Source organism: Moschus berezovskii, chromosome 8 (assembly GCF_049115385.1).
Source record: "Moschus berezovskii isolate FMDL1 chromosome 8, NW_MosBer_1.0, whole genome shotgun sequence".
Lineage (NCBI taxonomy): Eukaryota > Metazoa > Chordata > Mammalia > Artiodactyla > Moschidae > Moschus > Moschus berezovskii.
The window spans coordinates 73226566-73510098 of NC_142467.1; the positions used below are offsets into that span (position 1 = coordinate 73226566).

Genomic DNA, 283533 nt, shown 5'->3' on the forward strand with positions numbered 1-283533 from the left:
AAAGTGAAAGTGAAGGTCACTCAGTCGCGTCAGACTCTTCACGACCCCATGGACTGCAGCCTACCAGGCTTCTCCATCCATGGGATTTTCCAGGCAAGAGTACTGGAGTGGGGTGCAATTGCCTTCTCCGCTTGCCCTCTGCAGGAGCCCTCAATCTCTAGGTACAGGTGAAGTAAATCAAGAGATTTGAATTAATGTAGACACACATATTAGAGAAGGCAATGGCACCCCACTCCAGTACTCTTGCCTGGAAAATCCCATGGACGGAGGAACCTGGTAGGCTGCAGTCCATGGGGTCACTAAGAGTCGGACGCGACTGAGCGACTTCACTCTCACTTTTCACTTTCCAGGACTGGAGAAGGAAATGGCAACCCACTCCAGCGTTCTTGCCTGGAGAATCCCAGGGACGGGGGAACCTCCTGGGCTGCCATCAATGGGGTAGCAGAGTCGGCCACGACTGAAGCGACTTAGCAGCAGCAGCAGACACACATATATGTATCCAACAGATGATCCAAAACGACCTACTGAATAGCCGGTGGAAGTTTACTGAACACACCATAATCACCTAGATGAGAACAAGAACCTGGAAGAAAATAGATAAACGGTCACACATTAATGCATCAAGTTCCTGCACACCCGAAACACACATAAAATCAGAAATCACCTCTATTCCAATATAGAATCACCCAGAAATGATGGGGGTGGGGTGGGGGTAGGGAATGTGTGAGGCTGAATAATGCTGCTGGCTTGTGGCCATTTTCTGTAACAACAGCTGGAAAAGCTGTGTTGATGGGCATTGAGCATTCTCAAGGCCAAAGGGTCTCTAAGTCAAAAACAGCTGATCTCAACAAACGTCCTAGGGATGGTCATCAGAAAAGAATTTAAAACAGGGCCAAGTTATAGCAAGCTGGATCAAGAGGTAACATGAACTCACCTTTGTAAAAAAGAAATCACATGAAAAGAGGTCATTTTCACTAAATATTAGAAATGCAAGTCAAAACCACAGGAAGGAATCACCTCAGCATTCAGAATGGCCATTGTCAGAAACTTGACAAACACTAACTGATGGAGGTGTGGAGAAAAGAGAATATTCCTCCCCTGATGCTGGGAATATACACTGGTAAGAGACGCTATGAAGGATTATGCAAGAATTATTAAGACAAAGAAAATGAGAATGAGGTTAGAACACTCTCTAACCCCATATATGAAATTAACTCCAAATCATTAATATCTAAAGGCCAGGAGGGATTCTATGAAAATCTTAAGGAAAACATAGGAAGGAGAGTGATGATATCTTTTTGGATTTGGATGACATCATTGCAAGGTCTTTTGGAATCTATCTCCTAGAGCAATGAGAAATAAACCAAAACCAGGAAAACGTGATCTACTTCAATTTCAAAGCAGGTGCCCAAAAAAGGAAATCTTAAGGGATGAAGAAGGCAACCCAGAATGCAAAGAAATATTTGCAAACCAAGATACCCACAAGCAATTTATCTCCAAAACTAACTAACAGCTCACAGTTTGGTAATATTTAAATAAAGTCAATTCCGTAAAAATATTGCATTACTATGTTGTATCACAACACAAATGTTATTCAAATGTACTTCAATTACCAAAAAAATGGGATATATAGCTACAAACACAAAAGAAAACAAGAAAAAAGAAACAAAATGAAAATGGGAAATTTTATACAAAAACCAATTGAGAAATGACTTTGGATGAGATTATTAAAAATCACACAAACTAGATTTACCATTTCAATCTTTGCTTCAAAAACAACTGATTAGTTAAAGGAGGCCAATGAACCTATGAGCAAGATAAATACGGACAAGAAAGCCATGCAAAAGTCACATTTTACCAGGCCCATGTTCTGATAATAAATACCATCAAATGACACATAAAAGTTTTGATGATTTTTCCAAAAACTGTTCAAAAGGTGTTAACTCTGAAGATGTGTTTCCCATATTTTTATCTGTGCTCCAAGTTTCCGTGCTGAAATGTGGAGAAGTTCATATTTTAGGCCGGAAGCTGTGCGCCCCAAATTTCCAGGCTGAAATATGGAAAAGAGTCAACATTTTTCCAAAGGTATGCAAAAAGCCATTAAACACATGAAAAATTGTTCAGCATCATTAGTCATCAGGAAAACACAAATCAAAACCACAATGAGACACTGCTTCATACACACTTGGATCACTATAATGAAAAAGTCGGACAACAGCAAGTATTGAGGAGAATGAGGAGAAACTGGAACTCTTACACACTGCTGATAGAAATGTGAAATGGTATAGTCACTTTGGAAAACAGCCAGGCAGTTCCCCCAAAAGTTAGAGTTATCACTGACACAGCAATTCTATTTCTAGGTGCATACCCAAGAGAAGAATCAAAAAGCATATGCCCACATGAAAACTTGTACATATATGTCCACAGTAGCACAATAGCCAAAAGGTGGTAACACCCCTGTCCATCAACTTATAAATGAATAAAATGCAGTATATCCATACAATGGAATGTGCTCTGATGCTGGGAGGGATTGGGGGCAGGAGGAGAAGGGGATGACAGAGGATGAGATGGCTGGATGGCATCACCGACTCGATGGACATGAGTTTGAGTGAACTCCGGGAGTTGGTGATGGACAGGGCAGCCTGGCGTGCTATGATTCATGGGGTCGCAAAGAGTCGGACACAACTGAGCGACTGAACTGAACTGAACTGAATTGAACACTGACACATGCGACAACACAGACAAACCTTGAAAACATGCTCAGTGAAAGGAGCCAGACACAAGAGGCCACGTATTTTATGACTCCATGTCTCTGTAATGTCTAGAACAGGGACATCTATAGAGACAAAGCACAGATTAGTGGTTACTTAGGTCCAGGGAGGATAAGGGGGTAAAGTGTGATAACTAAAGTGCGCAGGGGCTCTCTTTGAAGTTAATGAAAATGTCCTAATTAATTTTGATGATAGCTGCACAACTTAGTGAATACACTAAAGCCACTGAATCGTACATTGTAAATGAGTGAATTGTCTGATATGGGAATTATGTCTCAATTTATTTATTAAAAAAATACTTTATTTATCTGGCTGCACCAGGCTGTAGTTGCAGCATGCAGGATCTTTTTTCGTTTGTTTTAGTTGCAGTATGTGGGATCTTACTTCCCCAACCAGGAATCGAACCCAGGCCGCCCAAATGCAGGCCCCCTGCATTGGGAATGCAGCATTTTAGCCACTGGACCAGCAGGGAAGTCCCATATCTCCAATTGAAAAAAATCATCCTCCCAAGTTTTTTAAAAGAATGGACCTTTAGTCCATCAAGGTTTAACTTTCTCGTTTTCTAGATGAGGCACTGAAGCCCAGAGAAGTTAAAATAACTTGCCCAAAGTCTTCTGCCACTTAGAATCCTGATGGCCTGACTACCCATTAGCAATTATGTCCTCACCCATTTTACCCTACTTGAAGCGCACATGAGTGGCCATTCACAAAAAATCAGTGAGGTCACACAAACCACCTTAGGTCTAGCACAGAGCTCCAGACTGGTGTTAAAAATATACAGAGTTGTTTACTGAGGACAGATTTGTTCTTGACATTTCATTGTCTTAGAGCTCAAAAAGCTGACACTTGTGACCTAGTCAAGCCAAGATGCCCACACTTTCATTATCCAGCCACATTTCATCACCTTTGAACTAAAGTTGAATACCAAGTCCACAGGAGATGAGCAGAGCATGAGTTTGGACACTAGTGGACAGGATTCAAACTCAGTTTCGTGTGAACTGCATGAAGCTATTACCCTCATGAGCCTAAGGAAATTGTGAAAAATAAAGGTATTCTTTGTGAGCTCTCACATGTAACGTGCTTGGCACAAGCATTTTTAATTCCTTCCTTTTTCCACATAAGAACTGAAAGGTCTTCATACCTGAGACCTTGGTGAAGTCAGTCAAGCACATTTGCTTGAATTGGGTTTCGTGGGGATGAAATTCTCTGCAGAGTTAGTCATGCCCAGTGCACACATCTGGGAACACCTTTCCCCTTTGCAACCCTGATACACTGTCACCCAACCAACAAGGTTGAAAGAGGAATAGAAAACCACCTGGGGAGCCCAGCCAGCTGTGTGCTCAGAGGAATGCTGCTCTCATGGTCTCATGTGCCGGATGGGGAGGGCTCCCCAGGGAGGGCCAGAACTTCCACTGCAGGACCTAGGGGGAGGAAGGGGGAGGAAGGCAGGGGAGGGTTTGGGGTGAGAAATGGTGTAGCAAAGTGGTAGACAGTAAGGCAAATCTGACAGTAGCCACCAGTACTAAAGCTCAGGACAGGTTATCTTTATTCAAGAAATTACACAGTAAAAACATTCAAAAGATCAATTTTTGGTTACATTGTGCATACAAACTTTATTTTCAAATTTTATTTTCTTGCTTACATAACCATTCTCATTGCTCAGTTGATATATTTTTCTATTTGTGAAATTATTTGGGGTCGGATGTGGACTGTGAAGAAAGCTGATCGCGGAAGAATTGATGCTTTTGAACTGTGGTGCTGGAGAAGACTCTTGAGAGTCCCTTGGACTGCAAGGAGATCCAACCAGTCCATTCTAAAGGAGATCAGTCCTGGGTGTTCATTGGAAGGACTGATGCTAAAGCTGAAGCTCCAATACTTTGGCCACCTCATGTGAAGAGTTGACTCACTGGAAAAGACTCTGATGCTGGGAGGGATTGAGGGCAGGAGGAGAAGGGGACGACAGAGAATGAGATGGCTGGTTGGCATCACCGACTCGATGGAGGTGAGTTTGAGTGAACTCCAGGAGTTGGTGATAGACAGCGAGGCCTGGCATACTGTGATTCATGGGGTCGCAAAGAGTTGGACACAACTGAGCGACTGAACTGAACTGAAGGTTAAAATGGATTACATCCTACTTTTCCTATTAAAATACTAAGTTTCAAAAAGCTACTTGTTTTGGGATAGTATAGTCATTTTTTTTAATATTCTTTCAATCCACAAACATGGTACACCTTTCCATATGTTTATGTCTTGATTTCTTTCTTCAGTAGCTTGTAGTGTTCAGAGTACAGGTCTTTAGCCTCCTTCAGTTCAGTTCAGTTCAGTCGCTCAGTCGTGTCCGACTCTTTGTCTCCTTAGGTAGGCTCATTCCTCAGTTCTTTTTTTATGTGATGGCAAATGGAGTTGCTTCTTGAATTTCTCTTTCTGATCTTTTGTTGTTAAGTGTATAGAAATGCAACAGATTTCCATGTATTAATTTTGTAACCTGTGACTTTGCAAATTCATTGCCGAGTCCTAGTATTTTTCTGGTAATAAGTATCTTTAGGATCTTCTATGTATAGTATCATGTCATCTGCAAACAGTGACTGTTTAATTTCTTCTTTTCCAATTTTGATTCCCTTTACTTCTTTTTCTCTGATTGCTGTAGTTCAGTCAGTTCAGTTCAGTCACTCAGTCATGTCCGACTCTTTGCAACCCCATGAATCACAGCATGCCAGGCCTCCCTGCCCATCACCAACTCCCAGAGCTCACTCAAACACATGTCCATCGAGTCAGTGATGCCATCCAGCCATCTCATTCTCTGTCGTCCCCGTCTCCTCCCACTCCCAATCCCTCCCAGCATCAGACTCTTTTCCAGTGAGTCAACTCGTCTCATGAGGTGGCCAAAGTACTGGAGTTTCAGCTTTAGCATCAGTCCTTCCAATGAACACCCAGGATTGATCTCCTCTAGAATGGACTGGTTGGATCTCCTTGCAGTCCAAGGGACTCTCAAGAGTCTTCTCCAGCACCACAGTTCAAAAGCATCAATTCTTTGGCGATCAGCTTTCTTCACAGTCCAACTCTCACATCCATACATGACCACGGGAAAAACCATAGCCTTGACTAGATGGACCTTGGTTGGCAAAGTAATGTCTCTGCTTTTTAATATGCTATCTAGGTTGGTCATAACTTTCCTTCCAAGGAATAAGTGTCTTTTAATTTCCTGGCTGCAATCAGCATCTGCAGTGATTTTGGAGCCCAGAAAAATGAAGTCTGACACTGTTTCCACTGCTTCTCCATCTATTTCCCATGAAGTGATGGGACCAGATGCCATGATCTTCGTTTTCTGAATGTTGAGCTGCAAGCCAAACTTTTCACTCTCCTCTTTCACTTTCATCAAGAGGCCTTTGAGTTCCTCTTCACTTTCTGCCATAAGGGTGGTGTCATCTGCATACCTGAGGTTATTGATATTTCTCCCAGCAATCTTGATTCCAGCTTGTGTTTCTTCCAGCCCAGCGTTCCTCATGATGTAATCTGCATATAAGTTAAATAAGCAGGGTGACAGTATACAACCTTGACGTACTCCTTTTCCTATTTGGAACCAGTCTGTTGTTCCATGTCCAGTTCTAACTGTTGCTTCCTGACCTGCATACAGGTTTCTCAAGAGGCAGGTCAGGTGGTCTGGGATTCCCATCTCTTTCAGAATGTTCCACAGGCTATTGTGGAACACACAAAGGCTTTGGCATAGTCAATGAAGCAGAAAGAGATGTTTTTCTGGAACTCTCTTGCTTTCTCCATAATCCAACAGATGTTGGCAATTTGATCTCTGGTGCCTCTGCCTTTTCTAAAACCTGCTTGAACATCTGGGAGTTCACGGTTCACATATTGCTGAAGCCTGGCTTGGAGAATTTTGAGCATGACTTTACTAGCGTGTGAGATGAGTGCAATTGTGTGGTAGTTTGAGCATTCTTTGGCATTGCCTTTCTTTGGGATTGGGATGAAGACTGACCTTTTCCAGTCCTGTGGCCACTGCTGAGTTTTCCAAATTTGCTGGCATATTGAGTGCAGCACTTTCACAGCATCATCTTTCAGGATTTGAAATAGCTCAACTGGAATTCCATCAGCTCCACTAGCTTTGTTCGTAGTGATGCTTTCTAAGGCCCACTTGACTTCACATTCCAAGATGTCTGGCTCCAGGTGAGTGATCACGCCATTGTGATTATCTTCGTCATGAAGATCTTTTTTGTACAGTTCTTCTGTGTATTCCTGCCACCTCTTCTTAATATCTTCTGCTTCTGTTAGGTCCATACCATTTCTGTCCTTTATCGAGCCCATCTTTGCATGAAATGTTCCCTTGATATCTCTAATTTTCTTGAAAAGGTCTCTTGTTTTTCCTATTCTGTTGATTTCCTCTATTTCTTTGCATTGATCGCTGAGGAAGGCTTTCTTATCTCTCCTAGCTATTCTTTGGAACTCTGCATTCAGATGCTTATATCTTTCCTTTTCTCCTTTGCTTTTCTTCTTTCAAAACTATGTTGAATAAAGTGGTGAGAATGGACATCCTTGTCTTATCCCTGATCTTAGAGGGAATGCTTTCAGCTTTTCACCACTGAGTATGATGCTAGCTGTAGGTGTGTCATATATGGCCTTTATTACGCTGAGATATGTACCCTCTATGCCCACTTTCTGGATAGTTTTTTTAAAAATCATAAATAGGTGCTGAATTTTGAATTTTGTCAAAAGGTTTTTCTGCATCTATTGAGATGATCATATGGTTTTTCTTCTTCAATATATTGATGTGGTGTATCACACTGATTTGCAGATGTTGAGAAGTGCTTGCATCGCTCGGATGAATCCCTCTTGATCATCAGAGAGGTTTACTAAAGACAGGTTTATTCTTGGCATTTCATTGTCTTATAACTCAAAAAGCTGACACTTTGTATGATTTTTTTTAATGTACTGTTGAATATGGATTGCTAGTATTTTGCTGGGGACTATTTGTATCTATATTCATCAGTGATATTAGCCTGTAATTTTCTTTTTCTGTGTGTGATAACTTTGTCTGGTTTTGGTATTAGAGTGATGGTGGCCTCATAAAATGAGTTTAGAAGCTTCCTTCCTCTGTAACTTTTTGGAATAGTTTCAGAAAGATAGGCAATCTACAGATTCAATGCAACACCTATCAAACTACCAATGGCATTTTTTTGCAGAACTAGAATTAAAAATCTCAGTATTTAAAATGTATGGAGACCCAAGACTCCAAATAGCCAAAGCAATCCTTAAAAAGAAAAACAGAGCTGGAGGAATCAGACTCTCTGTCTTCAGACTATATTACAAAGCTACAATCATCAAAACAGTACAGTACTGGCATAAAAATAGAAATATACATTAATGGAACAGTATAGAAAACCCAGAAATAAGCCCAAGCACCTATGGTCAATTAATCTATGACAAAGGAGGTAAGACTACACAATGTTGGAAAGACAGTCTCTTCAACAAATGGTGCTGGGAAAACTGGACAGCCACCTGCAAAAAAAAAAACGAAATTAGATCATTCTTTACCCACAAGAATAAACTCAAAATGGATTAAAGACCTAAACATGAGACCAGACACTATAAAACTTCTAGAGGAAAACATAGGCAGAACACTCTCTCATAAAAATCACAGCAACATCTTTTTTGATTCATCTCTCTGAATAATGGAAATAAAAACAAAAATAAACAAATGGAACCCACTTAAACTCAAAAGCTTTTGCACAGCAAAGGAAACAATAAACAAAATGAAAAGACAATTCAAAGATTGGGAGAAAATATTTGCAAATGATGCAACTGATAAGGGATTAGTCTCCAAAATTTACAAATAGCTTATGACACTTAACAGCATAAACAAAAAACCCATTCAAAAAATGGGCAGAAGACCTGAATAGACATTTCTCGAAAGAGGACATACAGATGGCCAATAGGCACATGAAAAGATGCTCAACATCGCTAGTTACTAGAGAAATGCAAATCAAAACTGCCATGAGACATCACCTCATACTGGTCAGAATGGCTATCATCAAAAAATCCACAAACAACAAGTGCTGGAAAGGGTGTGGAGAGAAGGGAACCCTCCTACACTGTTGGTAGGAATGTAAATTGGTATAGCCACTAGAGAGAACAGTATGGAGGTTCCTTAAAAAACTAAAAAATAGAGCTATCCTATGACTGCAATCCCACTCACGGACATATATCTGGGGGAAGAAAACATGATTTGGAAGGATACATGCACTCCAGTGTTCTTTACAGCATTGTTTACAATAGCCAAGACATGGAAGCAACAGAGGAATGGATAAAGAAGATATGATAATAAATATGATGGAATATTACTCAGCCATTAAAAAAATGAAATAATGCCATTTGTAGCAACATGAATGGACCAAAAAGAGTGTAATACTGAGTGAAGTAAGTCAAAGAAGGAGAAATATCATATGACATCCCTTATATGTGGATTCAAAAAAGAAATTATACAAATGAACTTACAAAACAGAAAGACACTCACAAACTCAGAAAACGACTTATGGTTGCCAGAGGGAAGGGATAGTTAGGGATTTGGGGACGGTCAGGTACACACTGCTATATTTAAAATGGATAACCAACAAGGACCTATCGTATTGCACAAGGAACTCTGTTCAATGTTATGTGCGAGCCTTCATGGGAGGGAGGTTTAGGGAGAATGGATTCATGTATATGTATGGCTGAGTTCCTTCCCTGTTCACCTGAAACTACCACAACATTTTTAACCAGCTATATCCCAATACAAAATAAAAAGTTTAACATCTGCAAACAAGAGTACTTGTTTTTTATGTAACGGCTGCACTTGGTTACAGGGTTAAAAGTTCAGGTTTTCAGTTGGCTTAACTGTCCCCTGCTGTCAAGGCTACCTGCAGACTTTTAAAAGTTCCATTTTATGGCCTGTTCCACTACCACAAAAATGGCCCGCCTACCACCACATAATCAAAGGCAATTGTTTTATAGCAATGATTTGCTTCCCTGGTGACTCAGTGGTAAAGAATCTGTCTGCCAATACAGGAGATGCCTGTTTGATCCCTGGGTTGGGAAGACTCCCTAGAGAAGGAAATGGCAATTCACTGTAGTATTCTTGCCTGGGAAAATCCATGGACAGAGAAGCCTGGTGGGCTACATCCATGGAGTCACAAAAGAATCAGACACGACTTAGCGACTAAATAACAACAAATATTAATCCAGCGTTCCAAGACAGAGTACAAGAAATAAGTCAGAGGTACAAGATCCACCCCGGTCTAGGCCGGCTCACCTCCCCAGCAGTGTGTATGTGTGTGTTAGTCGCTCAGTTGTGTCGTCTCTTTGCGATCTCCATGGACTGTAGCCCTCCAGGTTCCTCTGTCCATGGGATTCTCCAGGCAAGAATATTGGAGTGGAGTGGGTTGTTATTTCCTTCTTCACGGGATCTTCCCAACCCGGGGATCGAACCCAGGTCTCTCTCGTTGCCTGCAGATTCTTTACCATCTGAGCCACCCGGGTAGCGCAATTAATCCTCTCGAGTCAACTGCAAACGCGCACTTCCCCACCCGCAAGTCTCAGCCCGCGCCCACACGGTCTTCCCTCTCAGCTCCCACCAGCGGTCTCCGTCATGCCTTCTGTGTGGGTGTGATGCCAGGCGGCGGCGGGAACTACGAAAAAAACAAGAGGGTTAGAGGATGTCGGCGGGAGATCGGCAGAGAACTTTAATTTTAGGTACGTTGGTCAGGAGAATGTCTCCCGTGATTAACAGCTGAGCAGATTTCCGCGGGAAAGGTCCGAGTTCTCCGGAGAAATGCGGTCTAGACGGAGGCGCTTAGTGAGTGAATGGTTCTATCCCTCGCCAGGAAAGAGAAAGGAGAGTGTGAGAATCGTGCTAGAACCAAGAAATCGCAAGCAGTGCCAGGCTTTACCTTAACCTTGGCACCTAGGCTACACCACCCATGACCAACTCAGGGATCAGATTCTAAGGTTTGGAATCACACCTAAGACTTCCCATTCCACAACCCTGGTCGCAGACCCGCCCTTTAGGCAAGGCTCCCGTCCACTTAGATGCGGTCACGCCCCTACAGCTACAGCTTCCTCCTCGCACCGCCTACACGCGTGACGCTGAACTCTCACACAAACCCCAGCCCGGGTCCTAGTCCCTCTTCGCCTCCTCCAGGGCCCGCCTCCCTCCGGCCTTCGCCCCTCGCCTCATAGGCCCTCCGTTGTTGTTTAGTCGCGAAGTTGTGTGCGATTCTTTGCGACTCAATGGACTGTAGCACGCTAGTCTCCTCTGCCTTTCACTATCTCCCCGGGTTTGCCCAATTTCCCAGCTTGCGTGCCAAGTCCTGCCCTAAACCGCTTCCGCCCCGCCTGCATTGTGGGAGTGGCCCCGCCCCTACGGCCCAGACTCCACCCCTCGGCGCTCCCTGTTTGGGGACCTGCGCTTCAAGGATTGGTCAGAATCGGAGACGTGCGCTCCTAATTGGCTATGTTGTACTGCCTCTTCCCGCAGAGCAGCATGACCCGGAAGTGATTTCTGAAGTGCCGGCCGCGTGGATTCGTGCCTTGAGTGCTAGGTTGCCGCAGTCGCTGCCATGACCAAAATAAAGGCAGATCCGGACGGGCCTGAGGCTCAGGCGGAGGCGTGCTGCGGGGAGCGCACTTACCATGAACTGCTGGTAAATCTGAACCCCATCGCGCAGCCTCTGGCTTCTCGCCGCCTCACGCGGAAGCTCTACAAATGCATCAAGAAAGGTGCGGTGGACGCCGGGCCGGGGCGAGACGCGGGTGGCAGGCCGAGGCCCCCCCTGACTGTTCTGTCGTTGCAGCCGTGAAGCAGAAGCAGATTCGGCGCGGGGTGAAAGAGGTTCAGAAATTTATCAACAAAGGCGAGAAAGGGTAAGAATCCCCCCGCCGGATTTCGGGGATGGTATCCTGCTACTTAACAGGTAAAAAGTGCTCCGACTTGGGTCGTATGCAGAAAGTACATTCCCTTCCGTACAGATATCGATACCACTTACAAGAGCTCAAAGGGACACCTTGGGGAAGGTTAATTACAGGGGAACCAAGCCGTATAAGCCAACTTACTTAGGGTTGATCCCAGCTTCATTCACTTAGCGGCTATTTACCGAGTGTCTACTGTTTTTCAGGCACTGTGCTATGGGGAGACAATGGCAGTAATCAAATACTCACAAAATTACAAGTTGTCATGGGTAAGCATGAAGGAAAAGTACAGGATGCAGTGAGAATGACTTCATTATCCTACAGCGTTCCTTTTTGGCAATTTTCAGGATCTGAAAATTATTTGCATTTTTATTCCCTCTCTCACTCATGCCAGAAAGGAAGCTCTTTGAGAACAGAATAAAGCTTCTCACTGCTTTATTTTCGGAAGTGCCTGGTACATTGTAGGTGCTCAAGAGCTAAATAATGCTGGAAAGATTTGGTGCTCTATGGAGTCTGACCTAGGTGGGGTAGCTGAGGTCTGAAGATACAGGGTTAGTTTGTGGCTTCCGGGTTTGGGGGGCGTTCTTCCAGAAGAAAATAGATTCCAGGGCAGGAGAGGGTAGTAGTGGATAGATGTGCTACCTTCTCATGGGACTCTATAAGCCACTGTAAGTTTAGTTTTTGTACTCAGGAGTTTTGGAAGCCAATGAGTATTAAAGTGATGGGTGACATAATTATGTTTACACCTTTAGAAGGTTTTCCTGGCAACTTTGGAAAAGATCAGACGTGCAAGAATAGATGGAGAAATTGAGATAGGGTTTTGATTTTGATTGGGTTATTGATGGCAGAGATGGAGAGAATTAAAGTGGATGGATGAGAGGACTGTTGCATACAGTGAGGAGGTGTGGGCTCCAGGCAGACGGACAGAGGGCCCGTTCACTGAGACAGTGGCCACTGAGGGGGCCAGATTTTTATGAGATCACAAGTCTGGTTTTAGACAAGTTTTCAAGATGCCTTTTCATCATGGGAACCCTCTCCCTAGCAGAACTGTCAAATAGGCAGCTGGCTATATGGGTGTTCAGTTTGGGAGAGGGTTGGGTTGGAGAGAATAGATTTGGGAGTTGTCAATATAGAGTTGGCACTTGTAGCCTTGGTTAAAGATGGGGTCAGTTGAGAGAATGTACATTGGAAAAGACTCTGATGCTGGGAAGGATTGGGGGCAGGAGGAGAAGGGGACGACAGAGAATGAGATGGCTGGATGGCATCACCGACTCGATGGACATGAGTTTGAGTGAACTCCAGGAGTTGGTGATGGACAGGGAGGCCTGGCGTGCTGTGACTCATGGGGTCGCAAAGAGTCAGACACGACTGAGCGACTGAACTGAACTGAACCGACAGAGCAGAAATACCAGGCTGTGGGAATACCAGCATTGAAAGGCTTCTCAGGAATTTCTTGGCAGTCCAGTAGTTAGGACTCCATGCTTCCACTGCAAGCGGGCCAGGGTTCCATCCTTGATTGGGGAAGTAACATCTCACAAGCACAGCCAAAAACAATAAAGGCTACTCAAAGGAAGTGGAGCCTGCAGAGGAGGAGAGTATGAGCCAAAGCAAAACTAGGAAGTGTGGACGTAGTGCTTTGAACCCAAGAGCTCTTTCCTTGTGTTTTCCTCTCCCCTAGAACACTCTTTCTTTGGTCATCAGGGCTCCTGAGGCCCTTGTCGCAGAACCCCATCACCTTGCCAGCTATAACAGTTAAAGCTTTCCTTGGTTCTCTATCACTCTTAGCAATGAGCCTTGAAGCACTCAAGACCCTTACATGTGACTAGTTTTTCTAGCCTTCTTGTCAGCCTCATCTCCCCATCCTGAATTCCAAAGCCATCCCTGGCTCCCAACAACAGCCATCCCCTGTGTATCTGGTATCTTTCTGATTCTCTCAACCTTAAATGCTTTCCCTGCCCCCAGCCCCTCTCTGGGCTTCCCTGGTAGTTCAGTGTAAAGAATCTGCCTGCCAAGGCAGGAGATGCAGGTTCGATCCCTGATCTGGGAAGATCTCCTAGAGGAGGAAATGGCAACTCACTCCAGTATTCTTGTCTGGAAAAACCCCATGGACAGAGGAGCCTGGCAGGCTACAGTCCATGGGGTCACAGAGTAGGACATGACTTAGTGACTGGCAGCAACAAAGCCCCTCCATGGGCTGCCTGACAGATGTTCATCATTCAGCTTTCCTCTCAAGTGTTGCTTCCTGATTCCTTTCTTGATTGTCCAAGGAGAGCTGAGCTCTTACTCCTTGGCATCTCTCATCTTCATCTGTCCCGGTACAGTACCTTTTGTCACACTTGGTGGCATTTACTTGTTGCCAGGCAACAGAGATCACCTCCCCAGAGGAATGCACTCACCAAACAAATCTGAGTGCATTTCTTGAGATTGGGAGACATACATGATGGGGCTCCTTGAGGGCAGGGGTCAGTTTACCCATCTCTGTAGCCCCCAGGGCCCAGCTCAGAGGCCTCCCTTGTGACTGAAAAGGGAACCAGCAAGCTGGGAATGACAGTGGTTTCTCTTATTTCAGGATTATGGTTTTGGCAGGAGACACGTTACCAATTGAGGTATACTGCCATCTCCCAGTTATGTGTGAAGACCGAAATTTGCCATATGTCTATATCCCCTCTAAGACGGTAAGGAGCACCTGAGCCCCTGATCTTGGTCAGCACAGAAGAGGGTCTGGGATCAGGTTGGTGGCAGCAGGCCATAGTGGCAAACAGCATGAGCTTTGGAGCTAAAGACAGGCCTGGATGGATTCTTGGCTCTGCTGCTTCCCAGATGAGGGAATGCAGATAAGTCACCTTTCTGTACTTCTACTTCCTTGTAAAATGGGACTGTGGGAATGAAACAGAAGGTGAAATTGAATGTGTCAGTCCTGTTAGGGGGGTGCAGTGTTCAGAAGGGATGTTCTAGGGACCTGCAGCTGTCCTTACCCTTATATAGCAGAGGCCAGGTCTGGGCTCCAAGGGGTGGGGAATAGCAGGGCCCTGGAAAGCATAGGCCCTGCTTAAGGGGACAGTCCCTACTGAGCCGGAGCCCTTTCACAGTTGCCGTATGGAACTGTAGGCCCAGTGTCACTGGACCACAGCTTGAAAGTCTGCTGAGTTTAAATGGTGGCAACCAATTCAAAATGTTAACACTGACTGACTTAGCACATGTCTGTGGGCTGGATTAGGCTGGTGGATCATCAGTTCGTGACTCCTTGGTGCACAGGTTGTGTGGCCTTTGTTCAAAACAGCCTTTTTTCCTTCTCTGCAGGACCTGGGTGCAGCCGCTGGCTCTAAGCGCCCCACCTGCGTGATAATGGTCAAGCCCCATGAGGAATACCAGGAGGCCTATGACGAGTGCCTGGAGGAGGTGCAAGCTCTGCCCCCGCCTATGTGAAGGACTTAGGCGCAACCTGGGCACATGCTCCAAAAACAGTTGGCTTGGTGGTGGGCCAGTTGGCTGCCCTCCTGCTGCCCACATTCAGGCATCTCCATGGTCCCGAGGCACGTATTCTTCCTAAACAGCTCCAACAGCTACTTCACAACGGCAGAGCCAGCATCTCCAACAGCGCCGTTTCCTGTTGAGCTTCAGTGAAGATAGTTCCAAGAATGTGATGTGGGGGAAGTAAATCCTAAAACTAAAATGTGGTGAGTCTGCGGGTGTTTTTTTTAAGCAGCAACTACTGGTGGGGCCAAGTTGTTGGTGGGGGGGAAAGAGCAAAAGTAACCTTTCTCACCAGAAGACCCCAGGACTTCAGTAATGCTCGGTGTGAATGCTCGGTGTGAATGCTTCGCCATCAGGGTCAGTGCTGGACTCAAGCTGAGAACGAACCCTGCTCCCACCCTGAGCCTTCCACTCTACTTCTAGAGTAGCTGGGAGCTGCAGAGCAAGCCAGCTGAGCCCAGAACCCACTTCATGGAGTCTGTAGTTCCTATGTTGGGGACACCCCCATTCCTCTTTTCTTTTTCCCCCAAGAGCCTTAAATGCCGCTGGGAAGCTGACAGATTCAATTTACCTGCCCACACAGTAAATTTTAAGTAGGTATTTGAAGCTAATGCAGAATCCCAGGCCATCTCTCCTACTTTGCCATTATGGCCCCAGTAACCTCATCTCTTCAAACATTTTAGACTTACAGTGCCTTCCTGCTCTCAGAGGCCCAGCGCAGACTCAGTACACACAGCAGCCAAGCTTCAGGCACCCTGCAAAAAACTGGAAGGACCTTGGGCTTGAGGGTTGGAACTGGCTTAAACTCCAAAGTGTCTTCTTGATAAGCTGTGCACCCTTCTGGGCAAGTCATTTCATCTCTCTACATCCCTTCACACTCGTTTCTAACAAGGAGGTAATACAATTATGTATATGTAAAAGCGTCCTGCCCAGGGGTTGCCACCTCCTAGCGTTTTCGCCCAGTCAAACGCAAGTTGGGTTCTTTCCAACTGCGCTCTGTGGCTGCTGTGCTCCCAAGCGGCATGCCCAGTACCTGTGCACAGTGGGCACATGGTAATTCTTTGCCAGCGAAGCTAAAGGCAGGCAAAGTAAGGAGAAGGCGTGAATATATTTGCTCAAAGTTATAAAACAACAGCGTTCAGTTCTATCCCGGACTACAGTGGGGAAGTGACACATTGAGCTGGGAGGCTGTACAATGGGAGGAGTGGACACAAGCCTTGGTGTAGCAGGAAGAGATCTGGCTGAGGGCAGGGATGGAAGACATCTGCTGTGCCCACCAAGTCCTTTGCTATTCTGTCAGTTGCCACTTAGTCAACAGCAAATATAAAGAGCAGGAGGCAGAGCAGGAGTACAAGACGCCAGAGTTTCCCTGCCATTAGTCAAGAAGCCAGCTGCCTGCTGGAGGCTGTCTCATTTCCCTCCTTGGCCTCTGCCAGAGGGCCGACCCTGCGTGTGGTGGCACTCCTCAGCCAGTTGCTCTGAGATGAACCACAGTTCATGGAAGCCAACCACCCCCACCGAGACAGACCAAGGCTTGTGGGTGAAAAACCTCTTGCAACAAAGTTCCTCCCCAGCAGGAATCAGAATATGATGCGTTTCCCATCTGCTGGGTTCTGCTCCATGGGACAGTAGGGACACTTAAGCCTACAAAGGGAGAAGAACCAAGAATGTCTCAGGTGGCCAACCAGCATTAGAATCAACCTAAGGTGGAACAGGACCCCAGGAACTTACTTTCCTCCATTAATGAGCTTGTTGAGTGCATCTCGGGAGATGACATGGCCACAGATGAGCTTGATGGGAGGGTTGGAATCTGACGTCTGCTGGCGGAGGATGGGGCACGCGAACACTGAGTGGTACCAGCACTTCATGCCGAGTTCAATCTCAATCTGGAGAGGCCAACAGTGGGGTGAGTCCCACTTCCTGTGGCAGCTGTCCTCCCCAGTGCTTCATGCTGTACCTCCCCCTGCTGGGCCTCACCGGTAACTCGTCCTTGTGACTCCAGACCCCAGAGCACTGCCTCTGCTCCATCACAGCTTTGATATTCATCAGCACAGGCAGCGCCACACAGCCAGAGGCAAAGCTGCAGAACAGAGAGCAGGGGCTGGAGTGACCAGCCTGACCAAGAGCCCAGCAGACAGACAAACGACCAGCACACCATCAGCACATGACTCAGGACAGGGTTTCAAGTGGCACTTGATCAAACCAGTCCTTAAAATCTCTCAGGTCACGCATAAAGACACATATGTGGTTCTCTCTCAGGTCACGCATAAAGACACATATGTGGTTCTCTGTCTTAATTCTAGAAAGTCATTCTAATGCACCCCAAAATTTGGATACAAAAGGAGTGTCCAGGGGACAGATACCTGTCCATCCACTGATACGTCCTTGGTGTGACAGGGACACTAATATTTGGGAAGGCCTCATCCTGCCTGTGTACCCCATTCTGTCATCACAGTGCACCTCTATAACTTGTTATCAACCAGGGCACTCAGAAATGGGAAAGAGTAGATTCAGTTTTCACTAGGGATGGGGAACCAACTGATTGGAGCCTGGGGTGCCAAACCCCTACAATACGCAGAGCAGGTGTGCAAACAGAACCACCCTAAGGTGCCCGTTTACGTGCTGGGGAAGACTGTTCTGTAACCAGAGTTCATGGGAACAAACTGGAGGATGGAGCCTATCACGACTGGGCAGACAAATGCACCCCATGCGGTTCCACAGCCAGCCTAAATAAAATACGCCACTGTATGTACATATACCACATGTGTATATGTGGTGGGGTCAGGTCCAGGTGACCTTCATTCCCTATGAGGCCTTAGGAGCCTCTGCTTCTTCCTGGAAAATGAGGGTAACAGTACCTGTAACCCTTCTGTCGGTTTGAAGCCACGAGAATATTACTGTAAAGGAGCCTTCCAAGCGAAAGCTCTCAGCACCTGTGACTCAGCTGCTCGGTCTCCCTGAGGGAAGTGGTGTCTGAGACATGAGCTGGCCAGAACGCTGGGCTGTCAGAGGGTCCTGTGATTACCCAGAGGTGAGATGCAGGAGGCACAGACTTCATTCAAGAGACCTTACAAAATGGAAACCCTGACTCTGCCACTGACCTTGTGGTGACCCCAGGCCACAACTAATAAATCTGTGCTCCAACTGTAGTGTGTGTTGAGTCACCTCATCCATGTCCGACTCTTTGTGACCCCATGGACTGTAGCCCACCAGACTCCTTTGTCCATGAGAATCTCCAGGCAAGAATACTGGAGTAGGTTGCCATTTCCTCCTCCAAGGGATCTTGCCTACCCGGGGACTGAACCCATGTCCCTTATGTTTCCTGCATAGCAGGCAGGTTTTTTACCACTGGCACCACCTGGGAGGGATACTAGAAAGAAAGGTAATTCCTATCTAGAAGAGTGACTGAGCAGCCAGTTTAGGTCTGTGAAGGCACCGAACACCATCCATGGACAGGGCAGGGCCTTGACAAGTTGGGTTTCCCTCAGCCCTCCTACTTGTACTGCCCGCTCAGGGCTGACTATATACCTGACACTGAGGGGTGATTCCACAGAAAGGCCCAACAGGGAACAAGCATCACGTGTAAAGGTCTCACAGATCTCGGCCCAATGGCTGTTGTCCAGGAGATGGCCGTAGGGTGACTTCTCCAAACCCAGCTGCAGGTACACCAGACTGCCCATCATCACCTGGATCTCTACAAGGCAAAGGGGAATCAGGGTGCAAGGAGGCAGCCTTTCTCCGGGCTCTGCCTCCAGCCCTCGGGTGGCAGGGCTGCAGAGGCAGTATGGGGAGCAGGCTGTGCCCCATGGCTCCCAGGCCCATGACCTGGCCAATCGAGGATTAAAATGCCCTCTGGCAAAGCCAGTTTTCCCTAAAATCCAGTGAGGAAGTAAGATTTCAGGGCTGTTTCTGTGGCAAGCATGACTATACAACATGAAGTAGGAAGGGGTTTCAGTTTCTTCCCCATCGTTCCAGCTGCATCAAGAAGCAGCATTTTGTCCCTCTGCTCCAGTTCTAGCTAATCTTTTTTTTGGGGGTGGGGCATGCCATATAGCATGTGAGTCAGAGCAGCATAAGGGCATGCATGTTGTAGAGGCCACCCCAGCACCCGGGCACGTACCCCGCTGGTGCAGGTGAGCAAAGGGCTGGAAGTGCCGGGCGTAGCTGAGGGCCTCCAGCTGCTTCTCAGGGCCACCTGCCAGGAGCCGGATGAACTGCAGTCGGTGCAGCTTGAACTCCAGGGAGCTATTGAGCTCCAGCAGGCGCTGCCTGTGGGAGACAGCCCATCTAGGAAGAAAGGGCCAGCTGAGTGGGAGCTAGTAAGGCAAGAGAAGGGGGCTTGGTAGGGCCTCCAAAATCTTATGTGAGGCCTGTGAGACAGAGCTGGAGGTGTGTCGAGTATGCTGGGTGACGTGAAGAGCACAGACAAGCCCTGTCCCCTGTGGGACCACCCAAAGGCCAACGTACTCCAATGCTGGCCCCAGGTCTTGTTCGTGCAGAGCTTCCAGGATACGATTCAACTCCAGGAAAGGCTGCTTGAAATCCAAGTCCACATTCAGTGTTGATTCCTAGAGGGAGAGAGAGCCATCTACCACCGGAGGCCTGTGTTTCCAAACTTCTCTGCTCCACACCTAGTAAAACCTCATCCACCAAAGACAAGCTCGAGAGGGCCCATGGTCTTTTGCCAGTCCCTTGGACTCCTCTTTCCCAGTTCAAGTTCTGGGAGGCTGAGTGCTACATGCTGGCCTCCCAGAGGGCAGACTGCAAACCCTGCCCCATCTGCTGTAGTACTGGAGACCCACACTGAGTAGCATGGAGAGAAAATTACTCTTTTTCAATCCCCCTAAATTACATTAAGGGAAAGCATCCTTTACTTTCACTGCCAAGGTGTCATTTTTTAACACCTAACAAGTGCAACTTTGTCATTTTACTAGTCTTCCCTTTTAAGAAAAGGATTATCAGGCACTGAGAACAAATCCAGCTAGAAATTAATAATTTCACTTTTTATTGTATATATTTTGTAGCTACTTTCCATTTATGGCAGGGCACTGATTTCTAAAATAAATTTATTTTAAGAAGTAACAAAAGCAAAACAAGTAGGACTACATCAAACTAAAGCTTCTGAAACAGTAAAGGAAACCATCAACAAAATGAAAAGGCAACCTACAAGATAGGAAAAAATATCTGCAGATCATGTTATCTAAGGGACTAATATCCAAAATATATAAAAACTCAATAGCAAAAAAAAAAATCTTATAAAAATGGAGAGAATATCTGAAGAGACATTTTTTCAAAGAAGACATCAAAATGGCCAACAGGCACATGAAAAGATGCTCTGCCTCATTAATCATCAGGGCAGTGCAAATCACCACCACAGTGAGCCATCACCTCACTCCTGTCAGAATGGTTGTTATCAAAAAAACAAGAAATAAGTGCTGGCAAGCATGTGGAGAAAGGGGAACCCTCATGCACCTCTGGTGGGAATGTAAACTGGTGCAGCCACTATGGATACCAGTATGGAAGTTCCTCAGAAAATTAAAATATAGCTACCATATTATCTAACAATCCCACTTCTGGGTATTTTCCCAACGAAAATGAAAGCACTAACTTGATAAGATATCTGCACCCCCCCCCACCATATTCACTGCAGCATTATTTACAATAGCCAAGATAAGGAAACAACCTAAGTGTCCATTTACGGCTGAACAGATAAAGAAAATGTGGTGTATATATATATATATATAAAATAAATACATAGTCGCTCAGTCATGTCCGACTCTGCAACCCAATCAACTGTATCCAACTGTCCTTGTGTCCATGGCTCCTCTGTCCATGGAATTCTCCAGAAGAGAATAATGGAGTGGGTAGCCATTCCCTTCCCAGGCATCAAACCCGGGTCTCCTGCATTGCAGGCAGATTCTTTACCATCTGAATATATACATGTATATATATAATGAAATATTGCTTCCCAGATGGCACTAGTGGTAAAGAACCCGCCTGCCAATGCAGGAGACATAAGACACTTGGGTTCAATTCCTGGGTCAGAAAATCCCCTAGAGCAAGAAATGGCAACCCACTCCTGTATTCTTGCCTGGAAAATCCCACGCACAGAGAAGCCTGGTGGGCTATAGTCCATGGGGCTGCAAAGAGTCAGCAGACATGACTGGGCGACTGAGCACGCACGCATTCAGCCATTAAGAAAAGTGGGAAAATCCTGTCATTTGTGATAACATGGATGGGAGCATTATGTTAAATGAAATGTACCAGACAAAGACAGCTACTGTATGATCTCACTTACATGTGGAATCTAAAAAGTTTTTGAGAAAACCAAGCTCATAAATACAAAGAACAGATTGGTGCTTAAAAGAAGTGGAGGGTAGCGGGTGGGAGCAATGGGTGAACTATTTTTGCTGTTTTTCGTTTTAATAAATGCAATTTTCAAAACAGAGATTAACTCATTTAAGGAAAGACTGCATCAGTGGAAACAAGGTAAAGGCACCCAGTCTTGAAGGAAACCTTGGACTTCCCATGTGCAGTCCAGAGGGGAGGATGCCCTGCCAGGCCAACTGTCCACTGGAAACGGGTCTCTGGGAACAGGTGTTCCCATCAGACAATCAGAGACTGATGACACACATGTTTGAGTCATGTAAATAAACTGACCTGTCTGGATATAAAAATAATAATAATAATGGGGTCCTAATATAGAGATTGGGGGCGGGAGGAGACGGGGACGACAGAATGAGATGGATGGATGGCATCACCAACTCGATGGACATGAGTTTGAGTGAACTCCAGGAAATGGTGATGGACAGGGAGGCCTGGCGTGCTGTGATTCATGGGGTCACAAAGAGTCAAACACGACTGAGCGACTGAACTGAACTGAATATAAAGAATGCTACCAAGCAGAAAGCAGAACAGGCAGGTCCCAGCACCTCCCTGGTGAGCCTGTTACCTGACACAGCTCCTCAGCGACACTGAGCATGCCCTGCTGATACAAGTGCTCCAAGATGGCCATCTGCAGGGTCTGCTGCTGCTTTTCCCGTGAGTCCCATACTGCATCGGAGACCACACCGCAAATCTCAGAGTCAAAGTTCTGACAAGGACGAGAAACAGTGCCCTGTGACTCAGGCCTGCACTTCTCACCCTGGCTTCCCGAGGAGCCCTGCTACATACACACCGGCCACAGGTATTCCCGCCCCCAGTCTGGAGCTGCCCACGTGCTCACCCTGTCAATGGCTTTGCCCACTCGGGAAACACTGCTGTGAATGTCCTTGTGGTCCGAAGCCAGTTTCTGCACAGTGTCTTTTATCTTCCGGCAGCACTGTGACATAACCAGGGAGAGGGTAGCTGAGAGAGGGGTTCCCTGGACAGCTGCAGAGAAACAATGGTAATGAGTCAGGACTCAGACGCAGAGGAGCAGACCTTGTCTCAGCCTCCCTATTCTAAATGCCAGCATGGAGGCCTGGGAAGCAGCCCTAAACTCCAGAGTGAAAGACTCAGCTTCTGGGTCCTGCCACTTTTTAACTGTATGACTTGGAATTAGCCAAGTGGAACAAGCCAATTCATTGCCTGGAGTCTTCATTTCCTTATCTATAAAACAGGTGATAGCACTGGCCTTGGAGGCTGCTGTGAAATGAAGATGTTCTGGCACTTACTGTAGGTAAGTACTTGGTTTTAGCTCATTTAATCCTCACTACCATTATGTGCAATGGCACTGTTAGTAGCCTATACTCCAGTTGAGGAAGCTGAGGCAGTAACTTGCCAGAGCTCACAGCAGTGACAGATCTGAAGCCCTGGCTCCTCACCACCCCACTGGAAGGTTCCTTAACATCTCAAGGAAGACACTGTGTGGGAAGGCTTTGAATCATAAAGTATTATCCCCACATTAATGCCTCTAACCCAGAGGACACCAGGCAGGCCAGGGTCCATCAGGGAAGCACAAGGACATTTCGGCCTCACAATACAGTGCTTTCCACCCCCATGGCTGGATGAACCACATGAACTACCAAAAGCGTTTGGGGCCTGTAATAGAGAAGAGCAGACAGGTCCCTTCCAGTCAGCATCCCTGCCCCTTCTTTAGATGGTAGCAACTGGGTTCAGGGAGGAAAATATGACCCAGGGAAGATAACATGACCCATGATGACCAGGGAGTGTCTCAGCTCCAAGACCAGAAGCCCTGGAAGAGAAATGCATTCTGCCAGCTTGCTAAACAAACAAAATGTGAACTGGAATTGCTGGAGCACCACAGCCACCTCCAGAAAGCACTGCTCTGAAAATGAAGTCAGTGTAGCTTGAAGGCATCACATGAGCACCCAGATCCAGCTGGGCTGGATCTTTCAGTTACTTGAGACTATAAATCCAGCAGCCCAACCCCCCACTTTGTGTTTGTTTAAGCTAGTCTGAGCTAGGTTTCTTCACATTTAACAGAATGAGTCCTGACAAATACAAACAGAAGGTGGTGGCTGGGCCTACTCCTACTAGGATGGCTATAACCAAAACAAACAAACCAACCAGGTAAAAACAAGTGTTGGTGAGGATGTGGGAAAATTGGAACTCTCATACACTGTTGGTGGGAATACAAAAAGTTGCAGTTACTTTGGAAAACAGTGTGCCAGCTCTTCAAAAAATTGAACAGAGAATTACCATATGACCCAGCACATAAAAAAGAATGAAGTAATGATTCATGTATAATAGGGATGAACCTTGAAAACACACTAAGTGAAAGAATATAAAAGGTCATATATTACATGATTCCATTTACATGAAGTATCCAGAACAGTCCACAGAAAGTAGGTTAGTGGTTGCCAGGGGCTGGAGGAGAAGCAGAAATGGAGTTATAAGGTAGGAAGTTAGACATGAGAAACTAGGGGAGGCCTGGCTGAAAGGGATGCAAACTCCATCCCAGAAACACACAGGAGAGCTCACAGATGTGCGACAAAAATAACCACAGAGACGTTTCCAACTCCTGCACATGCATCCCAGGCACACAGTGGATATAAACTAACCACAGGGGCTTCTACAAGTAACCTTAGGTAGCTAGGAGCCCATTAAGGGTTCATAAATAGTCTGTCTATATATATATGATTATACACATATATGATTTATATATGATTATAACATGTATATATATATGTATGTATATATGATTTTATCAGACTGAATTATGGGAAGACATAAACAACAAAGACTGCTTTTATATAACTTGCAACTGTAAATCAGCCTTGAGCATACGCTGAAGGATCTTCCCAACCCAGGGATCGAACCCAGGTCTCCCTCATTGCAGGCAGATTCTTTACCAGCTGAGCCACAAGGGAAGCCCAAGAATACTGGAGTGGGTAGCCTATCCCTTCTCCAGTGGATCTTCCTGACCCAGGAATTGAACCAGGGTCTCCTGCATCTCAGGCAGATTCTTTACCAACTGAGCTATCAGGGAAGCCCTATATATATATACTATAATATGTGTGTATATATATATATATGTATATATGATTATAACAGACTGAATTATGGGAAAACATAAACACCAGGGCCTGCTGTTATAGAACCTGGCAATTGTCAATTGGCCTTGGGCATACGCCCATTTGCATTCCCTTTCATTGATTATTGGTGGGTATAAGCCCTATTCTGCACAGGGCATAACCAATAAGAGGTGACAGGAAGTATAAAACGGGGAAAACCAAGAGGCAAGGGGAGGACAAGACCTTTGGGGTCGACCTGCTCCCATGTCTTGTGAGTGTCTTATAAAAGATCTATCTGCTTGAGCTGAACTGAGCTCTTAACTTGTTTGTTGTTTTAAACCCTTTAGTTCATTGTTCCAAATTTTTATTGTGACAGACAAGAACTGAGGAAGAAAGATAAACCAACCTGACAGAGTGATTATTAATGGGTGGGGGATTCTTTTGAGAGAGATGAAAATGTTCTGTAATTAGTGGTAATGATTGTACAATTCTGGAAATATACTAAAATCCACTAAATTGTATACTTTAAAAGGGTAAATTTTAATGTGAGTTATAGCTCAATCAAAAAAAAAAAAAGGATATAGGAAATAGGGGTTCCCTCTTGTCAAATCTTAAGACAATTTGATAGTAACAGTAATGGATTGTAACCCACTGAATAAAATAAGAATTTATGAGCATGAACTTAAGGAAGATGGGCAAGTTTCTTTCTTATGTTAAATGCCTACTAACAAGTGTATAGGAAACGATAGAACAGGAAAAACCACCTATGTTGAAACGAACTCTGTAATGATTCGTTCAGGCAAGAATTGTCAAGGGATGAGAAAACCAATGAGGCAGAGTCTGAAGAAGCACAGCAAATGTATATAGTCTCAAAGTATCTCCCCACAAATTACTTATTAACTCTAAAGAAAGAAATATTAACATTATTAGGGTGTAGGAACCTGGCAGACACCATCTTAACCAAGTGATCAAAGTTAAAATCACCCATAATGGAACAAGCTGATACCTTGTACCTCCTGATGTGATGCACTGAGAAACACATCAGTTCTGAAGTAATCCTGCCCAAAATGCAAAAAAACAAAAAAAAAAACAGATGAGGAAAGAGCAAACAAATTCAAATCAAGAGACACTCTGCAAAATCACTGACCTTAATGTTCCCAAAATGTCAATGTCCTGAAAGACAAAAGCACGTGGTAGAAATGTCCCAGACTGAAAAAACTAAAGATTAGATACTAGAAACTATGTGCAGTGCTTGATCTTAGATCAGAGCCTGGACTGGGAAATAAAATGCTTTATGAAAATTACTGGGTAATGGCAAATTGAATATGAGCTATATTCATTAGCTATATTCACTTTATTTTTTATCTTAACATTTTACTTCTCTCATAAAGAAATTACTTTTAAAAAAACTACAATTTAGAGGGGATGAAGGTGAAAAAAGGAGTGAAATAACCATGAGTGTTCTTCTGCTTCAAAAACTGTCTGACATCTGCATCAGAAGACTTTCTGAATCTATCAGATGCATCTATCTGCATCTGTCTTTCTGCGTCTTCCTCTTCATGTGCCACAGAAAGAGTTCAATACACTTTACAAAATCCATTACATTGAAGACCATTCCCCATATCTGCTACCATAAACCAAGAAACCCATTTATTCCAGGTTACTTATGGAGAATTAATCACATGGAAAAATTTAACACTTCTTTCTCAAAAATTAAAGTACTTTACTGTACTTGGCATTCCTATACATAATGATGTGAACTCGAAGACTGAAAGCAATGGGACTTCCCTAGTGGTCCAGTGGCTAAGACTCTGAGCTCCTAATGCAGGGGGTGTGGGTTTGATCCCTGGTTCGGGAACCAGATTCCACATGCCACAGCTAAAAAGGTCCTACAATAAATAGGACCAAATAAATAGCCAAATAAATAGGACCAAATAAATAGCCAAATAAATAAATTTTTTAAAAAAAGACTGAAAGCATTAATGGTATATAATTAAAATTCATGGGCTTAGTTAGATGTTAAAAGTTTTAATATTTAGAATCCTCTGTAACAAATATTGCAGAACAATAAATCAGAATATAAACACAATGTACTCTCCTTTGGATTTCTCCTCTGCTTAAGTGGTGGCATTATATAACATACAAAGTTGTTCCAAAATAATTGTACATACTTTCTGTAGCCTCAGAAACAAAAAGAAATCTGAAAAAGTGAGGCCAAAAGAATTATGGGCACTATGCATAAGGACCAAAAACTCACGAATTCCTCCATTTCTAAGGATTTCTAAAACATACCTTTCTAATTTCAAGGGAAAATTTACTCAAAAGAGAAAAATTAAAAACACGTCCCACACATTTACAGCTTTACTGATAGGGTATAGCCATTATGTCAAATTCAGCCATCAACGTACAACCTCATTTCCCATTTAAATTTAAAAAGAATATATTTTATTTTAAATGCGACACAGTGGCAAAGTTGGAGAAGGAAATGGCAACCCATTCCAGTAATTTTGCCTGGAAAATTCCATGGACAGAGGAGCCTGGTGGGCCACAGTCCATGTTGTCGCAAAGAGTCGAACATGACTAAGTAACTAAACAGGTGGCAAACTGCCATGACTTGAAGAATAACTTTAAAGTTCATGTACACTCTGATTCTCTCCAATTCCTGCTTTTCTTACTTCAAATATCACAAAAAGTATTAATTCCTCAAATCATGAAAGCACAATGAAATAACTGCACAGAAAAAAAGGACATTTAAGTAATTTCATTCTTTCTTAATACTATATAGTGAAAACAGATGTGTTTATAAATTCAGTATACTTCATAAAATCATTATTCATCATTTGTAGACAAATGTTTACAAAGAACATTTAACTTAAATTTCATAATTGCTTATAAAATGACACTTGAAAGAGTGACCTAATAAGTCTGATCAAGAGACAGAAAACTATAAATACAAAATATACCACAATGTTGTTTGGGGTACACATGTATACATTGCTATATTTAAAAAGCATAACCAACAAGGACCTATGGTATAGCACATGGAACTCTGCTCAGTACCATGTGGCAGCCTGGATGGGAGGGGAGCCCTGGGGAGAATGGATACCTGCACATGTATGGCTGAGTCCCTTCACTGCTCACAGGAAACCATCGCAACACTGTTAATCAGCTATACCCCAATACAAAATAAAAAGTTCAAAAATATATATATACCACAATGTTATAAACCTCATAGTGTTCAATAAGAAAATCAATAAAGGTAACAATCTTACTGAGGAAAAAAGTATTCAGCATTACAAATTTAAAATGCAAAGTTTTATACGTGAATTCAATAAAGGATACATTTAAACCTTACAATACCACATAATCATCATCTATTTTGTGGAAAACAATAAAAATTATGCATTTTTTAATATGTGTACGTCAAAACCAAAAGGTTAATTTTTACTTTTTCTTTTATTGGCAACTTTGGATGTACTGTTAGGTTTTGGATCCCAGAGGGTATTTTTTTTTACAAATCTTGAAGCTGCACCGCTGTCCAACTTGCTAGCCTTTTTGCTGCCTGTTATTTCTTTGATTCTGTTCATGTACACTGATTCTCTCCAATTCCTGCTTTACTGGATGTTCCTTAGGACTGACTCCATGAGTTGCCTAATAAACCCCAAACATTGAATTTAATGTGTAAGCCAGAAACTAAATCCACTTTTACCTGTTCAAGTGGGTCCAACTTCTGCAACATCTCATTTCTAGAAACAGACATCTGGTCTTCAGCATCTCATCCACACCACCAATGGAATTCTCAAAGGCTGATAAATATTCATGAATTTCTACTGGATAGTCCTCATTAATTTCCTCACCTGCCATTACCATCAACTGGCAGATCTTCTACTCCTGCCTCCCAGAAAGTAGTCAGTGGTTTGTTTAACTTCTTGATTTTAATAATTACACTGAACTTATGTAAAAGAATGCCCTTTACCTTAGGTCATACTTAGCTGTATAATATCTGCAGCTTACTTTCTAGTGGTTTTAAAAGTAATAAGAATATGTGAGAAAACTGATAAAACAAATATGGCAACATATTGGCAGTTGGTGAATCTAGGTAAAGGGCTATATATGAGTTCTTTATACTGTTCTAAGAACTTTTCTGTAACTTTGAAAACATCTTAAAGTGTCTTAAACATTCAAAATAGAAAAGTAAATGGAAAACTAAATGTAAATGATCTCAGGTAAATTAGCAAATTTCTGTTGGGTTTTCTGAAATAGTTCAGAGACTTCCATTGTCCCCCGTTGAAGAGGCCTAAGGACCCATGTTGTCAATGCCCTAACCACAATCCCTCCAGAACTCTGTCATCAAGCAGCCCTGGGGGCTCCTAAGCCCCGAGGGAGGCAGATGTGGGACTCTCACGAGGGGACACCCACCTGTGCTGGCCAGCTCAGCCCGCAGCCGGCCCACGTAGTGCAGCAGCTCCTCCAGGCTCTGCTCACAGTGCTGCCCGTAGGTCAGGAACTTCTGCAGGACCTTGTCCACCTCTCTCTCCACACTTGCACACTGCTCCATGGCAGCCACTGTGTCAGGCCCCGACCTGGGTCAGAGGGGCAGTGAAGAGGGCTTCCAGACCCCACCTCACCATTCCCATATCACATTTCAATGCTTAGAAATTCCCAGCCTAACATATACGTACACAGCTTCCAGAACCCCTCGCCAGGGTGCCCATTGGAGGGTGCAGGGAGACATGAGGACAGGGGTTTTCTGAATCATGGCAAGAAAATTACTCCTGTGTTTCATTGTTTTCAACTCTTCATCAGAATCTTCATTCATCTCTCTTCCTTTCTTTAGCTGATCCCAGTATGCAGGAATCTTAGTTCCCCGACCAGGGATCGAACCCATGACCCCTGCAGTGGAATCATGAAGTCTTAACCACTGTACCACCAGGGGATTCCCTTCATCTCTTTTTTTAATCAAAATGGAGAGCAGGCCTTGCAAAGCCCTCAGTAGGCAATACTATCTATATTCCATCACAGCTCCATGCCTTGGTATGCTCTCCATCACCCTTCACCTCCTCAACTACTGGAGAAGATGGCCCATCAAAGGTCATCTTCTGCAGCTATCCCTAGCCTGCTCCCACCTGGCTCTCTCCACTCTCACTTGGCATCCTTCTATCTCAGTTTTGATCACTGGGTAATGATCTGTTTGAGGGCCTGCCTCCCCCACTAGACTATCTCTTGTTGTAACACAAATTTCCCTCTCATTATACCATTGAAAGAGAGTTGACTTTTCTTGTTCTACCTTTCCTACCACTGAGGTCCCACTGCTAAATCCCTTCAACGCTGGGCAACCACTCCCTTCCATTTCAGAGCAGCCTGACACTAAACACATAGACAATCCTTAAAATGTTAGTGACAGAGTTGATTTCACTCCTCATCTCTCCATCTACAGGATTTAACGTGAAAGTCACTCAGTTGTGTCCAACTCTTTGCGGCCCCATGGACTGCAGCCTGCCAGGCCCCTCTGTCCATGGAATTCTCCAGGCCAGAATACTGGAGTGGGTAGCCGTTCCCTTTTCCAGGGGATCTTCCCAACCCAGGGATTGAACCCAGGTCTTCCACAATGCAGGTGGATTCTTTACTGTCTGAGCCACCAGGGAAGCCCTCCCCACAAAAAAGTGAGAGGGTTCTGTCAAATGCACCTCTCAAATGTCAGATCTAGCCAGTTGTTCTCTCTCTCAAAGAAGGGTACATGTAACACCACAAAGAGAGTTCTGGGTCCAAAGTGACCATTGGGATTCTCCCAGTTTTACCAGACTCTCTTCCCATTCCCACCAGCACTGTTAGTTCTGGCGCTATCATCTCAGCCCAACCTGCAGCCAATGTCTCCTTATCAAACAGGTGATGAGTGATGGAGAAATGGTACGCAGGGCCTTGAGATGTATTCATGTCCTCCCTCCTATGGTTGACACTATCACACTGGAATTTGTTCATCATCGTGTCTAGGAAACATGCCCCTCTTTTCATGCTCCCTGAAGGAATACCCTATAACTGGATATGAACCATTACAAGCGAAATATAACAGGGATACCTGTTGGAAATAATATACTATAATTATTACTATTAATAGTTAATACTTCATAGGGGCTTATTATGTGATAGGAACCAGTCTAATGACTTGGCATTAATTAACTGATTTACTTAATTCTTACAATTGCACTGTGAGGCAGGTACAATTATGAGACCCACTTTACAGAACACGAAATGGAATTCAGATTAAATAAACTGCTCAAGGTCACAAAGCTGTAAAGTAGAGGATCTCGAACTAAAGCTGGGCAGTCTGGCTCCAGAGCCCCTCTCTGAAGCACTCTGCATCACAGTCCTCTCTGGACCAGCTTAACAGGCTACCATCTCACCAGGAAAGGAACAAAGCCAATATTTGTGGTTGGAATGCGCATACAGCAATGATTCGTGATGACAGGAAACAGGAAAGTAACCTCACAGCCTATGAGATGATCAACTAGGAAAGATGGCAGTTCAACAGAGTATTTGCCAAAAGTGTCTGGGAACCAGAATCACAATTTACCAAAAATAAACACAGGTCAAGAAAGGTTAGGACCTCACCAACGTCAAAGAGTATGACCCTGTCAGACATCAACTAATACCAGGATTATTAAAGGGAAGCCCAAGTCAGCAACTTGAAACTGAATTAAAAAGCTGAGGAAGGAGATGGAATTTTTATCCCAGTGCTGTGTGTTGTGGCAGGGAGCTTGAGACAACTCAGGAGCCTAGAGGAAGCTGTAAGTCAAGGAAGTAAAATCTGGGCGATGCATCTGTGGAAGCTGGGGTAGCACTGAGAAACCACAGCAACATCAGTAAGATCCCAAAACATGGTACTGAAGGAAAAAAAGAAAATTAAGTCCAGGCAGAATACCATTTATGCACTTTTAAAATATAGGTATACAACCAAGGACACATGCAAATAAAGGACATGTACCAAACACATAAGAGAGTGGCTTTCTGCAGTCAGGGCGGAGGTGAAGGGAATGGAGAGAGGAATAGGGATAAAAGGGAAATATGTAAACAAATGCCAAAGAGAAAAATGGCCTGTGTGGACCAGTTAAATGTACCATGAACTGACAAGTATGATTACCTCAATAAAAATTTTTTTAATGAACGAGATGGGAAAATAGAACTGCCTGCAGGTATTCCATCTGAAAAGTCCAAGAGGCCAATTCAGTGTGTCCAGGGTAAGCTACTCTGTCTTAGTCAGAGTCGGTCATCTTCACCAGGCACAAGGATGGACGAGTGGGAGTCTGTGTTCAGGATTAATCCAGGGAATTTCACTTCCATTGTCCTAAGCCCTCCTCCCCAAGGTCTCACATGGACAGAAATTATCTACCGGGGTGATCACCTCAAAACAACACATCGGATCCTGTCACCCCTTTACTCATCACTGCCGTGGTTTGACACAGAACCCCTTTGCAATTGTACATTCGTTCACTTCCTTTGCATGAGCTGCTCCTACATCTAGCGTGCCACTCTTCCTATGTCTAGAGTGTTCTCTGCAAGGAGAACACAGATGACATTTAATCATCAGCTCCCCCATGAAGCCCTCAATGAAATCTCCCTGCCTCCTCCCCTGCTTCACAAACCAAACCTCTATCAAGGGCGCCCCACACCACAGACATCGGAGTTCTCAGCACTTCAGCACCGTAACTGCCCATTCACATGTCTCCCCACACTAGACTGTGCGCTGCTCAGGGCTGGAGTCCAATCTCATCTTCTCTCCCCAGGCCTACGGCCCGGTCCACAGCGTGTACATGCACTTTCTAATTAGGGGATCGAAACTCAAACTTGTCCTGGTTGGGCAGGAAGACACATGAGTGAAATAATGAAATCCCCACCAAGGCGTGTGCACAGGGGTCTTGTCCTCAGTCTTCAGTATCCTAACAAGAGGGGCACCTTCTGGGGTGAGCGGGTAAGGAGAGAAGTTTGTGCAAATCACAGAAAGTCCCCTTTGCTTGTCACAGAACTGAACAGCCTCTGCTGGCCCAACACTTAACCTTTTACACCCCCCACCTCTATCCATTCTTCACCTTATACATCACTCCTCTGCTTAAAACCCAATAGAGTGGACTTTCCTGGGGGTACAGTGGATAAGAATCCACCTGCCAATGCAGGGTTCGATCCCTGGTCTGGGAAGATTCCACATGCTATGGAGCAACTAAAGCCCATGTGCCACAGCTGAGCCTGTGTGCCCCAACGAATGAAGCCTGCACGCCTAGAGCTCAGGCTCTACAAGAGAAGCGTTTGCAATGAGAAACCTGTGCACCACAATGAAAAGTAGCCCCCGCTTGCTCCAACCAGAGGAAGCCCATGAGCAGCAACAAAGACCCAGCACAACAACAAAAAAGATAAAGCATTTTTTTAAGAAAACAAAAGATTTACACGTACTTAAAAACCACGCTTGTTTTTATGCTTTACAAGGTTCTGTGTGACGCCAAACCACCTCTCCAACCTCATCTCCTACCACTGTCCCTCTCAATGGCCATATTCTAATCACACTAGTTTTCTGTTTCTCGAACATCAGCTTAATTCCACCTCAGGGTTTTTCCCACTGCCTAGAACACGTCTCCCAGATCTCCCTATGACGGGTTACCTCCAACTCGGCGGGATCGCAATTGGACGGGACGTGTCGGTTCGAGCGACTTCCCCAGTAGGGGCGGCTCCTCAAATGTCTCTGAGAATGCAAGGGTCCAGCTCCCTGCCCGGGCCGAGATCTGCGGAGAAAACAAAACCCGAGGGAGGACTGGAGAAGGGCGCTCAGTCCCGAAGCTTGGAAGGAGATCGGGGACTGGGAGCCTGGCGGAGCAGCCGCCCTCCGCGGCACGCCCTTGAGCCGCACCTCCCGGGCGGGAGGCCGGCGGGCGCTCACCTGCTCCTGCAGCCGGCTCTCTGGTTCCGGTGCGGCTGTCAACGGAACCGGAAGCCATGGCAGTTGCTCCGCCGCTCCGGACTCGCCCACTCACGGCTTCGCGGAGGGGTGGCCGAGCCTCCCCCTGCCGCGCACTAAGAGTGAAGTCGGCCACAGGATCGGGGCGGCGGCTAGAAGTTGCACCTTAGATGTTTGCCGCGGCTGCGACGCAGCTCCGCTGCGCAGCCCGAGGGAAGGGGCCCCCCGACTTTGCACGTGTGCGGGAAGGGATCGGAGCAGCCCACTCGCCGGCTCAGCAGCAAGAAGCTCTGGACGAGACTGCCGCCCCAGCTCCCCGCCCTCCACTCCCATTCAAAGTAAATAGCACACAATACAATGCCCGTAAGGTCCAACAGTTAGGCTTTCCCGCGGTGGCGCCGGACACGGGGCGATTAAATTCAGCTGTGAGGTACTCAGCCCTGCTCTGCTGCCCTCCATTGGTCGCCCTCTGTGCAGAATGGAGAAGAGACAGGGGTTGCACAACCGCCCTGAGGCGGAAGGGTAAGACTAAGAAGGGGAGAGTAGGCGGTGCCCCTAAGGACTGTATTCACAATCCTCCCAGGCACCCTTGCTTTGCAGGGAAGGGGTAGAGAAGCCCCTCCCGCCCCACCCCCTCCAAAGGCTTCAGGGGCATCCCGAGAGAAAAGACTCGGTCTCTTTTTCCCTGACTTCCTGCTTCCTTTCAGGGCCAGTCTCATTCTAAGGCCTCTTGCCTTCCAACCATCGGTACCTCTTCCCCATCCCAACAGAACACCCTTGCACAATCTTGGTTTGTTTTCTGTATAGCACTTGCACAATCCAGTCCTGTTTTCTTTATAATCTTTGACTTTTAAATTGTCTTGAGCGTTTATTTGTTTATTCTGGTTTCCTGCCCCTAACTCTCCCCACCCTTCCGTTCAGGATAAAAGCTCCATCGGGGCCAGCACTTGGTACTCATCGCTGTTGTATCCCCAACACTCTGTGCTTGGAACACTGGAGGTGCTCAGAAATAGTCTAAAGTAGCCAATATCCTCTGTTTATGAATGAGGAAACCTCGGCTTCAAACCTGATGAAACTTGCAGGGAAGAGGGCGGTCAACAGCCCCTCCAGGAACCTACAGAGGTGTCAGAGCATCCCAGAGAAGCTTGTCTGCACCGGGAGCCTGGGTGGTCCTGGCCCAGGTGGGAGTTGTGGGGGTCGGAGGGTTGAGTGAACCTTGCCTGGGGCCACTGATCTGAAGCTGAATTCACTCCAGCAGGACCTCACAGGCTTTCGCAAACACACGCCCCAGGCTTCCCCACTTTGGAGGAGCCTGCTTCTCAGCCACAGGGGTGTGAGCAAAGCCTACCTTCTGCCAAAACTTAGAATGCCCAGTTCACATGTCAGGCTCCGTCACCTGTCTGTCATGATCGTTTTGTCACTTTTCAGGGCGCAACGTGTTTTCTTACCTAGCTAATTTGGTCAATCTTTCCTCGTTGGGACTGTGTGATTTTATTTTGTTTCATTGAAGCGTGGCTGCTTCAAAGCAGAAAAACTTAGCTGTTATCCACTAACTCATTGACAGTCTGTTTCACCTTTCGCTGGTTTCCTAAGATTTTATTTTTTAAATGTAATTCCATTTTATTTTGCAGGGGATGGTGCAAAGTATGACTTATTTTTCCACACACTTCTGTCTAGTTATCCCAGAACTGCCTTCCCTTCTCATTTTGGAAGCCCATTACCATAATGCCAAGATTTTTCTTCAAAATGAAATCTGTTTCTAGTTCTTCATTCTTTCCACTGAGGTATAGTTTTATTTTTACACCAATGTCATATTGTTTTGGGCTTCCCAGGTGGCTCAGTGGGTAAAGAATCCGCCCGCGATGCAAGAGACACAGGAAATGCGGGTTTTATCCCTGGTCAGGAAGATCCCCTGGAGGAGGAGGTGGCAACCCACTCCAGTATTCTTGCCTGGAGAATCCCCGAGACAGAGGAGACTGGCGGGGTCATAAAGAGCTTGAAGAGACTGAGCATGCACTCACCCTTGCATATTGTTTTACTCACTACTTTGAAATCGGGATTAAACACTGCTCACAAAAAGAAAAACACAAGGTTATTGAGAAAGCACATCGCTGGTTGCCTAAGGGTGGGGCAGAAGGGTAGAGGGACCCGGGAGGGGGGCGGGGGCGGGATTTGGGAGGATGATGAAACCATATTGTATCCTGGCTTAGGGCTGGTTGTACAATTCTCTGTATTGTCAAAACATTGAATTTTTCTCTCTGTAAATTATACTTTTAAAATGGCAGGGGGCAGGGAGACCACTCCACAAAAAGCACACCAGATAAATCTTTAGGAAGAAAGAAAGGTTGGTCCTTGACAGAACAAGCCTTGGAATTCTGTCCTGAAAACAGTCTTCCATGCCTCCCAGAGTGTGTCCAGGAAGGCCAGGCTAGAAAAAGATGAACCCTCCCCTGACAGCTGATGGGATTTGGGGCAACAGCAGGTGGGACCGCCACTGCCTGCTCTCTGCAGAACCTGGGAGCATCAGGGCTCAGCCTATGGAGCTCAAGTTGCCTGCTCAGGCCCTGTTCTTCCTTCCACCCTTCAGGTGGCTCCCAACCAGTCTCCTGTTTCTCACTATCCCTGCCCTTCCTTGCAAAGCTTTGGTTCAGGCCAAAAGCAGCTGTGTCATTTGCAGGCTCCAGAACAAAATGAAAATGTGACGCCCCTGGTTCAAATATCAGTAAGTTCCAGATAGTGACAGTAAAGCACTGCACCAAGCCTAGGGCCCTTCTGAGTGTGAGGCCTTGGTGACTGCACAGGTCACACACACGCAAAGTTGGTCCCATTTCTCGCCCTTTCTCTTGGCTGCCTGAGGGATCCACCCACAGTCACAGGACGTGAAGTTCTGTACCAGCTTGCCGGGTTGCAAGCTGTCTTGCCTTCTCTCATCCCTTTCTAGACAAGACCCTCTGCAGACCTGCCCCACACTTCCCTATGCCGAAATCCAGGCCCATCCTGAATGTCCTCATCCCACCCTACTCCATAGGAAATATCCATCCCCACCCCCCTAACCCCCCCCCACCCCGACCCGCAGCAACTTCTCCCCTCAGGGAAGCTTGCCTCTGTTAAAGAAAAAAAAAAATTGCCATGATGCCATGATGTGTGTTAAAGAGTGGTAAAGAAGACTTTATTCAGTGGGGGCCACTGGAATGGGATTTTATGTAAGGGTCAGAGAGAGGCCTCAATTCCAAACACAAGGAAAAGTATCTTTCATAGCCAGGGTGCAGGGTGGAGGTCAGTGGATGAAAAATTACTAAGAGGAAACCTCAGGGGGCAGGGGGAACTGGCTAAATGACTGCAGAGAATTCTCAATGAAGACAGGCCAGAGTGACCAGACACAGTGTGGGAGATGGTGGAGGTGGAGGAGCCAGATTAGAATATGGAGGGTGTTCAGACATAGAAGATGGGAGACTCTGGCTAACCTAACTTAGCAGGATTCTTGCTAGAACTGGGCTGTACAAGGAAGCACACAGGAAGGCACAGTCAGAAAGTGTGGAAGTGCCTGCCCAAAGTTTGGTCAACCTTTGTCCCCTCGCCCCACCCCACCACCTGGAGTGACCAGTGAGCCAGCTCTCCTCTGAACTCCCATGGCATTCAAACTTCACCTCTCATATTTCACTTTTTGTTTTTGCTACATTATTTCATATTTCTTGTTTTTTCTACAAGAAATAGCACGTTATTTTTTTCTGAATCCAATATAGAGAGCTAAGCCCCCACCTACTAGAATGGTGGGTTATTGCAATCTGAATTGTCACTGTGGGGCCTATACCCTCTTTGGGAAAAGTTTCCCTAATACCCACAGCCAACCAGTCTCAAAGAAATCTCCTCCCGATCCCCTAGATGGACTCCCTCTGCCTTCTGCGTGCTCTGCTGACTTGCTCACCGCTGTGCAGGTGCCTTTGTTGCCCCACCTCTGTAATATTGGCACTTTTCTGGCCCAGTCACTACTGTGGACCTGTTTGTTTTCTCCTTCCCTCACCCTCTGCAAAGGACCACAGGGGCAAAGGCCTTGACAACCTCAGCTTCCTCCCCAAAGGAGGCACTCAATACAGCACTGTGCAGTGAATGGTGGTGCTTGGCACAGACCTGGTTGGACCAGGTGGCACGAAAGGTGAATGAACGCTTGGCATTTGAGCCTTTGCCACCTCCCCCTACCACCTCTAGCTTGAACCCATGCCAGTCAGGGAAGGGGTCTGGTCTCTCTTGACTCCAAAGCCCCTCCAGTGCTTTCTGGGCTGGAACCACAGCAGGCTCTGGGGATGAAAACAGAAGATGTGGCCCTGCTCCAGCCATGTCCACAGCCCAGTGGAAAACAGAGGCAAACTGACCATTCCAACAGAACAGACAGAGCTGGTGGAGAGAAACAGGGGCTGCGGGCATAGGGAGCAAGGAATTGCCTGGACAGGGTGTGAGTTCAGGGATGGCTTCCCTAAGGAGGGAAAATCTGAGCATCATGGTCAGGGGGGAGTCTGCCTGGAGAACGAGGGCCCAGAGAGCTGTTGGGATTAGGAAGGGTACCACCATCAGTGACCCTGGAGCCAAGACTGTCAGAAGCCTCAAGTGATAGGCTAAGGGACTCAAGGAGCCACTGGAGGACACAAACTATCGAGTTGAGAACAAGAGGGAGCAAAGGCAGGGAGATCAGTGCAGGGAGCTAGTCTCAGTTCTGGAAAGAATCAGCTCTTGGGCCTAGTCTGCTGCAGAGGGGGTCAGAGGACAGCTGGGGTGCTGAGGGATCCACTGGGGGCAGGATGGAGGGGCTGCCCCAAGGTGTAGCCACTACAGTGGCACCTGTGACCAGCTGGCCCCAGAGCTGCTCAGCCGGCTTGGGGACAGGGAACTGGTTTTCCTGGCAGCAATGAGCTAACAGGATCTGGTTCCCTCTGAGACGCCCCAGCTTCAGCTCTCGTGCCCTCCCCCTACATTTGGGCCTGGCCTTGGTTTCTGGCACAGCTGCCAAGTTTTGGTACCGCCCACCCACTCCCTGCTGGCTGTACTGGCCGGCCCAGCTCCCTAATTGCTGGGTGGGGAGCTCTTCTGCAGAGCTGCGACACCATAAAGCAGACCCCAGCCACTGTGGACCACGTGGGTATCCAGCCTGACCAGCTCCAGCCCATGGGGTGAGCCAGGCTTCAGGCTAGCACTGAGCTCTGGAGGGCCCTTTGGAGGAAACATTGACCCAGAAATCTCGATTGGGTGGGGTGTGTAAAATGGGTATCAAGGCCTGTGAAGAATAGGCCTGCCTAACCCAGGTGTTCCTACTTTCCCTTCCCAGGCAGAGGACCTGGCTCAGGGGTGAGCCCAGATAGCTCTCAGCAAGGCCCAGGGATCTGATCTGGCCCCAAGCTCTAGTCAAGCCTGGCCAGGACTAAAAGGGGCTGAGAAGGGTGGGAGAGAATGGAACAGAGGGAGGAGCCCCAACCCAGCCTCCAACCCAGGAGGCCCAAACACACCCCCTTAGACACACCCACCACCCACAGCACATCGCTACTGTACACACCTGCCACTCACACAGACATAAACACATTATCCCCACAGCAGACAACACACACCCCCCACTCTCCGCCCTAAAAAGGCGGGGCCCACTGGCTTACACTCCACAGCTGCGTCCATACCCCTGCACACCACTCCACCATCAGGGCCCACCTGAGGGGGCTGCCGGGTGTGGCCACGGAAGGAGCAGAGCACGGCCATAGGGAGCAAACTGGGGGTGTCTGCGGAGATCTGAGATGGCCCCTGCCCCACCAGGCAGCCTGGGAGGGAGACATCTGTGTATTGATTCCACTGCAGCAGGAAGCACATCTCACTCAACCCTGAGCCCCCAGACCCTGACAGCCTAAGGCAGCACCAGGCAGACAGGAAGTGCTCCATGTGTGGCAACAGATACACTAATGCATCTGTAAGGACACCACGCTTCACAGCAAGGGCTAGGGAGATGCCACTTGCACAGCCTGACTGGTTCTGTGCTCCAGGTAACCCACCAGGAGGGAGCAAGGGTCCAGAGAGGATGGAAGTGGGTTTTAGGGACCAAGGACCAGCAAGCCTTGGCTAAGAGCAAGGATCAGGCAGTGCAAGGCCAGGCACAGGGGTGCTTCCTCCCAGGACAGAACTTTCCAGAATACAAATCAGATCACACCTCACACTCCTGCTCAAGAATACCCCATAGTCCCCCATGCCTATGGGGAAATGTCCACATTCCCTGCTGCGGTTCTAGCCCTTTATCGAACTTTCTCTGCCTTGTTTCCTGCATCTTTCCAGGCCCTCATCCCAATGGAGGGAGGGGTACACAAGCCAGAGAGAAAGGTGGGAGGCAAGTTCTGGGAGGGGCAGCCTACTGGAGGCTTAAGGCTCTCCAGCAGAAGCTGTTTTAGGCTGGCCCCACATGCAGCCGGGCCTGGGACCCGGGAGCCCAGGCTGTTTACCAAGAGGACATTGCATATTCTAGCAATGCCTTGGTTGACTCGTCCCTTTGTTTTCTTGGGTTCCCTGGCACTGTTCCCTATTAAAAGTCTCACTGATGCTAAAGAAAGGAATTTCAGCTCACATGGCAGCTAAGAAACTTTGTGGTGCCAGGGCAAGGATTCCTCCACTCCCCAACATGCCTGTCCAGCAGCTGCACACAGAGGTGCAGGGCACACCCTGCCCGCCGATCATGGACATGGTGCAGCCACAGTCCAGGCCAACAGCCCCAACCCAGACCCTCCACAGTCCTCTGCACTCAGGCCAGGGACAGGCCTGACGTTATCACCTGGTAATTCCTCATAGAAAATGTGATTTTATTCTGGGGAGGCCAAAATTCCCATCCCAGCCTCCCCTCCTCACAATGGCCCTTTTCACTTCACAGGGCTCTTCACTTCCAAACCTCCTTTCCTGGGCCACACCTACTCCAGGGCTGGGCTTTGCCTGGAGGCTCCTCAGCCAAGGGGACCTTGCCCTGGCTCCTCCTGCTACTGGCACCCCATCCAGCCCACAGCCCCACTGGATCCATCCTCTCGGCCAGCCTCTCCATCCCTGGCTGGTCTCAGCAGCTTCCACCCCAGACCAATGTAAGGAAGGAGCTGGCCATCTCAGGGTGGGCTTGTCCAAGCCATCTTCTGACAGTGCTTCTGCTGTCAGCTTGCTCCGAGGGCCTCAGATCTTGGAGGACTCAAGCCGAGGGCTCCAGGGCGCGGGGGGCTCCCGCAGCGCCCGCAGCTCCTGTTCCAACACCTGGTTGCGGCGATACATATCCATGTAGCCGCCCTGGATCTCCCGCTGGTAGCGCAGCACCCGCTCCTTTTCCTCCTGCCACGTCCGCCGCTCCTGCTCAAAGCGCAGCGCCTGTTCCTGGCCTCGGAGCCGCTCCTGCAGGAGCTCGGCCCGCAGCTGCTCAGCTCCATCTCTGGCCTCACCGCCTCCCACCTCCCCCAACAGCCCCCTGCTCTTGCAGTCATCGGTCTCACAGCTGCCTGGGGCCTCCTCCCGAGGGGCCTGCTCCTGCAGTCTCTGCACGGCCTCTCGCAGCCGGACCAGCTCTGCATCCTGGGCCTGGGCCTGTGCCCGGCTGCCCCGAAGTTGTGTCTTCAGGCTGAAGATCTCAGCTAGCTTCTGAGCCAGTTCCGCCTGGGCTTCTCGCAGCTGCTGCTTCAGGAGGCTGATCTCTGCTGTTTTCTGGCACACCTTAAGGGGGACAGGGATGGGCAAGAGCCAAGCAAAGCAGGGTAAGGGGGGGACCGGTTGGAGGGCAGGCAGAGGATGGCACGACAGCAGTGGGGGCAGGAGTCTGTAAATGCCTGGTCTCTCACCTCCCAGCGGGCTTCCTCCTCTGCTCGGGCACTAGGATCGGCCTCTGGGAGGCTGCCTGGTGGCCGGGGCTCCGGGCCCAGGCCCTGCTGTGCTCGCAGCTCCTTGCGTAGGCGCCGCTGCTCCTGCTGGGCCATGAACAACTGTAGCTGGAGGTTGCGCTCACTACGCTCAGCCTTCTGGGTCACCTCATGCAGTCGCTCCAGGTAGAGGCGCTTCAACTCAGACAGCCACAACCGCTGGCGCTCTTCCAGCACCTGCCCAGGGGAAATGGCACTTGCCATGGCCCAAAATTCACACACTGCCCTGTCCCCTGGATACCAACTGCCTGCACTCCCATGGCTGGCCCGCTGCTCCAACGCTCCAGCTCCTTCTGATATCCTCTGTCTCAACACCCCAGGGTCCAGGGTACAATGCTTTGGGCACACATGGGCCCCAACCCAGGATGTGTCCTCTGGAGGTGAAGTGTCCCAGCACGCGCCCCTCCCAGGGAGTCTCCCTCCCTCACAACTTTCTGCAAGGACCACCGATGACATGACATCCCCACCATGTGGGGCTTGGGGAGAGAAGCAAACTCATCTCTCTCTTCCTTACCCTCCTATACCCGAAGCCCTGCAGAAGAGCTGACGGGTGACCCTCTGTCTGCCCTGTACGCTAATGCCAGGGGACAGAACAGGTGGCCAAGGCAACAGCTGCTCTCACCTGTGTGAAGGGACTGGAGCCATCCTCCTCACCCAGGCCCCTCTTGAGCTCCTCACAGGTGTCCGGCACCACAGCCACCATGTCCTCAGCAGCGGGGCAGGAGAATTCGTAGGGGGGTGGTGGTTCGGGCAAGCAGTTCAGCAGAGCCAGTGGCCCAACCTCCTTGGAACCCCGTGAGGCCCGGTCCAGGGAGCCCCCAAGATGGTTAATGTGGCCCAGGGAGGAGCTGAAGGGGCCGGGGCCAGTGCTGGGACTGCGGCCAAAGCTGCCCCCGCTGGAGGAATCGGACAGACTGGGCTCGGGCTCGGGGCCGCCCTCGTCCAGGCTGAGGGCATGCAGCAGCTGGGCACGGGCCTGGGCCTGGCTGGCCCGGGGCCCAGGGCTCAGGGGCGGGTGGCAGGCCAGCGTGTGCAGGCTGCCATTGCTGCGCCACAGCTTCTGGCCCTTGTGGGCCGCCAGGCTCTGCATGGACAGGAAGCCTTTCCCGGTGCCCGAGGCCGGCTTGAATACTGATGGGCGAATTCGACACTGCCAGAAAAGAGAGGGCCGGGATGAGGCTCTGGGCTGACTGCTCTCTGCTGCTCCCTCCCGAAGCCCCTGGGGACCCTCTTTGAGAACAAGGGGGACACGTCACCAGGCCAGCCCACAGCAAGACTTCCACGTCCTATCCCAGTCTCAGGGTCTTCAAGGAGGGCCCCCCTCCCCGCCCTGCCACAGTCGGGAGGGGAGGAGCCGAGGCACACCTTGTCAAAACGCCCCCGTTCAGGCAGCGAGGTCTTGCTGAAGTCACCAGCCCGAGGGTGTTCCCGGTAGTAGAGGGTGGCACAGTCAGCAGGCTCATTCCGAGGGGCCCGCTTGGTGGTCTTGCCATCCTTCTTGGGAAGGTGCAGGTAGCTGAGGAGCTCGCGCTGGCCCAAGCCTTTCCGGAGGAGCCCATCGGGCTGGCGGGAGCCCCGAGACCCTGCGAGTGCTGCCCGGAGCTCTTCAGGGGAAAAGTCCTGCCGTTCCAACAGGCTGCCCACGCTGCCCATGGCAATGCCAGCAGGGCCTGGGGCTGTGGCCATGAAGTTTCACCAGGGCACAGGCGGCTGCTTCTAGGGGTTGGGAGGCTCCATCAGGGGCAGGTACACACTTGCTGCCCAACTCCCCAGATGCCCTAAAAGCAGGTGCTTATTCTCTGTGTCAGCTCCCCAACCCCAGCCCACCCAGGAGTGGCAGATGTGGGTTCCAGAGAGAATCCGGAACAGGACTCCTAGAGAAAGCAGTAGAAGTCCCAAGGCTACCTGTCTAGCGCCCTAGTTCCGACGAGGGGCCAGTGTCTGACTGGGGTCACAGTGGGACCAGGACCTGAAGCAGTAGGATAGGGGCCCCTCCCAGGACTGAGCTGGCAGAATCCATCTCTGACTCTAACTTTGTTCATTCTCCTGCCAGGCACCCAAAGTGGTGGGTGGGCGGAGGGCACAGGGAACCAAGACCAGTGGCTTCAGAAGCTCCAATCTTTCTTCTTCCCTTGGGAGGGGGAAAAAAATCTCATTCAACCCCTCTTCCTGCAGAGCGCCAGAGTGTTCCCAAGGGAAGCACCTGGCATGGGTGGGGTTAGGGGCCCCAGCGGGACGGATACAAACAGGAAAGGCCCAGGGGAAGGAAGGATGGCAGGAACAATGGCCCCAGTTTCCCGAACAGGTGTTCATGTTGGGGCAGTGGTGGGAGGCAGGGAGATGGGGCAGCCAGAGCCCCTGCCAGCCCCTCTAATGTGCTGCCACTTCAAAGCCCACTGCCAGGCATCAGGGCCCCAATCCTGAGCCAATGTGTGGAACCAATCAGTGTGTGGGCCCTGGCTTCCTCATCTGGACAATGACCATGTCAACTCTCATCACTCATGGATGCTGGGAGGACTGGCTAAGATTAGTGGATAAAATGCCCAGTCCAGGGCCTGGCCCATGGCCAGGTCAACACGGGCTAGCTGAAGCTGAGCTTAGCTGGGAGACACGCTACCACCACCGGCAAGAGCCCGAGTGCTGGGTTATGGATTGCCTCCCACCTGTGCTGGGACCACTCTGGAAGGCAGGACCTGTCCCCAGTGCCCCGCTGGATCTCCTGTGTCCATCCCAGTCCTTGGCACACAGTAAGTGCTCAGAAAGGACTTGCTAAATGAACGAATGCCACCTTCTCTGCCCGTGTGCTATGCTTAGTCACTCAGTCACGTCCGGCTCTTTGTGACCCCACGGACTGTAGCCGCCAGGCTCCTTTGTCCAAGGGGATTGTCCAGGCAAGAATACTGGAGTGGGTTGCCATGCCCTCCTCCAGGGAATCTTCCCAACCCAGGAATTGTACTGGGTGGGATCTCCTGCACTGCAGGCGGATTGTTTACCATCTGAGCCACCAGGGAAGCCCAAGAATACTGGAGTGGATCTTCCCAACCCAGGAATCGAACCAGCGTCTCCTGCATTGCAGGTGGATTCTTTACCAGCTGAGCTACCAGAGAAGCCCCCTTCTCTGCCTCCTACCCAGCTATTCCCATTCCTGAACAGACACCCAGCAGGCACAATGCAGCTACAAGTCCGACGTGCCCCGCCCCAACTGCCCCAATCCAATATGCTTCCGGGACACAGACTCCCGTCCCAAACAATGGTTAGGAGGTTCCATCTTCCTCAACCATTTCCAGGTTTTGTGTTTGTAGAAGACAAAGCTCTCCACAAAGAGGGAGGGAGAGGGGTAGAAGGCACGGCCCTGCCCCTACACCCTGCGGTCCTCAACCTTTCCTTGGGCAAAAGAAACCTTCCCAAGCTTCCCTTTCCAGTCCCAGACACCTCAACCTCTCTGGGGTGCCACAAGCCACACAAGGTGAGGGGGGTCATCGAGATAAGGGATGACAGGTGCCGGGCGCCCACAGCGATACGGCCCTGCGTAGGTCTCACAGAGTCCTGGCATGTGGTTAACGGTCTGTGTTTTTTAGGTAAGGGCAGTGGGGCTCCAAAAGGTGAAGTGGCCTGCCCAAGGTCACAGAGCTGGTCAGAGTGAGGTGCTGGCCCATGATTACAGTACAATGACTCGAAATGTCTAGTGGGAACCGACAGTGTCACCCACAATCCAAGAGTTGGAATCAAAGCATGTTGCCTCCCACTCTGACACCCCTTCACCATGTCAAGCCCACCGAGCAACAGTCAAGCCCACTGAACTCCTGTCACTGCTTCCTGGGGAGGCAGACAGCAGAGAATCGGGTCTCCAGCCCACCCTTACATTATCTCTCCATGGGACACCTCCCTTGATCATGCCTCAGTTTCCCCCAAATGGGAAAGACTACTTTCCCTGCCTTCCTATAGGATTGCCATTGACAGCCAGCACAGGGACAGGGAGGTGAAAGGGCTCCTGAGCTGCAAGCCTGGTGAGAGCCTGGGGGCAGGAATGGTGGCAGGGGGAGCTAAACACGCCCACTTCATCCCAAACACACACTGCTTCACGTTCCCCTGGCCAGAGCCTCATTTCCTGTCTCAGGGAGCAATAATCAACACCCCATAACCCCCACAAAGGATCTCAGGTCCAGGGGAGAAGTAGTCATGGGCCGAAACATGCACACCACACACATACTGCAGTCCGGTCGGTGCCAGAAGTGGCCCAGAAGCTTCTCCATGAGAGTACACAGAGAGGCTCACACACACTCAAGGTTATCCACAGAGCACTGAGCACCTTCCACACACAAATACCCAGCTGTCCTTCCTAGCCCCGAGGCTGCTATATGTAGGCAAGTGTGTGTGTATGTGTGTGCACGTGTGTGTGTGTGTGTGTGTGTGTGTCAAGGAGGGCATGGGATCGGCTTTTCTTCACACTTGAGTTGAGCAATTTGAAATAATTCTGGAGCTACATGGAGGGGCACCAACAGCCCTTCCCTTTGTCTTTATCTAAGGCCCCCACCCTCCCCCCTCCTCTCTCTTCCCCTCCTAGATAAATTCTCAGGCTGTATTATTAGCTCCTCCCCCTTGGGCCAAGGCCCCTGGCTTTCAGGAGGCTCTACCCTGCCCAGGTCTCAATCTGGGGACAGTCTTTTTTCTAAAAGACTCCATCCACCTCCCCTGCCTTCCCCACATCCCCCAATACACACATTCCTTCCCGTTGCTTGGAAGCCCAGGGACTGGCCCAGGGCAGCTAGGCAGGAGAGGATGCGGTGGGGGAGGAGGCAGGGAAAGACAGCAAGTGCCTTGCAGCCCCACTGGGGAAAACAGGGCCTCCTCCTCCAAGTGCCTGAGCTTCTCTACCCAGAACTCATGACGTGCCTGGGGCCCAGAGCTCTGCACAGAGCAGAACCTCGCCGCCACCACCCCACTGCTCTGCCAGCAAGCTTTCAGCTGGTCACGGAGGCCCTATTCTGCACAGGTCCTAGTTGGTCCCAACAGGGTCCCTTTACTCCTGCTTCCACCTTCTCCTCCACCCACTGCAAGATCAGACAGCCTGGACACTGGGAGCATCTCTCTGGACCAACTCTTGGTGGAGACCGGAGAATGGGATATGGCCCTGGCCATGAAGCAGAAAAAGACAGGACACTCAGGGAGGCATCCTGGTGTCCTTTAGTGGGTGCCTCGTTGGGTCAGTCTGATGCTGGGCCTGGCACATGCTCACAACACACACGGGAGAGGAAGAGTGTCATCCTCCACTTCCGAGGAGAAAACTGAGGCCCAGGAGGTAAAATAAGGTGCTTGAGGTCAGGTTCAGCTGCACAGGAAAAAGTCCATAGGCTCTCTACATTTAGAAGCCTGCCCTGACCCCACTGTGCATCTCCTCTGGAGGGCACCCAAAGCACTTGGGTAGGTAGCTCCCAGTCCAGTTTTGACTGCCTTTAGACCCTCGTGAGCCCTGGCCCCAGGGAGGGTCCCACCACCTGCTGGAGGATCAGCTTTGCTGAGGGGAGTGACTGCAGCTGCCCCTGAGGAATGGGACTGGAATGTCCCAGCTCCAAAAGAGGGAGTAGTGGGTAAGAGGGGCCCAGGGAGGAGACAGAGAGGCTGGCATTCCGTAGCCCCATTTCAACTCATGAAGAGGCAGAGTCCTGCTGGAGTGATTCTTAGTATCACTAAGTCACTTGCGCTCTAAGTTTTTTATCAGCCCTTTCATTTCATCATCTGATCTCCGCGACAGCTTCATGGATGCAGGCAAGACAGTAGTTACCCTTATCCCATCCTACAGCTAGGTAAACTGAGGTCCAAAAAGAAGTGAGCTGCCCAAGATTCCACATGACCAGCAATCCCAACTCCCCAGGCAAGGCCCTCTCTTCTGCCCCAGGCTGTCCCAGCCAGGGGTTACCAGCTGCCCTCCCTGGGCTCACACACTGCTGTGGATTATGTCTGCTCAGCTCCCCACACCTGCTTCTCCCAAGGGTACCTGCAACCAGGTTGGTTTAGATCCCAGTCCCCTCAGCCTGGAATGCCCACTGCCTGCCCCTGGGTCAGGTAGAAATAGTGGAAGCACCGCTGCATGGGCACTGTGAGCCCTGGAAGCTCTAGTTCCATAGGCGGTGGCAGTGGGCAGACTGGCCGCTCTCATTCAGTCTGGCACATACACACCCACACACAGCCAGTCGGCAGGAGAGGAGCCCTGCCCAGGAGGGCTCTGGGAGGAGGCAGATCACCGGTTCCAGGACGGCCTCCTGCCTCTCTCCTTCCCTGGGCCGGCCAGGGAGAGAGCACCACAGCCGCGGGACAGGCTGAGCCCCCGGTGCAAGCCAGGAGAGACCGGTCTGCTCGAGGAGGCAGGGGAGGAGCTGGGGAGGCGGTGGGGGGTAGATTGCCGCGTCGGAGATGACAGGTCCCGGTCCTTTTTTCCGGACGCAGTCACGGCCCCGATTTCCGCCCGGCTCCAGACAGGCCCTCACTTTGGCCGAAGGTTGTGGCCTGACTGGGATGGTGCTCAGGATCTGGGAGCGTCCGCTCTTCACGGGACCCCTGACAGCAAGCTGGCAGCTGCCGCTCATACAGGGCTCATATATTGCAGGAAGGGGTATCCCGGAGAGGGCAGGAGAGGGCAGGAAGCCGTCTCTTGGCGAAGGTGGAGGTTGGCATCTCCATGGAATTTCCTCGGGGAAGGATGTGGCAGAGGCAAGGGCTCCCCCAGAACTGGGGAGTCCCCAAGCTACCTGAGGGTTGGGAGGGGATGTCTCTCCCAGGCTTCTCTCTAAGACTTACCCCGAACGGATGGGCTGTGGGCGCGGAAGCCGAGGTCAGACTCCCGCGCCAAGGGCACCTGCCCCACCCCAGTGGCGGTTCAGGGGTCCCAGGAACTCCTCCAAGGAAAGCGCGTTTTGCATGGGTTACGGAGAGAGTAACCTGTCGCCTACCCTTTCAGCACAGCTTCCCTGCCCGCGGACGGTCCCCAATACCGCACCTCGGTGTTTCGGTGTCTGGAAGTAAAGGGTACCTGGGCGCACACCTCACCTTGCCACCCCTGCCCACTTCTCAGACGGGAACCTCGCCCGCGTAGGGCTGCGGGCTTGGCCAAGGTCGCCGGGAAAGCTAGACCTCGGCGGCGGCCAGCCCCACCCCCCGAGTCCAGCCCGGGGCCCCCCGGGGCGCCCTACTCACCATGCCGGCGCCCATCCGCACCCCTCGCGCGCCGCAGCTCCCTTGCGCGCGGATTTGAACCCTTCCTCCAGGGCGCCAGCTGCGGCCGAGACTGCGAACCAGGCTGGAGCGGCCAGGCGGCAGGCGCCGGGAAAACGCGGGCCGGCGGGCGGGCTCCGGAGCCGGATTGGCGAGGGAGGGACGCGTTCGGCCGCGCTCGCTAGCCTGCCCCAAAGGCGGAGGGAAAACCCGGCCTGACTCACCGGTGCGCGGCCGACCCACAGCCCGGCCCGGGCCCCCGGATGTGGGGGGCGGGGACGGGGGCCATCCCCCGCCCACCGCGTGCCAACCTGAGCCCCGCCCGGGCTCGCGACTCCAGCCCGGCCCAGCCCGCCGAGGCGTCGCGAGGCGGTGGCGCCCGAGCCCCCTGCCGGTTGCGCTCTGTGCCGCGGACGCCCGGGCACGCCGGCTCGGACCCGAAGTGCGGCCTATGCTCCCAGAGGGCGTCCAGCCTGCCCCGCTCCTCCGCCGCCTCCTCCTCTTCCATCCTAGCCCGTCCGTCTCGGTTTCCAGAACCCGACAGCTTCCGAAGAGGCGCATTCCGTCCATCATCTCCCTGATTCTTGCCGCCTCCCCTTAGGTAAGCAGCATTACTCCCTGGCGAGGCTGAGCAAAATAGTACTCCGAGAGTGTGGAGAGATTTGCCCAAGATCTTGGGCTCCTTAGCAGTTGAATTGGGCGCTATGTTTTTGTGGGGTTTTTTTGGTGCCAAAGACTTATAAGGGGCTCAAATTCAGATGTCTTCAGTTCAGTTCAGTTCAATCGCTCAGTCGTGTCGGACTCTTTGTGACCCCATGGATTGCAGCACGCCAGGCTTCCCTGTCCATCACCAACTCCCAGAGCTTACTCAAACTCATGTCCATCCAACCATCTCATCCTCTGTCGTCCCTTTCTCCTCCCACTTCAATCTTTCCGAGCATCAGGGTCGTTTCTAGTGAGTCAATTCTTCTCATCTGGTGGCCAAAGTATTGGGAATTTAAGCTTCAGCATCCGTCCTTCCAATGAATATTCAGGACTAATTTCCTTTAGGATAGACTGGTTGGATCTCCTTGCAGTCCAAGGGACTCTCAGGAGTCTTTTCTAATAACACAGCTTAGAAGCATCAGTTCTTCGCAGCTGAGCTTTCTTTATAGCCCCACTCTCACATCCATACATGACTGCTGAAAAAACCATAGGTTTAACGAGACAGAGCTTTGTTGGCAAAGTAATATCTCTGCTTTTTAATATGCTGTCTAGATTGATCATAGCTTTTCTTCCAAGGAGCAAACATCTTTTAATTTCATGGCTGCAGTCACCGTCTGCAGATGTCTTCAGGGGCCAGGCAAATAGTGTGAGTCAGACTGGCAGGTGTAAGACAATAGAACAGATGGAAACTGAGACAGAGATGGACACCTAGAGGCATTCAGATTCAAATATGCAAACACCACGTCTTCCAAAAAAGGTTATAAATATATAGTGAGGGATGATCCAGCAATTCCGCTCCTAGATATATACTCTGAAGAATTGAAAACAGGAATTCATACAGACACTAGTGCACAGATGTTTGTAGCAAGACTAATCACAATAGCCCAAAGGTGGAAACAACCCAATTGTCCATCGACAGATAAATGGACACACAAAATGCGGTATGCCCATAGATGGAATATTATTCAACCATAAAAGGACAATTTAGATGATCTGCCAGTTTTACTGAGCCAGACACTAAAGACTGTATGCGGTATGATTCCACTTATATGAAGCAGATAAATCCAGCAGAAGGCAGATTAGGTCTAGATGCTGTGGGGAGGGAAGAATGAAGAGTGACTGTTCGATGGTGTAAAATGGACTGATTCCTGCCATATCAGTAAATAAGGATGTCAGCGATTTCAAGGCCTCCAAAAGTGAATATCTGAGCTCGGAGGGGCCCGAAAGGGAGAACAATGCCTGCAATCCAGCAGCTGTCAGCTGCCATCATTCCCTGTGTCACTCCCAGAAGTGAACAAGGAACTAAGGATGTAAAAGAAAACCAAGAAGCAGGATGCTGACCCCAGATAGCTGTGTATGAAAGGAGAGATTTCAGTGAGCCCAGAGCTTGCATCTTCCTGTACATAGAAAAGGGCTAGATTCTTTGAGATATCTAGTTTTCCTTGCTGCTACTAAGTCGCTTCAGTCGTGTCTGACTCTGTGTGACCCCATAGACGGCAGCCCACCAGGCTCCCCCTTCCCTGGTGATGTTCAGGCTACCTGCTCCCTTTATTGCAAACTTCTGTATAACCTGATTCCTTCCCCTGCCTCCTCAGAACAGTTCTTTCGAGGTTACTTGAGATGCCGTCCTCTGGGCTTGAAGTCCTAAACATTCCCACCAAATAAAACAACTTTCCACTTTCAGGCTATGACTATATTTTTTAATCGACAATGGATGTGGGGTTTCCTTTTGCGATGAGGAAAATGTTTCGGAACCACATAGAAATGGTGGTTGCACAGTTTAAAATGGTTTGTTTTATATGATGTGAATTTTACCTCAATTTAAAAAAAGAGAGACATCAGGACTTCCCTGGTGGCACAGTGGATAAGAATCTGCCTGCCAACGCAGGGGATATGAATTCGATCCCTGGTCTGGAAAGATTCCACGTGCCACGGAGCAGCTAACCCCCCATACTGCAACTACTGAGTCTGTGCTCTAGAGTCCACGCATTAAAACTACTGAGCCCACGTGCTGCAAGAGCCTGTGTTCTGCAGCGAGAAAAGCCACCGTAATGAGAGGCCAGCCCACCACAGCTAGAGAGTAGCCCCCGCTCCCCACAATTAAAGAAAGCCCGCACAAAGCAACGAAGACCCAGTGCAGCCAAAAATAAATAAATAATTAAACAAGCAAACAAAAAGACATCACGTTACCCTTGAATCAGATTTGGCCCACAGGCCACCAGTTTGCAACCCCTGTCTTCTATGCTGTCTTTACCAGTGTTCTAACAATGGAAGTGCTAGAATTCAGAGGAGTTGTCTAATTAACAAAACTCATTAATAAGTATTTGGGGGTATCAGCTCTTGGGGAGCCCCTAGTCTGATAGGGTTACATATGAAGCTGTAGCACAAGTATGCGCTTTACCTTTGGGGGACCTGGAAGAAGGCCTCATTGGGAAGTGGCTTTTGAGGTGGTACTTGAAGGGTGGAAGGCATTTCCATAGAGGAGGGTGCTTATGATGGAACGAGAGCCTGTGGCTGGAGAAAGCAGCGCATGGTCGGTGAAGGCTGAGCCTTCACCTTACCAGTGAACCCAGATCCCTGGGGTAGGAAAGGTCGGTGGGAGAGACGGAGTGCAGGTGGCACATTTGAGCAGGCTCAGAAAGGCCAGATGATGGGACCCTCGGAGGTGTTGAGAGAGGGGAGTGGGAGGACCAGCTGGACTTCAGGGAAAGTACACAGGCCCTGTGAGGTGACTGAGGAAGGCAGGATGGATCAGAGGAGTGTTAAGGAATAGAAACAGGGCTACGGAGGGAAAGGGAAGTGAAGAGGGAGAGGAAGGACGTTCGTGAGATGCTCTGAGAGAATTAACTTGTCTTGGCGAGAAATTCCGTGAGGAGGAGAGGGAAGGGATCAGTGGTAAATGACTTATCCAAAGTCTTCTGACCACCCCCCTACCCCCCAGTCTGTTTTTCTCCCAGCCAGAGGGAGGTAGAAGGGGAAGGGTGTTCAATATCCTAGAACATCCCAGGAGGAGGGAAAGAAATCAGATGATATTCTGGAACCCAGAGATACAAAAACAGGACAGGGAGGAGAGAGGGGCCAGAGAGTCTCCGCTGAGTGGAATACCAAGAAAGTGGCTGCAACCAGAGACAGCAGCTGGTTGTGGGAGGCTGGCAGCCCCTTGGCTGCTGGGCACCACAATGCACAGTGCAGTGGGTTGGGGCAGGAGTAGAGCAGCCTGAGTCCATCTCTCTAGCAGAGTTTTCATGAACAGAAACAGAGCTCAGGTCTGTGGCCCCCTCTAGCCTGGACCGGGCCACTGGTCCCGATCTCCTGCACAGGCTCTGGTCTCTGCACTGCTAAGAGCACCCCATCACTTCCCCTCAGAAGCTGAGGAGCTGGCCTGGCAGATATTCCTGCCTGCCTGGCTTCTTGGAGCCCTTTGATGATGTCCATGTCACCTGGATGGGGAGTTCAAGGCTGAGGGGACCAGCTGCCTTCAGCACTAATCCAGAAAGTGCCTCCTCCTTCTCCTCCACAGCCATTCACCCTCACATCTTCCCATGCATATCCAGAAGCTTAATGGTTGTTCAGTTGCTAAGTCATGTCCAACTCTTTGCGAGCCTTCGGACTGAAGCACGCCAGGCTTCCCTGTCCTTCACTATCTCCTGGAGTTTGCTCAAATTCATGTCCGTTGAATTGGTGATGCTATCTAACCTTCTCATCCACTGCCCCTCTCTTCTCCTTTTGCCTTCAGTCTTTCCCAGCATCAGGGTCTTTTCCAGTGAGATGGCTCTCAGCATCAGGTGGCGAAAATATTGGGGCATCAGATTCAGCATCAGTCCTTCCAATGAATATTCAGGGTTGATTTCTTTTAGGATTGACTGGTTTGATCTCATTGCAGTCCAAGGGACTCCCAAGAGACTTCTCCAGCACTACAGTTCTAAAGCATCAGTTCTTTGGTGCTCAGTCCAACTCTCACATCTGTACATGACTACTAGGAAAACCATAGCATTGACTATATGGACTTTTGTTGGCAAAATGATGTCTTTGCTTTTTAATATGCTGTCGAGGTTTGCCATAGCTTTCCTTCCAAGGAGCAAACATCTTTTAATTTCATGGCTGCAGTCACCATCCTCAGTGATTTTGAAGCCCAAGAAAATGAAATCTGTCACTGCTTCTACGTTTTCCCCTTCTATTTGCCATGAAATGATGGGACCAGATGCCATAATCTTAGTTTTTGAATGTTGAGTTTCAAGCCAGCTTTTTCACTCTCTTTCACGCTCATCAAGAGGCTCTTTAGTTCCTCTTCACTTTTTGCCGTTAAAGTGGTATTATCTTCATATCTGAGGTAGTTGATAGTTTTCCCAGCAATCTTTTCTTGTTCTTTTTCTCCCAGCAGTCTTGATTCCAGCTTGATTCACCCAGCTTGGCATTTTGTGTGATGTACTCTGCATAGAAGTTAAATAAGCAGGGTGACAATATACAATCTTGTCATACTCCTTTCCCCATTTTGAACCAGTCAGTTTTCCCATGTCCAGTCCTAACTGTTACTTCTTGACCTGCATACAGGTTTCTCAGGAGACAAGTAAGGTGGTCTGGTATTCCCATCTCTTTAAGAATTTTCCAGTTTGTTATGATCCACACAGTGAAAGGCTTTCATATAGTTAATGAAGCAGAAGAGGATTTTGCGGGGGGAATTACCTTGCTTTTTCTATGAGCTAATGGATGTTGGCAATTTGAGGTCTTTGGTTCCTCTGTCTTTTCTAAACCCAGCTTGTACATCTGGAAGTTCTTGGTTCACGTACTACTGAAGTCTAGCTTGAAGGATTTTGAGCATAACCTTACTAATGTGGGAAATGAGCACAATTGTCTAGTAGTTTCGACATTCTTTGGTACTACCCTTCTTTGGGATTGGAATTAAAACCGACATTTTCCAGTTCTGTGGCCACTGCTGAGTTTTCCAAATTTTCTGATGTATTGAGTACAGCACTTTAACAGCATCATCTTTTAGGATTTTAAATAACTCACCTGGAATTCCATCACTTCCACTAGCTTTGCTTGTAGTAGTGCTTTCTAAGACCCACTTGACTTCATACTCCATGATGTCAGGCTCTAGGTGAGTGACCACACCATCCTGGACATTAAGACCTTTTTTATATAGTTTTTCTGTGTATTCTTGCCACCTCTTCTACCACTGTTAGATCTTTACCATTTCTGTCCTTTATCGTGCCCATCCTTGCATGAAATGTTCCCTTCATCTCTCCAATTTTCTTGAAGAGATCTCTAGTCTTTCCCATTCTATTGTTTTCCTCTACTTCTTTGCATTGTTCATTGAAGAAGGCCTTCTTCCCTTAGGGCATTAACCAGACAGCATAACACTGAACCCTTTGGGTGACCTCAGTCCAGCCACCTCTGATGGAAAAACTAAGGTCCAGACAAGGCACATGACTTAATCCCCCAAAATATGTTTCAGAGCTAGTTCCTGAGAGCTGGACATGAAAGCTGGAAGTCTAGCCATCTAACTATTCTCCTTCCCTCCATGCAGGCTGCCTCTTAATCTTACCTCTTTCTCCTTGGCCTTTAACCTCTGATCTACCTTTCTGAGGCCTTTAAGAAGGTGGGCTGGCAAAGTGTTATTTCATTCCAAGTGAATGAAATACAGGATAATACAATGATATCCAAGAAAATACACCTTGGGGTATTATCTACTCTAAAAAGTAAATAAGGATGAATTATAATTACTATAGCAGTTCCTCATAGATTAATATACTTAATTTCTATAATATCTAATGGTTTTTGGAAACTGAAAAATAGTTAAAATATTTTCCTTTTAAATACATTAGAATTAATATTAGTAATAGTATATTCACTGTATAAAGCTTTCATTCCTTGGTGACTCAGATGGTAAAGAATCTGCCTGCAATGAGGGAGACCCAGGTTCGATCCCTGGGTCAGGAAAATTCCCTGGAGAAGGAAATGACAAACCATTCCAGTATTCTTGCCTGGAGAATTTCATGGACAGAGGAGCCTGGCGGGCTACAATCCATGGGATCACAAAGAATCAGATAGGACTGAGTGACTAACACTCTCTATAAAGTAATGGCCTGTTTCTGTTATATTTGTATTATAAAAAGGCAAATAAACTTAATTTTGGCTATTGTTTAAAGGTCAAATGTGATTTTATTATGTATTTAATACTTGGCTGTGCTAGGTCTCTGTTGTGGCATGCGAGATCTAGTTCCCTGACCAGGGATCAAACCCGGCCCCCTTGTTTTGGGAGTGTAGCGTCTTAGCCCCTGGATCACCAGGGAAGTCCCTAGGTATGGATTCTTAAAAATAGTTATCTCAGTTTCTCATATAAAGCTTCCTGAAAATCACCTCATAAAAATTTAGACATGGAGGGCTTCCCCGGTGGCTCAGTGGTAAAGAATTCACCTGCCAGTGCAGGAGACATGGGTTTGATCCCTGATCCAGGGAGATCCCACGTTCTGCAGAGCAACAAAGCTCGTGCACCACAACTATTGAGCCTGTGCTGCAGCGCCCAGGAACTGCAACTACTGGGCACACGTACCACAACTACCGAAGCCCACATGTTCTAGAGACCGTGCTCCACAACAGAAGAAGACACTGCAGTGAGAACGCTGTGCACCACAGCTGGAGGGGCCCCTGCTCCCCACAACTGGAGAAGACCCCATGTAGCAACGAAGACCCAGCAGGGTCAGAAATAAAAATAAATAAATAAAATTATAAAATAATTTAGACAAGGATATGTTGGCAAACCTGAGGATACCGATTCTTTAAAATTAGAGAATATAATAATATAGCCCCAAATTACATGAAGCAAAAATGCATATAATTGAACTGAGAAATAGAAAGTCGAGCAATAGTCGGAGATTTCAATACCCCACTTTCCATAGTGGATAAAACAGCTAGTGAGAAGATAATAAGGAAATATAAGACTTGAACAGTACTATAACCCAAGCATTCCAAACCTACATTCCCTCCAACAGCAGCAGAAGGTGTCTTTTTCTCAAGTGCACCAGGATAGACCATGTGCTAGGCCATATGACAAGCCTCAATAAGTTTAAAAGGACTGAAATCATGCAAGTTATGTTCTCTGGCAATGGAATGAAATTAGATGTCAACAACAAAATTAATTTGGGAAATTCACAAATATGTGCAAATTAAGCAGTACACTTCTACATAATCAGTGGGTCAAAGAAGAATCACAAAGGATATCAGAATATACACTGAGATGAATTAAAATGACAAAAGTTTAATGGATGCAGCTAAAACAGCACTTAGAGGGAAATTTATAGCTATACATATTATTTGACTGTAAAAAGGAATGAAGTACTGATACCTATTACAACATGAATAAATTTTAAAAACCACTATGCCGAGTGAAAGAGACCAGTCTCAAAAGGCCAAATATTATATGATTCCATTTATATAAAATGTCTAGAATAGGCAAATCAATAGAAAGTTAATTAATGGTTTCCTAGGGCTGGGGATTTGGGAGAAATGGGGACTTACTGCTAATAGTCATGAGGTTTCTTTTTTTGATGATGAAAATATTCTAAAATTGATTGAGGTGTCAACACCACTAGAAATCACTAAATTATATATTTAAATGAATTAATTAAATGGATGTGAATTATATTTCAGTAAAGCTATATTTCAAAAACAAGTTAAATTTGAAAGTTGAAAATATCCTTGAAATACAGCACAAAAGTGAAATTCTTTGTTAATTTGATGTTCTTCTTTATTTTAACCTAACTGGGGTCACCTTCGGTTTTGTAAAATATTCTACTCATTGTGTTTGCTTTTCCATCTTCTTTCTCCTATACATTCCATGGATTTTCACATTCTCAGACACAACCACCACATTTAGTCAAATCTGTGTATCATAGAGTTGATGTGGTTTTAATAATAAACAATAAATGCCAGCAGCCTCAGTGAATGAAACAAAAAAAAAAAAGGGAGAGCTGAGCAGAAACCAGGCCTCTGTCCCCCTCCACATGCTTACCTGAACAGCATGGGAGAGGCCACACTGGGCAGGGGTGGGGGTTGAAGGCAGTGAACTTTGCTCACCCTCCTGGGCTCACCAGGCAGACACCCTTGCCTGGGCACCTGCCCCAGATTTGGCATCCCTGTGGAGTTGACTCAGGAGCCACACAGTGCCCAGATGCCAAGGGGCGAGGCACTGAGGGCCTGGGGCCAGGGGAATGGAAAGAAGCTCCCTGGATGCACCCGCTTCCCGAATTGGCTGGCCTTGGACAATTTCATTTCTTTCTCTACATCTTGGTTTTCTTATCTCAAAAAGGGGATCATTATTTGGCTGGGAGGATTAAATGAAGTATCATCTGTGAAGTATGTGCCCACCACCGTATCTGGCAAATAATAGGCATCTGTAAATGTCAGTTTGTCCTTTTCCTACTCCTTATGGGGAAAGTTATCAGAAGGTCAAAATGCTTGCCACAAAGTCTATCTTGAGGTGACTGGACCCCCACCTAGCACGCACTCATGTTGTCTTGGGTCAGTTTCTCTGGGCTGGGTGGTACATGCATCCATGCTACTTGCAAGTGAAACCCTGGAGCCACCCATGGAGATGGGGTTTTTGCTTTCTCTCTGGCTGCCACCTCTGCCCTCATCACTTTTCTCCTTGATTGTTGCATCAGCCTGCTTGGGCTCCCTGCTGCCTACCCTTGGCCTTTGCCCACTTTGCCCCGGAGGGCACTTTCCAACCTACACATGCTGTCTCTACCGCCCTCTTTTTGAGATATGGCATCCCATCTTCAGGACTGGTCCCATAGCTCCTCCAGGCCCAGCTCTGGCCCCTGCCTCCCCCACCTCTGCACTGGGGACTGTGTCCGTGTCCTCGTCTGCAAGTGCTTGTTGTTGGGAGAATCCACTCAAGGCACCCACCATGCCCATGGCCCCTCCTCTTACCCCCAAGGCAAAACTGCTCCCCCATTCTCTGCCAGTGGGGCAGCACTTGATGCAGTGCATTGGCACCTGTGGTTCATTTGGCTGGAGACATCTGATGAGTTCTGAGCCCCCAGTCCACATCCCCCGGTGCCTCCCCAAACCTGATGGTTGATCGTGCTCAGCTCCAACCCACCACCTGCAAAAAAAGCCTCTTCATGACTGCTTTCTAACCAGGAGGAGGAGGATGAAGAAAGGTGGCCCTGGCTGTAATCCCCAGTCTAAAGCTTCCTGGTGACCTCTCTGAGCCTTCATTTCTTCATTTGTCAACAGGCAAAACAAGTCATGGGCTTCAGCCATGGGAAGGAGCTGGCACAAACAGAGACTTGAGAGCTGTATGTCCCCCACCTGCTCTTCACTCTTTGTCCTCTTTTGTCCCTTCCCGTCCTCTGGGGCCAGGCCCTAGCCTGAAGAAGGAAGGAAGAGGGAGAAGCACTGGGCGTTCCCAGAGAGGCCGCAGCTGAGAATTTCAGACCATGGCAAGAGCAGGCTAACAGGTAACTCCTGGTGCCCACTCTAGCTGCTGCCAGCTCCAAGATGATTCTAAAGCTAAGAGCTGTGTCATGGCTGGGGCATTGAGGCTGTCAGGGTAGAGGCAGAAGGACCCCGCTCACCCTCCCGCACACCACACCCAGGGATGAAAGTGGACTCCTGGGATCTGGACTGCCCTCCTTGAGTCACCGTGCTGGGGAGGAGCCTGAGTCCACCTCTGCTACCGTTTCTGCGACCAGCCTCCTCTGGTGACCGTGACCCGGGGCAGCCTCAGGCCGCAGGTGGAGGGGGAAGCTGAGAGCTGCCTGAACTTGTTCAGTTGCCTGCCCAGGGGCAGAGAGCTCAGCTCTGCAGGAGCCAGCAGGACTGCATTGTGAAAGTCACCCAGAAGTCCAGGCCACCTGGCCAGCCCACTGGCCCCACAGCCAGGCTGAGCCCAGCTGCCAACCAGGGTGGTAGCAGGGAACCTGCCCTGAAACCAGCGATACCTGGGCTCTGGTCCTTGGCTGAAGTGACTTATGGGCAGTGGGCAGTAGGGGAGGCTGGGTGTGGGGGTGAGGGAAGATTGAGAGAAGTCTGGGAAGTCTATGGCAAGATGAAAGGGTTGTGGAGATTGGGAGCTCAATAGGTGGCTCAGGCGGTAAAGAATCAGCCTGCAATGCAGGAGACCTGGGTTCAATCCCTGGGTTGGGATGAGCCCCTGGAGGAGGGCATGGCAACCCACTTCAGTATTCTTGCCTGGAGAATTCCCATGGACACAGGAGCCTGGTGGGCTGCAGTCCATGGAGTCGCAAAGAGTCAGACATGACTGGGTGACTAAGCACAGCACAATACTGAACTGCACTCTAGAAGATGGTAAATTGTGTGACGTGTATTTTACCACAATTAGAAATTTTTTAACAGAAGAAAACTACACTGACGTGAACTTGGATTCACAAATTCCAGTGTTTACTAAAAGGTGCTATTAAGGGTAATTTTTTTAAACAAAGATTTACCTAGAGTACTTTCAAAGCTTAATCATGGACATTTCCCAACATGCACAAAGGTAGAGAAGAGTAAAAAACTCAGGTACCCATCACTCCATCATCTGATTTTATTCATCTCTGTATAAACCCTCCCCCATGCCCTCAGCTCCTCCTCCACTCCAGGTTATTTTAAAGCAAATTCCAGACATGGTATTTCATCCGTCAATATTTCAGTGTCAACAGGCATTTAAAATTATAATACGCATTTATTCTAGGCTGAGTAATTTCACAGGTATGAAGGGTTCGGACTCCTCAGGGTCTGCCAGGTGGGGCCATCTGGTGGTCTCTTCTTTACCCTCTACGCCCGCCAGGGTGACCTGCTCACTGACACTGCTTTCCTGAGAGAGAACGAGGAAGCTCATTTATCTCTCTTGCCCTCCGAAGAGGGCCGGGGGAAAGGCCTTGAGGTCACCTGTAGGACCCCTGCGTATGTCTAAAAGATGGCTTGCGTGCTCAGGTGCAGGCTGGAGTGCCGAGACAAGGATCCCTACAGTGAGTGGGAGCCATAGCCCTGACCTGTTAGGTCCTGGTCTTGGCGAGCTCGGCTACCTGGCCGCCCTGGTCCCCTCACTCACATATCCACCCTGTGGGCACCTCACCTGCCCTTCCATTTATCCATGCCCCAGGCCCTGGCACATAAGGCCACAGGCCTTGGGAGTCTGGACGCCAGCCCTCTCCCCTTGTCTTCTGCTCAGGCCCCTGCTTTGTTCTCCTTCCTCAGCCCACTGAGTAGATAAGCCCGACACAGCCTATCTGGCTTCCATCCGCAACTCATGGCAGGCTTGACTCAGGCTAAGAGGCTTGTGTCGGCTGCTGCCCATACCCAAACATTCATCTGGCCCCACCCAGGAGAGCCAGACAGGCTGATGCACACCCTTGCCCACCTGCCTGCCACGCCCCCACCCCACCCTCCAACCAAACCTCCCCAGGGAAGACATTCTCCACCCACTGCTCCACCTCCTCTGAAATCCAGGCCACATACAGATCTTCACGTGATCCTCGAGGTCTTTCAAGCAGGAGTTGGTGGCACCCCTGTCAGGTCTGACGGCAGGATGGGCACAGGATTGTGTATGGGCATAGACATCAGGGAGTTGGGGCCAGTCCCGTACTCTGCACACAGCTGTCAGTTTCAGGGGGCTTACCAGGCTGACGGTGACAAACACCACCTCACCCTTTATCCCTGGGTTGGTTTACCCACAGGAGCCAGTGGGAAGGTCCACAAACGTACTGAACAGTTTGTTGCAGGTCCATCCTCTAGGCAGCAGATGCTGAGATGGAAAGGCAGAAGGGGAGAGTTTATTGGGGGAACATCTATGAAAGAAAAGGGAGCAGGATTGGATAGAGGGCACCACGAGGCAAGACAGACTCCCAACAACTCTGACCAGCAAGGGACTCCAGACCTAACTGCCTGTGGATGTGTGTCTGGAGGCCCTGGGCTGCAGGCATAAAACCTTTAGTGAGGAAGCAGTTTAATGGTGGGATCATGGTCTCCTAGACTGTCTCCACCTCCAGGATGTGCAGGGTGTGGTTGAACACATGTGTAAACAAGTGGATGAACATATTCCTCAAGAATCAGGTTTTAGTGCAATTCTGGAATTTAGCATCAGGAAACCTGCGCCCACCTTCAGTCTGTGCCTTTATTAGCTCTGCGACCTTTAACCTGTTCTAGACCTTGATTTCTTTATGTGTAAAATGAGAGTGATACTGCCTGTTGTAAGACTTAAACATGGCAACATCTCTGAAAACCTGGTGTAGGATAAAATCATGTGTCTGACATGATCTTACTTATATGAAGCATAGAACATCACCCCGTGCAAGATAAGAAACAGGTAGAAAATACACCAGATAACACTCAGTGTTTCTGGGTGACTTTTTTTAAGATTTAATTTTGAAATAGTTTTGGTCTTACAGAAAAATTACAAAAATAATGGAGTTTTCTTATACCCTTGACTCAGCCTCCACCCATGTTAATATCAACCCTAACCAAGCACAGTGATGACAACTGAGAAGTTAACAGTGGTTCAGTGCTGTAAATTGTGGACTTTATTTGCATTCAACCAGTTTTTGTACTGGAGAAGGCAAAGGCAACCCACTCTGGTACTCTTGCCTGGAAAATCCCATGGACCGAGGAGCCTGGTAGGCTGTAGTCCATGGGGTCGCGAAGAGTCAGACACGACTAAGTGCCTTCACTTTCACTTTTCACTTTCCTGCATTGGAGAAGGAAATGGCAACCCACTCCAGTGTTCTTACCTAGAGAATTCCAGGGACGGCGGAGCCTGGTGGCTGCTGTCTATGGGGTTGCACAGAGTTGGCCACGACTGAAGTGACTTAGCAGCAGCAGCAGTTTTTCTACTAACACCCCTTGTCTGGTTCAGGATCTAGCCCAGCATCCCACAAGGCATTTAGTTTTCATGTCTTCTTTGTCCCCTTCTCTCTGACATTTCCTCAGTCCTTTCTCATCTTTCATGACTTCACTCTCTGAAGAGCACTGGTATTATAGAATACCCTCAACTTATGTTCGTCTGAGGCTGGGCAGCATGGGGAAGAGAACTACCGAGATGTGTGCCATCTCGGCACACATTAGGGGCCAAGATATCAGCATAATGACTGAAGTCACCGTCTACAGTGATTTTGGAGTCCAAGAAAATAAAATCTGCCACTGTTTCCATTTTTTTCTGCATCTATTTGCCATGAAGTGGTGGGACCAGATACCATGATCTTAGTTTTTTAACGTCAAGTTTCAAGCCAGCTTTTTCACTCTCCTCTTTCACCTTCATCAAGAGGCTCTTTAGTTCCTCTTCACTAGTGTACACTTTGGGTACACCCAGGAAAATATAAATTATGTTAGTTTTTTCAAACAAAAGGGATATAATATACAAGATGAGTTGTTTACACATATTTTTGAAGACAGCAAGAGCAAAAGAGGATGCTGAGTTTACTCAGATATTAGTAATTACAGGAAGCAGCTGCCATCCCTTGGCCTAGAAGGATAAAAGGGAAGAGGCAGGGTAGCAGGACCTAGGGGCTTGAAGAAGGACCTGCAGCTGGGCTGGATCGACCATAGGAAGGGCCCTGCTGGCTAGCGCTATTACCTGGGAGAGGGTTTTATATGACTTGTGCTGGGAGCATTGAAAGGAGCTGCTGCTGCTGCTAAGTCACTTCAGTCGTGTCCGACTCTGTGTGACCCCACAGACGGAAGCCCACCAGGCTCCCCCGTCCCTGGGATTCTCCAGGCAAGAACACTGGAGTGGGTTGCCATTTCCTTCTCCAATGTGTGAAAGTGAAAAGTGAAAGTGAAGTCGCTCAGTCGTGTCCAACCCTTAGCGACCCCACGGACTGCAGCCTACCAGGCTCCTCCATCCATGGGATTTTCTAGGCAAGAGTACTGGAGTGGCTTGCCATTGCCTTCTCCGTGAAAGGAGCTGCTGCTGCTGCTGCTGCTGCTAAGTTGCTTCAGTCGTGTCCGACTCTGTGCGACCCCATAGACGGCAGCCCACCAGGCTCCACCGTCCCTGGGATTCTTCAGGCAAGAACACTGGAGTGGGTTGCCATTTCTAGAGGCTCCTAAAGTGAAGTGGACAGGAAGGAATCCCCTTCTCCCACATGTTAATCTCCTTTGAGTGCCTCCCATTGGCCGATCTGAATAGAAAGTCAGTTGGCTAGGGGGCCTGGGAAATATGGCTTTCAAACCCTTGCCCCTAACATCACAGAGCTGTGGAAGGGTGGGTTAAGACCTGAGAGACAAGAAGTAAATAACCAGCATTATTACGTATTTTCCTCTGGATGTGTTTACCATTTTTCTCTTTGATATGCTACAGTTTCACTATGATGGATCAAGGTATGGATTTCTTTTTATTTACTCTGGTGGGATCCATTTGAGTTCTCAGATCTGTAGATTAATATCTTCTGTCTGTTCTGGAATATTCTCAACCCATCTTTTGAATATTGTTTCTGTTCTGGTCTCTCTTTCTTCTTTCCTTCTGGAACTTCAATTAGAAATATGTCAGATCTTATTATAACTTTCTTAGCTTCTGTATTTTCCATCCTTTTGTCTTTCCATATTTCTTTCTGGTTCATTTCTTCTGATCAACCTTCCTGTTCAGTAATGCATTCTTCAGTCATGTCAAATCTGCTGTTAAACCATCCATTCAGTTTATAATTTGAGCTTTGAGTTTTTATTTATTCTGTTTTTTCATATGCTATATTATTTTATGGAGTTCCTAGTTCCTTGCTGAAATTTCCAATTTTAGTATTTAATTTCTTAAACATAGTAAATTTGTTTTTTAGTCTGGAATTCCTCCAGCTCTGTTTCTATTGATTATTATTTCCAAAGGGTTTTGCTCAAGGAATCTTACTTCCTCCTGTGTCTGGTTATTTTTGTATGTTGAATATTGTGTTTGTGGAATTATTTTAGAGAATAATTTGATATGAGGTGATTTTGTCATTCACCAAGGAGAATTGTCTGTTGCTCTTGCCAGGTGCCTGGAGGGATTAGCAAACTGAGATCATGTTAGTTCATACTTAGGGCATGATGTTTTCTGGGGCACCTGAATGACTCAGAGCTTGACTACCATTCAGGGAAGGGCAGTTTTGCTTTCAGTTCATTTTTACTTCTAGGGTGCAGTTCTTTGGGGCTGAGCCCAATGTTGAGCTGGTTTGTCAGTCCACCACCCTTGGTAGGCCCCGACTGATTTTTTTTTTTTTAAATGCTGGGTCTTCATTGCTGTGCAGTCTTTTCTCTACTTTCAGTGAGCAGCGGAGCTACTCTCTAATTGTGGTGAATGGGCTTCTCAATGCAGTGGCTTCTTTTGTTGCAGAGTATGGGCTCTAGGGCATGCAGGCTTCAGTAATTGTGGCTTGCCGACTCTAGAGCACAGGCTCAGTAGTTGTGATGCATGGGTTTAGTTACTCCAAAGCATGTGGGATCTTCCTGGACCAGTGATCAAACACATGTCTCCCTTGAGCCACCAGGGAAGCCCCCTGACTCTGATTTTTGTCTCCAGCCATGCGAGGCCACTAGAAGTGAGCTGGCCTCTCAGCCACTTCTTTGCACTTGGCAAAAGCTTCTGAGGACAACCATAGCATCAAGTATCAGGATCACCTCTTTGGAATCCTGTCCTCTCCAGGACCTTGGCACAGCAGTTCCTCACTATCTTGTTAGTTCCTCGATGCTCTTAAGAGTGAGTGTGTGTGTGTGTGTGTGTGTGTGTGTGTGTGGTTGTGTAAATTCCCTGGCTGTCTAGTGTTAGGATTCCGGGCTTTCACTGCCTGGGGCTGGGGATCTATCCCTGGTCAGGGAACTAAGATCCTGCAAGCCTGCAAGCCATACTGCGCTCCCCCACCCCCACCAAAAAAAGATGTGTGTGAATTTTATGAACATTTGACCAGCTCTTTTAGCTGTCTTCAGCAGGAGGTCGTGTCCAAAGTATCTAGACTGCCTTTACTGTAAGAAATGTCCTGGTTTGCTTCTCTCTTTTTTTATCCTTGCTGCAAGACTTGCAGGATCTTAGTCTTCCAACCAGGGATTGAACCCCACCCCAGCAGTGAAAGTGCTGAGTCCTAACCACTGGACTGCCAGGGAATTCCCCTGGTTGCCTTTTAAACTATTAAACTATCAGTGTGGAGGATACATCAGAGAGTACAAGAATGGTTTTGGGGAGACCAGTTATGTTCATCTATGTGGAAGATGCTATAAGCTTCGATAGGGCATTGGAAGTAGAGCTGGAAAGAGGACAGATTTTGAGAGCTACTCTGGATGTTGACATGATGGACTTCGTTTTTTATTGTGTTTGGCATGAGTAACTGAATGGGTAATAGATTTCCAGTCTCAGAGATAGTTGTCTGAGAGGAAGAACAATTTGGGAACAGAAGATCAGCAGTTTGGTTTTGGGTATATATATTTGATGAGGCTTTGGGCTGTCCAAGAGAGAGAATGTTCCCTGGGCAACTGCATATTTGGGTCTGGAGTTCAGGCAGTGATATATAAAATTGCAAGTCTTCAACAGAAAGACTTTGACCTTTGACCCTGTGGTTTTGTTGAATGGAAATATTTTAACAATAATTTTTGCCAACACTGATGATTTTTTTCTTGGGCTGATAAAGCATTTTTTGAACAAATTGCATTAAAGCAAATAATTTTGCTGAAAAAGTTTAAATACAGCACAGTCAAACTGTTTCTTAATTTTTGCATTTAGTTTATTTTGCAAAAATTACTTTCTTTATCACCGCTTTTCAATTTAACTTTATTCAATCTAATTTAAAAATAAAATCAGTTTCTCCATGAGTCAGTTTGCATTTCCTCTTGCAATTGTTATTTCTGTGAAGTCCAGTCTTCTGGATCAGGTTTTGCAGATCTAAGTTATGTCAAGAAGATTTGAATCTTTCAACCTTTTAAAGCCAAACATTTTGCTGGTGCAGGTTCAGCTGCTGTCAGTTTTATTTGGTGGTATTCAGTGGAAGGGGCTTCCCTGGTAGCTTAGTAAAGAATCTGCCTGCAATGCAGGAAACCTGGCTTCAATCCCTGGGTTGGGAAGATCCCCTGGAGGAGGGCATGGCAACCCACTCCAGTATTCTTGCCTGGAGAATCCCCATGGACAGAGGACCTTGGCGGGCCACAGTCCCTGGGGTCCCAAAGAGTCGGACACAATTGATGGACTAAGCCCAGCACAGCATTCAGTGGACGAGTGATAGTTTGTCATTGTTTCTTCGGGAATCCAGGAGAAAGTTTTGAGCAGTTTCGTGATCAAGACAAATGGCGAGCAAGAGAACAGAATAGTTGAGGAATATCGGGACATGCATGGGGAGAGAGGGAAAGAGGAGAAAGGACAGAGTGGGGGCAGAAAGAGACGGGGAGGGAGAGATAGAGGATGGGGGGTGGCGGGGAGAGGATGCAGGGTACAGCAGATCAGAATACCCTTGGGGTTTAAACAGGGAAGGTGAAAAATGCCCTCCTGTCACCCTCTGCATATTACTGAAGCTCTGAGGTTCAGATCCTCTGGAGAGAGAACTGGGTTCAAAGTCAAGGCTGATGGGACTACCAGATGTGAAGACAGGTCCAGGAGGATGAGGAACCGGGAAGACCCGCAGAGAGAGAGAAGGAAAGCTGGCACGGACCCCACCTGTCCACTGGGTTCAGCGAAGAGCACATCCCGCCCGGTCTGGCTGCACCCAGGTGCGCATGCGCTGCCCTGCCCACCAGAGCAGCGGGTAGGGGAGGTGCGGTGATCGCGGAGAGGCTCAGTGATAGGGAACCCCGCTTAGCTGACCTGATGGAAAGACGTGGGGCGGGGAGTGCTTTGTTGTGCTGCAGGGAGAGGCCCCTGGGCAGACGGGGTCTGCCTGTTCCTCCTCAACTCCAGAGGCTTCGGATCTCCTAACTGTTCCTAAGCCCAACCTGAGGGTCAGCCTGCAGAGACTGGACTGAAGCGAGGAAGCAGAAGCGCGCGCCTCTCGGATTCTACCAGCTCTTTGATCCAGGCTGGTGGCGCGGGTCTGGGTTCAGAAGGCCCCTAGGTGCTGCTGCCCTGCCCTGAGCCACCTGGGACACTCCCCACGATGGTTAGTTCTTTATCTGATGCTCTCAGTTCCATAGCCCATAATCTGCAAGATGACCAGGTTTAGCAAATAAAAACACAGCACTCCTAGGCAAACTGGAAATTCGGTAAACAGTGAGTTATCTGTTATACCACTTTTTAATATGAAAAAAATAATTTGTTACTCTGAAACATTGAAATTTAACTGGGGGTTTCAGTGTTTTGTCTGGCAACCTTACCCCTGGCCCAGCTCTCCTTTCCTTTCCATCCTCACCCCTGACTCAAGCCCACCTGAACTACTGTAGCCCCCTCCAATCCTCTCCAGCTGCTTCTACTCCTGCCCCTCCCTGGGCCTTGTTCCACTCCAGTCTCCAGCTTACGAGGCCAACACACATCTCTGATCTTGCCACCTAAAATTCTGCCCCAGAGACTGCAAACTCAAGACCCATAAACAGGTTTGGTGGTAGCGGTGGTGGTGTTTTCCATCAGAATATTTCACTATAAACTGGATTTCTGGCTTCTCCTTTTTTAAAAGGTGGCTACAGTAGCCTGAGCCCAGATTTCAAACTTTGGTTCCATCACAGGGAGCTAAGAGTGCCTTTCCCTTTTAGAAAGGCCCTAGTCTGCACTTCCCCTGAGTCTTCTGGGCCACATTCGTCTCCTTAACCTGCCCTTGTTCCATCTGAGCTTTTGACCGCTGGCCTGCTCAGGTCAGATACCCCAGCTTGACATTCAAGACTTTTCCAACTCAGGGGACATGTCCTCTATCCCACCTTCTTTCTCTGTCCATTCCTTTTCTTACCTTCTTCTCCCCATGGAACACTGGATGGCTCCTTAGCATGTCCCATGATTCTGGCCACACTGTGCCTGACAGGTGGTCCTTCCTGTGGTCACATCCTGCTCATTCATCCAGGCCCAGGCCACAGGGACAGCCTCCCTGAGACTCTCTGTCATCTCCGCTTTGAAGGGTACTCTCTGCTTTTCTTCTCTGGCCATCTACGAAACCATTTATGTTCATTACAAGCTTCTTTCTCAACACACACACACACACAAACATATCCGCATGGTTGAGCATCCACTCTGTAGATGTCAGGGAAACAAAAGAAAAATGACCTTTGAGAGCTACCAGGTGAGTGTGGCAGAGCTCATGGACAGGGCTGAGAACTGATTCTCCTATAGATGAAATATTCAGCTGCTTCTAACTTGAGAGAGGAATTTCCCAGCCTGAAGAAACAACCAGGAAACTCAGGAAACTTAAGTCTAAGGGGGTGGCCCATCTGGAGCCCTTCGGAACACCTTCCTGTGAAAGTGGGGAGGTGCTGGAAGGGAGTGGAGCCAGATGTGAGCTCAAAAACCAAGCTCAAGATTTGACTCTAGCATAAGTGAAGACCAATGAGCTTTGAAAGCAAAGAAATTAGGTAATGAGTTACTAGAGTTATTAGAATGTGAAATCCATGAAGGGCAGGGATTCTGGTCTGTTGCACTTTTCAGAAAGCTGGTAATTACTGAATAAATAGTATAATGCATGAATGAGTGAATGAGTGAATGTGTTGCACAAAGGTTATTCCGGCAGTGGTGGGAGGACTTACAGGAGTGGGCGGAGCCTGGAGGAGAAGTCAGGAGGTGTGGGAATACGGGGTCCCAGGTGAGAGTCTGCATAGAGAGGGAGGACTGAGTGGAGGGCTGGTGAGACCACCTCTAAGGTGACTTAACCCTTTACTCTGATGGTTGGGCCCTCACATTTGCAGTAACTCTGCATGGTGTCTGACCCAGAGTGGCTGCTCAAGAACCATTTGTTGAACTTTCAACAAAAGAATCTTCTAGGTCTACCCAAAGATGGGAGCACCTGCCCTTCACTCCAGCAGTATTGTGGCTGGTCTGGAATTTCCTCCTCCAGAAACTGGTCATTCTTACAGCGTTTCTTCCCAGTTTACTTAGAGCATTTGCAGACATTGCCTCATTTGATCCTTATCACAATCCTGAGAAGTAGGAGCCATTGGCTCCATTTCACAGATGCAGAGACAGAGGGCAAGAGAGGTTGTGTGACTTCACCAGGGTAAAACGTGGGAGAGATGGAATTCAGTCCCAGGTCTGCCAGTGTGCACACATCCAGGCTTCTTTCATCATTTAGGTAGAAAGATGTGAGTAGCAAATGTGAAAAGGCACAAGACAGCCTGTGGATTCAGTGCTAGGCTTAACTTGCTCAGTTATGTCCGACTCTTTGCAACCCTACGGACTGTAGCCCGCCAGGCTCTTCTGTCCATTGATTCTCCAGGCAAGAATACTGGAGTGGGTAGCCATTTCCTTCTCCAGGGGATCTTCCTGACCCAGGGGGTGAACCCGAGAGTCTCCTGCATTGCATGCAAATTCTTCACCATCTGAGCCACCAGGAAAGCCCCTATGGATTCAGTGCTAAGTGGGTATTAATAGTCACAGTTTGTGTTCATTGAATGCTTCCTGTATGCCTGATACTGCTCCAAGCAGGTGACACATGTCATTCATTTATTTCTCAAATGCTCTTTGAATTGGGTCTGTCATTCTCCCCATATTACAGATGTGGTAAAGTATAAGAGGCAGAGAAGTGCTCACACTGCCAGGAAAGGCCTTAGGAAGAGGTAAGCCTGTGGGCGGAGGAGGAGGAAGGCATTCTTGGAGGGAGGCCTGGCTTGAGTAAAGGTGTGGAGGTTTGGGCAGAAGAGGGCAGACTTCTATCAGAAGAGGTGGGGAGGCTGAAGGAGCATGTTAACATGCTCCTGGCCTGTCTGCTCTCCAGAAGGAAGCAGACCTGGCTGATTGAGGTCTGGCCACAGTAGGTCCTAGGACAGGGACCGGGGTGATGGACATGCCCTCCACAGTGGTGAGGAGGATGCAGGTGAAGTAGAGATGGCTGCTGGTCAGGATACTACAGACCCAGTCCTGATGAGAGATGTTGAAATAGTACACATTGAGAGAGAGGGACAGTGCTTTCCCAGGGAAGGATGGATGGGATAGGTCAGCAGCCACCTCTGAGTGTCACATTCAGTTTTAGGTGGCACATTTTTAGATGCCTGTAGACCAAACATTGGCCTTCCCTGATGGTGCAGTGGTAAAGAACCTGCCTGCCAATGGAGGAGACACAGTTTCAATCCCCAGGTCAGGAAGATTCCCTAGAGAAGGACATGGCCACCAACTCCAGGATTCTTGCCTGGAAAATCCCATGGACAGAAGAGCCTCACAGCTACAGTCCATGGGGTTGCAAAAGTGTTAGACATGACTTAGCAGCTACGGACAGAAATTACATACTGGTGCCCATGGGTTTTTGTTTTGCCTGCACAGTATTGACACATACAGTGTTTTGTTTTAATCAATTACCAATTTTTTAAAATTAGGAAATTTCAAATGCAAATCCAGATTTCCTGTTTCTATTGGAAAGTGAGAGATCTGGCAAAACTGGGGCCCCACTTCTGAGTGGTGACAACTGGCTGAAACGGAAAGATTGTTTCCAGTAACCAGGGCAACTACTCTCTTTGCTGCAGTCGCCACCACTCCCTAGTGTGCTCCACCCATCTTACCCACTGATATCACTGGCTTTTGGTGGCCGTAAGCAGTCTGCAACACCTGATTTGGATAAATTGGAGCATGTCTGGAGGAGAGGCCAGACCAGTTAATGACTTGAAATATGTAATAGGAAGTCTAGCTGGAGTGTTGGGGGATATTTACCCTCTGGAGTCGTGATCATAGCCTTAATACTCAAAGGACTAAGATTCAGACTGAGGAGGGAGGTCTGTCCTGTGACAACCCAGAAAAAAATTAGGAACAGTGAAAAACGTATGTGTGGGAAGCAATGGGGAGGCAATTTCCGGTTCAACCTAAGGCTGCTTTTCAACATCATAACTGTTTCAAGATGTAACAGGCAATGTCAGGAAGTGACCAACTCCCTGGTGTGGAGGTGGGTCAGGCTGAGCCTGGGCAACAGTTTTGCCCCAGTCATTCAGAGGGAATCCAAGTGTTGCGTGGGTAGCTGAATTGCATGCCCTTCTTGGTTTCTTCAGCCCTTCAGGGCTGGATTCTGTGCCCATAGGCTGGATGCCAGGGTGAGGGAGAGGGAAGAGCTAAACTGGCTCCTATGTGACTGATCTGGAAGCCTGACTACTGCTGCTGCTGCTGCTGGGAGAAGTGGGGAATTTAAGATGCAGCTGAGTGGCAGGAGAGGAAGGATGGTATGTTTTCTGTGGTGCAGCATGAAAATCTTTGGGTCAGACCAGTTGGATCCGTAAGAGAGGCATATTGGATGACCTCCAGGGACCCTGCCTGCTGAGGCCACCGGATGCCCTGATGGGAATCTGGACAGTCAGGCTCTGTCCAAGAGGGACAGGGTAGGGATTGGAATACTTGGTGTAGGGGGCTCCTGGAGACAGCTGCTGTAAATATACTTCCTAAATGGGAAAGGGAGCTGTGATGTTGTGATTTAAAAATGATAAATATATATTTAGTCTTCTTGTTTCCAGCATGGAGCTCCTTGGAAAACCCTTGAAATTTCTTCAGTGATAAGAGCAACTTAAGGTGTCTTTTATTATGTTAATGAGGTGACTTTTGGACCCACTTAAGAATAAAGACTAGTGTTGGAGAAGACACTTGAGAGTCCCTTGGACTGCAAGGAGATCAAACCAGTGATTCCTAAATGAAATCAACCCTAAATATTCACTGGAAGGACTGATGCTGAAACTGAAACTCCAATACTTTGGCCACCTGATGCAAAGAACTGACTCATTGGAAAAGCCCCTGATGCTGGGAAAAATTGAAGGCAGGAGAAGGGGATGACAGAGGACAAGATGGTTTGATGGCATCACTGACTCAATGGACATGACTTTGAGCCAGCTCTGGGAGAGAGTGAGGGACAGGGAAGCCTGGAGTGCTGCAGTCCATGGGGTCGCGAAGAGTCTTACATGACTGAGCGACTGAACAACAACGAAAGGATGAGGACTGGTTGCCTGGAGAATCAACCAGGTGATTAGAGGCTTGGAACTTTCAGTCTCACCCCTGACCTCTGGAAGGGGGAAAGGGATTGGAGGTTCAATCAGCTGCACTGGTCAGTGGTTTCATCCATCAAGCCTTAATAGTGAAGCCTCCATAAAAACCCAAAAGGGTAGGGTTTGGAGAGCTCCTCGGCTGGTGAACACCTGGAGATTGGGGAGAGTGTCCTGCTCAGACATGGTGTGAAAGCCCCAAGCTCCTTCCCCGTACTTTGCTCTGTACATCTCTTCTATCTGGCTGTTCCCGAGTTAAATCCTTTTCAAACCTAGTAAATGTTTTCTCTGAGTTCTGTGAGCCATAATCAAACCCCAGGAGAGGATCTTGGGAATCTCTGATATAGCCAGAAGTGAAACCAAGCACCTCCAAAACCAAATTCTCCTGCTGAGTTTATTATTAACTTTTCTCTCCAAAACTTGATTCCCATTCTTGTCCCACCCGATTCTGATGGTGAAAGCTCAACTTCTCTGTGCACTGATACCAAATCAAATCTCAGAGAGAGTTTTGGGTGAAGTAGAAAAGGATAGCCTTACTGCTTTGTCTGGCAAAGGGGGACATAGCAGGCTAATGCCCTCAAGACCAAGTGTCCCAACTTGGGGAAGATAGTGACAAGTTTTATAGTAAAAGTAGGGTATGATCAGCTCGTGAACATTTTTCTGATGGGCTGGTGGTGAGATAAGTAGGAGTCAGCATCATCAACTTTCAGGTCTGACTGTCTGGGGTCCACATACTTGTGGGCAGCATAACATCATTAATCATTAACTTCTCCCACCTGGAAGGGGTTTCAGTATCTGCAAAATAGCTCAAAGATATTATGTATCCATTGATGGGGAAACAGGACCTTGCCCAAAGGCTGCTCTTGACTGTTTATCCCTGGTCTCCCATTCCCTCCCTTCCCTAATTAAAAACTGCTTGAATCTGCTCGTTGGAACTCAGGGAAGGTCATGAAGGCTGAATGAAGACTGTTTCCTATAATCAAAGAAATGGGGGATACGGAAAGGCCTTGTGCCCAGGAGCCCCACTGGGACCTGCACGGTATCATTTCCTTCAGGATTGAGTAGGATCGAAGAAAAGGTAGGATCAAAACCAAGCAGGACCCTAAAGGGCCCTCCAGGGTACAAAAATCACTCTTTGTTCCCCTGTTTCTTATTTGTAGAAAAAGACTTTAGTCTCCTTAGGTTTCCCTGAGTTCCAAAGAGCAGACTCAAACAGTTACTAATTAGGGAAGTGAGGGAATGCAGAAACAAAGGAAAAACTGTCAAACAAGAAAAGTAAACACAGCTAAAACAATTGTTCAGCCCCAGAGCATAGTCCTAGCTCCTCTTCAAGGGATATACATAACAAACTGACAGGTATCTTTGAGGCGTTCTGCAGAAACTAAACCACCCCCCCTCCACACACACACACCCCCAGGTGGAAGGATGGTGACCATCTGCTGACCCCAGACTGGTTGGAACCAGAAGATTAATGATTAGGATTCTGGAAACATCACCTTGTTACCTCATCACCAACCAATCAGAAGAAAGTCCGTGAACTGGCACCTTCTTCAGAGCAGCTTTACATCTTGTCAGGACGAAGAACACTCAATAAGTCAGGGGTCCATTTCTTCAAGGTTGATTATAGAAGCCAAACCAGCACGTACACAAGTCAGTATGGCCTTAGCATCTGGAAAGGGAGTCTTATCATTCAAGAAGTACCAGAACTGACGTCCCAGAACGGGAGGCATTTAATCTTTATTTTTAACATGAACAATTCTTTATTTCTGGTCAATGTGCCCCTTTCTTTAATAGTTAAAGCAGATGTACAATGTATGTTTGATAGGCCACAAACAGGTTGTTCCAGTTAGCATAAAATTCAAGTTAACTCATGTATAAGCCAGCATGACTTCCTCATACCTCAATATGTGAGCATTTCTTTTGTCAATTGCATGGTGATGTGGGGAGAAAAAAACCCCACATGTTGGAATCAGGGTGCAGAATCAAAGCAGCACATACTTCTCTGAGTTCACCTTTTTGTTACAGGAAGGGGGACCCCTTCCAGGGCCTGAGAGTGGGCTCTTGTCTAACACTTGGAAATGAATTGTCTGAGAAGACACGCATGTTTTCAAAGCAAGAGACTTTATTGTGAAGGAGCGCCTGGGAGAGAGCAGCAGGATAAGTGAACCCAGGAGCACTGCTCTGCCACGTGACTCACAGTCTTGGATTTTATGGTGATGGGGTTAGTTTCCGGGTTGTCTCTGGCCAGATGTTTTGACTTGGGGTCCTTCCTGGTGGCACATGCAGAACAGAACCAGAATGGCCATCACAAGTCATAGCACAGAACACAAAGTATAAAACAAATAGGTGAAGCTGTCCTAATCAGACAGTCCCTTAAAGACATGATTGCAATCTCTAAGAAAATCTTCTACTTCCACAGAGTCACAGGACTTTAGATCCGAACACTGACAGAGTAAATTGATATATCTCAGGTCTTCAAAGATTTCAAAGGAAGGAAAGGAGGCCAGGTTAACTAAGAGGGAAAGGATAAGGGGCCAAAGGGTGGCCTTACAGACGTCTCCTGCCAACTGCAGATGCTCAGGCATTATGGAACTTTTCCCTGGGCTTCCAGAAAGGGAGGACAGGAACTTGGGCCAACCAGAAACTGGAAAGCAGGTGCCAAACACTAGATGGGAATTCAAGTCTTCTGCCCTCTGGAAGAGATCAGGCTCCAACCCTCAGATCAGGCTGAGGCCCTTCAACCAGACTTCTGTGTCCAGAACCAGAATAAAAGAAAAAAGGGTAGGACAGGAGGGGTTGAAAAGGGGAAAGGGAGAGGGAAGAAGGGGAAAGAGATCAACAAGGCCTCTTGTTCCATACCCAGTCACGTCACTCTGGTCTGCTGTCTGTGTAAGGAGGGGAACACAGACAAAAGGACCCCAGCTGTGGCTGCTGGGCCTCGTCCGTCTGCAGGCGAAGTGGTCCCCAAGCACCCTGAGTGGTCAGGATGCCAGTCATAACAAAGAAGAGGTCCCACCTGAGCTGCCATTTGTTGCAGAAAGGGGCCTTGAGTAGACTCTTGTCCAACATTTGGAATTCCTTGGAAAGGAATTGTCTGAGGAGACACACGTGCTGACAAAGCAAGAGACTTTACCAAGACAAGACATCTGGATGGAGAGGAGGAGGGTAAAGCAACCGAGGAGAACTGCTCTGCCGTGTGGCTTGCAGTCTCAGGTTTTATGGTAATGGGTTAGTGTCCAGGTTGTGTCTGACCAATCGTTCTTACTCAGGGTCCTTCCTGGTGATGTGTGTATTACTCAACCAAGATGGATTTCAGCGAGAATTCTGGGAGGTTGGTAGGACATAAGGACTGGCATCTCCTCTCGTTTTTTCCTCCCTCCTTTTGACCTTCCCTGAATTCTTCCAGTAGTCGGTTAGTTCCATATCCGACCTCCTAAGATAACTCATGCAGGTGGTTACTCTCAGGCCTGGCCAGGGCAGGCAGTTTTGATCAGTGCTCGCCTAACGTTTTCATATAGTTTTGATTTCTGAATCATGAAAATATTTTACATATTCAAAAAGCAAAGTTAAATAGAAAAAAACATTTTTTAAAGAAGCAAACCTTAAACAGAAAGCAGATAGAAATTACAGCCAATTACATACAATATAACCAACCACACTCGCTTATGTAACTTTCTTATCAATGATGGGACATTTTCTCAGACTAAAAAGAAGTGACCAGAAACCCTGACCTTTGCTTGGGAGGCTTGTTGAAAGGGGGAATTGGGGGTGGTATTTCTGAAACAGTTCTCTATCTGTGTAGGGTACAGATATCTGGGTAGATATCATCTTGTGATTTTAAAGGACTGCTATTTGCTTGAGCTCTCTGGGACTGTTTACAGCAAAGCAAACGTTTTAATAAGTGGATGCACACCAAATGACATACCATGTAGGATTGCCTCAGGTTGTGAAAACAACATCTACCCCACCTCCACCCCCAAGGCAGTTGCAGGTCCCTGAATGGAAAGCACCCCCTGCAGGACAATATTTGCGGAGCTCTTGTCTCCCCAACATCCTCTTGTGTGTATTTAGGTTGGTGCAAAAGTAATTGTGGCTTTGCAACATAGAAATTTGCTGTTTGATATTGGAATATGTTATTTTTTTTTAAGTTTTTTTTTTTTATTGAAGGATAATTGCTTTACAGAATTTTGTTGTTTTTCTGTCAAACCTCAACATGAATCAGCCATCAGTTCAGTTCAGTTCAGTCGCTCAGTCGTGTCCAACCTCAACGTGAATCAGCCACAGGTATACATATATCCCCTCCCTCCTGAACCCTCCTCCCATCTCCCTCCCCATCCCACCTCTCCAGGTTTACATAGAGCCCCTCTTTGGGTTTCCTGACCCATACATCAAATTCCTGTCCGACTCTCCGCGACCCCATAAATCACAGCACGCCAGGCCTCCCTGTCCATCACCAACTCCCGGAGTATATATGCATGAGAATACAATATTTATCTTTCTGACTTACTTCACTCTGTATAATAGGTTCTAGGTTCATCAACCTCATTAGAACTCACTCAAAGGCATTCCTTTTTAAGGTTGAGTAATATTCCATCTTGAAAGATGATGCTATGAAATTGGTGCACTCAATATGCCAGCAAATTTGGAAAACTCAGCAGTGGCCATAGGACTGGAAAAGGTCAGTCTTCATTCCAATCCCAAAGAAAGGCAATGCCAAAGAATGCTCAAACTACCGCACAATTGCACTCATCTCACACGCTAGTAAAGTCATGCTCAAAATTCTCCAAGCCAGGCTTCAGCAATATGTGAACCGTGAACTTCCAGATGTTCGAGCAGGTTTTAGAAAAGGCAGAGGCACCAGAGATCAAATTGCCAACATCCACTGGATCATGGAGAAAGCAAGAGATTCCAGAAAAACATCTATTTCTGCTTCATTGACTATGCCAAAGCCTTTGACTGTGTGGATCACAATAAACTGTGGAAAATTCTGAAAAAGATGGGAATACCAGACCACCTGACCTGCCTTTTGAGGAACCTGTATGCAGGTCAGGAAGCAACAGTCAGAACTGTACATGGAACAACCGACTGGTTCCAAATAGGAAAAGCAGTACGTCAAAGTTGTATATTGTCACCCTGCTTATTTAACTTATATGCAGAGTACATCATGAGGAATGCTGGGCTGGAAGAAGCACAAGCTGGAATCAAGATTGCTGGGAGAAATATCAATAACCTCAGATATGCAGATGACACCACCCTGATGGCAGAAAGTGAAGAGGAACTCAAAAGCCTCTTGATGAAAGTGAAAGAGGAGAGTGAAAAGGTTGGCTTGAAGCTCAACATTCAGAAAACAAAGATCATGGCATCTGGTCCCATCACTTCATGGGAAATAGATGGGGAAACAGTGGAAACAGTCTCAGACTTTATTTTTGGGGGCTCCAAAATCACTGCAGATGCTGATTGCAGCCATGAAATTAAAAGACACTTACTCCTTGGAAGGAAAGTTATGACCAACCTAGATAGTATATTAAAAAGCAGAGACATTACTTTGCCAACAAAGGTCCATCTAGTCAAGGCTATGGTTTTTCCCGTGGTCATGTATGGATGTGAGAGTTGGACTGTGAAGAAAGCTGATCGCCGAAGAATCAATGCTTTTGAACTGTGGTGCTAGAGAAGACTCTTGAGTGTCCCTTGGACTGCAAGGAGATCCAACCAGTCTATTCTAAAGGAGATCAATCCTGGGTGTTCATGGAAGGACTGATGCTAAAGCTGAAACTGCAATACTTTGGCCACCTCATGCGACGAGTTGACTCACTGGAAAAGAGTCTGATCTTGGGAAGGATTGGGGGTGGGAGGAGAAGGGGGCGACAGAGAATGAGATGGCTGGATGGCATCACCGACTCAATGGACATGAGTTTTGAGTGAACTCCGGGAGTTGGTGATGGACAGGGAGGCCTGGCGTGCTGTGATTTTGGGGGTCCCAAAGAGTCGGACACGACTGAGCGACTGAACTGACTGATTGCCATTTTCTTAATTGTTTGGGGTTGATTTTGTAGATCTTTTTCCTTCTCTTGTATTTCTTAACTATGTAAGTCCTTTTAACATTTGTTGTAAAGCTGATTTGGTGGTACAGAATTCTCTTAACCTCTGCTTGTCTGAAAAGCTTTTTATTTCTCCATCAGTTGTGAATGAGATCCTTGTTGGGTACAGTAATCTTGGTTGTAGATTTTTCCCTTTCAGTACTTTAAATGCATACTGCCATTCCGTTCTGGCCTGCAGAGTTTCTGCTGAAAAATCAGCTGTTAAACGTATGGGGTTTCCCTTGTATGTTACTTGTCGCTTTTCCCTTGCTGTTTTTAATATTCTTTCTTTGTGTTTAGTCTTTGTTAGTTTGATTAGTATGTGTCTTGGCGTGTTTCTCCTTGTGTTTATCCTGTATGGGACTCTTTGTGCCTCTTGGACTTGATTGACTTCTTTTCCATATTGGGGAAATTTTCAACTATAATCTCTTCAAAAAATTTCTCATACCCTTTCTTTTTCTCTTCCTCTTCTGGGGCCCCTATAATTCAAGTGTTGGTGTATTTTATATTATCCCAGAGGTCTCTGACATTATCCTGAGTTCTTTTCATTCTTTTTACGTTATTCTGCTCTTCAGAAGTTATTTCCACCATTTTATCTTCCAACTCACTGACTCATTCTTCTGCTTCAGATATTCGGCTATTGACTCCTTTCAGAGTATTTTTAATTTCAATAATTGTGTTGTTTGTCCCTGTATGTTTATTCTTTAATTCTTCTAGGTCTTTGTTAATTGATTCTTGCATTTTCTCCATTTTGTTTTCAAGGTTTTTGATAATCTTTACTATCATTATTCCAAATTCTTTTTCAGGTAGTTTGCCTATTTCCTCTTTATTTATTTGGACTTTTGTGTTTCTAATTTGTTACTTCATTTGTGTAGTATTTCTCCGCCTTTTCATTATTTTTTTTTAAACTTGATGTATTTGAGGTCTCCTTTACCCAGGCTTCAAGGTTGAATTCTTTCTTCCTTTTGGTTTCTGCCCTCCTAAGTTTGGTCTGGTGGTTTGTGTAAACTTCATATAAGGTGAGATTTGTGCTAAGTTTTTTGTTTGTTTGTTTTTCCTCTGATAGGCAAGGCTGAGTGAGGTGGTAACCCTGTCTGCTGATGACTGGGTTTGTATTTTTGTTTTGTTTGTTGTTTGGATAAGGTGTCCTTCACAGGGTGCTACTGGTGGTTGGGTGATGCCAGGTCTTGTATTCAAGTGATTTCCTTTGTGTGAGTTCTCACTCTGGTAGTCTAGGGTCTTGGAGTCAGTGCTCCCACTCCAAAGGCTCAGGGCTTGATCTCTGGTCAGGAACGAAGTTTCCACAAATGGTTTGTTATGGCATTAAGTGAGCTTAAAACAAATACCCCAAAGTGAAAAACCAAAGATGAACCCCAGACAAATGGAGGTTACAAAATCAGGCAAATAATAATTAAAATAATGGAATATACACATATGCATATACACCCATAAGCAAAGTCAAAATAGTCCAACAGAAATAAAGTACAACAGATTGACTTGGCAACAAAGGAAACCAAAAATTATATTTACCAGTTAAGAACAAAGCTAACTAAAGCACAAACATGAAAACAAAACTAAAGCAACGTGCCAATTGGGGAATAAAGCAATGAAAATAAAACTAACAAATATGTTGAGAGGAAAGGAAAGAAAGAATAGATATGCAAGGTTAAACAGAGGTAGATAAAGAAGATTTATATACATTAAAGATTAACTGCAAGGGGAAAAGAGCAATAGGAAAAGCAAACAAAGGAATAAATGTAGGAAAAGTAATAATAGGTTTAAAAATTTAAAAAGAAAAAAAAAGGAAAACTCCACAGAACTTCAAAGTCCAATATAGAGGCAGAGGTTTATAACAACAGTAAAAAATATGACAAGGAAAAAAAAAAGCTCAAAAGCTTAATTAGATTTCATAGTGCCAATAAAATTGACAACTACAACAGGAAGGGGAGAAAAAGGGGGAGGAAAAGAAAAAAATCCAAAAGAATCTATGGAACAAGTCAAAACATAGGAATAATAAATATTTTTATTGAGTCACTGCTGTCAGAGTCCTTTCCCTCGCTGGGAGTCACAGTCCACCTCACCTCCCTAGGATGCCCTCCAACACTGTGCTGATCTCTGGACCTGTTGTGGGGGCAGCTCAGATTCTATTCTGGTCCTACTCCTGTGTGTTCTTGCTTCCAACGTCCATAGCTATCAGAACTAGTGCATTTTCTTTTGTGGGAGCTCTCAATGTCCTTTTATTTATTCCATAGACACAGAATCTACCTAGTTGATCCTGTGGATTTAATCTGAAGCTTGTACAGTTGTTGGGAAGGTTTTGGGTCTTCTTCCTTAGCCACATGGCCCCTGGGTTTCAATTGTGGTTTTATTTCCACCTCTGCATGTGGGTCATCCACTGGGGTTTGCTCCTGAGGCTGCCCTAGAGGACTTGGGTTTGGCCCCATGAGGGCCAAGTATGGAGGTGGTGCAGTTGCTTGGGTTTTGGCAACACCAGGTACTCAAGGGAGTTGGCAGCTAGGGCAGCAGGAAATACAGTACTCTAGAAGGGTATGACGACCAGAATTGGCCAGTACACTCCAGTGTTCCTGCCTGGAGAATCCCCCTGACTGAGAAGCCTGGCAGGCCACAGTGTACAGGGTCGGAAAGAGTTGGACACAACTGAAGCGACCCTGCATGCATAGACGCAAGATTTTTTTTTGCCTGTGGCAGCTCTGCCTCTGTGAGAGTTGAGCATGAAGGTGGTGCAGCTGCTTGTCTTGCGAGGACCCTGGTGGCACCAAGTGTACAGGGACACAGACTGCCTCTGCCGCAGGAGCTATGGTCCTCTCAGAGTCTTTTTTCGAGCCTTCGTTAGGTGGTGATTAGAAGGCCTCTTTGGCCAGTCTTTCTCCGTAGTTCCACCTGTTCAGGCACTTAGAGGGCTCCCTTGCCTGGGGTCCTTCTCTGTTGTTCAGCACATCAGGCACATAGAGGGGCTCCCCCTCGCTGGGGTCCTACTCTAGATAGGCGCATCAGGCACTTAAAAGGGCACCCTGGGTGGGGTCCAACTAGTTCAGTGCGTTAGACTGAACAGCTGCTGATCCTGGAGTTTGGGGCAAGAGAAGCTATGGTGATAGCCCCCTCCACCACACCCATGCAGGACTCAGCAGTATCGCCTTGCTTCCATCCCTGCCTGGCTTTCCTTCACAGGCATTTCCCACCACAGTCTCCTCCCTCACATCCCTTCAATCTGTCTCTCTGCAGTCAACAGTAGCCTTCACCCTGGGATTACTCCTCAATTGCTAAACTTCAGTTCCCAGCCACTGTGCCTTCCAAGGGACCCTCATCCTTGTCCAGGGTATGTATGGCTGTGGCAAGAACTATCTGATTCTCATTCCATTTAGGCTGCCACAGATCAGCTGTTTCACTCTCAGCCTTAAATGTTTCTCCTCTGACTCAGATAATTGTCCTGATGTGGGGTCAGACCCCTGCTTCTGTTCCCCCACCCACCAAGGGCAGGTCCAGTCCTATTAACACTCCTGTTCTTCTCCCTAGTTCCTTCATCCTACCGAGTTTTGTGTGCTTCTATATATTATTTTCCCCTGGTCAGGCACTCCTGTCTGTTCTCAGCTGGTGTTCTGCATGCACTTCTGTGTCTGAAGGTGTATTCCTGATGTATCCATGGAGAGAGATATACTCCATGTACACCTACTTGTCCGCCATCTTTAAATCTCCCCTGGAATGCGTTCTTAAGTAAATGTGGTTATATTATGCATCATTTTAATTCACATTTCTTGCTTTATGTTTTTTTGCTAATGACATTACTTGCTGTTTATTTTATATTTATTTTAGACTATAGGAATGATGTTAGACAAGAAGCAAATTTGAGTGATTTTTAATTCAAGTTCAAAAATGGATCATAAAGCAGAGCAGACAACTCACAACAACAGCAACACATTTGACCCAGGAACTGCTAATGAAACATACAGTGCAGTGGTGGCCCAAGAAGTTCTGCAAAGGAGACGAGAGCCTTGAAGATGAGGAGTGCAGTGGCTGGCCATTGGAAGTTGACAATGACCAACTAAGACAATCATTGAAGCTGATCCTCTTACAACTACACAAAAAGTTGCCAAAGAACTCAACATCGACCATTCTACGGTCTTTTGGCATTTGAAGCAAATTGGAAAGGTGAAAAAACTTGATAAGTGAAGGCCTCATGAGCTGACCGCAAATTAAAAGAAATCGTCATTTTGAAGTGTCATCTCTTATTCTATGCAACAACAGTGAACCATTTCACAATGGGATTGTGACATTGAAACAAAAAGTAAATTTGCACAATCAGCTCAGTGGTTGGACCCACTTCCCAAAGCCAAACTTGCACCAAAAAAAGGATCATGGTCACTGATTGGTGATCTGCTGCCTGTCTGATCCATTACAGCTTTCTGAAGCCCAGCATAACCATTACATCTGAGAAGTATGCTCAGCAAATTGATGAGATGTACCAAAAACTGCAACATCTGCAACCAGCACTGATCAACAGAAAGGGCCCAATTCTTCTCTACGACAATGCCCAACTGCACATCATACAACCAATGCTTCAAAAGTTGAACAAATTGGACTATGAAGTTTTGCCTCATCTGTCATATTCACCTCACCTCTCACCAACTGACTACCACTTCTTCAAGTATCTTGACAACTTTTTGCAGGGAAAACACTTCCACAACCAGCAGGATGCAGAAAATGCTTTCCAAGAGTTTGTTGAATCCTAAAGCATGGGATTTTATGCTACAGGGATAAACAAACTTATTTCTCATTAGCAAAAATATATTGATTGGAATAGTTCCTATTTTGATTAATAAAGCTGTGTTTGAGCCTAGTTATGATTTAAAATTCACGGTCTTAAATTTAAAACTAAATTTGAAAGAATGTAAAACTAATGAAGCAGAGACATCACTTTGCCAACAAAAGTCTGTATAGTCAAAGCTATGGTTTTTCCAGTAGTCATGTATGTATGTGATGTGAGAGTTGGACCATAAAGGAGGCTGAGAGCTGAAGAACTGATGCTTTCAAATTGTGGTGGAGAAAACTTCTTGAGAGTCACTTAGACTGCAAAATCAAACCAATCAATCCTAAAGGAAATCAACCCTGAACATTCATTCAAAGGACTGATGCTGAAGCTCCAATACCTTTGCCACCTAATACAAAGAGCCAACTCATTGGAAAAGACCCTGATACCAGGAAAGATTGAGGGCAAGAAGAGAAGGGGGTGACAGAGGATGAGATGGTTGAATGGCATCACCGACTCAATGGACATGAGTTTGAGCAAACTGCTTGGGACTTGAACCCATATGTGTGGAACTCCAACCCAGCCCAAACCCACAATCTTCCAACTGAGATCATAGACCTGGTTTCAGGACCTAATGAAGCTCAGGTTCTTTATTTCTCATCACAGAAAGAATTCAGTGAGAGACAAAGTGATAGGTAAGAAGTGGATTTATTCAGAGAGAAACACTCCACAGACAAGAGTGTGGGTCATTGCAGAGGGCAAGAGCTGCCCCAAAATGTGGTGTGGTTAGCGTTTATGGGCTGGGTAATTTCATAGGCTAATGAGTAGGCCAGCATAAATCTGGTGTGCTGCAGTCCATGGGGACAAAAAGAGTTGGATGTGACTGAGCAACTGAACACAACTGAGTGGAAGGATTATTCCACCTATATTGGGGAAGGGGTGGAGTTTTCCAGGAATTGGGCCACCACTCACCTTTTGGTCAACTTGGAACTGTCATGGTGCCTCTGGGTGTGTCCTTTAGCTTGCTGATTGAGGATCAAGGTATAGTCAGAAGTTGACTTGTCTGCCATCATGGACCCATTTGATTCTAATCGGTTGTGTCTTCAGGCTATGTCATTCTTTCAAAAGTTGTGCCTTGCCCCCTTCCCTCCTGTTTCGCCTTTAATGGGAAGAGACTAAGTTAGGGGCCACTCTGTTTCTTGAGGGGCAAGGGAACCACCTTCATCACCAAATGATTCTAATAGAAAGAGAAAGTGAAGTGGAAGTGAAAGTCACTCAATCGTGTCCAGCTCTCTGCGAACCCATGGACTATGGTCCATGGAATTCTCCAGGCCAGAATACTGGAGTGGGTAGCCTTTCCCTTCTCCAGGGGAATCATCCCAACCCAGGGGTCGAACCCAGGTCTCACGCATTGAAGGTAGATTCTATCAGCTGAGCCACCAGGGAAGCCCTACAGAAAAGGAAAAGGAACAGATAAAACTGAAGCTAGAAAAAAGCCTTAGTAGACCCTGGAATGTGGAAGTTCCTAGCTTGGCTAAAGAAATCCAGCCAACAGTTACTAAGTAAAAAGAGTTCTGGAGTGTCTAAATATAAGGCACACATTTTTTATACCTGGGAAAAAATCCTCAAAAATGTTTGTAACTTGATTACCAAAATGGGAGGCCGCTGGTCCAGCTAAACTAGTCATAGCTGATATTTGGGCTTCCCTTGTGGCTCAGCTGTTAAAGAATCCGCCTGCAATGTGGATGATCTGAGTTTGATCCCTGAGTTGGGAGATCCCCTGGAGAAGGGAAAGGCTACCCACTCTAGTATTCTGGTCTGGAGAATTCCATAGACTGTATAGTCCATGGGGTCACAAACAGCTGGACACAACTGAGCGACTTTCACTTTCAAGAATTTTGCGGGGAGTCCTTCTGCCCTAAACTAAATGGGGAAAAGTAAAACATTCCAACACAGGTAATGGGTATGTTAGTCCTTAAATATTGCGGTAGCCATGAAGTTCTTTGAAAAAGAAAAAATTTTTTGGAAAAAAAACTGTCCTTGTTTTTCAAATCTAGTCTTTATAGGACCAGAGGTGTGGCTTCAAAAGTAATCCAAAGCCCACCAATCCTTTTACCACTCCCCAAACCTTCCCTCTTTATCTTAAGAGGCTTGTAAAGATTAAACAAAGGGGAAACAAACCAGTCAATCCTAAAGGAAATCAGTCCTGAATATCCATTGGAAGAACTGATACTGAAGCTGAAGCTCCAATACTTTGGCCACCTGATGTGAAGATCTGACTCCCTGGAAAAGACCCTGATGCTGGGAAAGATTGAAGGCAGGAGGAGAAGGGGACAACAGAAGATGAGATGGTTGGATGGCATCACCCACTCGATGGATATGAGTTTGAATAAGCTCCAGGAGTTGGTGATGGACAGGGAAGCATGGTGTGCTGCAGTCCATGGGGTCGCAAAGAATCCTACACAACACAGTGACTGAACTGAACTAAACTGAACTGCAAAGAAACTTACCTGTACCTTTGAAATGCAAATGTCCTTTCTGGTCTTCTCAGGAACCTTATCTCTGCCTTCTTCCTAAAGTGCAAATTTTGAAAAGAGGATAAATAATTTAGAAATTGACTTGTCAAGGATAAATAGAAATCCAAGATGCTTACTCCTTGGAAGGAAAGTTATGACCAACCTTGATAGTATATTAAAAAGCAGAGACATTACTTTGCCAACAAAGGTCCATCTAGTCAAGGCTATGGTTTTTCCCGTGGTCATGTATGGATATGAGAGTTGGACTGTGAAGAAAGCTGATCGCCGAAGAATTGATGCTTTTGAACCGTGGGGTTGGAGAAGACTCTTGGGAGTCCCTTGTACTGCAAGGAGATCCAGTCAGTCCATTCTGAAGGAGATCAACCCTGGGTGTTCATTGGAAGGACTGATGCTAAAGCTGAAGCTCCAATACTTTGGCCACCTCGTGTGACAAGTTGACTCACTGGAAAAGACTGATGCTGGGAAAGGTTGGGGGCGGGAGGAGAAGGGGACGACAGAGAATGAGATGGCTGGATGGCATCACCGACTCTGTGGACATGAGTTTGAGTGAACTCCGGGAGTTGGTGATGGACAGGGAGGCCTGGCGTGCTGTGATTCATGGGGTCACAGAGAGTCGGACACAACTGAGCGACTGAACTGAACTGAACTGAACTGAAGTGTCTTTTCTGTAAACATCAATAAAAAGTTTAGCCATCTAGTCAAGTGAGCTTGATTTGTTCCATCTGCCAGAAATCCAATTTTAATCCAAACTCTTTTGTAAACTAATAAGTTTTACATTGCTGTACCTGACTCAGGGCTCAAGTTTTGAAATGGAATTATGAGACCACTGTATTTGTGTGTTCTTGTGTGTCTGTATATGTGTTGTATAGTGTTGGCAGAAATTAATTTGTAAAAGAACTCAATCGTACTGGTTCAAGATAGTGAAGTAGAAAGACATGACTCATCTCCTCCTGAAAGAACACCAAAATTGCAACTAGCTATTGAATAACCATTGACAGGAGGACGCTGGAACCCACCACAAAAAGATATCCTATGTCCAAAGACAAAGAAGTCAAAGCGAGATGGTAGGAGGGGCCTAAAATAGAATGAAATCAAATCCCACGCCCTCCTGGTGGGTGACCCACAAACCGAAGAAGAATAATATCAAAGAAATTCCACTTTCGTGAAGATTCTGAACCACACATTGGGCTTCCCAGCTGGGGAATCTGACAAAGGAACTGGGAATACCTAGGGAATCTGGCCTTGAAGGCCAACAGGATTTGATTACAGGACATCCACAGGACTGGGGGAAAAAGAGACTCAGTCTTGGAGAGCACAAGCAAAATCATGTATGCACCAAGATCCAGAGAAAAGGTGCAATGACCCTATAGGCAATTGAACCAAAACTACCTGCTCGTGTTGGAGGGTCTCCTGTGGAGGTGTGGGTCAGCAGGGGCTCACCACAGGGATGGGGGCACTGGCAGCCTCAGGTTGAGAAAGTTCCCTTTGGCATAAGCCCTCTTGGAGTTCACCATTAACCCTACCGTAGGGCCTGTACACCCCAGGGGTGGGTCACCTCAGGCCAAACAACCACCAGGGAAGGAGTGCAACCCCACCCATCAGCAGATAATTAGGTTAAAGATTTACTGAGCAAGACCTTGCCCACCAGAGCAAGACCAAGTTTTTCCCATGCCAGTCCCTCCCATCAGGAAGCTTACACAAGGCTCTTAGCCTCATCCATCAGAGGACAGACAGAAGAAGCAAGAAGCACAGTCCCACAGTCCTAAAACAAAAATGTATTACAGAAATTTGATCATGATGAGAAAGCAGAAAGTTATATCCCAGATGAAGGGACAAGATAAAACCCCAGAAAAACAACTAAATGAAGTGGAGATAGGCAAACTTCCAGGAAAAAAAAGAGTTCAGAAAAATGATAGTGAAGATGATCCAGGATCTCAGGAAAACAATGGAGAAGATGCAAGAAAAGGCTACCAAACACCTAGAAGAATTGAACTAACAAACAGAGATGTATAATACACTGGAGGTGGTGGTTTAGTCACTAAGTTGTTTCTGACTCTTGTGACCCCATGGACTGGGAACCTACCAGGCTCCTCTGTCCATGGATTCTCCAGGCAAGAATACTGGAGTGGGTTGCCATTTCCTTCTCCAGGAGATCTTCCCAACCCAGGAATCAAACCCGGGTCTCCTGCATTGCAGGCAGATTCTTTACTGACTGAGCTACAAGGAAAGCCTGTATAATACACTGCTGCTGCTGCTGCTGCTAAGTCACTTCAGTCGTGTCCGACTCTGTGTGACCCCATAGATGGAAGCCCACCAGGCTCCCCCGTCCCTGGGATTCTCCAGGCAAGAACGCTGGAGTGGGTTGCCATTTCCTTCTCCAATGTGTGAAAGTGAAAGTGAAGTCGCTCAGTCGTGTCCGACCCTTAGCAACCCCACAGACTGCAGCCTACCAGGCTCCTCCATCCATGGGATTTTCCAGGCAAGAGTACTGGAGTGGCTTGTCATTGCCTTCTGCGCATCAGTGCTGGGGTCTAAGTCTTTCCGGGGGAAGTCTCTGGACTCACCGCTCTTGAGTTGCAGGAGTCAAGGCCACAATCCCAGGGTCCAGAGGCTCCTGTGGCTGGCACTCAGCCCAGGCTTGGGTCTAGCAGAGGGCAAGCTGTTCCACATCCACCGTTGGGAAGGGCTCCGCTGCCCGGGTGACCTGCCCACACCTGAGTTCTTTTTGCTACAGCACTTCCCGCAGCACCAAAAGGCTGAACCTGGGGAGCCCGGGAGTTGCCACCTGGACTGATGCCCACCTGTCTGGGAGCCCGAGAGGGAGACGCCTCCCCATCCTGGTCCATTCCAGGCTTCCTTCCAAGGCTACCCATGGGAATGAACAGCCAGCTCCATGAAGAGCTTGGGGCCACTGCAGCTGATCTTCCCGTCATCTCAGAAAGGCCCCAGGAGGAACCCACTGGCTCTCCCTGATTCAGAGGAGATACAGAAGGACCCCTGTACACTGACCGGCAAGGCCTTACTGAGGGGAGCAGCCCAGCACGGTCGAGTGGAGAACAGACGTGAGCCCTCCTCCGGCCTCCACCATCACGGGCACTGGCCTCTCTGCCTCAGCTTCCGGCAGCTAAGCCGCGCTGCTCAGAGCACAGGACTGGCCGTGAGGACTGGATGAGCTGAGCCAAGACAGGGGATCACCTGCCTGACTTCTGCACCCCTCAGGCCCCAGCCAGGCTCACGGCCCAGAACTGCCCCTTCTGCTCGGGGTACCTCTCGGCCTGGGGTGCCCCTGCTCTTGGCAACCCCACCCTCTGCGCAGTGCCTCCTGGGGCCGCCTCCTCGGGCCATCTGGTAGCCAGCCTGAACCGTACGGTGCCCCGAAACCTGGAGTCTTCCGTTCACAGCCAGCCCTCCTTTGATGGCAGGAGCCCTGGTTGACCCCTCTGTGTGTCGCCTGCCCGAGAAAGGCTGTCGGCAGTGAGTGGAAGGACGCACAGAGGAAAGGGGGCAGAAACAGGCACCGCAGGAGAAGCAGAGCAACCCAGCAGGAGACAGCTGCCCCTCTGAGGAAGCGAGGGGACGAGGGGCTGTGAGGAGGCCGGCGCGTGTCACAGGGAGGCCCTGGAGATGACCTGGTTCAGCCCCTCTCCCTTCCTGGGGGCTGGGGATCTGCCCCGGGTCCTGTCGGCCCTCATCACTGGAGCACGTGGTGGAGCGGGGCCAGTACCCAGCCTCGCTCTGGAGCACTCGCCCCAGCACAGACCCGCTGGCCCTCAAACACTTCCCAAGACCAGGGCTGAGCAGCGCACCCATTAGGCTCTGCAGGCTCCCAGGTGTGGAGCTAAGTCTCACCTCCTGCACCGGACTGCGTTCTAGGAAGGCTGCTCCCACCAACACCAGCCACCAGGTGTCCTGAGATCACCCTGCAGTCAGGAAGGAGGTAGTTGGACACCTCGCACACGGGGTTCTCTATGCCCCGAGTCTTGCAGTGTTCCTGGGCTTCCAGACAGGCGCCGGCGAACTTGGACTGACGCTGGCCGAGGACGGACAACATACCACTGGGGACGGCTTCCGAGGCTTCCTGCATGGCCTTGGCTCGAATTTTCACTGCATACAGACCTTCAGAAAATTCCACTAGAAGGAATCAGTAGAACAATAACTGAGGCAGAACAGATAAATGGCCTGGAGGACAGAATGGTGGAAATCACCGCCACAGAACAGCATATGGAAAAAAGAGTGAAGAGAAGTGAAGACAGTCTAGGAGACCTCTGGGACAACATTGAAGGCACTAACGTTAGCATTATAGGGGTCCCCAAAGGAGAAGAGAGAGAAAGAATCTGAGAAGATATTTGAAGAGCTAGTAGCTGAAAACTTCCATAACATGGGAATGGAAATAGTCAACCAAGTCCAGGAAGCAGAGTCTCAGGCAGGATGAACCCAAGGAGGAACACACCGAGACACATAGTAATCAAACTGACAAAAATTAAAGACAAAGATAAAACATTAAAAACAACAAGGGAAAAACAACAAATAGCATACAAGTGATCTCCCATCAGACTATCTGCTGATTTCTCAACAGAAACTCTACAAACCAGAAGGGAATGGCATGATAGATTTAAAGTGATGAAAGGGAAGAACCTGCAACCAAGAACACTCTACCTCTCCTTCAGATCTGATGAGAAATCAAAAGCTTTCCAGACAAGCAAAAGTTAAGAGAATTCAGCACCACCAAACAAGCTTTACAACAAATGCTAAAGGAATTTCTCTAAGCAGAAAACACAAGAGAAGGAAAAGACCTACAGAAAATAATCCCAAAACAATTTAGAAAATGGTAATAGGATCATACGTAATAATCACCTTAAATACAAATGGATTAAATGCACCAACCAAAATATAGACTGGCTGGGTGGATGAAAACATGTGCATGTATGCACTTCCACTTACCACATCACTCTGCTTGACCTCCCCAATTGCATTTAATTATTTTATATCATTAAGTTAGTCATATTTCCATTATGACTTGCAATTGTAATTAGCTTTTATTTTTTGTCTGGCTATTGATTGTGAAAACTGATAAACATCTTTCACTATTGGGATTATGTAACTATTACTCACTTAACACCATTATATTATGATTGGTCAATGGAAAAATAATAGAATTCTTTATTACCAAAATAATAATTCTATTATTACCAAATAATAGAATTCTTTATTACCAAAAATAATAGAATTCTTTATTACCAAAACCATTTAATAGAAAAACCTGTGATCACTTTATAAAATCCAGATGCATATCAGAATTATCTTGGAATTTTTTGAAAAGTACAAATGCCCAGGTATTGCTTTTTTTCTCCAAAGTTTCACATATGTTTGTAATGAGCAGCCATGTTTAAAAGCAACTGGACTATATGATTATCTTTTACTTTTATCTAGTTTGTTTCACTTTTTCTATTTCATATTCAGTGCTTCCATTTCATTTAGCTTGTTTTCCAATTTCTCCACCTCTTTTTTTTTGATGTTCTTTCTCAAGCCTCTATCAAGCATAGTAGAAAAGTTTTTGTATACATAAATACTATGTGTGTATTTCAGAAAAATTATGAACTTCTGCCTAACTATAATTTTTTAGTAATATGAATAGAGTGCTAGATTTCTAATTAAAAATAGATATTCAACAAGCAACAAAGGCTTACTGTATAGCACAGGAACTGTAGTCAGTATCTCATAATAACCTATAATGGCAAATAATCTGAGTAATAACATGTGTATATGTATAACTGAATCACCTTTCTGTGCACCTGAAACATTGTTAAAGTCAACTATACTTCAATAAAATATATTTAAGCAAAAAAAAAAAGAACTCTAATTAACTTAAAGGAAATTAAGTGCTTATATAAATACTTAGAAAATAATCTGCCAAAATGGATTTCAAGTTCATGTCATCTGAAAAATATTCAGTACTAAACTGATAGGACTTCCCTAGTGGCTCAGACAGTAAAGAAACTGCTTGCAATGTGGGACACCCAGGTTTGATCCCTGGGTCAGGAAGATCCCCTGGAGAAGGGAATGGCAACCCACTCCTGTATTCTTGCCTGGAGAACTCCATAGACAGAGGAGCCTGACGGGCTATACCCCAACCCCATGGGGTCACAAAGAGTTGGACACAACGAGTGACTAATGCTTTCAGTTTCAAACTGATATCTGATATTTAAGATGATTTAAGCTTGTTGGCTTGATTAATACAGACATTTCTTTAGACTCATCAGTGTTAAGTATGTACTTCTGTTGTACCTAGTTTCAGTTCAGTTCAGTCACTCTTTGTGACACTATGGACTGTAGCACGCTAGACTTCCCTGTCCATCACCAACTCCCAGAGCTTGCTCAAACTCATGTCCCTCAAGTCAGTGATACCATCCAACCATCTCATCCTCTGTTGTTCCCTTCTCCTCCTGCCTTCAATCTTTCCCAGCATCAGGGTCTTTTCCAATGAGTCAGTTCTTCGCAACAGGTGGCCAAAGTATTGGAGTTTCAGCTTTAGCATCAGTCCTTCCAATGAACACCCAGGATTGATCTCCTTTAGAATGGACTGGTTGGATCTCCTTGCAGTCCAAGGGACTCTCAAGAGTCTTCTCCAACACCACAGTTCAAAAGCATCAATTCTTCGACGATCAGCTTTCTTCACAGTCCAACTCTCACATCCATACATGACCACGGGAAAAACCATAGCTTTGATTAGACGGACCTTTACCTAGGTTTACTAGATGTACCTAGGTTTGAGTGAGTGAGTGAAGTCGCTCAGTTGTGACCGACTCTTTGTGACCCTGTGGACTGTAGCCCGTCAGGCTCTTCCATCCATGGGATTCTCCAGGCAAGAATACTGGAGTGGGTTGCCATTTCCTTCTCCAGGGTATCTTCCCGACCCAGGGATCAAACCCTGGTCTCCCGCATTGCAGGCAGATACTTTAACCTCTTCAAATATGACTTTATTGTATCTATTGCAGATTTGTTAGTAAGAAAAGTAACTCAATGTGAAAAAAACTTTTAATGAAAGTAACATATATGTTTTCAGTAAAATAAGGTGTGAGGAAGAAAAAAATACTGAAAAGAGTTATCCATGATCAGGATTTTCTAAGATTGCATTAAATCTAGTTGGATGAATGGATTTTGTTTCTAATGGGCTAGGAAAAGACTGGATTTGGTTTCTCCCTCCAAAATATTCCTGCAATGCTGCTTTTGACAATAGATTGTGTGTGTTTGTCTTTAAGTGATTTGTATTTGCTTTTGAGATCTCTGGTAACTTTGGTTGAGAAATAAGTATTGTCAGTGATCTATGATCTTACTTGACTAAATGTTTCAGAACTTCTCATATATAAAATTTTAATTAAAGTTCTTTTGATTTCCAGCTAATTTTGGGATGCTTTAGATGGCCCCTGAGGCCTCTCAGAGAAATATTTCGCTAGAATTATTTGATATGCTGAGTTAAATGTAATCATTTGTAATTCTAGTTATTGTAACTTTCTTTATAGATTACACTGTAATCAGATGTTTAACCTTGCTTTTTAAGTCTTTTGTTATTTATAGATAGTAATTTTTGTACTTGGATGTTTTTACAAAAAGTGCTTCATTATCAAGGAGATTCATAGAAAAGTTATGGAAGCAGTTACAACAGTTCCACACCAACATGATGGCTGTACAAGGATTTCCAGTCCATACTGACTTAAAACAAGGAACTGTCCTTCCCTGGGGCCCGTAGATCAGGCATCCAGAGATTTCTACTCCCTGAAAGGCAAAGTCAACACCCCTACTCAGCCTTGAAGCAGTTATAGAAGACAGACTATCAAGGGCTGCTTCCCATAAGAATATGGAAGTTAAAGTCTCTGAGGGGGAAATGAAACAGGAGGGAAGGGGGCAGGGCACAAACTTTTAAAAAATGACATAGCCCGAGGACACAACATAAACTGATTAGAACCAAATAGGTCCAAAATGGCAGTTAACTTCTACTATATCTTGAGCCGGACTTGAGCTTCCACTACATCACAAAGAGTCGGACACGACTGAGCGACTGAACTGAACTGAACTGATATCTTGAGCCTCATCATATGCTCATTGTAACATATCAGCAAGCTAATTGACACACCCACCATGATGGTGCCCTACCAGGAAAGATCAAAAAGTGGATGGTGGACCAATTTCTGGAAATCTCCACTCCTTCCCCAAAATAGCTGGAATACACCTCCCACTCTTAAGCCTATGAAATTACCCATTCCTATAAAAACTTGACAACTCCCTACCCTGGGACCTTTCACCTTCTGATGGCCCACATTCTGTGGAGTGTGTTTCTCTCTAAATAAATCCACTTCTTACCTGTCACTTTGTCTCTCACTGAATTTTTTCTGCAATGAGACATCAAGAAATTGAGCTTCATTAAGTCCTAGGACTGGATGTGATCACAGTTAAAAAGATCGTATGTTCAAGTCCCAATCTGAGTTACATGGTTTCATCTGGAGGGGCATCATTTTTTACAGGAATTACCGAGCTTCCTTCACCCACATAGAGGCAGGGAATACTTTCCTGATCCCCTTTCCCTATAGCCATCTCATGAAGTTTCTTATTTATTTATTAGGCTGTGCTGGGTCTTCGTTGCTATGTGTGGGCTTTCTGTAGTTGCAGCCAGTGGGGACTGCTCTTCATTGCAGTGCACCAGCTTCTCGTAACTGAACTTACTGAACTGAACTCTTGTTGCCGAGCATGGGCTCTAGGCGCATGGGCTTCAGTAGTTGCAGCACGTGGGCTCAGTAGTTGTGGTTCCTGGCTCTAGAGCACAGGCTCAAGAGTTGTGGTGCACAGGCTTAGTTACTCTGTGGCATGTGGGATCTTTCCAGACCAGGGATCAAACCCGTATCCCCTGCATTCGCAGGTGGATTCTTAACCACTGGACCCACCAGGAAAATCCTCATGAAGTTTCTTTCTCTCCAATTTTTGTTTTAAAATTTTTCAACCAGTAAAGGTTTTGAAAAGGAAAGAGGGAATTCCCTGGCAGTCCAGTTAAGACTTGGTGCTTTCACTGCCATGGGCCCAGGTTCGATCCCTAGTCTGGGAACTAAGATCCCAGAAACTGCAGGGCACATTCAAAGAAAAAAAAGAAGAAAAGAAATTGTCTGGAAGACACTCACGTTCTTATTTGCTTTGGAAGAAAGTTTTCTCACTACTGAGTGAAATATCTGTCCCTTAATGAAGATAAACCCAATGCAAGGTTTGCAGGGGATTGACTTAGTGTGGGTGGGAAACCTGTATTTCAAGGTTGCAGGATTGCATGCTAAGTTGCTTCAGTAGTGTCCAGCTCTGCGACTGCAAGACTGCAGCCCACCAGGCTCCTCTGTCTGTGGGATTTCCCAGGCACGAATACTGGGGTGGATTGCCATTTCCTCCTCCAGGGGATCTTTCCGACCAAGGGCTTGAACCAGCATCTCAGGTCTCCTGCGTTGGCAGGCGGGTTCGTTACCACTAGCGCCACCTGGGAAACCGGGATTGTCTACAGGAAGCAAATGACCACAAGGGGGCGGTAAAAACCGGTGGATGAATGGCGAGATCTTGCTGGGAGTGGGAATGAACAGCCCCCATTCAGCACCTGGAGTCTCCCTTGCTTGTAGCACAGGCACCCACCCTCTTTAACTTTTATTATGGCACTTCTATAGTGAGATGTCTCCTTGTATATGTTGGTTGGGGCAAGTAGAACAGGGGGTGAACAGGAATTAATCAGCAAAGATTATCTCTACCTAGTCCACACTATGTCTTTCCCCTTCCCAGGAGGATGCAGAGGCCTAGGGTGGGCATGGGGTGCGCCAGGCTCTTGTTGTTAAATCTGAACTCCTTCTCAAGGGCTATCAGGCTGTGCCAGAAGGAGTGTAATGAAAATGTTGGTTGTTTTTCAAGAGGAGGAGATAGATGGGCCCTAGGCTGAGCAGGAGATAGATGGGCTCCAGGCTGAGCAGCTAGAATCTGTCCACTGTGGACAGATGCTCCGGGATGAAGATAATAGCAGGAACGAGAGAGGAGCTGTGCCAGATGAAAGAGAGACCACATATTTCTCATTCTCGAGGTCAAGGAGACCTTCCTGACTACACATGAGGCTCCTTGGGAGCCAAAATGGAGAGGCGCCATCCGATAGTAGGTAATGTCAACCTTCCCATAGGCCTCTTCACTAGAATCCATCTTGGCTAAGAGATGGGCGCACACATAGGGGAGGACCCCGAGATAAATCAGTTATGGACTCAGAATCAAGCAAAGCAAGATGACTGACCAGAGGAAACCTGAAGAAACGCTCCATCTAAGTGATTCAAACTACCACAAGGGCATGACTCTTTCTCTGAGCCCACACATATGTCTACCCACCCATACCCTTCTCCCTCCTAATAAACACTTTACCTATTTCAGTACTTTCCATTTTTTTGTGTGGGAATTCATTTCTACAAAGCCAGTGGGCCCATGCCTCGTCACTGTCCACTGGCTCTGCTGGTCTGATGACTAATATTCAGTGCTCTTGGCCTGACTTTAGTCTCTGGTGTAGCTGACTTTAGGCTCTGGTACTGCAGATGCTGATTGCAGCCATGAAATTAAAAGACGCTTGCTCCTTGGAAGGAAAGTTATGACCAACCTTGATAGTATATTAAAAAGCAGAGACATTACTTTGCTGACCAAGGTCCGTCTAGTCAAGGCAATGGTTTTTCCCGTGGTCATGTATGGATGTGAGAGTTGGACTGTGAAGAAAGCTGATCGCCGAAGAATCGATGCTTTTGAATTGTGGTGTTGGAGAAGACTCTTGAGAGTCCCTTATACTGCAAGGAGATCCAACCAGTCCATTCTAAAGGAGATCAATCCTGGATGTTCATTGGAGGGACTGATGCTAAAGCTGAAACTGCAATACTTTGGCCACCTCATGCGACGAGTTGACTCACTGGAAAAGACTCTGATGCTGGGAAAGGTTGGGGGCGGGAGGAGAAGGGGACGACGGAGAACGAGATGGCTGGATGGCATCACCGACTCTGTGGACATGAGTTTGAGTGTACTCCGGGAGTTGGTGATGGACAGGGAGGCCTGGCGTGCTGTGATTCATGGGGTCGCGGAGAGTCGGACACGACTGAGCGACTGAACTGAACTGACTGAACTGACCAGAATCCTGCTTCAAGGCACTGCAGGCCGAGGCCAACTAAACTCAGAACTGCTGTGGTATTTCAGGAGGTTAAAAAAAGGAAAGTGGCTCACTTCTTGTGCATGGTTTCCTGGGACTGAGAAGGGCCAAAGTTGTGAAACCCACGAGGGTTGGATACCTGGGCCTGCTCAGACCATGCATTCTGATACAGCAGCCCTTCGTGTAGGTTTGGCCCTAACAGAACAGTGAAATGGCATAGTGTGCAAGGCCATCCTCCCCGAGGGTCTCTCCAGCCAGTGATGTTATCTCCTGCAGCGGGGCAGCAGAAACTATCCAATGAGCTGGGTTCTTGCGCTGAGAGGTACAAGGCATTGTTCGGAGGATCTCCCTCCCTACTGCCTCCCTCCCTCTTCCTCTCCCATCTTTCCCTTCTCCCATGGAAAATTTTCACAGGCATGAGAAGGACAAAGAGAACAAGGTACCCTTGTACCTACCAGTCAGCTACAGTGAGCATCTCATGACCACTCTCATTTCATCTTTATCCCTCCCCCTCCACTCCCACCACTGGATTGTTTCACAACAAATTCTAGCTATTATAACATTTTCCCAGACGTTTTAGGCTTCATCTCTAAAGGGTAAGAGTTGTTTTTTAAATCCAAGCACAGTTCCATTATCATACCTTGGTATCTTTTAATACCCAATCCCTACTCACATTTTCCTCATTTTATAAAGAATATATTTTTATAGTTGCTTGGTTCAATTCAGAAGTGAAAGAAACGGATAGTCGCTCAGTTGTGTCCAACTCTTTGCAACCCCATGGACTGTAGCCTGCCAAGCTCCTCTCCATGGAATTCTCCAGGCAGGAATACTGGAGTTGGTTTCCATTCCCTTCTCCAGGGGATCTTCCCAACCCAGGGATCGAACCTGGGTGTCCCGCATTGCAGGTGAATTCTTTACTGTCTGAGCCACCACCAAAGGATCCACCTAAAATCCACACTTCACATTTGGTGGATGAGTCTCTTAGGTCTCATTCTCTTTTTTAAAAAGTATTTTGTTATTTTAATATTATTTTAAATAATTTTATTATTTTAATATTATTTTTTTGTTTTTCCTTTAGAAGTCTTTATTAAATCATAAATGTACAACAACTTCTTAATTACAAGACACTTCAGTTTTTTAAATGTCTCATTATACCATGATCCTAGAAAACAGTTTTTCAAAACTTTGTGAGAAAAATCTTGAAAACAGGTTCACATGTCACTGGACACTTAAAAAATTAATGTTATCAAAGAAATGATGCTTCTATCCTCTTACTTGAAAGAAACAAAAAAATTGGGAAACTGTCTCAAAAGCAATGTTTTTCATTCTTTCCTCCATAGTAAGGTGATGTTCTTAAGTATACCAATCCATTCACAAATGACTCTGCATCTGTTCTGGTGTCTTCTGCTACATCACTGCCACAGTCATGACATGACTGAGAAAAGAGTTTTCATTAATTATTTGGATAGCCTAAAGCTGCCCTGTTACCTCTGGGCTCTTATTCTCTCCTCTTTGTACAGTCAAGTCCATGTAAAATAGGAAGCTAAAGATCCTCTTGTCTATCCAAATCCAAGTCCTCCACCACCATAAACTCCTCCTCCTCCTCCATATCCGGGGCTAACTCCCAAATTGCCAGTTCCTGGTCATCCTCCACACCTATTATAACCATGACCAAGTCCACTGAGCACTTCTTAATCCATCAGATCGTCCTCCAAACTACTTCCTCGTCCTGACCCTGGTCCAACATTTCCATCATCACCAGGATAATCTCCAAAACCAGCTTTGCCTCCCCTTCCACTTCTAGAAGCCTGGACTTGTTGCATTTTAGGTCGAGAAAAGGCCTTTCTCACTTCTGCATGATGGCCGTTGATGGTATGGTTTTTCTGCAACACAATCTTATCCACAGGATCATGGTCATCAAAAGTCACAAATCCAAAGCCTCTTTTTCTTCCAGACTCTCTATCAGTAATTATCTCAATGACATTGATTTTTCCATATTTCTCAAAGTAATCTCTAAGATGATGTTCCTCTTTATCTTCAATTCCACCAACAAACAGCTTCTTCACAGTTAGGAAAACCCCTCGCTGTCCAGATTCCTCTCTTGGGACAGCACGTTTGGGGATAATTGTTTTCCCATCAATAGAATGAGGTCTGCCAGCCATGGCAGCATCCACTTCAGCCATGGATGAAAAGGTGACAAAACCAAACCCTCTCGATCTTTTGCTTGCAGGGTCCCTTATGATCTCACAGCTTAGAAGCTTTCCCCACTGCTTGTAGTAGTTCCTCAGGCTTTCTTCTGTGGTTTCAGAGGTCAAACCACCAATAAAGAGTTTACGGAATTGTTCTTGTTCCTTCTTTTTCCTCCAAGAAGTAACAGTTTGGAAACTTTGCTCGATCTTGGACTCCATCACTTCAGCCATTTTCCCCAGATCTGAGGGGAGAACCTCCACTGCTCCAGGAACAAAACCTTCTAGGAGCACCTTCACAAAGACCTGGTGCCACCCTTTGAGCACCTTTCAATTTTCCAGAACGGTCTGATTTGTGAATACTCGTTCTCCCAGTTCCAAGAGCTGTCCTGTGACCCACACCTGAGACGAAGGCAACCAGTAGCTTGCTAGAGATAGTAGTCTATTTTAATATTATTTTAAATAATTTTATTATTTTAATATTTAAAATGTTTCCAAAGACCTTTTCTTTTTAAAAAAATTAATGTAGCTGGACAACTCAGTCATTTGTCACATTTAGCTCTCCCACTACCATACAAGATACTTGGTTCAGGTCAAAGTGCGAATTTTTTTGATCATCTTTACGTAAGTATTTTTTGTCTATCTAGAAAGAAGTTGAGTAAAGCTTGGAAGGAAAGTTATGACCAACCTAGATAGCATATTAAAAAGCAGAAACATTACTTTGCCAACAAAGGTCCGTCTAGTCAAGGCTATGGTTTTTCCCGTGGTCATGTGTGGATGTGAGAGTTGGACTGTGAAGAAAGCTGAACGGCGAAGAATTGATGCTTTTGAACTGTGGTGCTGGAGAAGACTCTTGAGAGTCCCTTAGACTGCAAGGAGCTCCAACCAGTCCATTCTAAAGGAGATCAATCCTGGGTTTTCATTGGAAGGACTGATGCTGGAGCTGAAACTCCAATACTTTGGTCACCTCATGCATCAAGTTGACTCACTGGAAAAGAGTCTGATGCTAGGAAGAATTGGGGGTGGGAGGAGACGGGGACGACAGAGAATGAGATGGCTGGATGGCATCACCGACTCGATGGACATGAGTTTGAGTGAACTCCGGGAGTTGGTGATGGACAGGGAGGCCTGGCGTGCTGTGATTCATGGGGTCGCGGAGAGTCGGACACGACTGAGCGACTGAACTGAACTGAACTGAAAGATTTGTTTATAGTTAATCTATGTTTTAATGTTCACCATTCAAATATTTGAATTCAATTGATTCATTTTGATTCCCTTTAAGTAATAAAAATTGATAGTGTCCTAGCTAAGCTTGTTGTTCGTTTCTGTTTATCTTGGGACAAGCAGTGGTGACAGCAGCCATCACTGAGATCCCAGCAGCAAAACTTGCGAGAGTGAAAAGAGGGTGCATGCGAGGATGCTGAGACCACAGGCACAATTTGCACGTGTGCTCACCCTGGCTCTCACAGAGCACTGACAAAAGTGTCTTCACTGCTTGTAACTACTGTAGATATCAATAGTCTTATTTCTGTTTTGATTAAAATTTGTATTAGAAGGTTATATATTTCATCAGTACAAAACATGTATATGTTTAAATGTGTATATAAGGTATAAAAATAATAAAAGGAGCCCTTATGTGCTTAATATCCAGCTTAAGAAATGGAACTCAGGAGGGACGTTCAAGAGGGAGGGGACACATGGATACCTATGGCTGACTCACGTTGACGTATGGCAGAAACCGACACAGTATTGTAAAGCAATTACCCTCCAATTAAAAATAAATGAAAAAAGGAAATGGAGCTCTAAGAGTATCTGTGAAGCTTCTCCCTCCTCACCCACCATGGTAAACCTGTCTTGAATTTTTATCAATCCTTGCTTTCCTTCCTGTTTTACCACATATGTATGTATGTGTGTTGTTAAAGAGCATATTGTTTTTTCTTTGTGTGTGTGTGGTTTTTGTTGTTTTCTTTTTTATGTAATTTCACTTATTTGTTTTGCTAGGCCTTCATTGCTGTGTGGAGTTTCCCTCTAGCTGCGTGGAGCGCGGGCTTCTGCGGCTATGGCTCCTCGCCATGGTGGCGTCTCTGCAGAGCGCAGGCTCTAGGGCACACAGGCTTCAGGAGCCGCAGCCTGTGTGCTCAGTAGTTGTGGTTCCTGGGCGCTGGAGCACAGGCTCAACAGGTGTGGCGCGTGGGCTTAGTTGCTCCACAGCATGTGGGATCTTCCAGACTAGGGATTGAACCCGCGTCTCCTGCATTGGCAGACAGATTCTTTACCACTGAGCCACCAGGGAAGCCCGAATACATACTTTAGTTTTGCTTGTTTTTGAACTTTTCAAAAGGTATTGTTTTATTTTTTGTATTTTTCTGTGATTTGTCTTTTTCACTCAAACTTATGTTTGCAGGATTCATTCATGTTGATGTAAATAGTACATTTGCATTTGCACTGCTAATGTCATCTCATTGCTCCATCAGGCACTGGCTTATTTCCAGTTTTTGTTTTTTTAAATTACAGGCAAGTTTACCTTCAGTCTTCTTACTCCCATGTTCTGGTGCGTGCGTAAAAGAGTTTATACTTGGCTAAATGGTGCCAGAACAATTGATGAATTTACACTCCTACAAGCAGTGCTTGAGACTTAGCAACACAGCTTTTAATTTGTGTCAATCTGATAGATAAAGTAGTATCTAATTGTGTGTTTTTTTTCTTTTCTATTTATTTTTATTTATTTATTTGACTGCTCCAAGTCTTAGCTGTGGCATGTGGAATCTAGTTCTCTGACCAGGAATCGAACCCATGCACCCTGCATTGGAAAGACAGAGCCTTAGCCACTAGACCACCAGGGAAGTCCCTAACTGTGCTTTTGATGTGCATTTTTCTGACTACTATGGGTCAGAAATTCTTTCAGATTTTTTGGTCTTTATATTTCCTTTTCAAGGAAGCAGATTATTTGTCTATTGTTGACATGGAGGGTTTTGTTTCCTTTAAATATATGTTATAGTTTCTTTTTTTAAAGATATATATATATATTTTATTCATTCATTCATTTATGTATGCTGTTCCCCAGTCTTGGTTGCATGTGGAATCTAGTTCCCTGACCTGGGATTGAACCCAGGCCCCTTGCATTCGGATATCTGAGTCTTAGCCACGGGACCGCCAGGGAAGTCCTGTGTTATAGATTCAAATTTTACACCACTTATATGCATAGAACAATTCTTCTACAGATTTGTAGCTTATCTCCTCATTTTCATTGTGGTGTGTGTGTGTTTACACTGAAAAATGCTTATTATGGAGAATTTTGGACGTACAAAAACGTAAACTACTACAGCCCAGTGTACCCATCGTCAAGACTCATCAAACTTCCCACCCCTGGCTCATCCTGCCTCGCCACTCATCTATTTCCTGTACCTCCTATGTTATTTTGAAACAAATCATGGACGTCATATATATTCATACTCATATTTGTGTATTTAAGAGGATGTGCATCCTCTCCGGATGCCTTCCCCACTTCCTTGGTGCTCTAACACCCTATTTCAGGCTGCTGCCCCTGTTCTGCTTCCCTGCTTGTGCTCTCTGGCCTTGGATACATCCCCCGTGCAGATGCCTCCCTGCTACTTGGACTCTGACGCTTCCTTTGAGCCGCCCTTGTTCTCCCTTAACCCTCCAATGTGACAAAATACCTGACTTGTCCTCACCTAATTTTTTAGTACTGAATGTTTCAGGAAGGGAAGGGAAGGAGGGGATGGGAGGAACTGGAAAGAAGGAGAAAAAGAAGAAAATGAAGACGTATGGCATCTTTTGATGAATTAGATATTTCTAATTTTAATATAGCTACATTTATCAAACTTTCCACTTGCAGTTTTCACTTTTTGTATCTTGCTTAGTGAATTATGTCCTACCTTAAGATCTTAGGGGCTTTCCTGGTGGCTCAGATTGCCTGCAATGCGGGAGACCCAGGTTCGATCCCTGGGTTAGGAAGGTCCCCTGGAGAAGGAAATGGCAACCCACTCCAGTACTCTTGTCTGGAAAATCCCATGGACAGAGGAGTCTGGCAGGCTACAGTCCATGGGGGTCGCAAGGAGTCGGACATGACTGAGCAAGTTCACTTTTAAGATCTTAAAGATATCCCTCCATATTGGCTTTTAAAATTTGCCTTTCACTTTAAATCTTTAAGCTAGCTGTAATTTATTTTTATATAGTATGTGAGATACAGATGCACTTTCATTTATTCCATATGAAACAAAAATGTTTTATTTTTAACTGAAGGATAACTGCTTTTTAATATTGTGTTGGTTTCTGTCATGTATCAACATGAACCAGCCGTAGATACACATATATCCACTCCCTCTTGAACCTCCCTCCCACCTTCCACACCATCCCCACCCCTCTAGGTTGACACAGAGCCCCAGTTTGAGTTCGCTGAGTCATGCAGCAAACTCCCACTGGCTACCATAGCTGTTTTACATATGATAGTGTGTGTGATTCCAAGCTACTCTCTCCATTTGCCCCACTTTCTCCTTCCTTCCCCTGAGTCCACAAGTCTGTCCTCTATGTCTGTGTCTCCATTGCTGCCCTGCAAACAGGTTCATCAGTAGCATCTTTCTAGATCCCATGTATATGCATTCAGTTCAGTTCAGTTCAGTTCAGTCGCTCAGTCGTGTCCGACTCCTTGCGACCCCATGAATCACAGCACGCCAGGCCTCCCTGTCTATCACCAACTCCCGGAGTTCACTCAAACTCATGTCCACAGAGCCGGTGATGCCATCCAGCCATCTCATCCTCCGTCGTCCCCTTCTCCTCCCGCCCCCAACCTTTCCCAGCATCAGAGTCTTTTCCAGTGAGTCAACTCGTCGCATGAGGTGGCCAAAGTATTGCAGTTTCAGCTTTAGCATCAGTCCCTCCAATGAACGTCCAGGATTGATCTCCTTTAGAATGGACTGGTTGGATCTCCTTGCAGTATAAGGGACTCTCAAGAGTCTTCTCCAACACCACAGTTCAAAAGCATCGATTCTTCTGCGATCAGCTTTCTTCACAGTCCAACTCTCACATCCATACATGACCATGGGAAAAACCATTACCTTGACTAGACGGACCTTTTTTGGCAAAGTAATGTCTCTGCTTTTTAGTATACTATCAAGGTTGGTCATAACTTTCCTTCCAAGGAGCAAGCGTCTTTTAATTTCATGGCTGCAATCAGCATCTGCAGTAATTTTGGAGCCCAAAAAAATAAAGTCTGACACTGTTTCCACTGTTTTTCCATCTATTTCCCATGAAGTGATGGGACCAGATGCCATGATCTTTGTTTTCTGAATGTTGAGCTTCAAGCCAACCTTTCACTCTCCTCTTTCACTTTCATCAAGAGGCTTTTGAGTTCCTCTTCACTTTCTGCCATAAGGGTAGTGTCATCTGCATATCTGAGGTTATTGATATTTCTCCCAGCAATCTTGATTCCAGCTTGTGCTTCTTCCAGCCCAGCGTTCCTCATGATATACTCTGCATATAAGTTAAATAAGCAAGGTGACAATATACAACCTTGACGTACACCTTTTCCTATTTGGAACCAGTCTGTTGTTCCATGTCCAGTTCTAACTGTTGCTTCCTGACCTGCATACAGGTTTCTCAACAGGCAGCTCAGGTGGTCTGGGATTCCCATCTCTTTCAGAATGTTCCACAGTTTATTGTGATCCACACAGTCAAATGCTTTGGCATAGTCAATGAAGCAGAAATAGATTAGTATACAGTATTTGTCTTTCTCTTTCTGACTCACTTCACTCTGTAGAACAGGCTCTAGGTTCATCCATCTCATTAGAACTCACTGAAATGTCTTCCTTTTCATAGCTGAGTAATGGTCCATCGTATATATGTACCACAGCTTCTCCATCCATTCATCTGTGGACGGACATCTAGGTTACTTCCATGTTCTAGCTATTGTCAATAGTGCTGCAATGAACACTGGGATATATGTGTCTTTTTAAACTAAGGTTTCCTCAGGATATATGCCCAGCAGTTTGATTATTGAGTCATATAGTAGATTTTTTTTAATATGGTAGTTTTATTTGTAGTTTTAAAGGAAGCTCCATAGTGGCTGTATCAATTTACATTCACTAATTTACACTAACAGTGCAAGAGGTTTCCTTTTTCCCCACATCCTCTCCAGCATTTATTGTTTGTAGATTTTTTGATGATGGCCATTCTGATTAGTGTGAGGTGATGTCTCATTGTAGTTTTGATTTGCATTTCTCTAATGATGAGCGTTGTTGAGCATCTTTTCGTGCGTTTATTAGCCATCTGTATGTCTTCTTTGGAGAAATGTCTGTTTAGGTCTTCTGCCCACTCTTTGATTGGGTTGTATCTTTTTCTGGTATTGAGTTGCATAAGTTGCTTGTATATTTGTTTTGTTTTGTTTGCTTTTATATTTTGGAAATTAATTCTTTGTCAGTTATTTCATTTGCTATTATTTTCACCAAATCTGAGGGTTGTCTTTTCACCTCGATTATAGTTTCCTTTGCTGTGCAAAAGCTTTTAGGTTTAATTAGGCCCTATTTGTTTATTTTTACTTTTATTTCTATTACTCTAACAGGTGGGTCATAGAGGATCTTGCTATGATTTATGTCAAAGAGTGTTCTGCCTATGTTTCCTCTAAGAGTTTTATAGTTTCTGGTCTCACATTTAGATCTTTAATCCATTTTGAGTTTATCTTTGTATGTGGTGTTAGAAAGTATTCTAATTTTGTTATTTTACACATGGCTTTTCCCAGCACCACTTATTGAAGAGACTGTCTATTTTGCATTATATATTCTTGCCTCCTTTGTCAAAGATAAGGTGCTGATAGGTGCATGGGTTTATGACTGGACTTTCTATCTTGTTTCATTCATCTATGTTCCTGTTTTTTGACAGTACAGTGCTGTGTTGACGACTGTAGCTTTGTAGCATAGTCTTAAGTGAGGAAGGTTGAATCCTCCACTCTATTCTTCTTTTTCAAGACTGCTTTGGCTTTTCAGGTCTCTTGTGTTTCTATAAGAATTGTGAAATTTTTTGTTCTAGTTCTGTGAAAAATGCCATTGGTAATTTGATAGGGATTGCACTGAATCAGTAGGTTGTATTTGGTAGTATAGTCATTTTCACAGTATTGATTCTTCCAACCCAGGAACATGGAGGATCTCTCCATATGTTTATGTCATTTTGATTTCTTTCATCAGTGCCTTATAATTTTCTGTATACAGCTGTTTTGTCTTCTTCAGTTCAGTTCAGTTCAGTTCAGTCGCTCAGTTGTGTCTGACTCTTTGCGACCCCATGAATCACAGCACACCTAGCCTCCCTGTCCATCATCAACTCCTGGAGTTCACTCAAACTCATGTCCATCAAGTCGGTGATGCCATCCAGCCATCTCATTCTCTGTCGTCCCCGTCTCCTCCCAACCCCAATCCCTCCCAGCATCAGAATCTTTTCCAGTGAGTCAACTCTTCGCATGAGGTGGCCAAAGTATTAGAGCTTCAGCTTTAGCATCAGTCCTTTCAATGAACACCCAGGATTGATCTCCTTTAGAATGGACTGGTTGGATCTCCTTGCAGTACAAGGGACTCTTAAGAGTCTTCTCCAGCACCACAGTGCAAAAGCATCAATTCTTCGGCGATCAGCTTTCTTCACAGTCCAACTCTCACATCCATACATGACCACGGGAAAAACCATAGCCTTGACTAGACGGACCTTTGTTGGCAAAGTAAAGTCTTTGCTTTTTAATACACTATCTAGGTTGGTCATAACTTTCCTTCCAAGGAGTAAGCGTCTTTTAATTTCATGGCTGCAGTCAGCATCTGCAGTGATTTCAGTTCAGTTCAGTTCAGTCACTCAGTCGTGTCCGACTCTCTGCGACCCCATGAATTACAGCACGCCAGGCCTCCCTGTCCATCACCAACTCCCGGAGTACACTCAAACTCATGTCCACAGAGTCAGTGATGCCATCCAGCCATCTCATTCTCCGTCGTCCCCTTCTCCTCCCGCCCCCAACCTTTCCCAGCATCAGTCTTTTCCACTGAGTCAACTCGTCGCATGAGGTGGCCTTAGGTAGGCTTATTCCTAGATATTTTATTCTTTTTGTTGCAATGGTAAATGGGAATGATTCCATAACTTCTCTTTCTGATTTTCTGTTGTTCGTGTATAGGAATGCAAGTGATTTCTGTGTATTGATTTTTGTATCCTGATACTTTACCAAATTCATGGATTAACTCTAGTAATTTTCTGATAGTATCTTTAGGATTCTCTATGTATTGTATCATGTCATCTGCAAACAGTGAGTTTTACTTCTTCTTTTCCAGTCTGGATTCCTTTTCTTTTTCTTCTCTGATTGCCGTAGATAAAACTTTGAAAACTATGTTGAATAATAGTGGCAAGAGTGGGCACCCTTGTCTTGTTCCTGATCTTGGAGGAAATACTTTCAGCTTTTCACCATTGAGAATAATGTTTGCTGTGGGTTTATCATGTTGCTGTTGTTCAGTTGCCCAGTCATGTCCAACTCTTTGGTACCCCATGGACTGCAGCACACCAGGCCTCCCTTTCCCTCACCATCTCCAGGAGTTTGGCCAAGATCACGTTCACTGCATCAGTGATGCCGTCCAGCCATCTCATCCTCTGATGCCCTCTTGTCTTTCTGCCTCCGATCTTTCCCAGCATCAGGATTTTCCAATGAGTCATCTGTTCACATCAGATGACCAAAATAATGGAGTTTCAGCTTCAGCGTCAGTCCTTACAGTGAATATTCAGGGCTGCTCTCCCTTAAGATTGACTGGTTTGATGTCCTTGGTGTCCAGGGGACTTTCAGGAGTCTTCTCCAGCACCACAGTTCAAAGGCATCAATTCTTTGGTGTGCTGCCTTTTTCACAGCCATACGTGACCACTGGGAAGACCATAGCCTTGACTATACGAATGTTTGTCGGCAGAGTAATGTCTCTGCCTTTCAACCCACCGTCTAGGTTTGTCATCACTTTCCTGCCAAGAAACAATCATCTTCTGATTTCATGGCTATAGTCCCCATCTGCAGTGATTTTGGAGCCCAAGAAGGGGAAATCTGTCACTTCTTCCACCTTTTCTTATCTATTTGCCATGCAGAAATGGGGCTGGATGCCATGCTCTTAGTTTTTGGTTTTTTTTTTAATATTTAGTCTTAAACTGGCTCTTTCACTCTCTTCCTTCACCTTCATCAAGAAGCTCTTTAGTTCCTCTTTGCTTTCTGCCATTAGAGTGGTATCATCTGCATATCTGAGGTTGTTGATGTTTCTCCTGCCTAGATTCCAGCTGGTAACTCATCCAGCCTGGCATTTCTCATGATATGCTCAGCGTATAGCTTAAGCAAACAGGGTGACAGCAGACAGCCCTGTCATATTCCTTTCTCAATCTTGAACCAATCAGTTGTTCCATACAGGATTCTAACTGTTGCTTCTTGATCTGCATACAAGTTTCTCAGGAGACAAGTGAGATGGTTTGGTATCCCCATCTCTCTAAGAGCTTTTCACAATTTGTCATGATCCACACAGTCAAAGACTTAATCATAGTTGATGAAACAGAAATAGATGCTTTTCTGAAATTCCCTTGCTTCTCTATAATTCAGCAAATGTTAGCAATTTGATCTCTAGTTCCTCTTCTTTTCTAAACCCAGTTTAGACATCTGGAAGTTCTTGGTTCACCATTATGCTGAAGCCTAGCATGCAAGATTTTAAGCATGACCTTACTAGCATGGGAGATGAGTGGAGTTGTCCAATGGTTAGCACATTCTTTGGTACTAACTGTTTTGAGAATTGGTATGAGGATTGACCTTTCCCAGTCCTGTGGCCACTGCTGGGTCTTCCAGATTTACTGACATAATGAATGCAAAACCTTATGGCATCATCCCTTAGGAATTTGAATAGTTCTTCTGGAATTTTATTGCATCCACTAGCTTTATTAACAGCAGTGCTTCTTAAGGCCCATTTGACTTTGCACTCCAGAATGACTGGCTCTTGGGTGACTAACCACACCATCATAGTAATCCAGTTCATTTGGATCTTTTCTGTACAGTTCTTCCATGTATTATTTCCGTCTCCTCTTGATCTCTTCTGAGTCTACTAACATGTGAAAGTCACTCAGTCATGTCTGACTCTTTGCGACCCCATGGACTGTATAGTCCATGGAATTCTCCAGGCCAGAATGCTAGAGTGGGTAGCCATTCCCTTCTCCAGGGTATCTATAGAACCCAGGTCTCCCACATTGCAGGTGGATTCTTTACCATCTGAGCCACAAGGGAAGCCCTCAGAGTCCACTAGGTCGCTACCATTTTTACCCTTAATTGTGCCCACCTTTGGGTAGAATGTCCCCTTGATGTTTCCAATTTTCCTGAACAGATCTCTAGTCTTTACCTCTTTGTTGTTTTCTTCTATTATTAAGCATTGTTCATTGAAGAAGGCCTTCTTGTCTCTTCTAGCTATTTTTTTTGGAACTCTGCATTTAATTGGATGTACCTTTCCCTCTCTTCCTTGCTTTCCACTTCTCTTCGTTTATCATATCGGGCCTTTATTATGTTGAGGTAGTTCTGTCTATGCCCATTTTTGGAAGAGTTTTTACCATAAATGAGTGCTGAATTTTGTCAAAAGCTTTCACTGCATCTATCAAGATTATCGTACGATTTTTATCTTCCAGTTTGTTAATATGCTGTGTCATATTGACTGATTTGTGTGTATGGAAGAATCCTTGTATCCCTGGGATACACTTGACTTGATCGTGGTGTGCATGCATGCATGCTCAGTTGCTTCAGTCGTGTCTGACTCTTTGTGAACGTATGGACTATAACCTCCCAGGTTCCTCTGTCCATAGGATTCTCCAGGCAAGAATACTGGAGTGGGTTGCCATACCCTCCTCCAAGGTATCTTCCCAACCCAGGGATCTTCCCAACCCAGGGATCAAACCTGTGTCTCCTGCAGCTACTGCACTACAGGTGGATTCTTTACTGCTGAGCCACCAGGGAGGCCCTGATCATGGTGTATGGTTTTTTTTAATGTGTTCTTGAATTCTGTTTCATAGAATTTTGTTGAAGATTTTTGCATCTATGTTCATCAGTGACATTGGCCTGTAATTTTCTTTTTTGTGATGTCTTTATCTGGTTTTAACTTCCCTGGTGGCTCAGATGGTAAAGAATCTGCCTGCAATGTGGGAGCTGCTGCTGCTGCTAAGTCACTTCAGTCTTGTCCGACTCTGTGTGACCCTAGATGGAAGCCTACCAGGCTCCCCCATCCCTGGGATTCTCCAGGCAAGAACACTGGAGTGGGTTGCCATTTCCTTCTCGACCTGGGTTCAATTCCTGAGTCAGGAAGATCCCCTGGAGAAGGGCATGGCAACCCACTCAGTATTCTTGCCTGGAGAATCCCATGGACAGAGGAGCCTGGGGGTGGGGGGATACTATAGTCCATGGGGTCACAAACAGCCAGACACAATGGAGCAACTAAAACTTTTACTGTCTGGTTTTGGTATCAGGGTAATGGTGGCCTTGTAGAATGAGTTTGGAAGTGTTCCTTCCTCTGCAGTTTTTTGAAAGAGTTTCAGACGGATAGGTATTAGCTCTTCTCTAAATGTTTGATAGAATTCACCTGTGAAGCTATCTGGCCCTAGGCTTTTGGTTTTGTTTTGTTTTTTTCCTTTGGAGATTTTTTATCACATTTTTAATTTCAGCGCTTGTGACTGGCTTGTTCATAATTTCTATTTCTTCCTGATTCAGCCTAGGATAATTGAACTTTTCTAAGACTCTGTCCATTTCTTCCAGGTTGTCCATTTTATTGGCATATAGTTACTCATAATAGTCTCTTCTGATCCTTTGTATTTCTGTGTTGTCTGTTGTAACCTCTCCTTTTTCATTTCTAATTTTATTGATTTGATTCTTCTCCCTTTTTTCTTAGCAAGTCTTGCTAATAGTTTGTCAATTTTGTCTTCTCAAAGAGCCAGCTTTTAATTTTATTAATCTTTACTATTGTTTCCTTCATTTCTTTTTCATTTATTTCTGCTCTGATCTTTGTGATTTCTTTCCTTCTACTAACTTTGGGTTTTGTTGCTGTTGTTCTTTTTTTCTAGTCGTTTTAGTTGTAACATTAAGTTGTCTATTCTATGTTTTTCTTGTTTCTTGAGGTAGAATTGTATTGCTATAAACTTCCCTCTTAGAACCACTTTCGCTGCATCCCATAGGTTTTGGGTTCCTGTGTTTTCATAGTCATTGTTTTCTAGGAATTTTTTTATTTCTGTTTTGATTTCTTCAGTAATCTGTGTGTGTTTTAGAAATATACTGTTTAATCTCCATGTGTTTGTGTCTTTTATAATCTTTTTCCTGTAATTGATATCATCTTATAGCACTGTGGTCAGAAAAGATGCATGATTGATTTCAATTTTCTTACATTTACTGAGGCTTGGTTTGTGACCCAAATCCTGAAAAATGTTCCATGTACACTTGAGAAGAAAGTGTTTTCTTCTGCATTTGGTTAGAATATCCTGAAAATATCAATTAGATATACCTGGTCTAGTGTGTCATTTAAGGCTTGTGTTACTTATCAATTTTCTGTTTACTTATTTGTTTTCTGTTGGTGTAAGTCGGGTGTTAAAGTCCCCTACTATTATTGTGTTGCCATCAATTTCCCCTTTTATGTCTGTTAGTGTTTGCCTTATGTACTGAGGTGCTTCTGTGTTGGATACATAAATATTCACAATTGTTATGTCTTCCTCTTGGATTGATCCCTTGATCATTATGTAGTATCCTTCCTTGTCTCTTGTCATATTTTTTATTTTAACATCTATTTTGTCTGATATGCAAATTGTTACTCTGGCTTTCTTTTGATTTCCACTTGCATGGAATATGTTTTTCCCTCCTTCACTTTCAGTCTATATGTGTCTCTAGGTCTGAAGTGGGTCTCTTGTAGACAGCATATATATGGGTCTTGTGTTTGTATCTATTCAGCCAATCTGTGTCTTTTGGTTGGAGCATTTAATCCATTCACTTAAAGTAATTATTGATATGTATGTTCCTATTGATATTTTCTTAATTATTTTGGATTTGTTTTTGTAGGTCTTTTCCTTCCTATATGTTTCCTGCCTATAGAAGTCCCTTTAACATTTATTGTTAATCTGGTTTGGTGGTGCTAAATTCTCTTAGTTTTGCTTGTCTGTAAAGCTTTTGATTTCTCCATCAATTTTGAATGAGATCCTTGCGGGTAAAGTAATCTTGGTTGTAAAATGACATCCTTCAGATACTTGGTGGCTTTTCAGATATACATATATAGATGTATAGATATGTTTTCCCCTTAATGGCCTAGGGATTTTCAGGACTGCTGTCCATATGCTAGGTTCTCAAGCAGTTCTCTGGTAGTTGTAGCCAAATACACAAATCCTTAGTCAAAGCGCTCACTGTATCTCTTAAGTGTTTGCTCAGTTGTATCTGACTCTTTGTGGCCCTATGGACTGTGGCCTGCCAGGATCCTCTGTCTGTGGGATTTTCCAGGCAAGAATACTGAAGTGGCTTGCCACTGCCTTCTCCAAGGGATCTTCCCAACCCAGGGATCGAACCCAACTCTCTTGCATCTCCTGCATTGGCAGGCAGATTCTTTACTACTGTGCCATGGCTCAGCAGGTAAAGGATCTGCCTGCAAAGCAGGAGACGTGGGATTAATCCCTGGGTCAGGAAGACTCCTGGAGAAGGAAATGGCAACCCACTCCAGTACTCTTGCCTGGAAAATCTTACGGACAGAGGAGCCTGGTGGGCCACCGTCCATAGGGCCACAAAGAGCTGGACATGATTTAGCGGCTGACCACCCATGCACAAGCACCACCTGGGAAGCTCACCGTACACTGATGACCAAAGGTGGCTGCTGAGAGTCTATCTTCACAAACTGCAGTGAGTTTTTAATGTTAATTTAAAAACTGAAGCAAGGTACTGTTTTGGTAGGACTACATTTCACCTTAGCATTGCATCCTATTAGATATTGTTGCATTGTGGTGCATGTGCTAGGTATATGTGTCACTTCCAATACTGCATTAATGAAAATGTATACATTGATTTATACTGAAATGCTGTATCTTGGAAATACCAAGTTATGTAAGACATAGTATTAAAATGAGTTTCAACTGTGCCTTTATATATTTTTCAATGTGGCTACTAAATTTTTTTAATAACATAAGTGTCTCACCTTATGTTTTTTATGAAAGCATACTGACATTCATTTTAAGAGTTCAATCCAGAATGTTTGAGATTTTCTAAGCAATAGAAGCATTTTCTTACTTAAAAAAAGCTGTAGTGATCATTGTAACGATCATTATGTCCACAATCATTTCCCCCAGAATGGCTGATAACCTCAGTAGAAGCTTCCACAGGAAGTAAATACAAACCAAACACTATAATGAAAATTTCTTCTTTTTAATATTACAGTTGAGAGAGAAGCCTCATTTTGGATTCAGGGCCAAAATTTATTCTATATGTTTCTGTGCCAACAATCTGTTGACCATTTTCCCACTCATTTTCAGCACTGGTAAGGCAGCCCCCCTTTCATTAACTGTTGGCAATTTGGAGATTACGACCTGTCCTTTGGGGGCTTCCCTGGTGGCCCAGTGGCTAAGAATCCACTTGCAATTCAGGAGATACCCAGGAGATGCAGGTTTTGATCCCTGGGTGGGAAGATCCCCCGGAGAAGGTAAAGGCTACCCACTCCAGTATTCTTGCCTGGAGAATCCCATGGACAGAGGAGCTTGGCAGGACACAGTCCATTGAGTCACAAACAGCTGGACATGCACTCACACATTTATCCTTTGGGAAGGCCATTTTAATCTACCATCTTTGACTTCTATGAGTTGCAGCTGTTGCTGCTCTTTTTTTTTTTTTCACTTGTCACAGCAGAAAAGAGTAACTGGAAACAAATCAGCCTGTCTCTGTGGCCCCCTTCAATACAAATTATTAGCTCTTAGTGCATTGGCCGGATCTGACTACTGATCATGTCTTGAGCTTTTGTGAGATCTTTGTTCTAGTCCAATCCACTGACTTCTGACTTGAATATTTTTCTTTTTCTTTTTTTTTTAACCAGTCAGTGTCATAGAGGATTCTGAAAGAAATACTGGAACACCAAAGAAGAACTTCTTGGACTTCCAACATCCCTCCCAAGTGACATTCCAAGACACCCTGACGACTTCTGCCAATCAGCTTGCCCACATTTCAAAGTCCAACCCAACCTTCCCTCCTTCCCTTGCCCTGCCAACTCCCATGGAACCCCCAGACTTGGTGAGAGGAGTGATCCCATCTCCTAAGAAAGCTCTAAAGTGTTCAAGGGAGAGGGAAGCCCAGGACTGGAGCTTTTCTGAGACCAAGGCAACAAAGCAGTCCAGGAGAACATGCTGCCCAGTGCCCCTCCAGCCTACTCCCTTCCTCCCTGGGGTCCCCTTCTCCAGGGCACCGTCTGGATGTACAGACGGGCATGAAAGCCACTAAACTATAACATGGTCCTCCACGATTGCTACCAGTCTTGCCTTCACTGTTTAGGCTTTTTGTCTGGAGCCATGACATTTCCTACTTTAACTAAACTTGGTCACTTCCATTCTTGGGTAAAGACTGGCCCTTATACACATGTTACCAAAAGGTATGTGTGGGAGGGTCTGGCTGCTTACCGCCCCAGAGTCAATAAACAGGCCAGGTTGGTGGAAAGGAAAGTTTGCTTTATTTCAGATGCCGGCAACTGGGGGGAGAGTATGGCAGACATCTGTCCAAAGGCTGATTCCCCACCCCCAACAAGCAAGGGGTGAGAGCTTTTATAGACAGATGGTGAGGGGGTCACATGCAGAAACAGCACAATCATCTCTAACAGTCGTCTTCAAATTGGTCATCAATGGTCTGACCAGCATCTCTTGATTGTTTTAGGTACAGTTCATCTTCAGTTCCAGAGTCCACTTGTTCCCATTTCTTTGCAGTCAATTCTCAGAATTGTGGCAGCTCAAGTCCTGGGTACAATCTGGTCATCATATAGCTAACTTCTCCACCTGGGGTTTTGGTATCTGTAAGACAGCTCACAGGATGTGGCTCAGAATATTATCTATTGCTCTTGAGAAAGAACTGTATGTCCTTGACTATGCTTAATGACCGCATTATTATTATTTAGTCTCCTTTGTTTCCACATTTCTCACTTCTCTAATTAAACTTATTCTTTGATTAAAGTTTTCCACAGACAAAAGGCAGACAGAAGACATGGGGGGTAGGATCATAGGGTCCTGCTGTTTCACACACAGCTAACCCGTCTTCTGAAGTGTGTACTATCCCCGTAGAGGAGGAAGCTCGGCCTGGCCCTGTCCCACCTACTACAATCCTTTGTAAATTTGTCCCTGGACCAAAGAAACTGAGGCCTAGAACACTCTAGACCTGGGATTCTCAACTATGGCTGCTCATTGGAATTACCTAGGAAGATTTTAAATCCTGGTGACCCAGGTACTATGCCGACCAACTCAATCAGAACCCCTGAAGGTGGACCCAGGCACCATCATTTTTAGTGCTCCATAGGTGATTCTAGTGGGTGGCCAGGGCGAGGACCGTTGCCCTAGTTTGGGGATCTAGAATGTGTTCTAGATCATTCTCCTTAGACAGTTTACTTTCTTAATGCAATACTTAATTCTATGCCCTATATTTTTCTTTTGTTCAACTCTTGCCATCAACTTTCCTTTGCACCAGAAAGCCACCTCCATGTCAACTCCCAGATAGAGACTACATAGGAGGAGACACACTTTGAAACTTGTAAGGCTGTAACACAGCCAGCCCCAGTTCTCTGTGCCACATTCTCAGAGCCATGAAAACACACATTTCTTCGTTGTTATGGAGGCTTTGCTTTGGTTCTGCTTTTTAATCTAGACCAATACAAATGTTATATGGAGGACAGTCTAGCTAATAGCATTTAGTTTAAAAAGTCAGTGAGTTCCTGATTTCCCTGGTGGTCCAGTGGTTAAGCATCTGCCTTGCAATTCAGGAGACACGAGTTCAATCCTTGGTCAGGAAACTAATATCCCACATGCCACGGGGCAGCTACCTGAATACCACAAATAGTGAGAAGCCCACATACTGCACCTAAAACCCAATGCAGCCCCAAATAGGTAAATACTAGAAAATTTGTCTTTAAAAAAAGTCAGTGAGTTCAAGGTCTGAGGCCCAGTCTGTCTTGCGTAGTTGTGGGAATGGCCTGTATCTCTCTACAAGACCGAGCTGTGCGGTCCTCCCAATCCTTAGCAAGTTCCAGTAGACTTTTAGGTTAGAATTGTTGACATAAGGAGGTAATGTGACGCTCTCTGAGGTAAGATTAAAGTGGTCTCCAATCCAAAAAGAAAGTTTACTTTAAAAGTTTTATTATTTTGTCTTTCAGCACTCTGTGTCATCCAAATGCATGTTAGTAATAGATTTATTGAGCTATATTTCACCCATCACATCAGTTCAGTTCAGTCGCTCAGTCGTGTCCTGCTCTTTGTGACCCCATGGACTGCAGCACACCAGGCTTCCCTGTCCATCACCAACTCCCAGAGCTTACTCGAACTCATGTCCATCGAGTCAGCGATGCCACCCAACATCTCATCCTCTGTCGTCTCCTTCTCTTCCTGCCTTCAATCTTTCCCAGCACCAGGGTCTTTTCAAATGAGTCAGTTCTTTGCATCAAGTGGCCAAAGTAATTCACCCTTTTAATGGATGTAATTCAATGGCTTTTAAGCATATCCACAGAGTTACAATATCATCACTACAATCAGATTTACAACATTTTCATCATCCCCAAAAGAAACTATATCCGTCAGCAATCACCCTCCATTCCCTCTCCCCGCTGTTGCTGGCCACCAATTTCTGTCTCTATAGATTTACCTATTCCGGAGATTTCACACAGAGTCACATAATTTTTAAAAAAAGATTCACCGTTTTGAAGCCTTTCAATGGTAATGAAAGCTACTATTTATTGGGTACTCCTTATGTATCAAATACCATGTACTATACCAGATACTGATGTTATCTCGTTTATTCTCAGCAGCCAAGTATTAAAAGTTCTACTTTAGAAATGTGCAAACCAAGGCTCCAAGAGATTCAGCGACTTGCCTGTGGTTGCAGTGAATTAATGGTGGAGGTGGGACTCAGACCTCATCTAGCTGAGGCCAGAGTTCTTCCTATGACCTTGGCTGACCCAGCCCCAGGAATTTCTCCTCTTCCAGGTGAGTCTCCTGGGCCCTTCTGTTTATGCATTCCCCTCTTCCCGCTTTGGTTTCATTTCCATGAAAACCAAGAGGAATTAAATGTGCTAATGAGTTTTCTGCAGCACAGAAGTGAGAGGAGACTGTGAAAATGTGCTGAGCAGAGTCTGGTCTCTTCATGCTGAGATGAGTTTCTAGAACACCACCCAGAAAGGGTAGTTCTGGTTAGGCAAAAATTTATGTCGATGAGGCCTTCTGGATTTGTCAGCTGTCAGGGTGAAATGAAAATATTCCCTGGGATAAGGACACTGCTCCCAAACTTCCTCCTCACTCCAATTTCCTGAGTAGAACAGACCCTGATCCTGGGCTGCAGCCCTCAGGACAGTCTGAGGTTTACAGCCACGCAGTGAGGACATGGGATGCGCCATAGCTGTGAGGGGGGAACTCACTGCAGGAGGCAGGTCAGATCCTACAGCACCTTGGCCTTCCTTAAATTCAGAATTTTCACAGAATGTTCTACCGCCCACAAGCCCAGTAGGAACTGAGCATATCTGAATCTCTCTAGGCTTGCTCCTGTCCTGGCAAAGGGCTTCCCAGGAAATACCTGCTGTTGGGCCTGCAACTTGGGCTCTGCTCCAGCTAGTTCCCAGAGGGGAGAAAACTGCCATGTCAGGGGTGCCTCCTCTACAAGGCTCTGGGCTAATTAGGAAAAGGGAGCTGGGCCTCCCAGAACAGGTGCTGCTCTTCAGGGGAGTTCTTTAACAGGAAATTGGTACAAATGAGCTTAAATGAAGCAGAATTAAGGCTGGCAGGGAGCATGGCAGCTTCTGGCAGACAGGTGGAAAGAGCCAGTGAACAAAGAGGAAGCCCAGGTATGGGGGAAGGGTGGCGCTAGGTCTTCAGGGCAGGATAGGAGAACAAGACAGCAGGCTTTAGTGCAGAGGAGGCCCCCAAACAGTGGCTGAACCCGGGGGCTGGAACCATACCGGGGAATTTCAATTCCATAAAAACTACAAGGCAGCAGACACTGTCCTGGGCATTGAGGCCATAATAGTGACACCTCAGCTCTGAACCCAGGAGGACAATGTTCTAGAGGGATGGGGGCAGGGGAGAGATAATAAACAGAACTTCAGCGTGTGTGTCCGGACACATGCCTGTGAACTCTAGAATGGGAGTCAGGGAGGCCTCTATGATGCAGGGACACTGGGGATAGTTATCAAGGACAAACTTCTTCCTCCTTTCCTAGGTGAGCAAATACTCAGTGCTGCACTATCAGACAACCAAATAGTGACCTTTCTATTAAATAAAACAATACCTTTTTCTTTCCAATATCACAGTTGGGGAATCCACAACCAAACCTTATTTGTGGGTGAGGGACCATGGCTCAGGCAAATGCAGCAGCAGAGGCAGTTCTCAGTTCTGTCAGCCTGAACGGTAGGGCAGGATTCTGTCACCTATTGAGCAACTACTATATCACTCATTTGCAACATCTTTAATTTTTTTCCCTTTGGGAATATTGTAGATTTATAGGAAAATTATAGGAATTTATAGGAAAATTATAAAGATATTATAGAAAGTTTCTACAGACCCCTTTTCCACCTCCCCCTAAGGTTAATATCTTACATAACCATGGTGCATTTATCAAAACTAAGTTGACAGTAGTAGAACAGCACTTGTAGCTAAATGCTATAGGCTGAATGTTTGTGTCCCCCTCCTCCAAAATGAGATGGGGATCTTTAGGAGGTGCTTAGGTCATGAGAGTGGAACCCTGAATAATGGGATTAGTGCCCATATAAAAGAGTGCCCAAGCTTCCCTGGTGGCTCAGAGGTTAAAGTGTCTGCCTGCAATGCGGGAGACCTGGGTTCGATCCCTGGGTCAGGAAGACCCCCTGGAGAAGGAAATGGCAACCCACTCCAGTATTCTTGCTTGGAGAATCCCATGGACGGAGGAGCCTGGTGGGCTACAGTCCACGGGGTCGCAAAGAGTCAGACACGACTGAGCAAGCGACTTAACCGACTTAACTTAAAAGAGAGCCCAGAGAGCTCCCTTGTCCCTCTGACACGTGAGGGCACAGCCAGAAGATAACAACCTATGAACCAGGAAGAGGGCCCTCACCAGACAACAAATCTGCTGGCACCTTGATCTTTCCAGCCTCTAGAACTGTGAGAAATAAACATTTGTTGGTTAAGCTTTACTACATACTAAAGTTTTTGACTGCATGGATCACAGCAAACTGTGAAAAATTCTTAAAGAGATGGTAATGCCAGACCACTTCACCTGTCTCCTGAGAAATGTGTATGCAAGTCAAGAAGTAACAGTTAGAACTGGACATGGAACAACGGACTAGTTCAAAATTTGGAAAGGAGTAAGTCAAGACTGTATATTGTCACCCTGCTTATTTAACTTATATGCAGAGTACATCATGCGAAATGCCAGGCTGGATGAATCCCAAGCTAGAATCAAGCTTGCCAAGAGAAATATCAACAACCTCAGATATGCAGATGATACCACCCTAATGGCAGAAAGTGAAGAGGAACTAAAGAGCCTCTTGATGAAAGTGAAAGAGGAGAGTGAAAAAGCTGGCTTAAAACTCAACATTCAAAAAACGAAGATCCCATCACTTCATGGCAAATAGATGAGGAAACAATGGAAACAGTGACAGACTTTATTTTCTTGGGCTCCAAAATCACTGCAAACGGTGACTGCGCCATGAAATTAAAAGATGTTTGATCCTTGGAAGAAAAGCCATGAGAAACCTAGACAGCATATTAAAAATCAGAGACATCACTTTGCCAACAGACGTCCATCTAGTCAAAGCTACGATTTTTCCAGTAGTGATGTACGGATGTGAGAGTTGGACCATAAAGAAGACTGAGCACTGAAGAATTGGTGCTTTTGAACTTGGTGCTGGAGAAGATTCTTGACAGTCTTTAGGAATGCAAGGAGATCAAACCAGTCAATCCTATAGGACATCAACCCTGTATATTCATTGGAAGGACTGATGCTGAAGCTCCAGTACTTTGGCCACCTAATGGGAAGAGCCAACTGGTTGGAAAAGACCCTGATGCTGGGAAAGATTGAGGGCATGAGGAGAAGAGGGTGAGCGAGGATGAGATGGTTGGATGGTGTCCCTGACTCAATGAACATGAGTTTGAGCAAACTCCGGGAGACAGTGAAGGACAGGGAAGCCCAGTGTGCTGCAGTCCATGGGGTCACAAGAAGTCAGACATGACTTAGCGACTGAACAACAAAAAATTTATGATCTTTTTGTTATCACAGCCCAAACAGACTAAGATATTAAATTACAGAAATAAATTTGGATTTAAAGTTTCTTATCTTTTAATATCTTATTTAGTCATTCAACAACTCTGGCCAAACCGAAGTTCAGAGACATTGTGACTCAAATAAGATGATACACAGCAAGTAAGTAGGGGAAGTTCAGGTTGTAATCCAGGTATGTCTGATTCTGAAATGTGTGCTCTTTCTAGATAATGCTGCCTCTTTGAAGGAGAAGTCAGTGTGTCAGTCTAGATCCTTGGACAAGTGGACACTAAGAGATGATTAACTGCACAACTATTTTATTGGGGGAAATGCCTGAAATAGGGAGGGAGCCAGAAGAGGTAGGGAGAGTTGTCATATTTCCACGAAAGTCTGACTACAAGTGAGAGGGAAAGAGATGTTTGGATGCCAAAAAAGGAGTCCTTTCTGAGTGGAGGACTAGAGCAACCCACAGGAGGTGTGCTCTCAGTAAAGCATACGATGGATTTTAAGTGTGGCAGCTGGGGCCCTCAGCCAGTTAAGGACTCTGATAGTAGGAGTTTGAGCAAAGTGCAATTTCATGGCTGCCAGAGTAAAAAATGCAGAGAAACTTTGTATTTCCTTTCAGGTCTGCTCAAGGAAGAGAGATTGCTGATGAGTAGGGTGAGGTCCAATGAGGTGGACAAGGCACCTTGCCTTACTAGATCCACCAGTTCCCTGGCAGAGCTGCTGGCTCAAGAATCCCAAAGTGACAGTTAATTTTATGGGTTGACCTGATCTAGGCCATAGGGAGCCCAGACATTCTGGTCAAACGTCATTCTGGGTGTGTTTGTGAGAGTGTTTTTAGATGAGATTAATATTTATATTGATAGACTGATCAAGCAGGAGAAGGAAATGGCAACCTACTCCTGTATTCTTGCCTGGAGAATCCCATGGACAGGGGAGCCTGGTGGGCTGCCGTCCATAGGGTCGCACAGAGTCAGACACAACTGAAGCGACTTAGCATGCAAGCATGCATTGGAGAAGGAAACGGCAACCCACTCCAGTATTCTTGCCTGGAGAATCCCAGGGAGAGGAGAGCCTGGTGGGTTGCCGTCTATGGGGTCACACAGGGTCGGACACGACTGAAGCAACTTAGCAGGAGCAGCAGCAGCAGCACTGAGGAAGCCCATCATCCATACAGGACTACTGGAAAAACCATAGCCTTGACTAGATGGACCTTTATTGGCAAAGTGATGTCTCTGATTTTTAATATGCTGTCTAGGTTTTTCATGGCTTTTCTTCCAAGGAGCAAGCATCTTTTAATTTCATGGCGGCAGCCACCGTTTACAGTGATTTTGGAGCCAAGAAAATAAAGTCTGTCACTGTTTCCATTGTTTCCTCATCTATTTGCCATGAAGTGATGGGATCTTCATTTTTTGAATGTTGAATTTCAAGCCAGCTTTTCCACTCTCCTCTTTCATCAAGAGGCTCTTTAGTTCCTCTTCAATTTCTGCCATTAGGGTGGCATCATTTGGATATCTGAGGTTGTTATTTCTCTCGGCAAACTTGATTCTAGCTTGGGATTTCACAAGATGTACTCTGCATTTCACAAGATGTACTCTGCATATGAAGTAAATAAGCAGGGTGACAATACACAGCGTTGACATACTCCTTTCCCAATTTTGAGCCAGTCCATGGTTCCATGTCCAGTTCTAACTGTTGCTTTTTGTCCTGCAAACAGGTTTCTCAGGAGACAAGTAAGCTGGTCTGGTATTCCCATCTCTTAAAGAACTTGAGGCTGGATAATTATTTGTTGGGGTGGGGTTGTCCTGTAGGATGTTGGACAACACTGATGGCCTCTTACCAACTACATGCCTGTTATAATTTCAGTTGTGACAACCAAAAATGTCTTCAGATACTGCCAAACATCTCCTGCCCCAGCCTGAAGCCTCTCTGTTTGAGCTCTAGAGTCACAGGAGAAGCTGGGCTGGAACTGAGGACTAGACCGGCAAGTAGAGGAAACCAGCAGGAGGAAAGCATGTGCCTTCGAAACTGCCCCTGCTCAACATCCATGAAGCAGGGCTACTTAGACTTCAGCTTTTCAAAAGCTGCCTCCTCTTGGCTGCCCCCACATAGCTTTGTTTCCCCTTTTTTGAAAAAAGGCTATTTGAAAGAACATTTTTAGATTTACAGAAAAATTGCAAAGATATTATTGCAGTCCATCTACCTGCACCTATGATCAACGACTTCAATTAGCATGGTACATTTATTACACTGCAATTACTGAATCAATACTAATACGTTATTTTTAACTAAAATAAAACTGTATCTTATTCAGATTTGTTTTTACCTAATGTCCTCTTTCTGCTCCGAGATCTCATTGACGATACCATATTACATTTATAGTCATGTTTCTTAGGCTCCCCTTGGTTGTGACAGTTTCGCCAACTTTTCTTGTATGTGACGACCTCAACAAATTTGAGAAGCACTCGTCAGGTGTTTTCTAAGATACACTCTATTGGAATTTGCTATTAAAACTTTTTAATATATCAGCTATGTGTTGGCTACTTCTTTCTTCCTCTCTCTCTTACTTTTTTGGCTGTGCTGGGTCTCCGCTGCTTTTTGTGAGCTTTCTCTAGTTGCGGCAAGCTCAGGGCTACTCTCTGGTTGCAGTGTGCGGGCTTCTCATTGCGGTGGCTTCTCTTGTTGCTGAGCACAGGTTCTAGAGCGTTTGGGTTTCAGCATTGTGCCACATGGGCCTAGTTGCTCTGTGGCATGTGGGATCTTACTGGACCAGGGACCAAATCTGTGTGCCCTGCATTGGCAGGCAGATTTCCAACTACTGGACCACGAGGGAAGTCCCGCTGATTTTCTTATGACTAGACTCGGATTATGGATTTAGGGAAGGATGACCACTGACATAAAGTATCATTTTCCTTATATCAAGGGTAATACAATCAAGATCACTTATCACTGTCGGTGGTGTCCTTGATCACCTGGCTCGGGTAGTGTTTGTCACGTTTTTCCATTCTTGAGTTACTCTCCTCCCGCACACACATTTCCACACTGTATTCTTTGGAAGAAAGTCACTATCAGCAGTCGACAGCTTAAAGAATGGGTAGTCATGCTCCCTTTCCTTGAGGGCAGAGCATCCGCGTAAATTATCTGGAATAATTCTGCATAAGATGCTTCTCTTTTCTCCCATTCATCAGTATGTTTATTTTATACATGGGTCATAACCCCATATTCCTTTTTTTTTTTTTTGGCTTCAGTTGTCCCAGTTTGTGCCACTGAGAGCCCTCTAAGTTGGCTCCTGTGTTCCTTTGACAATACCCTGAATTTTTAAGAAAAATTTAGAATTTTTATGTGGGCCACTTATGAAGTCTTTATTGAATTTGTTACAATGTTGCTTCTGTTTTATGTTTTGGTTTATTGGCCATGAGGCATGTGGATTCTTAGCTCCCTAACAAGGGATTGAATCTGCACCCCCACCATTGGAAGGTGAAATCTTAACCAATGGATCACCAGGGAGGCAACCACTCACCCCCATCAGTTTTAAAAAAACATTTCCTTACTCTCTGGAACTAAAATATGCTCCAGGCTCATCTTGAGGGTTTCCACCCTGGCCTTTGACTCAACCATTTATCCAAGCAGTCGTGGTTCCTTTTCACTGGAGAATGAAACCATGATGCGAGCACTAGTTGTGTGCTCATTGCTACTGGAGTGCCATTGCTTCCAGGTCCTCTCAGCTGACACAATGAGGAAATATATATGTGTGATACCTGTGTGAACACATATATCTACAAATATTTCTATGTATAGTTAAATGCAAATTCATACTGATTTATTCAACTCTAATCCATCATCACATGAATCATTCTAGCATTCTGCTCTGTTAAAAAACTCCTACTCCATAGGAAGAAAAGTGGCTCCCACCTTCCATCACTTAATTCTTCAATCCTAATATGCAGAATTGTTATACCATACCCCAAACCCCCAGGGCTTCTCAGGTGGCACCAGTGGTAAAGAACCCACCTGACAATGCAGGAGACCTAAGAGACACAGGTTTGATCCCTGAGTTGGGAAGATTCCCTGGAGGAAGGCGTGGCAACCCTCTCCCCAGTATTCTTGCCTGGAGAATCCCATGGACAGAGGAGCCTGGTGGGCTACAGTCCACAGGATCACAAAGAGTCAAGACATGACTGAAGCAACTTAGCAAGCATACCATATCCCTATGGGAAACTACTAGAGGATCCTGCACACACGCACTTCTTTAGTCTTACAGATTGCATACTTGCCAGTGTTACTTAGGCCAGCACTTTCTCCCCTATCCTCTTCAGTGAGGCTGTTTTGTAATGTAAGGCAGTTAGATTTTCTTGCCATAGTGTGCATGCCTTCCTGCGATCCTCTTACCTCCTGTTTTAAAATTTGCACATATTAAGGCTCACTTTTTGATTGCACCACAAAAGGGCTTGTAGGATCTTAGTTCCCCAGTTGGAGATCATATCTATGCCCCCTGCAGTGGAAGCCCAGAGTCCTAACCACTGAACCACCAGGGAATTCTCTATATTTCTAGACTGGTTTCTTTCACTAAGCCACATTTATGGTTCTTCCGTGTCTTTTTGTGACTTGGTAGCTCATTTCTTTTAGTGCTGCGTAATACTCCATTGTATAGATGTGCCACTAGTTTTTTATCCATTCACATATTGAAGGAAATCTTGGTCACTTTTTGTACTTAAGTGATTACAAATAAATCTGCCATAAAACATCCACATGTAGGTTTTTGTGAGGACACAAATTTTCAGTCAGTTGGGAAAGGACCTAGCAGTGAGCTCACTGAGTCATATGGTAAGATTATGCTCAGCTTTGTATGAACTACCGCACCATCTTCCCGAGTGTATCGTTTTGCACTCTCACCTGCAACACTGAGTGTTTCCCGTTGCTCCACATCCTCAGCAGCATCTGGGAGTTTTTTTGGTTTTAGGCACTATAACAGGGATGTATTAATGTCTTGTTGTTGTTTTAAGTTTGCAGTTCCCTACTGACAAATTATGTTGACATCTTTTCATATGCTTATTTTCCATTTGCATATCTTTGTTGATGAAGTGTCAGTTCAGATCTTTTGCCTGTTTTTCACTTGGGTTTTTCTTATCTTACTGTTGAATTTTAAAACTCATTGTATATTTTGGGTACACATCCTTTATCAGATGTTTTACAATATTTTTTTTTCTAGTTTATGGCTTGGCTTTTCATTCTCTTAACAGTTGCTTTCACAGAGCAGAAGTTTTAAGTTTTAATAAAAGTCTAACACCAACTATCTCTTTAACGGATCATATTTTTGGTATTGCATCTAAAAATTCACTGCCAAACCAAAATCACCTAGATTTTCTCGTTTTTTTCCTGCTCAGAAGACAGGTTCCAGGGATCCGAATCCCAAGCTCCACTACCTACCAGCCTTGCAACCCTGGGCAAGTTTCTTACCTCTCTGTGCTCCACCATCCTCATCTATAAAACAGGTTAATAAAATAGGGCCTAGCTCCGAGGTGGAAGGCAATGGCAGCCCACTCCGATACTCTTGCCTGGAAAACCCCATGGGCGGAGGAGCCGGGTAGGCTGCAGTCCACGGGGTCGCTAAGAGTTGGACACGACTGAGTGACTTCACTTTCCCTTTTCACTTTCATGCGTTGGAGAAGGAAATGGCAACCCACTCCAGTGTTCTTGCCTGGAGAATCCCAGGGACGGGGGAGCCTGGTGGGCTGCCATCTATGGGGTTGCACAATCGGACATGACTGAAGCGACTTAGCAGCAGCTCCAAGGTGAAGACCTACACGAAATAACTCAGCATACCAAATTTTGTATATGAGTATGCTCAACAAGTGCCGGCTGTCATTAGAATCACACTGGAGCAGCACACGCCAGGTGCTCCTCTGTTCTGGGTTCACATCACTCACATACTGACCAGCAAGACTGGCACATCTGATCCACCCGAGAGAGGAGCTGCCAAGGTGCTGAGGCGGTGGAAGAGCTCTCTGCTTCTTCTCATTACTGACACCTCTTAGCCTTCTCCCACTCTCCCAGAAAGGTTTAGGGGAGGCCCGAGATGGGGAGTGAGGGTGAGGGCTGAAGATTAAGAGCAGCATCAGGCCTAGCCTGGGGTGCCTTCTGCTGTCTGGATCATGGAGGTGGTAGTGGTGGTCATGAGAGTGTGGGAGTGCAGGGTTACAGATGCACCCAGCCCAGGCTGAGCTGGTTGATCCTGCTTTTCTCCTGCTCATCCCACCTCTCAGGCCAGGTGGAAAGGAAGGAGTCCCCCATCTTTGTCTTCTTACCTGCCACGCGAGTAGAGCTGAGGGCACTTTCACACCTACTCCCACCAACTCCAAAAGGCTTCGTGTCACGTTAAGTCTGAGATGACACAGTCAGGGTTGTCCAGGAGACCAGCATATAGAAAGTGCACCATTCCCCTCCCCTGGGCCTCAAGTTGAGAAAGTCCCTTGACCACCCTTGCACTGTCATCAAGATCTGTTTGCCCTTCACTGTAGTAAGTAAAGCTGAATTGCTGGGTGAGGTCAATTTAGAATCCCAAGGACCCTCTCTTGTAAGTCTCACCAGTTAACATGGAACCTGAAGTTCTTCACTCCCTCCACTCCTCTTCGCTTAAATCTCTTGGTTTATGCTCAGGTTGTACAGTGCACAACCCACACAACTGCACAAAATAACCCTAAGCTCACCCTTGGAGGAGGAGCCTTTTTGGAGTACAGATGCTGAATCTACCCTCCTATATTTGGGGACCTCAGTCTTTCCTCTTGCACTTCAGGTATCCTGTTTATTGTTAAACAAACTAACCTTAACTGGTCCCAGTCTCTTCCAACTTCTGCCCCAAATCTTCTGTAGTCAAATGCCTTGAAGGAGTAATTTACCTTTCAGGGTCCCTCATTTCCCTCTCTCATTGGCCCTGGGCTTCCCTCCAGATGGCCCCACCATCTCCCTTGGCTCCCCTCCCTCCCTCTCTGTTGCTTTTGATGACCATAAGTAATCTGTCCTCACATTGTGGGAACACTCCGGGGATTCTCCTACTTTTCATCTTCCTCCCACCTCAGGAACACGGTCTTCCCTTCCCAAGAGATGACTGAGTCTCTGCAATGTAGCCTGACTACCCTCACTCCAGTCTGGTGATCTACTTCTGTCTATTTTAGTGAGACAGGATGAAGCACCCCTTGGGCTGAGGGAGGGAACAGGGACCTTGTGCCTTGGGCTTCTCTCCCACCTGAGCTTCCCCTGGCCTCATCGTCCCCAGCCCTGCCCCAACTCCTTGCCAGCTTTTAACTAAGAAAAATGTCTTCTTTTGCCCCATTCCCTTCCCCCTCAGCCACAGGTTTGGCCTGCAGTACTTTTTAAAAGTTTGAATTAGTTGCTATCATTTAAAAATTAACCAATTTCACTCAAGAACCCAGAATTCTAGTTTCTTTTGAAAATTCAGAAGAGCGGGCAACACTAGGCCCACATTCCTGCATGGTGACAACCAGCCAGAGCTGGTCTCAGCCGCCCCCTTTGTAGGGCCTGCACACTGGTCTCTGCAGTTTCAACCCTCCTGTTGGCCCTGGCCACCCACATCAGTGGCCTGGCTTCTAAACTGTATCTCTGCATGAGGCAGTCCAAAGGGAAGAACTTGCAGATCTCGGCACACAGAGGAGGGTAGGGCAGGGCAGGCAAGCAGTAAGGCAGGGTGGAGAGTCCCAGTTGGGAGCCACGTCCCAGCATCTCCCCATCACTCTTTATTGCTGGTAGCATCCCAGGCATCCTGTGTGTGTCCTGTCCTGGCTCAAGCCTGCCTTCGGGAACCAGGTTGCTGCAAACATGTGGCTGGCTGGCCATTGCTTCAGGCCACTCCATGTCCTACTGGAGCTGGGCCTGGGCCAAGGCTTTGTCCTGGGCTTGAGTAGCAGTGTGGCCTATAGGCACAAGCTTCCTTACTGTCCAGCCAATTCAGCTGAATGTGCACCATGGAGTGGCGGCCTGGTCACAGTCCAACAGGATGTTGAGCACAGTGCAGGGGGCCCCGCCCACAGACAGGGCTGTACGGGAATCCACACGGTACTTCACAGTGCTCAGGCCTCCCTCCCGGTCCACCTTGAACTGCTCCTGAGAAGGAAGCGGGGAGAGAGCATGTACTCAGGGTTTTGTAGGTGCCAGCTGTCCACTGATCCCCCATGATCTCGTCATCAGAGGTCCTATGATCCCCACAGAGGGGAAAGGGAAGCTCAGAGATAGGAAGTCTCCTGCCCATGGCTGCACATCCCCATGAGCAGGAGAGCAAGGGTTTTCTAGTTCAACTAATCTGGCTCTGAGAGAAGAGGCTATTTGAGAGATGTGGACTCCTGTGTCTCAGGTCAGCCTGGGATTCTGGCACCTTCAGTTGAGTCTTGTCCCCACCCCAACTGATACACATAGCCTAAATGGCCTCTGATGTCTTAGCTGACCCACAAGGCCCAGGGGCCATGGCAGCTACCAGAAGAGGGCCCCGTGCCCAAGCAGAATGCCCACAATGACCTGGGCCAAGCAAGGGAGGATGGGACCGTTTGGGCACAATGAGAACTTGGTGAAAAGCTTGGGCCCACTGGTTCCCTACATACCACATATCTACCCTGATCAAGGGACCGGCCAGCACCTGTCCACCCTGATCAAGAGATCAGCCATCACCTGTTTTTGAGCCGCGATGCGCTTCTGGTCTCTCTTCCTCCAGGCTGGGTCGTGCAGGTGGCGGAATGTCTTGTACCCAGTTGTGATACCCGAAGGGCGGAAAAGCTAAGGAGGCCAAAGGAAGCTGGATCAGGCTGCCTCTCCTGGAGCCCTGGCCCTCACCACTAGGCAACAGCCCACAGGCAGGGGCCTGTATTCCCATTCCTTAAGAGAGGTATGCTAGTCGGGGGCAGGGCTGGGATTGGAACCAGGGGTGCCATCTCCCAGCCCCAGGAACTTCATCTGACGGCAGAGAAGAACCCCAGGACTGCCATGATGGCCGAGGAAGTGGGGGGTTGGGGGGAGCATTACCTGGAGCCCAGCTCCTTTGATGCGCCGGTAGAACTCATCATCTTCTCGGCCCCAGCCCCAGAAGCGGTTGGACATCCCGTTGCACTGATGCAAAGACAGGCAGTGTCACTTGCCCCATCCTCCCAGGGATGCTCTTTGGTCTCCTACTTGGGGGTCCCAAGCCCAAGTGGGGCCAGGCCAGGCCCCCTTTCCTCCTCCTCCCCCAAAGCTCATGTTTTTGGTTCTTACAACCTCTGTGGTACCAGTGGGGAACAGTCAGCACACCCCAGGTTCCTTTGCCTGTTCTAATGGAGCCTTGGATTTGTGTGAGATGAACAGTTTCTCAAAAATGTCTGACTGCTGGGAGGGGACCTCTGAGGAGCTGATGATGGACACAGTGCCAGCTCCTGCTCTATTTCTGCCTGGTCCCCTACTCCCATTTCTCCTGAGGGTCTCTCTGCCCTTGTCTCTTCCTCTGTATGGAAGACAGAGACAGTGTCTGAAATCAGATGGCAGACATTTATTTTTGCCATGACTTTAGCCTTCATTTACATTAAGCTGGCTTCAGCCACAGATTGAACAGAGGAGCAAGAGATGGGGGTCTAAGCCACTCAGTTCTTCCCACCCCACCATCCCATTCCCACCCCTACCACAGTGACTGATTCAGGGATTAGCCACGACTCAAGGCAGGCCAATCAAGAGCCAGCGTGGAGAAGCTATGGGACTGCTGTCTGGGCTGCTGAGAAAGGGAGCTACATTTTCCACTGGACTTGGGTCTAGACAGATGCAGGTTGCAGCTACCACTACGTTGCATCCCGAATGTCTGAAAGTAAATTCAGTCTAGAGAAGGCAGAGCTGAGAGATGGAAAGTGAAATGGCGTCCTGGTGACAACTGTCAGATAGGCTGAGCAGACTTTTCCATTTTGTGAGGCAAAGAACAGGGCTTCTGAAGCTAGTTCACATGGGGGGTTCTGTTACTGAGGCAGAAACCCTCCCTAACTGGATTGCTTGGTCCTGCTCCTCTCTCATGCCTCTGGCTAGCCCTGGGCTCCCCTGTTGGCCCTAGGAAGGAAGGATTCTCCATCTATTGAGCCCTAGAACTGCCACGCCTCTGGCCACACCCCCCCATCCAGGTAGGTGTTGCCTGGCTCTGAGCAGAGCAGGCATGCCAGGCCTCACCAGCTGGTAGTGCTGCTTGGAAAGCAGCAGGATGCCACCAACGTAGGTCTTGTAGTGGTAGAGCGGGTGGAGCTCTGGGGAGGCCACGTGGAAGGGCCCAGCCTCTGGGAAGCCATAGTCCAGTTCCTCATTGAGAGGGAGCAGGTCCACGTCGTGCATGGCAATGTAGTCTGTGCTGTTGCCACTTTCCAGGAAGCCCACGTTGATGAGTGCTGCTCGGTTGAACCTGTGCAGGGTACCAAAGCTGGGCAGGGAGGCAGCAAGCTTGCTCTCCCCGAGCCTCTACGTGAGAGCCTGTCCTCCACAGCAACAGACCCCAGTACCCATGCTGCCCTCCGGCTCAATGCCAACTTCACTACAGGGCTGCCCAGCTGCTCCTCCACTCCTCTAATGAATGTTTACCAAGAACCTGCTAAGTCCAGAAACTGTTCAGAGCACGGGCATTACGGCTGTGAGAAATCAAAGCCCTGGCCTCAAGGAGCCGACATTCTAATAAGACAAAAAAAAACAACTTGAGTAAACATGCAACAAGCCAGTGAGTGGTAAATGTTGAGAAGAACGGTAAAGCAATGTGAGAAGAATAAAACATGCTGGCAGGTCAGGGCTGTCCTTTTAGACGAGGCGGTCAGGGAGAGCCAGCGAACGGAGTGATATGTGAGCAGAAACCTGAAGGCCTGAGCGAATGAGCCCGGTGGAAATCACGGGAATGGGGCTCCGAGCAGAGGGGAAAATGACTCCCAAGGCTGGAGGCTGGAGCGATCAGCAGTGTGGTCAAGCAGAGTGAGTGAGGTTTTAGGGAGTGAGGTCAGAGGGTGACAGGTCCCTGAAAGACATGGGCTTTGACCATGGATGAGACGACGAACCACTGAAGGGCTAAGAGTGAAGGCATCATGTGCAGTGGCTCAGTGTTTAACAGGATCACTCTAGCTGGTATGATGAGAAGAGCCTGGAAGGTGAGGGGTGGAAGCAGGGAGACAGGTTAAGAGGCTGCTGCAATAATGTAGGCATGAACTGATGATGCCTTAACTCAGGTGGCAGTGGGGATGATAGGAGGGCAGATGCTAGACACACTGTGCTGGTGGACTAGACATGTTGTGTGAGAGAGCAGGAGTGGAGGACGATCTCAGCACCTTCTGGCCTGAGAAGCTGGGAGGGTGGAGTTTCCATCTCCTAAAATGAGGAAGAGGGCAGGAGAAGCAGGTCAGGGGCGGGTGGGAAATCAGGGATTCAGTTGTAGTCAAGTCAGGTCAGGAGAAAGTAGAGGTCAGGTCAGGAGGAAGGCAGAGAACACTGGGAGGATCGTGGACTAAAGGACCCAGCGGGTTCCAGGAACTGCTGAAGTGTGTTCCCTGGTGGGACTGAGCTGAGGAAACGGAGGTGGGGGTGGGCGGTGCAATGCACCGACTGTGATCACGGAGGGGAGCAGTTTTGGGTGAGGGCAAGGATTTTAAGTTAATGCCAGATTTTGAACAACCTTAAGCCACGCCCTTGACCCTTCTCTTTCCCTAATCCCTGCAGCTAATCCACCAGCAAGCCCTGCCTGCACTTCCTCCACATTGCTTCTCTCCACCGTGTCTGCCACGACGGCAATGAGGGCAACGCCTGCCCAACAGGTCTCTCACTCCCCTTCTTGTCCTGGTATGGCCTAGTACACAAATAGCAGCCACAGGGACCTTTGTAAAATGGAAACCAGATCCGGGGCCTCCCCAGTCCCAAACCCTCCCCCCAGATTCCCACCACACCCAGTGAGAGGGGTTGAGCACCTCCCACCATTCCGCTGCGGCCCCGGTGGCCTTCCACGGGCTGGGGCTACCTGGTACTGGACCGCTGTCGGGAAAGGGAGTAGGCAAGGGAGAGGCCAGGGCACGGCGAGGCCCGGGGGAGCGGGTGCCGGCTCGGCGGCGCCCCCTACCTGAAGTGATCCACCTGGTTGAGCACGTAGATGTGGTGCGGGATCTTCTTCCTGCTCAGGAAGCGGTGCATGTGCGGCACAAAGACCAGCAGCTCCTCGAAGCGCTCGCGGAAGGGCACCAGCACTGCCAGGCGGTGGGGGCCCCACCACTCAGCCTCCCAGTGCTCGCGAGGTGGCTCTGGCGGGCAGGCCCGCGATGGGCCTGGGGCCTCCTGTGCTTGTCCCCTGGCTGCCCGGGCTACGTCCCCAGAGCAGCTGAGCTGCAGCCAGAGCAGGGACAGGAAGCCCAGTAAGAGACAGGCAACAAAGAGGTGGAAGACGGAACATTTCCGGGGGAGGCCACTGGGAATCAACCTGGACCTGGGACAAGAACAAGGAGCGAGTCAGAAGGGCGAGGTGAGCCAAGGTCCTGTAACACTCCCTTCTCCGGCTTCCCACAAGTAAGCCACATGTGACTGGTCGGCCCCAAGCACTTGGGAATTAGTGCAGAAGCAACTTTAGTGCTTTTGTTTGTGCTGCTTCCATGCATCAGAATCCTGCTTACAGCTCTAGGTTCAGCCTGAGCCACCCCACCTCCAGGAGGCCCTCCAAACACTCGCAGGTCTCGGAGCTGCCCCACTCGCTTGATGCTGTCTTACTTTCTGTGCCTGAGTCCAGATCAGACCAAGAGCTGCTCGAGGGCAGGGAAGAGATTCCTTGTCCCTTGCACTTGCCCCTCCCCAAGACAACATCTCATGTCCAGAGCCGAAGGCAGACGCCCACCTTAGAGACCCCACACACTGCCTTCTACCTGTTCCCCTGCAGGTTCACCTTCATCAGAAACCTTGGCTTCATCTTACTTCTCAGACCAGAAAGCTCCCCCAAAGAGGGAAGCTGTTTCACCGTTTCAGCCCCAGTGAAAAGACCACTGTTCACTCTGGGAAGATCAGGTCTGTCCCCAAACCAATGTGAGGCCCAAACCAACAAAGGCAGTTCACAGAATGCATCTCAAAGCTTCAGTCCAGGGCAGCTCATGTGACAAAAGATGAGAAACACAAGAGGGAAAGAAAGCTGAGGGCTGCGAACAGCACCCAGGCACCTTTCAGAAGCTGGAAGAACAGCAGAGTATCTTACACTCTGGGGTAGCGCTGGGAAAAACAAAGAAATGGATGGAATTCATCTGGTTTCTTTGCCCCTCTCTCTGGAAGTTCCTGAGGGCAGTGAAGGAACTAAGGAATCCAAGAAAATCGCAGCTTCCTGTCTTCTGAAATAATCAGCAAAGCAATTTACTTTATAACCTCTGAGAATTATCAATTAGCTACCAGAGCGTATAGATTCTACCTCCTAAGTACCCTCTGTTCTTCTCTCACACACTGCCTACCTTTTAGTTCAAGTCTCACCTGGTCCTTGCCCTGTTCAGACCCCTTCAAATCTCATGGGATGATCTTCCTGTTTACAAGATACTGGGCAAACTCCGTGATCTGACAGTCAAATCCCTCTGTAACCTGGCCCCATCTCCAGTTGCTCCCTGCCACTCACACAGTGCTACACACTGAGCAATTCAGTTTCTCCACTCATCATATTCCTTCCTGCTCTAGCCCTCACAGTCTGCTGCTTCTGCCTAAAATGGCTTCCCTTATTTTATCTGCACCTTGATCCTTCAAGGATCCTTCAAGGCCAAACTCCAATGTCATGGCCAGCAGTGTCACCCCCTACTCCCACATACACAACAGACTGAGATACATGCTCCTTCCTTTGTGTTCCTGGAGTATCCGGTACTGCCCTCCTTGAAGCATTTGTTTTCACCTGTGTCCCTGCCTGTCTTCTTCTTCACAGGTAATCAGATTCACAGCTGTGTACTTAGCACAAGTCATATAGTAGAGGGCTTGCTAAGTGAGTTACAGGAAGGAATCAAGCATTCAGGGCATGCTTGTCACACACTAAAGCCAGACCAACTCCTGTCTCTCTCCAGAGGCACAACTGCCAACTGGAAGCAACCCTGAAGCCAGGCCCAGGTCTCACACACAGCAGGGAGGGAGCGTGGCAAGACAACCTTGCAGGACTTCTGACTTACCCCCCATTGTCATGTGGTGGGGGTTTCCGCTGGGGAGGAGCAGAGGCCAATCCTGCTATTGGCCTGGGAAGGCTGGAGCCTCTATAGATCCTCCCTCTGGGCTCTTGCTGGGGGTGGGGTAGAGACCGGGGAGATGGACATGAGGAAATATCCCACCTTCGGGAGAAGAAGCAATGACCATTATCCAGGGGTGTGGCACGGATTGGGTACTCCATGCACTTTCACCTTCTGTCCCCTCGGTCCAGCTTTCTCTTCCTATTAGGGTCACATTCCCACAGACACTCTTCCTGTGCTGCAAGGGCCCAAATCACTGAACAACTGAATTCAGAGCTGAATCCCAATTCCTCAGGACAGTGAACACTGACAATTGCTTCTGGTGCCACCTGGTGGCAAACTCCAGATCTGCAGTCTCAGCAGCTACCAGGCCCAAGCCACCCTCTTTCTGGCGGTGGGGAGGCCGACCAGAGATTTTTGTCTCTTTCATCAGTATGTGTCCAAAGCTAATAAGAGAGTAATTCAAACCCAGACAGGCTGTTTCCAGAGCCAACACTCTTAATTGCTACCTCAGTATGCATCTGTTGCGTGGATCTTTGTACCCCTGTGTCAAAAGCATGAAGTGATACCAGTAAAGTTTTGTGGAATATGGTTGTCTTCCTAAAATTCTTAGGAAGAAATTAGGAAATGGAAATTCTCTATAACCTTTCCTTTCTTCCCTCACACAAACCTTAGTGACACAGGTTTGACTACTCAGCTGCTCTGACTACAGCACCTCCAAACTGCAAAAGTAACTGGAAGATAACTGGCACCTTCTCTGTGCCAAGCATAGTGTCAAGACTTTTATATATGTGTGATCTCCTTTATATCTTCATATAGACCTGCAGAAGAGATATTATGATCCATGTTTCAGAGATGGAAGAGCTGAGAAGGTAGATTAAGTTGGCTCTGGTCACATAGTTATTAAAGAGGATTCTAGTCCAGGCCTAAATCCACAGTCTAGGCCTTCTACTATATTCCTGTCTTCTTACTTCAACACCAAGTCTGAAAAATTCCCAAAGATAAAGAGTTGAGCCCACTATATTCCAGTCTTTGGGCACCTTTGGGCAAACTTAACAGACATACAGGAAAAGGGTTGTCATTCACCAGGTGCAGATCCACTACCATGTGTTCTGAGAAGACTTGAGGGTACATCTCAAGACCGAAGTCTGAGCATCCCTTCCAGTCTTAATGACCAAATAGCTCATCCCCATTCTGCTTTAGTGACAACCACTAACTAAGGTCTGGGTCAACCCCACACCTAACACATGGGGCAGGCCACATTCAAGTACAGCTGCACTGGAAATGAAATAATGTTAAGTCTGAGGAGAACTTAGTCCCAGCCAGGCAGTGGCCAGCAAGGCAGAGCACAGAGCTTCTGTCTGGTGTATTCTTCTGGGGGGTCAGCAAAGAATGGGGAAGCACAAGTGTAGGGTCTGAATCTACAGGCATGTGATAGGGGAGGCAGAGACCAGAGAAAGGAAATACAGACCTTCTGAAACAAGGGACAGACAAGAGATCCACTGAGAAAGGTCAACAGACTTTAAGACCCGCATAAAAATTGAAGTCAGTGGAAAAACACTGAGACTCATAACAAGAGACTCGCACAGAGGGACAGAAACTCACAAAGGGAAATGAAAGGAGAAATACAGACCTGCTGAGTGACGGAGACGCAGAGAGAAACAGAAACCCAAATACAGAGAGAGACCCCCAAGGAGAAACACAGACCCTCAGAGAGCCCCGCAGAGACGGAGTCACAACGGCCTCGGGCTCCGAGATTCCTCGCGGTGGCCCGGAAAGAACTGGCACCCGGGAGGACGGGGACCAGGCCGGCCGCCGAGCTCACCTGCCGTCCTCCCAGGGCAGTTGCGCCGCTTTTCTCCGGGAGGGGAACATCGTTGGGGGAGGCGGCGGCACATGGGGACAGAGCTCCCAAGCCGGGCCAGCCCGGCCTCCCTGGCCTACGCGGCGCCTCCGCCTCCCGCCCCGCCTAAGCCCGTCCGCCCCGCCCCTTGGTCCGTTGGGTCCGTTGCTCCGTCTACGCCGTCTACTCCCCGAAGCTGTGGTGTCAAAGGTTCCGCGCCCGAAGGAAGACGTGAACGCGCAACCGCCTGAACTGGAAATTTCCTTCCGGGGACCGCTGGAGGTCTCAAGAGGTTGAGGCCCCGGAGAGCGCTCAAGTCAACGGGCTGGGACTGGATTTAAACTCCAGATTTCCAAACCAGCGCCCTGGGATAATCTTCCTCTTCCCAGGGGAAGGCGGGGAGCGCGTCTGAGTAGTCCTGCCGTCACCCCGAGTGCATTCTTTGTCCAAACAAGCTTGGAGGTGGGCAGGGCCAAGCTCAAGGCTGTCTTGCGTTCAGCCTACTACCTCAAGTAGTAGTTTGGAGACTGGTATTAAAGACAGATTGGCTGGATTTGAAACCTGACTCACCTAGTTTGGTTGTGTTTTGGGGCAAGACACAATCTGCTTATGTTTCCTCACCTGAGTATATAAATGGTTCCTGATATATATGGTTGTTGTGAGGATTAAAGGAGAAATGCACACATTTGGTGAAGTGATGGACACAACCATCAATGCTACATAAATGACAGCTGTCATCCAGGGGAGGAGTATTTCGTGGAGCTGAGTTGAGAACTGAAGAAGGGAGTAAAATTGACTTTCCATATTGGCCTTGTTAACAGTGGGAACTTAGCCCCTGCTTGGGCCAGCTTTCCACCTAGGAAAAGAGAATGGGAAAGTTAGACTTGATCTCCTCTGTTCTTCCAGGCAAACTTTAAGGTTTCTAATAAATAGCTAATAACATCCATTGAGTTCTTACTACGTGCCAGTCATTTTTCCAAATTCTTTACTACTGCTATCTCTGTCTTTATGTGTGTTGTATTTATGCCCTCTTTAACGAGTGAACTAAGGCACGAAGAGGCAGTTCAGACTATAAGCCCAGGTAGTTTGGTTGCACAGTCTATGATCTCAACCAGAGCTCAACTGGTTCTGAGAGGACTTCACTATGTGTAGGAAATTAATCATTCCTGGCAGCCCCCTTTGGTCCCTTCCTGCTGAGCTCTCCCAGGTCACCACACCTTACACTAAAACCTTGACAAATCCGGCCTTGATTTAGCTGATGACAAAGGCAAGGGTGACCCCTGCAGAGACCAGTCAGGTAAGGCCAATGATGGAAACTGGGAGATAGGACTGGCCTGGAAAGCACAAACTCACCTTAAGGGGACTCTTCAATCCAGCCAATTGTTGTCATCTCAGAATGAAGCCCCTCTAGTATCAGATCTACCTCAAGAAATCAGATTTCATGTAAAAATTCAAATTAACAATCTTTTAAATAAATTTTATTTTTTGACTGTGTTGGGCCTTCGTTGTTGCTTGACCTTTTATCTGGTTGCTATAATAAGTGGGAGCTACTCTCTAGCTGTGTTGTGCAGGTTTCTCGTTGCAGTGGCCTCTTGTTCTGAGCACAGGCTTGTTCTTGTTCTGAGCACTTGGCTTCAGTAGTTGGGGCTCCCAGGCTCTAGAGTACAGACTCAATAGTTCTGGCACATGGGCTTAGTTGCTCCTTGGCAAGTAGAATCTTCCCAGATCAGGGATCGAACCCATGTTTCTTGTATTAACAGGCAAATTCCTCACCACTGAGCCACAGGGAAGCCCCTTAACTAATTTTAAACTGTGATATCCAGTCACGTTGATAACGTTAATATGATGGGATGAGAATGACACTTTCTTTCTGTGCTCTTTCAAAAACCCAGGACACCAGTCTAATTATGAGAAAATCATAGCAATTGCAATTCAGAGAAATTCTACAAAATACCTGACCAGTACTCCTGAAAACTGTGAAGTCAATAAACAAGGAAAGTCTGAGAAACTGTCACAGCCAAGAAGGGCCCAAGGAGAAAAGACAACTAAATGTAACAATGGTATCTCCTACATGAGCTCTTGGAACAAAAAAGACACAAGGTAACAGCTAAGGAAATCTGCACAAAGCATGGACTATCCCTATTGGTTCACCCTGGAGAAGGAAATGGCAACCCACTCCAGTATTCTTGCCTGGGAAATCCCTGGCGGGCAGGCTCAGGGTCGTATATGACTGAAAGGACTTAGCACATCCCTACTGGTTAATTCATTTTTAACAAATATACCGTACTACTGAATGATGTTAGTAATAAGGTTAATTATCGTCACAGTTTTTCTGTCACTTAAAGCTGTTTTTTTTTTTTTCTCCCTAAACATGGAGGTCTAGGTGGTAGTGTGTTCAGACTACATTCTCCTAGCAGTTCTAGTCCCCAAACTTGCCTTCCCACCCTATCTCATTACATACTGTTAGATTGTTGTTTAGTCGCTAAATCATGTCTGACTCTGCAAACCCATTGACTGTACCCTGCCAGGCTCCTCTCTGTCCATGGCATTTCCCAGGCAAGAAGTGGGTGCTGTTTCCTTCTCCAGGGGATTTGCCCGACCAAGGGATCGAACTCAGGTCTCCCGCATTGGCAGGAGGATTCTTTATGGCTGACCCAGAGGAAGTTAACCTTCCTCATATTTATTTTCATAGGGTTCTAATACTCAAAACTCTGTTGAACACTTGGCAATGTCCAAATCTCTCACCTGGGATTCAACTTTCTAATACTAACCAACTTTCCTTTCCAGCTTTCTCATTGTCCCCTCAACTCTAGACGAAACAACGCCCGTCTATCGCCACACCAGCTGTTTGCCTCTGTTCCCTTCAATCACCCCTGTCCGCCTTATCAGAATCCTTCCTCTCCTTCACAGTCCTTGTGGAAATTCCATACTGTTGGTTAAGCCTATCAGTACCTTCCTCTTGCCCCCAGCCCAGGGCTTTCGGATCTTCCCACACGTGTTGCACTCCTCTGATCAATGCACACTACCTTCACTAACTGGGCACTTTTTTGAAGCACCAGAACAATTCTGTCCACCTGCTTTGGAAAGGTTGGTGAGGTGGCAAGTACATAGAAGAAATGGTGTGGATTTTAGCACCAACTGCACAACTTACTTATTGCATGATTTTGGGTAAAACCACCACCCACTGCCACTAGAATGTATGGATAGGATGAAAGGAATGAAGTCCACAGGTGGATACTCGTCTTAGAATGTGAAGTGCTTTGCCCAATGGAAAAACTTGACATTCCTTCAAGCACCCTACAGTGCTATGCCCACTGGCAGTAGAGTAACTACACTGGACAAGAAGTCAATTTTTTTTTTTTATTGGGAAACCAATATAACAAACCTAGACTTATTGAAAATGAAATCAGTAACTAAGACTCTGCAGGCCCCATCCCCAACCAGCACCAAGGCCTCTGCTTGGCCTGACCCCAGTTTCTTTAGTCCCCAAAAGAACAACCAGGTGAAGAACCTGGGGTCAACCTCAGGGCTACTTTCCCACACTGCAACTCCCTATACCCCACCCTCAATTGACACACACACCCCGGATCAGCAGGCTGGGTCTAGGCCCAAGGAGGGAATAGTGAGGTTTCCTGGGTGGCAGGGAATCACAGCTATGCCCCAACCTGGTCAAAATTCCAAGTTAGCAAAGGAAGACAGAAGGAAGTCTGGCTTGCCCACCCGCTCCCTTCCCCTCAGTCACCCCAGACAACAGGCTCACATCCCTGATCAGTAACACTGTGATTCTGAGGTGTCAGTAGGGCTGCTGGTGGCTTCACCAGATTACTGCAAAGGGCCCGGGGAGGGGGCAGGCATTTACCAAACCACCTGCTCAGTATTAGCCAGCCAAGCTGCTGCCCTCGGCTTGAGCTATGGCCCCTCTCCCCTCCAAATACCCATGGCTGGAAACCAGTCCTCCTGCCAGAGAGAAGTCAGTCCAGGAGATCCTTTCTTCCCCAGCCAGGGAGGAAGGCTGGCCTGGGAAGCCTGGGATGGCTACACCAGCTTCTTGGCTTCAAAGAAACTCTTGAGGTGTCTCATCTGCCACACACCGATGGCTACAAGGATGAGGGTCTGCAGGATGGACCACCACAGCACTCTTTGGTTGGTGCTTTCACTGGTCTGCCGGAAGCGTTCCTCTCGCCACTGTGGGAAGGGAAGACAGAAGAGAAGCCTGAGTTGGCTGGGCCTCATCTGGGGCCACTAGAACCACTGGGTTCCCTCTCCAAAGGATGCCCCAGGACCAGCTAACTTTGCCCAGGTTCCAGTTGCAAGTGTCTGGAAAAAACCACCCCACCTGGGAACGAATTGTCTTCATCGTCACCAGCCATATGCCCCTGGGTAACCCATTCATTTCTCCCAGGTCCATTGGCTCATCTGTCAGGTACAGCCCTCACCTGGTCCTACCGTGATGCCTGGAGGAGTGGTAAAGTCGCTGTAGCATTACTCTTATCAGACAGAGCTGTCCTGGGACGCTCAGAAATGGATTTGCTCTGAGCCCTCTGCCTGGGTCTCCCAAAATGCTTCTTGCATTCTGTGCGCACAGGTTGCAAACTGGTGGTCCAGGGGCTGAATTGAGCCAACACATGTATTTTATAGGCTCACACAGTGTTTAGACAACATTTAAAACTCAGAATTTTTTACGTCAAAAAACACAAAAACCTGGACCTGTAAGTATCTCTTAAAACCCTGGGCGAGGAATTCTGCAATGCTGTCCTCAGCTGACAAAAGCAGCTGTTCCCGTCTAGATAGGTCGCTATTCTACCAGTTTTTATGGTCACAGAGCCATTCATGGTACAGACCTGGCTCTGGGACACAAGTGAGTTTGAAACCCCTAATCCTGGGAGCACTGAGAACCATGGAAAGAACACCCAAGGTGCTGGTATCAATTCTTGCCCTGCCACTTTGTGTGGCTCCTAATAAGACGATGACAGCCTCTTAAGAGACTGTCTTCTCAGTTACAAAGTCGAGTCAGTAATACCCGCCCCATCTTCAGGCTGGCGGTACAGCACAGACACAGGTCCCTTGTATTCTAATGAACCTGACGTGCAGCTCCTGGCCAAGCCAGTGGGCAGCCTCTGGGAAGAGGCCCCTGCTCCTGGCCCAGCCACTCACCCGCTGATAGTTCTGCTCTTTCTGGATCTGCTCCACTTGCTCGACCAGCTGTCGCACTCGCAGCTGCAGCTCACTCAACTTGTCTTTGGCAGCAATTTCTGCATAGTCGTTGGCGTGTTCACCTACCTGGATGTCCAGGTGAACTCTCTGGAGACAAGCAAGACAAGGACGGTTGGGAGACTCAGGTAGCCCTGCTCTGTCTTCTGCCAGGGCCTACCAGCTGGTCCTCCCACCTTTCTTCATTTGTTCATTTAGCCAGCACTGACTGAGGCCTCCTCAGTGTCTGGCCCTATGGGGCTCGAGGCCCAAAGGCAAGAATAAGTCTTGGCTGATGCTCTCACCAAAGCATATACAGAAAGCTCTGCAACCACCCCGTTAAAGTTCACTGGAAACCCAGTTGTATTAAGAAAGAGACCCAAAGTCTGACATAGTCACCGACAGTACCACCAGGTCCCAGTCTTGACGAGCTATAGGTTGAAAGAATCCAACACGGGCCCACTTACCAGCATGCCTCCAGCAAAAAGAGAGAACTTGGTGGAATTGGAGTGAAGACAGATCTGATGCTCGCCAGGGGTATGGGAGGTGAAGGTGAATCTGCCTTCAGAGCCATACTGCCGGGCCAGGATAACCTGGAGAGCAAAGACTTCAATGAGTATTACAGCCGGGATAAGGTTGAACGGTGCTTAAGGCTCTAAGTGCCTTAAAAGGTGACAAGCAGAGACATCCCACAACACTAAAAGTTCCAATGCTGCTTAGCAGCAGTTGCCAAAAACTTGCCTTTGAGCTATCTGGAGGAAGGATGAAGAGACTGACATGCAGTTGGCATGCGGCCACTCTTGGAAAGCTCTTGACTTTACTCATAACTCATGCCCTTTCAACTCTTTCACCGTGATTCTTCTAAGTGAAAGGTGACAGCTAAACGGTTTTGTTTGGTTGGTTTCGGATATGGTTTAACATCCTTATTTGTCAAATTACAAGCTGCTCCTTGTTTTTGGAAAGTACCCTGCTCCCTGATATCCTAAAGTCTTTTTGCCACAGCTTTAGAGCCAACAAAGCTCTTTGGTTTCCTGCACCATAATTAACCCACCCATCACATCTGTAAGTTGGATGAATTTCTATTTCACAGACCTAGAAAAATGGCTCAGGGAAAGCACCTGACTTGGCGGAGTCGCACTGAGATCAGTAACAAGTTGACAGAAGCAGCTAGCACCGAAACAGCCCAAAGTTAGACTGGAGTGAAAACGCAGGTTCTTCCCATAGTACCAACTGTTTCTTTCACCAGTTTAGCAGATGCGGAAACTATGAGGGGAAGTACCAGTGCCTGCTTGATCTGGCGCCCAAGTGCAAAGCGGGGTGGGGGGTGCGGGGCGCGGGGCTCAGCGGGGCTAAGAGGCCGACTCACTTTATCCTCTGGGTCTTTAACCTCCACGAACATGCCAAGTCCAGGGGTGGCCGGCTGGTACTCCTCTCGCTGCTTGTCATACAGCTGCGTCCGGTAGTTTCCTGGAGGGAAGCGGGGCGAGCCCAGTCTGAGGAGCGCGAGGTGGCGCCGGGTCCACGGTGGCCAGGGCACTGCGAGGCAGCCTGCTCCCGGCTCTGAAGACATGACTCTCCCGCACTCCCCCCACCCCCACCCCAAGACCGCGGTCTCGAAACTCTCTCCCTTCCCCCGTACCTATAACCATGGTTTCGTCCGGAATCTCCTCAATAAAGCACTTTTTTTCCGTCTCCCCAATGTGGAAGTACAGCGCACCTCCGCGAGTCGCAAACCACAGCAGTAGGAGGAGGACCCGAACGACCCTACCCAACCGGGACCCAGGGCAGAGCCCGACGACCCACAAGCTCCGCTCAGCAGCCATCTTGCCCCACCTGCCCGCGCAGGCGCAGTCTGCCGCGCCACGTAGCCCTGCCGCCGCCGCGGGACCTGCCGGGACAGCGAGTTCCGCCGGGTGGACTACAAGTCCCAGATGCTCCGAGGCCGCGGCGCGGCAGTATCTGATTGGGGCGCCGCTTCTATCTAGGGCCGATTTAGAGCTGCAGAATTGGATTTTTTTCCCTTTAGCTGTCATCGCCGCCCAGTGACTGGTGTTGATTATCAGTTTGTTTTGTTTTACAGATGATGAAACTAACGTACTTTGAGTCGGCAAGCGAATTATGATAAGGGACAGAAGCCTAATCTAGGATGCTTGACTTCCCTGCGGATAGGAACTGCCGCTCTGGGCTTGCTTCTCCTTGTTTTCATTTGTGCTGTTTTAACTACATGCTATATTACTGCTGTTGTAACCACCACTCAGAATTAACAAATAATTACAGAATTAACAAATGATAACATTTTATGATAATACTTTCAGGTATTTTTAAAGTTAAGCTTTTTAGAGATATCCCTATCTTCCCTGATAGCTCAGTTGGTAAAGAATCCGCCTGCAATGCAAGAGACCCTAGTTCGATTCCTGGGTTCGGAAGATCTGCTGGAAAAGGGATAGGCAACCCACTCCAGTATTCTGGCCTGGAGAATTCCATGGACTCCATGGTCCGTTGATATGTATATTCCATGGACACGTATAGTCTATGGGGGTGACTGAGTGACTGAGTGACTTTCATTTTCACTGAGGTATCAACATTTGATATAAGTTCCCATCAGGAAGCTTCCATAAGCCTCTTACCCTTGTCCATCAGAGGGCAGACAGACAGAAAACCACAATCACAGGAAACTAACCAAACTGATCACATGGACCACAGCCTTGTCTAACTCGATGAAACTATGAGCCATGCCATCTAGGTCCACCTAGAATGGACAGGTCATGGTGAAGAGTTCTGACAAATGTGGTCCACTAAAGAAGGGAATGGCAAACAACTTCAGTATTCTTTTTTTAAAGAATATGGAATTTATTAGATACAGAATATAAAAGCTAACCCACCTAAACAGGGACCCAGAGAGCTCCCTTTATTCCTCCTCTAGGCTTTCCCACCAGAATCCCCATAAAAACATTTTGCACACACACAATGGTTTGTAGAGACTAAGAAGATGTAAAGCTTCCAAAATGACAGGTGCATAAGGGGGCTGATGGTGGGGTCAAACGCACTCATGCCTGGAGGAGCCCACTGTTTGGTCACAGCTCCAGGCCAGCGCCCAGCCTTCCAGATCCGAGGATGACATCAGGACTTCTTGAGAGCGGGACTGGCTGGAGCCTCTGGCTGGGCAGTGGACACTTCCTCCTTCATTGCATCCTCCAGTTGCTTCACTCTACGCTCCTGTGCCTGCTTCTGCTGGAACCGACGCATGGCACTTCTTAGCAGGTGGGACCTGGCTGCAAAGACGAGGCAGAACCAGCCAGGCTCCTTGCACATGAAGGTCTTGCCCAGGGACAAGATCAGCTTGTGGTCCAGGAAGCGGTGATGGAGGAGCAGCTCTTCCTCAAACGTGCACGGCTCCAGGTACTGTTTCAAGTTGATCCAGACATAGAGGCCAGAGCCACGATTGAGGAAAGGGACCTTCAATGTCTTTAGCTTGTGAGTGACATACCTGTGAGCCTCCTGCAGCCGGAAGTGATAACTGGTATATATTGTCAATCCATTCTCTGTCCTGAAGCAGCTGACACAGCTTGTACTGGGCGATGCCAGAGATGCTGTGGAGGTAACCAAAGCAGCTCATGGCAGAGGCCACCTCCCTGTTGTGGGTGTACAGAGCGCCAAAGCGGAAGCCAGAGATGCAGAAATCCTTGCTGGTACCCCAGATCACGTGGGTCCTGTTGGGATCAGGCAGACTATTCATGCTCAGAACGCTGTGGAATGTGATGGCTTCATCAAACACAGACAGCATGTACATCTCATCTACAATCACGTGGAGGTTGTACTTCTTGGCAAATCCCAGATATTCCATCATGGACTCTTGGGAGTAGACATCTCCCAGAGGATTCTGAGGGTTGATTAGCACAAGACCTCTGACCTTTTTCCCCTCAATCTTAGCCCCGAGCAGGGCTTGCTCCAGCTTATCCACAGTGAGCTGGAAGGGATAGCCATTTGCCTCAGTGACCTGCCTCTCCAGGTGGATGGGAACCAGCTTGACTTTCCCATACAGGTGGGTGCTAAAGGCGAAGCCCCCATGGGAGGGGGTGGGGACCAGAAAGGCCTCACCTGGATCACACAGAACCATGGCCAGAGCAGAGAAGACAGCAGAGCAGCCATTTAGAACGACCACATTTTTCTGGGTCAAGGAGCTCAGGTGTCTTACAGTAGAAGGTCAGGAACTGGGCCACTTCTTTCCGCAGGAATGGTTGCCCTCTCCAATCAGCATACTGCAGTAGATCTTTGTCAATGTAGGTCATGTCACTCTGACTCAACCTCTCAGCCTGCAGATCAGTACAGAGCTTGTTCTCACTGGTACCAAGGTTGATGTAGCCCAAGGTATTCTTGTCCTTGTGGTATTTGTTCCCTTGGTAGGTGTCATAGTCCTGGAAGCTCAAGTGGTATAAGGCAGAGATGTCAATCCCACGGTTGGAAAGGTCATAGGTGATAACTGTATTTTCAAAATCACTCTCTTGGTAGAACATCTGGCCAGTCTGCCTGTTTGCTTGGACTTGCTGCCCACCTCTGACATCACCCCTGGAGTCCATGGATGTACAAGGTGGTTGGACGCTCTGGTCGCCTGGGGCCCCAGCCGGCAGGAAGCTGACGATCTGGAACAATAAGCGACCCAGGAGTGCCTCCTGCTGCCTGATGGCCTGACCGTGCCACTGCTCCTCCAGCGCCAGGTCCTGCTGCTGAGGTCTGGTTGTCAGCTGCGCAATGTGATCCTCCACAGTCTGCCGCAAGGTCAGCACCATCTCCATCAGCTGGGTGTGGATGCTGCCTTATTTGAAGGCCTGGTCCCTCATCTGGACACAGGGCGTGTGGGGGGTGTCTGATAGGCCACTCGTACTCTGGGTGTTCCCACTGGCCTCAGCAGGCTGGCTGGAACTGCTCTCCTTGTTTCCACTCATCTCTGCTCTGGTCAAAATCCTTTAATCATTGGGGGCCTCAGAGACCGCTCCACCACGTCGGCCTCTCAGGAAGCCTGCTTACGACAACTTCAGTATTCTTGCCTTGAGAACCCCATGAACAGGATGAAAAGGCAAAAAGATAGGACACTGAAAGATGAACTCCCCAGGTCGGTAGGTGCCCAATATGCTATTGGAGATCAGTGGAGAAATAACTCCAGAAAGAATGCAGAGACGAGCCAAAGCAAAAACAAGGCCCAGCTGTGGATGTGACTGGTGATGGAAGTAAGTCCAATGCTGTAAATAGCAATATTGCAAAGGAACCTGGAATGTTCACTTCAGTCGCTCAGTCGTGTCCCCATTCTTTGCGACCCCATGAATCACAGCACGCCAGGCCTCCCTGTCCATCACCAACTCCCGGAGTTCACTCAAACTCATGTCCATCGAGTCGGTGATGCCATCCAGCCATCTCCTTCTCTGTCGTCCCCGTCTCCTCCCGCCCCCAATCCCTCCCAGCATCAGAGTCTTTTCCAGTGAGTCAACTCGTCACATGAGGTGGCCAAAGTATTGGAGTTTCAGCTTTAGCATCAGTCCTTCCAATGAACACCCAGGATTGATCTCCTTTAGAATGGACTGGTTGGATCTCCTTGCAGTCCAAGGGACTCTCAAGAGTCTTCTCCAGCACCACAGTTCAAAAGCATCAATTCTTCGGCGATCAGCTTTCTTCACAGTCCAACTCTCACATCCATACATGACCACGGGAAAAACCATAGCCTTGACTAGGCAGACCTTTGTTGGCAAAGTAATGTCTCTGCTTTTTAATATACTATCTAGGTTGGTCATAATTTAGAGCCAGACATCTTGGAATGTGAAGTCAAGTGGGCCTTAGATAGTATCACTACGAACAAAGCTAGTGGAGGTGATGGAATTCCAGTTGAGCTATTTCAAATCCTGAAAGATGATGCTGTGAAAGTGCTGCACTCAATATGCCAGCAAATTTGGAAAACTCAGCAGTGGCCACAGGACTGGAAAAGGTCAGTCTTCATTCCAATCCCAAAGAAAGGCAATGCCAAAGAATGCTCAAACTACTACACAATTGCACTCATCTCACACGCTAGTAAAGTCATGCTCAAAATTCTCCAAGCCAGGCTTCAGCAATATGTGAACTGTGAACTTCCAGATGTTCAAGCAGGTTTTAGAAAAGGCAGAGGCACCAGAGATCAAATTGCCAACATCCGCTGGATCATGGAGAAAGCAAGAGAGTTCCAGAAAAACATCTATTTCTGCTTCATTGACTATGCCAAAGCCTTGACTGTGTGGATCACAATAAACTGTGGAATATTAGGTCCATGAATCAAAGCAAATTGGAAGTGGTCAAACAGGAGATGGCAAGAGTGAACGTTGACATTTTAGGAATCAGTGAACTAAAATGGACTGGAATGGGTGGATTTAACTCAGATGACAATTATGTCTACTACTGTGGGCAAGAATACTTTGGCCACCTGATGGAAAGAACTGACTCATTGGAAAAGACTCTGATGCTGGGAAAGATTCAGGGCAGGAGGAGAAGGGGACAGAAGATGAGATGGTTGGATGGTGTCACTGACTCAATGGTCATGAGTTTGGGTAAACTCTGGGAGTTGGTAATAGACAGGGAGGCCTGGCATGCTGCAGTCCATGGGGTCGCAAAGAGTCAGACATGACTGAGCGACTGAACTGAACTGAACTGTGGGCAAGAATCCCTTAGAAGAAACGGAGTAGCCATCATAGTCAACAAAAGAGTCTGAAATGCAGTACTTGGATGCAATCTCAAAAACAACAGAATGATTTCTGCTTGTTTCCAAGGCAAACCATTCAATATCACAGTAATCCAAGTCTATGCCCCGACAATTAATGCTGAAGAAGCTGAAGTTGAACAGTTCTACGAAGACCTACAAGACCTTCTAGAACTAGCACCCCAAAAAGATGTCCTTTTCATTATAGGGGACTGGAATGCAAAAGTAGGAAGTCAAGAAATACCTGGAGTAGCAGGCAAATTTGACCTTGGAGTACAAAACGAAGCAGGTCAAAGGATAACAGAGTTTTGACAAGAGAACACACTGGTCATAGCAAACACCCTCTTCCAACAACACAAGAGAAGACTCTACACATGGACATCACCAGATGGTCAACACCAAAATCAGACTGATTATATTCTTTGCAGCCAAAGATGGAGAAAGCTCTATACAGATAGCAAAAACAAGACCAGGAGCTGACTGTGGCTCAGATCATGAACTCCTTATTGCCAAATTCAGGCTTAAATTGAAGAAAGTAGGGAAAACCACTAGACCATTCAGATATGACCTAAGTCAAATCCCTTATGACTATACAGTGGAAGTGATAAATAGATTCAAGGGATTAGATCTGATAGACAGAGTCCCTGAAGAACTATGGATGGAGGTTTGTGACATTGTACAAGAGGCAGTGATCAAGACCATACCCATGAAAAAGAAATGCAAAAAGGCAAAATGGTTGTCTGAGGAGGCCTTACAAATAGCTGAGAAAAGAAGAGAAGCTAAAGGCAAAGGAGAAAAGGAAAGATATACCCATCTGAATGCAGAGTTCCAAAGAATAGCAAGGAGAGAAAAGAATGCCTTCCTCAGTGACCAATGCAAATAAATAGAGGAAAATAATAGAATGGGAAAGACTAGAGATCTCTTCAAGGAAATTAGAGATACCAAGGGAACATTTCATGCAAAGATGGGCACAGTAAATGACAGAAATGGTATGGACCTAACAGAAGCAGAAGATGGACCTAACGGAACAGAAGCAGAAGAAGAGGTGGCAAGAATACACAGAAGAAATATACAAAAAAGATCTTCATGACCCAGATAACCACAATGGTGTGATCACTCACCTAGAGCCAGACATCCTGGAATGTGAAGTTAAATGGGCCTTAAGAAGCATAACTATGAACAAAGCTAGTGTAGGTGATGGAATTCCAGTTGAGCTATTTCAAATCCTAAAAGATGATGTTGTGAAAGTGCTGCACTCAATATGCCAGCAAATTTGGAAAACTCAGAAATGGCCACAGGACTGGAAAAGATCAGTTTTCATTCCAATCCCAAAGAAAGGCAATCCAAAGAATGTTCAAACTACCACACAATTGCACTCATCTCACACGCTAGCAAAGTAATGCTCAAAATTCTCCAAGCCAGGCTTTAGCAGTACATGAACCGTAAACTTCCAGATGTTCAAGCTGGATTTAGAAAAGGCAGAGGAACCAGAGATCAAATTGCCAACATCCATTAGATTGAAAAAGCAAGAGAGTTCCAGAAAAACGTCTATTCTGCTTTATTGACTACACCAAAGTCTTTGACTCTGTGGATCACAACAATCTGTGGAAAGTTCTTAAAGAGATGGGAATACCAGACCACCTGACCTGCCTCCTGAGAAGTCTGTATGCAGGTCAAGAAACAACAGTTACAACTGGATATGGAACAACAGACTGATTCCAAATAGGGAAAGGAATTCGTCAAGGCTGTATATTGTCACCCTGCTTATTTAACTTAAATGCAGAGTACATCATGCGAAATGCTAGGCCAGATGAAGCACAAGCTGGAATCAAGACTGCTGGGAGAAATATCAATAACCTCAGATATGCAGATGACACCACCCTGATGGCAGAAAGTAAAGAAGAAATAAAGAGCCTCTTGATGAAAGTGAAAGAGGAGAGTGAAAATTTTGGCTTAAAACTCAACATTCAGAAAACTAAGATCATGGCATCTGGTCCCATCACCTCTTGGCAAATAGATGGAGAAACAGTGGAAACAGTGACAAACTATATTTTTTTGGGCTCCAAAATAACTACAGATGGTGACTGCAGCCATGAAATTAAAAGACGCTTGCTCCTTGGAAGAAAAGCTGTGACCAACTTAGAGAGAATATTAAAAAGCAGAGACATTAATTTGCCAACAAAGGTATGTCTCGTCAAAACTATGGTTTTCCAGTAGTCATGTATGGATGTGAAACTTGGACTATAAAGAAACCTGAGCACCAAAGAATTGATGCTTTTGAACTGTGGTATTGGAGAAGACTCTTGAGAGTCCCTTGGACTGCAAGGAGATCAACCAGTCCAGCCTAAAGGAAATCAGTCCTGAATATACATTGGAAAGACTGATGCTGAAGCTGAAACTCCAACACTTTGGCCACCTGATGTGAAGAACTGACTCATCGGAAAAGACCCTGATGCTGGGAAAGATTGAAGGCAGGAGGAGAAGGGGACGACAGAGGATGAGATGGTTGGATGACATCACTGACTCGATGGACATGAGTTTAAGTAAGCTTCGGGAGTTGGTGACGGACAGGGAATCCTGGCATACTGCAGTTCATGGGGTCGCAAAGAGTCAGACATGACTGAGCTACTGAACTGAGGGACATCCCTGGTGGTACAGTGGCTAGGAATCTGCCTGCCAATGCAGGAGATGTAACTTGGATCCGTGGTCTGGGAAGATTCCACTTGCCAGGGAACAACTAAGCCTCTGCATGCCACAACTAGTGAGTAGGGTGTCACAACTACCGCAGCCCATGTGGGGCAACTACATAAGCCCGAGCACCTAGAGCTTGTGCTCCCCAAGAGGAGAAGCCACTGCAGAGAGAAGTGCCAACAGGGCAACTGAAGAGTAGCCCAAGCTCACTGCAACTAGAAAAAGCCACATCAATGAAGATACAGTGCAACCAAAAATAAATAAATAAATTTTTAAAATTAAAGTGTTTACATTGAGATTATTATAGATTAACATGAAATTGTAAGAAGTGGTGGCTCAGAGGTTAAAGCGTCTGCCTCCAATGCGGGAGACCCGGGTTCGATCCCTGGGTCGGGAAGATCCCCTGGAGAAGGAAATGGTAACCCACTCCAGTATTCTCACCTGGAGAATCCCATGGACGGAGAAGCCTGGTAGGCTACAGTCCATGGGGTCGCAAAGAGTCGGACACGACTAAGCGACTGAACTGAACTGAACTGAACTCAGAAAAAAAAAAAAAAAAAGAACTAACTCAGGGATCCAGAGTGCCCATTACTCAGTTTCCCCCAATGGTACCATCTTGCCCAAGTATAACACAATATCATAACTAGGATATTGACATTGATGCAGTCCTGACACAGTAGTTCCAGCACCACAAGGATATTTCATGTTGTCCTGTTATAGCCACACCCACTTCCTTACCCTCTTACCCTACCCCTAACTCCCTCTTACCTCAGACAACCACTAATCTGTTTTCCATTTCTATAACTTTATCATTTCAAGAATGTTATATAAATGGAATCATATATAACATTCTGAGATTGGCTTTTTTCACTCAGCATAATTTTGGAGATTTATTCAGCCTATTGCATACACCAACTGTTAGTTTCTTTTTATAGTAAAAAATAACCATTACAATGTATAAAGATAAAATTTTGTAATAAACAACTGAAAGGGGTGAGAACAGAGCTGTTAAAGGAGCATAGTTCTTATATGTTATTGAAGGTAAGCTGGTATAAATTCAAATAACTTTAGGATGTTAAATGTAATCTCCATGGTAACCACAAAGAAAAGAGCTAAAGAATATACACAGAGACTTTGCTGGCGGTCCAGTGGTTAAGACGCCATGCTTCCACTGCATAAGACACAGCCTCAATCCCTCACTGGGGAATTAAGATCCCTGTGTATGGCAAGGTATGACAAAAAAAAAAGAATGTACAAAGAAAGAAACGAGAAAGGAATTATAATGTTTCACTACAAAAAGTTATGCAAAAGAAGTAAACACAAGAAATGAAGAACAAAAAGCTATAAGGGAAATAGAAAAATTCCTAAATGACAGAAGTAAGTCCCTCCTAATAAGTAATTACTTTAAATGTAATTTATTAAGTGTAAATAGATTAAACTCTTCAGTCAAGACAAAGATTGGCAGGATGGGTAAAAAACACAACCCAAATATACGCTATTTGAAAGAGGCTCATTTTATTTCATTTTACTTTTTAAATTTTTATCGGAAGAACTCACTACATCAGGTGACAACATTCCAAAATCAAATTGCATGAAAATAGACATCACAATTTATTTTACAATAGGTGAGAAAAAAATCTGCAGTATAGAATAGAGGCAAAGGAATATGAAAAAGGAGAAGGGTTTGAGGGTAAACAGCAAATGTAAAAGTTAAATAGAAAGCTATAGCTGTGCATTCTTTATTCATCCAGACTTCACACTGGGTAACTGAAGGGCAAAAATAAAACCAAATTTTGTATTGTTTGGGGTAAATTTTAATAATTTAAAATCTGAATTGAATTTAGAACCAACTCTTCTTTGTTCTTGGGGATAATGACTGAAAGGAGCTCTCAACAATGAAAAATGTTATTATTATGTCCAATCCAAGAGATGGGTGCAAATAAATATAAAACGGATAAAGCACCTGGTGAGGACCACTCCTCTGAAGTCATCATTAAAGATCAAGTAGTTGTGACTTCCCTGGTGGTTCAGCAATTGGGACTCCGGGTTTCCAATGCAGGGGACGGGTTTGATCCTGGTCGGGAAACAAAAATCCTACATGCCAGGTGGTGCAGCCAAAAAAAAAAATCAAGTAGCCGTTTATTCAGAACTAAATGATTTGAAAACTTCCTGACATACAGAAGAGATAAGAGATAAGAGCAAAGGAGAGTGTGTCAAAACAAAGAAGATACAAAAGTTTAGTAAGTGAAAAGAGTTTAATGAAGTCTGGATGGCTTAAAGGAAATTAATACATGTTGATTTTGTTTGAAAATATTTATTATATAACAAAACATAGATATTCTGGAAAACAATCAGATGAATGCACTTGAAAAGTTTTTGGATTACTCATTGTAATTTATAGACCTGTGGTTTTTTTCCCATCCATTTGTACAAGTAATCAAGAAGCTGATAATATTACTCCTAAAATTGAGATACTATAAACCAAAATAGAATTGCTAGGATTTTTTGCATTAATTTGTGAAATAGTTTTCTTTCATCCCACCTACTAGTAGGTAATTTGGAGTAGGTAGTATTGTAACACTTTACAAATGACTTTCTCTAGTCTATGCACCAATGTAAGAAATATCATTGATTAATGTTCAGAAAGAAGTCCTGAGAAATCTACATAAGTCAATATGCAATTGGGAGAAAGTAACTCCAGCTTCTTTGAGAAGATATTCTCTCAGTGCCTGACTCTGGCATTGTGGGTCAAACTGTGACGATGATGCTTCACAGCAGTGATTGGTCCACATGTTTGAATTTTTATTATGTTTAAGATGGAAACATATTATGTTAAGATGTTTAAGTGATTTGGGGCTCCAAAATCACTGCAGATGGTGACTGCAGCCATGAAATTAAAAGACGCTTGCTTCTTGGAAGAAAAGTAATGACCAACCTAGACAGCATATTAAAAAGCAGAGACATTACTTTGCCAACAAAGGTCCATCTAGTCAAGGCTATGGTTTTTCTAGTACTCATGTATGGATGTGAGAGTTGGACTATAAAGAAAGTTGAGTGCCAAAGAATTGATGCTTTTGAACTATGGTGTTGGAAAAGACTCTTGAGAGTCCCTTGGACTGCGAGGAGATCCAAGCAGTCCATCCTAAAGGAAATCAGTCCTGAATATTCATTGAAAGGACTGATGCTAAAGCTGAAACTCCAATACTTTGGCTACCTGATGTGAAGAACTGGCTCACTGGAAAAGACCCTGATGCTGGGAAAGATTGAAGGCAGGAGGAGAAGGGGATGACAGAGGATGAGATGGTTGGATGGCATCACTGACTCGATGGACATGAGTTTGAGTAACCTCCAGGAGTTGGTGATAGACAGTGAAGCCTGGTGTGCTGTAGTCCATAGGGTGGCAAAGAGTCAGACACGACTGAGTGACTGAACTGAACTAAAGATGGAAACATTCAAAAATATGTGCTTTAATTATAGATACAGAAATAATTATTTCTCTGCCTGATCCATCATCCTTCCAAGGCTGAGATTTTTGTAACTATTGCTTTGTCCAATGCATTTGTAAACAGACATTCCACAATTCTGCTAGAACTGTTTTCAAGTTACTACTGTAGATGATTTGCCTCAAGAAATATGTAAATAAATACTTCCATACATTAAAAAGAAGGAAATTAAATGGAAAATTTTAGTCCTAATTGCTTTTCATCTGACTTGCTTTAAGGAATCTTTTAAAACTGATAAGAAACAATAGGGAAAGAAAACCTGCTAAAATCTTTCATAATTTATGTGATTCTTATTCTACTACAAGAAAACATTATCTGGTACAAGGTATATTTGTGGATGTACATAAACACACATATAGTATCTGGATCATATTGTAATATGTACAAATCTTTACAATTCTTCCTGAAGGTTAAAGCTGTTTGTTAGTATTCGAAATGCATAATTATCTGTAAGTTGGCACTTTTTAGGCTCTTGTCAACATTGATACTGGCATGCTTTATTGCAGCCCAGTTCTAGCTGTTATTTGCCAACTTGTTACAACAGAAGTCCAGCAATAGGTGGGTAGTGTGCAAGGAAAATAGTGCCATGCTTCTCAACTGCAGTCCCTGAAATAAGTGAAGTTACAGCTGTTGAATAAATGTCACTCAAAAGCAGTCTCTTGGCTTTTCCTTACACGGCAGGCAACTTTCCTTTTTTTAAATTAATTCATTTTACTGTTTCAGGTCTTAGTTGTGGCATGTGGGATCCTGTTCCCTGACCAGTCAAACCCGGGTCTCCTGAAGTGAAAGCATGGAGTGTTAGCCACTGGACCACCAGGAACGTTCCCCAACATTCCATTTTAACTCACCGTTTCTGTCTTCATTCTTTCACAATATCAGTATTAGCAGATGAGTCTCCATTAGGGTCTACCAGCATAGAAATGACACTAATCATGATGGTTTCCACAGTGGGAATAGGCAGCTAGCATTCCTCAGGTTTTTCATAGCCATATTTATCTTTTTCAGGCTTGTGAAGAATAGCAAGGCATGTTTCACCATTTTTATCAACATTTGGGTGCCAGATTTCTATAATGAATTTTATTTTAGGAAGAACAATAGTAAGGATTTCCCATTGATAGTGATCATAGTCATCTATCAAACCTGCTGAAAAGCCTTCCACTGGATTTTTGTTGAGTTCTACCAACTGTCTTCGCCAAGAGTCTGGGTTGGCACTGGGCCTTTGGAAGGACTGAGGACAGGCTCTGGAGCTGCTGGAGCTGGGTGTGCTGAGGAACCAGGGTCCCCACCACCGGCAGGTCCGAATTGAGGGAGGCTGGGCTGGGGCAGTGGTACAGGATTTCGCTTGCCCTCCATTCCTTCAACCGGCTTGGTGGGGCCCACCTGTGTCTCCCCCTGCCACTGTCTAACTCAAGAGAATATTTTATTCTACTATTATTATTTTTGGCCACATCACAGGGTTTGTGGGATCTTAGTGTCCCTACCAGGACTGAACCCTGACTCATGGCAGTGAAAGCGCAAGCCCTAACCACTGATGTGCTGTACTTAGTTGCTCAGTTGTCTCCAGCTCTTTGCAACCCCATGGACTGTAGCCCATCAGGCACGTCTGTCCACGGGGATTCTCCAGGCCAGAATACTGGAGTGGATGACCTTCCCCTTCTCCAGGGAATCTTCCCACATTGCAGGCAGATTCCTTACCATCTGAGCCACCAGGAAAGCCCAAGAATCCTGGAGTGGGTAGCCTATCCCTTCTCCAGGGGACTTTCCCGACCCAGGAATCGAACTGGGGTCTCCTGCATTTCAGGCGGATTCTTTACCAGCTGATTAACTACTGGACTGCCAGGGAATTCCCAAGAGACTCGTTTTAGCTACAACGACAGAAACAGATTTGAAAGTGAAAGAACTGTAGAGGATAGTCCACGCAAATAGTTACCAGGAGAGAGCAAGATTAGCTAAACTAGTATCAAACAAAATAGATTTTAAGTTTAAAAAAGTACAACAAATATTATATTAATATGTAATATATTATGTATTAATAAAAGGTTATTTATTATATATTAATAAAAGGTTCAATTATGTATTAATAAAAGGTTCAATACAGCAAGAGATAAAATGATTATAAATATTTCAGTTCAGTTCAGTTCAGTTCAGTCGCTCAGTCGTGTCCGACTCTTTGTGACCCCATGAATCACAGCACGCCAGGCTTCCCTGTCCATCACCAGCTCCCAGAGTTCACGCAAACTCATGTCCATCGAGTCGGTGATGCCATCCAGCCAACTCCTTCTCTGTCGTCCCCGTCTCCTCCCACCCCCAATCCCGCCCAGCATCAGAGTCTTTTCCAGTGAGTCAACTCGTCGCATGAGGTGGCCAAAGTACTGGAGCTTCAGCTTTAGCATCAGTCCTTCCAATGAACACCCAGGATCGATCTCCCTTAGAATGGACTGGTTGGATCTCCTTGCAGTACAAGGGACTCTCAAGAGTCTTCTCTAGCACCACAGTTCAAAAGTATCGGCGATCAGCTTTCTTCACAGTCCAACTCTCACATCCATACATGACCACGGGAAAAACCATAGCTTTGACTAGACGGACCTTTGTTGGCAAAGTAATGTCTCTGCTTTTTAATATATTATCAAGGTTGGTCATAAATTTCCTTCCAAGGAGTAAGCGTCTTTTAATTTCATGGCTGCAATCAGCATCTGCAGTGATTTTGCAGCCCCCAAAAATAAAGTCTGACACTGTTTCCACTGTTTTTCCATCTATTTCCCATGAAGTGATGGGACCAGATGCCATGATCTTCGTTTTCTGAATGTTGAGCTTCAAGCCAACCTTCTCACTCTCCTCTTTCACTTTCATCAAGAGGCTTTTGAGTTCCTCTTCACTTTCTGCCATAAGGGTAGTGTCATCTGCATATCTGAGATTATTGATATTTCTCCCAGCAATCTTGATTCCAGCTTGTGCTTCTTCCAGCCCAGCGTTCCTCATGATGTACTCTGCATATAAGTTAAATAAGCAAGGTGACAATATACAGCCTTGACATACTCCTTTTCCTATTTGGAACCAGTCTGTTGTTCCACGTACAGTTCTGACTGTTGCTTCCTGACCTGCATACAGGTTTCTCAAGAGGCAGGTCAGGTGGTCTGGTATTCCCATCTCTTTCAGAATGTTCCACAGTTTATTGTGATCCACACAGTCAAAGGCTTTGGCATAGTCAATGAAGCAGAAATAGATGTTTTTCTGGAACTCTCTTGCTTTCTCCATGACCCAGCGGATGTTGGCAATTTGATCTCTGGTGCCTCTGCCTTTTCTAAAACCTGCTTGAACATCTGGGAGTTCACGGTTCACATATTGCTGAAGCCTGGCTTGGAGAATTTTGAGCATAACTTTACTAGCGTGTGAGATGAGTGCAATTGTGCGGTAGTTTGAGCATTCTTTGGCATTGCCTTTCTTTGGGATTGGGATGAAGACTGACCTTTTCCAGTCCTGTGGCCACTGCTGAGTTTTCCAAATTTTCTGGCATATTGAGTGCAGCACTTTCACAGCATCATCTTTCAGGGTTTGAAATAGCTCAACTGGAATTCCATCACCACCACTAGCTTTGTTCGTAGTGATGCTTTCTAAGGCCCACTTGACTTCACATTCCAAGATGTCTGGCTCTAGGTCAGTGATCACGTTATCGTGACTACCTTGCTCGTGAAGATCTTTTTTGTACAGTTCTTCTGTGTATTCTTGCCACCTCTTCTTAATATCTTCTGCTTCTGTTAGGTCCATACCATTTCTGTCCTTTATCGAGCCCATCTTTGATGAAATGTTCCCTTGGAATCTCTAATTTTCTTTTTTTTTTTTTCTTGTTTTAATTTTATTTATTTATTTTTTTGCATTACAATAGTTTAATATGAACAATCAGAACTAATTAACAGTATAACAATATTTTACAACTGAAATAATTAAAATAAACTATAAAATTACTACATAAAACAGGTCTGATCTAGCTTATTTACTTTCTATAATCTCTTCAGTGCTGCAAAACCATTTATTTCTTTTTTTTTTTTCATGTTTTAATAAACACTTCGTCTTTTTGTATTGCTTTTTTTTTTCATCACAATAATAGAAATATAACATCATATATCACTGTAAAACACATTTCCACATAAATGCTGATAAGCACAAAATATTTTTCATCATTTACATTTTAACTGTAATAATATATGGCAGAATTAAAGCTGCATCCATCATGTGTCTAACTCACCTTGCTGTAATGAATTTTTAAATGTAATGGTTTCTGTCACAAAGTAAAATCGTACATAATGTCTAGTGACACAGTACGCTGGTGGATGGGTGGATTTGGAAAATGGAAATGCAACTTCATTTTTAATTAGATTTATAAACTTCACCACCTCCACCTCCAGCCAGCTTCCCAACCCTCCCTCCCACCACCATTATTTATTTATTTATTTTTTTAAAATGAGGCTTTTAATTAATGTTTGACAGAGCTGATTCAGGTTGAATAGACTAAATTTCTTTAAACAAACTGACTTATACTCCAGAGTCCTTTAAAAACTTAATAGCATTTATACATTGAAGGTATTTGATTTTCTTGTAACTAGCACTTCAAATGCAACAAGCATTTGAAGCAACAAGCATTTGACCCAACAAGTAAAACTTTCTACAGTTCATAACTTTTATAAATAAAATAAATTAAATGTACAGTGAATAAGTTCTCTGAAATATTTCAATATTTCTGCAGGTTTAGTAACATCGTAAAATACATTTCAACTAAAATTCACAAATCTAAAAATCTGTTAGGCATTTTTAGGCGTTTTAAGTTGGAAATGAAGACCAATGTTACATCGTAATATGCCAAATACAAATAGTACTTCAAATAGCAAATACTACAGTTTGTCCCAAACTTTAAAAACTATTCATGAACTCAACACTGAACTATTGATGGCTATGAGAATTGTTTCCTAGCCTTTTTGAAAATTTCAACCCATTTACGTTTAAGGTAATTATTGATAAGTACGATCCCGTAGCCATTTTCTTTATTACTTTGGGTTCAAGTTTATACACTCTTTCTGTGTATCCTGTCTAGAGAAGATCCTTTAGCATTTGTTGGAGAGCTGGTTTGGTGATGCTGAATTCCCTCAGCTTTTGCTTGTCTGTAAAGCTTTTGATTTCTCCTTCATATTTGAATGAAATCCTTGCTGGGTATAATAATCTGGGCTGTAGGGTATTTTCTTTCATCACTTTAAGTATGTCTTGCCACTCCCTTCTGGCCTGAAGAGTTTCTGTTGAAAGATCAGCTGTTATCCTTATGGGAATCCCCTTATGTGTTATTTGCTGCTTTTCCCTTGCTGCTTTTAATATTTGTTCTTTGTGTTTGATCTTTGTTAACTTGATTAATATGTGTCTTGGAGTATTTCGCCTTGGGTTTATCCTGTTGGGGACTCTCTGGGTTTCTTGGACTTGGGTGATTATTTCTTTCCCTATTTTAGGGAAGTTTTCAACTATTATCTCCTCAAGTATTCTCTCATGGTCTTTCTTTTTGTCTTCTTCTTCTGGGACTCCTATGATTCGAATGTTGGAGCGTTTAACATTGTCCCAGAGGTCTCTAATATTGTCCTCATTTCTTTTAATTCATTTTTCTTTTTTCCTCTCTGTTTCATTTATTTCTACAATTTTATCTTCTAGTTCGCTAATCCTGTCTTCTGCCTCTGTTATTCTATTGTTTGTTCCCTCCAGAGTGTTTCTGATCTCATCTATTGCATTATTCATTGTATATTGACTCTTTTTTATTTCTTCTAAGTCCTTATTAAATCTTTCTTCCATCTTCTCAATCCTTTTCTCCAGGTTATTTATCTGTAACTCCATTTTGCTTTCAAGATTTTGAATCATTTTCACCATCAAAATTTGAAATTCTTTATCAGGTAGATTCCCTATATCTTCTTCTTTTGTTTGTGTTGGTGGGCAATTATCTTGTTCCTTTACTTGCTGGGTATTTCTCTGCCTCTTCATCTTGCTTATATTGCTTTGCTTGGGGTGGCCTTTCCCTCTTCTTGCAGTTTGTGGAGTTCTCTTTATTATGTAGTTTCTTCGCTGTGTGTGGGGTTGGACGGGTGACTTGTCCGGGTTCCCTGGTTAGGGAGGCATGTGTCAGTGTTCTGGTGGGTGGAGCTTGATTTCTTCTCTTTCCTTTAGAAGACAATGGCTGCTTTTCTGGGAGCCTGATGTCCTCTGCCAGTATTCAGAAGTTGTTTTGTGGACTTTACTCCGCATTCAAATGTTCTTTTGATGAATTTGTGGGGAAGAAAGTGGTCTCGCCGTCTTATCCCTCCGCCATCTTGTTCCTTCCTCCCCAGAACACTGGATTCTTATATTCCACTTGATCGTGGAGTACCTCTTCCCAGCTGCTCCATCAAGGCGCAGCCGCTGTACCTTACCTCGGACGAGGGGTATCTCCTCAAGGCCGCCCCTCCTGCTTTGAATGTGGATCAGCTCCTCTCGGCCCTCCGGTGCCCAAGCAGCCACCGCCTCCTGGACGTGGTACAGCTCCTCTCGGCCACCGCCCTAACCCTGGGTGCGGGGCAGCTCCTCTCAGCCACGATTCTGCACGTGGTCGGTTGCGCCGGGAGCCGGGCGTCTCTCGCGTCTGCGCCGCCGGGAGCCGGGCGTCTCTCGCGTCTGCGCCGCCGGGAGCCGGGCGTCTCTCGCGTCTGCGCCGCCGGGAGCCGGGCGTCTCTCGCGTCTGCGCCGCCGGGAGCCGGGCGTCTCTCGCGTCTGCGCCGCCGGGAGCCGGGCGTCTCTCGCGTCTGCGCCGCCGGGAGCCGGGCGTCTCTCGCGTCTGCGCCGCCGGGAGCCGGGCGTCTCTCGCGTCTGCGCCGCCGGGAGCCGGGCGTCTCTCGCGTCTGCGCCGCCGGGAGCCGGGCGTCTCTCGCGTCTGCTGTCACAACATTGTTAACTGGCTGTACCCAAGTGCAAAATGTTTTTGGTGTTAAAAAATAAATAAATAAAATTAGAAGAAAAAAAGTCTTTGGGTCAAATGCATAGCACAATTCTAGGTATGTAATAAAAATATACATCAGCCAGAAGTAAAATTGTGTGAAGTAAAATTTTATGATTTATCTAGGAGACCCTTTATTACTCTCTGTAATGTGTAAATTTCACATATTCTCGGAATCTCTAATTTTCTTGAAGAGATCTCTTGTTTTTCCCATTCTGTTGTTTTCCTCTATTTCTTTGCATTGATCACTGAGGAAGGCTTTCTTATCTCTCTTTGCAGCCAAAGATGGAGAAGCTGTATATAGTTAGCAAAAACAAGACCAGGAGCTGACTGTGGCTCAGATCATGAACTCCTTATTGCCAAATTCAGATTTAAATTGAAGAAAGTAGGGAAAACCACTAGACCATTCAGGTATGACCTAAATCAAATCCCTTATGACTATACAGTGGAAGTGAGAAATAGATTTAAGGGACTAGATCTGATAGATAGAGTGCCTGATGAACTCTGGACGGAGGTTCGTGACATTGTACAGGAGACAGGGACCAAGACCATCCCCATGGAAAAGAAATGCAAAAAAGCCAAATGGCTGTCTGAGGAGGCCTTACAAATAGCTGTGAAAAGAAGAGAAGCAAAAAGCAAAGGAGAAAAGGGAAGATATAAGCATCTGAATGCAGAGTTCCAAAGAATAGCAAGGAGAGATAAGAAAGCCTTCCTCAGTGATCAATGTAAAGAAATACCTAATAATAGATCATCAAAATTCTGAAGCAAAAATTGACAGAATTGGTGACTTTGTCAGTCTAGTGGTTAAGACTTCCATTGCAGGGGGCACAGTTTCAATCCCTGTTTGGGAAACCAGAATCCACATTCTGCTTGGCCAAAAAATTAAAATTTAAAAAAAAGGACAGAGTTGAAAGGAAAACTAGACAGTTCTACAATTATAGCTGGAATCTTTAATACCCTACTCTCAATGGTGGGTGGTTTAGTTACTAAGTCATGTTTGACACTTGTGACCCCATGGACTGTAGCCCACCAGGTTCCTCTGTCCATGGGATTTTCCAGGCAAGAATACCAGAGTGGCTTGCCATTTCCTTCTCCAAGGGATTTTCCCTACCCAGGGATTGAACCCGGGTCTCCTGCATTGCAGGCATATTCTTTACCAACTGAGCTACCAGTTCTGTTCTGTTCTGTTCAGTCGCTCAGTCGTGTCCGACTCTTTGCGACCCCATGGACTGTAGCCTTTCAGGCTTCTCCATCCATGGGATTCTCCAGACAAGAATACTGGAGTGGGTTACCACTTCCTTCTCCAGGGGATCTTCCCGACCCAGGGATCGAATCCAGGTCTCCCGCATTGGAGGCAGACACGTTAACCTCTGAGCCACCAGGGAAGCTACCAGGGGAGCTACCAACTCTCAATAATGGATAGAAAAAAACAAACAAACAGAAGACAAGTAAGGAAACAGAGGACTTGAACAACCCAATGAGCCGACCAGATTTAATAGACATACAAAACACTCTAGCTAACAATAACAGAATACACATTCTTCTCAAGTGGACATGGAACATTTCTCAGAATAGAGAAAATATTAAGCATATATTGAGATAAAGTGTCATAATAGGTTTTAAAAGCTAGACAGCATACAAAGTATGTTCTCTGACAACAGTGGGATGAAGTTAAAAATCATTATCAGAAGGAAAACTGGAAAAAAATCACAAGTTTGCGGAAATTAAACAATATATTTTTGTGTGATTAGAGCTATTCATGTATTTAACCACTATGATGTGAGCACCTATTTTGTGCCAAGTCCTATGTTTGGTATTAGATATATGTTGGTGACTCAAAAATAGACACGTTCTCTGGCCATATGGTAGTTACGGTCTAGTAAAGGGGATGGTATGATTTTAATTATAAACTTTTTTCTTTTTAAACAACCAGTGGATCAAGAAGAAGTCACAAGGTATTTCTAAGAATACACTTAGAGATGACTGAAAACAAAAACACAATGTACCAAAACTTATTGGACACAGAGAAAGCAGTGCTAAGGGGCACATTTATAGTAATAAAATGCTTACATTAATAAATAAGATCTCAAATCAACAACCTCATTTTACAACTTAAAGAACTAGTAAAAGAAGAATAAACTAAACCCCAAGCTAGCAGAATGAAGAAAATCATAGATTAGAGCAGAGATAAATAAAATAAGGCACAGAAAATTGACAAATCTTTAACTAGATGGGTTAAAAAAAATACTCAGATGACTAATATCAGAAATGAAAGTGAGGACAATTCTAGAGAAATAAAAATTATTACAAGACAGTACTATAAGTAAGAGCTTCCCAGGTGACATTAGTGGTAAAGAACCCACTGCCAATGCAGGACACATAAGAGGTGCGGGTTCAATCCCTGGGTTGGGAAGATCCCTTGGAGGAGAGCATGGCAACCCACTCCAGTCTTCTTGCCTGGAGAATCCCCATGGACAGAGGAACCTGGAGAGCTACAGTCCATAGGGTCACAAAGAGTCAGACATGACAGAAGCAACTTAGCATACACACACTGTAAGTAATTGTATGCCAACAAACTGGATAACCTAGTTGAAACAGACAAATTCCCAGGAACTCAAAACCTACCAAGACTAAACTACAAAGAAGCATAAGTAAGGAGTAATCTAAAAATCTCCCAATGGGAAAAAAAGCCATCAGCTGATGGCTTCACTGGTGAATTCTACCAAACGTTTAAAGAAGAACCAACACTAAACTTTTCAAAAAATTAAAGTGGGAACATTTTTTAATTCATTTCTAATTCTTAACCTCAGATATGCAGATGACACCACCTTTATGGCAGAAAGTGAAGAGGAACTAAAAAGCCTCTTGATGAAAGTGAAAGAGAGAGAAAAAGTTGGCTTGAAGCTCAACATTCAGAAAACTAAGATCATGGCATCTGGTCCCATCACTTCATGGGAAATAGATGGAGAAACAGTGGAAACAGTGTCAGACTTTATTTTGGGGGGCTCCAAATCATGCTAAAGTTGAAACTCCAATACTTTGGCCACCTCATGCGATGAGCTGACTCACTGGAAAAGACTCTGATGCTGGGAAGGATTGGGGGCAGGAGGAGAAGGGGATGACAGAGAATGAGATGGCAGGATGGCATCGCCGACTCGATGGACATGAGTTTGAGTGAACTCTGGGAGTTGGTGATGGACAGGGAGGCCTGGTGTGCTGTGATTCATGGGGTCGCAAAGAGTTGGACATGACTGAGCGACTGAACTGAACTGAACTGAAATCACTGCGGATGCTGATTGCAGCCATGAAATTAAAAGACACCTACTCCTTGGAAGGAAAGTTATGACCAACCTAAATAGCATATTAAAAAGCAGAGACATTACTTTGCCAACAAAGGTCCGTCTAGTCAAGGCTATGGTTTTTCCCGTGGTCATGTATGGATGTGAGAGTTGGACTGTGAAGAAAGCTGATCACCGAAGAATTGATGCTTTTTTGAACTGTGGTGTTGGAGAAGACTCTTGAGAGTCCCTTGGACTGCAAGGAGATTCAACCAGTCCATTCTAAGCGAGATAGATCCTGGGTGTTCATTGGAAGGACCGATGCTGAAGCTGAAACTCCAATACTTTGGCCACCTCATGTGACGAGTTGACTCACTGGAAAAGACTCTGATGCTGGGAGGGATTGGGGGCAGAAGGAGAAGGGGACGACAGAGAATGAGATGGCTGGATGGCATCACCGACTTGATGGACATGAATTTGAGTGAACTCCAGGAGTTAGTGATGGACAGGGAGGCTTGGCGTGCTGTAGTTCATGGGGTCGCAAAGAGTGGGGACACGACTGAGTGACTGAACTGACTGACTGACAGACTGAACCTAATCTGTTGGATCATAGACTTTCATGGGACTTGTAATCCATGCTGTTACTATGTACTTTTTCTTAGATGCCAAGCTTGGTAGTCATGGGGAACCCAGACTTGCTAGGAGCACATCTGAGAGCGAGGTGGAGCTCTAGCTCCAGGAACTTCTCTCAGGCTAGAGGTCACTCTCTGGGCTGCCTGCCTCAGGGACCAGCGACCTGAAAGTGAATCTTTGTCACAGCTGTGCCTCTGATCTATGTGGATAGAAGCACTGCTGGTGACCATGAGGTTTTTGAGGATACAGATCAGGAATTGCAGGATCAGGATAGACTGGAAGTACAATGGACTTTTTCCTTTGGTAGTGGTAACTGTTAGCGGATCAAAGGAGGCTCTCTGGTGGCTTTTGTCTCAGCTTTTTAGATATTTCTTTTATGGAATCAGTGGAAATGAACTGGAAGGATTGGCCCTAGTAGCTTGAGGACAGAAATCACTTTTTCCTCACTGGCCCACCCTCCACTACCTCTTTTGCTATCACATATACTGGTGTGATACTCAGAGAAGAGACATCTTGGGTTTTTTTGTTCGTCCCTTTATAACTCACCGCTTTTACTGCAGTCAAGGACTGTACTCAGGAATGTGCACGGGCACACGTGAGATGATTGCTTCCCCTAGTAGTCCTAGCTTGGGAAACATTCCAGGAAACTACTCTGCTCCACCCCAGGTGGCAGCAGAGAAAAGGGCAAATCAAACAAAGGTCTTAATGGTGAGGAACTGGACATCAATCTGGGATGCCATCAGGTCTACCCCTGGTGCATCTCTACCCTGCCTCAGTGGTAGAACTGGGAGGGATGAGTAAGGTGCCTGTGTGGGTAAGGAACAGACTAAATCCAACCAGGGAAGGAAAGCTTCAGTGGAAAATCTGTCTACACTCCCATCTAGAGCAGGGAGGGATGCCTCCGGTGGAAAAAAGCCATGGCTGTGGATGCCGCTTTTTTCTCTCTTACAGATGGGAGCTAACAGTTCCAGAACCACTTCTTTAAAATTTATTTTAAAAATTGGGACAAGTTTGATCCCCAGCATTTAAAAAGACCCACCTGATCTATAGTGAGACTGAATGGCCATAGTATCCTTTGGAAGATGGGGAACGCTGGCCGGTTAAAGGATCTCAATTATAATACTGTTTTACAATTAGATCAGTTCTGTAGAAAACAAGAAAAATGGGTAGAAGTGACATATGTGTTGCTCTTTGTCTCTCTGTGATACATGCGAGATTTACCTCCTAAGGGTACAGATTGGGTGTGAAACCTTCAGCTCCCTCCTGTCCTCTTTCTTTGCCCCTGTATCTGGGGCTCCCAACTGAATAGGCTGAGAATCAGGGCACCCCTCCAGGAGGGGTTGCCTCAGTCTCAGTAGAAATTCAAACAGTCCCAATCGTGGTCGAGACTATCTAGAGGATCCAAAAAGTACCTAGAAGACTTTACAGGACTAACTTTACTTTATGCGCTTACTTGGAGAGATGTAATACATGTCTTGGGACAGACGCTGACTCCTGACTCAAGAGCTCGAGCTTTGGGGGAAGCTACTACTTTTGGAGATGAGTGGCTTGAAAGTGGGACAAGGGGAAAGAGGGAACATGAAATAGCCCCCCTCCCTACTGGGAGCCAAGCAGTTCCCATGACAGTGCCAGACTGAGACTACAATATGGCTAAAGGAAGGTGGGATCGGAGCCACTTTGCCAGGTGTGTTTTTGAAGGACACAAGCAAGAGCGCAACGATGCTAAGTTCCTGACATAGAACAGGGAGAGAAGGAAACTTCTGGTAAATTCCTAAGTAGACTACAGGAGGCTCTCCACAAGTTTACTGATGTTGATCCTGAAAGTGCAGAGGGAGAAATGATCTTAAAAGATAGATTTCTCACTCAGTCAGCTCCAGCTCTCCTCTGGAAGCTATGAAAACAGGCATTTGAATCAAATCAGTTTTTAGAAAAACTGCTGCAGTGTATTACAGTAGAAAATATGAGGAGGAAAATAGGAAGAAAAAAGAACCAGGCAAAAGGCTGAAGCCCCAACAATGGCTGTTAGACCTGCTTTGAAACAGCCTGAGGGGAAATTGCCCAGAGGGACCCATATGAAAAGCAATGAGCTTGTTATTACTGTGGAAAGTAGGGGCATCTCAAGCAGGATTGCCCTCAGGCATCTAAGCCACCCCCAGCTCCATGACTGCAAGGGACCATATTGGAGAAGAGACTGCCCTCTGGGGTATAAGCCCCAAGGGTCAGACTCTCAAGACAATCAGAACTGAAGGTGCCCGGGGATTCCTACAAACTCCCATCCTAATTACACCTGAGGGATCCTGGGTATTAATAACTGTGGGGGGCCAATCAGTCGATTTTCTTTTGGACACTTGGGCAACTTTCTCTGTGCTCACTGAAGCTCCTGGTCTGCATTCCTCCTGATCCACTATTGTAATAGGACTGCCAGTTCAGTTCAGTTCAGTTCAGTCGCTCAGTCGTGTCCGACTCTTTGCGACCCCATGAATCACAGCACGCCAGGCCTCCCTGTCCATCACCAACTCCGGAGTTCCCTCAAACTCATGTCCATCGAGTCAGTGATGCCATCCAGCCATCTCATTCTCAGTTGTCCCCGTTTCCTCCCGCCCCCAATCTTTCCCAGCATCAGAGTCTTTTCCAGTGAGTCAACTCGTCTCATGAGGTGGCCAAAGTATTGGAGCTTCAGCTTTAGCATCAGTCCTTCCAGTGAACACCCACACCCAGGATCGATCTCCTTTAGAATGGACTGGTTGGATCTCCTTGCAGTACAAGGGACTCTCAAGAGTCTTCTCCAACACCACAGTTCAAAAGCATCAATTCTTCGGCGATCAGTTTTCTTCACAGTCCAACTCTCACAGCCATACATGACCACTGGAAAAACCATAGCCTTGACTAGACGGACCTTGGTTGGCAAAGTAATGTCTCTGCTTTTTAATATGCTATCTAGGTTGGTCATAACTTTCCTTCCAAGGAGTAAGCGTCTTTTAATTTCATGGCTGCAATCAGCATCTGCAATGATTTTGGAGCCCCAAAAAATAAAGTCTGACACTGTTTCCACTGCTTTTCCGTCTATTTCCCATGAAGCGATGGGACCAGATGCCATGATCTTTGTTTTCTGAATGTTGAGCTTCAAGCCAACCTTTTCACTCTCCTCTTTCACTTTCATCAAGAGGCTTTTGAGTTCCTCTTCAGTTTCTGCCATAAGGGTGGTGTCATCTGCATATCTGAGGTTATTAATATTTCTCCCAGCAATCTTGATTCCAGCTTGTGCTTCTTCCAGCCCAGCATTCCTTATGATGTACTCTGCACATAATTTAAATAAGCAGGGTGACAATATACAGCCTTGACGTACTACTTTTCCTATTTGGAACCAGTCGGTTGTTCCATATACAGTTCTGACTGTTGCTTCCTGACCTGCATACAGGTTTCTCAAGAGGCAGGTCAGGTGGTCTGGTATTCCCATCTCTTTCAGAATGTTCCACAGTTTATTGTGATCCACACAGTCAAAGGCTTTGGCATAGTCAATGAAGCAGAAATAGATGGTTTTCTGGAACTCTCTTGCTTTCTCCATGATCCAGCGGATGTTGGCAATTTGATCTCTGGTGCCTCTGCCTTTTCTAAAACCTGCTTGAACATCTGGGAGTTCACGGTTCACATATTGCTGAAGCCTGGCTTGGAGAATTTTGAGCATGACTTTACTAGCGTGTGAGATGAGTGCAATTGTGTGATAGTTTGAGCATTCTTTGGCATTGCCTTTCTTTGAGATTGGAATGAAGACTGACCTTTTCCAGTCCTGTGGCCACTGCTGAGTTTTCCAAATTTGCTGGCATATTGAGTGCAGCACTTTCACAGCATCATCTTTCAGGATTTGAAATAGCTCAACTGGAATTCCATCACCTCCACTAGCTTTGTTCATAGTGATGCTTTCTAAGGCCCACTTGACTTCACATTCCAAGATGTCTGGCTCTAGGTCAGTGATCACGTTATCGTGACTATCTTGGTCGTGAAGATCTTTTTTGTACAGTTCTTCTGTGTATTCTTGCCACCTCTTCTTAATATCTTCTGCTTCTGTTAGGTCCATACCATTTCTGTCCTTTATCGAGCCCATCTTTGCATGAAATGTTCCCTTGGAATCTCTAATTTTCTTGAAGAGAAAGAGGCACAGCCGAGAGGAGCTACCCCACGCCTGAGGCCAGGGCCGGCGGCTGAGAGGAGCTACCCCACATCCAATAGGCGGTGGCTGAGCGGGCGCAGGAGGGCTGAGAGGAGCTACTCTACATTCAAGGTCAGGAGGGGCGGCCTTGAGAGATACCCCTCATCCAAGGTAAGGTGCAGTGGCTGCGCTTTCCTGGAGCAGCTGTGAAGAGATATCCCACGCCCAAGGTAAGAGAAACCCAAATAAGACAGTAGGTATTGCGAGGGGGCATCAGAGGGCAGACACACTGAAATCATAATCACAGGAAACTAGTCTATCTGATCACATGGACCACAGCTGAATGTGGTCCACTGGAGAAGGGAATGGCAAACCACTTCAGTACACTTGCCTTGAGAACCCCATGAACAGTATCAAAGGGAAAAATGATAGGATACTGAATGAGGAATTCCCCAGGTTGGTAGGTGCCCAGTATGCTACTGGAGATCAGTGGAGAAATAACTCTAGAAGGAATGAAGGGATGGAGCAAAAGCAAAACCAATACCCAGTTGTGGATGTGACTTGTGATAGAAGCAAGGTCCGGTGCTGTAAAGAGCAATATTGCATAGGAACCTGGAATGTTAGGTCCATGAATCAAGGCAAATTGGAAGTGGTCAAACAGGAGATGGCAAGAGTGAACATAGACATTCTAGGAATCAGTGAACTAAAATGGACTGGAATGGGTGAATTTAACTCAGATGACCATTATATTTACTACTGTGGACAGGAATCCCTTAGAAGAAATGGAGTAGCCATCATGGTCAACAAAAGAGTCCGAAATGCAGTACTTGGATGCAATCTTAAAAATGACGGAATGATTTCTGTTCGTTTCCAAGGCAAACCATTCAATATTACAGTAATCCAGGCCTATGCCCCAACCAGTAACGCTGAAGAAGCCGAAGTTGAACGGTTCTATGAAGACCTACAAGACCTTTTAGAACTAACACCCAAAAAAGATGTCCTTTTCATTATCGGGGACTGGAATGCAAAAGTAGGAAGTCAAGAAACACCTGGAGTAACAGGCAAATTTGGCCTTGGAGCACGGAATGAAGCAGGGCAAAGGCTAATAGAGTTTTGTCAAGAGAACACACTGGTCATAGCAAACACCCTCTTCCAACAACACAAGAGAAGACTCTACACATGGACATCACCAGATGGTCAACACTGAAATCAGATTGATTATATACTTTGCAGCCAAAGATGGAGAAGCTCTATACAGATAGCAAAAACAAGACCAGGAGCTGACTGTGGCTCAGATCATGAACTCCTTATTGCCAAATTCAGATTTAAATTGAAGAAAGTAGGGAAAACCACTAGACCATTCTGATATGACCTCAATCAAATCCCTTATGATTATACAGTGGAAGTGAGAAATAGATTTAAGGGACTAGATCTGATAGATAGAGTGCCTGATGAACTCTGGACAGAGGTTCGTGACATTGTACAGGAGACAGGGACCAAGACCATCCCCATGGAAAAGAAATGCGAAAAAGCAAAATGGCTGTCTGAGGAGGCCTTACAAATAGCTGTGATAAGAAGAGAAGCGAAAAACAAAGGAGAAAAGGGAAGATATAAGCATCTGAATGCAGAGTTCCAAAGAATAGCAAGGAGAGATAAGAAAGCCTTCCTCAGTGATCAATGCAAAGAAATAGAGGAAAACAACAGAATAGGAAAAATAGGACTGCCAGGATGAGCCAAATGCTATCATTTCAGTCATCCTTTAAGCTGCAACTAGGACTCCGTGCTATTTTCTCAAGTTTCTAATTGTGCCCAAGTCTCCCTCACCCCTTCTGGGGAGGGATATTCTAAACAAGGTCCAGGCCTTTGTTTTCATGAATATGGAATTCACTCTTTTTAACTGAACAAAATGTAAATCCTAGAGTGTGGGCTGATGGAAAACTGTGGGTTGAGCACAAAATACTGTTCTTGTCATTATCAAGCTCAATGACCCTCACCTATTTTCACATCAAAAGCAGTATTCATTAAAGCTTGAGGTTAAGGAAGGGTTAAAACCCATGATTGAAAATTTAAAGGAACAAGGGCTATTAATTCCCTATAGTCCATGCAACACTCCTATTCTGGGTGTAAAAAATATCAAATGATAAATGCAGACTTGTTCTAAATATATGAATAATAAGTGCCTAATACTTATATTTTATTGTCTGAAATTCCTAAATGAGACAAATATTTTTCAGTCACTGATTTGAAGGATACTTTCCAGAGTTAGACTTCCCTGGTGGCTCAGATGGTCTGCCTACAATGTGGGAGACCCGGGTTCAATCCCTGGGTCGGGAAGATCTCCTGGAGAAGGAAATGGCAACCCACTCCAGTATTCTTGCCTGGAAAATCCCATGGACAGTGGAACCTGGTAGACTACAGTCCCTGGGGTTGCAAAGAGTCAGACACGACTGAGCGACTTCACTTCTAGAGTTAAGCCTATATTAAATCATCCTCTACCTATGACTTGAAGACAATTGAGAGGATTCTTGGGCATTACAGGCTATTGCCACATTTGAATTCCGGGTTATGGGGAACTTGCCTGGAACTTATAACTGAGACTCAGCAGGCCCAAACCTGTAAGCTGGTTTAGTCTCCAGACACTCAAAATGTTTTTAGGCTTTTCAAACTACTCTCTTGCAGGCTCCCACTTCAAGCTTGTTCACAGGATCAGAGTTTAGTTTCTTACTGAAAAAAGGTTATGGCCACACTGCTTAAGGGTAATTGCTACTGTTGTTTTGCTAATGCCTAAAGTTTGAGTGAACTCCAGGAGTTGGTGATGGACAGGGAGGCCTGGCATGCTGTGATTCATGGGGTCGCAAAGAGTCGGACATGACTGAGCGACTGAACTGAACTGAACTGAACTGAAAGCTCATAATGGACAAAATCTTACTGTACTGACTTCTCATGATGTAAGTGAGATCTTAAAGTCTAAAGTTCAGAATGACAATGGCTCTGTCTTTAAAATTGCTATAACACAAGGGGTGTTGAAAGCTCTAGGAATAGAATATTACTTACACTGTTCTTGGAGACCCCAATCTTCAGAAAAAATTGAAAAGGCTAATTACATTATTAAGAGGCATCTGTGTAAGCTAACCCAGGAAACAAGACCGTTAGTTTAAAGTTTTACTCATACCTTTAATGAGGGCTCTAACTGTGCCCCCTCCCCCCAAAAAAAGGGATGGTCGCTATCGTAGACCATTTTTGGGCACAGATATTGTCATAGATCCTGAAGCCTTGGAATTAATTACCTATGTGACTCAGCTTTCAGCTTTTCAACCTCCTCATCAATTGAATACTTCCCATGGAGGTTTTCTCCACTTCAAGAAAAGGACATTCTCCAAGTCCGCAAATACCTTCAACAACAACAATCATTTGTGATGCCTCTTAATCTGATGACATCTAACAACCCTAAAATGGACTGATGTGACAATTTGTACCTTAACTATGGACATAATGTGATTTTTAACTTTGCTTATTGTTCCGTTTTTGCTGTTTGTTCCCTGAATCTGTAACTGTGTAACTGGGCTTGTTTCTAACCATCTGAAAGCTTTTAAGTTACAAATGGTTGTCCAGGCTCCTACTAGTGCCACAACCTCTTCCAACTATTACTTGGGGCCCCTGGATCAGAGACCTCAATATGAAGGTTAGGAGAATATGTTGCCTCAACAATTTAGGGATGTCACCCCTCAACACCAGGAAGTAGTTATGGAATGAAAACGATGCCCCTTTCCCTTGGCAACATAATTCTCCTAAAAGAAAAGGGGGGAATGAGAGAGTCAATTCCTATGCAGGTTGATAAGTCTAGGGTCCCTAAGGAAGAGAGAGGAGGAGATAGGGGTCTGGAATTCTCAAGGAGGAGGAAAGGACAAACTTTTTTTCTACACTCCTTAGTCTTAGTAAGGATTATGTAACAACAATATATTGTGCTCAAGGATATGTTTCCCCTTAATAAGAACCTTCACACTAATCCTGTTATCTTAAGAAGTATGTTGTGGGAGTGGGTCTGATAAAAGCATCTCAGTTCACTTCAGTTCAGTCGCTCAGTCGTGTCCGACTCTTTGCGACCCCATGAATCACAGCACGCCAGGCCTCCCTGTCCATCACCAATTCCCAGAGTTCACTCAAACTCATGTCCATCAAGTCGGTGATGCCATCCAGCCATCTCATTCTCTGATGTCCCCTTCTCCTCCCGCCCCCAATCCTTCCCAGCATCAGAGTCTTTTCCAGTGAGTCAACTCATCGCATGAGGTGGCCAAAGTATTGCAGTTTCAGCTCTAGCATCAGTCCTTCCAATGAACACCCAGGATTGATCTCCTCTAGAATGGACTGGTTGGATCTCCTTACAGTCCAAGGGACTCTCAAGAGTCTTCTCCAGCACCACAGTTCAAAAAAGCATCAATTCTTCGGTGATCAGCTTTCTTCACAGTCCAACTCTCACATCCATACATGACCACGGGAAAAACCATAGCCTTGACTAGATGGACCTTGGTTGGCAAAGTAATGTCTCTGTTTTTTAATATGCTATCTAGGTTGGTCATAACTTTCCTACCAAGGAGTAAGCGTCTTTTAATTTCATGGCTGCAATCAGCATCTGCAGTGATTTTGGAGCCCAAAAAAATAAAGCCTGACACTGTTTCCATTGTTTCTCCATCTATTTCCCATGAAGTGATGGGACCAGATGCCATGATCTTCGTTTTCTGAATGTTGAGCTTCAAGCCAACTTTTTCACTCTCCTCTTTAACTTTCATCAAGAGGTTTTTTAGTTCCTCTTCACTTTCTGCCATAAGGGTGGTGTCATCTGCATATCTGAGGTTATTGATATTTCTCCCGGCAATCTTGATTCCAGCTTGTGTTTCTTCCAGCCCAACGTTCCTCATGATGTACTCTGCATATAAGTTAAACAAACAGGGTGACAATATACAGCCTTGATGTACTCCTTTTCCTATTTGGAACCAGTCTGTTGTTCCATGTCCAGTTCTAACTGTTGTTTCCTGACCTGCATACAGGTTTCTCAAGAGGCAGGTCAGGTGGTCTGGCATTCCCATCTCTTTCAGAATTTTCCACACTTTATTGTGATCCACACAGTCAAAAGCTTTGGCATAGTCAATAAAGCATAAATTGATGCTTTTCTGGAACTCTCTTGCTTTTTCAATGATCCAGAGGATGTTGGCAATTTGATCTCTGGTTCCTCTGCCTTTTCTAAAACCAGCTTGAACATCTGGAAGTTCATGGTTCACATATTGCTGAAGCCTGGCTTGGAGAATCTTGAGCACGACTTTACTAGCGTGTGAGATGAGCGCAATTGTGCGGTAGTTTGAGCATTCTTTGGCATTGCCTTTCTTTGAGATTGGAATGAAGACTGACCTTTTCCAGTCCTGTGGCCACTGCTGAGTTTTCCAAATTTGCTGGCATATTGAGTGCAGCACTTTCACAGCATCATCTTTCAGGATTTGAAATAACTCAACTGGAATTCCATCACCTCCACTAGCTTTGTTCATAGTGATGCTCTCTAAGGCCCACTTGGCTTCACATTCCAAGATGTCTGGCTCTAGGTAAGTGATCACACCATCATGATTATCTTGGTTGTGAAGATCTTTTTTGTACAGTTCTTTTGTGTATTCTTGCCAGCTCTTCTCTTTTTTTTTCACCTCTTCTTAATATCTTCTGCTTCTGTCAGGTCCATACCATTTCTGTCCTTTATCAAGCCCATCTTTGCATGAATTGTTCCCTTGGTATCTCTAATTTTCTTGAAGAGATCTCTAGTCTTTCCTATTCTGTTGTTTTCCTCTATTATATTTCCTCTATAAGAAAAGAAATTTGTTTTCAATGCAAAGAAATAGATAAAAGCATCTAGGGCCTTGCTAAGACTAGAGAGGGGTCATTCTCCATTCCCCTTCTGATGTCTATGTCAGAAGCTTTCTCTGTCCCTTTTCATACTTTAATAAAACTCTGTCACACAAAAGCTCTTGAGTGATCAACCCTGGTCTCTGGTCCCAAAGTTAAATTTTCTTCAGGGATCATGAATCTGACATTGTTCACCATAAACTATCACCAGAAAAGGGAAAACTGGAGACAATAAAAAGTTCAGTGGCTGTGGACTTCCCTTGTGGTCCAGGGGCTAAGACTCTGTGCCCCTAATGCAGAGGGTCTGGGTTCAATCCCTGGTCAGAGAGCTAGATCCCACATGCTGCAACTAAGAACCAGCACAGTCAAATAAATAAATATTTTTTAAAAAAAGAAAAGAACCTGATAAAGAATTTCAAATTTTGATGGTGAAAATGATTCAAAATCTTGAAAGCAAAATGGAGTTACAGATAAATAACCTGGAGAAAAGGATTGAGAAGATGGAAGAAAGATTTAATAAGGACTTAGAAGAAATAAAAAAGAGTCAATATACAATGAATAATGCAATAGATGAGATCAGAAACACTCTGGAGGGAACAAACAATAGAATAACAGAGGCAGAAGACAGGATTAGCGAACTAGAAGATAAAATTGTAGAAATAAATGAAACAGAGAGGAAAAAAGAAAAACGAATTAAAAGAAATGAGGACAATATTAGAGACCTCTGGGACAATGTTAAACGCTCCAACATTCGAATCATAGGAGTCCCAGAAGAAGAAGACAAAAAGAAAGACCATGAGAGAATACTTGAGGAGATAATAGTTGAAAACTTCCCTAAAATAGGGAAAGAAATAATCACCCAAGTCCAAGAAACCCAGAGAGTCCCCAACAGGATAAACCCAAGGCGAAATACTCCAAGACACATATTAATCAAGTTAACAAAGATCAAACACAAAGAACAAATATTAAAAGCAGCAAGGGAAAAGCAGCAAATAACACATAAGGGGATTCCCATAAGGATAACAGCTGATCTTTCAACAGAAACTCTTCAGGCCAGAAGGGAGTGGCAAGACATACTTAAAGTGATGAAAGAAAATACCCTACAGCCCAGATTATTATACCCAGCAAGGATCTCATTCAAATATGAAGGAGAAATCAAAAGCTTTACAGACAAGCAAAAGCTGAGGGAATTCAGCATCACCAAACCAGCTCTCCAACAAATGCTAAAGGATCTTCTCTAGACAGGAAACACAGAAAGAGTGTATAAACTTGAACCCAAAGTAATAAAGAAAATGGCTACGGGATCGTACTTATCAATAATTACCTTAAACGTAAATGGGTTGAAATTTTCAAAAAGGCTAGGAAACAATTCTCATAGCCATCAATAGTTCAGTGTTGAGTTCATGAATAGTTTTTAAAGTTTGGGACAAACTGTAGTATTTGCTATTTGAAGTACTATTTGTAATTGGCATATTACGATGTAACATTGGTCTTCATTTCCAACTTAAAACGCCTAAAAATGCCTAACAGGTTTTTAGATTTGTGAATTTTAGTTGAAATGTATTTTACGATGTTACTAAACCTGCAGAAATATTGAAATATTTCAGAGAACTTATTCACTGTACATTTAATTTATTTTATTTATAAAAGTTATGAACTGTAGAAAGTTTAACTTGTTGGGTCAAATGCTTGTTGCTTCAAATGCTTGTTGCATTTGAAGTTCTAGTTACAAGAAAATCAAATACCTTCAATGTATAAATGCTATTAAGTTTTTAAAGGACTCTGGAGTATAAGTAAGTTTGTTTAAAGAAATTTAGTCTATTCAACCTGAATCAGCTCTGTCAAACATTAATTAAAAGCCTCATTTTAAAAAAATAAATAAATAATGGTGGTGGGAGGGAGGGTTGGGAAGCTGGCTGGAGGTGGAGGTGGTGAAGTTTATAAATCTAATTAAAAATGAAGTTGCATTTCCATTTTCCAAATCCACCCATCCACCAGCGTACTGTGTCACTAGACATTATGTACGATTTTACTTTGCGACAGAAACCATTACATTTAAAAATTCATTACAGCAAGGTGAGTTAGACACATGATGGATGCAGCTTTAATTCTGCCATATATTATTACAGTTAAAATGTAAATGATGAAAAATATTTTGTGCTTATCAGCATTTATGTGGAAATGTGTTTTACAGTGATATATGATGTTATATTTCTATTATTGTGATGAAAAAAAAAGCAATACAAAAAGACGAAGTGTTTATTAAAACATGAAAAAAAAAAGAAATGAATGGTTTTGCAGCACTGAAGAGATTATAGAAAGTAAATAAGCTAGATCAGACCTGTTTTATGTAGTAATTTTATAGTTTATTTTAATTATTTCAGTTGTAAAATATTGTTATACTGTTAATTAGTTCTGATTGTTCATATTAAACTATTGTAATGCAAAAAAATAAATTAATTAATTAAATTAAAACAAGAAAAAAATAAAATAAAATAAAATGAAGAGTGAATAAAAAAAAAAAAAGAAAAGAAAAAAGATCAATGGTTGCTAGGAGTGAGGTGAGGGGTGGAGGAGGAATAAATAGGTAGAGCACAGAGAATTCTTAAGGTATTGAACCTATTCTGTGTGGTACTATAATGATGGATACATGTCATCATACATTTGTCCAAAAACATAGAATGCATAATTCCAATACTGACACCTAATGTAAACTATAGACTGTGGATGGTAATGGTGTGTTGATGTACTTTAGTTGATTACAACAAATGTACTACTTTTGTGCAGGATGTTGACCATGGGGAGGCTGTGCATGCTCTGGGCAAGGAACTTGCTGTACTTTTGGTTCAATTTTGCTGTGAACCTAAAACTGCATTAAAAAATAAAGTCCTTTAAAAAAAATGATATCTGTCTTCCATCGAACTGCTTTGTATCTTTGTCAAAAATCAGAATGGCTTCTGCTGGTCTATTTCTGGGTTCTCTGTTCTGTCCCACTGAGCTATTTGTCTATCTTTCTACCAATACCACATAGCGTTTATTATTATCACCTTGATTGTTGTTTTTGTTTAGCTGATAAGTTGTGTCCTACTCTTTACAACCCCATGGACTGTAGCCTGCTGGTATTTCCCAGGCAAGAATACTGGAGTGGGTTGCCATTCCCTTCTTCAGGAGATATTAATAGGAATTATGTTAAACCTGAACATTAATTTGGAAAGAATTGCCATCTTTACTATGCTGAATGTTCTGGTACACAAATACAGTATGTCTCTACATTTATTTGGGTCTTCTTTGATTTCTATCATCAGGATTTTGTAAATTTTGGCAAATAGATTCTGTACATGGTTTGTTTAGAGCTTACCTCAGTAATTTCTTTTGGCATGATTGTAAGTGGTATTACATTTTAAATTTTGGTTTTTTAATCTTTATTATTAATACATAGCAATGTGCTTAATTTCTTTGTGTTGCTCTTATATTTTGCAAATTGCTAAACTCATTTGTTAGTTCTAGGAGTTTTTTGTAGATTCCTTGAGATTTTCCATCTATACAATCAAGTCATCTACAAATAGGGATAGTTTTATTTCTTCCTTTCTAATCTTCATGCTTTTTATTTCTTCTTTCAGCCTTACTGCATCTGTCACAGCTTCTGATGTGCTGCTGAATAAGGTGGTGAGAATAGACATTTTGCCTTGTTCCTGATTCTAGAAGGAAATCTTTCAATCTTTTACCACAGTTAAATTTAAATTTTCAGTTTTGCTAAAGCGCTGCTACAGGAAGCTTCTTGAGAGATGAGGAAAGGGATATCTCCACATCTCACACACATGTCATATTTCCCAAGCTATGCAGTCCATGGGGTCGCTGAGGGTCGAACACGACTGAGCGACTTCACTTTCACTTTTCACTTTCTTGCATTGGAGAAGGAAATGGCAACCCACTCCGGTGTTCTTGCCTGGAGAATCCCAGGGATGGGGGAGCCTGGTGGGCTGCCATCTGTGGGGTCACACAGAGTCGGACACAACTGAAGCGACTTAGCAGCAGCAGCAGCAGCATGCTGTCACCAGGCTCTGTGCTTTCAGTCTGACACACTCTCTGGTATGTTCCATTGGTTTCCTCTGAGTTCTTTAAGTCAGAGTCTTCACATTAAGAATTGGACGATCAAGAAGTAGACAACTCTTGGCACATTCTGTTTCTGTAGCAGTGCAGAAAAAGAAAACAGTTTCTATCCTGACCTTTATCAGTCTTGCTGGAAATCTTCCCCACTGAGCATTGACATAGTCAAAGCAGAAGATAGACTTCATGTCCCAAACAGTTTTCCTAAATCCAGGGCTATAGCTTGGAGAACATTCAGAGATGGGAATCTGAACAGTAACAAGGAAAGCGTTCATAAGGAATTAAATAATACAAGGAAAGTAAAGGAGGCAGCAGTAGGAGAATATGAATGTTCAACTATGAATATCCAAGGACTTCCCTGCTAGTCCAATGGTTAAGACTCCATGCTCCCATGCATGCATGCACAATAAGTCACTTCAGTCGTATTCGAGTCTGTGCACCTCTATGGACTGTGGCCTGCCAGGCTCCTCTGTCCAAGGGATTCTCCACACAAAACTACTGGAGTTGGTTGTCATGTCCTCCTCCAGGGGATCTTACCAATGCAGAGTTCAATCCCTGGGCAGGGAAATAGATCCCACTTGCCACAACTAAGTGTTCACAAGCTAAGACTAAAGATCCTGTATGCTGCACCAAAGATCAAAATCCTGCATGCTGCAACTAAGACCCAATTCCACCACATATATTTTTTCTTTTAAAAAATGTATATCCAATGTGTGTGTGTGTGTGAGAGAGAGAGAGATTTGGGACACAAGTATGGAGTTTATTCTTGACATACATTCAAGGGAACAGGGAAACTAGACTTCAGATAACATCAATCAGTGTTAATGGTAACTGAAGGACTTACTTCACTTTGATTCCATCCAACTTTGCTTCTCAGCCACCTCTCCCACACTCAGGGAGCAGTCCTGGGGTTCCCTTTCTCCTCTCCAGTGGGTGGCAGTGCCCATTCAACCCACAAGTATCTACACACTTGGGACTGTAGGATGGCATGATTGACAGAGGCCCCTGAGAGGCAGAGAGTTCTGCAAAATGGACCAACGAGCAGAACAGTGACTAAGCCCTCATCTGGATCAGCCCTAGGGGCAGGAAAATCTGAGCACCAGAGAAGGGAAGCAAGGTACAAGCTCATATAAGCAACTAATGGGAGCTAGTCCAGAATCCTGAATCCTAGTTTTAAGGATGGGGATGGAGAAGGATGGAGACCAGAACCCACCTTAGGTCATTTGAACTTGTTTGTTATTCAAAGCTAGAAACATGATTGGGGCTTACCAGATTGGGTATAACTGGGACTTACCAGGTTTGGTATAGCAATATTCTGGCCGTGGCAGCAGCAGAAACCCAATTTTCTTACTTTCCTCTTAACCTCAGCCCCAATCTGCTCCGCTCCAGTCCAAGAGAAGACAGGACTGTGACCCACCTTTCTACTCTTGCCTTTCCACTCTGACACCCATTTCCTGGTGTGTAAAGCTTTCAGTGTAGCTGGGATGAGAATGTTGCCATGACCTTTTGGAGACCCAGTGGTGCAGACTCTGGTTGGGAGTGTATTAACCATATTTTCTGATTGTCTGTGGTCCTGGTGCTCTGGCATCTGGCCCCTCATTGCCCTTCCCAGGGTGAGCCAGTTCTTAGAAATAGCAAAGAACTCCACTCAGAGGGTATCTTTCAGATGCAAAAGAACCAATCCAAAGCCCATATCACCACCACCACCATCACCAGCCCTCAACCACGATCTTTATTGAACTCTCATGTGCCAAACTAGTATTTCTCCTGCCCTAATCACCCCATGGTTAGATACCAGACAACCAATGAAAGCCAAAACACCACAGAGACTGCTGAAATTATTCAAACCAACCAATCACTCACTCCTTCCCATGGAAACCACAATAAAAGCTTCTACCCTTTACTCTTCTTATGATTTCCCCTCACTCCTGACTCCTGACCAACCCTGGTGTTTCACCATGTGGCCCTGCATGATGTGGTATAACCAGTCCTCTTGAGAATTCTGAGTAAGAAACTCTTTTCTTTCTTTCATCCTTCTTTTCTTTTCTTTTTTGCCACACCAAGCTCCATGAGGGATCTTAGTTCTCCAATGAGGAACTGAACCTGCATCCCCTACAGAGGAAGCACGGGGTCTTAACCACTCGACTGCCAGGGAAGTCCCCAAACTATCTTTTCAACAGCAATCATCTCCTATCTTTAGGCCTCACCATGCCTAAATAATAGTAAAACCTACATTTTAAAAACAGAAGAGAGAGGTGGGAAGTGTATGGGAGAGAGAGGAGAAAAATAGAGGAGAGGAAAGGGGGAGAAACTGGAAGTAAGGAAGTGTCACTGTCTGCATTTGCCATCTTCCTCCTCTCTCCTCCCTCCACCTTTCCCCTGGGCTCTATCTCATTATAGACAATGAATGATCTTTGAACCTAAAGAATGGGGTTTCCCATTTGTATGAAAGACTGGAGAGGAAGTCTTCAGTCAAGGGCAGGAGAGGTTGCCAGTTAGGGAACTTGACAGAAAGGGTTATTAGCAGTGGACGATGTCTGAGAAAGCTGCATCCCATGTCCAGGTTCGTTTATACAGCCTCAGGCATGAGGGGAGAGGGTTTGCCCTTGGTTAAAACAGAGCCCAGAGAAGTCCTGGTACCTCAGCCAAGTCTGTGCATTTCTTTAATCATCCAGAAAAGATGTTTGGAAGATGGTGAAGAAATTTGAGGATGCTGCAAACATTTTACTTTGGGAAAGTATAATGACATTTTGGCTGGAGTAGAGCTGGGACTTAAGTGTGTTACTTAAGTATATTGTTTCTGGCCACACTACCCTAGTAGTCCTCTGAGTCCTGGAATAAATGGCTTCCTGATTCTCAGGGACTGAGACACAGACCAGCCACTCCCTTTGACTTGCCCTCATTATGGGAATCTCTGCAGTGCAGGAAGGAGGGAGAACCAAGTCAGACACACACCTGTGAGATGGACTGCCTGAAGCCCTGAGGAAAGATGGACTAGAAATGAGGACAGTGAGAAGACTCACCAGGAGTAGAAGAATTCTGTCAGAGGGATCAGTGTCAGCCTGGGAGCAGGGGGTATCTGAATCAAGAAGTGTAGTTGATTCCAGATCCAGAGTGATACTGTTCTTGATGTCCCTGGATTCAGCACATGCACACCCTTCAGTGCCTAGGTGTTCTGGGACAGAAAGCACAGAGAAAGAAAACGCATAGTAAATTCCTTTGTGGAGATGGTCACAAAGACTATTTTCCTACAGGCCAGGGAGGAAGAAGAATGTAGAGGCCAATGGACCATAAGAACGGACAGTGGCACTGTGGTATCCTGGGGATGAAGTGGAGGTCACCAGCAAACCAACAGAATCCACCCAGCACCAGAGCAGAATTGCACATGGAAGTTCCGATTTTAGCTGCAGGACATTGTGAAGCTTCCACCCCCACCATCCTCAGCTTGAGATGCCTGATGGGAATAATGAGGAGGGGACATCACAAGAAAGGCCAGGCATCAGATATGGAGATTTTGGCTTTTCCAGTGCGTATGGCTCACCATTGCTCTTCTTCCTTCTTTCTCTCCCACCTCCTTCATCCTTTCTTTCTTCTTTCCCCCTTCATCCTTTCCCTCTTCTCTCTTTCTCTCTCCAATTTCTCTTTTTCCTCTTTCTATTCTCCTTCCTTTCTCTCCATACTTTTCTTCTTTCTTTCCTTTGTCTCTCTTCCCTTTCTCTAACCAAACATCCATCGCACAATCATGCTGTTCCTGGCTTTTTGCTAGGCTTTCGCAAGCACAGAAACAAATTTGTGGCAGTAACCTGTCTTTATCCCTTCTAGCCATCAGCCCCAAGGGACTTGAGTGTGAATTCACAACTGTAATTCAACATGGTTAATACAAGGCCCCAAGGAACCCAGGATTAGAAACACCTAAGAAAGTGTCACTGCACTTGAGACTTGAAAGGGTGACTAGGAATTAGGCAAGTGGAAAAGAGGGCAGCAATTGGGGTTTGGGACATCCATTTAAAAGGGCACAGCACGTAGTAGAGGCCTGCAGAGGCTGATCTTGGGGGAACCCCAGATAGGGCAAGTATATATAGTTTCCCCAATATCTCCTTTGAATCTCACAAATGACACCCGGGTTCAGTGGTCTTGGCAGTGTGGAATGAGATCACTGTCAAGTGGGAGAATCCCTCACTGCTCTTATATTCTCAACCCTGTCATCACTTAAAAACAGGTTTTATCATCAAAACAATACTTTTGCCACTTGGAAACCACGTCACCATTTCCAACATCTCAATTCTTGACTTTGAAATCTTGCTGGTGTGCTGTCTTCTTACATGCATGTCTCTGAAGCCCCTAATAATTTTACACTTTTGTCCCTTTAGATTTCTGTGGGCAGTCTGACTACTGGCTATGAAACAGTACTACTCACTGTGGGCTAGTGTTGGTCCATTGCATTTGTTATAGATCTTCAAAGAGATAAAGTACAGAAATGGAGTGTTTAGAAACTTTTGTAAAAATTTTACATTGATGTGACATTCAAGCACATAATGTTTCATTTTTTACATTTTGTTTTACAAAAGCATTGATTGGTTCATGAAGGATTGGGAATTTTATATAAAAACAACAAAAACCGAAACCAAACCAGTCCTTTAATGCAGACAGTGGTACTGGCAATCATGATTCAGGACCGTGGACAGCACCTCACTCAGTCTCCCAAACCCTGAGTCATCATCATCCCTGGTCCCAGCTCCTGGTGAATGCCCTTTGTGAACAACTAGTTTCCAAATCTGGAGAAGACAATGGCGACACACTCCATACTCCTGCCTGGAAAATCCCATGGATGGCGGAGCCTGGTAGGCTGCAGTCCATGGGGTCACTAACAGTCAGACACGACTGAGCGACTTCACTTTCACTTTTCACTTTCATGCATTGGAGAAGGAAATGGCAACCCACTCCAGTGTTCTTGCCTTGAGAATCCCAGGGACGGGGGAGCCTGGTGGGCTGCCATCTATGGGGTCTCGCAGAGTCAGACACGACTGAAGTGACTTAGCAGCAGCTTAGCAGTTTCCAAATCCAACTGATGCTTTTCAGTTGTTGTCTTAATTGACTTTTCTAAAGTGTTTGCCTTTGTTAACACTTGCATCTGCCATTTTTGTTAAAGACCATTCCCAATGAAGGAACAAAAACTTTCCCCTAGAATTATCAACGGGCCACACTGCTAAAGTGAGGGGACAATTTCTGGTAACTTAAACATATCATTAATCTTAAAATACTGTATTGACATTGATCCTTTGCTTTTCAGTAGGCTATTAGAGGGAAGGAGACAGGTTTTATTCATCTTTTTGTCCAATATGCATCGTAAGGTCTTGCCCAGAGCTTTGTGAGCAAATGTCTGCCGCTTATCAGCTGGATGACCTTGGGCAAGTATTTCTCAACTTTTCTTTGCCACTGCTTCTCCATCTGTTAAATTGGAATCCCATTAGAGTCTACCTTATAAAGTTTTAAAAATATTAAGTTAGTTAATACACTTAAAAGTGCTTAAAACAGTGGCTGGCACAGAAGAATAAAAGAATATTATTATTTTCATCATCATTATTTTATATTGCTGAATAAACCAATGAGTGTGTATTATTACCAAGTACAAGATGGTGGAGGACTTCATCCCACCACCTGGATAGATTACTGCTTTATATTGATGCTTGGGTCTACACTGCCTACTCAGGGCACTGTGAGCTTTGGAATTCTTGAGATTTGCTATTCCTGGATCCCTATCCTGTCATGTTGGCCCGATTCTCCTACACCTTTCAGTTGTATATTCCCTTTCCTTTTCCAGTTGCATTCCTGATGCCTTCTTTCACTCTCCAGGCTCACCCATGATCTCTTTTTTTAGTCTCACTGGATGAAGGGTCCCACCTGTGCAAGTGGGCCTGGCAGCTCCTGCCCCCTCAGTGATTTGGCCTAATTTACCTCCTCCCTCCCATAAACTTTCTAGTACCTTAACTGTCCTACTGCTGCTATGTAATTCTAAGTCTTCCCACCTAAATGGTTCTCGCTCCCTCGCTGCTCAGGGAGATTTAACCATTTTTCAGAGCTTGAGTCAAACTTCCGTGTTTGCTAAGTCGCTTCAGTCGTGTCCGATTCTTTGCGACCCTATGGACTGCAGCCCACCAGCCTCCTCTCTGTGGGATTCTCCAGGCTAGAAAACTGGAATGGGTTGCCACGCCTCCTCCAGGGGATCTTCCCGACCCAGAGATTGAATCTGTGTCTCCTCCCTCTCCCGCATTGGCAGGCAGATTCTTTAGCACTAGCTCCACCTGCGAAGGCCTGAGTCAAACTTACCCTTTCCATAAAAGGGACATTTCTCCCTCCCTTTCCTGAACTACTGTCTCAGCTTCTGAACTCCACGGGGCTTGTATGCAGTTCTCATTCTGTCTCACCATTTCGTCTACTATCACTTCTAACCTCCTTGAGGTTTAGGTCCAGTCACCCATCTCTGGCAACTGCTCTGCAAGTTTCAGAGGGCAATCCCCTTCCTTCCTCTCTCTGAGGCTCAGTTACCACATCAACAAGAAGAGCACCTGCTTCCTTGGGTTTCTGCGAGCATTAAGCGAGGTAAGGCAAGGAACGGAGAAGGCAATGGCAAGCCACTCCAGTACTCTTGCCTAGAAAATCCCATGGATGGAGGAGCCTGGTAGGCTGCAGTCCGTGGGGTCGCTAAAGGTCGGACACGACTGAGCGACTTCACTTTCACTTTTCACTTTCACACATTGGAGAAGGAAAAGGCAACCCACTCCAGTGTTCTTGCCTGGAGAATCCCAGGGACGGGGGAGCCTGGTGGGCTTCCGTCTATGGGGTCACACAGAGTCGGACACGACTGAAGTGACTTAGCAGCAGCAGCAGCAGCAAGGCAAGGAAAGCGTTCTAGAGCGCCTCACTGGCAGGCTGGGAGCTCGCGTGGCCCATTCGCAACGCGGGTTCGCGGGAACGCGCCTGGGGCGGGGCCGCGCTGGCGCTCCTGGGATTTGTAGTCTGTGCGCTAGTTCGCAGTCTCCGCAGGCGGGGCGCAGAGGCCCTCAGACTCGCCTGGGAAAGTGGCGGGGGCCTGCGAGACACGAGGCCCTGGGCTCCGCGCCGGCCCCGGGCTGGGATGGGGCCGAGCGAGGGCAGCCGGATTGGCCCTGCCGCTGCTGCTGGGGCAGCTGCTGGCGCTGGCGGGCGGCGGGGGCGCCTTCTACCTCGAGGTCCGTGAGCTGGAGGAGAAGTGCTTCATTCAGGAGATCCCCGATGGCACCGTGGTCATAGGTGCGCGCGCGCCGCCAGTCCCGGCCTTGCCCTACCCACACCCAGAGCCCTGAAAGGGAACGGAGATGGGGCCCGCGGGATCAGCTCAGGCCCCGGGGAGGACACGGATGGGAAACAGGTGGACAGCTGTGTGGTCAAATCACCCTCTCCATTGCCTGTGCAGGGGTTGGGGACACGGAGGAGGCAAGATTGATCCAGATCCGGATAACAGCAGAAAAGCAGGGCTGGAGAGGGGAAGAAAGAGGCAGAGAGCTGTGGTCAGGCCACACAATCAGACCAGATCTTCCTGTTCCTCCGCCCACCACCACCCCTGTGACCAAAAGTCCCTGGTGGGCTCTTAGTCACGACTGTGGATGGAGATGCATCCAGGCTGCCTCTCCATTAGGTAACTACAAGACCGAGCTATATGACCCTGCTATGGAAAAGTACCAGCCCTCCCCGCAGTGGATCAATTTGTTCGTGTTTGTGAAGGACCCTAAGAACAAGGTGAGGCAGGCCTTGACTCCCTGCAGCCCCGCCCCCTTCACCCGACCCCCGCCCTCCGCGGTCTCCAGCGTCAAGCCTAGTCCTCCCTAGCCCTCCGTTTCCAAGACGAGGGACCATCTCCTCACAGGCAGGAGGGCTCCAGGAAGGCCACGCTCTTTGCAAACTGTAGAGTACTGTGTATTGGTAGTGCTGGGATCTGAGATTCTCGAACCCGGACGGATGCCTTTTCTCTCACATCTTCCTTCCTGGTCTGGCCAGTGAGGGTCAGAACCCGGGATACCCCCAGAGTTCCTCTCTTAGCAGCAAGTTTCTGGTCCGTTTCTCTGCTCACCAGAAGTTGTTTCTGCTAGAATCTGCTGGCCCGTCAGTACGGCCCTCGGGGCAGCTTCACCTTCACCTCCCAGTCTCCAGGAGAGCACCAGGTCTGCCTTCACCTCGAGTCCATCCGGTTCGCCCTCTTCTATGATGGCAAACTGGTGAGTATGCAGGGGAATGTCACCAATCCTCAATGTCTCAGTCCCTGGGGTGAGAAGGGTTCCGTAGGTGGTGCCTCTTGATGAGGGCTGGGCTTTCCATGAAGTAAGCCTACAGAGAACAGGTCCTGAAGAATGAGAGGGGGCCCAGGAGGGAGTCAATTGGACTTAAAATCATCTGTAGGCCCGCTGCCATCTCTCGAATGAAGCCCAAGCTTCTAATATGAGATTCAGAGCTGTCAGCAGCTGAATGCTCTCAGGCTCTTTGTTACCACCTCCCACTGACACAGATCTCCTAGAAGCTGGCTGTCTCAAACACTGAGTCACATCTTGGTTTCTCTGCATATTTTGTTCTTTCCCTTCTGTCTTTTGGACTTGGAACTCCATGCAAACAGGGCCTTAATCTGGGATTTTGGCAGCTGGAGCAGGGCTGTCCCCACATCACTGAGTGTGAGGAAATGAACTGCTCAGTTCAGTTAGGCCCAGACTAGTGTGTGGAAGCTGGGTTTCCTGCAGGTGCTCCCTGACATTCAACCCTTGGCTCCTCTGCTCCTCAGGCCATTCACTTGGACATGCAATTGGGTGAACACACCAATGATTATACAGAACTTGCGGCCAATGACAAGCTGACCCTGCTGCATCTGCGCATACAGCAGCTGGTGGAGCAGGTGGAGAAGATCCAGAAGGAGCAGGAATACCAGAGGGTGAGGGGCTGGACTGGGCCCAGTTGGGACAGCAGATGTGTAACCTCCCAGGGAATGGCTCTTTCAGCTCTTCCCCTGGAAGTCAGTTCCGTTCTAGCAACATGCCTTCCTCCTTCTCCCCTTCCCACAGTGGCGAGAGGAGCACTTCCGGCAGACCAGCGAGAGCACCAATCAGAGGGTGCTGTGGTGGTCCATCCTGCAGACCCTCATCCTTGTGGCCACCGGCATCTGGCAGATGCAGCACCTCAAGAGCTTCTTTAAAGCCAAGAAGTTGGTGTAAATCAGCCTCAGAGACCAGAGGCCTGGCCTCCAGTCAGTCCCCTGCTGCTGAATGATGGGAAGCTGTCTAGCCTGGTGTCTCCCTTCTTCTCCCATCCTTCCCAACCCTGAGGGATTTCCTTGTTAACTGGCATGGGGAGAGAGGACCCTGTTCAACTGTTTTTCTCAGCTGGGATTTGGGAGAGAATGAGTTTCCAGCTGGAGACATGTGGGTGGGAGGAGCTGCTGGCTGAGCAGGAGGGTGGTGAGTGTTATCCCCACCCCATGTTAATTAGGATGAGTGAACTATCCCAAGATGGAGAAATAGGAGTGAATATAAATTATAACTGTCCAATTTTCTGAGCTAAACATTTATTGCCTCCTATGCTACAATTCCGGAGAAGGCAATGGCAAGCCACTCCAGTACTCTTGCCTAGAAAATCACATGGACAGAGGAGCCTGGTGGGCTGCAGTCCATGGGGTCGCTACTAGTCGGACACGACCGAGCGACTTCACTTTCACTTTTCACTTTCACACATTGGAGAAGGAAATGGCAACCCGCTCCAGTGTTCTTGCCTGGAGAATCCCAGGGACGGGGGAACCTCCTGGGCTGCTGTCAGTGGGGTCGCAGAGAGTTGGACACAACTGAAATGACTTAGCAGCAGCAGCAGCAGCACGCTACAATTCATTCTATGGGGCCAATCAGATGTTTAACATGTGAGGCTTTGGTGGGAGATTGATCCCAAAGTGGATGAGGTGAAAAATGCTTTTATCCCAGAAGCATTAGCAACATGTGGAAGCTTTTCTAGAAGAGTCCAATTTGGGCCCCTCTTTTGGGTAACCTGAGTGCTGGTGGTAATCATGTGCCCATTACACCTTCTCTGTCAGGGCTCTAGTCAGGCTCACGTGCTACCTTATTCCAATTACTTGGACTGCTGGGTTCTTCAAGGAATCTGACACACCCCTCTGTGGTCCTGCTTTTTTTCAGTTGACCTCTCTCTCTCTGTGATTCCATTGGCTTATCTTTTCAGGAGATGCCTGAAGTTCCAAGTCACTGTTTTCATTACATTCAGCATCTCCCGTAACTCAGCCTTCACAAGTGCACACAGGTATGCATGCATTTGTGCTAAGTCACTTCAGTCATGTCCAACTGTTTACAACCCTATGGACTGCAGCCTGCCAGCCTCCTCTGTCCGTGGGGATTCTCCAGGCAAGAATACTGGAGTGGGTTGTCATGGCCTCCTCCAGGGGATATTTCTGACCCAGGGACAGAACCCACATCTCTTATGTCTATCTGCATTGGCAGGCAGGTTGTTTACCACTGGCACCACCTGGGAAGCCCTGGCACTTAGGTATAGATGCCCCCCATTGCTTCTGCCTGATCTAGTCCACATTTTACCAAGTCCTATGCTGGTGGCCCTGTTGGACTATAGTCATCTCTCATGTGAATTTGACATTTTCTGTTATAAGGAATTTCACTGGTTGGCATTTCAATAAATTCACGTCCAAATTGTCAAGGCCAGGAGTGTTAATAAGAGAGACTCCCCATGGGGAGGGGCAGCTGTGATAGCCCTGGCCCCTGACAGAGACTCACCCTCCCCTGGGATAATCCTGAGGGTGACTACAAGCCTTTGGGGTGTTGCTCACTTGTGCGTCTGGCCACAGTTGGCCTCAGAAAATATGAATGAGGCTTAACTGAAGGCTGGGGGCAGGGACCGCTGGAGAATAACCTCTAACCATAGAATGTAACCTTAGGCTCACTTCCCTCATCTGAAGTTGGTGGGGGTGGGGATGGGGGGGTGGTCTATTCTCTGCTGCAGGGGAAGGAAAGTGACCTAGATGGGCACATTCTTGCCCATGGAATCTGCAGCATAACACCAAATGAGTCAGGATATTGAACAAGATGTATTCTGAGGAGGAGGGCATTGGGCTAAGGGCAGTATTTCAAGGGTCCTGGTCTAATCTAGTTAGTCATAGAAGGGTGATTTTCAGAACTCAGACTCAGGATAGACGTTAGCTGGGGAAAGAATGTTCTGGCTAGAGAAAATAGCAAATACAGAAGCCTAAAACAAAAAAGAACATGGCTATTTGGGGAAACTGAAAGGAGGCCGCTATATCAAAATCCCAACTCCAGAGAGGCTGCCTGCAGCTTGCTTTCCAAATAATGATTTCATGTCTAGGACTTGCCTCTTCCTCATGTTTAACCCTAGAATGACCACACACTTTTCAAAGGCACTCTGTCCTCTCCCCACATAGTTGAGACCTTATCCTGTCACTTCAATAGAGAAACAAGTCACAAAACAGCAACAGTGAGTGAGTACATGGAAGAGCTGCACGCAGTAGAAGGGGGTTTCTTCGTGTCAACCTCCCCATCCATCTCCACATGGAAACTTCACAGTCACTCTCTGGAGGAAATGGCACATGTCCCTGATTTAGAGAAGAGAGCCAGCTAGTAAGGGATAGGTCATTCTGAAATGGGGCAAATTCAACTCAGTTCTTGGTGTTCTTTTTTTCTATTTTGGCTTCTCTGTTCTGGCTACTTTTCTCCAGGTAGAGGAAAGATCCCATACAAAGAGGTAAGAGCTGGTCATTTGAATTTATAGTTTCTTGTGGCTGCCTTATCAAATTACCACCACCAACAAAAGTCTGTTGTCTCACAGTTCTAGAGGCCAGAAGTACAGAATCAAGGTGTCAGCAGGGCTACACTCCTTCCAAAGGCTCTTGAAGAGACTCCTTCATCCTTTTCCAGCTACAGGTGGCTCTAGGCATTCCTTAGCTTGTGTGGGCCTTCATCTCCTCCTCTCGTGTCTCCTGTTTTGTCTCCTGTGTCTTGTAAGGACAAATTTGTCAAATTTGCCTGTTACACCAGGTATCTCTTGACTTCCTATTTTTGCATTCCAATCCCATTGATGAATAGGATATCTTTTTTTGGGTTAGTTCTAGGAAGTCTTGTAGGTCTTCATAGAATTGATCAACTTCAGCTTCTTCAGCTTTGGTGGTTTGGGGCATACACTTGGATTACCGTGATGTTGAATGGTTTGCCTTGGAAACGAACAGAAATCATTCTGTCATTTTTGATGTTGCACCCAAGTACTGCATTTCTGACGCTTCTGTTGATTATGAGGGCTACTCCATTTCTTCTACATGATTCTTGTCCACAGTAGTAGATATAACGGTCATCTGAATTAAATTCACCCATTCCCATCCATTTTAATTCACTGATTCCTAAGATGTCAATGTTTACTCTTGCCATTTCCTGCTTGGCCACATCCAATTTACCTTGATTTGTGGACCTAACATTCCAGGTTCCTATGCAGTACTGTACCTTAAAGCATTGGGTTTTTCTTTCATCACCAGACACCCACAACTGAGCATCATTTCCTTTTTGGCCCAGCTGATTCATTCTTTTTGGAACTATTAGTGGTTGTCCTCTGCTCTTCCCCATTACATATGGGACACCTTCCAACCTTGGGGGCTCATCTTTCAGTGTCATATCTTTTTGCCTTTTTCTGCAGTTCATGGGGTTTTCACGGCAAATATACAGGAGTGGTTTGCCATTCCCTTCTCCAATGGATCACATTTTGTCAGAACGCTCCACTATGACCTGTCTGTCTTGGGTGGCCCTGCACGGCATGGCTCATAGCTTCATTGAATTATGCAAGCCCCTTTGCCACATCAAAGCAGTGATACATGAAGGGGGAATATACTTACTGCAAGTTAGACAACTAGAAGTAGGCTGTTATCAGAGGCTGAAGATGGGTGACCTGAAAATATATTGTTTATCTCTTTTTGGTTAATTATTTTCCAAATTATTTGACAATAATAACAGTATCACAGTTTCTGTAATATAAATTTTGGGATATATTGGATAGGCAAACTGGTTGGATGAAGGAGCTTGGAGCTGTTTTGTAACACTTGACTTGACATAAATGTGAGAAAATGACAGTTGTACATACCCAGGAGGCATGATAAAGATTATGAGGAAGGAGTGGGCCTCTCTCCCTGAAGAACACTGTCTTAGACAACCACTCATAGATATGAGAGGTTTTGTGGAAGTCCAGGTTTCCAGAAGAGAAATTCCAGCACATAGTTGGAGCAGAAAAATATACATTTGAACACACTGGAGAGGCTAAGAGGAACAGTTTGACTGTACCTGCATCACTTGTCCTCCAAACTGACACACCTCATTGCTAAGGAATCATTTTCTGGGCCAGTGATTTCTCCTGCAGGGTAAAGTGAGAGTGTGTGAATGAGCCCCTAACTTCCCCAGCACTATGGGATTGTGCCAAAGAAGCGATTTCTCTCTTGTTCCATCCAGAGTACTGAGTTGTGAGCTACATGACTGGGGGTGGAAAGAGGCTGGGAGAGAGCAGATAGGATTCTCAGAGGACATTAAAGGGACGTGGATCCTACCGAATGTCACGAACTCCATTTAGAGGTCTGCCCACAAGCTGCTGAGGACACACTCCCCCCAAATGACTTACAGGTACTGCCAATGCTCCACGTGCCTCATCTGCACACCTCCACCCTGTGTCTCACCTCCCTGCATGCACTCCTGATGAGAATAAGCTCAGGCAGAAAATGGTGGGCATGTGTAGAAAGCTGGCCCAAATCTGCTGGCCAGGGAGCGATCACAAACTTGAGCTTTAGCTCTACCCTTCAAAAAGCAAAAGGGAGTCTGTCAGCCTCTGGTCTGATGCCTTGCAGGATGGAGAGAAGCTTAAGATTTCTGCCACAGAGGGAACAAGGAATGTTCCCTATGGACTAGGCATATCCATAGTAAGTCTGAGGAAACCTCAGAATTCCCAACAGGGCTGACAGAAGATATTTCTCTCCCCAAGTCAATGCATAACGACTGGAGGAAGTGACTGCTACTTTAAAGGTGAAGACAGCATCATGAGACTTCAAGGAATATGAGAATTCAGGGACACATATCATACCACCAAAGGATCCCACTAATCTGGTAACTGATACCAAAGGCATGAAGACCTACAATGTACCTGATAAAGAAGTCAAAATAGTTGTTTCAAGGAAGCTCAATGAGCTGCAAGAAAACATAGAAAGATAACTGAACAAATCAGGAAAATGATGCACAAACAAAATGAGAACTTTAACAAAGAGAGACCGTCCAAAAGAACCAAACCAAAATTCAATACAAAGAATACAAATGAGTGAAATGAAAAGTGTAGTAGCGAGTGTCAACATCAGAATGGATCTGGAATTAGAAGACAAGACCTTCGAAATTACCCAGTCAGAGGGAACAAAGAAAAAATAACATAAAAGAGTGAAGAAAGCATGTGTCATCCATGAGATAATATAAAAAGAAACAATCTGCAAATTATTGAAATCTCAGAATGAGAAGGTGGGGACGGAGCAGAAACCTTACTTAAAAAAAAAAAATGGCTAAGAACTTCCTAAATCTGGAGAGAGATTTGGCTATCCAGGTTCATGAAGCTCATAGGATACCAAACAATTTAATGAGATCTTCTCTAGGACATATTATAGTAAGATTGTCAAAAGTCAATCTTTTTTTTAGACAAAAAAATATTATAAGGTGCAAAAAAAAAGCTTGTAACTTATAAAGGAATCCTCATAAGTCTATCAGAGGATTTCTCAGTAGAAACCAAACAGGTCAAGAGATAGGGAGGTGATATTTTCAAGGGGATGGAAGGATGAAACTGCCAAATGAGAATACTCAATATGGCAAAGTTGTCCTTCAGAGATGAAGAAGAGGTAAAGACCTTCGCAGACAAAGCTGAGGGAGTTTATCACCACTAGACCTGTCTTGCGAGAAATGCTGAGATGAGTTCTTCAAGTAAAATGAAAGGACACTAATTAGCAACATGAAAATATACAACATACTGATAAAGACAAGTATATAGTCATGGGATCTCCCTGGTGGTCTAGGGGTTAAGACTCTGCACTTCCAGTGCAGGGGGTGTGGTTCTGATTGCTGGTCAGGGAACTAAACTCCCACATGGTGCACAGTGCAGCCAAAAATTTTTTTTTAAGTATATAGTCAAACTCAGAATACTCTAATACTGTAATATGGTGATATAGTAACCACTTTACTATACAGGTTAAAGGACAAAAAATTAAAATAACTTATTAATGAATATGCAGTATTAAAATATTTAAATTATGACATCAAAAACGTAAAAGGAGGGGAGAAAAATAGAGTAGAATTTTTATATGTGATTTAAGTTATTATCTGCATAAAATAGACTGTAACATCTATAAGATGTTTTATGTAAGGCTAATGGTAACCACAAAGCAAAATCTATAGTAGATATATGAAAGGTGAGTATAAGGAAATCAAAGGATATCAGTACAAAAATTTAATTCACAAAGAAAACCAGCAAGAGAGGAATAAGGGAACACCAAAACATTTAGAAAACAATAAGATGGCATTAATATTAAATTCTCCAATCAAAAGGCATAGATCAGCTAATGGATAAAAAGAACAAGACTCAAATACATGCTGCCTATAGGAAATTCATATCAGCTTTAAGGACATACATAGGTTCAAAGGCAAGCAATGGAAAAAGGTACTCCTTGCAAGTGGAAATGAAAAGAGAGCAGAAGTAGATATACTTATATAATACAAAATATACTTTAAAACGAAAACTGTAACAAAAGATGAAGAAGGTCATTATATAATGGTAAAGGCGTCAACTCATCAAGAACATATAACAACAATAAGTGTATATGCATCCATCACTGAAGCACCTAAATATATTAAGCAATCATTGATAGAGCTGAAGGAGAGATAGACAACAGTACAATAAAAATAGGGGACTTCAACATCCTACTTTCAATGATGGATAGATCATCTAGACAGAAAATCAACAAGGAAATATTGGACTTGAACTACGCTTTAGACCATATGAACCTAAGAGACATATACAGGACATTCTACCCAACAGAAAAGAATACACATTCTTCTCAAGTGCACATGGAACCTTCTTCAAGACAGATCAGGATAGGCCACAAAACAAGTCTCAGTGATGTGAAAAAAAAAAAAAGTTGAAATAATACCAAGTATCTTTTTCTTTGGAGCTTACAATGAAATGAAACTAGAAACCAATAATAGGAGGAAAGCTGGAAAATTAACAGATATGTAAAAATGAAACAACACACTCCCGAACAACCAATGAATTAAAGAAGAAAACAAAAGGGAAGTTGTAAAAAAAATCTTGAAATAAACAAAAATGGAAAAACAGTATACTGAAACTTATAAAATCAACAAAAGCATTTCTAGGAGGGAGGTCTATAGTGACAAATACCCATATTTAAAAAAAGAAAAATCTCAAATAAACCACCTAGCTTTACACCTCAAGGATCTAGGAAAAGAAAAACTAAGCCCAAAGGTAGCAGAAGTTAGAAAATAACAGAGATCAGAGATGAAATAGAGACCAGAACAATAAGATCAACAAAACTAAGAGCTGTTTGTTTTTAAAAGATGAACAAAATTAACAAAGCTTTAGCTAAACTAAGAAGAGAAGATAAAAATAAATGAAATCAGTAATATATGAAAGAAGAGACATTACAACTGATACCACAGAAATACAGAGGATCAAGGAGGCTACTATGAACAATTACATGTTAAAAACTGGACAATCTAGAAGAAATGGTTAACCACCTAGAAACATACAGCCTACTAAGATAGAATCTTATGAAAGTAGAAAATCTGAACAGAATGATATCACAAGTTAGGAGAGTGAATCAGAATCAAAATTCTCCTAACAAAGTAAAGCTCAGGACCAGATGGTTTCCCTGGCAAATTCTACCAAACATTTAGGGAAGAGTTGATAGAGTCAATCCTTCCAAATTCTTCCAATAAATTGAAAAGGAAGTGGAGAAAACACTTCCAAATTCATTTTATGAGGCCAGCATTACCCTCATACCAAAGTCAGATAAGGACACCATGTAGTGTCCTTCATGAATATAGATGAGAAATCCCCAAAAAAAATATTTAAAAATTGAATTCAACAGCTCATTAAAAGGATCATGCATCAACTTCAAGTGGGGGATACAAGGATGGTTCATCATATGCAAATCAATAAATGTGACACACCACATTAATAGGATAAAAGGTAAAAATCATATGATTACCTCAATAGATGCAGAAAAATTTTACAAAATATCACATTCTTTCATGATTAAAAATTCTCAATTAAAAAAAAACTCTCAAAAAATTAGGTATAGAAGGAACATATCTCAACATAATAAAGTCTCTCTAGGAGAAGCCCAGGGCCAACATCACACTCAGTGGTCACAGGCTGAAAGCTTTTCCTCTAAGATCAGGAATAATACAAGGGTGCCCCACTTACTTGGAAAAGGAAATGACAACCCACTCCAGTATTCTTGCTTGGAGAATCCCATGAAGAGAGGAGCTTGGCAGGCTACAGTCCATAGGGTCACAAAGAACAGGACATGACTGAAGCGACTTAGCACACACACATGCCCCTCTCAGTACTCTTGTTCAACATAGTACTGGAAGTCTTAGCCAGAGCAATTAGGCAAGAAAAAGAAAAAGAAGTAAAGGAGTAAAATCATCTTTGTTTGCAAATGATATGATCATGCACACATGTGTGCTCATTGCTCAGTCAAGTCCAACTCTTTGAACCCTACGGACTGTAGCCTGTCAGTCTCCTCTGTCCATGGGATTCTCTAGGCAAGAATACTGGAGTGGGTTGCCATGCCCTTCTCCAGGAGATCTTCCTGACCCAGGGATCAAAACTAGGTTTCCTGCATTGCAGGCAAATTCTTTACCATCTGAGCCATGAGGGAAGCCCTGATATAATCATATATATACATATAAATGCTAAAGATTTCACACACATGCACACAAACTGTTAGAACTAATTGATGATTTAGTACAATTGCAGGATACAAAGTTCACATACGGAAATCAGTTGTTTTTCTATACACTAACAGTGAAATATCTAAAGAGAAATAAAACAATCTCATTCACAATAAAATAAAATATTTAGGAGTAAATTTAGCCAAGAAGGTAAAATATTTGTACACCAAAAACTATAAGACTGATGAAAGAAATAAATGGAAAACTTCCCCAAGTTCATGGATCAGAAAAATTAATTTTGTTAAAATTTTCATACTACCCAAAGCCATTTATAGATTCAATACAAAATCTATCAAAATTCCAAAGACATCACAGAAATGGGGGAAAAAATCCTAAAATTTGTATGGAACTACAAAAGACTGAATAATCAAAGCAACTCTTAGGAAGAAGGACAAAGCTAGAGGTATCACACATCCTGGTTTAAACTATAACTACAAAGCTATAATAATCAAAACAGTATGGTACTCTCACAGACCAGTGGAACATAACTCAGAAAAACACCCTCACATATACATTCATCTAATATTTGGCAAGAGAGCCAGGAATACTCAATGGGGAAAAAGCTGTCTTTTCAATAAATAATGAGAGAAAAGCTGGACAGTCACAAGCAGAAGAATGAAATTGCAACTCTGCTTTATACCATTCAGAAAAAGTAACTTGAAATGGATTAAAGATTTAAACATAAGACCTGAAACTGTAACACTCCTAGAAGGAAAAACTTCTTGACATTGGTCTTAACTTTTTTTTTTACTATCACATCAAAAGCACATACAATAGAAACAAAAATGAGTAAGTAGGATTCATGGGGTCGCAAAGAGTCGGACACAACTGAGCAACTGAACTGAACTGAACTGAACTGCTGCTGCTGCTGCTGCTGCTGCTAAGTCACTTCAGTCGTGTCCGACTCTGTGTGACCCCACAGACGGCAGCCCACCAGGCTCCCCCATCCCTGGGATTCTCCAGGCAAGAACACTGGAGTGGGTTGCCATTTCCTTCTCCAATGTGTGAAAGTGAAGTCGCTCAGTCATGTCTGACTCGTAGCGACCCCATGGACTACAGCCTACCAGGCTCCTCCATCCATGGTATTTTCTAGGCAAGAGTACTGGAGTGGCTTGCCATTGCCTTCTCCGGAACTGAACTGAGGAGTACATAAAACTAAAAATATCCTGCACAGGAAAAGAACCAATCAACAAAACGAAAAAGCAATTCATGGAATGGGAGAAAGTATTTGTAAGCCATGCATCTGATAAGGAATTAATATAAAAATATATAAGAAATTCAAACAACTAAAGAAAAATTGGATTTAAAAATAGGCAGAGGACCTGAAAAGATTTTTCAAAGCCAACAGATACATGCAAAGATGCTCAACATCACTAATTATCATGGAAATGAAAATCAAAACCATGATGAGATATTACCTCACACCTGTTAGAATGACTCCAATTAAAAAGATAAAAGATAACAAGTGTTGGAGAGGATGTGGAGAAAAGGGATCCTTATGCACTGTTGGTGGGAATGTAAACTGGCACAATACTATTTGAAACAGTATCGAGGTTCCTCAAAAAATTAAAAATAGAACTACCATATGATCCAGCAATTCCACCTTTGGATGAATATTTAAAGGGAATAGAATTACCATCTTGTAAAGATATCCACACACACACCCTCCGTGTACACTGCAGGATTATTCACAATATCAAACATGGAAACAATCTTAAGTGTCAGTCTCCAGATGAATGGATAAAGAAGGTGATATGGACTGACACTGGTGGCTCAGTCAGTAAAGAGTCTGCCCGCAGTGTGGGAGACAAGGGTTCAGTCCCTGGGTTGGAAAGATCCCCTGCAGGAGGAAATATCAACCCACTCCAGTATTCTTGCCTGGAGAATTCCGTGGACAGAGGAGCCTGTCCATGGGGTTGCAAAGAGTTGGACATGCCTGAGCAACTAACACTAGATGGATTGACACATAAATACTATTTAGTCATAAAAAATAAAGGAATTCTATCATTTGCAACAACATGGATGAACTTGAGGTATTATGCTAAGTGAATTAAGTCATAAAGAGAAAGACAAATACTGTATGATCTTACTAAAATGTGGAATCGAAAAACACTGAACTTATTGAAACAGAGAGTAACCAGAGATTGTGGAATGAGGAGATTTGACATGTTGGTCAAATGATACAAATTTGCAATTAGAAGAAGAATAAGTTCTGGGGATCTAATGTATAGCATGGTGACAATAATTTACAATACTATATTGTATACTTGAAATTTGCTAAGAGAATAGACTCTTAAATGTTCTCAGCATACACAAACATGCACACACAAAAAAATGATAGGTATATGAGGTGATGGATGTGTTAATTAACTGTAATATGGTTACCATTCATAACATATATATATATATATCAAATCATCACACTTGCATTTTAAACTTATACAATATTACACAATGTTATCTGTCAGTATATCTCTCAATATGTGGGATTGGCGGTGGTTTCAACTTTTGTACGTCAAAGGATACCATCAAGACAGCCTGGAGTCTAGTCTGGACAGAACTTATAAAGAATTCCTACAACTCCACAACAAAGAACAAACAATCCAATAAAAATTAAAATGGGCAAAAGATTTGAGTAGAAATTTCTCCAAAGATATACAATAGCCAATAAGCACATGAAAAGATGTCAAATATTATTAGCATTCAGTTCAGTTCAGTTCAGTCACTCGTCATGTCCGACTCTTTGCGACCCCATGAATCACAGCACGCCAGGCCTCCCTGTCCATCACCAACTCCTGGAGTTCACTCAAACTCATGTCCATTGAGTCGGTGATGCCATCCAGCCATCTCATTCTCTGTCGTCCCCTTCTCCTCCCGCCCCCAATCCCTCCCAGCATCAGAGTCTTTTCCAGTGAGTCAACTCGTCACATGAGGTGGCCAAAGTATTGGAGTTTCAGCTTTAGCATCAGTCCTTCCAATGAACACCCAGGATTGATCTCCTTTAGAATGGACTGGTTGGATCTCCTTGCAGTCCAGGGACATGCAAATCATAACCACATGAGATATGACTTCACACTCATCAGAATGGCTACAATTTTTTAAATGGTAAAGCAACAAACGTTGATGAAGGTGTGAAGAAACTGGAACCCTCACACATTGCTGGTGAAAATGTAAACAGAACAGAGGCTGTGGAAAACATCTCCTTAAAAAGGTAACACAGAGTTACCATATGGCCAAAAATTCTACTTCTAGATGATTTAAAAGACATGTTCACACAAAAACTTGTACCTCAGTGTTCATAGCAGCATTATTCCTAATAGCCAAAAAAAAAAGAAACAACCCAAATATCCATCACCTGATTCACGGATAAACAAAATGTGAAATATCTGTATCATGTGCTATTTTTTTTTATTAGTCAGTAGTGAATGAATAATAATGAAGAACTGATACATGTTACTACATGGATGAAATTTGAAAACATTAAACCAAGCGAAAGAAGCCAGACACAAAAGGCCACATATTGTATGATTCTGTTTATATGAAATGTGCAGAATAAGCAAATCCATAGAAACAGGAAGTAGATGAATGGTTTCCAGGGGCTGGGGCTGAGGGGTCATGAGGACTCACAGCTTAATGGCTGGGGCTGCTTTTAGGTAATAAAATGCTCTAGAATCAGATAGTGATGATGGTTGCACAATGTTGTGAATATACCAAAAACCTTTGAATTGCATACTTTTAAAAGTTTAAAATGGTCATTTTTATGTTATATGAATTTTATCTCAATCTTTAAAAACCTACACATTTTTATGATACTGGAATACACAATGGCATGAGTAATAATGGTAATAGAACCAGGAAACAAAGGGCATCACCTCTTTACTGAGCTTTGGTAATCATCAGGAAAGAAACTAACCTTTCCTGAATAAATTGCATTCCAGGACACCAAAATAGCTTTCACTGATAAAGGAAAGTTCTTCCCTACAGAAATGTTGCAGGTAATAAATGTGGAAAAAAGGATGTTAGAAAAAGAATTAGAAAAGTAACCTCCTTGCCACCCCTACTGCAGTAACTGAGTAAGGGAATAATTGATGGATGAAGCATTTGGTTGAGGGATTGATGGGTAACTTCACAATGGAGGGATCAGACTGAACTCATTGATTCCCTATGCCTCCAGGTTCCTATATGCTGACCAGACCTCTGATGAGGTTGTCTTGCTATAAAGAGTTGAACCTGTTTCTAATTAGGCTTCTAGAGGGTATTTCCATTTGTAGGTATTCAAGAAATCAAAGTAAAAGTTAAGTCACACTCTAAGGAAGAAAATAGGTCTCCCAGGAGCAGAGTTTGACACTAGGATTCGCTTTGAGAGCAAGTGCTCTCAAAAGAAACCTGCAGGGAAGTGAGGGAGGCAGAGAAGAACAGGGGAAGAAGCTAAGAAAATGAGTGCTTTCAACAAAAGAAACCAGAATTGAAAGAGACACATGTACCTTAGTGTTCATTGCAGCACTGTTTACAATAGCCAGGACATGGAAGCAACCTAGATGTCCACTGGCAGACGAATGGATAAGGAAGTTGTACATACACACAATGGAATATTACTCAGCTAAGAAAAGGAACACTTTGAGTCAATTCTAATGAGGTGAATGAAACTGGAGTCTATTATAGAGAGTGAAGTAAGTCAGAAAAAGAAACACCAATACAATATGTTAATGCATATATATGGAATTTAGAAAGACGTTAATGATGATCCTATATGTAAGTCAGCAAAATAGACACAGATGTAAAGAATAGATTTGGTCTATGTGGGAGAAGGCAAGGGTGGGATGATTTGAGGGAATAGCATTGAAACATGTATATTACTATATGTAAAATAGATGACCAGTGCAAGTTCGATGTATGAAGCAGGGCACTGAAAGCTGGTGCTCTGGGACAACCCAGAGGGATGGGGTGGAGAGGGAGGTGGGAGGGGTTTTCAGGATGGGGACACACATGTGTATCCATGGCTGATTCACGTTGATGTATGGCAAAAACCACCACAATGTTGTAAAGTAATTATCCTCTAATAAAATTAATTTTTTAGAAAAAGCAAAAGTGCTTTCAGCTGAAGCCAAGGCTCTGCCTAGTCCCTTGGAAAGCTCTAGAACAATAAGCACCACTACAGTACTGTCCCACCTCAGGTCAGAAAGTTAGGTTTCAGTTGTTGCTGTTGTTTTGTCGTTAAGTCCTTTCCAGTTCTTTTGCAAACCCACGGACTGTAGTCCGCCAGGCTCCTCTGTCCGTGGGACTTCCCATGCAAAAACACTGGAGTGGGTTGCTGTTTCCTTCTCCAAGGGATCTTCCTGACCCAGGAATAGAACCCGTGTCTCCTTCATTGGCAGGTGGATTCTGTACCGCTGAGTTACCTAGGAAGCCCAGGCTTCAGCACCCCTATCAGTCATGGTCTGTGACCCATGAGGAGGGTGAGCTCAGGTTGACCAATTTCTAGAAGCAGTTCCCTTGAGTAGAAGGCACCTGTGAACCCTTAGCATCCCACATTCACTGTAGCCAAAAGTTGGGTGTGCCAGTAAAGAGAATCTGGGCAGGGCAGCAAAATCATCAACTGTACAGACAAACAGATTGAGAGCCATGGACAGTGTCATGGCTGTACAGGACACCCAGTGTCAGCAACACTGGTCACTGACCCAGAATAAAAGGGAGAGCACTGTCCATCAAAACAGACTTAAGAGATATCACAACCAAATGTTGGGCTTTACATACCAAACAATAGCAAAAATACACCAAAGAGATTCAACTATGAACTAATATTAGTTGATACCAAAGAATTATTGTTAATTTTGTTAAGTATGATAACGGCACTATGGTGTGAAAGTAATTGTCCTATTTTTGACATACCAAGGTATTTAGAGGTAAAATGACAAAAATGTCTGAGATTCGCCTTAAAATACTTCTGCAAAAAAAAAAAAAGTGACAGAGTAAATACAGCACAATCTTAGTAATTATTCAGTCTAGAGAATGGGTACATATGAAACAGAACAGGCTCTATCTTGAAAGCAGGACTCCATCGTGGGCCGGACTGTGGACTTTGAGCTATATGCCCAGTATCTATGGAAATGACACACCAACTGGAAAACCAGGCCCCTGGAAGGAAGAGCCCCAGGGCTCTCCGTTGCTAAAAGAATACCCTAATTATCTGTGTAACTGAATAGAATTATACATTCTATTATGCTTATTGGGGTATGACCACAGGCCTATTGATAATTGTCCACTGTTAACTACCTAGGCTTAAGGCATATGCTGCTGCTAAGTCGCATCAGTTGTGTCTGACTCTGTGCGACCCCCATACACAGCAGCCCATCAGGCTCCTCTGTCCCTGGGATTCTCCAGGCAAGAATACTGGAGTGGGTTGCCATTGCTTTCCCCATAAGGCATATGAATCACAGGTTAACTTTGATTGTCAGGGAATTTGGGGAGGTGGGTTTGTGCACGTACACTTAAGGTATATAAGGCTTTCACAAAAACTGGTCGGGGTCCTTGGCTAAGAGGAGACTCTACCTTGGGCCCACCGGTGTAATAAACTGCACTCCACTATCTGCATTGGCCTTCTGAGTGAATTTGTTTCTCGGAACTCATGGCTACAACAAGTCCACTGTTATATTTCTTTACTTGTGTATGTTTTCAGGGATAAATGAATCAGACCTGATTAAACACAACTCTTCAACCACCACCCATTCTTTTCCAGTTCTAGGAAAATCGCCAGATATTCTCCTCCCTCTGTCTGTGACTTTGGGACTGGAAGAACTGACAGCAGGCAGTCATGAACCCCTGCATCAGTTCAGTTCAGTTCAGTCACTCAGTCGTGTCCGACTCTTTGCGACCCCATGAATCACAGCACGCCAGGCCTCCCTGTCCATCACCAACTCCCGGAGTTCACTCAAACTCATGTCCATCGAGTTGGTGATGCCATCCAGCCATCTCATTCTATGTTGTCCCCTTCTCCTCCCACCCCCAAACCCTCCCAGCATCAGAGTCTTTTCCAGTGAGTCAACTCTTCGCATGAGGTGGCCAAAGTATTGGAGTTTCAGCTTTAGCATCAGTCCTTCCAATGAACACCCAGGATCGATCTCCTTCAGAATGGACTGGTTGGATCTCCTTGCAGTCCAAGGGACTCTCAAGAGTCTTCTCCAGCACCACAGTTCAAAAGCATCAATTCTTTGGCGATCAGCTTTCTTCATAGTCCAACTCTCACATCCATACATGACCACTGGAAAAACCATAGCCTTGACTAGTCGGACCTTTGTTGACAAAGTAATGCCCTTGCATAGAGAGAATCCCAATCCAGGCTCCCAACGCTCCCTCTCCAGCTCTTCCCAGGCCCCTGCTTGGCCTCCTTCCTCATTGGGCCCCAAAGAGCCTCTCACCAAAGGAGAGGCAAGACACCTCACTACCTCAGGAGACTCATCCCTGCCCACCTGAGGCTTCCTCTGCACAGCAGGTACCTGCCTTGAGTCAATAGTCAAATCCTTTGCTGAAGGCTGCAGAGCAAGGCTCAGGGCCCAGCACCAAGGCTGCTACTGCTGCTGCTGCGTCACTTCAGTCGTGTCCGACTCTGTGTGACCCCATAGATGGAAGCCCACCAGGCTCCCCCATCCCTGGGATTCTCCAGGCAAGAACACTGGAGTGGGTTGCCATTTCCTTCTCCAAAGTGTGAAAGTGAAAAGTGAAAGTGAAGTCGCTCAGTCGTGTCTGACCCATAGCGACCCCACGGACTGCAGCCCACCAGGCTTCTCCATCCATGGGATTTTCTAGGCAAGAGTACTGGAGTGGCTTGCCATTGCCTTCTCCACCCTTAACTAATCTCACCTAAGCCTCCCAGACCTGCCTAGGCACTGAGGGAGGCAAGAACACCCTGCCCAGCTCAGAGGGTACCTGCCCTCTACCTGCCACAGGCCATGCAGGCCTCCAGTCTCCATCCCTGAACAGAAAGGAAAAGTAGAACTGGAAGCAGGCCTGGAGGACTTGTCCTGGAAGTTGAGGGTTATGGAGGGGGGAAGGAGGAGCAAGAAAGTGGGATGGGCAGATGGAAAAAGGCTTCCAGCCTGGAGAAAAGGCGTGATGAACTGCAGGAGAGGAAAGCAGAGCCTGTGCTTCCTTTTCTATGTCCCTACCTTCAAGTCTTTTGTTTATTCTGAAAACAGACTAGCGCTGAATGAGAAACTGCCCCTAACTTTGACAATGGGGTACAGATGACTAAGACTCTCTTAGGAAAAGAGCTTCTGGGGCCTTGGAGAGACAATCACATAAACAGAACTATGTCCAGGAGTCAGTGCCATATTGGGGGGTGACTGGTGTGCTCTGGACACCCAGAGGAGGCACGGAAGTAACCCTTCACTGTAGGGTGGGCCTGGAAATTTCCCAGGCATAGAGCAGAAGCTAAAAGCCACAGCCCTAGAACTTCCACAGTGATGGTGAGTGGTGATAAGCCCAAACAGGATTGCAACAGCAATCCGGCAGAGTCGCACGGTGGGACAGCAGCACTGGGAAGCTCCGATGTAAGCTCTGCACCAAGAGGCTCGGGCTAAGGGAGAGTGAGGGGCAAGGGGGTAGGGCAGCCAGGTTACAGCGAAGCTGGGGGCAGGGGGAGGCTGTGCAAAGGCTGCCATGAGGACAGGAGTAGCTGTTTCACAGATGCAGGTAGGTGAACACCAAACGGAGTGGTGACGGAGACCAGATGGCCTGGAGAACTGGCTCTGCTGAACTGGAAAACACAAGGCTGAGAGCCCTGGGCAAGGTGACTTCAGGTATTATATTGCAGAGAAGCTAATTCTGACTCTGCGTTGGAACTGTTTCTTTGACTTGCTTTTCGTTGAGTTTGTTATTATAATCATACAGAATGGTTTGCCTCAGAGAATCCTGCCCCTCTTCCTGCCTGTTCAGAATCCTGTCCACCTGTGGCAGGAAGGAAGAAATGAATACATCCTCTGCCTGAGGCTTGCCATTTTAGCAGGTGTTTGCAAGATTTACTTGGCTTCCTCACCTCCTGGCCATCTCTGATCTATAAAAGAACCTGGCATCCAGCCCCCATAAGATGGCTATTTAGTACCTTCTCTGGTGGCTCAGATGGTAAAGAATTTGCCAGCAATGTGGGAGACCTGGGTTCAATTCCTGGGTTGGGAAGATCCTGTGGAGAAGGGAACATCTACCCACTTCAGTATTCTTGCCTGGAGAATTCCATGGGCAGAGGAACCTGGCAGGCTACAGTCCATGGGGTCGCAAAGAGTCGGAGATGACTGAATGACTTTTACTTCACTTTAGCCTGCCATCTTCTTGGTCAGCCAGGTCCCCGAATTGTCTCTTTCTTGCCCCAACCCCTCGTGTCTTGGATTCATTGGTCCGTTGTGTGGCGAACAGACGACCTCGTCACATTACCAGCCTCCAGCAGCCTCTCAAAGAACTCTGGGCCCCTCCAGGTCACAGTGCTCCAGAGAGAGGGGACCAGGCCAAAGGCAATTAGACACAGACCTGCAGGGGTCAACAACAGCAGCACCAGGTGGGAGGTGAGTGTCCCAGTGATTAAAGGCCCTGTCCAGATGAAGAGCTCCATTCCTCCCACAACAGTATCACCCCAATTATAACTGAGAAGGAGATGAAGAGAGAAGAGCCCAATGTTGATTTCAGATAGGAGCAAACACTGTGACAAGTGTTTTACACTAATTGCTCCTTATGTAAAGTAGTATTTCTGCTTTTCTGTAAGATAACTGTTTGCTACCACGTTATGGAGATGGCTGACTCTTCTCCAAATGCAGAATGATGCTTGGCATAGTTGGACTTGAAATATGAGCTATAGAAGACAGTTGAAATTTGGTTTTAGAGGCATCAAGCATTTATTTTTACTGCCATAAGAGTGGGTGGGTGGGGGATACCTCTGTAAAGATTTTGAGCTGAATACAGAAATTTACATGTATTCGAGTTTGCCTGCATTTTATAGTAAAGAAGGGTGTGCTAATCTTCATTATTTTTTCCCAAGCATTTACTTTGGGTCATTGTTTTATTGAAATTATATATGAGAAATTATTTGTCGACTTTCTATCTGCCTCTTTCTCCCAAACTCATCAAAAGCAGCAAAGAAAATGAGAAGCAGCAGTTTTCTGTCTTTGATTAAATGAGGAAATCCTCAAACTCCAAACTCTAAAATAACTGAGACAAATTGCTGAGGGCAGAGAACAGTGGGCCATCCAGGGAGACCTTTATAGCAGAGCCAGTGTGGGACTGACCCATGCAGGTAGGTGGCCTACCTGGGGTGGGGGTTGGGACAAAAGAAGAACATTGGATACAGTAAAGTAGAGGGAGAAGGTGCTCAGAGAGAGGAGGTTACATGAAGGACTTGGCAAATGGCTGCCTCAGTGACATGGGGAGCAGGAAGGGCTCAAAGGGAGACAGTAGCCTGGCAGCTGCCATTGTTGGTCAGCTCAGCAGAAGAAAGGTCAGCAGCCTCAGTCACATGCACTTGTCTTATGAGATGTACCATGAAATAATGCCAATACCCTGGGCCCTCCCCAACACCATCCTTATGAAAACAGCTCATCCAAGAGGTCAACCCCAAAATGAACAGGCAAAGAGTCTATACTGCAGGGAAAAAAAGAAAGAAAGTGGAAAAATAAACAAGTGAAGAACATCTCTCAGACCTACTGAACCCGAGTCTTACGATTTCCAGGTGAATATTAAGAACATAAAAGTTGGAAAAGCTCTGTTCTTAAAAGACCATTTTCAGCCAAAGATGAACAGAAAAACTAGCAACGACGGCAACAAAGTGAGTGCTAAATGCATTCACATGCACAACTGAGCTACAAACTACTGCAGCCATTTTGGTTCCAGAAAGCGGACTTAGAAATAATCAAAGAAATTGTCTTCAGCAGAGTCGGTAAGGAGAAGCAGAAATGGTAACAGATAGTACAAATAAGTTGATTTTCTCATCTTTCCCAACACAATAGTAACTAGATACTATCTTAAGCTAATAAATAATAAGGAATATATTTAAAGGAATAAGATAGGGTGGCAATACCAAAAGCATATAAACGCTGAAGGCAGAAGCTTAGCGGGCTCCTCACTGGGGAATCTGACCCCCAACAGTTGGCTCATGTCACCACCCACTGTGAACCTCCCAGCTGGCAAGGCCCACTGTGTTCTCAAAGTCCCCCGTTAGTCCCCATTCATAATCACAAGCAGGGAGTCATAAATTGCTAGACATCTGAGAAAAATGTTGAATACACTTAAACAAGAGAAAAAAAGCAATCTGGAGGAAACACACTATACAGGGAGAATATTTTATGTATGTGTTAAAACTCTTCAGGGGACTTCCCTGGTGGTCCAGGGGATAAGACTTCACCTTCCAATGCAAGGGATGCAGGTTCCATCCCCAGTCTGGGAGCTAAGATCTCACATGCTTCCCAGCCAAAACACCAAAACATAAAACAGAAGCAATATTGTAATAAATTCAATAAAGACTTAAAAAAAAACCTTCAAATTACACACCCCAAATAGTGAATACTACCGCGTGTAATTTTTAAATTAAGATTTAAAAAACTATCATTGAAATCTTTTCAAAAAATTAAACATCCTTAAAATGGTAACAATGCTATTTTTAAAAAAGAAGGATGAAAGGAAAGGAGGGAGAGAGGGATGGAGGGGAAAAACTGAAGGAAGGAATGAAGATTCAGAAGAACATAAAAATAGGTCTTGGAAATTAAAAATCTGACAGCATAATTGGAAAATATGTAAAGGAAGAGTTGGAGGGTAATTTGAGAAACTCTCCCAAAAAGGAGGGCAAAGAAAAGGGATGGAAAAGATGGGAAAAATAAGAGAAATTCTCCAGGAGTTCAACCATCTAAATGAGAAAATGGAGGGGAAAAAATAGTCAAAGATCCCCAAAAATAATAATTTTAGAAATGTTGCCAGAACTGAAGACCTTGACTTTTAAATGTTGGAAGAACCCTTGAAAAAACCTATAGACCCACAACAAGGAAAGTTACTGTGAAATTCCAGAACATTGAGGACAAATAGAATATTCCAAAGGCTAGAAAAAAGTAAAAAAACAAGACACACAGAAAGATCAAGAATTACAATGGCTTTAGATTTATCAACAACCACTCTGAAGGCAAGTGGACAAGAGAGTTATCATTTCAAAATATTGAAAGAAAATTATTCCCATCCTAGAATTTCATATTCAAGACAAACCAGTAACCAAGTAAGACTTCCCTGGTAGCTCAGATTGTAAAGAATCTGCCTGCAATGCAGGAGAACTCGGTCGAATCCCTGGGTTAGGAAGATCCCCTGGAGAACGAAATGGCAACCCACTCCAGTATTCTTGCCTGGAGAATTCCATGGACAGACCATGAGGTCGGAAAGAGTCAGACATGACTAAGCGACTAACACTTTCAACACTTCAGTAATCAAGTGGGAAGGTTGAATAGGGATATTTTCAGGCATGCAAAGTCTGAAAAATTGACCCCTAAGTACCTTTCCTTGAAAAGTTACCACGCTGTTCTCCACAAAAACAAAAGAGATAAACAAGAAAGGGGAAGAGAGGGGTGAGAAGAACCGGAAGATCCAACAAGGAGAGAAGTGATGGAAATCCCCAACAGAACGTTGAAAGAGAATCCCTGGGTGCCCTCTTCCATTGCACCACCTGTATAACTGGAAGACACGCGGCCTGCTGAGCTGGTCATGAGTCTCAACTGTACTTGTTTACATAGGAAGCATTCCTGCTCTTTTCCATGCCCTGTTGCTTGCATCAGTGGAGGATGCTCAGCCCACCACATAGAAACAGTCCCTTCCTCCTATCTCATTGCTGCCAGATGTGCAGCTCCTGCAAACTCCAGAGACCTGTGGGATTTCCTAGCTGGGAATTCTCTCTCTGGGAAATTCCACCCATGATCTTGCCCACTAACTTCCCTGAGAAGGGCCTCAGAGACTCTTAAGGAAACTGAAGCAAAGGGTATGCCTCAGAACCTCTGTTCAGTGCATCCTCTGGGGTTTCAACAAACAGTGGCCATACTGCCCTTTCCTTCCACAGATGAGTTTCAGTTCAGTTAAGTTCAGTCGTTCAGTCCAGTTCAGTCATGTCTGACTCTTTGCAACCCCATGGACTTCAGCACGCCAGGCCTCCCTGTCCATCACCAACTCCCGGAGTTTACTCAAACTCATGTCCATCGAGTCGGTGATGCCATCCAACCATCTCATCATCTGTCATCCCCTTCTTCTCCCGCCTTCAATCTTTCCCAGCATCAGGGGGGTCTTTTCCAATGAGTCAGTTCTTCGCATCAGGTGGCCAAATTATTGGAGTTTCAGCTTCAGCATCAGTCCTTCCAATGAATATTCAGGACGGATTTCCTTTAGGATGGACTGGTTGGATCTCCTTGCTATCCAAGGGACTCTCAGGAGTCTTCTCCAATGTCACAGTTCAAAAGCATCAACTCTTCAGCACTCAGCTTTCTTTACAGTCCAGCTCTCACATCCATACATGACTACTGGAAAAATCATAGCCTTGACTAGACAGACCTTTGCTGGCAAAGTAATGTCTCTGCTTTATAAAGCAGAGACCTAGATTGGTCATAACTTTTCTTCCAAGGAGCAAGCATCTTTTAATTTCATGGCTGCAGTCACCATCTGCAGTGATTTTGGAGTCCCAGAAAATGAAGTCTGTCACTGTTTCCACTGTTTCCCCATCTATTTGCCATGAAGAGATGGGACCAGATACCATGGTCTTAGTTTTCTGACTGTTGAGCTTTAAGCCAACTTTTTCACTCTCCTCTTTCACTTTCATCAAAAGGCTCTTTAGTTCTTCTTTGCTTTCTGCCATCAGGGTGGTGTCATCTGTATATCTGAGGTTATTGATATTTCTCCCGGCAATCTTGATTCCAGTCTGTGCTTCATCCAGTCCAGCATTTCTCATGATGTACTCAGCATATAAGTTAAATAAGCAGGGTGACAATATACAACCTTGATGTACTCCTTTTCCTATTTGGAACCAGTCTGTTGTTCCATATCCAGTCCTAACTGTTGCTTCTTGACCTGCATACAGCTTTCTCAGGAGGCAGGTCAGGTGGTCTGACAGTCCCATCTCTTTAAGAATTTTCCACAGTTTGTTGTGATCCACACCGTCAAAGCTTTGGCATAGTCAATAAAGTAGAAGTAGATTATTTTTGGAACTCTCTTGCTTTTTTGATGATCCAATGGATGTTGGCAACTTGATCTCTGGTTCCTCTGGTTTTCAAAGCTGTACAATGCATTCTTTAGGAGTACATAAGTAAGGTGTAAAACCGCAAAGAAAAGCAAGGAGGACATAGGTAAGTGAGGCTAGGAAGAGGTTAGGGACCTTGAGTGGTTTGTGGGGAAGGACACGTGGAAGAGTAGTTATGGTTCTGGTAACAGTCTATTTCCCAACCTGAGAGATGAGTATGTGGCTATTCACTCTATTATTTCCTCTTTTAACTGAAAATGTACCTTCTCTATATTCTTCTCTATGTATGTTGCATTTCACAATAAAGTGGTTTAATTTTTACATACATGTATACAGATATTCCTTGCATACTTTTTGCTCCAAAATTATCACACACACACACACACACACACACAAAGGCACCTGGCAGATGGTAGCTGTTGTTTCCTTGTAAAAGTCTATGCAAATAAGCAGACACTGCTCTTAACTTTCAAATACAAGTACCTGTTGCAGTTCAGGGGGAGTTTGGGGCTCAAAAAGAATTAGAGCCCAAGCCTCCAGATGTTGAGTTTGCACTCCCTGATGAAATGACAGCAACAAACTGGACAAGGATCAATTCCACCACAATACCCCCCAATCCTGAGCCTCATTTCAAACCCTGTACTCTCATAGTACCTGCCAGACTCACACCCTTCAGTCACTAACTATAAACAGTAGAAGAAAGCACACACCTATCCTACAAAACCATTCTCATCTCCATGCTCAGACTTCATGGGGCTTCTCATTATATTATTCAAGAAACATCAAATACCCTTTCAAACTTTGAACACCCTTCAAACTTTGTCAGTGGTAATTCCCTCTGACTGAAGAGTTATCCAGCCCCAATCCCCATCAGTATGACAAAATCATACACACCCTTGAAAATGAAAAGTGAAAGCGTTAGTTGCTCAGTCATGTCCAACTTTTTGCCACCCCCATGTACTGTAGCCTGCCAAGTTCCTCTGTCCATGGAATTCTCCAGGCAAAAATACTGGATTGGGTACCCACTCCCTTCTCTAGGGGATCTTCCCAACCCAGGGACTGAACCTGAGTCTGCTGCATGGCAGGCAGATTCTTTACCATCTGAGCCACGAAGGAAGCCCACACACCCTAAAGTCTCACTTTGAAATTCTCTCCCTCATAAAATCTTCCCAGACCCTCTGGAATCCCACATCAACAAGTGTTCTAAATGTCAGCCCCTATCACACTGCACTCAATGGCCTGTCTCTGTGTTTCCTTTTCTAAACCAAGAGCTCCTCAGCCAAGAACAGTGTCTTTTTCTTCTAAATTTTTACCCATCACCAAGTCAAGCTATGACATGGAGTGCTAACAAAGGCCTAATGAATAAATAAATTATTTTTCAATAGGACAAATTGGAAACACACAGATGCTCTCTCATCTGAGTGATCCTTTTAAATCAAAGAAAATCAAGTCGAAGTTGGAAGAATCCTCATGGGAGACCTAATATCCCCGGTAAAGCCAGTTCTATAGATTAGCTCTCCCCAGGAAATGTCAAACACCCATTATTTGATGGTCTAGGGCTATGGCTTCCAAAAGGGCAGTATTACATTTCCAGAAAGAATATTCTTTCCTTCAAGGAGACAGTTTTGTCATCAGCAAGAAAATAAATGCTTCCTTAGCAAGGTGAGCTTCCTTCTCAGGTAAATTACTAAGAAAGACTGTGATCCACACAGTCAAAGGCTTTGGTGTAGTCAATAAAGCAAAAGTAGTGCGAAGAGTTGACTCAATGGAAAAGACTCTGATACTGGGAAAGATTGGGGGCGGGAGGAGAAGGAGACGACAGAGAGTGAGATCACCGACTCGATGGACATGAGTTTGAGTGAACTCCAGGAGTTGGTGATGGACAGGGGGGCCCGTCGTGCTGTGATTCATGGGGTCGCAAAGAGTCGGACACGACTGAGCGACTGAACTGAACTGAGATGTTTTTCTGGAACTCTCTTGGTTTTTCTATGATCAAGCAGATATTGGCAATTTGATCTCTGGTTCCTCTGTCTTTTGAGGAGATGCAAAGAATGGGATCATGAAATCCGTTCCTGAAAATATCTAACTATGCAAAGATCTGTTCCACCACTTTCCCTGGAGCACAGAGTGCCTCACTCTCCACCCTGAATTTCCTTTAGGGGGTGCTGAAGGTCAACAGCTGCAGCAGCACACGGTTCAATCTCTGCAGAGGCAGATGGCAAATGCCCTTGTTCAGTCGCTCAGTGTCCGACTCTTTGTGACCCAATGGACTGCAGCACGCCAGGCTTCCCAGTCCTTCACCATCTCCCGGAGCTTGCTCAAACTCATGTCCATTGAGTCGGTGATGCCATCCAACCATCTGTCATCCCCTTCTCTTCCTGTCTTCAATTTTCCCAGCATCAGGATCTTTCCTAATGAGTCAGTTCTTCGCATCAGGTGGCCAAAGTATTGGAGCTTCAGCCTCAGCATCAGTCCTTCCAATGAATATTCAGGGTTGATTTCCTTTAGGAATGACTGGTTTGACCTCCGTGTAGTTCACAGGACTCTCAAGAGTCTTCTCCAACACTACAGTTGAAAAGTACCAATTCTTCAGCGTTCAGATTTCGTTCAGCTCTCATGTCCATACATGACTACTGGAAAAACCATAGCTTTGACTATATGGACCTTTGTCAGCAAAGTGATATGTCTGCTTTTTAATATGCTGTCTAGTTTCTCATAGCTTTTCTTCCAAGGAGCAAGCATCTTTTAATTTCATGGCTGCAGTCACCATCTGCAGTGATTTTGGAAACCAAGAAAATAAAGCTCATCCCTGTTTCCACATTCATTTGCCATGAAGTGATGGGACCAGATGCCATGAACTTAGTTTTTAGAATGTTGAGTTTTAAGCCAGCTTTTTCACTCTCCTCTTTCACTTTCATCAGGAGGCTCTTTAGTTTCTCTTCGCTTTCTGCCATAAGGGTGGTATCATCTGCATATTTGAGGGTATTGATATTTCTCCCGGCAATCTTGATTCCAGTTTGTGCTTCACCCAGCCCAGCATTTCACATGATGTACTCAGCATATAAGTTAAATAAGCAGGATTACAATATTACAGCCTTGAGGTACTCCTTTCCCAATTTTAAACTAGTCTGTTGTTCCATGTCTGGTTCTAACTGTTGGTTCTGGACCTGCATACAGGCTTCGCAGGAGGCAGGTCAGGTGGTCTGGTATTCCCATCTCTTTCAGAATTTTCCACAGCTTGATGGCAAGCCCCACTTTGTGAATGACAGTCCTTAACAGACATGTGAGTGAGAACAAGCAGCCAACAGGGACCAATGATACCACCATGAGCACCTGTGTGAGTAGATGCCCTGGACAGCTAGGTTCAACCTGCAACCATGCACGCACACTCTCTCTCACTCACAACTGAGTACTAGATAAGGCTCCAGGGCCTTAAACACAACCCCAGGGAAAGGATAAAACCCTCAATTAGCAGAGCTTAGGTCTTTCCACTCCAGCAGAATGGGAGTTCAAAGCAGAAACTGAGTTATAGAAAACTTTAATTACCTTTTTTTTTGGCTATGCTCCTTGTTGGCTGTGTACAGGCTTTCTCTAGTTGTCACAAGTCAGGGCTACTCCTGTGGCGCATGGGCTTCTCATTGCAGCGGCTCCTCTTGTTGCCTAGCACTGGCCCTAAGGCAGCACAGGCCCTAGGGTGGCGAAGGCTCAGTTGCCTCATGGCGTGTTGGATCTTAGTTCCCAGACCAGGGATCAAACCCATGTTCCCTGAATTGGCAGGTAGATTCTTAACCACTGGGCTACCAGGAAAGTCCATAATTATATTTCTTGCACAGGTGAATTTATGAACAGAGTTTCCTCCTTGCTGCAGTAAATATTTTGGAGGCAGATTCAACAAGACTTGGAGGTCTGATGTATGCATTGGTGGGGAAGAAGTCTCTGTCCCCTCTGAGATAATTGTCTCCCAAATGCCCTAGGCAAATTCAGGTCTTCAATTCTGTCTGCAAAGTTTTCCTTCCTTCCTTTGATGTTCTTCTCTCACAGCCTATAACATAGGTTCCACTGCTCTTGCCCAGTTCATTAATGATCAGGAGCCATTACTGGTTACTCTAATAAAGCAATGTATTTACTAGCAATTTACTATTTACTTCCTAGAAAAAGTATCTGAAAATTGCCCCATCAGACTTCTGCACAACAGTCACTTAAGTTAGTCCATAGGACCTGGAAGAGATCAAGGCAAATTCTCAAATGCTCTGCCTCCATGTGTATCTCATTTGGACATTCCTGTTTTATTCTTTCCCTGTGCTTAAGCTCCACTACCCTCACAGAAGGTCCAGTCCTCACCCTGGTATTCGAGATTATTTCCCACTGGATCCCATCTCTCGTCCTCTCAGCCTTATATCCTTTCCTCTAAACCTCTCTTCCTCTCTGGGGTGATGGGAAGGGTTTGCCCCAGGCCTTCCTGCCCAAGAGTGAAAAGGCACTTCTCAAGTGTAGAGGGTGGAAGACTGAAGGAAAGGAAAGGAGAATTAGTTACCTCCCTCAAAAAGGGTTAATAAATTCCTTAGGTGGGCAAGGCCCAACTCCAGGACTCAAGGAGAGGAAGGTATCCTGATCTGACAAATTCCTCCCAGAATACAGCCCCAGGATGAGGGTGGCAAGCTGAATGGGGCTCAGGAACTGCACTGGGGCTGCCTGAAGCACACACCTATGTGAGGACCATGATGCCCAACCTCACCTGTGCAGACGGGACACATGCTGAGATGGTAATCTGGTTGGCATCACCCTTATCGTTTCCCCTTTCCTCCTCTCCACTCAAGCAGCTGGTCTTGTAACTGTTGCCTTGAAGTAGGAATAAAGTACTACAAACCAATACCCAGCTGTGGATGTGACCAGTGATAGAAGCAAGGTCCGGTGCTGTAAAGAGCAATATTGCATAGGAACCTGGAATGTTAGGTCCATGAATCAAGGCAAATTGGAAGTGGTCAAACGGGAGATGGCCAGAGTGAATGTCGACATTCTAGGAATCAGTGAATTAAAATGGACTGGAATGGGTGAATTTAACTCGGATGACCATTATATCTACTACTGTGGGCAGGAAACCCTTAGAAGAAATGGAGTAGCCATCATGGTCAACAAAAGAGTCCGAAATGCAGTACTTGGATGCAATCTTAAAAATGACAGAATGATTTCTGTTCGTTTCCAAGGCAAACCATTCAATATTACAGTAATCCAGGCCTATGCCCCAACCAGTAATGCTGAAGAAGCCGAAGTTAATCGGTTTTATGAAGACCTACAAGACCTTTTAGAACTAACACCCAAAAAAGATGTCCTTTTCATTATAGGGGACTGGAATGCAAAAGTAGGAAGTCAAGAAACACCTGGAGTAACAGGCAAATTTGGCCTTGGAGCACGGAATGAAGCAGGGCAAAGGCTAATAGAGTTTTGTCAAGAGAATGCACTGGTCATAGCAAACACCCTCTTCCAACAACACAAGAGAAGACTCTACACATGGACATCACCAGATGGTCAACACCGAAATCAGATTGATTATATTCTTTGCCACCAAAGATGGAGAAGCTGTATACAGTTAGCGAAAACAAGACCAGGAGCTGACTGTGGCTCAGATCATGAACTCCTTATTGCCAAATTCAGACTTAAATTGAAGAAAGTAGGGAAAACCACTAGACCATTCAGATATGACCTCAATCAAATCCCTTATGATTATACAGTGGAAGTGAGAAATAGATTTAAGGGACTAGATCTGATTGATAGAGTGCCTGATGAACTCTGGACGGAGGTTCGTGACATTGTACAGGAGACAGGGACCAAGACCATCCCCATGGAAAAGAAATGCAGAAGAGCGAAATGGCTGTCTGAGGAGGCCTTACAAATAGCTGTGAAAAGAAGAGAGGCGAAAAGCAAAGGAGAAAAGGAAAGATATAAGCATCTGAATGCAGAGTTCCAAAGAATAGCAAGGAGAGATAAGAAAGACTTCCTCAGTGATCAATGCAAAGAAATAGAGGAAAACAACAGAATAGGAAAAACAAGAGACCTCTTCAAGAAAGTTAGAGATTCCAAGGGAACATTTCATGCAAAGATGGGCTCGATAAAGGACAGAAATGGTATGGACCTAACAGAAGCAGAAGATATTACGAAGAGGTGGCAGGAATACACAGAAGAACTGTACAAAAAAGATCTTCACGACAAAGATAGTCACGATAACATGATCACTGACCTAGAGCCAGACATCTTGGAATGTGAAGTCAAGTGGGCCTTAGAAAGCATCACTATGAACAAAGCTAGTGGAGGTGATGGAATTCCAGTTGAGCTATTTCAAGTTTTGAAAGATGATGCTGTGAAAGTGCTGCACTCAATATGCCAGCAAATTTGGAAAACTCAGCAGTGGCCACAGGACTGGAAGAGGTCAGTCTTCATTCCAATCTCAAAGAAAGGCAATGCCAAAGAATGCTCAAACTACCGCACAATTGCACTCATCTCACACGCTAGTAAAGTCATGCTCAAAATTCTCCAAGCCAGGCTTCAGCAGTATGTAAACCGCGAACTCCCAGATGTTCAAGCAGGTTTTAGAAAAGGCAGAGGCACCAGAGATCAAATTGCCAACATCCACTGGATCATGGAGAAAGCAAGAGAGTTCCAGAAAAACATCTATTTCTGCTTCATTGACTATGCCAAAGCCTTTGACTGTGTGGATCACAGTAAACTGTGGAACATTCTGAAAGAGATGGGAATCCCAGACCACCTGACCTGCCTCTTGAGAAACCTGTATGCAGGTCAGGAAGCAGCAGTTAGAACTGGACATGGAACAACAGACTGGTTCCAAATAGGAAAAGGTGTACGTCAAGGTTGTATATTGTCACCTTGCTTATTTAACTTATATGCAGAGTACATCATGAGGAACGCTGGGCTGGAAGAAGCACAAGCTGGAATCAAGATTGCTGGGAGAAATATCAATAACCTCAGATATGCAGATGACACTACCCTTATGGCAGAAAGTGAAGAGGAACTCAAAAGCCTCTTGATGAAAGTGAAAGAGGAGAGTGAAAAGGTTGGCTTGAAGCTCAACATTCAGAAAACAAAGATCATGGCATCTGGTCCCATCACTTCATGGGAAATAGATGGAAAAACAGTGGAAACAGAGTCAGACTTTATTTTTTTGGGCTCCAAAATCACTGCAGATGCTGATTGCAGCCATGAAATTAAAAGACGCTTACTCCTTGGAAGGAAAGTTATGACCAACCTTGATAGTATATTAAAAAGCAGAGACATTACTTTGCCAACCAAGGTCCGTCTAGTCAAGGCAATGGTTTTTCCCGTGGTCATGTATGGATGTGAGAGTTGGACTGTGAAGAAAGCTGAGTGCTGAAGAATTGATGCTTTTGAACTGTGGTGTTGGAGAAGACTCTTGAGAGTCCCTTATACTGCAAGGAGATCCAACCAGTCCATTCTAAAGGAGATCAGTCCTGGGTGTTCATTGGAGGGACTGATGCTAAAGCTGAAACTGCAATACTTTGGCCACCTCATGCGACGAGTTGACTCATTGGAAAAGACTCTGATGCTGGGAAAGGTTGGGGGCGGGAGGAGAAGGGGACGACGGAGAATGAGATGGCTGGATGGCATCACCGACTCTGTGGACATGAGTTTGAGTGTACTCCGGGAGTTGGTGATGGACAGGGAGGCCTGGCGTGCTGTGATTCATGGGGTCGCGGAGAGTCGGACACGACTGAGCGACTGAACTGAACTGAACTGAACTGAACTACTTCATTGGAAAGTAGAAAGTAGGAGAACATATAAACCATCCTGGATTTTGTGTTTCAAAAGTCCAAACTCTTACAGACTTGATGGTTGAGGTCAGTGGCCTGCAAACTTTTGCTTCCCACTTGCTTCCTGCTCCCCAAAAACAGTTTTTAAAACTACACACCCTTTCACACAGAACTAGCTGCATAAACTGGAGAACCTAGAACAAAATGAGAATGTGGGCCCCTTGCTCAAACATTATTAGGAATTTTAAAGGACTTCCCTGGCGGTCTAGTGGTTACTTACAACTCTGTGCTTCCACTGCAGGGAGCCCAGGATCCATTCCTGGTCAGAGAACTGAGATCCCACATGTTGTGCAATGTGGCTGGGGACGGGGAGGGGGTGATAAGAAGCAATTCAAGAAGTGATGGCAGACTAAGCCAAGCTCAGAGCCCTTCTGAATTAGAGGTCTCGAGTGACTGTGCAGGTTACATCTCCAAGAAGCTGGCTCTGCTCTCACACATTTTTAAGTTAGCATGTAAATATATATATATATATATATATATAACTTTAAGCAGTTAGAAAAGATGTGATTTTAGTATCCTGCATACTTGCTTTAAAAATATTTTCTTCCTGGGACTTCCCTGGTGGTCCAGTGGTTAAGACTCTGTCTTGCCGATCCTGCCGACTATGCCAATTGTCTTGCTGTATATCACTGTGTACACTGTTTGTTGACCCCATGGTAGGTAAAGCATGAATGGGGAAGCTGGAAGAAAATTCAAGGAGCCATAGGAACTGCAGACATGTTTATTCTCTTCAGATTGGCAGCAGCAGCAGACATGCTGTATTCTCCCTTCTCATGGTTGACCCAGTGGACACAGCCACAACACAGCCTTACCACCATAACACAGCCATAAAGTAGCTGCAAGGGCTTTTTCAGGTGGAATTTATGTATGCTTACAGAACAAAAGTAGCTCGTGGCCAAGCGAGTACCTTGTGAGCCACATGCACAGTGCTATAAGTGATCTCAGCTGTTACGTAATCATTATTTACAAAACGGGGCAAGAGCAAAAGGGCGTGGGGTGAGAGAGCCTGACTGCCGCCATCTTGGCTGATTTGCTGTTTCCCTACAGACTCTGTGCTCCCAATACAAAGGATGCAGTTTTGATCCCTGGCTGGGGAAGATTCCCATATGTCATATGGTGCAGTCAAAAAAAAAAAGGAAGAAAAAATTTTTTCTTTCAGTTCTCAGAGCAGTATAATAAGTTAATTCAACGTATGAGAAAGATCTGTCATGACTATTCATCGATGTTGAATGAATAAACAAATTGCGGTACTTCCACACAATGGAATACTACTTAGTATTAAGAAGGAATGAGCTTCTTAAGTATTAAGAAGGAATGAGTATTAAGAAGGATACACGCTACAATATGGATAATTTGCAAAATAATTATGCTGAGGGAAAGAGGTCAAACAAAACAAAGTGCATGCCATATGAAAATGCAAACCACTCATAGAGACAGATCAGTGGTTGCCTGGGGAGAGGGAAGGAGTGGGAGGGAAAGGTTACAGTTAGGTGTAGCCATGTGGCTGAAATCTCCCAACAGAATGAGTTAAAGTGATGTATAATCATTAATGGGTATTGCTCATAAAAACAGCCCATGCAACCCTTGCTCTACCTTCTTTCCCACCCTCTCATTGAATGGAGAGAACCTAGTTGAGGGCAGAGCCACAAGACAGAGAAAGTGGACCCCTGAATGACAGCCTGAAGCAAAGTCCCCTTCATCCAGCATTGGACTGTGACATGAACAAGAACTAAGCTATTATGGTATTAAACCCCTGACATGTTGGAGTCGGTTGTTACAGCAGTTAGCCAACACTGACTAATACAGAGTCTAATGTAAGCTCCCTGCCAGGAGATAGCAAGCTGGTTCCCTCAAAGTAAAGTTCTGCCTGGGGGCTCAGGCTGGTTCCCCAAGGTTTGCAAATCGGGCTCAGCACTGAGAGTAGGTCAACTGAGGAAGGGAGCATTTCATAATACTCTGCCAGTTTTCTCATAAACCCATTGAGCCAGTCCTGATATGACTAGGGAAGGAGCCAAACTGCCCACCAAGCTGCTAAGAATTTCTTCTGTAGTAAGATCTTTTGGTGACTATTCATCTGGCATACAAATAACCCTAGGCTCTGAAGCCATTCTGGGCAGTTTATCCACATTTATCTTCCTCAAAATTTCTCATCACTAAGCCTTTAGTCTGGTTCCTTTCAGGTCCCTAACCAACAGACCATACTATTAACCAATGGCCAGAAATCAGTGCATCTTCACTTTGGGGTCTCTGGGCACACTTCCCTTTTCTAGGTCCCTCAGGCCTTCTTGGAGGAAGCCTGGAAGACCCTAGCAATCCACTTTCAGCAGGAGCCAACATAATGCGCAAAGCCATTAATAACCAAGGCTTTAGGTTCTTCTTCCTTAATCAACCCATCACAAACAACTCTCTTGGAGTAGAACATCAGTTGCAGAAGAGGAAACAACTTGCTCAGGCAACCTACTTGTGCCTTTAAGGCCTGCGGGATCCCAGCCATATATGTCACGTCCTCTTCAAGAAGGAGTGAGGCCTGGTTATCCCTAGTTCTATATCTGAGTAGATCAGATACCATAGTAGCTCAGGTCATGTGGTCACCTGCTGTGCCATGATCAGGCATCCAATTTCAACAGACTCCTGGAGCAAGGCAGAAGATGTTTCTCAAAAGGAAAATAACTGTTGCAGGAGGTCATAACTTTCCTCCAAAATCCAATGCCTGAACATAAAAGGCCAAAGGCAGAACCATCTACCCTACAGCCTGATCCAGTAAGAAAACCATCTCTCCTCGTATGGTTCCCCTTAAAGTTGATAGTTTTCAAGTGATCCAGTAATAGGTAAAAATAACATACCTAAATTTGGTATATTTTATACTGAAGTCTAAAGTCTAAAGAAGTCCACAAAGCAGTATACCTCTTTCCTAGTGGTCAGGAGTGTGGTGTTCGGCAACTTGTCCTTTATTTGGTGCAGAATATTACAATACACCCCAGAACCCTAGATAGTTCACTGAGTAGACACACCCCTATGTATTTGTGGGATTTGCTATCTGCCCTCTGGCACACATTTGTGTGCTTACCAAATCATCTAGGGTATCCGCCACTTCCTGTTCTCAAGCTCCATCTGGATACTGTCATCAGTATCCAGTACACTAGCCTGATATCCCCTGGAATGGTGATCTGGTCAAAAATTCCTGTAAGCTGAGTGTATCCAGACAGTGACACACTCCTGAAGCGAGACAGTAAAGGTCTATTGCTGCCCCTGCTAGAGGAATACAAACTATTCCCGAGCTTTGGTATAGAGTAAAAAGCATTGACCTGACCTATCATTGTAGGCCAACAACTGTACTGGTCTGCTCCAAGAATGACCACTCTGAAAAAGTCCCTCAGTTGGGATCCCTACCAGAATGAGTTTATCATAATGCACAATCATTTTTTAAGATCTATCGTCTCTGTTGAAGTATGAATGGATAAAGAAAATGTGATATAGACAGACAGATATCTGTATATAGATAAAGGAATATATGTATATACTACATATATATGAGTATATATATAAGGAATATACAAAAAGTATATATATAAATATAAAAGAATATTATTTGGCCTTAATAAAAAGAAGAGAATTCTGCCATTTGCACATGCAGGAAACTTAAAAGGCATTTTAAATGAAACAAGCCAGTCACAAAAAGACAAACACTGCATGATCTCACTCATATGTGGAATACTTTTTTTAAAAAAAGCTAAATTCATAGGGCTTCCCTGGTGGCTCAGTAGTAAAGAATCTGCTTGCTAATGCAGGAGTCATGGGTTAAATCCCTGGTCTTCAAAGATCCCACATGCCTCGGAGCAGCTAAGCCCATGTGCCACAACGATTGAGCCTGTGCTGTAGAGTTCAGGAGCTACAACTACTGAAGCCTGCGCGCTGGACAGCCAGTGCTCTAGAACAAGAGAAGCCACTATGCAATGAGAAGCTCACACAGCAGCAAAGACCCAGCACAGCCAAATAAGTAAATATATTTTTAAAAAGCTAAATTCATTAAAAAGAGAGTAGAACAATGGTTACCAGATGCCGCAGTGTAGGGAAAAAGGGAAGGTTTTTTGTGTCTTTTTAAAGTAGAATGCTGGTTGCCAAGGGCTGTAAGGATAGGCGAATGGGACCTTATTTAATGAGTACAGAGTTTCAGTTTAGCAAGAAAAGAGTTTTGGAGATGGATGGTGGTGATGGCTGCACAACAATTTGAGTGTATTTAATACAAATGAACTGTACACTTAGAAATGGTTAACACAATAAGTTTTATGTTGCACATATTTTACCACAAGGAAAATAAATAAATGGGGAAAAAATGCCATCTATCTTCTATTCTGGCCAAACTGAAGAGTGAATGTTTATATAGTGGAAATCACCCTGAATCTTTCAAATCTTTGACTGTGGCGCTAATCTCAACATTCAGAAAACTAAGATCATGGCATCTGGTCCCATCACTTCATGGGAAATCAATGGGGACACAGTGGAAACAGTGTCAGACTTTATTTTTTGGGCTCCAAAATCACTGCAGATGGTGCCTGCAGCCATGAAATTAAAAGATGCTTACTCCTTGGAAGGAAAGTTATGACCAACCTAGATAGCATATTAAAAAACAGAGACATTACTTTGCCAACCAAGGTCCGTCTAGTCAAGGCTATGGTTTTTCCAGTGGTCATGTATGGATGTGAGAGTTGGACTGTGAAGAAAGCTGAGCACCAAAGAATTGATGCTTTTGAACTGTGGTGCTGGAGAAGACTCTTGAGAGTCCCTTGGACTGCAAGGAGATCCAACCAGCCCATTTTAGAGGAGATCGGTCCTGGGTGTTCATTGGAAGGACTGATGCTAAAGCTGAAACTCCAATACTTTGGCCACCTCATTCGAAGAGCTGACTCATTGGAAAAGACTCTGATGCTGGGAGGGATTGAGGGCAGAAGGAGAAGGGGACGACAGAGGATGAGATGGCTGGATGTCATCACCGACTCAATGCATATGAGTTTGAGTGAACTTCAGGAGTTGGTGATGGACAGGGAGGCCTGGCGTGCTGTGATTCATAGGGTCGCAAAGAGTCGGACACGACTGAGCGACTGAACTGCACTGAACTGAATCCCTATAACGAGATGAAGTATTATTTTTTCATTCAGTAGTTACGGAGAGCTCCAGGGCTTTCCATTTAGCCCTTCTCGAAATAGCCCTTACTCCCTGAGTCGGGCCAATGTCAAAATTGGAGCAACAGCAACTCTACATATAACCACCATAAGGTTTCAGGATACCACTTACCCTTGCATGAGACAAGTTGCACTCAAAACGATTTTTAAAAATTTTGTTCTGTGTGCATGTCACATATTCAGAAAAGAGTAAATATCCCATTTTGAACAATTAAATACATAATCATTACACTTTTTTAATGTTCCTTTGTGTATCACTCAGAATCCTCTCACACACACATATACTTTTTCGAAAACACTGACCTAGTATGTGCCCCATCTTTATCACACTTGTTGTAATTGTGTATTTCAGTGTCCACGCTTCCCACCAGACTGAGGAGCTGAGTCTTCCTGTCCCAAGTCTCAAAACGCTGGACTCCCCGTGGACCATACACTGAAAATAAGGATCGAGACAATCCCTTCGTCCCATTCAGCTCAGGCTGTCCACAAGCCCAGGAGTCCCGCCTGGCTGATGCTGAGCAACCGTTTCACCTTTTGTAGCCCCCGTTTTCTCCGCTGCGAAAGGGAGCTATCGCACCTGCCAGGTCGTGTAGGTACGAGAAGTCAAGTCATGGCTGTGAAAGTAGCGGAGCACTATAGAAATTACTAATATTACTAACATTCACTTATCCATTTAACAGCCAGTTTTAAAGCGCCCAGGGCCGTGCAGCACCGTTACTACAGCGCACACCCGCTACTGGGGCAGGTCTCACGCCCGGGATCCCGAAATGAGGAGGGCGTTTCCTCACCAGGCTGACGCTCCCGCGGAACTCCGGGTAGTGACCTTATGCAAAATGGCGCAGGCGGCCTCGGGGGCTAGTGCGGCGGCGCGGACTCCGCGTGCCCTCTGACCTGCTGGCAGCGGCGGAGGGGGGAGCCGGGCGCCGCCATATTGGCTGTTGTCCTGTGTGGGGAGCGGCGGCGGCGGTGCGAGTGGAGCAAGGGAGCGGCGCGAGAAGCAGCATGACTCGGAGGCGGAGCAGGCCGAGCGGCGGCGCGGGCCGGCGCGAGCGGGCGCGGGCCACGGGGCCGCAGAAGCCCCAGGCGCCGGAGCCCCCACAGCCGCCGAGCCTGGAAGCGGGAGCGGGTGCAGGGCCCCCGGAGGCGCCGGCGGAGCCCTACCGCGACGGCCCCAGGGAGGAGGACGAGCCCAAGCTGGCGCCCGGCCCCCAGGTAGGAGCGAGCGAGGCGAGTCTGGCTGCTCGGGTTCTTTCACCTCCCCGGAGTGGGGCTGGGACGGGCTTGGGGTTGGACCCTTCCCGACTGGGGCCAGAACCGTAACCCTCAGGGCCAGGGCTGAGGCTTTCTGCCCCAAGGCGGGAGTGAGCCTGGACCCTTTGCTTCAAGGCCGAGGCATTGCCCGTCTGGTTCTGAATGAGACTAGCCTCCCTGCCCTCTCCCGCCGCCTCCGGGATGCATTCTGGTCGCACACCCCCTAGGACCGCTCTCCAGTCTTAAGGTCACAGTTTAGCTCTGTGCCCTTCACTTTCCCTGGGCCCACCTGCTCCCCACCACCCACCCACAGGCCACGTCGGGGCTCTGGGCCCTGGAAGGCTGCAGCCTGTTCCCTCTCCACCCCTTCGGCAGCAGCTCCACCCCTTCCCCTCGCTGCTCCCTCAGCAGCTGTGCCCCCAGCATCTGTCTCCAGGGCGCCCACCCCACCCCACCCCCGCCCTGCGCCTTGCCCAGCTGAGCAGTTGAAGCAGACAGCCAGGCTGCTTAGAAGACTTGTTTGCTGGGGCTTCTGTACTGAGTTGGAAACCCAGCAAAGCCTGCTCTTTCTTCCCGCTATATCCCCGACCCACGAGGCAGCCCACCCAAACCCTCAGATCCCTGGGTTTGGCGACTCCTGCTGAAACTGAGCAGTAGGACTCCAAGGCTTCCAGCTTGCCACCTGGAAGAAGGTCACTTTCTTTTGAGCAAAAGAGATAATAGGAGGTACCCTGCCAGTGTTGACTGCGAAGCTGGGGTGGCATGAGCTACAGTTGCTCTGGGAGGGTTGTGGCACCTGGGGCTGGGTGGCTCGCCCTAAGCTTGCTCTGACAAAAGAGTTTTGAGTTGGTTTTTTGGATGAGTCTGCCGAGGAAGGCAGGCTCCTGCAGGAGTCTTGAAGGGTCGGATGCAGCGCCGGATGAGGATGAGGCGTGGCGGAAGATGCGTTTGGCTCTGCAGACACTGCATCGGGCAGCAGGGGACTCTGGGAGGCTGGTGCAGCCAGAAGGCATGGCTCTTGACAGCCTTCTAGTAGAATCTCTGGAATTGTGCATGTGAGTGGGGATGCTGTTTGGGGTACCATTCCCAGAAAGCCTTTCCTGACCTCCCCAGCTGTGTGAGGTGCCCCCTCTGTGCCACAGCCCCCATGCTCTCCCCTGGTAGCACTCCCCGTTCTACAGTGACATAGTCTGTTGATGTGTCTGTTCCCCCCACTCAACTGTAAACTCTGCAGGGGCACAAATCATGCCGTCTGTCCCTAGCCCTCCACACCTAGCCCTGGGCCTTGCTGACACAGAGTAGGAATAATTAGGTGAATGAGAGAGAATGAATCCGTTGAGAACCTGAAATTACTTTAACCCAGTTTTTATACTGTCTCCTTTGTGTCTCAGATCGTAGTAGGATTTTTAATTAATGAAGATGTCACCACTTACTGAGTGTGAGGAGCCCCCCCCCCACTTCATCCCCATCCCTTACCCTGTGCTGAGACTGTTTCCAAAGGACTCCTCAAGTTGGGAACTCAAGCTGGACCCCACCCTTGCCTAGTCTAACTTCCCACCCTGAAGCTGTTTCCCCTGGGAGTGCTGTTCTCCAGAAGAGGAAGGTTGGGGAAGGGAGGGTCAGGGAGCTGCTGTCTTCTCTTGTTTACCATTCAGGGTCCCCTGCCACTTAACCAGCCTATAGTATTCATGGCCAGAAAGTTTGGTTGATGGCATAACTATTTAGTTTTTATTTAGGTCGCAGTTTTAACATGATAGAATCCTACCTACTCCACTGCTTGACCTTTCGGTTAATTCATTTATTTATGCTAGGCATTTTACATACCTTCCCACCACCGCTGTGTTCTCAGCATTTAGGGCGAATGTGATGAGTTAACCATTGATATAATTATTAGTCTGCTTTTGCTTTGTAAACTCTTGAGAGTGTAGGAACCAAGTCAGTCACTATTGTACCACTAAGCCTGGTGATTGATAAATTCTAATGAATGAAGATATAAATACTGTTAATCCCATTTTTCAGATGAAGAAATGGAAACTCAGAGAAACTAAACATTTGCCCAAATAGCTCCTACTATAGGTACACCTACCACCACCCCATAAAGTACCTTCTTGTGTACTGTGGGGTATTTAGCAAGAGTTTTTTTTTAAACTCTAGCTGTAATAGGTGAAACAAATGGACAGTCTTCTGATTGAGCTCCATTTTTGCTGGGGAAGGGGTGCCAGAAGCAGGCCTTTGTGCCTTGGTGAAAAGCACCTGCTGAAAGAATTGGGATCAATCCTTGCTCTGCCCGCAGGCATACCTTTGGCGAGGACCTCTGGCTCCCACCACCACTTAGTCCCCTGTCTTAAGTACTTAGAGTGGGTAAGTAAGGTGAAAGTCAGTGTCGAATGCCACACTGAAGCCAAGGCTGGAGAATGGGATCACTTTCAGTCCACACACAGGGTTTAATGCCCCAAGTCACATGTTTTGTTTCTTTTTTTGTTTTCATTTAAGCCAATATTTTTAAAAATCAATTTCCCACAAAACTGGATTTGTGCCATCTGCTGCTAAAAATCTGGTACTGCTAGGCCCACATTTCCAGAAGTTAGTCATCTGCAGTCTCTGGGAAGTGTCTGCCCTCTTCATCATATGAAGGACACCTGATCTGTGCCAGGCCCTGGGCCAGCTGGTATACAGAAGTGAATCAGCTGTGGACCCTCCTCACAAGGGGCTCATTTGGTCTAAAGAACACATATTAGTAGTCATGGTAAGGTTAGAACAGCATTGCTTTCTCTGAGTTAAGGCTCATAGGCCTCTCTGGTTCCATCCAATCTCCTTTGCTTATTTTCGTAACTTGTACGCATTTAAATGCAGGACCTTGAACTTAATTGGAATCCCAAAAGCCCTTTCTTCTAATTGTTTAGGCCCCTAAACAACATTGATACATTTACTAAAAACCCAAATCCTCGTTTGTTTTTTTTCACAACGAGAAGACTAAAACAGTTATATCCTTCTTAGTGAAGTGGGGGGAAACGAATTACAAAGCAGTTGAAGGAGGCAGAGAGACATGATATTTAATCTTACAGACTTGGGGTGAGCTTCCTGCTCAGTCTCCTAGCTTTGTTACTCTAGGCATGTTTCTTCCCGTCTTTAAGACTCTTATGCAGCTTCCCAAGAGAATGTGGAGCAACCCACATAGCATCTAGTGCCCCTCATGCCAGAGCTGGAATTGGGTGTGGCATGTGGCAGGAGCCATTTGGCCATCCAGAGCCTGAGTGTTCTCACCAGCAGCTCCGCTGGCTATTTCTAGTTGTCTTGGACCACTCAGCTTGTAGTCAGGTGTGCACTCACTCAGTAAACCCCCCAGGAGACTCGCTAGACTAAACTGGCATTGATAGGGGTTGAACGCATCCTGTCCTTCCCATCTCTCCTCTACAGCTTCCTGTGGGACCTTGCCCAGCCTAGTTTAAAGGAACTCTAGAGAACTGGCTCCACCACTGCTCAGAGTTAAACCTGCTCCCTCACGGGACAGAAGCAGATGACAGTCAGTATCTCTATTAAAATCTGTTCTGTTCTGTTCAGTCGCTCAGTCGTGTCCGACTCTTTGTGACCCCGTGGACTGTAGCCTACCAGGCTTCTCCATCCATGGGATTCTCCAGGCAAGAATACTGGAGTAGGTTACCATTTCCTTCTCCAAGGGACCTTCCTGACCCAGGGATCGAACCCAGGTCTCCCACATTGGAGGCAGACGCATTAACCTCTGAGCCACCAATCCACTCAGCAAGTATTAACAACCTCGTGCCAAGGCCTTTATTCAGAGCACACAGATGAATGAGATAATCCCTGTACCCTGAGACTTCCCCCTTAAAATCACTGCACACCTCGCCGTTTTAAATGCAGGTAGGAGGAGATAATGCTGAGTAGAGATCCCTGTCAACTCTGGTCCTTTGTAAACCAATAGAGCTTCACCATGTAGAAATGCCAAAAGACCTTTGAAGATTAAAACTTACTTCCTAAAATTTTAAATTTCCTTAAAATTTCCCAGAACTATTAAGATTAATATATGTTAAATGTACTATTAATATCCTAACACCTTCACTTACTAAGCCTAGAATTTTGTGAGCTTGGGCTATGTTTTTAATTCATTTCTGGAGTATTTATCGCACATGGTTCTTATGTGTTCAATGAGTGGCTGTTAAACTATAATAAAAGAAACGTTAGGTTTCTGGCACCTTATTCTTACTTCCTGCACTGCTAGGCCAGGCTGGCAGTCACTCATTCATTCAGGCCCATTACACACGCACTATGCCCAGACTTCCTCTCACCTAATCTGGTGTTCATTTATTCTACCAACACTAATAGACTCCTGGTCTGTTCTGGGTCCTGGGCTAGCTGGTAATATAGAAGTGAATCAGACATGGTCTCTGCCCACAGGGGCTCATGGTCTAAAGAACATATATGTAATAATTACAGTTAAGCTAGAGGAGCATCACTTCCTCTAAGTTGAGTCAAATTCTAGATTCTGGTACAAACCTTTAGAAGTGTTTCAGCCTTTTGTTTGGTTTTCTGTGTATAAAATGACAGTGATACTGGGCTCAAACTAGGGTTCAACAGGCACTGCATGTCAAGCACTGAACACATGTAGCTATGATCCGTATAGTGCTTTGTTTTGAGGATGCACAGATGTAATAGCCTAGAAAAGGCTTCTTGGAGCTGAGGCTTCAAGGGCAAGTAGAAGGTCCTCCAGAGAAGGTGAGGCAAAGCGTCTAGGCAAAGCAAGCAGCATAGACAAAGACCCAGAGCCCAGAACTGCCCAACTCATGGAGAGTGGCAGGAAGTCTGACTGGTGAGTTTAGTAGGTTTGGGCTTTAACCTATAGGCTATGAGGAGTCAACAAAAGATGTGGGAAAGTGAATGAGAGTGTAGGAGGAAGTAATTTTCAGTAGAAGAAGCAACTGTGATTGCTTCTTTCTCCCTCTCTCTCACCCCAACCTAACTAATGATCAGATCCCCTGTGCTTTGCTAGACCCTATCCCAGACCTAGAGTCTCTAGGTCTGGAGCCCAGGAACCTGTTCTTAAATTGCCCCAGATGATTTCTGATGTGTGGCTGGGTCTGGGAACTGTTTAACTGAGGGTGCTATGGGGATCTCTGTGGAGGCCTAAAGTATTCCATAAAGAATGGAGCTTCCTGGGGAAGGAGAGAGCTTTTCCCTAAGCAGAAGAAGAAGCAACCTTAGTTTTTAAAGAAAAAAAAAAAAAAGCAAACTTTTCCCAGTTCGCCATTTGTCCATATTCTCCAACTGCTAATCTTTCTTTGTGTATCAAAACATGTGCTGCCATCTCTGCTGAACAACTGGGATGCAGTGATTCATGGGATACAGGCCCTGCCCTTGAAAAGCTCACAGTGCTATGGAGGACAGATTTTGACAATCGGGGTACACATGATAACCTCTGTTCAGGAGACATGTAAAAAAAGTGTTAGGGCATGCCCTAACACAGAGCAAAGCACAGTTTATTTTGCCTGTAGACTTAGGAGAATGTAATAGCCAAACTGAGCCTCAATAGGAAGAGGCAAAGAGGATAGTGTGAGTGAGATACACTTTATGAATTGGGGAAAGGGCATGAATATTGTGGAAAGGAGTGGTTCATGGTTCTTCGTGGTGGAATATGCAAAGCAGAAAAGAACTGAGAAGAATGCTTGTGTCCTCGGAAGGACCCTGTGTTTGCACCTTTTAGTTCTGTGCCCATGTTCCCACCCTCACCCTTCCAAGTGCAAGATGGATGAACATGGTGCTGTCCTATAGGCCACTTCTCCTTTATTCCCTCCCCAAGACTCTTAGCTGTCCAACTCCCTTTGTGGTTTCCCTCGCCATTCTGAAGTGAATAGATAGAAATTAAGGCAGAAAGAAGGGCCTAGAAATATTGAAGGTTCTTATTATGAAGTTGTAGCCAGAGAACATGGACTGGGGGGGTTAAAGAGACCTTGAAGGTCATCTGTCTAAGTCTTCTGTCCTGTGCTTCAAGTAATAACTTTGGATTGAGCAAGTCTCACTTAGTAAGTTTCCCTGTCATTTCTTCCAGGACAGAAGAGGAAAGAAACTAACGGGTATTGAGCACCTACTGTGTGCCAGGCCCAGGCCAGGTACTTTACATAATTTATTTCCTTCTGTCCTCACGACTCTGTGAAGTATGGTTTTATTCTCATTTCATATATGAGGAAATTGAGGCTCAAAGAAATTCAGTAATAATCCAAGATCATACTGAAAATGCAAAACTTGGATTTGAACTCAACAGTCTGTCTTCAAAGGTCATTCTCTTCCACCCATGAGAACTCTGTTGCCATACAGAGTAGTCGGTAATAAGGTTTGCCTGAGGTTCCAGGTAAATAAGCAGGAGCTTAGGCCTTCCCATGACTGATTGCACCCAGGAAACAGGTTCAACAGGTGAACTAGCCTGCGCAGGTAGAGGGCCACTGGGGTCAAAGAGACTCACTGCCCTATCGTTGACTCAGCCTGTACAGCCAAAGAGAATTCTCCACAAACTGACTTTATGTTGTGAAACTACTGTCCTATCTCCTGGAAGGACCTGAGCCAGCAGCCTGAGTGGGTGTTTGGGTGAAAGCTCAGGGCACAGAGGTGTGGTTGTATTGGCTCCCTAAGAATTAACTACACCTCTGATGGCCAGCATTAGAATGGTCTGAGATTCTTAGCCTTCCCGTTAGTAACCTGGAGTGGCGCAGCCACGCCTTTTCAGCATAATCTGTTGGGCTAGTTGGGCTGTGTTTTAGTTCCTATCCTTTGTGTAGAACAGCTGAGACATAAGCCACATGGCTTAAACATTCATTCATTTATTCAGTGAATGCCTGCTATGTGCCAGGCCCAAGCCAAGCCTAGTTCCTGGACTCATTTAAATGGCCAGGGTCCACTCCCTGCCCCCAAAGAGTTCCCATTCTACAGGGGATTGGGCACAAGGCGATAGACACTATACTAAAAGAATTCTGCTTAGCCTGGCCCAGCAAAAGCTTCATCAACCTTTGACCAAGATCTTAGGGGATGAGCAGGAATTGCCTGAGGAGGAAAGCTGAGGTTTGATGGGGCACGGTGTATCTGAATAGTACAAATAGAACCTATGGCTCAGGGTGTTAAGCGTGGAAATGGAATATGGAGAGATCAGCTGGGGCCACGTTATAAATGCCACGGGCCAAAGGGTATCATAGTGAGTACTGAGCTCCACCAAAAAGGAGCCTAGAGATGAAAAGAGACCAAGGTAGGAAAGATGAGGTAAAGGAAAGAAATCCTCAAACTGGATAGATATGTGAGAAGGCACATTATAAGCTTAACCTTCAGGAGAGAATTCTAATGTCCTAATTGGTTGTTTTTAATTTATACTTATTATTTTGTTTACTGATTATAATTGTATGTTATTTTAATATGTGTTCCTGCCTGATTCTCCAAAATGAATATGAGGCATCCTGGGAGTTTGGGAGCATTGACAACCCCGTGCATGAACCTGCCTGGTTTTACGCATGTGTTCTTAAGGCAGGAACTCTTGTTTCCCAGCACCTAGCACAATGGTTGGCACCAGGTCGAGGCTCTGAGAACGTTTGTTGACTGAGGGAATGAATGGGTGAATGGAAGAGTGAGTGGTAATGACTGGGCTGACTGAGTTTTTCCAGGCTGGGGAGCTAATCACTTTCTCTGCTTTTGGAAGGGAATTTTAACTGTTGTCCTCTGCCTGCCTCGGTGACAGGGAGGCTTTTGGAGTTGGGCCATTTCTGAATAGAATTTAGAAACTGTCACAGGGCTCTTGGGTAGATACAGCACTGTGTCTTGGGGGAACCCTCTATAAACATATACTAACTGTTGGGAATAAAAGGAACCCATGAAAGAAATGTGAGCAGGTTTGGTTTTGGAAATTAGATCCAGCTTCAGGAGCAGTCCTTGATAACCATCTGGCCTGCTGCTGCTGCTGCTAAGTCGCTTCAGTCGTGTCCGACTCTGTGCGACCCCACAGACGGCAGCCCACCAGGCTCACCTGTCCCTGGGATTCTCCAGGCAAGAATGCTGGAGTGGGTTGCCATTTCCTTCTCCAGTGCATGAAAGTGGAAAGTGAAAGTGAAGTCGCTCAGTCGTGTTCGACTCTTAGCGACCCCATGGACTGCAGTCCACCAGGCTCCTCCGTCCATGGGATTTTCCAGGCAAGAGTACTGGAGTGGGATGCCATTGCCTTCTCTGAGCCATCTGGCCTAGTGACACGTAATTGCCAAACTGTGGCCAGAAAGGCTGTGGTGCAAATTTTCTCATGACCCCAAACAGCTCTTCAGATACACCATGAACTGCTATATGGTTGTTCATAATCACTGTTGCTTATAGCACACCCGCTGGCTGACAGGCACTGTTAGATACTTTACATCAGCTGTTCTCAAAGGGATTGGTCTTGGGACCCTTTTACATTTCTAAAAATTTTTGAGGACCCAGAAGAGCTTTTCTTGGTTAAATTATTGAAATTTACCAAATTAAGTATTAAGAGTTGAGAAAATTTAAAAATATTTAATCACTCGTTTCAGAATAACAGTATTAGATCTATCATATTAACTTAAATAGCAATTTTTAAATTAGAGATAACAATTTTCCCAAAAAGTGAGAAAAATGGTCTTGTTTTCACATTTGCAAATTTATGTCTATCTTAATAGGAAAAATTTAGATTCTCTTACATGCTTCTGGGGCTTCCCAGGTGGTGCCCGTGGTAAAGAATCCACTTGCTAATGCAGGAAACACAAGGGACAGGGGTTCAATCCCTGGATCAGGAAGATCCCCTAGAGAAGGAAAGAGCAACCCACTCTAGGATTTCTTGCCTGGAAAATTCCATGGCTGAAAAAGCCTGGTGGGCTACAGTCCATGGGATCTCAAAGAGTCGGACACAGCTGAGTACACACACACACATGTGCTTCTGTATTCAGTCTGTTGGCAGTACATTATTTTGATGGAATTATGTTTTAAAAAAATTTCAGCTTCACACAGATACATAGTTGGAAAAGAGAAAGGTATTTTGATAGCCTTTTCAGATGATTGTTGGTATTATTCTTCGCAGTATGGAATCTGAGAGCATATCAATAAAGTCTTTATACTTATTTACATTAAAATCTGTTGGTTCATCTAACACTTTGTGTGGACTTTATACCATTGCATGACTCTGTGGCATCATGCTTTGATCATTTGGAAAAATAGGTTCACTGAGTTATATACATCTTCCAGATGTTTTCCTGTTTCATTTTATAATATCAAAAAATAACATTTGTTAATATCACCATCAATTTCATCATAAAGTCTTTTAATATTGGGAAGCTGTCAAGCTCAAGGTTGTGGATGCAGCTTTTTCAAAATTCTAATTTTCGCCTAAAACTTGAATTTTTATCATTGACCACAGATACAGAATAGTTTTCCTTGGTGGTGATAGGCTTGTTTTGTTCATTTTCTGAGAAAATGTCTGCCAATACCCAAGTTTGAATAACAATAGTTTGTCAGTTAGTCATTCTTTGAAGTAAAAATGCTCCATGAAAAATTGGCTTTCCCTTCCTTTGACTTTATTTCTTTTTTCCCAGGAAAAACTAGAAAGTCCTAGTATAATGCTTCTCAGACAAAAACAGAAAAGTCTTGGGCCTGGTCAGATGAGGGCGCAGGTACTAGTTTTAATGGGTGTGCTTTCCAGCCCCCTGGGCTGGGAATAGCCACAGTCTAGGGTCCTGGCTCCTTGAGAGCTCTGGGGATGTGCCTATAGCACAGATACCCTGTGTGAGTAACTCCACACGTCCAGAGATTTGGGGTTTGCCCAGAGTTTTTTTTAGCGGATCCCAAATCTAGAGAACCCCTAGAACCTTTCCTTTCGCTCCTTCATCTTTTACCTAAGGCTAGACTGGAGTCTGGAGAGGCTCTGAATTTAACCTGAGGTAAGAAGGAATAAGTAGCTATTGCCCAGGGTCGCTGGGTTGAAGAATCAGTTCCAACAGCCTTTCTGATGAAGAAACATGGTTGGAATTTTCATTCATTCGATAAACATGTATTGATCATGTTCTTCATGTGAGATTACTGTAAAATTGTGCTGGCTGCTGAAAAAGTACAGCTTGAGAGCAGCTAGTTGAAAGCCTGAATTGACTACAGGGCATACATGATCACGATTTCCAAGAATTTAGAAAGTGGCAGGAGATTGCAGTCAAAGGGAATTGTAAACCAAGAGCTTTTCTGCCAAAGCAAAAATTTGATAGTATTAACTGTATATAATATCTCCAGGGCTTGGGATTCTCAATACCCTCTGGCAATTAAAATAGAGATGAAAATGTTAGAACAGTCCACAGGCTCCACTGGGAATTTTACCCAGAGGTAGGCACCAAGGCTTAGAGTTAAGACAACTTTGAGGGTGGCCCCGTAAAACTTCCTGGGCCTATAAAGAGAGAATCTAATATACCAAACTCAGGACAGTAGATAAGCTAGTTTCCAGTGTAGACTTAGTAAGAACAGACCAAAAAAAAAAAAAAAAAAGACCAGCCCAGGAGCATTGAGCACCTCCTGTATGGATCCTTTGAGCTAAGTGCTTTGCATCTCTAATGTCACTTAATCCTCTGGGCAACCTTATGAAACACAGGTGGTATCATCCCTGCTTCAGTTTGTACTTAATTAGCTTCCCAGGCCTTGTGTTTCTTCTTAACTAGAAAGACAGCCTGCCCTGTAAATTCACTTCCTTTGATGGCTAATCTTATTTATCATGTGTACAATTTCAGCTCTAGGGAAAGTCACATTATTTCCATGAATAAGCAGTCTCATAATATACAGTCTTCCAACAATCTTCCACTCTTCCACACTTGCAATTGGAACCATTCGGTTGGAGGTCCAGGGTGGGAAGATGGCCTTTTTCTATGGGAAACAACAATTTCAAGCAATGTCTCACCACACTGCCTGCCAGCTGTATTGCCATGGGGATGCTTAACAAATCTGACTTAGCCACTATATGCCCAGCTGAGACTATGCCCTGTGCTGTACCGTGAGGGATCCAGACAAGAATCAGACCTGGTACTTGCCCTCTAGGAGCACAGCCTAGTGGAAGGGACAGAAGATACAGGTGAATGAGTTAGGTAGAAGGCACAGATCTTGTCACCAAGGCCCAGTGTGCTGTGGGTTTATGGAAATGGGGAAGAGGTGAATTGTAAGAGGGAATCAGTCTCTAGGAAAGCTTGGGTGAAATTGGATCTAGGCTGGGCTTTATTTAAGCCCTGCTCATCTACCTATTGGTAAACATGGGGAGGAAGAGGGGTTTAGGCAGAGGATCCCCTTTAGCAAAGGTGTGACGTAGGAAAGCACAAGGAGTATTTGGGGAACTTAAGGAATTACTTAGTGGAGTGAGGACGGAGATTGAGATGCCTGAATGTCACCTTCAGTTCATTACATATGAGAGACTCTTGCATTCTCATAAAATACTGTATTCTATGTTTTCAACCCCAGTCCCGATTTTAAATTTTTCCTATTGCTTCCATCATGTTCAAAATTAGTGCCATATGCCTGGCACTGGACTAGGTGCTTTATCACAATGCTCACAGCCAACTCTACAAGTCAGAACTTAATCCTATTTTATAGATGGGGAGGCACAGAATAAGTAGAACTTGCCCAACATTATACAGCTGGTAAGCGATGGAGGCCCAGGATTAATGCCAAAGCCAGTATTGTTTCTTCTACACCCCAGCACCTCCCACAAGTACTTTAGCGTCAAGTACAGTCACATAGGTCACATATTTACCTTATAAGAATTGTTTCACTTTTAAAAGAAAATAGCAAATAACACTACACATTGTCATTTAAATTGTTCATTTGCGTTCTTGGTTGTTCCTATAAAACCATATATACTGTACTTTACAGGCCACATTAAAAATTTCAAGAATTATTTTACTCACCCAAGATTTTCGTCTTCTGTAATAACTCTAGAACCTAACACTGGAAAATGAAGCTCCGTTGTAGTAAAATTGCACATCCTGCTGTTTGCCTAAAAAATACAGTCACTTTACTCTTTCTCACAGGGAAAGGGACTTGGGCATTGGCCTCACCTCCTCCTCCTGGAGTTATTAATACTATGGCATCTTGTAGCTATGGAAAGTTTCCTGGGCGCATGTCTCAGAAAGGCCTCCTTTACCTTAACTTCTCTATTAGCCTTCCACCCTTTCCATGAGATAGTCACCACAAATGGGTTCTAGAATGCAATTTTCTTTTGTAGCTGCCACTAAGCAGCTGACTTGCTCACTGAACTCTCCCCTTGGCACAGACTTTAGGCAGCATCTCATATGAGTTCCACATGTAAGATTTCTTTCTCTTTCTCTCTGATATTCTTTCCCAAGGTCCTGGTAATTCCCCACATGTTTCAGTATGCTACTGGTGGCACTAGTGGTAAAGAATCTCCCTGCCAGTGCAGGAGATATAGGAGACCCAAGAGATGTAGTTCAGTCCCTTGGTCAGGAAGATCTACTGGAGGAGGAAATGGCAACCCACTCCAGTATTCTTGCCTGGAAAATTCCATGGACAAAGGAGCCTGGTGGGCTACAGTCCATGGGGTTGCAAAGAGTCGGACACGACTGAGCACACATGCACAGGCTCAAACACACATGCTTCTGGTACTGCTGTTTGTTTCTTTTCTGTTTCTAGAAACCAGGGGTCCAGGTTAGTGTAATTGTAACATTACAAATTTAAGGATACCCTGATGCCAACTTATTGTGAGAAGGTGATTTTATTTGAAAAAGATGATGCCGTTTATTTTATTGGTAGGATGAAAGTGATGCTTGTATTATTCCTTTGCTTAGGCCTCTGCAAGTATGTCTTGCCTAGTGGTGGGCAAGTTTGGAAGGCGTTATCAGTCAACTGTTACGTGCAGCAAACCACCCCAAAATGTAGTGGCTTAAAACAATACCATTTATTATTTGTCATGAGTCTCTCGGCTGACTGGGTGTTTCTGCTGAATGGGGCCTGCTTGGCTGCTCTCAGCTGTACTCACATATCTGATCTACTGGCCAGTCAGCTGGGAAGACTCAGTCTTCCCCACAGGTCTCTCACACCCCTCCAGCAGCTAGCCTGGTCATGCTTATGTGGCATGGCGAAGGCACAGGAGCGAGCAGGTCCAGCCATGCAAGGGAGCAAGTAGAAGTTCTTACACACTTTCAAGCTCATGCTGGCAGCATGTTTGCTGACATTACGTTGGCCAAAGAAAGTGACATGACTGTCAGAGTGAGAAGGGACTACAATGCAAAGTTGCAGGATATAGGAAAGCCATTAATGGGGTAATTAGACACAGTCAGTCTCTCAAGTCACTACCCCTCAATGTGACAGAAAACCTATAGACTTATATTTCTAGGTCAGGTTTGTCCTAGAAGGAAAAGGGGGAAAAAAATGACTGTATACTGGGACTGTACTATGGACATGCACAGAGCTAGGCACTTTCCTTGTTTATGCACCCCCCTCATAACAACTCTGCGCAGTAGGTAGGAGATCAGAAGTTGAATAACTTGCTCAAGGTCACCCAGCTTATTTGTGGTCAGGGAGGGATTAGAATTCATGTCAGTCTGACACCTAAAGCCCAGGGGTTTTTCACCACACCTCCCGGCCTCTCAGAAGCCCCTGGGTCTGCCTTACCCTCCAGCTCGGTTTTCAGCTGAGTTGATACTCTGGCTCCACCAGAATGCTCCTGTGATCCTAATGGAATTGTGCAGCTCTTTGGGAAACCCACATGGTCTCCCAAACTGCATTAACTGAAAGCATTTTTTTTCCTTTCAGGTGAGGATTGGTCTGTAGACTTCACAGACAGCCAAAGAATTGTGACCTCTCCCAGACATGCCACAGCAGGAAGGGCCGACTCATTAACCTTCAAGATCTGGAGACGTTGGGGCACTAGGGCATTTGAGCATGAGTTTTGGAGGCAGCCTCACTGGGGTTCAAATCCTGTAGGGTTCAACCACTCACTAACTCTATAACCTTGGGCAACTTATTTGACTTCTTGAAATGTTTCTTCTTAAAAAAAAAAAAAGGATGAGAATAATAACACAGTTAGCAGAGCTGTTTACAAGGACTAAAATTGGGTAAATAAAGTGCCTAACCCAGTGCCTGGCACATAATAAGTGATGTCATCAGTATTGTTAGTATTGTGTCTAAGCAGAGCCTTTCCCCTTCTGGGAAACCCTGTTTCTGTCTGTTGGACAGGTTCCCCCTACCACCAGCCAGTCTGTACAGACTTGCTGCCTGCTGTGTCACCGGGAACGCAGAGGCTGGGAAGAAGGTCCTTCCCAGAACGGACTGGTGTTGCAGGGTGAGAAGCTGCCCCCTGACTTCATGCCAAAGCTCGTCAAGAATCTCCTAGGCGAGATGCCTCTGTGGGTCTGCCAGAGTTGCCGAAAGAGCATGGAGGAAGATGAAAGGCAGACAGGTCGAGAACATGCAGTGGCGGTAGGTAACCGCTGAGAAGGGGTCCCCGAATGCAGGAGCGCTGCCTGCCCAGAGAAGTCAGGCTGTTGAGCTGTGGCTGCCTTGTGCTCAAGTGGCTGTCCTTGGGTAGCACCTCTGCCCAGGTGCCAAAGAGGCTGCACCCATGCAGCATTAGCAGCTTGTGGCCCACATTTGGGGGAAGAAAAGAGAGGTGTCAGGCAGCCCACGGCCCCCAGGGACAGTGCGCCGTGTGATGGCCGGCTTGGAGGCACTGGTAGATCGAGGTCCTGGCCCTCCCTGTGCCTGAGCTGCCGTCAGCTCTGTGGCAGCTCAAAAACCAGCCAGTGTGACATGGAAGGCAAAGGTCAGTCTCAGGGTCTGCAATGCCTCTGTTAGAAGGCTTCCAAGATGCCCGGGAGCCATCTAACTGCCATCTCCTGAATCACAGAGGTCAGACTCCTCATTTCTCATTCACCTGAGTCCCTCTCTGTACCCCAGAATCAGTTCAGCTTCAGGACTCCTGACTTAAAAAAGACCTTTTTCCTCTCCTTGGCAGCTCTCAGGATTCCCCAAAGGCCACAGTTGACAGGCAGTCTCTGCCACTACCAGAATCTCTCATCACATCCGCATACTTCACTTCACGGGGAGCACCACAGCCCCTCTTGGCAAAGGCCTGGCCCACGTTTGCCCTTGCTCCTGGAGTTGTGGGAACTGTGCCGTGGCGTGGGGACCTGGAGGAGGAGGTGCCCCTGGGGAAGCCAAGGCAGCAGAGGGTCAGCCCTGATGTTTACTGTTTTACCATGAGCCTTTTTCTTCCCCAGATCTCCTTGTCACACACATCCTGCAAATCACAGTCTTGTGGGGGTGATTCTCATTCCTCTTCGTCCTCCTCTTCATCGTCCTCTTCCTCGTCCTCCTCCTGCCATGGGAACTCAGGGGACTGGGATCCTAGTTCGTTCCTGTCAGCACATAAGCTCTCGGGCCTCTGGAACTCCCCGCACTCCAGTGGGGCCATGCCAGGTGGCTCGCTCGGGAGCCCTCCTACAATCCCTGGTGAGTCTCCAAGCTCAGAAGAGAGCTCTCTCCATAAGTGGAGAGAGTTGTGTTTTCCTAACCATTTTGTTCAAACAAATCAGATCAGTTTTTAAAATAAATAAAAGTGGAGCTGTTCTGGTGGAAGCCAAGTAGGGAATCTAGCCCTTGACTATCTTGGTAGGAATCCTTTCCCCAAGACTCTGAACTTGAAAAATACTGCTGGCATTGGCTCTGATAACTGTTCCCATTGGATCCAAGAGGTAAGCATTGGCTGAAGAGAAAGTGAAATCTGCAAGGGCCTTTAAGGAATTAGGACTCAGGTCACCTGACTGCTGCAGCAGCACGGAGGGCCTGGGTGTCTCCTCTTCTCCATCCAAGGGATGGGTGCTTTTATAAAAGCACTGCACTTCCATCTGCACAAGATTGGCAGCGTGAGCTGCATTGATTATTAGCCAGTTATGCAGCTGTATAAGCCTTTTTTAGACCCTGGGATAATGCTTAGCAACCCAAAGAAAAAATCTTGAGTTATTGCTGTACTTTGTAAATATGAATTACTGTCTACTTTTAAATGGAGGACCTGAGTTCTTCAAAGGGGTGCTACCCCCAGAATTGTGAATGGAGCGACAGATAATTCCAGTTATTTTGGTGCGTGAGCCAGAGAGAGTTATCAAAGTGCTTTCCCACTTGTCTTCTGAAATTTGGGGCCACCCAAAAGTCTGGCATATCCCAGCTGCCTTGATGCACGTGGCCCAGAAGCAGAGCCTTGTCAGACAGGTCCTAGAGAAGCACTCAAAGATAGAACATACAACCCCTGTTTATGCCCAGCAGAGGTTTTATGACCTCGCATGGGGCTGGCCTTCCTGGTGCCTTCTCCCTCAGGCCTGGCCATCTTCAGCCTGTCCAGCTGCTGCCTGCAGAGAAATCTCTCCAGCCCAAGGTACCACTAGGCTTTTCCAAAAGTTCATGGGTCTACCATGCTGAGAGACTGTGCCCAGGCATGTTGCCTCTGGTCACAGTAAGCAGGCAGCTGCAGCAGCGAGCCCTTGGGCCTCCTTCCCAGGATCTGGGCTCCCACTCTGACACCTCTCTCCCCCATCCGCCCACAGGTGAGGTTTTCCCCATCTCGGAGCACCACCGGCACTCAGACCTCACTGCTCCACCTAACAGCCCCACCGGCCACCACCCCCAGCCAGCGCCGCTGATCCCATCTCACCCCGGATCCTTTGGCTCACCACCCCACCCGCACCTGCTGCCCACCACCCCAGCAGTGCATTTCCCTGCCCAGGTTTCAGAATGCCCTGTTGCCGTGGCTGCTGCCCCCCACACCCCAGGGCCATGTCAGAGCCCCCACCTTCCCTCCACCAGCATGCCGCTCCTGAAGATGCCTCCTCCATTCTCGGGTTGCAGCCACCCCTGTAGTGGTCACTGCAGCGGGCACTGCAGCGGGCCCCTCCTCCCACCACCCAGCTCTCAGCAGCTCCCTAGCACTCACAGGTGAGTGGCACAAAGAGCAAACTCCCTGACAACTTGAACTTAAGAGTTTGGGGTAAACTTTGGGGTGGAAATTAAAGGGTATATACTCTGTTTATGTTTTTTCTATAGTTTTTCCAGATATGAAAGAAATGTTTGTTATTTAAAAAAAAAAAACTTGGGAAAATTTATAAATCTATAAAAATTTTAAATACATAAAAGAAAAAAAATTCCTGGCAACCTAAAGATAAACTTTAACACCACAGTATATTTTCTTTTTTTGATGTTTCTGTATATCCATAACAAAATGAGGTCCACATTCTGTATTATTTTTGTGTGGTTACTTTTTAACATTACACCATCATCATTCTCCTAGTTAAAATTCTTCAAAAACTTTTTCAGTGGCCACATGTTTTATTGTACACCTGTGGCATAATTTATCATTACCCTAGTCCTGGATATTCAGGCATTTGTAGATTTTTAGACTGTAATAAGCATCCTTGCACCTAAATGTCAGGAGTTCTGTCCTTAAAGTAGATTCCTGGAATTAACTCTTAAGTACTGAGAAAGTTTGTTTTAATATATATTTGAAAGATACAGCTCTTTGGAAAAGATCTGTCTTTTTATAAATCAGATGTGTGTTGGTGATGTGTTTCTATTTGCCCACTCTAAAGTCCCACCACCCCGATAAAGCACTCCTAGCAGTTTTCTCTCGAGTAGCTTTCCCGTGTGGTAGTGGTGGGTGGTGTCTTGTGTGGTTTTTCGTCGTCTGGTTTCACTTAGCGCTGTTAGGTTCCCACGTGGCTTCTGAACCTCAGCTTTAAAGGCTGGGAAAGTCTTTGCTGTTGTCCAGTTGCTGAACATTTAGGTCATCCCAACATTTTAACATTATAAATAATGTCTCTTAATGATGTCTTTGCCTAAAACTTTTCACTCGTTTGGATTTTTCTCCTTGGAATAGATCTCTCAGGGTGAAAAAAGTTCTCAGTTTAAAGGATATGAGGGATTTTTTGCTTTTATTTTATTGAGAAGGGCTCTTAATACATATTGAAAAATTGCTTTCCAAAGGGATCCCCAAATTGATGTAACCACCGGTATTAAAGCACTAGGAATTTTTAACTGTGCTAATATAGTAGATGAATACTGGTCAGTTGGGGTTAAGCTTCTCTTAAGCACCTTTTTATTTTGCACCACCCAATATGCAGGATCTTAGTTCCCAACCTGGGATTGAATCCATGCCCCCTGTAGTGGAAGTGTGAAGTCTTAACCTCTGGACCACCAGGAAAGTCCTCTAAGCACTGTGATAATGATTCCTGCCCCAGGGAACCTCCTTGGCTGCTCCTTGTCCCACCCTTCCTCCTGGCTCCCTTTGGCTTCAGCCCTGGAGCACTCCCACTGCTGATGGCCAACCCAGGACTCTGACTTTTATGGCGCAAATTCTGGGACCTTTCAGACCTGTCTCTTCCTTACCCTGGGAAGTTAGTCCATATTACAAGATGCTTCCTGAAATCCAGAGGCAGAGCAGTGCAGTGGGAGGGTGAGTCCTAGCTGCTCCTTGGGCAAAACAGTGAAGCACCCTGAGCCTCGGTCTCTTCTATTGCAGCATGGGGATGGCAAAACCTGTTTTGAAGGATTTGGGGGAGTGTTAGAAATAATTTGCTGTATACAGTACCTGGCACAAACAGTAGCTCAAAATATGGCCCACGAGGCACATTTGCTTTCCTGACCTCAAGACACCATGGCTAAGGCAGCTCTGTGCAGTGGTGCGATCTCAGTCAGAAGGACCTTTGAGCATGGTCCACTGTTAGTCCACTGTCAGGGGCCGGGATTCAATCCCTGGTCAGGAAACTAAGATCCCAGAAGCCACACGGTATGGCCAAAAGCAAAACCACAGTGTCAGGGTTGGGGGGAACCGTAGAGAATGAAAGGACATTGGCCTCCTTTGGATGTTCCAAGGAAGCATCAGCCCTCTAATCTGTTCAGACACCTGCTTCCTGAGCACAGTGTGTATAGGCTTGTGATGGTACACACTGGGACCCAAAAATAGAAGTGGCATAGTCCATATCTTCAGGGAATGCACACTCTGGTCTGGAAGACAGATGGGCAAAGAGACTGTCACTATAGTGTGTGATCGAGGTATACTTGGTGCCCTCAGAGTCCAGAAGGCTCACGTGGTAGACGTGGAGAAGGGAAGCACTGGGGGACCTTTCCAGAACAGTGCCATTGAGGGGGGCCCTGAGGAACAGTGAGGCTGTTTGCCTTGTTCTTACAAGGGGCTCATTCTGTCTGTCTGCCTTGGTCTTTGTGGGATGAGGCAGATGAAGATGATGGTGGGGCTGCTCCCCAGGCTCCTCACAGAGTGCTCCTGCCCTGCCTTTCCTCACCTTTGGGCCTGTCTTTTCTCCCAATTCAGCAGGGACCCTGGGTGCAAGGGGCACAAGTTTACCCACAGTGGCCTGACGTGCCAGCTTCCCCAGCCGTGCGAGGCAGACGAGGGGCTGGGCGAGGAAGAGGACAGCAGCTCGGAGCGTAGCTCCTGCACCTCATCCTCCACCCACCAGCGAGATGGGAAGTTCTGTGACTGCTGCTACTGTGAGTTCTTCGGCCACAATGCGGTGAGTGAGCCTTCCCAGGCCAGAGCAGGCTGGGGGCCAGCCGAGGGGAGCCAGGGAATACCTTGCTCTTCCCAGGGTCCCCCTTGCTCTTGGAGCTAATAATTGTGCTTGGACCCTGTGAGTCCTCACCAGCGTCTGCTTGCTAGATCCTCACGGAATATGGATGAGGTAGAGATTTTTCAACAATTTGCTACCTTTGCTCTTCTCATGGTTTCTCTTAAGACTGACTTTTTTTCCTTAGGCAAAAAGAAAGGAAGTGGCAGAGGAAAGCTATGATTCTGAGTATGTATACGTAACGTGCGTAATCACAGAGAAGTGAAGGCTTATGCGTGATGAAGGCAGAGTGGAAGCCAAGGCTCTCAGTCCCCAGTGTGGGAGCCGGCCAGGGGGCAGGCCGTGAGCACAGACGGCGCCAGGAAGGAGGCTCAGAGCAGAGTACAGGCTGTCTCTGGACAGGGGGAGAAAGCGATTCAGAAGTCTCATAGGTGAAGAGGAGAGGGCTTCTGGCTAGGGGAGAGCAGTTGAGGACAGAAGAAATTCAAGCAGTTATGTTGCTGGTCGCCTTTGAGCTTGAAGTTGTTATCCTCATTTTAGAGATGACAAAACCGAGGCTCACAAAGACTCAGTGAACCTGCCCAAGGTCATCCAGCTTCCGAGTGACAAAGCCTGGGCGCAGACCTGCTTTCCTGGCTCCCAAGTCCGTGCTCGCAACACTGCTGCATACCTCCCACTCCTCCGCCTGCCATGCCTTGGCTCCGAGCCCGGCTGAGGGTGAAGCCATTTGGCCTCTGTGGCTGTGGTCGAAAGAACAGTTGTCTTGCTTCTCACCACATGCTTGGTGCCCGTGGGTGGGAGTGCTCCGGGCTTGCCAGGCCCAGGGTGTAACGTCAGCACCTCCCCTCCCCCAGCCACCCGCTGCCCCGACGAGTCGGAATTATACCGAGATCCGAGAGAAGCTTCGCTCAAGGCTGACCAGGCGCAAAGAGGAGCTGCCCATGAAGGGGGGCGCCCTGGGCGGGATCCCTGGGGAGCCCGCCGTGGATCATCGAGATGTGGATGAGCTGCTGGAATTCATCAACAGCACGGAGCCCAAAGTCCCCAACAGCGCCAGGGCTGCCAAGCGGGCCCGGCACAAGCTGAAAAAGAAGGTGGGTGTGGGGGGAGCCCAGCTCTACCATCTCTTTTCCCCCGAGGAATCCCTCGCCCCCAACCCCCAGGACTTCTCGGGCATGAATAGTGCTGACTGCCAAAGGCCTTGGCAGGGCTCTCTTCTCTGAGAAGGTCTGAATGAGTTTGGGAGGCATTGGGGTAAGGGAGCCAGGGGGCCAGTGATTGGAGGAAAAACAAGTCCTGACGTCAGAATCCGCTTGCTGGATTCCTCAAAGCTTAGGACTTGCTTCAGTCAGTCAGTCATATGTTCATTCAGCAAACACTTCTGCAAATACTTGGAGCCAAATATGATGCAGTTAGGTTCTTACCCTGGATAAGATCAGTCCAGTGGAGAAACAACACTGGACAAGCACATTAGTTTGTACCAAGTGCGGGGATGAGGGAAACCCCCATCCTGCCTGAGGCACTGGAAGTGGCTGCCTGGGGAGCTGCTGTGGAGAGTGAGTCCAGACTCATCAGGAGGACCCTCCTGGCAGCGGGCATAGAACATCCACAGCAGTTTTTGAAGCCAGAGCTCACACAGAGCCTGCCAGGAGAAGGCAGGCAGATAGCAGAGGTGAGGGAATGGTACTGCTCAAGAGCTCTGACGATCCTACAGCCAAGGGGGGTTCGCCCAAGGGCTTTAATCACGCAATGCACCCATCAGATGTGCTTCCCAAGATGCCTGTGTAGCAATATGGAAGGTAGCCTGAAGCAGTGATACTCCAGGCCAGAGAACTGAAAGCTAGGGGAGAGGTGATCGATCGTGGGCCTGGAGCAGGGGAGCTGGAGTTTTCAGAGGAGGCAGGTCATCTCTTGATTTCACAACAAGGAGATGATAGAGTCAGGGATACCTCCGAGGTGTTTGCCAGGGTGGCCGACAGGATGGCATGCTTTACTGAGCACAGGTGGAATTGGCAGAAGACAGTAAATTCAGTTGGGGCACAGTGACTCGGAGATTCTCATGAGAGGTCCGAGTGGAGATGGCGATGTGGGCCTGGGAGTTGCTGGCATGGAGATGTAATTGAAGCCATGGGAATGACCCATGCTGAGGACTGAGTGAACTCCTCCCAGAAGGCCGAGGACAGAACCAGGGGAGCAGCAGAGCTTGATGGCTCGTCCCCTGCCGCCTCATTACCTCTTAGCCTGCCTGCCCCCAGCTGTGCCTGCACAGTGCCACACTCAGAGCTCAGCAGCTGAAGAGAATGGGTTTGACAGCCAGCTAGCTCCAGGTCCTGGGTGGTCAAACAGCCCTGGTGCTCTGGAAAACAGCAATGCTTCTCCATCTTTTCCAGCCCAAAGGACAAACCAGGACCCCTTCCCTGCATCCTGAAGTAGTAAACCAAAGGGTCTCACCACTGCCTTCAGAAAATGGTCGGCATTTGCTGTCTCCCTGCCAGCATTGCCTGGCCACACGTGTGCAGTGGGCAGAAGTGGTCTCTCTCTTGCCTTTGCTGGCCTCCCGAGGCTGTGGTTCCAGTTAGGTCCCAGGGAACACACTTCACAGTTCCCAGACCTGGTATGATTTTCATAAATTTCTGCCTGGATATCCTTTCTCCTTCACCTCTGCCTCCTTTTCCTTCTAAAAACCTCCTCCCAAGCCCAGTTCAGATATTTCCTCCTTCACAGTCTTCCCTCAGGTCACCTCCACTGTGCTGTGGCTGCACCTCGCACATCTCTAGTCTGCCATTTATCATTCTCTATTCACAGCTCAGAAACTGCCTGCATGCACAGCTCCCATCTCCACCACCCAGTCTAGATTCCAGGATACAACACAGAGTAGGCAGTTCTGATGTCCTGTAACTAGCGATCATGGTCATTATCTGTTTATACATCAGCCGCCTCCACAGTACCGCTCCGTCACCTCCCAGACTTAACTACAATCCACCGAAAACACAGCTTCTTCCACGAAAGCCATCCACCCACTACCCACCTGGGGAGAGAGAAAGCTGGGTATTTTTGTGTTCCCTCATACCATTTCCAGACCATGACTCTTCAATGTCCTAACCCTCGCTCCTTTGAAACCGACCCTGGGGCTGTCCTCTGTAGCCCCCCACCACTGCTGTTCGTCCGCTGAAGGCTGTCGCCTGTCTCCCTGTCTCAGACCAGCTGAGAGCCCTTGCGTGTCACTCATTCACTCTCCTACCAGTCCTCAGCTCCTCCTTGTCCTTCCATTTTACCGCCTTAGAAAAACCACAGTCCTGGGCTCAGCCCCAGCCTGACTCTCTCCTACACCTTGAGGAAGGTGCTAGATTGTATCTGTCTTTGGCACCCTGGCCAAGTAGTCTCCCACCTGCCTGAGTCCCCACTTTGATGTTCTCTAGTCTTCTGACTCCTCATCACTTCCATTCACCCCACCCAGCCCCTTTGTTAGACTTCCATTCTGCTCCAGCTGCCAGGCTCTCCCCACCCCCTGTTTCAACAAGGATTAAAAGCCAGTGGAGGGGCACTGTCCTGCAGAGTTCCTTCTTGCATTTCCTACCTAAAGCCTGTGCTGTCCTTCTTGCCTCCTCAGTCTAATAGCACTTCCTGCTGTGTGGCTCCAGCCTCTCTCTGTGCCCAGTACTCCGTTTTTTGAAAGCAAACTGTCCTTTGAGCGTACAGCCTCTCTTAACCACCCCAGTCTCTTTCCTCATCACACAAAAGTGTCATCTGCATTTACTCCTGTCAGCTCAACCCCCAACTCCTCCATAGAGCCACTACTGACTTCTTCGTCGCCAAATCATTTTCTCCTGTTCCATCTTCTTTTCCGCTGGGGAGCATCTCACCCTTTGTTCTCTTTTTCAAACACTGTTTTCTTTGGCCCCTCCAACCTCAGTCAAGTGGGGGCAGGGAAAGGGAAAGGGGTGGCCACATTCTCTACATTTCTCGCTTCCTCTCTGCCCTCTGCCCTGTCTCCTTTGTGAGCACGTCTTCCTCTGCCTGGCCCTCCCCCTTAAAGACAGCTCCCTGGGAGAGAGCCATCTAGCCAGTGTTTCCTCCCAGGTCATTATGTCTTCTGTTTCCCCCTGCGCTTCACAGTGACACGTCCTGCCACTGGTGGGTACCTCCTCACAGACATTCCCCAGGTACCCAAACTCAGCGTATCCCAAACTGAGCTTGTCACCGTTCTCCAAAAGAGCCCACTTTTCCTTCTGCGTTGTCTGTCTAGTTAATAGCACCACCATCCACCCAGTTGCCTCAACCAGAACCCCAGATGCCATCTGGGGAGGACCGCATCATGGTGATGGGGAGCAGCAGGCCTTGCAATTGGACCAGTTTGAAACCCGGCTCTGCCACACTTGCTATATGACTTTGGGCAAATCACTTAACCTCTAAGCCTCAGTTTCTTCCTCCATAAAATGAGAATAACGGTAGAACCCAAAATTCAAGGCTTTTGCGAGAATGAAATGGAGTGATGCACAGAAAGGTTGGGCAGAGTGAACAGAGTAGTTGCAGAAACAGTAGTGATGGTTGATAATGTTTTCACGACTCATCTTGTTCTCTCACCTACCCGTCACCGAACAGTCCCGGCCATGTGACCCCCTCCAGTAGCTCACACCATCCGCTTCTTTCCACCCTACTGGCACTGTTTAAAAAGCCTTCAGTGACTGAACATTGCCCATAGGCTCAAATCTAGGATCAAATATAGCCTGCGGGGCTCTTGAGAATCTAGCCCTTGCTTAGCTTGCCAGCTTCATCTCTCAGTGTGCCCCTGTGGCCTTCCTGCCCACTCTACTCCACCCAAAAGAAATCTGTGCTCCAGCTGTCCTTCTAACTATTTGCATTCCCTAAATATTCTGCATGTTCCCATTTCCCAGCCTTTCTTCTACTTTTTATCTAAAATATGTTTGTCTCACACTTCCCAGAATAATCCCACTTACTGTGCTCAGTGAGGTATTGCCTCCTCTGGGAAGCACCTCCTGATGGCCCAGTGTGGGTCCCCAGAGCACCCTGTGCTTTTTCCCCTGTCACTTTTCACACTGTCACTCAGAATTAAACAGCCTGTTTGCACATCCATCTCCCCCAGCAGACTCAAATCAGTGAACAGAGAGTTCCCAGAGCCCAGCCCAGTGCCTCATATAAGAGTCACAGGTCAAGAAATGATTGTCAAATGATGCTGAAAAACATAAGAACTTCTGAAGATCACCCTTGAGTATGCTTTCCTGACTCACCACTTAACTAGAATGTTATCTTGGATCAGTTCCTTAACTCTCCAAAGTCAAGTTTCCTCATCTATAAACTGAGGATAATGACACAGCAAGGGCAGTTGTGGGGATTAAATGAGGCAACATGGAAGGTACCAGGCTTTTGGTACATAGCAGAAATGTGTGGTTCCATGCTTTTTCCTTCTCTCGTTACAAAACTATACATGATTCCACATTGTTCCCTCTACACCAGTCGTTTCACACTTGTATAGCAGCAAAAGTCCTTTCTGCAATTGGAATTGTCCTCAGGCCCTCAATTCCTAACAAATGAAAACAGTTGTTCTGACACAGAGGAAGAGCAAAGTGAAGGGCCTTCCAGTTCTTTGTCCATCGCCATGGCCTCAGAACTCTACCTGTAGCCCTGAACTCCACGGCTTACAGCTGCTCCAGACTTGAGTTTCTTTCTCACCTGAGCACCACTGTGCCAGGGCACAACCTGATTATTGCCCAGGGAAGAGGACACACCCACTGAGGCGTCCTCATGATGACCCTGTGAGATATGCAGGTTGGTGGTTTTTCTCCCAGATTTATAAATGGAGATCGTAAGGTTCAGGGAGAATAAGTGATTTGTCCAAGGTCCCACAGTTGTGGTCCTAGTCAGCAATAGAACCAGCCTGTTAAAAAGATGAAAGAATAAATGTATGCCCCCTGGGGCAGAGGATCACCCTCCTTAAGTTGACATTGTGGTGGCAAGCCCTCTTCTCACATAACTTTTCCTGTTCCTCCCCCTCCATTCCCAAATCAGCTGTAAATAGGTGAGACAGTGAAGTCATCTGGCCCCTAGCACACCACTACCACCTCATTCCCATTGGCTTTTGAAAACTGTCTCCTGTCTCCCTGTAAAGGCCCCCTCAGCCTGCTGGTGCCTTGAGGTTGGGCAGAGCTAGTGCCAGAGGTTAGGGGTGGGGTGACTCAGAGCCCACAGACTTGCTTTCACTCTCCCGATCTGACTGTCGATGCTGAGTGGCTGAGTCCAACCTCCCTCAGACTCCTGGTCCTCACCTGGGCAAAGGGGCTGCTTTTACATCTTGCTGTGGGGCCCCTTGTCTGCCACTGGGCATGTTTTAGGTGTGCCCTTGATTCCTTGAGGCCAACTAAGCAGTGAGTAGCCTTCTTATGGGAACTTGGTCCTCTCCAGTAGCACCCACAGGGAGCCTCAGGAGGGCACACACATTTCCCAGCCACCCAGAACAGTGTGGTCTACCATGGTATCTCACAGCCCCACATCTTCCTTGAAAGACCTGCATGTTGTCATGGCTGTTTTTCTCCTGCCACCTGCAGAATTGGAGAGAATGCCTCCGTAGTAGCAATTTTCCTTACACGTGTCCCCACTTTGGTCTTCACTTCAGAATTACTGTCCCCATTTTCAGATGAGTCCACTGAGACTCAGCAAGTGAGTGAATTGCTTAAGCTTATGCCTGGGAGGGAGATTCTATCCCTTTTGAGATCCTCTAACCTTTTTAGGCCCTAGGACTGATTCTAGGGCCCTGGATGAACAAGCTGTAAAAATCCTACCCTCTATTGGTGTAACTGCCTCCATCCCCGTGACATGTACCTGTCCGATTGCATTTCATCCTTGTTACTGTAGGATTGCCAGGCCCTGCTTCTCGCCAGTTAGTGGCAAAGCTGGGCTGGAGGCAGACGTGTCAGGTGTCACATTGTGCCTGGCAGCTGCCAAGCCCCTGCTGAAACTGCCTCTTGTCTTGGCAGGAAAAAGAGAAGGCCCAGTTGGCAGCGGAAGCTCTGAAGCAAGCAAATCGTAGTGTTTCTGGAAGCCGGGAGCTGAGGCCTGCCAGGGAGAGTCTTTTGGGGTGGCCCGATCGGGAGCTGGATCGGGTCAACAGCTTTCTGAACAGCCGCCTACAGGAGATCAAGAACACTGTCAAGGACTCCATCTGTGCCAGCTTCAGTGTGTGTGAGCTCAGCGCGGACAGCAATGGCTTCTCTAAGGAAGGGGCCACTGAGCCAAAACTTCAGAATCTAGCCCCCTCAAACCCCAGTGGCTCCTCAGAGCAAAGGCCTGACATTAACCTTGACCTGTCCCCTTTGACTTTGGGCTCCCCTCAGAACCATATGTTGCAAGCTCCAGGAGAGCCAGCCCCACCATGGGCAGAAATGAGAAGTCCCCACCCACCATGGACAGAGGTCAAGAGCCCCCCTCCTGGTATCATCCCTGAGAATGGGCTAGTGAGGAGACTCAACACCGTGCCCAACCTTTCCCGGATGATCTGGGTCAAGACACCCAAGCCAGGTAACCCTAACTCTGAGGAGCCAAGCATAAAGGAGGCCCCTGGTTGCAAGCAGGAGCTGCCTGAGCCTGCGGCTTCAGGTGGGAAGCCACGGAAGGGCAAGAGACAGGGTAGTCAGGCCAAGAAGAGTGAGGTGAGCCCAGCTTCCCAGTCCCCAGCTTGCCTTGAGACTCCCAGTGCCAAGGGCCAGACCCCTAGCCCCAAGCAGTCAAACAAGGCCCCAGAGCCTCCCAGAGTGGACAGCTGTGCTGAAGCTGGAGAAGGGAGCCAGGGGACCCGACCAGGACCAGGCTGGGCTGACAGCCCCAAAGCTGACAAGGAGAAGGGCAGCTCCTGGCGGAGCTGGCCAGGTGAAGCCAAGGCACAGCCTCTGGAGCAGGAGTCTGTACAGCCCCCAGGCCCAGCAAGGCCACAGAGCTTGCAACAGGGCAAGGGCCGCAGCCGCCGGAGCCGCAACAAACAGGAGAAGTCAGCCTCCTCCTTGGGTGAGTGCACCAGGAACTGACTGACTGATCGACCCCCACCCAGCCAGGCCATGGGGTGGAGGGCAGCCCTTACATGTGAGCAGCATTGCCCCAGGATCGTGACCCAGAGGCTGCTGTGAGCACTGAGCCTTCCTGGCTATGTCTTCCTAGACGATGTGTTCCTGCCCAAGGACATGGATGGGGTGGAGATGGATGAGACTGACCGGGAGGTGGAATACTTCAAGAGGTAGGTGTGAGGCTGCCTGCTCTCCCATTCGTGGTGGACTCTAGCCCCTCCACCCCGCCCCAGGTAGGGACACAGGTAGCCAGGATGGATCATCTGGGAAGGTGCAAGGGACTGGGAGCAGGAGGGATGTCAGGCCCCAAGAACGAGGGCTTTCTGCAGTTTCATTCACCTGCATTTCTCTGCTCTTGCCTGGGTTGAGTTTTGGGGGCAGAGTCTTGTCTAGGTTGGGGGAGAGAGCCATATACATATCATCCAGTGATAAGAGCTATTAGGGGAGTAAAGGCATGGGGCTAGGGCCTAGGAATGGCCAAGCTGAAGGATGGGGTGGCCAGGGCAGCCCTCCCCAAAGAGGCGGTAACCAGACTGAAACCTGAGGAACAGGAATGGGTGGGCCAGGTAAAATGAAAAGAGTTTGAGGGCAGGAGAAATACATCATCCTGGGAGGAACAGAAGGCATCCCAGTTTAGCTAGAGTAAAATCCAGGGTGAGGAGGCCGGCTGTATGCTAAGGCACGTCACTCTCTTCACATACTGCCCCTTAGGCGTGTGGGCACCTCATCGGGCAGCCCCATACTGTTGGACCCAAACACCTGGGAGTCCGAGGGCTTGTACAGAGCTGACCTGGTTTCCTTAGTGGCCAGGGCTCACAGATCTGGAAGCAGGTCCAGTGGGGAGAAGAGAGAACCTCTTGATTGTGGCCCCATCCCACCCCCTGCCTGGGCATCTCCCAAACCCGACAGGTTCTGTCTGGATTCTGCAAAGCAGACACGTCAGAAAGTTGCTGTGAATTGGACCAACTTCAGCCTCAAGAAAACCACTCCCAGCACAGCTCAGTGAGGTATCGAGACCCCCTCAAGTGTTGTGTGCACCCCTTCTTCCCATGCTCTGCCACCTTTTGTGCCACTGCCAGACCATTTCATGCTTTGGGGCACAGGGGGTTGAACTAGGTACTTTGCCGGCCCCGTCTCCTCTCCTGAGAGCCCTCCTGTCCCTGTTCCTGAAGGGCCCTTCCAGCAGTGCCATCCCCCGGGGTGTCATTGCCAGGCCTCTAACTTCCCTCACTAGCTGCCTCCCAAAGTGCCCAGGGGGCCATGGGCCTTAGAGGGCTGCCCCCACCCCTGACATCAGCCTCAGGGTTGAATCTCATTGGCCTGGCCTGGCTCCTCCGTGCAGGCTACCAAGGTGCTTCCCAGCTGAAGCTATGCAAAACAGATCCAGCCCTAAGAGAACAGTGAGGGCAGTCCCGCTAGACCAAGGCCATAGAGGCAAGGCCTCATTTAGGCATAGAGGCTAGATGAGGCCTCTTCCTCAAACAGGATGGGTTCCATGAGGAAACCAGTACTGAAGCTCCCTCCTGGAAGAAGAGCCTAACCCCCACCTGGGCTCTGGCCTCCCCTCCCAGCCACCTGCACAGGTCTTTTTATCTGAAATATTGACATATCAGATGTTGTTCCAGGCTGAAAACAGAAAACTGAGAAGGCAGTGAGCTGGGAACCCCCAGGGCAGAAGAGAAGACTGATTGGCTGGCAGGCCTTGGTCCTGGACTTGGGGCTTAACGGCTGTACAGTGCCATAGTTCACCCTAAGATGCGTGCCCAGGGCCGGGCCTCTTTAGGCTGGCAAGCATACAGCTGCCTTTGAGGCAATAGGGAGCTGGGGCAGGTGGGCTGAGCTCACCCTTCAGGAGGACGTCCTCTTTTGTCCCTCCTTCTCCCAGTGCCAGGGCAGCAGACTTCTTGGATCCTTGACTGAGTCCCTGAGTCCCCTTTTGAGTCAGGATCCCCCCGACCCTTGACACTAGCCTCTGCTTCCCAGGGGCAGCCTTCAGGGCTGGGTTCCCTGGAGGCTGGTCACGTTTGTACTAACCCAGAGTCAGGACAGTCCTCAGACTCGCCTCAGCTCCTCTGCTCTGTGGGCCTGGGCTCGGGCTCCCTGATCCTTTGTCATAGTATGTCCATGCTCCCCAGGAGCTTCTGCCAGGGTCAGGGTGCCATCCTGCCTTTCTTCACCACCTCCACAGGAGCTACCAGAACTCGAGGCACCTTCATCTGTTGCCCCTTTTGAGAGAAAACAAGTCACATTGCCTTCCCCAGCCCAGTGCCCCTGTCATGTAGGAAACCTCATTCAGCCATCTTCTCTCACTCCCTCTTGACTGATCTCTTTCTCAAGATGGGGGTATTCCCCACCAATAAATGCCCTCCTTTGACCTTCTCCACCCTTCTCGTAGACTTGATTGTGAGCCCTGAGTGTGTGAGAGAGCACTGCTGGTGCAGGCTGGGGATCCAGCCTGGGCCAGGCACCTGGAGCCTGAGGCGGGAGTCTGAGAGCATAGGTGACCTGTCCACAGTCAACAGGAGAGGCTGGGCTCTTCCTCCACCCTGGCCTACAGCAGGGGGCTCTGGGTTCCTCAAGAGTTGTCCTCATTCCTTGAGATTTAGGATGCTGTTCAATGGGGTGGGGGTTCTGTCTTAACCTTCATTCCCTGCTGGAGGTGATGGGGAAAGTCTGTTCCGGACAGAAACAGCAGGCAACTGTCCCTGCCTCCATGGGGACCTGCAGAGACTCGGAGCCAGCACAGGAAGGCTGCCGCGGGGCCGCTTCTCACCATGTGGCCATACTCTTCTGTTTCCTCAGCCCCTGCCAGAACCAGCTTCTTAAGGGTGTCCTGAGACCCCAACTGCCAGCCGAAGGTCTACAGTTTTCTCCATCACATCCCCGCCTACCTGCCCAAGACCCCACTCCCCGCTCCACCATCCCGGACCAACCAAAAGCTGAATAGATGCTGTTCGTGCTGGGGCCCCTCAGGACCTCCGCAGAGCCGCTTCCTGGTGCTACGCAGCCTCCACACTCAGAGCCTGGGGGCTGGGCTGGCCTGTGGGCTTGGGGGCTGATGGTACTGCTGGCCCAACACTGCTCTTTCTGTGTTTGTTTTTTTGTTTTTGTTTTACTTGTTTTTCAATTCTTTACTTTTGATACTGTGAAAATCTTTCCTGCCGAAAGATAAAGCAACATTTGGACACAGAGTCGGTGTGTTGATTGACGGTTTACTCATCTGGGTGGGGTGTGAGGGTGAAGGATGTACTCAGAGGCATTGCAGTCTGCCTTAGTCATTAACCTTCCTGAGCGTGTGCTACCTCAAGAGGTTGGCATCGATTCCACTTAATTTTGTCAGCAATGCTAAGTGGAACTATTAGCCCATTTTACGGATGAGGAATTAAACCCAAGACCACAAAGAGACTCTACTGAGCTCAGTTTGGCCAACTAGGATCCCAGGTGGTACAGTGGTAAAGACTCTCCCTGCTGGTGCAGGAGATGCAAGAGACTCAGGTTTGATCCCTAGGTCAGGAAGATCCCTGGAGCAGGAAATGGCAACCTGCTCCAGTATTCTTTTTTTTTAATAGAAGGATAATTGCTTTACAGACTTTTGTTGTTTTCTGTCAAACATCAACATGATCCAGTATTCTATAACTGGAAAACTCCATGGATAGAGGAGCCTGGTGGGCTACAGTCCACTGGGTCTCAAAGAGTCAGACATGACAGCGCACATACACACATGATTAAAGCATAGGTCTGTGTGACGGTAGCATCTGTGCCATGTCATCCTGTTAATACGACTCCATTATGGAAACCCTGAGCAATTCCTTCCCCGCACTATGTCTCAGATTCCTTCCCTCCAAGGTGATGGGTGAGTTGGAGGGGTAGGACTTGGTCTCTGCGCAGCTAATGTGAGAAGGTATCAGAAAGTCTTGAGGCCTTTGTGGATTGTCTGTGTCCCTCAGCCTGGGGATGATTGAAGTCGTCAGGGAAAGTTGGGGGTAAAAGTAAAGATGGGAGTTTTATAAGTTGGATCTGAGTTTACAATGGGCATGGATGTATAGCCAAAGTACTTGAGTGTTAAGAATGAACTCTTGTGTAAAGCAAACTACCTCATCCTTTGCTCCCCATCACGGATCTTATCTTGTTTGTGAATTCAGACTTGAATAGTTTTGCCAGAAATCCCTCACACACACTTTTGTCCCAAACCCTCACCTCCAATGTCATTTTCTCTACTAGAACAGCTCTTAGCTTGTGCTCATGTGGGGAGTGACAATGGCAGCAGCTACACCTTCACCAACAGGTCTTTGTGGAGTGTTGGGACCAGGATCCAAAACCACTCCCTCCTTCCCCACCAGGTTGAATCCTTCCCCACCTTGCAACATACACACACACTGGGCTAGCAGTACCACTTCTTCCAAAGAGATGAAACAGCATTGACCACAGGCTCACAATTCTTGGTCCGTTGGCCAGTCCTCAAGGAAGTGCGGCCACTTTTCTGTGAAACCTTTCTTTGTATGTTTATCACCTGTGCGTCTTGCCTTCAACTTTTACACTGGGATCCTGCTCTGCAACTGAATTGTCACAGCTATGAAAAATTCTGCTTCATCTGCAGAGTTGCAGATCTGATCAAGCAGCTGCTTTACCCACAGAGAGTGAAAGTCACTCAGCCATGTCTGACTCTATGACCCCATGGACTGTATACCAGAGTGGGTTGCCATGCCCTCCTCCAGGGGATTGAACCCACCCAGAGATTGAACCCAGGTCTCCCACATTGTAGGCAGATTCTTTACCAGCTAAGCCACAAGGGAAGCCCAAGAATACTGGAGTGGGTAGCCTATCCTCCAGCGGATCTTCCCAACTCAGGAATTGAACTGGGGTCTCCTGCATTGCAGGTAGATTCTTTACCAACTGAGCTATCAGAGAAGACCTTTCCCACAGAAAAAGAGCTCTGTGAATGGTGTTCAGGGTTGTTCAAGCCTGACTCCTGCCTCTGGCACACTCCAGCCGTACCTGATAACCTCAGTCTCCAGCTAGGTCTGGCACCCTCAGGGCTCCCGACTTTCACTCACTTGTTTCCCTCTTCGAAATAACACTTTCTTATGAATACCACCTAATCCTTCACATTCCAGCTGAGAAGCCACGTTTTTACAGTTTGCTCTGTGTGTGTGTAAGTCACTCAGTGGTGTCCAACTCTGCGATTCCATGGACTGTAGCCTGACAGGTTCCTCTGTCCATGAAATTCTCCAGGCAAGAATACTGGAGTGGGTTGCCATTTCCCTGCCTTTATGCTAATTCCAAAAGTGGTACTTTGTGTGTCTTAGGAGAGTTCTTAAGACAAGTTATCTCTCTTCACCTAATCTCTTTGGGCTTCCCTGGTGGCTTATATGGTGAAGAATCTGCCTGTAATACAGGAGACCCGGGTCCAATCCCTGGGTCGGGAAGTTCCCCAGAGAAAATGGCAACCCACTCCAGTATTCATGACTGGAGAATTCCATGGACAGAGGAGCATGGAGGGCTACAGCCAGCAATATTGCGAAAGAGGTGGATATGACTGAACGACTAACACTTTGACACTGTGCACAATGTCCAGCACACACTCTTAACATACAAAGGAAGAAAAGAACAGCACTTGGACTGCAAGGAGATCCAACCAGTCCATTCTAAAGGAGATCAGTCCTGGGTGTTTGTTGGAAGGACTGATGCTGAAGCTGAAACTGCAATACTTTGGCCACCTCATGCGAAGAGTTGACCCACTGGAAAAGACCCTGATGCTGGGAGTGATTGGGGGCAGGAGAAAGGGACGACAGAGGATGAGATGGCTGGATGGCATCACCAACTCGATGGACATGAGTTTGAGTGAACTCCGAGAGTTGGTTATGGACAGGGAGGCCTGGCGTGCTGTGATTCATGGGGTCGCAAAGAGTCAGACAGGACTGAGTGACTGAACTGAACTGAACCTATCCTCTTTAAAAGTTGAAATTATCCTGACAGTCAGCCCTGCACACTCTGGGTCTACCTTTCCAGGCTTAACTCGGACTACCCTACCCTACACAGGCCACATCTCTTTGTTCACTGAGAAACTTGGGCATGGCCAGAACTTGACTTCTGCTAGACCCTCTATCAGGAAGCCTCTCCTTCTCCTGCCCTCCCACCAGCTGAGATTCCTCACTTCCCTATAACTTCAGATCCAGGTCTCCTCGAAGTCTTCTTTGGTTTTCCAGTTACTCTCTCAGCTCTATTATGGCATTTACAATAATAATCGTTTGCGTACATATACAGGCCCTCAGTTTAAAACCACAGTCATCATTTTGTTTATCTCGCCAGTCTGAACATAGGCGTTTCACACAGATAACACCAGCAGTTTTCTCATCAGTCAGTTTACTCTGCAAGCCCCATCCTGCCCTGCCTGCCTTGCCGACGCGGGTTAATAGGAGCTGGATAGAGTCCGCGCCGGGATCCCAGCTAGCCTGGTCTCTGAGCTTCCCAACCACGAGAGGGCGCAGTGTCCACTAGCGGGGCGTGCCGAGTGACGTCACGCCCTGGGCGAGGCTGGGCAGCCGGCAGGCCGCCCTCTTCGGGAACGGCAGTTTCCACGCTTCTGCCCGGCTCGGTTTGAGCTTTTAGCGCGTGCTCGAAATTCTGCAGAGTCACACAATGCCTTGCCTGACACTTTCGCCCTCAGCCCCGGCAACAGCTGCGTAGCCGCCTACAGTGGGCGGGGACACCGCACCGCACGACCGACGCTCAGGAGAAAATTTGTCCTTCTGCGCGATCCGGCACTCAGAGGTCGTTGCTAGGTGCCGACGTCCGCTTCCTTATATCTGATTGGGCCTCACCATAGGTGGGGCGGGGTTTTAGTGTGGTGCGCATGCGTGCAGCAAAGGATGGCGGAATCGGAACCTGAGCGGAAGGTTGGAGAGAGGTTGGGGTCCGCGCGGGTGGAGAGCGAAGGTAAAGGCCGGGGGTCTAGGTCTGACTCGTGTGTGTCTGCAGCGGGCTCGCAGCGACGAGGCGACTGCCACAGGAAGCCGCTCCGAGGCAGAGGATGAGGACGACGAGGACTACGTGCCATACGTGCCGTTGCGACAGCGGCGGCAACTGCTGGTGAGGGCCGTGGGTCGCGAGAAGAGTGAGGGCAGATGGGGGTTTAGCGATGCGATGGGGGGTGGTCCTGGGTCCGCAGAGTGAGGTGTCAGTACGCGGGAGCGTGCCCAGGCAGACGAGGAACTGACAATCTCATCTGAGAAGTGGGGCAGCTCTGCGCCTCCGAGCACAGGAACCTGTCCCAAAAGCCAGGATCCTGACTCAGGCCCCCGGGCCCGATGCCCCGCTTTGCGTTGGGCTTGGCTCTGAGGGGCACTGGTGGAACCTCAGCTCCAGAAGCTGCTGCAGCGAAGACGCAAGGGAGCTGCGGAAGAGGAGCAGCAGGACAGCGGCAGCGAGCCCCGAGGAGATGAGGACGACATCCCGTTGGGTCCTCAGTCCAACGTCAGCCTCTTGGATCAGCACCAGCATCTCAAAGAGAAGGCTGAAGGTGGGCTGGGCAGCAGACCGAAGGCTCAGTGTGGCGCACTGCTTTGTTGTCTCTCTGACACCTTCTGCTGCTTTTTTCAGCCCGCAAGGAGTCTGCCAAAGAGAAGCAGCTGAAGGAAGAGGAGAAGATCCTGGAGAGTGTGGCCGAAGGTCGAGGTATGGCTGTAGCCAGGGCAGAGGAGGTGAACTGAGCCTCCTCCCTCAACCCCAGGCATGTTCCATTTCAAGGCCTGGCCTCTGGGAAGCAGGAGCCAGCCTTGAGCCACATCTGTTTCCTCAGCTTTGATGTCAGTGAAGGAAATGGCTAAGGGAATCACATATGACGATCCAATCAAAACTAGGTACGTCTTTCCTGTCTGCAGTTGGTTCCTCTTACTTGGGTTGGTAGGCGGCTGAGACTGGAAGGGACACCGCAAAGCCAGGTGTGCCCAGGGGCTGCCTTGACCCTTGTCACCCACCCACAGTTGGACACCACCCCGTTACGTCCTGAGTATGTCTGAAGAGCGGCATGAACGTGTCCGGAAGAAGTACCACATCTTGGTGGAAGGCGATGGCATCCCACCGCCCATTAAGAGCTTCAAGGAAATGAAATTTCCTGCAGGTACCTGGGAGTCGGAAGCACCAGCATATTATATGCGAACAGGCTGTGCTGGGTCTTTTGTTCCTGCGCACAGGCTTTCTCTAGTTGGAGCCGGCAGGCGCTACTCTGTTGTGGTGCACAGGCTTCTCATTGCGGAGCTTCTCTTGTTGTGGAGCATGGGCTCCAGGCACTCAGGCTTCAGTAGTTGCAGCACACGGGGTCAGAAGTTCCGGTGTGCGGGCTTCATTGGTTGTGGCACGCAGGCTCAGTAGTTGTGGCACCCAGGCTTTAGTCCCACAGCATTGGAATCTTCCCACACCAGGGGTCGAACCCACGCCCCCTGCATCGGCAGGCAGATTTTTATCCACTGTACCCCCAGGGAAGTCTGCAGTACTACGTTGTGATCATGAAACATGCACCACATTTTGATAGTGAAACATCTGTGAGGTTGCATCCTAGGCCCCCACAGAAATCCAGAAGCTGCTGCATCAGGTCTAGTCAGTGGAGAAGGAGAAATTCGTCTTTATGCTTCTTTTTAAGTCATTGAGCTGTTCATATTTTGTAACCTCTGCCTTTAGGGAGCTTTGGCGGGCAAGTGATGACGGCCTTAAACAGAACTGGGTGTGAATCCTGCCTCCGCTTAGCCTAGAAGCCTTGGACAAGTTTGCGTGTCTGTCTTTCTGTCTGTCTTAGTTTCATCATTTGTAACGTGAGGGGCATAGTGCGAATTTTACAGGTGTTAGGGACCTGTGTCTGTTATCCTGTGAAACACAAAAATGAAGCCAGGTTGTTTTCTGTAGCCATCCTGAGAGGCCTGAAGAAGAAGGGCATCCACCACCCAACACCCATTCAGATCCAGGGAATTCCCACCATGTGAGTGTAAACCTGATGGTCCTGGGGAGGAGCAGGCACTGGATGAGAAGCAGTCTTTGTTTTCCACCAAGCCTGACCCTCCGGCCTCTCTTCTCTCACCAGTCTCTCAGGCCGTGACATGATAGGCATAGCCTTTACCGGTTCAGGCAAGACACTGGTGTTCACTTTGCCTGTCATCATGTTCTGCCTGGAACAGGAGAAAAGGTTACCTTTCTCTAAGCGTGAAGGGCCCTATGGACTCATTATCTGCCCTTCGGTAAGAGAGGCTGGCCTGGAGGGCAGGGTGCACGAGGGAGGGAGCCACCTTCTGGTGCCAGCCACTGCCCCTATACCTGCAGCGGGAGCTGGCCCGACAGACCCACGGCATCCTGGAATACTACTGCCGCCTGCTGCAGGAAGACAGCTCACCACTCCTGCGCTGTGCCCTCTGCATCGGGGGCATGTCCGTCAAAGAGCAGATGGAGACCATCCGACAGTGAGTCTAAGTAACCCTGCCCCAAGGGCTTCCTTAGAACCCCTTGACAAGCCAAAAGACCCTTTGCTTTAGCTACTCAGCAGAGCCTTGCAGAGGCCGCCCATGGGCTCAGCCCTCAAGGAGCCCCCAGTCTAATGGGGAGGTGGGTTGGGCCAGAGGAAGGTGCTCAAGTATTCTGGGCCCACAGCAGATGGAACAGGGGTATCTGGGAGGTCAAGGAGTCAGGGCATTCCAGGTGGAAGGCAGAGAGGTGGAGGGCCTGGGGTGTCCAGGATGATCAGGGTTGTCCAGTGTGATCTATTAAGGAGGCTGAGGCTCTGGGGTGTGGCTGGGCCTGTGCCTTTTCCACACAGTGCAGTTCCTGACGGACATCACATCACTACATGTCCAGAGTTACAGACAGGCCAAACGCAGTCCCTGTTGCATAGGCATTGCTAGTTAGGGAAGATGCAAATGTGGAAAAGATGAGTTCAGTGTACCAGGAAGATGATCCCATTGAGGCCTACAAAGGGACCTGTGGAAGCACAAGCTGAAACTATCTGAAGATTCAGGTCAGCCCTCCTAGGGGCAGAGGAGTGATCAGGGGGATGGGTGTGTGAGGCAGAGGTGACCACATGGCTGGGGTCTAACAAAGAAGGCTACAGTGCTCTCCAGGAGAGCCTTGTTCTGTTTGGAGAGCAAGGTGGTGGCAGTGACAGGGAGGGACAAGCGAGGAGAAACAGGAAGGAGGCTGGAAGGCAGAGCAGGGTGGGCTGCCGGCCTCCCGGCAGGGTTGAACAAGCAGCTCGGCCCTCAGTGTCTGTCCTTGGTCCCCAGTGGTGTGCACATGATGGTGGCCACCCCCGGGCGCCTCATGGATCTGCTGCAGAAGAAGATGGTCAGCCTGGACATCTGTCGCTACCTGGCCCTGGACGAGGCTGACCGCATGATCGACATGGGCTTTGAGGGCGACATCCGCACTATCTTCTCCTACTTCAAGGTGCCCTTCCCCACCTGGCCGGGACTCCCGCCACTGTTCCCCCACCACACACACCGCATTCAACTCTTGAACGGCCCTGAGGCCCACCTGCTGTCCCAGCCGCTCAGCCTCCCCAGCCCCTACATGCCCACTTCTTCCTCAGGGCCAGCGACAGACCCTCCTCTTCAGCGCCACCATGCCTAAGAAAATTCAGAACTTTGCCAAGAGCGCCCTGGTAAAGCCTGTCACGATCAACGTGGGGCGTGCCGGGGCCGCCAGCCTGGATGTCATCCAGGTACCTCCTGGGCAGTCTCACCTGGGAGGGCGGGGTCTTCCAAGGCTCCCAGGAACTGATCAGAGCAGGGTGGGCACCAGGGGTTTCATTCACAGCCTCGGCCCTTAGCAGGAAGCCTTCTTATACTGCCCCGCCCTTGGCAAGAGGCTTCTGGTCACCTCTCAGCCAGGACGGGGGACCCATTCTCTGTGGCACGGCCAGGGCTGGTGAGCCTGTTCTCAGGACCACCTGACCTGATCCCTGTGGTGGCAGGAAGTGGAATACGTGAAGGAGGAAGCCAAGATGGTGTACCTGCTTGAGTGCCTGCAGAAGACACCACCGCCCGTGAGTGCTGCCAGCCAGGCTGGCTGGGGGGCAGCATTCAGGGGGAATGTCACAGGGAGCACCCAGGAATCAACCCCTGTGACCAGAGTTGGCTTTTTCCGGACAGGTGCTCATCTTTGCAGAGAAGAAAGCAGATGTGGACGCCATCCATGAGTACTTGCTGCTCAAGGGAGTGGAGGCTGTTGCCATCCATGGGGGCAAAGGTCAGGGTGGGATGTCCTACGCAGGGACCCCACTGCTGTAGCAGCCCTTCATCTATCCCTTCCCCTTCCTGGACAGCCTGCTGCTCCTCCCCAGACCACTGCTGTCGCTCTAACAGTTCCTGCCTGACCCTTTCCAGACCAGGAGGAACGGACCAAGGCTATCGAGGCATTCCGGGAGGGCAAGAAGGATGTCCTTGTGGCCACGGATGTAGCCTCCAAGGGCTTGGACTTCCCTGCCATCCAGCACGTCATCAATTATGACATGCCTGAGGAGATCGAGAACTATGGTGGGGTATTTGGGAGGCTGGGGTTGAGGGCTCGGCCCCAGCCCCTGGAGAGGGGGCCACATGCTCTGTTCCCTCTCTCTGCAGTGCACCGTATTGGCCGTACTGGGCGCTCAGGAAACACGGGCATCGCCACCACCTTCATCAACAAGGCCTGTGGTGAGTCTGCCACCGAGGCCGAGGCCATCTCCTGGGTCCTCCACCTGTGACCACTCAGGTTCTGGCTGCAGGGCCCAGGGTTGGACCTGAAGGCTCCCCACTATCCCCCCAGATGAGTCAGTGCTGATGGATCTCAAAGCCTTGCTGCTGGAGGCCAAGCAGAAGGTTCCACCCGTCCTGCAAGTCCTGCACTGTGGGGACGAATCCATGCTGGAGATTGGAGGTGATGCAGGGTGGAAGGACCCTAGTCCTGTGGGGGCAGTCGAGAACACCACGGAACAGTGCATACTGCCCCTTGGTGGACTGGGGGTCTGATGAGGGCCCAAGGTCTGGGGTACAGAGGCTGGCCCCATCGTCGTGCTGACCATCCCTCCCCTGGTACCCCACTCCCGCAGGAGAGCGTGGCTGTGCCTTCTGTGGGGGCCTGGGCCATCGGATCACGGACTGCCCCAAGCTCGAAGCCATGCAGACGAAGCAGGTTAGCAACATCGGCCGCAAGGACTACCTGGCCCACAGCTCCATGGACTTCTGAGCTGGTTGCCACCCCTCCTTCTCTGCGAGGGGCCTCTGTCCCTGGAGCTCCAGCCACCACCACCCCACCCCACCCCCAGCACACACACACACACACACACCCGCCCCGTGGACAAGAAGACCGCAACCTCGGCTCAGCTGGCCTGGGTTGGGCCAGGCTGGACCTGGCTGCCTGCTCCCATGCCCCCCAGAATTACTATTTTTGCTTCCCTTTACCCTAGCTGCCATTAAAGCACAAGCCTTTCTGGTCTCAGCCTCTGTGTTTGACCTTGTCTGCCCCGTGCTCCCTGGGCAGGCCTCACCCTCTGACCTCCAGCGCCCCTCTGACCTCCAGCGCCCCTCTGACCTCCAGCGCCCCTCTGACCTCCAGCGCCCCTCTGACCTCCAGCGCCCCTCTGAGGTGGGACCTTGGTATCTCCCACCACCACTGCCAAAACCTGCTGGTACTGAGCTGTGGAAGGAGCTGATTGCCTGGGGCTTCCTGTGAAGGCTTAGGGTAAATTTCCTCTATTGTGACTCAGAGAAGGACCACCCTGATAGACCAAAGGGAAATGGTTGGTTGGGGTTTCTGGTCTTTCTGGTTGGCTGTTACAACCTCCAGCCCTGCCCCAGCCTCCCTCTTCCTATCAGTGTGTACAGTTCCCTGGGGCTTCTAAGGCCCTTTGGAGACATCCTGTCTTAGGCCCCCTGCCCACACAGGCTCCCAGCAGGGAGGCCTCTGCTCTTTGCCAAGCAGGCAGCAAATGCCATAGGACTGCCATCTAGGCCACAGGCACCCGCTGACCCAACTGTGTGCTGGGCTCAGGACCCGGGTGAGCCAGACAGATGCCCTCTGGGAAGTTCACAAGTGAGTGGGATGGACAGATCAGCCGTGAATAAATGCAGGCTGCAGTCACGGGACTACTAGCAAATGGGCCAGGATTTCAGCGTCTTGCTAGGGGTAGATAGAAAAAAAAGCCCTGGTGGCAGCTCCTCTGTGCCAGACACTTCCTGTGCAAGGCCACATGCTTATCCCAGTGGGACAGCAGCTGCTAAAGCCATGTTTGTCACTTGGTGTGTGGCCTTGGGCAAATTACCTAATGTTTCTGAGTCTTGATTTCCTCATACATGAAATGGCAATGAGAATGCAAAGGACATGGTGTCTGAGGCTGCTGCGGCTCTTGGCTGCTTGGGCCATAATGGGCACAAAGCCAGGTGAATGAGGCCCTAGATTTCCTGCCTGAGAAACTACACAACCCACATGTGACCCCAAACAGTATTTGGCCTGTTCACACATTCCTTCCTAGAAGTGGCACGGGATACATGACACAAAGCTGTCTCCAGAATTCAGATTCATATGCAGAGCTCAGGTAACCGGCCTCCAGCAAGGCAAGGCTAGAAAGAGCCCCAGCAAGAAGTAAAGCTTAAAAAAAAAGCATATGAGATCTCCAGGGAACTCGGCAGGGGCGTGCCACCCTCACTCACGTGGCTGGGGCCATGCCATGAGGGCTGGGGCCTTTGCGCTCTCAAGATAGCGTGGGGTGGTCAAGGCAGGCCTCCTGGAGGAAAAAGGCCAGAGGAAGAAGGCCCAGTGCCCTGAGGAGCACGGTGAGAGGCGCCCTGAAGGGGCCTGGCATGGGGAGGTGGAGGCAAAAATACTCCTTGAGTGCTGGGCCCAGGAGTCCAAGCTAGACCTGAGGGCAGTGGGAACCAGGCAGCGTTTAGGAAGGGGAGGGATGGGTTGGTTTGGGGATGGCAGAAAGGGCCAGATGGGCCCAGGTGGGGCCATGGTTCAATGGGACGATGCCAGGGCTGGCAATAGACAGGAGCTGTGAAATGGAGAGGACCAAGTGATTGTTAGAACTGTTTTCCAGCATAAAGACAGGCTGACCAACTGGGACTCTTGAATGGGAAAGCAAGGAGTTTGCCCATCTTGCTAGAGTAAGGTCCTGGGGTAGGGACCAGGCTGTGGGCATGCCAGGCCCCAGGGTACACAACTGCCCCAGGATGGGGGAGGGGTCGGCACTCATGACTCGGGGGAGCCAGCCTGCGGTCAGAGGCTCACACCCAGCTGACCGGGACATGCAGGGATCGTCTGCCCTCAGGTGGTCTGAGGCCCCTGTCTGGCCCTAGTGGGGTACCAGGAGCCCCAAGGGAGAAATACGGGATGCCCTCCCCACCTCATTCTAGCTCCTTTACGGTAGGCAGGGCTCCCCTCCCCCAGGCCTGCAGCTGCCTCTCTGGACAGAGGGAGGGGAAGTGGCCAGAAGGGGAAGTGTGAGGAGTTCCCCTCCTGCCTGTCAGCAGTCTCCTCAGGTCCTCGGAGTGGCGGCCCTGGGGCCCGGCCGCGGCCATGGAGCCTCTGGAGACCCCCATCAAGGACGGCATCCTCTACCAGCAGCACATCAAGTTCGGCAAGGTGGGGACCCTGGCCACCAGGCGGCCGCCTAGAACAGGTGCTGGGCCTCTGCCCAAGACTCGGACAGGCCACTGGGATTGGGAGAAGAGGGTGGGCGCCAGGGTGGGGAATCCAACCTGGGTGTGGAGGAGTTCAGCCTCAGCGAGACCCTGCCTCATTAACAGGTGGGAAGCCAAGAGCAGGGAGCCGGTACTGCCACCCTTGGGGCAGAGCAGAGGTGGGGTACTGGCTAATCCAACAGCCTTCCATCCCATCCATTAGTGGCACTGTGGCCCCTGAGAGGGCTGGAGGCTGAGCTGGAGGAGCCCCTAAAAGTGGAACTCCATCCTGCCGAAGAGGGCTCGGCTCTTCCCAGCCCTGTCCTGAGGTCGCAGGCCCTGCACACCCATAGCTCAGCTGCAGCTGCTGCCCAGGCAGATAAACCGTCTGTTTCCTTTGCTCGGAGTTATTTGCATGTTTCCTTCCTTGCCATCATGAGACCGAGGCCTCCCTCCCACCCCAGCCCTTGCCCCATGGCCTAATTGACCTTTTCTTTGCAGGTGGTGGGGGCACTGACAAAGCAGGGGTGTCAGGCGGTCTGCTCTAGCCACTAGATATTATCCAGTAGAAGCCCCAACCTCGTGCGTTCTCACAACCTTTTGTTTTTTAATTATTTTATTATTTATTTGGCCATGCTGGGTCTCAGTGGCGGCGTGCAGGATATTTTCCTTGCCCCATGTGGGATCCAGTTCCCTGACCAGGGATCAAACCCAGGCCCCTGCATTGGGAGCATGGAGTCCTAGCCACTGGACCACCAGGGAAGTCCCCCCTCATGACCTTTGAGAGACGAAAATACTAGTGCTTATGGGGGTCACAGTTGGGAAAGCGTGGGGGTAGATGTGAACGTAGGGCTGACTGACTCCAAGTACAGACTGTCCCCCTTGCCAGGCCAGCTCTGGCAAGGCATCCTGGGCTTCCCTGGTGGCTCAGATGGTAAAAAAAAAAAACCACTCAGACAGTAAGGAATCTGCCTGCAATGCAGAAGACCCGGGTTCAACCCCTTGGCCAGGAAGATCCCCTGGAGAAGGAAATGGCAACCCACTCCAGTATTCTTGCCTGGAAAATCCCATGGCCAGAGGAGCCTGGTGGGCTATAGTCCATGGGATCACAAAGAGTCAGGCACAACTGGGCGACACTTCACTTTCACATGGTCTGAAGAGCGAGGAGGTGGAGGCCACCCTCAGGAGCACTGGCTGAATGGCTTGTGTGGGGTTGAGCTGCAGGTTGAGAACTGCCACTTGAAGGTCATCTCCCCCATTTTTATCTCCTGCAGAAGTCCTGGAGGAAGGTATGGGGTCTACTCTATGCAGGAGGCCCCTCGGGTGTGGCCCGGCTAGAGAGCTGGGAGGTCCGGGACGGTGGCCTGGGGCCAGCAGGTGACAGGTCTGCAGCGCCTGGCCGGCGGGGAGAACGGCGGGTCATCCGCCTGGCTGACTGCGTGTCAGTGCTACCGGCTGATGGCGAGAGCTGCCCCCGGGACACCAGTGCCTTCCTGCTCACCACCACGGAGCGAAGCCACCTGCTGGCCGCAGAGCACCGCCAGGCATGGATGGGCCCCATCTGTCAGCTGGCCTTCCCGGTGAGCACAGGGCAGATGGGTAAGGCATCTGGGGGCAGGCCGGGGAGACCATTTCACCCACACCTTGCTCATCTCCACGCTCATTCACATCCCATCACTCAGCGAGCACCTAGAAGCCTGGGCTACAGCCAGAAGCCCACAGAACAAATCTCAGATGGCCATGCATGCTATGGAGAATATGAGAGGCTGAGTGGGACCGTAAGTGAGTGGGGGGATGTTAGGCAGGGTGGTCCAGGAAGGCTTCTCAGGAGAGGACAAATAACCCACCAGGGGAAGATCTGAGGAAAGAGTGTCCACAACACCCGTCTGAGAATGCTTCTGAAAAGAGGGAGCAGCGTGGGCAAGGGCCCTGAAGCAGGGAAAAGCTTGGTGTTCAAGGAGCAGAAAGGCCAGTGTGGCCACAGGGTAAGGAGGGAGAGGGGACCCAGGAGGAGGCCACGGTGGAGAACTTGGTGGGAGCCAACTGAAACTGCCTTGGGCCACTTGTGGAGTCTGGGCTTTTATTCTGAGCAAGAGGAGAAGCCTCTGGGGAGTTGGACCCAGAAACTGAGTGTTTTAAAGCTTTGCAGGGTCTCTGATGGACCAAAAGGAAATGAGTGGCAGTTCCTCAAAAATTAAACAAAGTTAACGTATGACCTAGCAATTCTCCTCCTAGGCGTGGACCCAAGAGAACTGAAACAGGTGTTCAAACAAAACTTGCCTGAGAACCTTTAGTGCAGCATTGTTCACAGTAGCCCAAAGACGCAAACAACCCACATGTCCATCAACGGATGAATGGATACGCTGAATGGAGTCTATCCATACAACGGAACATTACCTAAAAAAGAATGGAGCACTGATACACACGGCAACACGGGTGGACGTTGGAAACACGCTGAGTCAGAACAGCGAGACACCAAAGGCCACACACTGTGTGCTTCCGTTTACATGAAATGCCCAGAATAGACAAATCCATAGTTACAGACAGCAGCTCACGGGTTGCCAGGGCGGAGGAGAGGAGGGAATAGAAAGTAAAGACTTAACGGGTACAGGGTTTCCATTTGGACTGATGAAAAGTTCTGAATTACATCTCCATCCACTTTAAAATGGTTAAAATGGTCAGTTTTAGGTTGTGTATTTTACCACAATTCTTTTGATTAAAAGAAAAGGTAAACGGGAGCAAAGAGAAGAGTGGGAAGCCATTGCATTTGACCCTGGCTATGGTATCTTGGGGCTTCCCTGGTGCTCCAATGGTAAAGAATCCACCTGTAATGCAGAGGACCTGGGTTCAATCCCTGGGTTGGGAAGATCCCCGAAGGAGAGCATGGCAACCCTGCTCCAGTATTCTTGCCTGGAGAATCCCATGAACAGAGGAGCCTGGTGGGCTAGGGTTCATAGAGTCACAAAGAGCCGGACACTGAAGTGACTTAGCACGGCATGCCATGTGGTATCATGGGCCAAGGTGGTCATGATGGAGATGCTCAGGGTCAGAGCCTGAAGAATGTCGGGGAAAGAGGTCAAAGATGGGAGGAACAGTGGCCATTCACTCGTGGGTCCCACCCTTGAAGCTCCCACCCCTTTACTGCTCCAAGGTGTCAGGGACACAGACAGACTGGCCCAGTCCCTGGCCAACCTCAGGGGCGATAGAGGACATCTTCATGTGTGCCCTTCGCTTTAAACTCTCAGCACCCTAAAAGGGGCAGCCGGTGGGGAAATAGGCTCAGAGTGGTGCCCAGGGCCTTGCACTGTGTCACGGGCAGAACTGGGACTGGCACTCAGGTCGCTGGGTGCCCTTGCTTGTCACAGACCCCAGGGAAAGGATATGGGAATGGGGAGGAGAGGCACTAACCTCTGACCTTGCCCCATTCCCTAGGGCACAGGGGAGAGTTCCTCGGGATCTGGGGAGGTGGAGCCTCGGCAGAGGAGCCTGGTCCCCATGGAGGAGAACTCCATCTACTCTTCCTGGCAGGAAGGTAAGTCGCAGAGATTACAGAGGCAGCCTTAGCCCCTGCACACCCGGCGCGGGAAGCCTTCTGGGACCCCCAACCGGGAGTCTGTGCTTGTGGCCCTGACGGCCGGTGCTTGCAGGGGGCGAGTTCCCGGTGGTGGTGCAGAGGACGGAGGCGGCCACGCGCTGCCAGCTGAAAGGGCCCTACCTCCTGCGGCTGGGCCAGGACGCTATCCAGCTGAGCGAGGCGGCCAGCCCGCAGGCGCTCTACACCTGGCCCTACTGCTTCCTGCGAAAGTTCGGCTCCGACAAGGTGAGGTGCTGGGCCCGCAGGGAAGGGTGGCGGGGGGCGCGCGGTTCCTCGACCCGCTGACTCCTTGCGCCGCCCCTGCCCAGGGCGTGTTCTCCTTTGAAGCCGGCCGCCGCTGCGACTCGGGCGAGGGCCTCTTCGCCTTCAGCAGCGCCCGCGCCCGAGACCTGTGCGCGGCCCTGGCCGCCGCCATCGCCCGCCAGCGGGAGCGGCTCCCGGGGCCGCGGCCCTGCCCTCTGCCGCGGGCCACCTCGCTGCCCTCGCTGGAGCCTCCAGGCGAGCTGCGCGAGGGGCCCCCGCGGCCCGAGGCGCCCGGCTCGCGGAAGATGCGCGCGGCCGAGCCCGGGCCACAGAGTCTGCCGCCGCTGCTGGGGCCCGCGCTCTCCGAGGAGCCGCCCGCGGTGCTCTACGCGTCCGTGAGCAAGCGGGCCAGCGGGCCCCCGAGCGCCGCCGCCGAGCACCTGTACGAGAACTTGTGCGCGCCCGACGCCGGCGGCCGGGAGCTGATGGAGGAGGGCCCGGGCGGCGGCAGCCCCCCGGCCAGCCCCATCTACCACAACAGCCAGGACCTGGGCTGGCCCGGCGCGGCCCACGACAGCAGCCTGGAGGCCCAGTACCGGCGGCTGCTGGAGCTGGAGCTGGCGGATAACGGCGGCGAGGCCGCGGGGTCGGGCCGCCCCGGCGCGCACTCAGGCTTCAAGGCCAAGCTGGTGACGTTTCTGAGCCGAGAGCGGAAGAAGGGCCCGGCCCCCTGCGACCGGCCCTGAACCACTTGGCGTGGCCGCCCGAGGAGAGGAGGGCACTCTCCCTGGGACAAGAGGGCAGGGGGGACAACGGACATCTGGGCATCTGGACAACCCTCACACTCGCTCTAGCCTGGAGGGACAAGGCAGGAGGCCTGGGGAGGCCCCCCTCCACGATGTATAGTGTACAGATTTGTTGGTAATAAAGCCTTTTTAGTTCTCCTCTCTGTCCAGCCTCCTGGCCTACAGTGCTATCTCCTCCCTAAGGGCTTCCCTGGTGGCTCAGATGGTAAAGAATCCACCTGCAATGCCGGATTCCTGGGTTTGATCCCTGGGTCGGGAAGATCCCCTGGAGGAGAGCATGGCTACCCACTCCAGTATCCTTGCATGGAGAATCCCATGGACAGAGGAGCCTGGAGGGCTACAGTCCTTGGGGTCGAAAAGAGTCAGACACGACTGAGCGACTAAGCACAGCAAGGCTCCTGGCAGTGGTATGCCCAGGTCCACACAGATCCTCAAACACAGGGGTTGCAGCAAACACCAGTGCCCTGTGCTGGGTCCCAGGGACATATGTGACCCAGCGCTGACCTCTGCCACCAGTAGGTTCAAGTCCACTGGAGCAGGCAAGTGGAATGCAGATAATTATGGCTCCATGTGGTCCTGTGTGGTGGAAGTGACTCAGACAGTAGTAGGGCAGAGGGAGAAATGAGGCTTGCTGATGGGCGATGTACCCTCTGAATTGAGTGTAAAGGGAAGGCAAGACTTCACCAGGCTGGCAGTGAGCCCTGGAGCTTTCCAGGCTGAAGGTAGGCATGGTGGTTGCAGACAGCAAGGGAAGAGCATGAACCAGAGGGTTCCTAGGAGCTTGAGGTTGAGTTGGCTGCTCATGAGAGGCCTGATCATCCTACAAGGAGCTGGGTCTCATGCTCAGTGGAGGGACACAGTCAGACCAGGGAAAGCTGTGTGGAGGCTGATTTTGAGGGACCGGAAAGCCTGAACTGGGGAGGAGTGGGAGTGGGGGAGGGGCAGGGACTTCAAAGATGTGCACACCCGAAACAGTCTCCGCTGAGACTCAAAAATGCACAGACACTCCTGGGGAGTCCCTGGCCTCAGTTTCTTCCTTAGCCATCAAGGATAAAGACCAAATCATACACCAGACATGCATTCATTCGAGTCTTACCAATGCCTACTTTGTGCCAGGCAGAGGACCCATGGCCGTGTTCATCAGCCACAGTCCTGTTTTCAAGGAGTCCACATTCCAGAAGGAGATAAGGAGTCTCTTGAAGACTTCATTGCCTGCCTTACTGTCCTCCCCTTACTGCTGCTCCTGTCACCATCCCTGGGCCTCCATGCATACAAGCATCAGTGCCCCCAAAGATCCAGCCTCTTGGCCCCTTGACCTCAGCACCACCTCAGCTGCTCACACCTTTGACACGTCCCGAACTTCACCTTTATGATGGTGACACTCCATTGTCACTTCACAGTGACACTGTCTTATTTCAAGTGTCTGCCACTGGCTACCTCCTCCCCTCCCAGCCCACTTCCTCTAGTGTTGCCTATGTGGCTTCTCTCCATTCTCACTGACCTGCACTGACCCTTTTCTCATTATCTGCCCTACTCCAGTCCATCATCCCATCCTTGCCCTACTTGGATTCTGCCTTCGGCTCCCCTCTCCTTCCATCCTATTTGTGGGGCAAAGTCCCCAGCCTCAGGTGAACCCAATTCTCTGTGCCACCATATGAGAAATTCCCATAACCTGGCTGACTGCATTCTCCTTAACGATGTGACCTCAAACCTCAAATAGATAGGCTCTCCATGCTGCCCAGAGATCCTGCACCCCACAGTGGCTGCTTTTCTCCTCCCCAAGCCTCTCATAGCTTCTGCTCTCCATCCCTGACCATCGTCACATTTCTACTTAGGAAATGGCAGCCAACAGAAGTGAGCATCCTTGACCTCCCACTGCTTCATCTACAAGAGCAGCTGTATCTGCACCAGCCTCCCTCCTGTCCTACAACAGAAGAGTGTCTGCTCCCGTCTCCCCTCACTTCCCCATGGCTTGGCAAACGGAGCTCTACCCTCTCTCCTTGACCTGTTAATTCCATCATCATCATTTCCAGCCACACACAAATATGCTCTATAGTTTCTTCAAAACAAACCTCCCCTCGACCTCTCATTCTCCTTCAGCCACCTCCCCATTTCTCTCTTCCTCTTCACAGAGAAATTCCTCAAAAGAGTTGTTGATTACTCTCATTTCTGCTTTCTCACCTTCCATTCTCCCTTCAACCAAATCCAATCTCCTGCTGGTGTCCACAACTCCATTCCATCGCTCTTATTAGGGTCCCCAAGTTCCTTTTTCCCCCAAACAAAAGCAGCCTGGACTCTCTTTGTGATCTAGACTCTCCTTACTTCTCAGCAGCATTCCACACCCCTTCTTGGAATGTGGTCTTCACTTGGTTTTCCTCCTCCTCACAGGTCTCTCCTTCCGAGACTCTTCTGTCACCTTCCCTGCCTGAGTTCTGGGCAGGACTTTGGCGTCAGACACAGTGTAGTTCAACCCTAGCTGCATACGTAATCACCTGTTGTTGTTCAGTTGCTCAGTCATGTCTGATTTTTTGCGACCCCATGGACTGCAGCACACCAGGCTTCCCTGTCTTTCACCACCTCCCAAAGTTTGCTCAAACTCATGTTCGTTGAGTTGGTGATACCATCCAACCATCTCATCCTCTATCGACCCCTTCTCCTCCTGCCCTCAATCTTTCCCAGCATCAGGGTCTTCTGTAGTCAAGTTGGCTCTTCGCATCAGGTAGCCAAAGGATGGGAACTTCAGCTTCAGCATCAGTCCTTTCAAAGCAGATTCAGGATTGATTTCCTTTAGGATTGACTGGTTTGATCTCCTTGCTGTCCAAAGGACTCTCAAGAGTCTTCTCCAACACCCCGGTTTGAAGGCATCAATTCTTTGGCGCTCAGCCTTCTGTATGGTCCAGCTTCCACACCCATAACTACTGGGAAAACCATAGCTTTGACTATACAGATCTTTGTTGGCAAAATAATGTCTCTGCTTTTAATTATGGTCATAGATTTTCTTCCAAGGAAAGCGTATTTTAATTTCATGGCAGCAGTCACCATCTGCAGTGATTTTGGAGCCCAAGAAAATAAAATCTATCACTGTTTCCATTGTTTCCCTATCTGTTTGCCATGAAGTGATGGGACTGGATGCCATGATCTTTATTTTTTGAATGTTGAGTTTTAAGCCAACTTTTTCACTCTCCTCTTTCACTTTCATCTAGAGGCTCTTTAGTTCCTCTTCACTTTCTGCCATAAGGGTGATATCTTCTTCATATCTGAGATTATTTCTCAGATTTCTCCCGGCAATCTTGATTCCAGCTTGTGTTTCATCTGGCCCGGCATTTTGCATGATGTACTCGGCATATAAGTTAAATAAGCAGGGTGACAATATACAGCACTGACATAGTCCTTTCCTAATTTGGAACCAGTCCATTGTTCCACGTCTGGTTCTATTGTTGCTTCTTGACCTGCATACGGGTTTCTCAGGAGGCAGGTAAGGTGGTCTGGTATTCCCATCTCTTTAGGAATTTTCCACAGTTTTCTGTGATCTACACAGTCAAAGGGTTTAGCATAGTCAATGAAACAGAAGTAGATATTTTTCTGGAATTCTCTAGCTTTTTCTATGATCCAACAGATGTTGGCAATTTGATCTCTGATTCCTCTGCCTTTTCTAGATCCAGCTTGTACATCTGGAAGTTCTCGGTTCAATTACTGTTGAAGCTTGAAGTAGAGCCTTTTTAAAATGCCGATGCCTCGGCCCACACCCATGGTCTCAAATTTCATCTGTCAAGGCACGCCTTCAGTTCAGTTCAGTTCAGTCGCTCAGTTGTGACCGTGACCGACTCTTTGCGACCCCATGAATCACAGCACGCCAGGCCTCCCTGTCCATCACCAACTCCCGGAGTTCACTCAAACTCATGTCCACAGAGTCTGTGATGCCATCCAGCCATCTCATTCTCTGTTATCACCTTCTCCTCCGGCCCCCAATCCTTCCCAGCATCAGAGTCTTTTCCAGTGAGTCAACTCTTCGCATGAGGTGGCCAAAGTATTGGAGTTTCAGCTTTAGCATCAGTCCTTCCAATGAACACCCAGGATCGATCTCCTTCAGAGTGGACTGGTTGGATATCCTGGCAGTCCAAGGGACTCTCAAGAGTCATCTCCAGTACCACAGTTCAAAAGCATCAATTCTTCGGCAATCAGCTTTCTTCACAGTCCAACTCTCACATCCATACATGACCACAGGAAAAACCATAGCCTTGACTAGACGGACCTTTGTTGGCAAAGTAATGTCTCTGCTCTTCAATGTACTATCTAGGTTGGTCATAACTTTCCTTCCAAGGAGCAAGTGTCTTTTGATTTCATGGCTGCAATCAGCATCTGCAGTGATTTTGGAGCCCAAAAAAATACAGTCTGACACTGTTTCCACTGTTTTTCCATCTATTTCCCATGAAGTGATGGGACCAGATGCCATGATCTTCATTTTCTGAATGTTGAGCTTCAAGCCAATCTTTTCACTCTCCTCTTTCACTTTCATCAAGAGGCTTTTGAGTTCCTCTTCACTTTCTGCCATAAGGGTAGTGTCATCTGCATATCTGAGGTTATTGATATTTCTCCCAGCAATCTTGATTCCAGCCTGTGCTTCTTCCAGCCCAGCGTTCCTCATGATGTACTCTGCATATTAGTTAAATAAGCAGGGTGACAATATACAGCCTTGACGTACTCCTTTTCCTATTTGGAACCAGTCTGTTGTTCCATGTCCAGTTCTAACTGTAGCTTCCTGACCTGCATACAGGTTTCTCAAGAGGCAGGTCAGGTGGTCTGGGATTCCCATCTCTTTCAGAATTTTCCACAGTTTATTGTGATCCACACAGTCAAAGGCTTTGGCATAGTCAATGAAGCAGAAATAGCACCACTTTTTCAGCTCCCCAGATAATTGTAGTATGCACCCAAGGCTGAGAACCACAGTCCTAAGTGAGTCAAGGTGGTCTCCAGATCTCACATGCCATCTAAATATTGATGACTCCTAACGTATATCTTCAGCATAGATCTCGCCCCTGAGATCCAGATTTAAGATTCCAACTGCACACGAGCGTTCTAGGTGTCTAAAAGGCATCTCCAAATGTACTGTGTGAAGGGAGGTTGTGGGGAGGTGCATTCTGTGCTATCCCATGGTGTTTGTGGCTACACAGGACAAAACCCAGAAAAATGTTGAAAACACCGAGAGGCACATTTCAGCCCTACTTACAGACAGTCCTCCTGACAGGCAAACTCTTCCCATGATTGATCAGGCTGCTTACAACAGAGCAAGCTGAGGCTAGGAGGTGTCAGGGTACCTTCAGCAATGACCTCTTGGCCCCACAATGGCAGGTCAGCTCCTGCCACCTCACAGAATGCCAGGACACACTGAAGGTTACCTAGAGAGTCAAGATCTTGGCCAGAACTGGAATCCAGGACTCTGGGTCCTTGGTTTGGCATGCTTCTTTTTAAAACTGTCTTCTAATACTTTTATAATTTTACTTGTAAAGGTAGATTTTACTTTATTTTTCAAAATATTCATTTTTACTTATCTATTTGATGGCACTGTGTTTTAGTTGTACCATGTGGGATCTAGTTCCCTGACCAGGAATCAAACCCAGGCCCCCTGGATTGGGAGCGAGGAGTTTTAGCTACTGGACCACTAGTGAAGTCCCGGAAAAACAGATTTTAATCTATACATGATATATTTTTATATATGGCATGAGGTGGAGCCTTGTTTTTTTTTTAGACAATAACCAATTGTTCCAACACAATTTATAGAATGGTTTTTCTTTCTATTTTAAGCAATTGAATGTTTTTTGAAAATTTATTTTAAGTGTATATTCATTTTTAAATTGAAGTGTAGTTGATGGGGAAACAGTGGAAACAGTGTTAGACTTTATTTTTTGGGGCTCCAAAATCACTGCAGATGCTGATTGCAGCCATGAAATTAAAAGACACTTGCTCCTTGGAAGGAAAGTTATGACCAACCTAGATAGCATAATAAAAAGCAGAGACATTCCTTTGCCAACAAAGGTCAGTCTGGTCAAGGCTATGGTTTTTCCCGTGGTCATGTATGGATGTGAGAGTTGGACTGTGAAGAAAGCTGATTGCCGAAGAATTGATGCTTTTGAACTGTGGTACTGGAGAAGACTCTTGAGAGTCCCTTGGACTGCAAGGAGATCCAACCAGTCCATTCTAAAGGAGATCAGTCCTGGGTGTTCATTGGAAGGACTGATGCTAAAGCTGAAACTCCAATACTTTGGCCACCTCATGCGAAGAGTTGACTCACTGGAAAAGACTCTGATGCTGGGAGGGATTGGGGGCAGGAGGAGAAGGGGATGACAGAGAATGAGATGGCTGGATGGCATCACCGACTCTGTGGACATGAGTTTGAGTGAACTCCGGGAGTTGGTGTTGGACAGGGAGGCCTGGTGTGCTGTGATTCATGGGGTCGCAAAGAGTCAGACATGACTGAGTGACTGAACTGAACTGAACTGATTTGATTTATAATGTTTCAAATATACAGCAAAGTGATTGATTATATATATATGTATGTATATATATGTATACATACATATATATATTCTTTTTCAAATTCTTTTCCATTATGGGTTATTACAAGATAGTGAATATAAATTTCTGTGTTATACAGTAGGTTCTTGTTGTTTTGGCATGCTTTTTTATTACAAATCTAAACCTTTTTGTTTCATGGCAATTTTTGTGAGGTTCCAATCAGACAGTAGAAGAGAAAATCTTTGGAAACACCATTCTAAAGGAGATCAATCCTGGGTGTTCATTGGAAGGACTGATGCTAAAGCTGAAACTCCAATACTTTGGCCACCTCATGCGACGAGTTGACTCACTGGAAAAGAGTCTGATACTAGGAAGGATTGGGGGTGGGAGGAGATGGGGACAACAGAGAATGAGATGGCTGGATGGCATCACCGACTCGATGGACATGAGTTTGAGTGAACTCCGGGAGTTGGTGATGGACAGGGAGGCCTGGCGTGCTGTGATTCATGGGGTCGCAAAGAGTCGGATACGACTGAGCGACTGGACTGAACTGAACTGAACTGAACTGAAGGGACCTGGCCCTGGACATACAGGTATCCTGACCACCAGGGGGCACTGTGACCTAGCCCATGACCTGTTCCTCCCTAGCCAGGGGCTGCCTGTGCAGGGAGCTCTGATGGCTCCATCTAGGTCTGAGCCCTGCAGGAGCCCAAGGAATGGGATCCCTGGCCCTCCCTGTTGGAGGACTGCCTGGAGCCCCAGGCTGCCACTTCTTCCTTTCCTCATTTACTGTTTCACTTTCTCAATCCTTCCTTCATCTGTTTATTCTTATCCACTCTGTGCAGTCACTGGGGAGATGGTGAACAAGACTGACAAGCCCCTGTTCTCATAGGACTGACTTTCTAATGCAGACAAAGGGCAATGAAGAAACAATATAATGTCAAATGGTGGTAAGTGCTATAGGGAAAAAATAAGGCAGGACAAGGAACTAGTGCATTATGCAGGTGGGGGGTTGGGGGCTGCTGTTTTGGATAGGATGATCAAGAAAGGAGGAGGCAACATCTGAGCAGAGACCTGAACACAGTGAGAGAGCCTGTTGTTTTAATATCTAGAAGAAAGTGTTTCAAGCAGAAGGAGTCGCAAATACAAAGGCCCTGAGGCAGGAATACCTTTGCTGTGTTGGAGGAACACTGAGGAGGCCAAGTGACTGGAGTGGACGAGGAGGTGAGTGACCCAGTTTATTGTGCCATAGTGGATGCAGTTTATTAGTGTCATGTCCATCTGAAACACTTTACTTTCAAGTGTGATACCAGCCCACTGGAGTGCTAAAAGCCGAGGGTGATTTGATGTGATCTCTGCTTTAGGGGGACTTTGGCTGCTACACTGAAAGAACTCTGGACTGGGTAAGAGTAGTAGCAGAGAGTTCTATTAGGAGACCGTTAAAATGTCCAGACACAAGGGAAGTGGCAGGGACATACATGGAAGCCAAATGTGGAACAAATTCTGAAGGTGGAATTTGCAGAATCTGAAGTATGAGACAGAAAATAAAGGAAGGAAAACTTCATAATTTTTACTGGACCAGGAAGATGAATAATGCTGCTCTTTTTTAATTTTTTTTTTTTTTACTTTACCAAAGTAAGGAAGGAGTTAGGGAGGTGGAGAAATTGCAAGTTTAAATTGACTGATGCTGAAGCTGAAGCTCCAATTCTTTGCCACCTGATGCAAAGAGCTGACTCATTGTTAAAAACCCTGATACTGGGAAAGATTGAAGGCAGGAGGACAAGGGGATGACAGAGGATGAGATAGTTGGATGGCATCACTGACTCAATGGACATGAGTTTGAGCAAACTTTGGGAGGTGGTGAAGGACAGGGAAGCCTGGTGTGCTGCAGTCCATGGGGTCACAAAGAGTTGGACATGATTGAATGACTGAACAACAATGATGGTTTGAGATAGACGTCCTAGGTTTGACACACTGGTGGATACTGGAATCTGGGTTTTTTGGGGAAGGCCAGATCCGGATATATAAGTTGGGAGTCCTTGGCATATAGGTATCACAGAACAGAACGGGGTCCCAGAGAGTGAATGTAGAGGAAAGAGCTGATGGCCATGTTGGAAAGCAAATGAGGAGCTGCGAAAGGAGGTGGAGAGGAGAATTCAGTAGGGCAGGAGGAAGGACGGTGGAGAAGAAGCAGTCAGTGGTGCAGGATGAAACCATGGGGAAGAGGGAGTGTACCCTGACCAGAGCTGTTTCTAGGTAGGGAAAGAGGAAAGCTGAGAAATCACCCTTGATTGAATAACCTGGAAATCATTAGAGACCTTTTGAAGAGGGAATTAATTCAGAGGACTGGTGGGGACAAGAGTTTGAATGGGATCAGGAGAGAATGGGAGGAAAAACAGGGAGGAAGGGTGATAGACAACTCCCAGGAATTTTACCCTCAAGGAGAGTAGAATAAAAGAATAAAAGAGAGACTGCTGAAAAGTGATGTGAAATCAAGAGACAATTTCTTTAAAGATGAGAACTCTTACATCAGTTTATGTAGTGAGGGGAATGATGCAGAAGAGGATGAAATATGATAATAGTGGAGAGGGGAGAATAGCATTGGCCATGCCCTGAGGCGTGGACATCTGTTCACTCACTCGCAAACTTGGGTCCCTGCTCAATTTCCCCCGCTGCCTGAGCTAGCCGCCTGGGCTGAGCACTGGGTCAAAGTGGGGACTCTGACACCCTCACTGGAGGAGCTGCCGGCTCTGGAACGGGTAGCAGGACATAGCCCATCAGGACAGCCAGCACTTAGGCGGGGTCGCTGGGTGGCCGCTGACCGCGTGGGGTCGTCGGCGGTAGGAACAGGTCAGGATTGAGTAACGATTGGGGCCAGAACCAAGGGTCCCTACACCTGTGTCGGCTGTCATTTTCTGCCTTCGGTGGAATGTTCTGCAAACTTAACTTCATGCTCCCCCGTGTCCTCCTCAACTAAGCCCACCTCGAGGTCCGCCCCTCCACCAACTCTCCACCAAATCCGTCCAATTTAGAAATTCCGGAGCCGCCGATGGCTGTGCCTTACGGCAAACTGTGTCTATCTTCACGACGGCCCTGTGAAGCGAGTAGTATTGTCCCATTTTTCCGAGTTGGAAACTAAGGTTCACGGACGACTCAGATCCAGATCCGTCTGGTTCCCAAGTAGACTTTCTTTTCACTCCGCCAGCCGGAGGCGCAAAGGGCCAGGAAAGCGGAGGGTTAGGCTCCCAGACTAGGTGTCCGGCAGCCGAGACCCCGCCCAGACTCCGTCCAGGCCCCGCCCCACCAACGGGACCAAGGAGGGCTGTGTCTCAGAGCCCAAAGCTAGATGGGACCTGATGATTGGGTGGGGCGGAAGGATTGGGTAGGGCTTCCCACTGCCCCGGCCACCGCGACTTTTGGAGGGGGCGGGGCATCTGGCTCCGCCCCCCTACGCGGGCTCAAAGCGGCTGGCAGCCGCGGAGGCGGGGTCAGAACTCGGGCGGCGGATCCCAGCGCGGCGCTTTGGAGCCCGCCGCGGAGCAGCGCCCCGGCGGGGCCCAGAAGGTACTTGCGACAGCGGGGGGGCGTCTCGGGCCCGATCAGGCGGGGGGCAGAGGCCTAATGGGGACTACAGAGGGGGCTGGGCGTCGTAGCCAACTC

At 46.7% G+C, this 283533-nt stretch overlaps 10 protein-coding genes, 1 long non-coding RNA gene and 3 pseudogenes across 41 annotated transcripts in view; 7 read left to right on the top strand and 7 right to left on the bottom strand.

The window, feature by feature from the left end:
• Positions 1 to 8062: 8062 nt before the first annotated feature.
• Positions 8063 to 33768, bottom strand: RMND5B (required for meiotic nuclear division 5 homolog B). Of its 17 annotated transcripts, XM_055429181.2 has the most exons (14): positions 33576 to 33704; positions 33300 to 33420; positions 29072 to 29235; positions 28362 to 28458; positions 25659 to 25710; positions 22420 to 22515; positions 22147 to 22287; positions 19662 to 19762; positions 19315 to 19499; positions 18723 to 18888; positions 17172 to 17274; positions 16926 to 17080; positions 10066 to 16838; positions 8063 to 8276 (listed from the first exon to the last, which is right to left on the bottom strand). In XM_055429181.2, exons 3-13 carry the CDS (start codon positions 29208 to 29210, stop codon positions 16775 to 16777), a joined length of 1299 nt encoding a protein of 432 aa, XP_055285156.1. In that variant the 5' UTR covers positions 29211 to 29235; positions 33300 to 33420; positions 33576 to 33704; the 3' UTR covers positions 8063 to 8276; positions 10066 to 16774. The 17 variants fall into 17 exon arrangements, with proteins under 17 accessions (XP_055285156.1, XP_055285157.1, XP_055285152.2 ...); XM_055429182.2 differs by lacking the exon at positions 33576 to 33704 and having other exon boundaries at positions 28362 to 28398; positions 33300 to 33437; XM_055429177.2 differs by lacking the exons at positions 25659 to 25710; positions 28362 to 28458; positions 29072 to 29235 and having other exon boundaries at positions 10066 to 11593; positions 11865 to 11934; positions 15884 to 16838; positions 22420 to 22565; positions 33300 to 33768.
• Positions 11372 to 15397, top strand: NHP2 (NHP2 ribonucleoprotein). The gene is made up of 4 exons (XM_055429191.2): positions 11372 to 11531; positions 11606 to 11675; positions 14290 to 14395; positions 15021 to 15397. The coding sequence occupies exons 1-4, from the start codon at positions 11372 to 11374 to the stop codon at positions 15144 to 15146; spliced, it is 462 nt and encodes a 153-aa protein (XP_055285166.1). The 3' UTR covers positions 15147 to 15397.
• Positions 33769 to 36713: 2945 nt separating the features above from the next.
• Positions 36714 to 48921, bottom strand: N4BP3 (NEDD4 binding protein 3). 3 transcript variants are annotated; one of them, XM_055428958.2, is made up of 5 exons: positions 48689 to 48921; positions 42863 to 43210; positions 42120 to 42647; positions 41420 to 41674; positions 36714 to 41294 (listed from the first exon to the last, which is right to left on the bottom strand). In XM_055428958.2, the coding sequence occupies exons 2-5, from the start codon at positions 43181 to 43183 to the stop codon at positions 40767 to 40769; spliced, it is 1632 nt and encodes a 543-aa protein (XP_055284933.2). In that variant the 5' UTR covers positions 43184 to 43210; positions 48689 to 48921; the 3' UTR covers positions 36714 to 40766. The 3 variants fall into 3 exon arrangements, with proteins under 3 accessions (XP_055284933.2, XP_088694873.1, XP_055284932.2); XM_088838747.1 differs by lacking the exon at positions 48689 to 48921 and adding an exon at positions 43403 to 46002 and having other exon boundaries at positions 42863 to 43213; XM_055428957.2 differs by having other exon boundaries at positions 36715 to 41294; positions 42863 to 43213; positions 48689 to 48920.
• An 81-nt stretch (positions 48922 to 49002) lies between these two features.
• Positions 49003 to 122631, top strand: LOC148777096 (uncharacterized). 3 transcript variants are annotated; one of them, XR_016038052.1, is made up of 4 exons: positions 49003 to 49307; positions 114258 to 114451; positions 117213 to 117393; positions 122504 to 122631. It is a non-coding gene; the product is annotated as an uncharacterized LOC148777096 (long non-coding RNA). The 3 variants fall into 3 exon arrangements; XR_016038053.1 differs by having other exon boundaries at positions 117216 to 117393; XR_016038051.1 differs by having other exon boundaries at positions 114258 to 117393.
• LOC129558884 (heterogeneous nuclear ribonucleoproteins A2/B1 pseudogene) lies at positions 98557 to 99417 on the bottom strand (annotated as a pseudogene).
• A 5431-nt stretch (positions 122632 to 128062) lies between the features above and the next one.
• On the bottom strand, positions 128063 to 136830 carry B4GALT7 (beta-1,4-galactosyltransferase 7). 2 transcript variants are annotated; one of them, XM_055428959.2, is made up of 7 exons: positions 136667 to 136830; positions 134788 to 134943; positions 132735 to 133094; positions 130823 to 131048; positions 129665 to 129748; positions 129314 to 129418; positions 128063 to 128755 (listed from the first exon to the last, which is right to left on the bottom strand). In XM_055428959.2, the coding sequence occupies exons 1-7, from the start codon at positions 136714 to 136716 to the stop codon at positions 128600 to 128602; spliced, it is 1137 nt and encodes a 378-aa protein (XP_055284934.1). In that variant the 5' UTR covers positions 136717 to 136830; the 3' UTR covers positions 128063 to 128599. The 2 variants fall into 2 exon arrangements, with proteins under 2 accessions (XP_055284934.1, XP_055284935.1); XM_055428960.2 differs by lacking the exon at positions 134788 to 134943 and having other exon boundaries at positions 136667 to 136826.
• A 3200-nt stretch (positions 136831 to 140030) lies between these two features.
• On the bottom strand, positions 140031 to 143725 carry TMED9 (transmembrane p24 trafficking protein 9). Its single transcript, XM_055430956.2, has 5 exons — positions 143514 to 143725; positions 143241 to 143341; positions 142342 to 142467; positions 141839 to 141985; positions 140031 to 140869 (listed from the first exon to the last, which is right to left on the bottom strand). The coding sequence occupies exons 1-5, from the start codon at positions 143695 to 143697 to the stop codon at positions 140720 to 140722; spliced, it is 708 nt and encodes a 235-aa protein (XP_055286931.2). The 5' UTR covers positions 143698 to 143725; the 3' UTR covers positions 140031 to 140719.
• A 1223-nt stretch (positions 143726 to 144948) lies between these two features.
• On the bottom strand, positions 144949 to 146817 carry LOC129559538 (putative inactive 1-aminocyclopropane-1-carboxylate synthase-like protein 2 pseudogene; annotated as a pseudogene).
• An 8607-nt stretch (positions 146818 to 155424) lies between these two features.
• Positions 155425 to 185688, bottom strand: LOC148777097 (ubiquitin-conjugating enzyme E2 G1-like; annotated as a pseudogene).
• Positions 185689 to 186868: 1180 nt separating this feature from the next.
• LOC129558883 (transmembrane emp24 domain-containing protein 9-like) lies at positions 186869 to 190538 on the top strand. Of its 2 annotated transcripts, none has more exons than XM_055430306.2 (5): positions 186869 to 187115; positions 187501 to 187601; positions 187952 to 188077; positions 188632 to 188778; positions 188909 to 190538. In XM_055430306.2, exons 2-5 carry the CDS (start codon positions 187533 to 187535, stop codon positions 189056 to 189058), a joined length of 492 nt encoding a protein of 163 aa, XP_055286281.2. In that variant the 5' UTR covers positions 186869 to 187115; positions 187501 to 187532; the 3' UTR covers positions 189059 to 190538. The 2 variants fall into 2 exon arrangements, with proteins under 2 accessions (XP_055286281.2, XP_088694874.1); XM_088838748.1 differs by having other exon boundaries at positions 186872 to 187115; positions 187279 to 187601.
• Positions 190539 to 226067: 35529 nt separating this feature from the next.
• Positions 226068 to 257272, top strand: FAM193B (family with sequence similarity 193 member B). 5 transcript variants are annotated; one of them, XM_055429155.2, is made up of 10 exons: positions 226068 to 226368; positions 240613 to 240855; positions 241656 to 241887; positions 242976 to 243363; positions 245753 to 245954; positions 246863 to 247102; positions 253001 to 254024; positions 254175 to 254250; positions 254990 to 255087; positions 256883 to 257272. In XM_055429155.2, exons 1-9 carry the CDS (start codon positions 226159 to 226161, stop codon positions 255084 to 255086), a joined length of 2712 nt encoding a protein of 903 aa, XP_055285130.2. In that variant the 5' UTR covers positions 226068 to 226158; the 3' UTR covers position 255087; positions 256883 to 257272. The 5 variants fall into 5 exon arrangements, with proteins under 5 accessions (XP_055285130.2, XP_055285131.2, XP_055285132.2 ...); XM_055429156.2 differs by having other exon boundaries at positions 245756 to 245954; XM_055429157.2 differs by lacking the exon at positions 246863 to 247102.
• A 3556-nt stretch (positions 257273 to 260828) lies between these two features.
• DDX41 (DEAD-box helicase 41) lies at positions 260829 to 266533 on the top strand. The gene is made up of 17 exons (XM_055430924.2): positions 260829 to 260976; positions 261059 to 261169; positions 261440 to 261599; positions 261680 to 261754; positions 261879 to 261939; positions 262063 to 262199; positions 262979 to 263051; positions 263154 to 263307; positions 263390 to 263526; positions 264343 to 264505; positions 264648 to 264779; positions 265032 to 265103; positions 265210 to 265306; positions 265444 to 265593; positions 265678 to 265749; positions 265862 to 265972; positions 266145 to 266533. Exons 1-17 carry the CDS (start codon positions 260950 to 260952, stop codon positions 266279 to 266281), a joined length of 1869 nt encoding a protein of 622 aa, XP_055286899.1. The 5' UTR covers positions 260829 to 260949; the 3' UTR covers positions 266282 to 266533.
• A 1226-nt stretch (positions 266534 to 267759) lies between these two features.
• On the top strand, positions 267760 to 273503 carry DOK3 (docking protein 3). 2 transcript variants are annotated; one of them, XM_055429557.2, is made up of 6 exons: positions 267760 to 267867; positions 268564 to 268678; positions 269991 to 270296; positions 272149 to 272248; positions 272364 to 272536; positions 272620 to 273503. In XM_055429557.2, exons 2-6 carry the CDS (start codon positions 268613 to 268615, stop codon positions 273298 to 273300), a joined length of 1326 nt encoding a protein of 441 aa, XP_055285532.1. In that variant the 5' UTR covers positions 267760 to 267867; positions 268564 to 268612; the 3' UTR covers positions 273301 to 273503. The 2 variants fall into 2 exon arrangements, with proteins under 2 accessions (XP_055285532.1, XP_055285533.1); XM_055429558.2 differs by having other exon boundaries at positions 267762 to 267867; positions 268567 to 268678.
• Positions 273504 to 283281: 9778 nt separating this feature from the next.
• PDLIM7 (PDZ and LIM domain 7) overlaps positions 283282 to 283533 on the top strand; it is a 21056-nt gene continuing 20804 nt past the window's right edge. For 2 of the 4 annotated variants that reach the window (XR_016038054.1, XM_088838749.1), the window contains exon 1: positions 283282 to 283437. The gene's annotated coding sequence lies outside the window, so the exon portion shown is untranslated. The remainder of the gene's footprint in view (positions 283438 to 283533) is intronic. The other 2 variants (XM_055429669.2, XM_055429670.2) reach the window with 1 other exon arrangement.

Bases quoted from the DNA above. Each gene is read 5' to 3' on its own strand.
- FAM193B (XM_055429155.2), top strand. From the start codon at position 226,159: ATGACTCGGAGGCGGAGCAGGCCGAGCGGCGGCGCGGGCCGGCGCGAG. The intron at 247,103-253,000 runs GTGGGTGTGGGG...TTGTCTTGGCAG, and splicing joins GGCACAAGCTGAAAAAGAAG to GAAAAAGAGAAGGCCCAGTT. The intron at 254,251-254,989 runs GTAGGTGTGAGG...CAAACCCGACAG, and splicing joins GAGGTGGAATACTTCAAGAG to GTTCTGTCTGGATTCTGCAA.
- TMED9 (XM_055430956.2), bottom strand. From the start codon at position 143,697: ATGGCTGCTGAGCGGAGCTTGTGGGTCGTCGGGCTCTGCCCTGGGTCC. The intron at 143,342-143,513 runs GTACGGGGGAAG...GCTTCCCTCCAG, and splicing joins GGACGAAACCATGGTTATAG to GAAACTACCGGACGCAGCTG. The intron at 141,986-142,341 runs GTAAGTGGGCCC...GCTTGTCTCCAG, and splicing joins TTTTTGCTGGAGGCATGCTG to AGAGTTCACCTGGACATCCA.
- NHP2 (XM_055429191.2), top strand. From the start codon at position 11,372: ATGACCAAAATAAAGGCAGATCCGGACGGGCCTGAGGCTCAGGCGGAG. The intron at 11,532-11,605 runs GTGCGGTGGACG...CTGTCGTTGCAG, and splicing joins CTACAAATGCATCAAGAAAG to CCGTGAAGCAGAAGCAGATT. The intron at 14,396-15,020 runs GTAAGGAGCACC...CCTTCTCTGCAG, and splicing joins TCTATATCCCCTCTAAGACG to GACCTGGGTGCAGCCGCTGG.
- B4GALT7 (XM_055428959.2), bottom strand. From the start codon at position 136,716: ATGTTCCCCTCCCGGAGAAAAGCGGCGCAACTGCCCTGGGAGGACGGC. The intron at 133,095-134,787 runs GTAAGTCAGAAG...TTCTTGTCCCAG, and splicing joins CCACCACATGACAATGGGGG to GTCCAGGTTGATTCCCAGTG. The intron at 131,049-132,734 runs GTAGGGGGCGCC...TACCCTGCACAG, and splicing joins AACCAGGTGGATCACTTCAG to GTTCAACCGAGCAGCACTCA.
- DOK3 (XM_055429557.2), top strand. From the start codon at position 268,613: ATGGAGCCTCTGGAGACCCCCATCAAGGACGGCATCCTCTACCAGCAG. The intron at 268,679-269,990 runs GTGGGGACCCTG...TATCTCCTGCAG, and splicing joins AGCACATCAAGTTCGGCAAG to AAGTCCTGGAGGAAGGTATG. The intron at 272,249-272,363 runs GTAAGTCGCAGA...CGGTGCTTGCAG, and splicing joins CTACTCTTCCTGGCAGGAAG to GGGGCGAGTTCCCGGTGGTG.
- LOC129558883 (XM_055430306.2), top strand. From the start codon at position 187,533: ATGGAAAAGTACCAGCCCTCCCCGCAGTGGATCAATTTGTTCGTGTTT. The intron at 187,602-187,951 runs GTGAGGCAGGCC...TGTTTCTGCTAG, and splicing joins TGAAGGACCCTAAGAACAAG to AATCTGCTGGCCCGTCAGTA. The intron at 188,078-188,631 runs GTGAGTATGCAG...TCTGCTCCTCAG, and splicing joins TCTTCTATGATGGCAAACTG to GCCATTCACTTGGACATGCA.
- RMND5B (XM_055429178.2), bottom strand. From the start codon at position 33,633: ATGGCTTCCGGTTCCGTTGACAGCCGCACCGGAACCAGAGAGCCGGCT. The intron at 19,763-22,146 runs GTAACAGGCTCA...CTCTCCCTCTAG, and splicing joins TCGCTGAGGAGCTGTGTCAG to GAATCAACACTGAATGTGGA. The intron at 17,081-17,171 runs GTGAGGCCCAGC...TGGCCTCTCCAG, and splicing joins GTCACAAGGACGAGTTACCG to ATTGAGATTGAACTCGGCAT.
- N4BP3 (XM_055428958.2), bottom strand. From the start codon at position 43,183: ATGGCCACAGCCCCAGGCCCTGCTGGCATTGCCATGGGCAGCGTGGGC. The intron at 42,648-42,862 runs GTGTGCCTCGGC...CTTTTCTGGCAG, and splicing joins AACGGGGGCGTTTTGACAAG to TGTCGAATTCGCCCATCAGT. The intron at 41,295-41,419 runs GTGAGAGACCAG...GTCCCCCTTAAG, and splicing joins AGGAGGAAGCCCGCTGGGAG to GTGTGCCAGAAAACAGCAGA.
- DDX41 (XM_055430924.2), top strand. From the start codon at position 260,950: ATGGCGGAATCGGAACCTGAGCGGAAG. The intron at 264,506-264,647 runs GTGCCCTTCCCC...CTTCTTCCTCAG, and splicing joins CTATCTTCTCCTACTTCAAG to GGCCAGCGACAGACCCTCCT. The intron at 265,973-266,144 runs GTGATGCAGGGT...CCACTCCCGCAG, and splicing joins ATCCATGCTGGAGATTGGAG to GAGAGCGTGGCTGTGCCTTC.